This window comes from Barbus barbus (genome assembly GCF_936440315.1).
Source record: "Barbus barbus genome assembly, chromosome: 15".
Lineage (NCBI taxonomy): Eukaryota > Metazoa > Chordata > Actinopteri > Cypriniformes > Cyprinidae > Barbus > Barbus barbus.
The window spans coordinates 25842909-26112153 of record NC_136743.1 but is presented as its reverse complement, the minus strand read 5'-3'; the positions used below and the strand labels follow the sequence as shown (position 1 = coordinate 26112153).

Below are 269245 nucleotides of genomic sequence, written 5' to 3'. Positions count from 1 at the left end.
TGCCGGGGGTGCTGGAGGAACTCCGCCAGGGTTCGCCGTTCGGGGAACTAACTGGAGGAGAGAATAGGCGCTCGTATCCCCGGGTAAGGGGGAATGGCGCAGCAAGCGTGACACCGGCCAACTCTTCCCGCCACTTACCTGTTACCCAACACACGGGAAGAGACTGGCTCAACGCGGAGACTGTAAAATCTCGCGAAGGTGTTCGGTGTCGCCCAGCCCGCAGCTCTACAGATGTCTGCCAAAGAGGCGCCGTGCGCCAGCGCATAGGAGGAGGCAACACTCCGTGTGGAGTGAGCCCTCACCCCGAGGGGGCACGGCTCGCCTTGGGATTGGTACGCCAAGGCGATGGCATCCACTATCCAGTGGGCCAACCTCTGCTTGGAGACAGCCTTCCCTTTCTGCTGACCTCCGTGGCAGACAAAGAGCTGCTCAGAGCTTCTGAAGCTCCGGGTGCGGTCCACGTATATGCGCAGCGCTCTTACGGGACACAGCAACGCCAAGGCTGGGTCTGCCTCCTCCGAGGGCAGTGCTTGCAGGTTCACCACCTGATCGCGGAAAGGCGTGGTGGGAACCTTAGGCACGTATCCAGGCCGGGGTCTCAGGACAACGTGAGAGTAGGCCGGCCCAAACACAAGGCACTCTTCGCTTACCGAAAATGCTTGAAGGTCCCCGACCCTCTTGATGGAAGTGAGCGCGGTCAGGAGCGCTGTCTTGGCCGACAGGAATTTCAGCTCGACTGAGTCCAGCGGCTCAAAGGGACCTCTCTGAAGTCCAGCCAGGACAATAGAGAGATCCCGGGAGGGCATCAGGGGTGGCCTAGGAGGATTTAACCTTCTGGCACCCCTCAGGAACCTCACGATGAGATCGTGCTTCCCCAGGGACCGGCCGTCCACTGCATCGTGATGGGCCGCAATAGCAGCCACGTACACTTTCAAGGTGGAGGGCGACAGCCCGCGCTCCAACCTCTCTTGCAGGAAAGAAAGCACCACTCCAATCGTGCATCTTCGGGGGTCCTCCCGCCGAGAAGAACACCAGTCCGCGAACAGACTCCACTTCAGCCTGTGGCAGGCCACTCAAGTCTGCCGCGTCCCATCCAGGAGCCGCACATGGCGGTTCCACAGAGCCGGACGCGGGTGCCGTATGGTGCCGAGCCCCTGAGAAAGAAGGTCCTTCCTCAGAGGGATGCGCCAGGGAGGGGCTGTCGCGAGGAGGGTGAGTTCCGGAAATCAGGTCCGGGTGGGCCAATATGGCGCAACCAACAAGACCTGCTCCTCGTCCTCCCTGACCTTGCACAGTGTCTGTGCGATCAGGCTCACTGGGGGAAACGCATACTTGCGCAGAGCCCGAGGCCAGCTGTGTGCCAGTGCGTCCGTGCCGGGGGGGGGCCTCGGCCAGGGGGAATACAGCTGGCAGTGGGAGGACTTGCGGGAAGCAAACAGGTCTACCTGAGCTTCCCCGAATCGACTCCAAATCAGCCGGATCGTCTCGGGATGGAGTCGCCATTCTCCGGGGAAGTGAGCTGTCGTGAGAGCGCGTCGGCTGCACGATTGAGCTCCCCCGGAATGTGGACGGCGCGCAGCGATTTGAGCTGTGACTGACTCCAGAGGAGGAGATGGCGGGCGAGCTGTGACATGCGGCGTGATCGTAGACCTCCCTGCCGGTTGATGTACGAAACAGCCGCAGTGTTGTCCGTGCGGACCAACACGTGCTGGTCTAGGAGCAGTGGCCGGAACTGCTTTAAGGCCAGATGCACTGCCAACAGCTCTAGGCAGTTGAAGTGCCAAAGCAGTCGAGGCCCCATCCAGAGCCCCGAGGCTGCCTGCCCGTTGCATGTAGCGCCCCAGCCCATACTGGAGGCATCTGTTGTGACAACAACATGCCGGGACACTTGTCCTAAGGGCACCCCGGCCCGTAGGAAGGCAAGGTCCGACCAGGGGCTGAAAGAGCGGCGACACGATAGCGTGATGGTGACACGACGTGTCCCGCGGCGCCATGCCCATCTCGGGACCCGTGAGTGTAACCAGTGCTGAAGTGGTCTCATATGAAGCAACCCGAGCGGCGTGACTGCGGCTACGGATGCCATATGCCCCAGGAGCTGCTGAAACTGTTTCAGCGGAACCACTGTCCTGCCTCTGAAGGAACTCAGGCAGTTCAGCACTGATTGGGCACGCTCGTCCGAGAGACGTGCCATCATACTCACAGAGTCTAACTCCACACCGAGAAAAGAGATTCTCTGCACGGGGGAGAGCTTGCTCTTTTCCCAGTTGACCCGAAGCCCCAACTGGCTGAGGTGCCGGAGCACCAGGTCCCTGTGACCACCCAACTGTTCTCGCGATCGGGCCAGGATGAGCCAATCATCGAGATAGTTGAGGATCCTGACGCCCACTTCCCGTAACGGGGCAAGGGCGCCCTCCGCCACCTTCGTGAAGGCACGGGGAGACAGGGAGAGCCCGAAGGGGAGGACCCTGTACTGCCATGCCCACCCCTCGAACGCAAACCGTAGGAACGGCCTGTGTCGAGGGCGAATCGAGACATGAGAGTAAGCGTCCTTCAGGTCGATCGCTGCAAACCAATCCACGGAGTGAACTCATCTGCGTCAACATCTTGAACGGGAGCTTGTGTAGGGCCCGATTCAAGACTCGCAGGTCCAGGATTGGCCGAAGGCCACCGCCTTTCTTGGGCACGATGAAGTAGGGGCTGTAAAACCCCTGCCTCATCTCGGCTGGAGGGACCGGCTCGATTGCACCCTTTGCCAGAAGGACAGCAATCTCCTCGCGCAGGACAGGTGCATCTCGGACTGCCACCGAAGTCTCGAGGATGCCGCTGAACCTGGGCGGCCGCCTGGCGAACTGAATCGCATAGCCGAGTCGAACTGTGCGAATGAGCCAGCGAGACGGGCTGGGTAGCGCAAGCCACGCCCCCAGATACCGTGCAAGCGGCACCAAAGGCCCAATCGACGTGCCCGCAGTGGTGCAGCGAGGGGGAGTAAGGTTGGATGGAACAGAAGGCAGTGCGTTCTGACTCATCCCCACAAAACTCCCTAAGTCCCCGGGGGGACTGGCTAGAGGTGCGCGGGGAGGCATCGCGTCCCCAGACCGCACTCTCTTGGCCACTGGCAATATGGGTCTCGGGTGAGAGTGAGGAGGCATTGCGTCGCACACTGTCAGCCCGCAGACCTGGGAACCCGGAGGGAAGGGAAATTGCTCTTTCTTTGACAATGTGGGTACCACTGGCCCTTGAGCCAGTGGCGGAACAGAAAGAAAAGAAAACACAGGATTCTCCACCCGGCCCTCCTCCGGGGGAAGGAGCGACGCTAGCCTCGTCGTCTCCTGGGAAAGAGCAAATTCCTCCATCTCCGGGTTGTGCGCGTCAGGGCCGCTTTGTCGTCTTCCTGGAGGACTTGGCGGCCGGCTGAGGCGCAGGGGGCGCCGCACTCCTGCGAGAGGCTCGACGCACCGGCCTAGGTGACGACTCAGCACGGGGCGGAGCAGCTCTGGAGGACGCAGGAGGGCGCCCACGGTGACCAGCAGACTGGGGCCTGGCCCTTGGGCCAGCGGTGGCAGCTGGAGCATCCCGCCGTTTAGGGAGGATGTGCTGAATTGCCTCCGTCTGCTTTTGTACTGCCGAGAATTGCTGGGCAAAACCCTCGACAGTGTCGCCAAATAGCCCCGTCTGGGAGATGGAGGCGTCGAGAAAGCGTACTTTGTCGACGTCCTTCATCTCGGCCAGATTGAGCCAGAGATGGCGCTCTTGGACCACTAACGTGGACATCGCCTTCCCGAGGGACCGCGCCGTGACTTTCGTCGCCCGGAGAGCGAAGTCAGTCGCTGTGCGCAGCTCCTGCATCAACCCCGGGTCGGGACTACCCTCGTGCATTTGTTTTAGTGCCTTGGCCTGGTGAACTTGCAGGATGGCCATGGCATGCAGGGCAGAGGCGGCCTGGCCCGCAGCGCTGTAGGCCTTGGCGGCGAGTGCGGCCGTCAGCTTACAGGCTTTGGACGGGAGACGCGGACGATTCCTCCAGGTGGCGGCGTTTTGCGGGCACAGGTGCACCGCAACCGCTCTCTCCACCTGGGGAATATCCACGTACCCCCTGGCCGCCCCGCCATCGAGGGTAGTGAGGACGGAGGAGGGAGACGAGCGGCTTCTGGCCGAGAAAGGGGCCGTCCACGACTTCGTCAGCTCCTCATGCACCTCCGGGAAGAAAGGCACCGGGGCAAAGTGCGGCCGCTGGTCGCGTTTTGCGCCGATGAACCAATCATCCAGCCGCGAGGGCTCGGGACTGGGCGGTCTGTTGACCTCCAGCCCGATACTCACGGCTGCCCGGGCAAGCATGGCCGTCAGCTCTGGGTCCGGATCGGCAGTGGCGACAACACCCGAGGGGGGCAGCCCCGCCGATCGTTCATCCTCAGAGGACGAAAGCCTATCCCCCGATGCCGCGATCGACATCTGATCCTCGGGCGGCGCACCGAATGAAATGCTGGCGGCCCCGTGAGGCGAACCAGCGAAATCACTCGGGAACCGGACGGAACAAGCGCTGCGGGAGGAGTAAGAGGTCCGCGGGGACGTGCCCGGCGGAGAAGCTCTTACCGTCACCCTCAGATCTCCCAGAGCGCCAGCCGGCGGTCCTCTGCTCGAGCCAGAGAGACCGGGACGGGTGGCGGCAGAGGGTGCCAATCCTTTCAGAAAGGAAAGGCGAGAACGCAGCGTTGCCATGTTCATACGCCCACAACAGGCGCATGACTCATCCACAAACGCATCTTCAGCGTGCTGGATGCCCAGACACTGAAGACAACGCTCGTGACCGTCATCCGAGGACAGGAAGCGACCGCAACCAAGAGAACACGGACGGAACGGCATCTTTAAAAAGACGCGAACCGCCCAGTGTTTTAGAAATTTGCTCTTTCAGGTGAAGTGCCCAGGGGAATCGCTGCTGCAGGGACACCGCTGTCTGCACCGTAACGCCACCCAGGAACAAACTTCGAGGCAGACGGCTTTGTGGAGATCTGATCTGTTTTGAAGATTTCTCATCCACTCGGCTCCGAAGCAAAAATCTGATGAGTGGATGCACCTGTCGCCCTTTTATACCCGTATGCACGGGGAGTGGCTCAGGTATGCAAAATCCACTAGCCAAATTTCATTGGCGTTTTCTCTTATCAGAGGCAGTCGGGGCTCTCAAGTAAATCCCCTAATGTCGTCACGACATAACTCGTAGTGACCGACAGATAGGGAATCACAGTTACTCACAAACATCATCGCTACATTTAAAATCATATTGGCTGCATCCGAATAGGCAATAGCATGTCCGAATTCACAATATTCATAAAAAACATTTCCAGGTGAGTTTCTGAAGTGTGCATCTAATGGGCACTTTACACAGGAGAGAATGAATGGCTGTGAAATGACTGAAACTGGTAGGTCACAGTGTAGAATGTAATTCTTTACAGTTGCGAAGTAATAAATTATTCAAAAGGAGTACCTACTCAGAGAGTATTATATTTCAGTCAGCATACTGTAGTGTATTCCTATAAATTGTTATGCAATCATAGTTACAATAGAATCAATTGAGTTATTGAATCATTCACCCAAACAATTTGTTCGAAAACGTCTTGGGTGACTAGACTGTAACCCTGTCCCCTGAAAAAGCAGGAAAGAGATGCTGCGTTTCAATAACGCATATGAGAACAATCTCTGTTCGGCCGGTTGTGAAGCATCTGAGTCAAACACACCAAGAATTGGTTTAATTAACATTGGTCTGTGACGTTATTGGATTACGTGCACCTAAGGGGTTACAAATAGACATGAAACAGACACACCTTCAGGTAATACCTTTGTCTGAAGAGATGTCCAGGCACACCTACAGTGCGGCATTGAGGTACAGCGTCTTGTTCCCGCTTTTTCAGGGAACAGGGTTACAGTCAAGTAACCGGAGACATTCTTTATCAAAAGCTATTCTCAATGCTGTGTTTCAATAACACATATGGGAATGAGAAAACACACTCTGCCGCACTGCTACATCCTTAGAGAATGCAACCCCCCTGGTTGAATGGGCCCTAACTCCTAGAGGAGAAACTTGACTGTACGCCTTGTATAGGCTAGGGCAATAGCATCCCTCATCCAATGTGACAATATTTGTCTAGTGGCAGCCGCCCCCCGGTTGCAGCCCCCATTGCATATGAATAGCTGCTCCGACTTAAATCTGGACATAAATCGGAAGAGCACGTACTGGACACAGTAAGTGAAGTCTTTCTTGCTCCGGTGTCGTGAACGGTGGATGGCAGAAGGCTTCAAGAATGGCCGGATGTATGGTCGAGAATGGAACTTTCGGGAAGATGATTAGGGTGAGGATGCAAAATAGCTTGGACCAGCCCAGGGGCAAAGTCTAAGCAGGATGGTGAGACTGACAGAGCCTGCAAATCCTCAATTCACTTCCGAGTAATAATAGCCATGAGAAAGACCATCTTTAGACTCAGAAACCTGACAGGCACTAACTCTCGTGGTTCAAAAGTGGTCCCAACCAGACCTGGTGCACAACAGCTATACAGCTAAGTCCCACAAAGGGACTGTTTCTATGGTGGGCAGCCTCTGCTTAGCTCTACAAATGGAGCGGGCGACTAGAGGGTGCTTTTCCACAGAGACCCTGTCAATCAGAGTGTGGCAAACTGAAATGGCGGCCACATAGACCCTGAGAGTACCAGGATGTGTACCTGGGGACAGTTTTTCTTGCAACTCTAGAACTGAAAGAACGTGACAGTGAACTTGGTCTGCATGGTGTGTCATACACCAACTTTCGGAAATGTGCCAGCTTTTCGAATATAACAGCTTACATTTTATACATTTAATTTAACTAAAGAATCCTGAAAGCACTTTATTTTTCCCACTTTACTTGTACTGCACAAAAAGAGGTGCAATAACGTTGAATGTTACTGGGACTGATTAATGCAAATGCTGATTCCACTGTGTTCTGTTTTTTGTTTTTTTTTGCTAAGGTTTTCATATGGTTGTATGTTCTTAATGGCAGCTTTCCTCAAATTATATCCTATTCCTAAAATATGAAATATCCCAATATACAGTGGGTAAAATCAGGTGCTGTTGACTTGAAATTTTCACCAGATATCGGTAACAACCCAAGTAATCCATACATACAAAGAAAACAAAACAAACATGTTCAGAAATTAAGTTGTGTGTAATAAAATGAAATGACACAGGGAAAAATTATTGAACACGCGAAGATAGGGAGGTTCAAAACAGCATGGAAAGCCAAGACACCAGCTGAAATCTATCAGTAATTAGAAAGCAATCAGTGGAAATAAATATTAGCTGGTTCAGTCCCAACACCTACAGAACCAGGATGATGAAGTTGATCAAGGTAGGACAATTATCAATAGACAATGAGCCCAAACACAGCCAAGGAAACTCTCAATTTGTTTCATGAAAAGAAAATAAAGCTGCTGGAATAGCCCAGCCAATCACCTGACTTGAATCCAATAGAAAATAAGAACTAAAGATCAGAGTTCATAGAAGAGGCCCACAGAACCTTCAAGATTTGAAGACTCTGTGGAAGAATCACATCTGAGCAATGCATGCAACTAGTTTCTCCATAAAGGAGGCATATTGAAGCTCTCATTACCAACAAAGGCTTTTGTACAGCATTAAATACATTTCAGTAGTTCAATACTTTTCCTCTGTGTCATTCCAATTTATTACAAATAACTTTAATTTCTGAAATTATTAGTTTTGTTTTATTTGTATGCATGGATTACTTGGGTTATTACCAACATCTGGTGACAATTTCATGTCAACAGCACCTTTAGAAATATACAGTATTTACTTAGAAAAATGGTGACATGTTCAATACTTATTTTACCTGCTGTATTGTCTTGCTTACAGTATCGCAACATATCGTATCGCAACCCCTGTATCGTGATACGTATCGTATCACCAGATTCTTGCCAATACCAGTGTTAATTTTGTCAGCTATTTTCAATTTTAGTCTTAGTCCTGTGTTAAATGTCCTTGTTAGTTTTTATCATATTTAGTCAACCTTTTCCTATTTAGTTTTAGTCAAGTTTTAGTCGACTAACCCCCGGTTTCACAGACAAGGCATAAGCTAGTCCCAGACTAAAATGCATGTTTGAGCTGTCTCAACTGAAAATATCTTGCTCTGACATATCTTAAACTGATCAAAATGATTTTTGCTCAAAATTATAATCAGCGTAACTTTTCTCACTGTACAACAATAATTACCAATAATTACTATTTTTTCATTATTGTAAGGGGTAGGTTTAGGGTTGGGGTAATAATAATAATAATACATTTAATTTTATATAGCGCCTTTAAAAGTTAATTCTCAAAGCGCTTTACACTTAAGAGGGTACAAAGTTTAAAAGAAAGGTAACACTTTATTTTAGGGTCTCTTAACTAGTTGAATATTAGCCATTTATTAGTAGTAATTAAGCACATATTAATGCCTTATTCTACATCCCTAATCCTACCCAATACCTAAACTTAACAACTACCTTACTAACTATTAAGCAAATTAGGAATTTATTGAGGGAAAAGTCGTAGTTAATAGTGAATACGTGTTCCCTATTCTAAAGTGTTACCGAAAAAAAAAAAAAAGAAAGTAGAGAGGTAACAATAAAATCACATCAAAAACAATGAAGGGAAAAACAATACCCTTCCCCCCAGCACCTTACAAATCACAGATTTAAACACATTAAAATATTCTGCATTTCTAATATTATAGGGGAGAGATTTCCAGAGTTTTGGAGCAAGGGAGGAAAATGCACGGTCACCCATAGAGCGTAAACAAGTTGAGGGAACAGTCAAAAGGCCAGAATAAGAGGAACAGAGATTTCGCCTAGGTGAGTAAACCGTTAGAAGTTCTGATAGATAATTCGGTGACAAACCATGCAAGGCCTTATACGTAAGAATGAGAATTTTGAAGTCAACATGAAACCTAACAGGGAGTCAGTGTAGGGTTTCCAATATTGGAGTGAATATTGGAAAAGACAAAAGTATTGATCAGTTTTTCGGCCACCGTAGGACAGCATGGGGCAAATTTGTGCAATATTTCTGAGATGAAAAAATGACCATCTATAGATTAAATATTAAATGAGCATCAAATATCACCCCCAGGTTCTTTAGTTATGTTTGAAATTCCAAGACTGAACCATCTACACCTAGTGTTAAAGGTTCAGCTTTACGAAGTTGGTGGGTTGAGCCAATAAGCATAACCTCCATCTTATCACTGTTAAGGCAAAGAAAATTGAGACATCCATATTTTTATCTCAGAGATACAATGTTCCAGGAAAGCAACAGCTGGATAGTCACCCGGTATTGAGTGAACGTACACCTGTGTGTCATCTGCATAGAAGTGATAATTAAGACCAAGAGATCTCAGGAGATGGCCAAGAGGAAAAATATAGATACAGAAGAGTAATGGACTCAGAAGTGATCCCTGGGGTACCCCGAATTTGACTGAGCAAATTTTAGACTTGTATCCACTCATGGAGAAAAACTGCCTGCGGTCTAAGAGGTAAGATTTAGACCAATTTAATGCTGTCTCTGTAATACCAAACACAGATTCCAACCGAGAGAGTAAAAGAGAATGATCAACCGTGTCAAAGGCCGCGCTGAGATCAAGAAGAAACAAAATTGACGGTCCGCAGCAAGTAACAGATCATTAGTAACCTTCACTAATGCTGTTTCTGTGCTATGAAACTTACGGAATCCAGATTGAAAAGGCTCAAACAAATTATTAAGTGTAAGATGGGTATGTAATTGAGATGCCACAATTCGCTCCAGAATTTTGGCTAAAAAAGGAAGATTTGAAATGAGACGGTACTTATTGAAATTGTCCAGGTCCGGTCCAGGTCCGCGAAGACCTAAAATTGGATGCAACCCCCCATCTTTCTTGAGAACCAGAAAATACCACTGTAGCCTGACTCTCTGTCTGGCAGGGGGACATGTTCTATGGCCCCTTTGTCCAGCAGAGCTTGTGTCAACAAATGTGTCAACAATTCCTGTGTCAACAAATGTGCTTGTTTCATGGAAGTGGAGACCAAGCCATTGCCAATGCGCAAACTGTAATTCTTTCTCTACAGTCCTTTGGATCCATGGAGAGATAATTGGCAGTAACTTCCAGCCTGACCTGCTGTCTGGAACATTTTCCCCACCAGTGTGGATGTTAATCTACAGGGCTTGGTGGGGAGCGTTGGCTTTTCTAGCGATGATGAGCTCTCAGGGGGGAGATAACCCGCAAGTGTCTCTTCCACCTGGGGCATCATCGTGTTCCCCTATGCCTCAGCACCCACGATAGTCAAATAAATCGTTGTCGTGGGTACAAAGACATGAAAGGAATACGGTTTACTTCATAAGCGAGATAACTTGTCATGGAGATCAGGGAAAAAGGAGATAAAGCGATGTTGGGGTGCCTCCCCTCAGCCACCCGACAGAAACCTGCCGTCCAGCTTGGAGTGTCTGGGGTTCTCTTGCTCCTGTGGCCAGTTGAATTTAAGCCTGGTCATCGTATCAGTCACCATCTCGAGTAACTACTCAAACGCTTTGTCATCACGTGAGGAGCGCTCAGTTTCCATATCACCAGAGGCAAGAGAACCCTCGCTTCTCATCCAGTTCGACATGCACGCTCCATGATCTCAATGAGAATGCAGAGGCCCACACTCAGTTTCATCGAGGTCTTCCCCAAGATATTCCAAGCAGTAATCATTTGCATCTCTTGACAGACTCTCTAGACATGATCGCTTTTTTTTTATATCAACACCACACTGTAAACAGTGAACATGCTGAACACACAGCACACACACACACACAATGCGGTCTCTGAAGACAAAGAAACCTGAAGGTTTCACATCTATTTATAACCCCTCAGGTGCACGTAATCCAATGACGTCAACGCCCGAGGTTATTTAGGCCAATTCTTGCTGTGTTTGACACACATGCTTCCCAATCGGTTGAACAAAGAATGTTCTCATATGCATTATTGAAGCACAGCATCGAGAGTAGCTTTTGATAGGGAACACTACTGCTACTCTGTCAAACTATACTGTTAGAGTAAGTAGAGTAGGTGCTATGTTTGATGAATAATGCCGATGTTCACAAGTGGTCAGCCAAGAAGCATTACTGTTTCCCCCTTGTCAAAAACATGCATTTTAAATGCATCTCATGTGACTGCTTGTATTCAGATTTCATCTAGACCCTGCCCACTTATTTTGTCACACTCATGAGAGTGCTCAGTGTAGTATACAAATATGATTGAATGAATGGAGCAATTTCATTACTTATGAATGAACAGGAAATGTAGCGAATGAAAATTAAGATTTTGATCATAATCTGCAAGTATTGGCACAACATAGCAAAGTTTGAATTAATTGTTTTGCCACACTTTCCCAAAACACATCCTATATCGCTCATGTGTTAGTTCAGTGGGTGTCAAGGCTGTCTTTTGTGGCTGTTCAAGTGCATTTGACCACATGAGTGTCTACACTATGAAAGCAGTTCCATTGCATTTTCGACTGTTTCTGGAAGTGGTCTAAAGTGGACAAGCTCAAAACATTTCAGCATCTTATGAACTATAAGGTCAGTAGCATCACTTCCCGACATTTCATGCTTGAATCCCTATTACCTTGTTAGATATTTTAACAGAAAGGCTCTTCAGAATCTTGGCTACTGAATATTGTGAATTCGGACCACTATAAACAGACCACTTTCACAAAGCAGCAGAGTACCTAACAATACCATTGTCAGTCCTGTTAAAGTCGCTATTGGTAGTGACCCCACTTTTGGACCCTACTGTATATAGATATGTAGAGATTATATAGATCAGGGGTTCTCACAGTGGGTCCAATGACCCATACCCAGGGGGTCCGCAAAATAATTTTAGGGCACAAGTGGGAAAATGCAAAAAGTGGATGGAATCGCAAAATTCAGTCATAAAAATGGAATTTAAGGGAAGGGGTGTGTGGCCAAGTATGGTGACCCATACTTGGAATTTGTGCTCTGTATTTAACCTATCCAAGTGTACACACAGTAGTGAACAAACACCCGGAGCAGTGGGCATTATTCACTCCCCCCAGCTACAATCCCTGCCAGACCTGAGACTCGAACCCACGAACTTCAGGATACAAGTCCAACTTTCTATCCATTAGGCCACGACTGCCCACTATATTTACTGTATAATGCAGAACACAGATAAATTAATCTAAAGTAGCATTGTACACTTAACCAAACTATGACATGGACTAGTGAAAATGAATATTTAAGCGAAAAAGACTGCTATTTAAATATGAAGTCTGCACGTTCTGTGTCTGTGTGTAAGTAGGTGTCACAGAATAGCTGTGTATAGTAAACTTCAAAAATACAAGATGAAAAGGAACCCAAATGAGTTTATTAAAGGAAACAGAACAGTGATCTAAACTACAACCAACATTACAACATCAATGCAAGACAAAGAACTGAAGAAACTGAAGGCCTATATATAATTGCATGGAGTAATCAAAGACACAGAGAACAGGTGTGAGCTAATCAGGAGATATGGAAATGAAGGAAACTAGGTCAAAAGAAAAACAGAACAAGGAAATTATCACTTCACCAGCATTTTATATGAGAAAACTATTGTCAAATAACATACACAACAACCCATCAAAATAAAAGTTTGTTTTACCTTTAGTAATGTTCAGTAGAATGTACTTACTTCTCATTATTACTATAACTACTAATAATACAACTTTATTTTTAAGAAATAATCACACAAATTCATTCATGCGTTCTCACCTTTTAGTCACTCTCTTTGCTTTCATTCCCATTCTCAGAATGGTTCCTTTAAACATTACAATTAAGATATGCATTTAGTCAGGCTCTTGCCATCATGAGAACAAACCCTCCAATATGCAGTCACGAAAAGCAAAAGGCAATCAGTAGCTCTATTGTTCAGCGGGTTTCAAAACTGGCACCTCAGCCTAACACTTGAGTATTTTTTCCCTTTCAAACTCATATTGCAATTTGAGGCAAGCTTCTCAGAAGTTTTCCATTGATCTTCACTGCCTAAATATCAGGGCGGCTGTGCTCCGAATGACGCACCACGTGAATTTTGAAATCTTATGAATAGCATGGATTGGTTTCCAGAAATTATTTCAGGTCCTGGACGCAAATAAATGTGTACTGCATTGCGATTTAGTCAAAGCTTGGGCTTAGACTTTGTCATGGAAATTTCACCCATGCAAGGCTCGATAGTATGGAGAAAACCCACTCATTGTCACAACAGAACACAAGTGGCTTTACATGCTCATTTATATGCTAGCTTGTTTTCTCTCTCATCCTCTCGCTCTGTCTCCATACATGTTTTTCTATATATCCTCTGGCCTTCATCTCTGAGAGCCTCTGTTGCTCTGTTTGTGGCAGATTAGTAATGCTTCCCCTCTGTCACGGACAGCATGAGGAGAGAGACATGGTGTGATCGTGTGCCAGTCCTGAGCAGCTAACACCCAGTAGGGTCTCTGAGCATGTTCACCCATTACATAAGCAAAAACAACTCCAGTGGCTATAGATACAACGCTGACTGCATCTTGGAACAAGTTGTTGATAATGACAACTTTATCTGCTTTTGCAAAAAAAAGAAAGAAAAGAAAATAGCCATCTTAAAAAGAAAATCTCCTCAATCAAGAATAGTTTTCTTTCAAGTAACTACATAAATTATTCTGGTCACACTTTAGATTAGGGTCCAATTCTCACTATTAACTAACTGCACTGTAAAAACAAAGTTGAGCCAACTTAAAATGTTAAGGCAACAAACTTCAGCAGATTTTTGTTTATACAACAAAGAAATTGAGAATCTCCTACAAAAATAAGTCGAGAGAACTCAAAAATCTGCAAAAAGCTGGTTGCTTTAAAATTTTAAGTTGGCTCAACTTTTTTTTTTTTTTTTTACAGTGTATTAACTATGACTTTTGCCTCAAAATACTCCTAATTAGTGCTTATTAATACTTGGTAAAGTATTTGTTAAGTTTAAGAATTGGGTAGGATTAAGGATTTAGAATAAGGTCTTGCAGAATAAGACATTAATATGTGCTTTTTAAGTAATAATAAACAGCCAATATCCCAGTAATATTCATGTTAATAATAAGTAAATAGTGACAATTGGACACTAAAATGTTACCAATATTCCTATTAACTCGCCAAAGTATTAAAAGTGAGAAGGATACATAAAAACCATGCATTTTAAGGTCAGACTTTAAACTTTGATGTTAAATCCACTATTGTATTGTGTATAAATGTTCTACAGTCTAAACATAGTATTATGTTCAATTGCATAAGAAGTAACTGTAATTAAATTACAGAAGAATGAGAGTAACTTACTTTACTATTGCAAGGGAAATTACTTAGTAATTTGTTACACCCAACGCTGATCATGTTCATTAGTTAACGTGATTAACTTCAATATTTTTATGTGGTTGCTTGAACAACTAAAAGAACTGACTTCATATATCCACTAAAAATAACCGTAGTTGGTTAAAAAAAATGGCTTAGAAGATTTCGGTATGAGAAATAGGGTTAGGGTTGCTTGTGGATTTTTAGATGTGATTTAAGTATCCAAGACTGCATAAATACATTTGAGGCCACGGTATTTCACACCAGTTTGGACTTCAGTAATATGCCCACTTGTGAAAGAATGTGGATGGATGAATATGTAGATGCTAAAAAATGCTAATGAAATTGAAAAAGTTGCCATGGTGATCTCTTTCTTATCAAGGTTATCCATTACTTTGCCTCCCTGCTGTCTCGGGAGTGTACCGAGTAATTGATCAATACTAGACTAGATCTATTGATCAGAATTGGTGAACTCAAAGATTCGTCGATTGTGCCAAAACACCCTCTGCAGACCATATGTCTCTGTCAACAAACTCAAGGATGTTTGCTTCAGTTTCACTTGTAATTAAAAGGAGAGAATAATCATTAAGCCCTTTCGAATGCTTTACAAAGCAACAGGGCAAATGAAGTTTAGTGCAACTAAGCGTGTAGGACCTTTTTTGTGAAACATAAATTAAAATTATTAGAATTATTAAAATCAGTCCATTTGAGTTCTTCTGCCAGTTACTTGTGTTAAACTGAAAATTCGGTCACACTTTATTTTAACAAACCATTAACTACGACTTTTGTCTCAATAAACTACTAATTTGCTACTTATTAATAATTAGTAAGGTAGTTGTTAAGTTTATGTTTTAGGTAGGATTAAGGATGTAGAATATGGCCATGCAGAATATGTGCTTTATAGTTCTAATAAAAAGCTAATATGTGACCCTGGACCACAAAACCAGTCTTAAGTCGCTGGGGTATATTTGCAGCAATAGCCAAAAATACATTGTATTGGAAAAAAAAATATCGATTTTCCTTTATGCCAAAAAATCATTAGGACATTAAGTAAAGATCATGTTCCATGAAGATATTTTGTAAATTTACAACTGTAAATATACAAAAACCTAATTTTTGATTTGTAATATGCATTGCTAAGAACTTAATTTGGACAACTTTAAAGGCTGATTTTCTCAATATTTTTATTTAATTTTTTTTGCACCCTCAGATTCCAGATTTGCAAATAGTTGTATCTCGGCCAAATATTGTCCTATCCTAACAAACCATACATCAATGGAAAGCTTATTTATTCAGCTTTCAGATTATGTATAAATACGAAACTGGATCACATATGTTAAAGGGGTCATCAGATGCAAAATTCACTTTACAAGTTGTTTGAAGATAAATGTGTGTTGGAAGTGTGTGTACACATCCATCATGTAATGATAAAATGTTTTTTTTTTTTTTAATCCCTATTTTACAATCTTCTTTCTCAAATCAGGCTGTTCTGAGAGTCCTGTCAGAATGACGTAGTTCTGTACAGACCGCTCCCACGAGAGTTGATTGACAAGACCGTCTTACCTTAGACCCGCCCTGAGTGAGCTGAACAGTCCTACTGCGGTGCAGGGGAAGACAAGATGTCTCCGATTAAGTGATTGAGGTGTTTTGTTGTTATAATGAATATAGCAGTCGTCATTTCCTCCTGACATCTGAGCCGCTGAAGACGCAGAGGATTAACGTTACTTTCACTTTGAAGGGAATGCGCCGATCCACGATCTACATAAATGCATCTATGTTCGCATGGGAAGTCGTGGCCTAATGGTTAGAGAGTCGGACTCGTAATGCAAAGGTTGCGGGTTCGCGTCTCAGGCCGGCAGGGATTGTAGGTGGGGGGAGTGAATGTACAGCGCTCTCTCCACCCTCAGTACCACGACTGAGGTGCCCTTGAGCAAGGCACCGAACCCCCAACTGATCCCCGGGCGCTGCAGCATAAATGGCTGCCCACTGCTCCGGGTGTGTGTTCACGGTGTGTGTGTGTTCACTACTGTGTGTGTGCACTTTGGATGGGTTAAAATGCAGAGCACGAATTCTGAGTATGGGTCACCATACTTGGCCGTATGTCACGTCACTTTCACTTTCATGAATCATTCGTGATCCAGGTTTATCAACAGAAGAAGTGAGTATAAGGGTTTTTATGAATCTTTGCAAATCGCCTTTCCTATTAATGTGCTAGTTAGCCAATTTCGCGGCTGAAGTTTAGTTTAGCGCTGCCACGATTTATAAGAGATAAACAGCGCAACTTTCAAATCTGAATGGATCAAGCGACTTGCAAGTCAGATGTGACACAGAATTGTTATACAGTCGTGTGATATGAGAACATTAAAGGTTCTGTAGTGATGCTGGCTGAAAACAGCCACGACAATGAGGTATATTGATAAACGCTAATAGGCTTGTCAATCCAGCACCATGATTAATACTAGTCAATTAAACTCTGGATACTTCTTTCTTTTTAGATGTTTAGTTCTAATGAATTTTAATTGAAGTAAAATGTTAATTCAATAAGGGCCTGATTAAAGATAAATATCAGTGTCTTATATAAATTAGGTGCTTCTTATTTACAAATGATAAAGTTCTTAAAGTGTTCTAAAGTTCTAAAGATTCACCCAAAAATGAAAATTGTCATCATTTACTCAACATCATGTCATTCCAAACCTGTATGAATTTCTTTATTCTGTGGAACATAATTTGTGAAATTCAAGAAATTGTTGTCCATACAGTAGAAATCAAGGGTAATCAAAATGGTTTGGTAACATTCTACAAAATCTTCTTTTGTGTTCAACAGAAGAAAGTTATTTGGAACAACAGAATTTAATGGCAATAACTTTCCAGCAGTCTAGCTCAAAATCAATGCTTTACTGTCAAGTGCTTTTCTATGTGACAAAAATGCATTATTAAGTTTAAGTTGCATTAGTCGTGAATTCAGTAATATCTATAGTTTCTGTCCTGTTTTATTTATTCTTTTATCTTGTGTAAAATGGGCATCCAATGACCCCTTTAATAATAGGCATGCTAATAAGCAACTAGTTGATAGTGAGAACTGCTCCCTATAATAAAGTGTTACTGAAAATTCTACTCACCCTCATGTTGGTGGAAACTCAAAGAACTTTTTCCTCTAGAACAGTGATTCTCAAACTGTGGTACAACATGTGGTCGAGTAATATCTTCAGGTACACAACATGATTCTGGAAACGTACACTAAATTATTATACACATTCAATTTAAAAAAATAGTTTTTATTGAAATTATGTTTGTGATGTTTTATTTTGAACACCTGATTATACACTGATCAACCACGACATTAAAAACACTCAAAGGTGAAGTGAGTAACACTTTAAATGGTGAACATTAGTCAGCAAGTGAAGTCAGTTCAATTTCAAGTTTTTTTTTTTTGAAATTGAAAAAGCAACAAAATCCTTCCACTTCTGCCGGTTGTGGGCCAGAGTGCCTATCGTTCCCCAGGTGTGGTGGTGGCTTTTCAGTTCTTGTTCCACCGTTCGTCGCCAGGTGATCTTTGGCCGTCCTCTCTTCCTCTTTCCATCTGGTGTCCAGTGTAGGGCTGTTTTGATGATGGAGCCTTCTTCTCTCCGCATCACATGCCCAATCCATCACCAGCGTTTTTTTCATGATTGTTGTGGCCATGTCTTCTTGGTTGAAGCAGGACAGTAGGTCTTCGTTAGAGATTTTGTTTGGCCAGAATACCTTGAGTATTCTCCTGAGGTTCTTGGTATGGAATGTGGACAGCTTGGTGAGGTCTTGTTGCATCATTCGCCAGCACTCTGCTCCGTAGAGGAGTACTGGTACAACACAGCTGTTGTAGAGTTTTAGCTTGGTACTCATGCTGTATTGTGAGGACTTCCAGATGTTGTTCATGCTAATGAAGGCATTCCTTGCTTTATTCAGTCTGTTCTGAATGTCCATCTTACTTCCACCATCTGGTGTAATGATGCTGCCTAAGTACACAAAGCTTTCAGTAAAGGCGAGATCATTGTTGTTGACTTTGATGGGAGCTTGTATAGCGGTGTTCATGGTCATCACTTCTGATTTCTTCTGGCTGATCCTAAGGCCAACTTGGGAACTGTGCTGGTTCAATCGGTCTGTCTTGTCCTGCATATGCTGATGGGTGTGAGAGATCAGTGCCAAGTTATCGGCAAAGTACAAATCTTCAAGTGTGGAGAAGAGCGTCCATCTGATGCCGGTATGTCCTGTCTCTGTCGTGCGTCGCATCACCCAGTCAATGACGAGATTGAAGATTGAATTTCACGTGTTGGGAGTGGGAAATATGGTCCTGGCATTCATGTGGATGTTACTTTGACATGTACAATAACCTGCCGATTGTTGCAGACCACGTATTCCCCTTCATGGCAAGGGTGTTTCCTGATAGCAGTGGCCTCTTTCAGCAGAATAATGCACCCTGCCACACTGCAAAAATGGTTCAGGAATGGTTAGAGGAACATGACGAGTTCAAGCTGTTGTCATATTCTCCAAATTATCCCGATTGCAATGTGATTAAGCATTTTGTGCTGGACCAACAGATCCGATTAATGGAGGCCCCAATATCAGAACTTGCAGGACTTAAAGGATCTTCTGCTAATGTCTCAGAACCAGATACCATAAGACACGTTCAGAGGTCTTGTAAACAAAGCAACTAAAAGGCAAGCCTGCAACCTGATAAAGCGTAATGGCTAATGCTAACACTTCTGGTCTGGCAGTACGTGGGGAAAGGAGACCAGAGGCCGTTTTCTTTTGAATGGATGTCAATGGAAGAGAGGCTTCACTATGCTGAATAAACAGCTATTTAGAGCCTATCTGCTAATCCTCAACATGTTTTACACTTAACATTACATTTGGATTGAACTATTGTTAGAGTTTACACCGAAAAAATGTCGTTTTATAAGAGAAGTCACTGACTTTTTGCGACAGGTGGGATTCAGCTTACGGCACTTCTCATTCATTCCTATCGTATCCGTAAACGGCCATTGAGTGACACACAACTCTGACTGAAAGTCAAGGCTGTAATATGATTGGTTATTAAGGCACACGTGATCCAAGTTGACCGTTACGCTTTCTCCAATAGAAAGTATTACAGTCCCTCTCATCTCCCAATAGAAAGACAATCTCTGGTCCAAACCTCGATGCATCAGAGTAGTTTTGGCAGCATAAAGGGGAACCTACAAAACGTTAACTTTTGAAAACAAAATCACAGTATAAACTACAAAAATGCAAATTTGTGAACGGTGCTGTCATATGCATGTTACCTGTTCATTCTTGAGGGCAGGCACGTAGTGTTTCTTTACAACATCACATCGCCAACTACTGGTATGGCATGCATATTACAGCATTTTTGTAATTTTCGCAGATCTGTGTGAATGGGGATCGTTTTGACAATGTTGTTGTCTGTGCGCGAAACTTTTCAAAAATGCAAAGGAAAATTCAGTTTTTAATACATCTTTATCATGTAAACGTCATGTCCAGCGGTTACAAACTATCATTTGAAGAATCCGTAATGAGGCTTGCATAGGGTGTGTGAATGTTCTAAAGTAAGTCAAGAACGGGCTGGTTACATAAGTATAGTTAATCATCTCTCGGCAGGAGTGAGTGGCAGCGCAGTAAGAGGCCATGCTTTGAGGGGGTGATGGTGTGGTCGCACCTACTCTTCCTTTCTGTTCATCTGCTCTCTCCATTCTGGCTCAGGCCTGGTGCCACAGACCTGCCGAGTGACAAACTTAACAAAGACCACAATAGAAACAATTAGTCACAGAGAAAGAAGAGACAGAGATCATGGCTTGTGATGCACATTGTTTGAGGTCATTTGGAAACACGATGGAGAAAAAAAAAAGCATCTGCGTAGTAATACAACACATTTACAGGCATAAACCATAAACCATTTTTTCTTTTTTCATGGCACTCAAAAGGTCTTTCCATGTAATGACTATTGCACTATATTCCAAGTCATTTACTTTATATCAGAACAGATTATTTTTCTTAACTTCATGCCATGATCTGGACTTTACTGGTCTGTTACTTCCTTGAAATCAGGAGCAGTCTAGTATCATTTCATTTTCTTGTGTTTTTAATGCAGATTGTTGTACTTTTTTTGTATTTTCATTTAGAAATTGCTAGCAAATTTCACAAATAATTACAAAGAGATGACAATTAACACATTGAATTAAACATGAAATTTTGATTAGTAGTATTAAACACTCTAGTAATCTTTGCTTTACTTAAAACTTGGATAAATAATGTTTACAGCGTATAGAGACTTTGTGCCATCAGTCAAAGGTCTGGCTTTGTGTGACTATCCAATACCTACCATCTTGTGGATTTTTTTCCTTGCCACAGCCATCTTAGTCTTGCCGATTATTATTATAGCTCAAAAAAAGCTTGATTATGGTTCAAGAAATAGAAGTGCTAAACCGTGCAGATGTCAGAAACAGAGAGCTCCGCACTGTTTATGTTTGCTTTTCAGCGACCAAACAATTGCATAATCTTGTGCAATCTTTTCATTTTCATTTGTTCGTTTTCATGCAAAGATGTTCGAGCATTGTTTACTGAACAGCTGCTTTTCTTTGTCCTATGCATTTAGATATATTTCACAATGGTAATGCGCAACATTTTATGGGGGGGGGAAAGTTTCATGTTTTTTGTCTGTTAGAGCACTGCTGTGCGCATGAAGATGGCATGTGACTCATGATTATCAGAAACGGTCCAATCACACTGAGTAAGCCACTGAGAGCCAGCTGGAGAGGACAAGACAGGACACAAGTGCTCATTGACTCAGAGAGGGTGTGTGCACTGGTGCATCTCTGTCTGTCTGTGTACATACAGTGCAGGAGGTGTGATTGAAGCAGTGAGCTTCTTATGCAAATGCATGATGCTTCTTTATATGAGATATGGCACATGTGAGAACACATTTGGTGAATATCATGGTCCCCACCTATGCTCTTTATAACATAAATGCTCTAGTAAAAGTTAAGATGATATAATGAAGATCACGCTGTTTTAATTCACCCTTTAAAATTTAACAGCGCTTCCTCATGGAGGGGTGTTGTTTTATGCAGTATAACAGGGAAGTCGTGGCCTAATGGTTAGAGAGTCGGACTCGTAATCGAAAGGTTGCGGGTTCGAGTCCCCGGCCGGCAGGGATTGTAGGTGGGGGGGTGAATGTACAGCGCTCTCTCCACCCTCAATACCACGACTGAGGTGCCCTTGAGCAAGGCACCGAACCCCCAATTGCTCCCCGGGCGCCGCAGCATGGCTGCCCACTGCTCCGGGTGTGTGTTCACGGTGTGTGTGTGTGTGTGTGCATTTGTTCACTACTCACTGCTGTGTGTGTGCACTTGGATGGGTTAAACGCAGAGCACCAATTTCGAGTATGGGTCACCATACTTGACAATACGTCACGACTTAAAAACAGTCTTCATTAAGCAGCAGACCACTCTGATTCACAAATACCTGTGGCTGGTTGCATAAACTACTTTACAAGATAATCATTGTTTTTTAATTGGTTTTAACCTTTTAAGACCGATTACCTCAATAGATAGATCAATTACCTTAATAGTAAGACTGATTACCTCTTGACTAACTGCTAGTTGCTCAGACTAGTTCTTTAGACATAGTCTTAATTAAAGGGATAGTTCACCCAAAAATTAAAATTCTGTCATTCAGTTAGTTGCAAACCTGTATGAATGTCTGTTCTGTTCTGTTGAGAAAAAATGAGGATATTCTGAAGAATGTTGGTAATCTTACAGATGAAGATAGCCATTGACTTTAATAGTAAGGGGAAAAAAGTCAATAGCTACCATCAACTGTTTGGTTACCAAAATTCTTCAAAATATCTTCTTTTGCATTCAATAGAAGAAACTCATACAGATTTGGAGTGTAGAGCAACATGTAGAGTAGTGGTCGGCAACAGGCGGCCCGCAGTCCAAAAGTGGCCCGCCAGCAATAATATCTGGCCCGCGCCAGATTATTTTGATAGCGGCTAGTTCTGAAATAGATCTGTCATGACAGCAACATTTAGCCTACTCACAACCAGAGTAGACTATGTGAGCGGAGCGCGAGTGGAGCGGTTTGATTTTGAATGGAGCGAGGAGCGGATTTTTTTAAAAGTTGGAGTGGAGTGGTTTTCACTCGCTCCACCACCGCTCCATCATGAGTACAATTCATGCCAACGACCCGGCCGTAATATAACTGCATATTTAGCAAGAATTCACAAGTTTAAAATATTTAGCTAGCTTGATAGAGAAGGATCACTCAAATCAGAAAGAATGTGAATTTGTTTATTCCTTCTAGATACGGAATATTTTGAGCTGAAAGCATGATTTAAACAACTACTACAACACTTATTCACACGCAATCACTCTCTCAATAATGCATTCAAACAAATGTAATCTTTCATCTGTATCCGATTTTGAATGAGCAGAAATCTGTAAGAAATGCATCGATCTGTAGGTAAAATAACTGACGAAAACGTACTGATATTTTCATCACAATAAATAAAAATTGCACTGCAAAAAGGAGCAATTATGCCTTTTAATGCTGACAACCATGTAATTAGCTTGTCATGTGGTAGGAAAAAAAGTTTGCACACTAGTGTTCCAATAAGCCACATTGAAACAATCTTTTATTTATTTGATTTTTTAATATAGGCCTATGAACAGAACTGTGATACTGAAAAAGCCGCGGAGCAAAGGCAGAGCAGTGTTTCTGATTTCAGTGAGCGCGGAGTGGAGCGGGAGCGGTGTTATTAAATGCCCGCGGGAAGCACGGAGGGGATATTGTTGACACCCCACTCCGCTCACATAGCCTACTCTCTGCCTGTCACTGCCACACAAATGTGACATTTTGTTAATGACTGTCCTACTACAGGATTTAACACCGAGTAACAGCTCACAGTTACAAAAGACACTGTAACAGTATGTCACATGCAATTCTAGTTGCATTTTTCATCAATTAATTTCTTAAATTATCCTTTGACTATGTGCTGTTTTTTGGCCCGATGTCACACTTACTTGCCGACTGATGTAGAGGGTGAGTAAACAATGACAGAATTTTCATTTTTGGGTGAACTATCCCTTTAATTTAGTGACTGAATAAGCATTGGCCTCACTGATGCCCTTCAGTTTGATGAGGTGCTAAGAACTTAATTTTGAGTCATTGATATTAGTGTCTAAGATGACAATGTGTGGAACTTTTTGAGGTGCTTTATCACTCTGAATTGGTGCAATTGATTATATTTCTCTAGCTGATTTATGAGTAAAGAAAGACTTTAGGAGACTCTATTACTGTAGGATGAGCAGAATAACAATTTACATAAATGACAGTTTTGGCTCTTAATGTAGTATGTTGCTTTTCTTGGGCATCAATGTTTACACTTTTTTTAATAGTTGTACTGTATGCTCATCATTGCTGCATTTATCTGATCTAAAACACAGTAAAACACTAATATTGTAATGTAAAATTTAAGTTTTCTGTTTGAAAATATTTTAAAATGTCATCTTCAGTGTCACATGATCCTTCAGACATCATAATAATATACTTGTTTGGTGCTAAAGAAACATTTCTTATTTTCAATGTTGAAAAAAGTTGCTTAGCCTATTATTATGACAAGAAAAATACTTTTTCTTTTGGAAACTATTTAAGAAAAATATCCTTACCATGAGTACACAGTTCACCATTAATCTCTTAGTCATTTTTTGATATTGGGCCATTTTGGATGATTCTGTGTCTTTGCATCTTTCTAAAGATAAAGCTCACGTGCGCGCTCTGTCTCTCTCTCTCTCTCTCTCTCTCTCTCTTTGTCTTCCTCACGACGTACCCACCCACCACCCACCCACCCACAGGTGAGAAAGCAGGGCTGTAATGCATCTCTCACACATTTCTGTTTGTGTTCCCAGTCTTTAACTTCGTTTTCATTATAAATAAACAAAAACTTCGTTCAATTGACGTTTTCATCAGTTCAGGGAATGATATAACGTCTTCATTTCAAAGTTAATTGACTTTCCCTGGAGCTGCAGGGAAGTTCACAAGATTGCGCGTAAATCGCAGCGCGAGGCGCGCCCGGTGCTATCAAGACTGGGCGTCAGAGCGCGGGTGATCGCCACGGGCGTGCTGGGTGTTGTCATGGTGCTGGTGCTGGTGATTCTCATCCCGGTGCTGGTCAGCGCGGCGGGATCCGATCCGCGCTACGAGATGCTCGGCGCGTGCCGCATGGTGTGCGATCCGTACGGAACGAAGTCTCCATCAGCAGCACCGACAGACAACCGCTTGGTTCAGTCCCCACCAACTTTCATTCGCGGTCCGAAAGGAGAGCCAGGGCGCTCGGGACGGATCGGTCCGAGGGGTCAGCCGGGTCCGCCCGGACCTCCAGGTCCCCCCGGGGTCATAGGAGAACCGGGGCCACCAGGATTACCCGGTCCACCCGCAGTCACCGGTGTTATAAGCGCGGCGACGTACAGCACCGTGCCCAAAATCGCCTTCTACGCGGGACTCAAGAAGCAACACGAGGGTTACGAGGTGCTGAAGTTTGACGATGTGGTCACTAACTTGGGCAATCACTATGACCCCTCGAGCGGTAAATTCACCTGCTCCATCCCAGGGATCTACTTTTTCGTGTATCATGTATTAATGAGAGGTGGTGACGGGACCAGCATGTGGGCTGATCTGTGCAAGAATAACCAGGTAGCTCATAAATCCAGCTGTCAGCTGTCTAATTTATTTATTCATCAATCAATGAGTCAATCTATCAACTGATGCATAAGAAATCTTTTTGTTTCCCTTATATTTTTGAATACTTCTAAATTAAGAAATTATTATTTTTTAAATAAAACATTTCTTTAAATATTTTCTAATAATCAATACTTGTATATAATGAAAAAAATATTTTAAAAAGGTTAATGTGTTTTCTTGTGTCTATGTCTATTTTTATTATGCCAGTCTAGTTATATGCACCAACTAGAGACTGGTTGAATATAGAAATATTGCACATTTGAATAAAATTAGTTTTTATAGAATGATCATAACTACATTACGTCTTGTTATTATACAAGTTCTGTATCACATATAATATTCTGATATTGCAAAAAGCCAGCATGTCCTCTTTATGACAATAGGACTTCAGAAATCAGAAATATTAGATTTTTTAAAAATGCCCACGTTAATGGAAATAAAACAAAATGTTGCCTTGTCTTCAGAAAACAATGCTAACTTCCATAGGGACAATTTTACGGTGTTGTAATTAATATAGAGTCATAATGTGCAATTATTTCATGGGATTAATAAAGTATTTAGTTCTAATCTTTTTCTTGCAGGTGCGTGCAAGTGCAATAGCGCAGGATGCAGATCAGAACTATGACTACGCCAGCAACAGTGTGATTTTACACCTGGAGCCTGGAGATGAGATCTACATTAAACTAGATGGAGGCAAAGCGCATGGGGGAAACAACAACAAATACAGCACGTTTTCAGGCTTCATGGTCTACGCTGATTAAAGGCCGTGGCATGGACTGCACTTTCAAATGTACCTCATTTTGACATCACAACGTCATCAGAGTGAGGTCACAAAAAAGCTTAGCCCTCAAGCTTGTGACAACTCATCCGTGTCAGAGCGAAGGACAAAAACAACCGAACGTCCAGAGGAATTACTGAATGATCATACATCTCGAAGCATGTCAACACATCCTCTACACACAAATTAGTTTTTAGAAAAATCACTGTGATTTAGAAAAAAAAACTTACAGCGTAACACTGATGATTGTAATATATTTATTGAGAGATTAACTGGCCGTGAAAGCAGAAAACCATTTGACATCATTCCATTCCATATGTGCCTACTTTACACTGACACATGGCTGTTCAGAAGAGGCTGTTACAGAGCACCCGCCATTAGCCCGGAAATATAGTTCAGTTTACATTTCTTTAATAATTTTTCATTCTTCATACACAAATTGTCACATTCAAGCCACAGTTCTGTACCGTTTAAATAAATGTCGTAATTTAAAAATATTATCACCGTCTGTTATGTGTCAGGGAACTGTCGTGTGTGTGTCATGTGTTCCTGCCCCTTGTGCCCATATTTGGTTTGTTTCCTGTCCTTGTCATATGTAATCATCAGTTAATTCTTGTCCAGCCCTGTTCGTCTCATTAGCGTGTGTATTTAAGTTCCTGCCTGTTGAGTTTCGTGCTGTCTGGTCTACTCGTTATCCCCGGTGTTTGATGTCTGTGTCTTGCTCTGCCTTGTCTTGCCCTGCCTTGATGTCCCCAGTAAAGTATGTTATTTGAGTTTACATCCTCGTCTGCGTGTTCCTGGTTCCTCCCTCGTGTGTGCACCGTGACAGAAGACCAGACCAAAACAGTAAGCGGCGCCCCTTCACCTCGTTTTGTTTTCCGTTTTTTAAAAAGTCTTTTTGTTTGTTCCTGTTTCGTCTGTCCCTCGCGGCATGGAAGTCGCCGCTTGTCATCCTGCCTTAGCCCGCGTCAAGTGGGCGTGGGAGTTTGGTGGGATCACCGCGAGTGCCGCGAGTCCGCTGGCCGCGAGCCCTCAAGTCAAGCCCGCGGGATCGCCGCTGAGTCAAGCCCGCCGTTCGCGGGAGTTCACGCCGCTACCTGCGGTTCACCAAGTCCGCCGTCCGTGGGGAAAGCCAACCCACCGTCGGCGGCTTCACCGAGCCCGCCGTTCGCGGGAGATCAACGCTGCCGTCCGTGGGGAAAGCCAACCCACCGTCGGCGGCTCACGCCGCTACCCGCGGCTCACCGACCCCGCCGTTCGCGGGAGTTCACGCCGCCGTCCGCGGCACACCGAGCCCGCCGTTCGCGGGAGTTCACGCCGCCGTCCGCGGCACACCGAGCCAGCCGTTCGCGGGAGATCACGCCGCTACCTGCGGTTCACCCAAGTCCGCCGTCCGTGGGGAAAGCCAACCCACCGTCGGCGGCTTCACCGTGCCCGCCGTTCGCGGGAGATCAACGCTGCCGTCCGCGGGGAAAGCCAACCCGCCGTCGGCGGCTCCCCCTGTTCACGCCGCCGTCCGCGGCTCCCCTGTGCACGCCGCCGGTCCGCCTCTGACTCAATGCCCGCCGGTCCGCCTCTGACTCAATGCCCGCCGGTCCGCCGCTGACTCAAGCCCACCGGATTGCCGCTGACTCAAGCCCACCGGATTGCCGCTGACTCAAGCCTGCCGGTCGCCGATACCCTCTCCGTGGATCAAGTCCACATGTCACGGCCAGGAGAGCCGTGTTTGTGTTCGTTGTGCCCACAGGAACATTTTAAACTTACCTTGTCGTGTCATGTCTTGTCCATGGAGACTCGTCTGGGGCAGGCGGCTCCTTGAGTTGTGGCCATGGAGGCCAGTCGCAGCCGCTTGCCCCCCCTGTCGCAGAAGTGGAGGAGGTCGCTGAGGGACCCTGTGAGGGCCCCTGACTCCTCGTCATGCCCAGAGGAAGCCTCAGCTTCCTAGCTAGCCCAGGAGGGCTTCTGGTTCCTGTGGGATGTCTTGTCGTGTTTGTCTGACCCTGGAGGGTTTCCTGTCGTGTCATGTACTGTCTTGTTTGTCTAGCCCCGGAGGGCTCCTGATACCCCCTGGATTCCCCATGGAAATTTTGGGGGGGGGTAGTAGAGCTCTGGGTGGAGTGGGTGGGCCGACGAAGGATGCCATGGCCACAGTTACCACCTGCCATGGCCTCCTGAGCTCCCTGCTCCGCCATGGGTCCTGTCTGTCTGTTCCGCTCTGGAGGTCCCCGTCCTGTGGTCCGTGTCTGTCCTGAGAGGCCTCCAGAGCGCCCACCCCCCCTCCCCGATGGAACTGTTAAGGCTCGGGACGAGCCTTTCGGGAGGGGGGAGTTATGTCAGGGAACTGTCGTGTGTGTGTCATGTGTTCCTGCCCCTTGTGCCCATATTTGGTTTGTTTCCTGTCCTTGTCATATGTAATCATCAGTTAATTCTTGTCCAGCCCTGTTCGTCTCATTAGCGTGTGTATTTAAGTTCCTGCCTGTTGAGTTTCGTGCTGTCTGGTCTACTCGTTATCCCCGGTGTTTGATGTCTGTGTCTTGCTCTGCCTTGTCTTGCCCTGCCTTGATGTCCCCAGTAAAGTATGTTATTTGAGTTTACATCCTCGTCTGCGTGTTCCTGGTTCCTCCCTCGTGTGTGCACCGTGACATTATGTGCAGTGTCATCAAAAAATTGTGAATAAAATATACTGCATGATTTGCATGTGTGTGTAAATTTGCTATTAAACTAAAAGCTCTACATATATAGTGCAGTACAGCAATCAACAAATGCAACTATGAAATATCCTTGACTTGATTACTTCAAGAATTGTTGTCATTTATGATATTTTGCTATTTCTGTAAAACCACTAAACAATATGTAAAATGGTAGTCCTATATCTATATCTCTACATTAAAAAAGGAAGTCAGTTTGAAAAAAAAAATCTGAGAAAAAAATAAAAAAATAAATTGAAAGGAAATGGGCAAGATTAATTAACATGCCATCTATTTATAAGTAACTTATGGATGACTCCGCATGTTTTTTTTTATATTACCTTGCTGTTACACGGGAACAGAGCACCTGACAATGTCATTATTTTACTAGAGGAGTCACTGTGAGCAGCCACCTGCTCCAGAGAAACTAATCTCTCTGTGCTACCCAATGACCTGTCAGAACGCATGCCTTCAAATTATCAGATATGCTGTGAAACATCAGGCTTGCCAAAGAACAAACGTGTACAGCAAGCAGTCTAACTTTAGGCATACGGTCACATTCAATCACCCTAGTTCTAATAGTCAGTCATTGTCAAGGGGCAACTGTATGTTCAGCGTTATTAACTGGTTGAGATGTTTGCAGCTACACAATATCAGAAAGAACATTTTGGAAACTATTAGAATGTGTGATTGATTAAAAGATATTTTGCATGGGCTAATTAGTAAGTAATGTAGTCAGGATATATTTCATCAGACCTTTGAATACACTAGTACTGCTCCACATGTTTAATTATCTATGGCTATCTTGTAATTCCCTGAGTTGAATTATTAGTGTAATTAATTATATTATCTTTTTTTTTTAGTACATCCAGTTTAAGTAAAAAGCACCTATTTTCCATGACTTAGAGCCATGTTTTTATTTTATCCACTTTGTTTTTGTGGTGAGAGAACTTTGATCATTGAAAACTGGTGAATATTTGATTTGAATATTCTAGTTAGTATTAAACTTAACATGTGAGCTATGGGTCCCAACTCTGCCATCTTACATAAAAGTGTTTTCTTGGCATCAATGGTTCCATGAAGAAACCATTCCACTGTACAAAAAGTTCCACTGTATTTTAAAAACTGTTCAGTGAAAGGTTCTTTGGGGAACCCAGAATGGCTCTTCTATTGTGTTTCTATAAAACCCCTCTTTTGAAACCTTTATTTTTAACATTGCACATGAATTAACGCTCACCAAATTAAGGATTTTAGCACCAAAATCAACAGTACATCAATGTTCCTAACAATTAAAATTAGAAATCAATTTTTGGTATGTTGAGGAAGAAAATCAAATTTTAAGGCAGTTGGTTTATTTAAATGTCAGCCATTGTTTAGGATTCTCCATCAGTATTTTGTCCACCTGGTTCTGAGTGATACCTCGAGACAGCATTTTGGGAACAATATTCTTCAGGATGTGGGAGAAGCCATGACCGCCGTACTTGGTCAGTCGGTGCTTGGTGTGGATATCATGGGCAACGAGGAGTCTGTCTTCATAACCTTCTCTGATCAGGAAAGCCAAGCTAGTACAACAAGACAAAATTACTCTCAATGATCTGTTGATGACTTTATATAAATTGGAGAGTCTCATTAAATATCTGCATTAATCAAATTGGCGTGTTTATAGCATATAATCATTTACTGATTACCAGAAACAGAGGCAGATATTTATGACCCATTTACTGTAATGTATTGGCTGCTATTCTTGCTGGACGCAGATACTTACGTCTGAACTCTCTGGCTGTCGCTGAGCATGTCAACATCAAGGTTGAACTGGTAATTCAGCACCTCTGTGCCAAAGAGGTCATATTCAAGGTAGCTCCCCATCTTTGCAAACTCCAGCAATTCTCGTGGATCAAATATGGTCCTATAAAGGAGACACGCATTAGAATATTGAGTGCACTTTCAGATAAAATGTTTTATGAATAAAAGACTGAAAGTGTTGTTGGATGACCATAGTATAGTTCGTTTATAGCCTATATTTAGCTTTTTACTTCTGGCAATTGTCTTTAGGCTTCAGAATACATCACATTTTCCCATTTCTCCTTACCTGTCAAGATGAGACATGACTGTTTTGGAGATATCTCCACCTGCTTCTTGCAGAATGCGGATGGCCGCCCCAGGAGCGGCTTTGTTCCGTCCGGGGTGGATGATAACTGGGCAGCCGAGCTGAGTCTGAGCGTGAGCGGTGGCTCGCAGAACCTTCTTCTCACTCTCTGTGATTGGCCAGCTTGTACCGATCTCTCCAATCACACCACAGCGGATATCTGTACCGTCTGCGCCATGGAGCACCTCATTGACAATGATATCAGTTAGCTTGAGGAAAAAAAGATGAGACATTTGAGAAATGGGAACAATTAATTTGCATCTGTTTCATCTACAATTTTACAATGTATACTGCTGGTCAAAAGTCTATAATAATTAAGATTAGATTTTTTATTTATTTTAAAGATCATTCTCTGAAGTTCACAAAGGCTGCATTTATTTAATAAAAACTACAGAAAAAAAACACTAATATTGTTAAAATATTATTAGAATGTAAATTACTGTTAAAATGTTATTAAAATGTAAAATTACTGTTTTACGTATATTTGAATATATATTTAAAATGTAATTTATTCCTGTGATGGCAAAGCTGAATTTTCAGCATCATTACTCCAGTCTTCAGTGTCATTATGATCCTTCAGAAATCATTCTAATATGCTGATTTGGTGCTCAAAAACATTTCTTATTATCAATGTTGACAACAGTTGTGCTGCCCAATATTTTTTGGAAACCGTGATACATTTTATTTGAATAGCAAGTTCAAAGAACAGCATTTATCTGAAATAGAAATCTTGGTAACACTTCATTTTAAGGACCTATTCTCACTATAAACTAGTTGCTTATTGGCATGCATATCAGAATCAGAATGAGCTTTATTGGCCAAGTATGTTTACACATACAAGGAATTTGTTGTAGTGACAGAAGCTCCACAGTGCAACAGAAAGACAGCAACAGGACAGGACACAGATAACAAAAGAATAACAACAATTAGCCAAAAGGCAATGTACAAAGCAGCAAAAAAACTATGTATGTACAGGTCAACTATGTGCAAATTAGAAATGAGAAGAAAAAATATATAAAATTAGTGAGTGTGGTGAATGGATATTGTATTATAGTTGTGAGTTCCACGTTTATTGTTGAGTGTTCATGAGATGGATTGCCTGAGGGAAGAAACTGTTCCTGTGTCTGGTCGTTCTGGTGCTCAGAGCTCTGTAGCGTCGACAAGACGGTAACGGTTCAAAGAGGGAGTGTGCTGGGTGTGAGGGTTCCAGAGTGATTTTACCAGCCCTTTTGCTCACTCTGGATAAGTACAGTTCTTGGAGAGTGGGGAGGGTTGTACCAATGATTCGCTCAGCAGTCCGGACTACCCTCCGTAGTCTTCTGAGGTCAGATTTGGTAGCTGAGCTGAACCAGACAGTTATAGAAGTGCAGAGGATGGATTCAATGATGGCAGAGTAGAACTGTTTCAGCAGCTCCTGTGGCAGGTTGAACTTCCTCAGCTGGCGAAGAAAGTACAGCCTCTGCTGGGCCTTTTTGACAATGGAGTCTATGTGAGTATCCCACTTCAGGTCCTGAGAGATGGTGGTGCCCAGGAATCTGAATGACTCCACTGCAGTCACGGTGCTGTTCATGATGGTGAGTGGGGGGAGAGCAGGGGGGTTTCTCCTGAAGTCCACTATCATCTCCACAGTTTTGAGCATGTTAAGCTCCAGGTTGTTAAGACTGCACCAGACAGCCAGCTCCTTAACCTCCTGTCTGTAAACTCGTCACCGTCCTAGATGAGGCCGATCAGTGTGGTGTCGTCTGCGAACTTCAGGAGCTTGACAGAGGGGTCTTTAGATGTGCAGTCGTTGGTGTAGAGGTAGAAGAGCAGTGGGGAGAGAACGCAGCCCTGAGGAGCTCCAGTGCTGATGGTACGAGTGCTGGATGTGAATTTACCAAGCTTTACTAGCTGCTGTCTGTCTGTCAGGAAGCTGTTGGTCCACTGACAGACGGAGGTGGGGACGAAGAGCTGAGTTAGTTTATTTTGAAGGGTTTCCGTGATGATGGTGATATTACGAGAATATTGGCTGTTTATTAGTATTTATAAACTACATTTTAATGCCTTATTCTGCATGACCGTATTTTAGATTACTTAATCTGACCCCATACCTAAACCTAACAACTACCTTACTAATTAGTAATAAGCAGCAGTTTTAACTGTTTAATATGTCTGTAGAAACCAAAAAAAAACCTACCATTCCAAAAGTTTCTTCACATCCTGATAGCAATCATTAAGTTAAGAGGTCTAAATGTATTTATCTGTATTTATATATTCTGTGGAAGGTGTAGGACCAAGAAATGTTCGTCCAATCAAAATGTTCGGTCCGAGCGTTTTAATTGGCTTTCCTACCTGCCTGTCAACGTATGTATTTGCATACCTCTGCACACCCTGTTCGCGCAGACAGGATACGTCATCAGCGCGTTCACGCACGCTGTGCACAGAGCAAGAATGGCAGGCAAACATCAACAACTCAATCTTCCTTCCTGGTATTGTAGTACTTTTACTAACTGTGCTATAAAGTTCTCTCACCGGTGAATGGCACATGATGTAGCTCAGCGGTTCCCAATTCCAGTCCTCGCACCCCCCCGCTCTGCACATTTTGCATGTCTTGCTTAGTTATCACACCTGAATCAGATAACCAGCTCGTTAGAAGAGAGCTACGTGCATGAACTGTGTTTCGATTGACATGGTCCCTACACAGTGTTCATTGCTCCCTACTCCCTGAGCAGGGAAAATTCATTCACGGATTGCGCTGCGCAGCGTCTTCACACACAGATCAAACTTACTTGAGAAGTGTGAAGTGTGACATAATATACCTCTGTAAATAAATACAACTTAAATTCACGTCTCACACACTTTAATGCCCTTTGAACTGGAATCATGGCGGAATATCTGGTGATGTCCACTTCGCAGGGCACTTATGACTTACGGTCGAATAGAACAAACGTCAGACATGACAAGATATACATATGAAATGTGCAGAGCGGGGAGGGCACGAGGACTGTAATTGGAAACTGTTGATATAGTCTATTGTAGTAATTTATTGTTGTCTCTGGTATTCTGCTCTTTGAGCGTTTGTGCGTTCAGGAGGCGTGGCTTTGGACAGCGATTGCAGGGAGGGTGGGATGTTCGCTTTCAGTGCTATCAGGCTAAAGTTAGCATTTTCCGAGATCTCCTATTGCACCTTTAACCATAATGCATTAAAGGGGTCATATGATGCGATTTCAAGTTTTCCTTTCTCTTTGGAGTATTACAAGCTGTTCGTGCATAGATAAGATCCCTAAAGTTTCAAAGACTAAAGTCTCAAACCCAAAGAGATAGTCTTTATAAAAGTTAAGATTCATCCACACCCTCCTAAAACGGCTCATTTAAACACACCCCCACGTCTACTCACTGTGTGGGAAGATTTGCATAACTACGCCCAAATGAATACGCAAAGAAATTGGGCATTTATACTCACTGTAGTATTGTTGGTGCAGCTGGCGCCATGTCCTGGAGACGCTGTGTTTTGTTGTGAAAGTGTAACTACTTTGTTTTGGCTTCTAAAAGAGGACACAACTAGAAATCAGTGGTTAAGTTGTATTCACAACACTGTTCCAGAACAGTTCAACCCAAATATTAGAGTGTGTGCACTGTGCAGCGCATTTTACGGAGGACTGTTTCCTGAACCTGGGAGAGTAGCCTACAATGCTGGCTTGCACAAAGGCTGTTTCTATAAAGCATCTGACTCACAGCCTGTAAGTACGTTTTTATATTTAAAGAATTTGCCACTGACGATTCAAACGCGAGTTTTGAGCAGTGTAGAGTAGCGCTTGTTGTTTCTCCGATCAGAAATGTAGACATGGTAATGTTTACGCAACGCGTAAAAAGACAGAATAAGTCATTATAATCAGTAATTATGTCCCCACTGGATGCAACAAATGCTTTGTTTATAATGGGTTTTATTGTTTTGGTCTCATCGTGCCAGGACACGGCATCACAATACGGTAAGGGGTGTAACATTTCCGTCACACGCTTGAGGTATTCGGTCAATCACAACGCACTGGATAGCTGCCAATCAGAGCACACCTCGCTTCTCAGAACGATGATCTTTCGTTTCAGAAAAAAGAAAGGCAGAGCAGAGATGAGCAACAATACTGTACAGTATGTGGAAAATAATGTGTTTTTTTTTACCTTAAACTGCATAAACACATTGCATTACACCAATTATACAAAATAATGTTCTTTTTAACAACAGCATATGACCCCTTTAAACTGATCAAAAGTGACAGTAAAAATACTTATGCTTTAAATGATTTCTATTTCAAATAAAAAACAAACAAAAAGAATTCTTTTAAATTGTAATATTACAATATTATATTTCACAATATTACTGTTTTACTCTATTTTTCATCGAATATATGTAACCCTGGTAAGCATAAGAGACTTCTTTGAAAAAATAAAAAAAAATATTCCAAACTTTTGACTAACAGTGTAGCTACAACACCCACACAAACCTTCTCAACGGTCATTTTTCTTGTCTCATCAGAGTGGGTCACGTCCACATAGTACCCCGCTCCAGCTATGATATGCACACCCGTCTCTTTGGCCAGCTGCCGCAGAATGGGCAGATTTCGGGTGATGCCCGTGGTGGTGTTCTCCACTATGGATCCTCCTCCTGCTTTACGGTAACACAACAGCTCTTCCTTCACCGCCTCGATCTCTTGATTCAACAGCAGGTTCTCATTGTGACTGTACGGATTCTGCTGCAACCAGTGAAGATGTTTCATCTCAATGGGAGCTGCAGCAAGGCCCTCGTCTCCAGGTGATGGGGGAACATGGCTGCACTCAAACGTCATCGTAAGGTGTTCATGGGTCATGGTGCGGCCCAGCTGATCGGGCTCCATCAGACCCAGCACCGTTTGGACTTTACCGCTCTGTTCAGGCATGGTTCTGCAATCCTGTCCAACAAATAGTAACGGGGATTAAAATAAATAGGGTTGCTAAGCACTGTTTATGTTGCACTGGCAACACAGATGCAATCTGTGATATTATTCCAATCCATGCACACATAGGTGAAAGAATAAAAATTACTTAAATGTCTTTCAATGTCTTTATCTCTCCATTTCTACTAAGAAAGAAATAATTGCATGCTTGAAGAAGTAGAAGTGTATGCTTGGCTGGTGTAAAAATGTGGGCTGCTGTACAAATGACTCATCTTGGCCGTCTCATAAGAGATGTAATGGGTTAGCCACGCCTTGGTGGTTCGGACTTTGCGCTGATTGAGTGATACAGACTGCCATTGAGTTCCAAATACGAATGCATAAGTAAATTCACTTGCAATGCATGCTAACAAGTTTGCATGCATTAAGATGCATGCTCGTGCCGTCGAGATCATTAACAGTTCAGTATATCCGCGCAGCCGTATCACATCAAACAACAAGCATATATGGCAACTACTGCACAGACTGCGAGACTTCCTCAATAACAATCGTTTAAAAAGTTCCTCACAACAGGCGACAAGCATGCAGTGTTACAAGCTGTTATTTTTAAATCACACAACGTGATGCAGTTAGTGATTTATAATAAACAATAAAGGATAACGTGAGAAACAACACCTGCAGGCAAATTCAACTTCCACTGACAGCCGGAGCAACAAGGTCTCGCGATTTTAAGTGTATATCGCGAGGCTTGATGTTTTCTCTACAGAGTTAAACACAGTGTTCAAGCGAAATCATGAAAAAACTAGCTAAATAACTAAGAAAGAAAGCAGTACCTCTAATTCGAAGATGTGAATAAACTTAGACAGTTCGCCTGCTTTTAAAAACTTCGAGTCACTTTTGCCACGCCCCTTTCTGTTCACTGACGTGTATTTTATTATATAAGGTCTCTTTGTGGAAAATACATCCTCACTCAAGTGAGTGCCCTAAGCAAATAAAGCCTGTTATTGTGAAACAGAACATTTGGAAACTATTTTTCACTATGAACCTGAAAATGTATTTTTGTGATTTTTGTTATAGCCTATGTAATGTTTAAACAATAATTGCTGTGTTTCCATGGGAGTCCATGGTGGGAAAACAGCTTAGAACAGCATATCAGGTTTAACATTTTCCGGCAGATGCATTAGAATATTAATTTAGCATGTTTAACAGTTTATTATTTCATTTATTTATTGAATGAATTTATTGTGCTTGTGTCTGTTAATTTATATGCCCTGCTGCTATTTTTACAGCCTAATGAAAACTGTTTGCCAGATGTACATGAAGGATATTATAAATCTTGGTCAATTTTATTCTTTGTTATTAGAATCACATCAACTGACTAACGCAAATATACTTTGCATATCAAGAAAGCAATTTGTATGCAACAAAGTGCACATAGCTATAAACTCGATCTAACCATTGATCCATGATTTTAAAGTGTCATGTTGAGCCGTGATACATTTTCCCTGCACAAGTCTGATCTAACTAATAGTGACAGGTCCTGGAGAGTTATCTGACCAGGGATTCGTGTACAAAATTAGTCCTGAGAGAGAGCAGGAAAGACTATTAAGTATCAAGCCACTGCAAAATTCTCATGTCAGTTTCAATTCATCCCCTGTGAAATATAAAAAGCCTGCTGCACTCACTGTTAGTAAAGATAGCTATTTAGTAGAATCAGTAATCAGATTTCTCCTAATCTTGATTTGGCTTGTTATTAGTATGCTTCATCTTTTTTCTTATATCTTTTATAAACCATTAGCATGACAGCAATTCGCTGATGAGCTGACCTCCACAGAATTTTTTGTCAATATTGTTTCTGACAGTGCAGCCACAGAAAATCATCAGAGCCATCAGAGACTACAAGATCCACATGTCTATACATGGAATGAAGGAATTATATCTCATTAGAGTTTTCAGGGGTATAATATATCTGAAGATGTGTGTCAGCTAACTAATGGCCCGGATGAGTCAATGGCCCTTATGTGAATAAATTCACAGAATATAAGATATGTTTGATTATGTTTTTATGCAAACTACTTCTCCTCGGTAGAATTGCATGCAGGGATGCTGGAACCAGTCCCAGCACCTGGGAAACACCCTATGACCAGTCAATCACACTCAATACTCCAGGTGTGTGTTCACGGTGTGTGTGTCCACTGCTGTGTGTGTTCACTAAGGATGGGTTAAATGCAGAGCACTAATTCCGAGTATGGGTTACCATACTTGGCCACGTCACGTCACTTTACATGTCAATTATAAAATAATCAGTTACTGTCAATTTATTTCATATTTCTGAGTGGAATTACTGAGGGTTAAAGGTGATCCACTTTAACTGAACCCACTGGCCCACTTTATCTAGCACATTTAGCTATGCCAAAACATCTTACAAGAAAAACTCATTTTTATTCTTTGCATATTAATCCATGTTACTCGCAGTAACAAATACTGTCATAATAATATTTACACAGTCTTTATGAACAACCTTATAAAGTATAAATCAAAATATTATTGTTGAAGGACCTACTGCCAGGAATTTGGTTGCAGGAGCAAGGAGGTGATGTGAGGATCTATTAACAGCAAACAATCATTTACAACTAATACACACAGGAGCATGCAAGCCAATGCTATGTTAGGGATTATATACATGACATGTTTTATGCGTTTTTTTAACGTTAAACTTTTTATGCGTTTTGGCCATTCAATGGTGTTTTGGGTGCCTGAAATAATCTCAACTTTTAAAAACAGGTTTCAGAGTGGACGTTTTTGAAAACCCTATTATTATTGTCTTCATGTAAGTTGTAATTTGGAAAAACGGTGACGTCATGTCCAAGCGTATTATGTGTTCGCATAGTGTTTCTTTACAAAGTGACATTGCCAACTACTGCTTTTTGTGGATCCGAGTGAACCATAGTCTGTTAAAAAAAGTTGGAAAACGCATCTTCACTACCTTCCATTATCGAAAAGTGAAGCCAAAACATTCTCAGTATGGCCACGGTCATCTTGCGAAAATGACGTCATTTTGGAGTCTGCGCAGTAGTGATTCATTTGGAGGCTGAGTCTGCGCAGTAGTGATCCTTAGGTGGAGCCTCAGTATCAAAGTCCCCCCCAAACTCCCACAGGCCAAACGCAAGCACACAATCATGACACCATACCCCATTTTCATAGCATCAAATAACTAGCTAAAAGCAAACTTTAAAAAAAATAAATAACACTTTTAGGTCATTTGCAGCACACTTGATGTTAACAGGGATCGTTTTGTAAACTGTAGTCAGGTTTCCATTACAGATTTGCACAAAACTTTTGTGATATTTTAGAAATGTTTATAAAAACCTATTGCGAATTGATGGCGTTTCCATTAACAGATGTTATGTGACTAAAACGTAATTTTTTCCTCTCGCAATAAGTCAAAGCGACGGATTTTGGTAGGTTTAACTAGCCTATATTTACAACATTAGGAAGATCAGGCCTCCTCAAGCACTTGTTCTGTCCAGACTTGACTACTGCAATGCTCTCTTGACAGATCTTCCGGCCAGTTCCATCAAACTTTTACAAGTAATCCAAAATGCCACTGCAAGATTAATCTTTAAAGAACGCACGTCACACCTCTGTTTATCAATTTGCACTGGCTACCAATAGCTGCTCGCATAAAATACAAGGCATTAATGTTTACCTACAAAACCACCACTGGCTCTGCACCCCTTTACCTAAATTCAGTATTTTAGACCTATGTGCCCTCTAGAAACTAGCAAGTGAACAACGCATTATTGTGCCATCCCAATGAGGCACACAATCACTTTCACAGACTTTTTCATTAACTGTTCCCTCCTGGTGGAATGACCTCCCCAACTCTATCCGAGCAGCTGAGTCCTTAGCATCTTCAAGAAATGGCTAAAAACACATCTCTTCCATCTTTATTTGACCCTCTAATTCTAGCACTCTCTATTCTAATTCTGCTTTATCTATATGTCTTCTTTGTATTTATTAGTCTTCTTAGTATCTAGCTGACCCGGTAACAGTAGCTTTCTTTATTCTATCTACTTGTTTTCTTTTTACAAAATGTGTACTGCGTTAGGCTAACTGAGACTTGTCATAGGGCTTGCATTTTGTTGCTCTTTTGTTGGTTTTGATTGCTTCTATTGTCCTTGTTTGTAAGTCGCTTTGGATAAAAGCATCTGCTAAATAACTAAATGTAAATATTGCAGCCACTGCACTAGCCATTATTTATCTTTAGTGACGCAGTGTGGACAGTCGCTTCTGGGACGCTTCTGAAACATGCCACGGCGCAGCTGGTATAAACACAAGCATTGACTGAGTGGCTGGTGGCTATGTCGGAGCCGTAATGCACCACAGACACGTGCAGTGTAAATAAGGGCTTATCCAAGCATTAATGGCAAGGAAAGCCATGTATACTTGAGAGTGGCCACGTATGAGGTGTTTCATGGAGGTTATTAAAAAATGATCACGTGACTCTTACGTACGCCAGGTAAATGTTTCCAATACAGTTTTGCGATATTTTCCTTTTTCAAATTGCCCAAAAAACACCTCATGAGAGCATTAAAACCTTTTTTTTTTTGCAATATATGGGAGTTTTTGCGAATTGACGTGTTTCATATTAGGCATATTTTTAATTTGCAGTTTCAGTTTGTGCAATTTAAAATGTAATGGAAATTGTCATCTGTACACGAACAATGCAAAGGAAAAACTTCCTTTCCGTTTTTAGTATATTGCCGTCAGGTCATACCCTATAGACAAGAATGAACAACGAGCTAAACCAAACAGTGTTTATAAATACACAGATTTAAATGAGGAACCAAGCAAGACACAGGTGAATATGATCAGTAACTGCTGAAACAAGAGACATATGGTGCGTTCAAGTCATGTTGCAAAGATCTTATTTACAAGTTGTGAACACCATGTCATATTTATGAGTGAGAAACTTTCCAAGTTATGGGCATGCCATTGAGAAAATGTCTTGTAGAATTGCCATCTTGCTTTGACCAAAGTGATTTGAATGTAGCAATTATGACTTCCCAACTCATAAATACACACTTCCCAGGAGGACTTAAATGCAGTCATCAGAAACTAAGGAAACCAAACAGGAACTAAACTCAGGGATATATCCACCAATGTCACATAGTATCAGCAAAGCATCAAATTATTTTATCATTAATTTAATTGGTAACACTTTAATTTGATAGTAGACATTCTTCTAATATAAGTATCTTTTCAACTACATTTCAACAATTAAAGTATCAGACTGTCTGCTTAATATATGCTAACACTATTTTTATGTTCCCCTAACAGACATTCTACTTAAGTAACTTTGCATGTATGTCAACTTATTTGACTAACCCTAACCTAACAGTCTGCTAATACTCTATGGAGAGTTAGTTAACAGGTAGTTCTAAGTTACTTGTAGTTAGTAGAATGTATAAAGTGGGGTATACAAATAAAGTGTAACATTTTAATTTAATTTATATACTCTGACAGTCCATACAAAGTGAACATAGTGCAATCAAGCTTAAATGGCCCTTAAAGGATTAGTTCACTTTTAAAAAAACTTTTGCTGATAATTTACTCACCCCCATGTCATCCAAGATGTCCATGTCTTTCTTTCTTACTGACTCGGTACTTCCGCCTACCTCAACCGTGACCTTTTCCACGTAATTGCGTATTACGTGACGTCACGAACGCGCATCACAGAACAGAGCAAGGCGAGCATTTGTGTTTATAAAACTTAAACTTTTTTATTTATTTTTGAAATGACCGATCGTTTCGCTAGATAAGACCCTTATTCATCGTCTGGTATCGTTTAAAGCCCTTTGAAGCTGCACTGAAACTGTCATTTGGACCTTGAACCGTTTGGGTCCCATTGAAGTCTATTATATGGAGAAATGTTTTCATCAAAAACCTTAATTTCTTTTCGACTGAAGAAAGAAAGACATGGACATCTTGGATGACATGGGGGTGAGTAAATTATCAGCAAAAGTTTTTTTAAAAGTGAACTAATCCTTTAAATGAGACGACCCTGATGAGATGATGTGATTCATTGAGCAAAAGTTTGATATTTAAAACCTTCTTTTGTGCAACGCTCCCCTAAAACTCAAATTTGCATGCAGAAAAGTAATCTCTTTGATGCCTGTTTATATTTTCTGACCAACTTCTGTATCTTACCTGAACAAATAAATCATTTGATTGGTGGATAAAGTTTATCTTGACACATCTGTGGAAGCATCAGGCAGAAGATTATTCAAAGCTGACACGGTTCTGCAGCCTTGGGTGTGAATTAGTTCAGCATAATCTCTCTATTCTGCTTGATAGACTTGTGACCCATCACAGTTTATGCAAATCAGAGATTCTTTGGTGCAAGACTGGGAGATTCATATCAGCGTGTGGTTCTCTCATAACACATCTGAAGCGTTGAGAGAGGACTTCAGTTTGTGCTGTGCCAAAAATGCTGTGTATACAGTCAGGCAGAAGCTTCCTCGTACATTTGTGCGAGAAGCAGGCCAGAAGAAAGCCCTTTTTGGCCTTTCTGCCACTAGCAAATTATTCGATTTAAGCAAATATGTTTGTCCCACAATGTTTTCATACATGAATGAAACCTCAAACGATAGTTAATTGTTACTAACCGAGTGAATGATTTGTGTATGTAGCAGTAATCCTCATTGGGTAAAAACTGTGTATTGTTTTCAAGGACAGTTCAAAATAACTGTGCTTCTGCTATGTGGTGAGAAACAGACACCTGTTTGAATGCTACACCTCAGCTGACTGAAACAAGAATACTTCAGTTGTTTAGTAGTTAATTCAAGCATAAAATTTGCTGAAGATATACTCACCCTTAAGCCATCCAGGATTTCAATGGGAGAATATGAATAAATTTTGTATTACATCACTTGCTCACAAGTCCTCTTGTGAATGGGTGCCATCAGAATGGAAGCCCAAACAGCTGATAAAAACATCACAATAATCTGCAAGTAATCCACAACAATCCAGTCCATTAGTTAAACATGTTTGTAAGAAATTTATCCATAATTAAGGTGTTTTTTTTCCCTTGCAAGTGCTACAGTTGAAAAAAAAAATTGTATCTGACTCTCATTTTTTAAATCATCTAGTCGATTCCAACTAAACACACATATACATGAACGGCATAAATTATAAATGACTCTGGAAATTATGTCATATCATCGTAGAATATTGTTTACTAAGTAAGTATGCAAAGCATATTATTTGCTGATATGGGCCTTGTGAAATGTTGCTGCAACTAACTAAACTACACTACACTAAACTAAACTATAATAAAATTAAAGTATAAAAATAAATAAAATTTAAAAACGTAAAATGATTTAATTTCAGTTAATGTTCATTTTATTGATAATGTCTATAATGTTATTTTTTCATGTTCAAAAAACAAAAATGTTATTGACAAAAAAAAAAAAAAACCTTTTTTTTTTAAATAATTGTAAAATTTATTATTAATAGAAATTGTATTATTGATTTTATTTTACAATTACAGGAAATAACCGTTGCCTCCTTGGTAAATAATGTAAGCCCACTGTATATATAAAAATGCATATTTTCCAGTTTTCTAAACCTTTTGAGTCTCAAATACTAAGAAATGCAGTTTTATTGAAACTACATAAAAACCTGTCTCAGACCAACAGAATCATCCCAAATCTTGTCCCACTCCCAACTAGTCAAACACAGTTGTCTGAACATAAAATGTCATATTGCTGAAATGTTAAGACTCTGTAAGTTCCCAGCATGCATTAATTTCCTATCCCCGTTCTCCATCGCTCCTGTGCTCCACCATCTCCACACTCCGCTGTTCCCTCTGGATCCCCTGGATAAGGAAACAAGGACATTAACACTCAGATAAGCCCCAAGAGACTTTCCCATTCCCTGCCTGCTTACCTGGACTTACTGCTCATCTCATTCCCCTCTGCTGCTTTTCTATAAACCTGTTGTTTGTATTGCACTTACCTCTGTGTCCCGTGTCTATCTGCTGACAGTTATGTTGTAAAGAGCTCATTATTATTTTAGATTTGTTGATTGCCACCATTCTTGATGTTTGTGTGTCAAGTATTGAGGCCTAGAGTATGTTCGAACACTTAATTCTTTATTGAGGATATCTTTGTTTTGTAGGGGGATTATTCCTTTGTAAGCAAAGGTAATGTTGTCCATTAAGGATTCTAGAAAGTTTCACTATATTCTTAATGCAATTGTTACAATTTGCTTATATACCTCCACGTTTGTCATTTTTGTTTCAGTTGCTATGACAAGAATATTTTTATTAGCAAAATAAGACAATCAGTATTGCATGAACAAACTATTTATATTGGCTAAACAAAGTATCTTTACTGAGAAAAACTGAAAACAGACAAACAAAAAAGCCTTACTGCATCAAGTTATTTATTTTCTCAACTATTTATTTTGTGCAGTGTACTGGTGCAAGATCCAGATAATCCAAAACATCTGCAGTAAACTGCACAGAATTCTATGTACATACTGTGGTGTTCATTTGACTTTATCAGCCAACTGGATAATGGTTAACCTTTAGTGGTTTGATAAATCTAGACTACAGATAAACATGGGTGTAAATGAACTTTCCCACTAGAATGAACAGAAGCGAGGTAGACATATAAAAGGAAGGTGGTGCATTAACTAACGTGTTTCACTCACCATTTCAGAAAGCACCTGACTGTTCCGATGGGTTTTCATGCAGCAAAATCTGACTGCAGCTCATCTGCATTATGGCTCTCATTATTGCTGCTGATGTGATAACTCACACCGCTGTGTTGTGGAGGCAAAGCTGAATGACAGCAAAGAAGTATGAAAAAGAACTGAAAGCACCTCATTCGCTATCGTGATCTCCCAGCAAGACCTCTGACTAATTTATGGAGAGCCCTGCTCTCTCAGTGTGGGCTCGTGGTTTTGAAAGAGAGGGATGAGAAATGGTGCTTTGCATCTCAATTTCAAACCTCAGAAGAATAAAACACCCACTGTGTTGATGACAGATGTTAACATCTTGAGTCTTCGGAGAGATAAATGTCAAAGACTTGTTTTTTTTATCTTTTGACCAAATATAAAGTCAAAACAGAAAACATGCAGCCTCAGGCAAAAGCAACATTTCCAGTGCTTTTAACTTCTTCGTAGTACTTCTGTTGATTTTTCATTGTTTGTCCTAGAAGGCATTTCATGGACAAACCATCTACATCAAGTGCATGCTGATATCTACAAGAAAGTACAAGTAAATGTTTTGAAAAGAACTTAAAGGGATAGTTTACTCTCATTAAATTCCAAATTTGTATGATTTTCTTGTGTGGAACATACTTTGGAAAACCTTGGGAACAAAACAACATTTTAGCCTATTGGATGAAAAAAACAAAAAAACAACTAACATTTATCTTTTATTTTCCACAGAACAAAGACCAACATGAGAGTGAGTAAACAATGACAGAATAATCTGTCAGAATGATCTATCCCTTTAACGTGATTTATAATCTGACTGTGTTAGATTACACAAACCCTCAAAAATAAAATGAGTGAACATATGACAGAATTGCATTTTTGTTTAAGTTAGAGGAAGAGGAGTCACGTGATGTGCTCATGAACCTAGTCGCACTTGAGTAGAGCTCCATACGTTTGGCCTCTTTTTGCTGATTTTTTTTCCGTTTTGTTTTAAGTTTTATTCATTGGTGGTGCTACCTGATGGTATGCAGTTGTAAACATCAGGAGTTGTCTCCATCGGCTTCTCTGATTAAGAAGAAATCCAAGTCACCGAACTCAAGCGATATGATTGTCAAGATGGCAAACACTGTTTCACACTTTGAGGATATTCTAAGAACTGAGTTGATGGCGATGCAGAATGAACTAAACCACGGGTTTTCATCTTTAAACTGCTGCTGTACACGGACAGGGAGCTCATTCTGCGGGCCGCCAGACTTCATGCCCTGGGGAAAACTTCCGACGGTGCAACGCTGTCTTTCTTTCCAGATTTTTCTCCGGTCACCGCAAAAAGAAGAAGTGTATTTGCGCCAATTAGGATGGAGATGATATCCAGAATATATATTTTCTCCTTTAACCTGCAATGCTGAAGGATGGCCATTCTCAATCAAAGTGCTACACTCCCCAGAAGAAGCAAGAGTTTTTCTCAGGTCCCTTTCATCCAGCAACTCTCAGTGAACTCCAGCTGGACATTTGCTGTCTAATCGGAGAAGAGATGCTCTAAATGGTTAGGTGACTGTGTCTTTCACTGTTCACTTTAAACTTTAATGTTCACTTCTTAATTCATAGTTCATTGTGCATACAGTATCGCTTACTGATTATGATATTTTATTTGTTTTAGTTGTATTCTGTAGGGCATATCTCTCTTTTCTTTCTTTCTATCTTTTTTTTCTTTTTTTTCTTTTTTTAAATAGAAATACTACCTAGTCAATATGTGACTATGGGGCCAAATGTTGGTGCTTCAGTAATGTGCAGGGTTTTGTAGACGCCACGGACCATATTAAGGGGTGCTTGCAGATCAAGGTTTGTTCTTGGTTTGATCTGCCATAGTTCATGGGAAAGTGTTTGTTTTTTTGAATGGTAACAGGGAGGGTGGGGGGTGGTTTAATGGTAGACTCAACTGGTTTTATTTTCAAACTTGTATTTTGTCTTATTATGCAGTAATTCTGTTTGATACCTATGACTGACCTTAATATTCTGAGTGGATATACCTTAATATGCGGAGAACCACGTTCCTGCAGAGTTTTTAGAGGTTCGAGGTAAACTTTGCAGGAAAATGGATCTCGAGGGCCAGAGAATGCATAGCAAGCTGAATGATACTGTAAATGTTAATTCAATATTTTACTAAAGTTACGCAATAATAATACAAACTGCTTACACAAATTAAGAGTTTATTTGCAAAAACAGATAACTTCACAAAAATCATGTTTTTTATTATGTTATCATGTTTTTATTGTTTTATTGTGTTAGCTGTTTTTCAAAGTTATTTTTAACCTAGTCAAAATAACCCAACTGCAGTTGGATTGAGATTAATTGGGATGCACAATGAAAAAAACATGATTTCTGAGAATTGTTAAAAACGTATCTGTTTTTTGCAAATGAACTCTTCAAATATGAAATCCTATTGCCCCTATTGCAGGTTCTTAGTTTCAAGTTCCATTTTGATCCCATCAAATAGCAGATTTCTGTTTTCCAAATTGTGAAATCTCTCACATGCAAACTCCAGCTATGGGTTTTGACATTTCTGCAACAAAAGCTTTCATCTAGCACCCATTTATGAAAAGTAAGTACAAATCTCAGGCACTGTTTCTCAAATCTCTGTCATGGAGGAATGCAACTCTCAAATTTGCAGAAAGGCTCTGGGCAAATCCAGAGTTGCTCCACATTTTCCTGTTCCAGTGTCATGAACAAAAAGGGCTGGAACAAATACTCAGTGAACTACTTCTGACATGTGTTTTTATATTAAGATATTTTGCTTTTGTAACGTGTGGTGGTGATATGCAAAGAAATTACGTTTTGCTTCATTTGAATCACCACAGCTGAAAACAGGTGGAATATAATCAAATAAGCATGAGAATTAGAGAAGACAGACAACAGAGATCATTTAAATGCATCAAAGGGGCATTAATACTTATTCTAATTTTATTAGAGTATTTATTTTTAATACCAAACGCGATTGAGCATGCAGTAAAAAATGGGACAGAAAATGGTAGAATGGTATCATCTTCTGGTTTTACTCTGTTACTACATATTTTTTGTAGACATCAAAAAGTGTAATTATGGATTTTTGAGATCATTTTACTGAGCTGATGCGAATCTGTGATCATATTAGGCTTTTGTAAAATTGTTTTGCAAATATTTATGTTTTAAGAGAAAATGCTTGAAAAGTTAAATAAACTGCTGTTTATTTTTCATTTTTGTAGTACTCGTTAGCAATTAATCCTGGGAAAGAGAGGATCGACAGCCTGATTTTCTAGGTAATTTGATGATTTTTAAAATTTATTTTGGCTATTTATTTTCAAAATGTATTTTTATTTCTATTCTATGCTATGAAGATACTCTTGTCAAGTTAAAACAACTGTCAAAAGAGCAATGTTTGCAAAACAAAGTCTCATTCACTACAAGCATATTTTTAAAGAAAATTTTGTTAGTTTTATAATTAGATTTATAATTATAATTATAAAAGAATAAATGTACAGTATCTGATTTGTGCAACATATTGTGAATTTGAGGGGAGCTACATCCAATTGATTAAAAGTAATCACAAAAATGGTTTTGTTCTGAGAAAAGGTCCACCATGCAGTAGGTTCATTACAGATAAACTAGAACTGTGCCAAAAAACAAAGAATCGTGTAGAAAAAACACATTGCCAGGTTTCCACACTTCATTATGTAGTACAGCAATTTTGAACTGTGATAATAAGGTTTCTTGATTGTCAGATCATGTGACACTGAAGACTGGAATGATAGCTGCTGAAAATGGAGCTTTGCCATCACAAGAAGGAAGAATATATTCAAATAGAGAACTGACATTTTAAATTGTAATAATTTTTCACAATCTTACCTTTTTAAACCATACTTTGATCAAATAAATATAAATAAAGTTCAAGGTAGTTAAAATTAAAACTGACAGCCTGTTTAAATTACAACCCAAATTCCGTAAATGTTGGGGCGTTTTTTTTTAATTTTATTTAAAAAATTAAAAAATATGTCTGCTTCTGGACCATGTTCACATATGGCTTCCTTTTTGCATGATAGAGCTTTAGTTGGCATCTGCAGATGGCACGGCGGATTGTGTTTACCGACAGTGGTTTCTGGAAGTATTCCTGGGCCCATTTAGTAATGTCAATGACAGAATCATGCTGATGACAGTGTCATCTGAGGGCCCAAAGACCACGGGCATCCAATAAAGGTCTTCGGCCTTGTCCCTTACACACAGATATTTCTCCAGTTTCTCTGAATCTTTTGATGTTATGCACTGTAGATGATGAGATTTGCAAAGCGTTTGCAATTTGATGTTGAGGAATGTTGTTTTTAAAGGATTCCACAATCTTTTTACACACTCTTTCACAGATTGGAGAGCCTACTTCTGAGAGTTAATCATGTTACAGATCTGATGTCAATTAACTTAATTCGTTTCTAGATGTTCTCCCAGCTGAATCTTTTCAAAATGTCTTGCTTTTTCAGCCCTTTGTTGGCCCCGAGCCAACTTCTTTTGAGACCTGTAGCAGGCATCAAATTTGAAATGAGCTCATTTAGTGGAGAAAAGTGTAAAATTTCTCAGTTTAGACATTTATGTTCTGGTTGTTTTATTGTGAATAAAATATTGGCTCATGTGATTTGAAAGTCTTTTAGTTTTCATTTTATTCAAATTTAAAAAATGTAAACAATTCCGGAAATCGGGTTGTATGTCAAAATGACAGCTTTTTGAAAAATACACTATGCAATTTGGCAAATACTGGTGAAATTTGGATTAATGCAATGAGACATTGCTAAAAATAGATTATTATTTAAATATGTCTAATTGCTCAGCATTCTCAAAATTGCAAGCACCTTTTTAGTGCTTAATCTTATTCTGTACATGCAGTTGTGATCTTTACAGGTCTGGTGATGAAAGCAAGAGCAGTCAGTTGAAACTGTAACAATAGCATTCTGGCGAAAGAGATTTGGCAAATGCTCCACTGCATTTTTGTGCACTGGGGAGTGTCAAAGGTTTCTATTTACAATGTATTGTTTGTAGCTATGAGCAATGTAGCCAATCACAGACATATCTGTTGATTTCTTAAACACAGTGGCCAAACCTGGAAAAAGTGCACAGTGAAGGTAGCATCAGTGCAGATGCCCGCCAGGGAGATCTCTCTAAAGGGAGCCAATGAAGATGAAATAGCCATAGTAGAATGAGACGCTAGACCCCTAGGCTGAACACTGTATATAGTTCCAGCAGGTTGATATGTTCTGTGGTCCTCCAAATTGGTGGAGGAACGTAAACCTTCAGTGTAGTTATTAATATGGAATGAGTGAATCCTGTTGAACTGCAATGTTGTGCAGATATTATACTGCTTAAAAAAATAATAATAAAAAAAAGCCCGCAGTGCAACAGGATGAATTTTAAAATCCTACGCAAAACTGTATATTCATATAGACTACTATTCAAACTTTTTGGAAAGAAATCAATACCCACTGTATATTCAGCAAGAATGCATTAAATTAATCCAAAATAACAGTAATGACTGTATTATGTTACAAAAGATTTCTATTTCAAATACCTACTGTTCTATTTAACATTCTATTCTTCAAAGAATCCTGAAAAATGTATCATGGTTTATCTGAAAATGTTACACAGCACAACTGTTAAAAAAAAAAATAAATTATACGAAATGTTTCTTGAGCACCAAATCAGCATATTAATGATTTCTGAAGGAACATCTGACACTGAAGAAAATAGTTATGGCTACTAAAAATTCAGCTTTGCCATCAGAAATAAATTACGTTATAAAATATGTTAGAACAAAAAACAGTTATTTTAAATTGTAATAATAGAGACTTCTTTCAAACACATTAAAAATATCCTACTTTCCCCAGGATCTTACTGGTCCATTAAGTCCCCCCTTACAATATAAAGTTGTGATATTAAACATATTAGACAATATTTTCATGAGCCAGCAAAATTATTTAATATATAACTGTTTTATTATCTCATCCAAACAACCTTTCGTGAATCTCAGGGATAAATTACATTAATGTCTTATGGTTGCCTGGTACATTTTGTTAACTTATTCATTAGAGTTCACAAGAATGATTCACACGCCACATCCGATAATAGATCATATCTTATTATTGATGTACTGCATAATGTGCCTTTCATATCCGTAATAAAGACACTACATGAGATATATATATACAGCATGTTCAGATACACATCCAATACTCAGTGACCTCAAAGGTGGAACGGGGCAATTTCTGTTTATAATGAAAACAACACTTCACGCATGGAATTCATGTGCACTTCTCATGATTCTGTAACTGGAAGTCTGATGATGATGGCATGGCGAGAAACACCATAGTCCATTATGGATCAGTTCATAAAACGAAAGATAAAACAAGGCATATGACAATATACATCACTCCACTTCCAAGAAACACTCAAAAGGAATATCAAACGGCAACATTTGATGTGTTTAGTGGTGGATACACTCTGAGAATGATCATGTTAACAAATATTTTTACATGGAAAGCAGAAATAAGCAGTGAAGCTAGTTCTCTGATTGCAGTATAAAGTCTCTTAGATCCCTTTAGCTGTGCAACAAATGCTATTTTACCCAAACCTGTGCCTGAAATGAGTAAGCCACTGAAAAGAGTAACTGAGCCATTGAAGCTTGGACTTTATCAAGTAAACTTTGGGTGTTTGCAAGGCAGCGCTGTAATAAAATGTATTTTTGTACTTCTTCTCTGACTAGTAAATCACAGCATTAAGCGTCCAATGTTTCCTAAAATTCACCATCTACGGCAACTGCTGTATATCAGACCACTCATCTGGGTAACTGAAAATGGCACTACTTTCATGTCTCTCGTATCACATCGGGGATCCTCTTTCTCATTTCATATAATATATAGTGAAAATTACCTCAGGGGATTTCAGTCTTAATGTTACTTAATGTATTATCACAGTGTTAGTCTTTGTAATTGTAATTTTAATTGTACATTATAATGAACTGTTTCTTAGCTACAGGATAATGTTCAAGTACAATTATAAAATAGTTTAGACTCAAATCTGATTTTTTTGTCAATTTATTTATTCATGTAGAAATGTATTTATTTTATATGGATTGGTCAACTTTCTGAATTAGTACGCATCCTGATTGGCCTGTTCTCAACTATATTTTTTATAATATACATTAATCAGGATAAAAGGCATATTTAATTTGACCCAAATTAAAAACAAACAAAAAAAAAAAACTGCTGTGAAAGATAGACATGCTATAGGATGTACAATTTTAAAGTTTTCTTTTTCAGTGGAAATGTAGCTACATGTACTTACTATGTGGCTAGTGTTAGGATTAGGGTTTGTCTTAGGGTTACTTGCATGTAATTATGCATAATTAATTGTTACTATAATAGTAAGTACATGTAACGTCTTGCGGTCTTGGCCACTTCAGAGCATGTGCACTTCGGAGCAGTATTTGATGTTCAGAAACTCACATGCCTCAAAATTGTGTGATATTAAAGCAAACATTTCAGTGTAGGTTAAATTCATTGGATATTACATATGATTTGGTAGTAAATTGTGAAGTAAAGTAGCAGAGACACTGAACAAATATGAAACTTACTAGTGTGCATGTGTCAAACAACTGTATTCATGCACAATAATGAATGGAATATGGCAATGCAGTTTTCATGTAAATATTGGCTTTACACTTCAAAGGCTATCTTATATTATTGGTTGGTTCTCGAATACGGTCAACAGAAGAGGCATGAGTGGGGCTGATGATGCAGCTTCATTCACCGAACCAAAGCTCAAAAGCTAAATTAAGCTAAACTTTACCACAATTCACTTGCTGCCTTGCAAGCACAAGTATTTTGTTCAAATCTAGCCTGCATATTGCATTGAAAACATCACTAATATAAATGTTTTTATATATAACTTTAACATTTTCATGTTATTTTTTATGGTTGATAATCCGATTCTCAAGGAAGGTTCATTAGGTATTTCTGCTAAACGGCATTCTTCCGTTGAATAAATTCCCTATGAATTGATTGGAAGCACTTAAGCAAAAGTCTAATGTTCTGTGCTGAAGCTTTAGAGTCTTTAAAAATGCAGCAACATTGAACACGGACAACAGCCATACACTTGTTTTCAATTAAACATTTAAACAGTCAGCGGCACTTCAAATCTTACAGCAAGTCTCCGTCAGTCAGTAGTGCATCAAAAGAACAGTGATAAGCAAAGGAATTATTGGAAAAGGGTCACATTCACACAGGCACATGTACACTAACACACAGAAAAATAAACTCAGTATGTGATTAAGGCATTCGACGAAATATTGCATGTAGCCCCGATGTTATATATCAAGGTCCTTCTGATTTCCAAGTAGATAGATCCCATATATTCTGCAGATGAATGCAGCCAAATAGAACTCAAATAATGATTGATAAGACAGTCATCTCAGAATATCCCATGTAAATGAAGCAATCCTCTTTGGACACTAAGGGCATATTTGGTTTGGGTATCAGTTTTTTCAACACAAGCAAGTATTTTGGAGTGACACAGATGAGTTCAACCTTTATGGAGTATCTAGATCAGCAGTCCGATGATAAATAATTCTCAAATCAATTGAAAAATTCATAATTATGGTTTGTAGAGTAACAGTTTACTCCTGCATTGGACTCTAGGAAGCAAAATGGCCACCAAAGCCACACAGAGTTCCAAAACCATACAAAAATGACACATTGCCATCTACGAAGGCTGGCAATGGGAACAGGAAGTTGGCATGCTGTTCGTTTATGTCGTCCTTTGTTTCTGATAACAAATACCAACATAAAGTCAGCGCCTCAAGAGGAGCCAATTGTTGACTTTTGAAGGGATTTTTAAGATGAAGATAGTTTTAGCAGGAGTGGGACCTTTAATTCTCAGACCCATTCCTGCATGGATCGCTTGCAGTACAGTATGTGGCGCTGTGTATCCTTTCTCTTGAATCGGAACACGGTGTAAAGCAGCACCATCATGCACAGGGCCAGGACGCAGGGGATGGCGATGGCCACCGCTTTCTCTGCTCCACCACTGCTCTCCAACTTGAGTACGATATCAACGTCATCATTGTCATATTGTGGTGGTTCGTCTTCCTGTGTAGGGCTCCAGTCCCAGTCGGGGTCGGCAGGTAAGCCGTCGCAGCCCATAAAATCACGCAGGATAGACCTTGGGTAGCCTGACTCCACTCTCAGCCTCTGGTTGTTGAACTTCCAATACTCCTTCCCCTTGTAGAAGTATGTGTATCCTTAGGAGAAAAGTAAGACAGCTCATATTGAACACTGAATTCATATTGAATACTATGCATACTGAAAAACATAACTATGTGTTTGTTCTTTGTTGAAAATAATACATTTTAAGTCTAATGGCATTAAAACTCAAGTAAATTATTTGTTACTAGTAATACATATATAATGTTCATGGTACTCCAAGTTCCAAGAGTACTCCAAGAGTGTCATCATATTATCAGGTCTGAAAATGCATGGTATAAAAACAAAGACACCATTGCCATATAACTGCCTGTACCTGTGCCATTCCAAATAAAATAAAACATAGGTATGAATTGTGTTTGAAGGTCCCATCTGGCACTGTAGGTTCAATTATGAAGAAGTACAGCAGATGTTATAAACCTAAATTCTGCCTAGAACTGGCTGTCCCTCAAATACTCAGCATGAACAAAGAGATTTGTGAGAGAAGCCACAGAGAGGCCAATTATCACAGTGAAGGAGCTCAGAGATCACCAGATCCATAAGACACATGTGTGGACTTGCACAGAGATCATAGTTCAGAGAAACTGCTTCTCTTCTGCCAGTCAACACGGTGTCCTCCAGAATGAACCAATTACTTAAACCCTGAAACTCTAGAGGGATTTTAAGATGGAAAGAGTTGTAAAGCATTTCTACAGTCTAGTGGCTCAACAAAATATTTATATGTGGTGATGATATACAGTGCCGTAACTGTACAGTACAGTAATGTATTGGAACAGTAAAGACAAAATTGCTCTGTTGGCTGTGGAGTCAAGACATTTACAAATATGCTTAAAAGATGAATATGAAACAAATCTACAGAATGTCACATTTTATTATTGGGTGATTCAAGACATATATGTTTCACCAGCTAAGTTCAGCACTTTTAGAGTTTCATCCCTCTATCTGATGTGAGCATAAGTATTGGAACAGTTGCCTCACAGGTCTTTCTAAGTGATCAGCTGTGTCCTGTTGCATTAATTCTTCAGATATTAAAAGCAGGGAATGTGTCGTATCAGTTATATCCATTACTTCTGGATTCTGAATCTTGCATTCGATGATGACACACAGAAACCAGGATGAAGACGAGGGAGCTGACTTTGAGAGAAAAGCAAGCAATTTGGATGCTAAAAGTAAAGAGGAAGTCAATTATAGCTATAGCAAAAACAAAAGGCATGGAGAAATCAAGAGTTTGGAAACCACCAGCGACACCAGCAACCAACAATGACCTGATCGGCTGAGAAAACAACAGTAGTTGATGATAGACAAATCATAAAAGCTGTGAAAATGAATCCTAAAAGACGTGTCTGTAAAATCACCAACAACTTCCAGAAAGCTGGGGTGATGCTCTGACAATTTACTGTCCTCAGCAGACTTTGACACAGAATTACAGATGCTACACAGCAAGAAGCAAACCTCTGACCGGCACCAAAAATAGAAAGGCAAGATTAGAGTTTGCAAAAAAGCAAAAATGTGGAGAAAAAAAGGGAACTGCAAGGATCCCAAGCATACAGCCTCATCTGTAAGACATCGTGGAGGTGGTGTCATGGCATGGGCATGCATGGCTGCCTCTGGAACAGGCCCTCTCAATTTTACTGATGACTTAATGTATGATGACAGTAGCAGAATAAATTTGGAAGGGTAGAAAACCATCTTGCCTACAATATTAAAAAAATGCCAGCAGATTCATTGGGAAGTGCTTCATGTTACATCAGGACAATGGCCCAAAACACCCTGCCAGTTCAGTCAAGGAATTTATAAGGGCAAAGAAATGGAAAAAGTCTTAGATTTCCCAAGTCAATCTCCAGATTTAAATCTGATTGAACATGAATTTCAGCAGCTGAAGAGGAGAGTAAAGGCAGAAACTCCCCAAAACCAGCAACAATTGGAATTGGCTGCATTAAAGACTGGGAAAAGTATTTCAAAGGATGAGACCAAGAGTCTGGTGATGTCTATGGGTCACAGACTCACTGCTGTGATTGTGCACAAGGGATCTGCAACTAAATAATAGCTTTTAATCTTTTATATCTTCCCTATGTTCAACTGTCCCAATACTTATGCTCACATCAATGATTGGGATGAACTCTAAAAGTGCTGTTCTTTTTATTTGGTAAAACATATATGTGTTGAAACGGCTAATAATAAAATGTGAAATTCTTTTGTTTTGTCTCATATTCATCTTTTAATCATATTTGACTCGACAGCCAATAGAGCAATTGTGTCTTCACTGTTCCAATACTTGTGGATGGCACTGTATATACACTTATATGGATAAAAGTAATAGGATACCTGATTAGAGACATCTAATGACATCACATTCTAAACACATAATATTTAATATAAAGTTGGTTCTCTCGTTGCAGCTATAAGAGCTTCCACTCTTCTGGAAACTCTTTCCACAAGATTTTGGAGTGTTTCTGTGAGATTATGTACCTTGCTTTGTGCACTGGGGCACAGTCATGCTGGAATAGAAAAGGCCTTTTTTACAATTTTTAGAAAAAGCCTTTTTACAATTTTTACGTTAATAGACTATATTTTATTGTGTACATAAAATGCAAGCATATTGAATTTATTGTAATAATAATAATAAAACCTATATAAAAAGTCACAACTCAATGTGTCTGAGCATATGTGCAAACCACCAGGCCATGGCACCAATAAAATGCTATTATAGCAATAATTAATTGTGAGTTCCAGTACTGTGAAACTCAATGGCTATATTTCAAAACTATTGTACGATTTGTAATATGACCGAATTGGTTTGGGGGATCATTTCAATGTCTCACCATTTTCTTTGTCCACAAAGGCTCCCTGTGGAGAGTCTGGGATGCCTTTCCACACAGTAATAGGTTTTGGATATCCAGGGTCCATGATTCTCATATCCTCATTGTACCTCCAGTATCTGTAATAGTAGACAGAGACAGAAAAAACGGTCTCAGACACTATGGAACAGTCAAGTGAAGGCGGTGTCTACTGGGTCCCTATAAAGCTCACCTGTCCCCTTTGAAGAAGTAGGTTTTGGCCACGTCTTCCCACCAAACAGCTGTTTCAATGCTCTGTGTGGGCATTCCACTGCCAAAAAGAGAAATATCCTGAGGATATGTGGGCTGTAGAGTTGTATCCTTAAACACCCAGAACCGGTTGCCTTCAGAAATGCAGAGAAAAAGAAAAGATTGCCTTTAGTGTTTAAACTGCATGAATATTCTTCTTCTTCTTCAAGTAATAATAATAGTATTATTATTTATTATTGATTGTAATAATAATGAACCCGAAGATAAATATGGCTGTTTTTCACACCTGTAGATTGTTTGCTTCTTAGTTCTATTTTTTGTTATTGTTTTTTTTTTTTTTTTTTCAGTCACATGTGAGTAAAACTGTCCTCTACACCGGGTTATGTCCCTCATAGCATCATTCATCGAGAAGTTGGCTCCACAGGTTTATTGTCAATGTAGCCATCATTCATGATATCCAGATTCACATCAACACAACAGTTTAAGATGAACCATGTTAACTAATGTGCTCATCCACAGAATCATACACTGCTGCTTTTTACATAACAAATTTCCCATTATGAATGATAATACAGCTTGGTTCATTGGCCCACTGGGTCAGAATGCTTTCTCAACACATCCAAATTGCTCCAGAGTTTGTGTTTAATCTGAAAACATGCCAGTTTCTGAAGCTTACTCCAAACAAACCAAGTGTGAAAATGCCTGAGCTCTTACCTTCACATATTCATTACTATATTTAGCCTGTAAGATTTAAAAGTTGGAGGAAAAAACATCTTACCTTTGAAGAAGACAAACTTCCCCTCGCTGTTTTCATAGACAGCATCGATCTTGGGAGGCAGACCTCTCCAGAAGTAGCTAATTTGCATCGGGTATCCAGGCACCACAGAATTATCTCGCACCCTCCAGAACCACTGATCCTAATGAGAGTGTACTGGTGTTAGGAAACAGACAATTTACGCTTCTCTACTTCTCAGTGAAGCTGTTCATTATTCATACCTTGAAGACGAACAGCTCCTGTCGTAGGATTGCCAAAGTGTTGAAACCTCCATCACAGATGTTGGGTTTGGAGTTGGGGTGGGCTGGTTTTGACTTCTGCGGAGGGCGATGAGGGCGACCCTGTCGGTCATGCTTTCGAGGGTCAGCTGGTAGGTGCAGACGAGGAGGCGTAGCGGTCGTAAGCAATCTTGTAGGCTGAGGATTTTTGTCTGGAGGACCTGCAGAATGAATACAAAATTCAAATCACAAGAGTGTCAAATAATGAAAAAATCTTTTAAAGATGTATTTGAAAGCACATGTGCCAAGTTCAAATAAATGAATGTACACTTTGTATTCCATGTGGTTGTGTAAAACATTTATTCCATGTTCAAGAAATGTACCGGCTTCTGAAAAATGTCATGAGATAAATGTAATAGCATATTTTCCTCACTTCTTCAATGCATGTGAGTGGTTCATTGGTTCATTGTTAGTTCAGTTCAGATTAAATACCAGATATAACTTAACAGATATAACATTTGATTTTAATAATGTATTAGTAAATGTTGAAATTAACATTAAGACTAAAAAAATGCTTTAGAAGTATTTTCACTGTTAGTTCATGTTAAATAATGTTAACAAATGGAACATTATTCTAAAATGTTACTAATATTTATAAAAAAAATAAAAATTTCAAGGTAAAAAGTTTACTTTTTTTACAACTATTATAAATTATTCATTTATAAATATATAAATTATTAGTTATTATTATAATAAATTTATTATTAATGAAATAACCATAAAAATCAGGTAACTTTTCTTGTCATAAAAGGTAAACATGATATTTGATATTATGAAAAGCTTTTTGATCTTGACACAGTCATGAGGGTCTGCAGGGGTATTCATTCATTCAATTTATTTGCCATGTTTATTGCACCAAATGAATATGTTTTGGCAATTATTTCAGTTATTTCCCAAATAAAAATAATAAGAGATTATGCCAAACTGCATACAGTTTTCTTTTCAAGAATTAAGAAAAAAAAAATAATAAATTGAATTTTTATTGTGTTTTTGAATAAAAACAGATCATCATTACCACTTATTAAACAAGAATACATTTGTTTTTCTTACACATGAAATCGTTAAAAGTTTAGTTGCAAATTAAAGGTGCAATAGAATGCATTGATACAAAATTGTTCTCTGATATCTACATAGAAGGTATGTGGCTTAGGTAAGGGCAAACATTCTACAGAAACGGTTTTACATGTGCATTTACAACCCTAGGATTTCTCCTTAGAAAGAATGTCTGTTATTACCTTATTTGGAAGGGTCATGAATAATAATGTTGAGCTCTGCTCTGATTGGCTGTTTCACAGTGCTGCTCAATGTTGAGCTCTGCTCTGATTGGCTGTTTCACAGTACAGCTCATTTCAGTAACTCACAGGAAACAAAAGGGAAAATATCAATACTTTCTCTAGCAGTTATATCGTTTGGTAAATATACTGTAAATAAAATGCAGGTATCAGGGAGCCACTATTAATATGCTGGGCATTGAAACTGCTTTCAAATGCACAATCCCTTTTTTGTTTCACTTTCGCTTTCGAGATTCGCGATTGCACAAACTCTGTTTATACTATGTTTATACTACTACAGTACTTGCCACACATTATACAAGATCAGATGCTTGTCAGTGGTGCTCAGGATCTGTAAATCATTCGCCATCATCCTCAGTCATCTCTCCTTTCTCTGTTTATGTGGTAAGTGAAATCTTATGTCCTGTAATGTAACAGGCTACTGGCAACTAACCATGTCCATTTAGTGGCTTATTTTATTAGAACGCATTATTTGCTTTCCATGCCTTTCTGAATACAGACACCAACCCATCCCTGCACTTCACTTCCCCTGACCAGCCTGGAACATAACATTTATTTCCATGATCTGCCATTTTCGCTTGTTTCTTCACAATACCTGCAGAACTTCTGATGATTCGGTTGTGTAGGTTCAGCTGGCCTAGAACATGTGCGGGTATATGAAAATGTTGGGGGCATAACTATTAGTGATCCTGACTGTTACGTCACAGTCGGTGTTATATTCTGATTCACCTATTTTTCAGTGGTCTTTTGCATTCACAAGGTTTACATAAGAAGGAGGAAACAATGGTGTTTGAGGCTCATGGTATGTCATTTCCATGTACAGAACTGTTATTATTCAACAATGACAAGGTAAATACAGTTTTCCATTCTTTGGCACCTTTAAAACAAGTACATTATAAAGTTTTATTGTGTTGCTATGCAGTTGTTAGAATGTTCTGGGGGTTTGCTGTGGTGTTGCGAGGTCGTTCTGGTTGAAATGCAGTTTGCTTACTGGCAAAATAAGTCAAATAAACCCACCACCATGTTTCTATAATAACCTGGTCAATATGATATGGCTTAGCCGTATTGTTGTCCATTTTATTCAAATCCTTAACCGTAAGTTTGATCAGTGTTACTGTAAACAGATATGGGCAAGCCAATGGATTATGGGACCAGAGGTTTAAACGCACCATATATTTTCTGGATGCCCTGTAGATCATCATGAGGCAGTTTAAAGCTCTCGGTGTCCATATACTGATAGAATGGAGCCATTATAGCTGTAGGGTCATTAGAATGCTCCAGTCCCAAAGCATGACCAAGCTCATGGACCGCCACAAGGAACAGGTCATTACCTAAGGAGTATAGAAACAACAGTGAAGATATAAAATACAAGTGAAAATACACACACAAGATTTGCTTTGTTTTTTGCTGTGCTTGTACTCTTATCTTGAGAAGCATCTGGCATTATGACTCACCACTCATGTGCCTGATCTGAGAGTCATCTTAATGTTGTAATGTTCATGTGTACAGTGTGTGGGCATGACAGAAACAGTAGCTTTGGAAACAGAATGCAAAACAAATCCCACATTGCATTGTATTATACAACAATATAACTGGAAATATCTTCCATGCTGACCTAATGATGAATGAAAATGTCATGCAAGCTGTCCTTCTCAGTAAAGGTATTGTATTAAATGTGCACCTAATTCAAACATTAAGGTACATTTGTCAAAAGGCTATTTAAGTGTACTTATAAAGACACGATTTTAACAAGTGTATGTTGTCTTTTCAAACTAAAAGTTTTAAAGTATATTTTAAATCACTTTTAATTATATTTTTTTGTTCTAATTTGAAGTTACATTAATTTTAACTATAGGGTGTTATTTGATGTAACATTCAAAGATAATGTCACATTTTATTATTAACAGTTTCAACACATATGTTTTACCAAATAAAAAGAACAGCACTTTTAGAGTTCATCCCAATCATTGACGTGAGCATAAGTATTGGGACAGTTGAACATAGGGCAGATATAAAAGATTAAAAGCTATTATTTAGTTGCAGTCTGTGACCCATAGACATCACCAGACTCTTGGTCTCATCCTTTGAAATGCTTTTCCCAGCATTTAATGCAGCCAATTCCAATTGTTGCTTGTTTTGGGGAGTTTCTGCCTTTACTCTCCTCTCCAGCTGGTGAAATTCATGTTCAATCAGATTTAAATCTGAAGATTGACTTGGGCAATCTAAGACTTTCCATTTCTTTGCCCTTATAAATTCCTTGACTGAACTGGCAGGGTGTTTTGGGGTCATTGTCCTGATGCAATATGAAGCACTTCCCAATCAATCTGGTGGCATTTTCTTGAATATTGGTAAGCAAGATGGTTTTGTACCCTTCCAAATTCATTCTGTTACTGTCATCATACATTAAGTCATCAGTACAGTTGAGAGGGCCTGTTCCAGAGGCAGCCATGCATGCCCATGCCATGACAACACCTCCACCATGCTTTACAGATGAGGCTGTATGCTTGGGATCCTTGCAGTTCCCTTTTTTTCTCCACATTTTTGCTTTCCCATCACTTAGATAAAGGTTCATCTTTGTCTCATCGGTCCATAAACACAGTTCCAAAACTCCTCTGGCCCACCTTTGGGCTTTTTTGCAAACTCTAATCTTGTCTTTCTATTTTTGGTGCCGGTCAGAGGTTTGCATCTTGCTGTGTAGCATCTGTAATTCTGTGTCAAAGTCTCCTGAGGACAGTAGATTGTCAGAGCATCACCCCAGCTTTCTGGAGGTTGTTGGTCATATTACAGACACATCTTTTAGGGTTAATTTTCACAGATTTTATGATTTGTCTGTCATCAACTACAGTTGTTTTCTCAGCCGATCAGGTCGTTGTTGGTTGCTGGTGTCGCTGGTGGTTTCCAAACTCTTGATTTCTCCATGCCCTTTGTTTTTGTTAGAGCTCTAACTGACTCCCTCTTTTCTTTTAGCATCCAAATTGCTTGCTTTTCTCTCAAAGTCAGCTCCCTCATCTTCATCCTGGTTTGTGTGTGTCTTCATCAAATGCAAGATTCAGAATGCAGAAGTAATGGATATAACTGATAAGACACATTCCCTGCTTTTAATATATGAAGATTTAATGCAACAGGACACAGCTGATCACTTAGAAAGACCTGTGAGGCAACTGTTCCAATACTTATGCTCACATCAGATAGAGGGATGAAACTCTAAAAGTACTGAACTTCTTAGCTGGTAAAACATCTATGTCTTGAATCACCCAATAATAAAATGTGACATTCTGTAGTTTTGTCTCATATTCATCTTTTAATCATATTTGTAAATGTCTTGACTCCACAGCCAACAGAGAAATTTTGTCTTTACTGTTCCAATACTTTTGGAGGGCACTGTATATCGCTACAAATGTGTAATTACAAACATGCCATAAATTAAGAAGTTACATTAAAGCATATTTTTAGTTTATACATTAAATGCTTGTTGGTACATTCAGAATTGTACTTATTTCAAAGACAAAATAATATTATTTCTGTAAATTGTGCCATAGGTGATTCAAACCACATTTCTGATTCTGAACATGTCCAAATTTGGGTTTTGTTCCTCACATACAGCTATATATGTTTCAAAGCATATAGCATATAGCACAGGAGTAATAGGACTATTGGGTAACACTTTATTTTAAGGTGTCCTTGTTACACGTTACATGTACTTACTATTATAATAACAATAAATTGTGCATAATTACTTGCAAGTATTCGTAAGCCAAATCCTAACCCTAACCATATAGTAAGTACATATAGTCAAATGATATTACTCAGTACCTAAATGTATAATTTATAATGTTTAATTAAATATATAATGTATGATGTATAATACACTGTAAAAAGGACACCTTAAAATAAAGTGCATTGTTATGTTGCTTTTATACTAAATTTTTGGAGCTTTATACAATCTGATCTGGTAACAGTGAGTGAAGTGAATTGGAAGCATTCACTTCTAAATGACCTGTTAAAAATAATCTCCTAATTGCTGTTTATTTTATAACATGTTGATGCCAGTCAGGCTTAACGTAAAGAAAGGAAACCACACAGTGTTTGGTCCATATAGACTGTGGTGACTCTAATGAAGCCTGAAACCACGGGAAGCTATTATGCCATGCACGTGTAACATCAGAGACGGCAGCTAAACAAACAGCTGAGGGTCCTGAGTGCAGGCGACAGTAAAAATGCCAGTAGCAAATGTAGTCACAGCCATTAATTACTGTCTCAGCCGAGACATTTTGTGAAAGGAGATGAGCATCTTAAAAGCTCTCTGCATCCAGTCGGCCCAGGTAATTAAAGCTGAGTGCCTCTAAGTGCGGCTCACAGTGAAGAGACGGATCTGATTACCTTTCATTTAATGGGTGCAACCATAACGCAAATACTATATATCAAACAAAGCTGACACCTGACATGCACACAAACATCAAAATGTGCACACAAAACATATTCAGAGAAGAATCCCCTTTGTGACCAATGACAGCATTGATTATTTGCATTTGTTTAGAACCTGATCAGCGTCATTACTGGCTGTTAAGTATTATTCATGATACCTAATGCATTAACTAATGTTAACAAATAGAACTTCATTGCAGAGTGTTAACAAATGGCACACATTTAGTGGCTGCTGGTTAAAGAATACGGTGTTGAGTATGCACTTAAATAACACACACAGATGGATTTCAGCCGTCGTTCATGGAAGATGCAGAAGATGACATCTGACAGACTTTATTGGGAGTATGCAATTTCACCAACACAATCTAGAATGGGCTCTTAATTGTTAGAAATGTGACATGTCTGTAGTGCAGTGAATGAAAACAGGGCGAAGAAAACATTTTTACAGATATCCTGTTAGAACAGATTTGACCAAATCTAACATTTAAGTATATTTCAATCATGATAATTCTTTGAATAGTTGAATAATTTAGCATGCAAATGAATATGAAAATGTTAATGTATTTGGTCTTGGCGGACTAGATAAAATGCATACATAAATCCCGTAGCAGAACCAGACAGGTGGAGCTGGGGGAGGTGGGGGATTCAGAGGACCCGCTGCAGAACCAGGTTACAGCGAACAACTGAATCAGTGTTTAACCAATGTTGTGCAAGCAAACTTACTGGCTGCAGAATCAGCAAAGGGCCAATCAGCTTGTGCCATGTAGTAAATGATGTTATCACTAGAATATTGCATGTAAAGGATCTATAAGTTCTGAGTTTCAGGACTGAAAGTTATTTATACACTACCATTCAAATGTTTACCTCATGAAATGCATTAATGCATCAACTAATGTTAACACAAAACATCACTGTAAAGTGTTAACACATGACATATACAGTAGCACTAATGTCTCCAGCACATTTAGTGGCTAAAGAATACGTTGTTGAGTTTGTACTTATACCACACACAGGTGGTACAGTGGTTTAGTGAATTCTCCCCTAAGTACTGTATTTACAAAGCTTCAAACAGCACAGTTTGTTAAAACACTTATTTCAGCAAGTAAATTATAGCACTAATTACTTTACAAGTGAGTCTTGTTTTGCAGAATTGCTGTTAGCTTTAGCTATATAACATTGTAATTTATTTTTCAGTGGTGCTTGTGAAAGTCTCTAGAAGTCATTAATGATTTAGCTGCTCTGTCACTTTCACATTCCTGCTGACACAGCAACTTCATTTGTTTGTTAATTGTTGAAATTGAAAATGTGGCCTAACCTGCCGTTCTCTCACCATCATGGTTTGGGTTGCCCAGTGTCCAGGGTTCATCTGAGTCAAAGTGCGTGTCGCCCCCTATGCCCGGTCCTGGGAAATAAGCGTGTGCCAGGAAGCCTCCTTCTCCATCAAAAGGAGAGCTGTCACCATGGAAACCAGAGGCGAAGATGATGGTGATGTCTACGTCACGTTTGCCGCTCTCCAGAGCGCTGTAGGGCACGGCCTCAAAGCGTAGTGGCGTGACACCTTGCCATACGTCAAACGCCCTGCGAATGGCCTCATGCGTTTCTCGTGCTCCCACTTTAGGAGTGACATTTTTAATGCTGAAAACAAAACAAAGAGAAAAAACTTACTAGTAAATATAAACACCAAACCATGGCAAAGTCCAATATATGGTTTGATTCAGGCTTGCTTTTGGTTCGTATTGCCCTTCAGTGCTTTAAAGCTCTGTACTTCAGGGCTTACACGCCCCATACCAGACAATAAAGACAATAACTATGAGACAGATCTTTGTGCTGGTGAACTTATTTTAAGGTGGTTTCCAGTAAAGAAGAAGAAGAATTTATACACTTAATAGCTAACTGTTACACTCTACTCATTATTTTTGGTCAATTGCTTTTGTGGGGATTGTTCATCAAAAAAGTTTAATTCTGTCATCTTTTTTTTTTTTTTTTTTTCAATGTTGGAACATCATGAATCTAAGAGATATTTTAACATGTGATTTACAATTTATACACTGTAAAAAGTCCAACTTAAATTTGGTCAAACAAAATGTTCAAGTTTGAGAAAACTGTCTAAGGTAGAAAAAGTTGAAATTACATAAATTAGTTTGATCACTGATCCATAACTGTATTTGTTTTTGATTGTCAGTTATTGTTTTCTTCTTCAATTTCAGAATATGTCACTTATTTTAGCGCAGAGATAACTCTACAACCTTAGACATTTGCTTGAATAATAGACACATTTAAATTGTGTTGTGTAAAGTCTGCCAAAATAATGTTTTATATCAGTAATGCACAATATTCATATTCAGTTTCAAATACAAGCTTATTTGTATCACTTACTTTTGAGTTTATAAAGCTTATTGTGCTATATTCACTTAAAAACTCAGACCAAAGCTGATTGCCTTATGTATTATTTTATTAACATATGATTTTTTTCCCAGTGTTCTTGTTTAATCATATTATCAAAGACCTCATTTTTTAATATTTGTATTTGCTAAAACAATGTATTTTTATTATGTATTTCACGTTAATTTGTCTTACTAAGTGCTTTCCATTAGCATAATGTTGTGTAAAGTGTAATGTAGCCGTTTCTTCTGGTACCAGGCAGAGTTTGTCTCTGTTAGAGTGTCTGTAGAATCTTCAGCAATTCTTTGTTTCATATATGCTATAAATGGTGTGTTTTGAGTTTGTGTTCTCCACATTTAATCAGATATTAACATCAAAACCTTCACTATGATTGAAATCCAGCACTATCAAATGTCATAGTAAAAACCCTTACTATTACGATGTGTTAATATCACAGAAAAGAGGGAGCATTTTAATTTCAACTGCACCAACTGCCCTTAGACTGGCATCTCTGCTGAATTTCCCACATTGAAGTCTTTATCTTCCTCTAACAGACTGAGAGGCCCTGAAAATCTCAGCTGACTTTTCTCTATAGAGGCCAGTCACTCACTGCCAAGCCTGTCTTCATTTACATTCCATTTGCATAGGTGGCCCGTCAATTAAAAAAAGCAGGATTTGAATAAATCATTTCCGTTATCGCCCGCTGTAACGGGAAAGTCTAAATTGAGGTGAGAGAACACTCCATTTCCTCCTAGCCCTTTAGAAGGTAATCTTCAGGGAATTCAAATATGTTTCTTGACGGTTAAAGAGTGAATGCTGGAGGTTATTATATGCTTGACTGTGTCTTCATTGCAGTGCAGTATATAGGATAGTGGACAATTTTAGCCACGTCCATCTTTTACAACCTACCAGGGTTTAGTTTATCAATATTCAGTGCAATTCATCTAAGATTTAAACATCAGAGGCCAGTTTTTACACAAGATGTCAGATGATATGTAAACAGGAAGTGGCATCAACCAAAGTTAAGAATAAGCCGTGGTCACACTAGACATTTAAGCATGAAAAATGTATTTGTACACTGCAGCTATGACATCACGCTGTGCAGAGTCTTTTTCAAAACATAAATTAAACACATAACTAATGATTCCAAAATGTAAAACAATCCTTTAGAACGCAGTGAAATGTGAACGTTCTTCACATGAGCTTGCATTTACGTTCTCCCACAATCAATCGCATGCATATGAATGGAAGTCAATGGAGTGTGGTGTGACTGCCTCTTTAACCTTAACTTGTCTTAAAGTTACAGTCCACATTAAATATTTCCCTGCCACTGATGTAATGTTTGGTAGGTGGCGTAGTACACATCTTCTGAATCCCTGGATCAAAACAGGGCAAAGCAGAAGCAGAAGCAAGCGATATATCAGATAAAGTGATCATCCAACATTAAATAGCATATAAATTAAAACTGCCTAACACTACCAAATTAAATGTACTCCATCTATGTTTTATCCTTGTTCTGAATCCAATCCAGACATATAGTCATTGAGCAAAATGTGATTGTCTCAGCTTTTTGTTTAAAATGTTGCTTTTTAAATGAAACTTACCCTAGCTAAAATATTTTATTATTATTATTTTGTAAGCAGAGCCACTGTTCTTTTTACATATTCGTGTTCAGACATTCATAAAGCTAAATATTTTGGGGGCCACAAAAAATTTGTACAAAGGTTACATGCTGGCGGTTACTGGCAACTTAAAAAAAAAAAAAAAAAAAAAACGCTGGTGGGGAAAGAGTTAAGTGATTCTTGAGTAAATTATTCTGGAAATTATATATGTTAAAACATACACATTTAAGTAACACTGTCCATGCATATTTAATAATAATTTAAATTACATTTTGATTGTTACATTTATTTTCCAAAATATCATTATGAAAAATAAATAAAAACAATCACGTCAAATTGGTATACTATGCCATTAAGACAACTCTACCTTTAAGACAACTTATTTAAAGCTCCATTATAAATTTCGAGTATTTCATTTCACAGTCTGTCTGTTAATTTCTGTGCTGTATTTATAGATCAGATTGTTAAATCATTAACACTGACAGAGGCATCATGTCTCTCTCTAACCTGTATGTGATGTGCATGCGTTGCCACTTCTGTCCAGTTAGTGCATAGCGCTTCTTCCTGCGGGATCCAGATGTGCTGCCAAGCAGGTCTGGTACCCCACATCTGGGTTTCTTCATCCAGCTAGAGGAGAAAAAAAGAGCAAAGGGAGGAGACGTGAGGTCATTTCTGACCTTCATCACATTAAAAACTAGGTAAGGCATAACTATAAAAGTGTTTGAATGGATTTAAATATAACTGCTTCTGTGTTCATTTATCAGAATACTCATTAGATTTTACAATAAATCAGTGTTCTTGTGTTTACTCTGTTGTGTGTGTGTGTGTGTGTGTGTATTGCTGAAATACTTGAAGTCATTGGATAACAGTTCTGGGGATAACTGAAAAATATAAAAAAAATACGCACAAAAACATATATCACAGACATTCAACGCCGAATTATAGTAATCAAAATCACAGTATCCTTAATTAACGTGAAAAATTTATTTTGAAACCCGCTGTTCTATTTTACAGCAAGTTACATAATTTCATCATTACAGCTTATGTTAATTAGCATTTACTAACCCGCTAACACAAGATGTTTAGATAAAAGATCATGTATTTATTTATATCACTGAATGTGAAAATCAATGCCTCATCTTAACGTCATCAAAAAACCAAAACATGAAGACACAAACAGAATAAAAAACTGTTTAAAGGCAGAATAAAATGAACTGTAAGGTCAAGCAGAGAGTGCTCATGCTTCATAACACAGAGCAGTCCTCTTTGAATAACATACACAGGCAGTGGAAAATGGCTTATGGTGTCCAAGCTAAACATCAGATACCAGGGTTGAAACATTCAGTCCAAAGAAAAGGTGATTCATTTGAATCAAACATGAAATTCTTTAATTGACGTCTCGTTTCTAGGAAACTGTGTCATTTGTGTCCCAATTTTGTGCACATTATTTACCACTGATATAATTACCGTGGAAAATAGATAATGGACTTGTCATATTGTTTGATAGAGCTTATGTTTTATTGAAATTTTGGAAAACTTGCCAATTTGTATGTCCTTGTTCATCACCATTACAGTTTAATGGGTCACATTAAAAAAAATGCTGCAATTAAAATAACATGTTTTCATTCATGTTGCATACTATCACAGGGAGTGACATCTAGGGTTTTTTTTTTAACTAAATGTCATTATGTACATGTCATAATGCATATCGTTATGTGAACTCATGTGGTGTGAAGATAAGACCATTTGTAGCCATTTTTGGATTGACCTTCATCTTAGTAAATCAACCCTGCAACTTTTGGAATGTAACAGGATCAAATAGCTTTTGCACAAAACATGTCACAATAAAAGTACAATTGGCATTTTGCAATGCCATTTTCATACACAAACAGTTTTATGAGAATGGGCCTGATATATTGTATTCAGTATATGCAGTATATATGTGCATTTTATGTGAGACTTTACTGTATGTATGTGTGCTTAGGAGTACTTACTCTATTGTCTCCTTGTCTAGGCTCCCTGTGATGTTTAGTCCATACTTGTGCTGCATGGCAGCAATAGCAGAATGCATGGTTTGGGCTGATCGCAGGACAGCCATGTTAGGTTGTGTCTTGTGGAGGTAGCCATACCTCTGTAACCACACCTGCAAAAGACAGAAAAAACATGTCCTCAGCTAAACCCCAAGGCTCAGCTGTAGCCTGAACAACAACAAAAAAGAATAAGAAGCTAAACATGCCTTCGCAAGGCTTGGAAAGGAGCCTACATGTTTACAGGATACAGGATTTCAATATAACCTGGTTCTCAGATGGTTTTGTTCTCAAGCCGAGATTGTATATTGGACATTGAATGGTAACCCAGCATGATACCAAAATTGTTTGCATACAAAAGGAGCAAAAATGTCTATAGAATCAAATGTTGCAATTGATTAACATGAACCCAGCTCAACAGCATATGCAAATAACTCACATGATCATAGTTTATAAAGAATATTAACAATATTGCATGCATAAACAGCAGCAGAAGTGTGATTCACCATGCAAACACATAGGACAAAAATTGGGCTAAATATTATATTTGTATTAACCATATCCTTGTATCTAAAAGGTCTGCACATGTAGTGTACTTCAAACGTTAAAAAATATGCACTTAAACTATTGTATAAAAAATATATAATATAATATTAATTAAATAAAAGGCCAAGTGTTCTTAAAGAGATGACTATGTTCATGACTATGATTTTTGTTACAATTAAATTTAATATATTATAAACTTGGGGAATGGGGAAGTCGTGGCCTAATGGTTAGAGAGTCGGACTTGTAATCCAAAGGTTGCGGGTTCGAGTCTCGGGCCGGCAGGGATTGTAGGTGTGGGGAGTGAATGCCCAGCGCTCTCTCCACCCTCAATACCACGAATGAGGTGCCCTTGAGCAAGGCACCGAACCCCCAACTGCTCCCCGGGCACCGCAGCATAAATGACTGCCCACTGCTCCGGGTGTGTGTTCACTGCTGTGTGTGTGCATGTTGGATGGGTTAAATGCAGAGCACAAATTCCGAGTATAGGTCGCCATACTTGGCTGAATGTCACTTCACTTCAACTTCATAATTACAAATGTGTAATTACAAATATATTTAAATACATGACATATGGTTTCAGTAGAAATGACAATAAAGTTTATTTTAGTTTACCATAAATACAGTATAGTCATATGAAGATGATAGATGTAATTATGAAATTGCTTATGAAGATGTACTTAAGTCCTTCCATAAGTGGGTCAAAACCCACTTAAATTCAATTAAATTAATTTAAAATAAATTTACCTTTTTGTTTAATCATAAATAATGCAATTAGGTGTAATAGAACATTCACACTCACATCAGTTCTCACAAGTATTCTAAAGTAATATGTACTATTTTTATAAGTATGCTGGAGTATCTTTTTCACGAGGGTGCAAAATGACTGATGAATGTATGGCAAAGTACTGCAAAGTCTGAAAAAAAACACATGGTAACCACAAAGGAAAACCACAGTTTTACTAAACCAACCATAGTTTAACCATGGTATTTGTAGAAAAACTGTGGTTATACATGATATGCTAGACTTTAACTACAACAGCTAGACTTTAACTACAGCAAAACCATGGTTAATTTTCGTAAGGGATGTCGCATGATATTTAACATCAACAAGATTTATAAAGTGTCTTGCCTTTCAACATGAGTCGTGTTTATTAATGGATGGAATTCTTTTTCAGCACAGTTAAAGTTTTATCATCAGTTTTAACATGTATCACACTGACCTTCCAGAGATGCTAGTTTTGCTAGCCTCAGGATTTAAATGGCTGAATTCATTAAGTGTACTACTTTCACCATATTGCAGGAATAGTAGGCTAAGGGTAGCATTTTAGTATACAGTCCTGAATTCAGCAAAAGGCATTCCTAGAGAGCGCTAAATGTGAGCATTTAGAACATTTGATGAACTCTCTTTGTTGTTGCAGTGAACTGTAATGGCCTGTTGTAATGCGTCCTATGAGAGCTGTGATTTGAGAAGAGTGGTATTCTGAAGGTGCATGTTAAGATCATTTCATTCCAAACAACATTATGCTGGAAAGAGCTTTTAAGATAATGTACTTGAGGTCAAACATACTTTGAAACAATCCATAAACAAAAAGCAAACTAAACGTTTTAGTGCTCTGCCGCCACATAAATCATATGTAAATGTATGACATACAGTATAAATATACATGCATATAAAAGAAAAAACATTTATTTCCATATTAGTGTTGTACATGTATCTTGTAAAAAGACATTAGGTTGTATTCTGTAGTATATCTATGCAGGCTTAGTTCTCCTTATGAGAAAGCAAAATCGGATGAGAGCCAAATTGATTCTCTAGCACTAATCAGACCCTGCGTCTCTAAATGATGTTTTATTAACAAAGTTCGGGAGGAGCAGTTTTCCAGCATCCCTCCGCTACCCCTTCTCTGCACTTACAACTATTCCTGTCCTAACCTGTAGGGGGGGCACTCTGGGTTCGGGCCAAAATTCCGAGCTCGGAGCCCTCCCCTCGGACAGCACGCCAAATACGCATAAACTTTATTCTATTTATTATATGTAAGTGTGAAATCGTGAACCAACACAAGGGCTGATTACTAATTTATATGAAGAAAACACAGATGTGCTATAGAGCCGCAGGGGTCTGGCATGGCAGGGTGTAACCATGGTGATAAAGAGTCATAGATAGAAGCAACTTTGTCATCCTCCGGGTGTTGTAATCACTCTCTTGTGAAGCTATAAATACAGAACTCAGCCAAACTGACACGCATTAAAAATGTCAATGAAAAATATCTGCCACATTGATATACTCAATGCGTGTCGATTAAATCTTTGCGGGTAAACACACAGGCACTCTCACACTCATGTGTATGCATAAATAAAGCAATGCGATGAAAAACAGGCTTAACAGGTGAAAAATGGAGCATCTAGCAAACATGATTGCATAATTAACATCTTCTCTGAGGTCCAACAGTGTTCCAGAATCCCCAATCAAAGGAATTTCATCTAAATGAGCCAATTGATCTCTCCAAGATTTTTTTTTTTTTTCAGTCTTTTCTCAAGCATAATTATTTATTGACCCAACCAAGCAAAGAAAGATCAAAAGAAAAAGAAAGCAATACACAAAAATTACAGTCTAGTTCAAATTGTATGAAATACAATGTATTCTACCAAATGTAGTTTATTGTGCTGGTTTTTAAGCAGCCATTGTTCCAGTCTTTAGTGTCACATGTTTGTTCAGAAATCCTTCTAATTTGCTACTTAAGAAACATTTCTTATTATTATCAGTGTTGATCTTACAGACCCCAAACTTTTGAATGACAGTCTATAACTTCTTAAACATAACATACTGTAACATCACTTGATATAACCATATTTTGCTTAATGTTTGATTCTGTATCTTACTAAATGTCTCTGATTGTCCAAATGTATTATGAAAAACACTATTTATTCTGGGTGACTGTATGATTTTGTTTTACAATTTTTGGTAACACTTTAGTAGAAGGACCAGTTGACATTATTAAGTAGTTGCTTATTATTTATTATTTGTGGGGAAGTCGTGGCCTAATGGTTAGAGAGTCAGACTCGTAATCCAAAGGTTGCGAGTTCGAGTCTCGGGCCGGCAGGAATTGTAGGTGGGGGGAGTGAATGTCCAGCGCTCTCTCCACCACGAGCAAGGCACCGAACCCCCAACTGCTCCCCGGACGCCGCAGCATAAATGGCTGCCTACTGCTCCGGGTGTGGGTTCACAGTGTGTGTGTGTTCACTGCTGTGTGTGTGCACATTGGATGGGTTAAATGCAGAGCACGAATTCCGAGTATGGGTCACCATACTTGGCAGTATGTCACTTCACTTCATTAGCATGCCTATTAATTACATGTTGGCTGTTTGTTAGTGCTTATAAAGCACATATTCTGCATGACCATATTCTACATCCCTAATCCTACCCAATACCTAAATTTAACAACCACCTTACTAACTCTTAATATGCAGCAAATTAGGATTTTACAGATGAAAAAGTCATAGTTAATGGTCTGTTAGTAGAGAGAATTGGACCTTGAAATAAAATGTGTGACCCAATTTTTAATACAAAAGATGCTTATATGTATTGATGCTTAATAACACTTCTTACAATTTCATATCGTAAAGTCAATAAAGTCATATCGTACTGGTAAAACCAGATGTCTTTGAATCACGTGTGTAAATCGGGGTGTATATTGCTAGAAGAAATACCATATTATTTACTTTTGTGTATACCCCCCACTTCACTAATTGGCTTAATACACTCAACACTGCAAGTTGAGGGACCATTAATCTTTTACTGGGAGAAAAAAATTAAAATAAAATAAACTGTTGACAGAGATACAAATTTCATTTTAACTAGCCAAATGATCTCTCCAAAATTTGTCTATAGTATTTACAGTAATACATGCTTTATTAATTACATGATTACATTTTAAAAAGACCTGAATTATTTCTGTTTGCAGAATCTGACAAGAGTGCATATTACCCACAGAAAGATGAGATGAAAAACAAAAGGATGATTTGATTTTTTTGTGAAGGGCTAAAGCTGACTATACATATCTCCATAATACACATGCAAGAAGTATTTTAAAATGTGGGGTTTGATTTCAAAAGCGAGCCAGGCTAAGACAGGTTTTGTTGATGTTCAAAGTGCTTAGTCATTAGGTGGTGGTTTGCATCCTGTCACAATCTCACCCTACCATGACAACATGAAAATGATCACTACCCAGAAGCTGCTGTCACATTTATACCAGATGGCAGAGACAGACAGAAAAAGGGCATGACGAGATGATGATGAAAAACATCCTTCTGGAGGACATTGGCACAACCGTGTTCTTTATGGAGACCCTTGAGTGTATCCACTAAGATGAAAAATCCATCATAAATACATAATGTCTTGAGTCTGACGAGAGGCTGCAGTTTCATAGACAGAGATGTGTGCTTTACTGCTTTTAAATATTCTATAAGCAGTAACGTTGTGTTTTAATTGCAGTGTTTTTAATCGTGTCTTTGTTTTAACTGCAGTTAATATTTAGTTATTTATATCAGTTATTATATAACTAAAACTAAAACTGAAACTAAAATTGAAACCATTAAACAAAAGATTTTTTCATCATTGCTTTAAATTAAATAAGCGTTAAATGAACTTGATGTACCAAAATAACTAAACCTATATATATTAATAAAAATTAATAAAACTATATAGACTTACAGAAAGGTTGTTTTTTGTTTTTTTTACTGTAGCCTTTTTTAAAACAATAATTTCCCTTTAAATTACTAGCATTGTACTCTATATGCTTTGCATGAACATAAACTGGTCAGGATACCACTTCATCTGTTTTAAGGGAGCATGACTTTCTTCACTTCTCACTTCTCTCATTTGCATCTTGCAGCAAAAGCCAATCAATGAAGTCAATTACAGGAGTCAGTATGTTGAAATGCGGTTGCATCCTAAAATGTGCTACTGTTTCCAGGCAAACAATTCTTCGTGCAAATAAGCTGCCATATTTTCCCCTGAGTGCAACTCCATGAGTTTCCTAGGGGTCAGTGGCAGAACTGAGCTCAAGTACTGCTACTGCTACTCAAGTACTGCCCACTAACCAGCAGCCAGGAATATACTAATCTCCTCTACTTCTCTCTTGCTCGTCTCTACCTCTCCTTCCTTCCCTTTTTCTTTCTGCAACTTCCATGGCCAAACAACCTCTTTTATCCACTGTCTATGCCTTTAATCAGCTGGTTTCAACAGGTTTCAAGTCAACGTGAGTCAACGATACTGTGAAAACTAGTTTATTTGATCTTCTCATAACATTCAAACAGATTTTTGGTGCTTGCCTATGCAGAGCTTACAGTTACAATGATGGTTGTTGTGGATGATTGACAAAATGTTGCTATGTAGTTGCTAAGTGTTTCTTTTAGCTTGATGTGGTTGATTGCAAACTGATGCAAGGTGTTTCTAGGTCATTGCTAAGGTAGTCTCGCGTAGCCAGACCTTCAGACTGATGGCTGAAGGTCTGGAATGTATGGTAGCTTTCATTGGCCAAGGCCCGCACATGAGGCCGTTTGCCTGATATGTAAAACAACCGATCACAGTTTGTTTCATTCCGCGTCACGTTTCGGGGCATGGAAAGGTCGCAACAATAACAGACCGGTGTGTGAAACTCTGATGTATTTTAAGGATTCTATGCCGCAAACTTTAAATATTTCACATACTTTTGAAAATCCAGCGTTTATTTGATCCGAATAAGCGTTTGTCGTCACAGTTGTAAATACAACGGCTTTCTTCTTTCGTGAGGGGGCATCTTTGTTTCCAGGTGGAACGTTAAAGAGCGCGACACACACGTCTCCTGGAAATCCTGTATAATTCAACCAATCCAACGACGACTTTGACATGATGTCTGAGGCTGAGACTATTGCTAAGGTGTTCCGGATCTAAGGCTCTTCTTCAATCTAATTTCAATTTAATTTCATGTTCAATACAAGTTGAACTCAATCATAAACATTTTGCCAAAACTTTACACAGTGAAGGTTAGTTAGAACATGTTTTTTTGTTTGTTTTTTTTACATTAAAACACTGTTTATGTGGCTATACAGTACTACTGAAATATTTTAACGTCCATTTAGTGCTTCCAAACTGATCTATAATATAGATAAAATAATAATGTTTTCACAAATTGGTGCTGAATGCATATGAATTTCTATTATTTCATATGAACGTGTATGATTTGAACACATATCGTGTAAATGGCTATACTGAATTAATTCGTATTTTAACCTGTACCAATCGTGCCCCATTTACTCCCATTGTCAATGCTTCCGATCCCAGTCTCAAGAGAAAACTATTTAACATCTTGGCGAGTCTGGGCATCTCTGCTTAGACTGCTGCCCCCGCGACCCGGCCCCGGATAAGCGGAAGAAGATGGATGGATGGATGGATGGATGGATGGATGGATGGATCTTGGCGAGTTGGTGATGAATTTGTATGATTTTGTAAAATTAAATTTTTATGAAAACATGATTTTTAGAAAAAAAAAGTAAGCATAAAGGTCCGCCTGAAACCTAACTCTCAGTGGCGAGTAAGCCGATCATATGCAAATGTACAAAAAAAGATTTAAAATTCATAAGCATTCACCACCAATTCAACCAAAAAAAAAACTAAGAACTGCCATGAGTGTGAGTTGGTGATTCACTGCAACCTTTTTTTAAAGAAAAAGAGGGATAAGTCAATATTCATATCCATAGAACAAATGCCATAGCAAGCGGCAGTATAATTTTCATAAACTTCTTTACTCCTTTTATGACATCATGATGACTCAAATGCATTTAAAACCTCTTTTAAATTGATTAAGGTCTGTACTTTATACCCACTTCTATCATCCAAAAAAACCCACACTCTCTTATCTGAACCATTAATAAGATGTATGCCTGTTTACGTAGCTCAGTGGTCAATAGCACATAGCAACAACCACTGACTCCCTATTAATCACATATAGAACCAGAGCTACATGAAATGTCACTACCGACTTAGCACTAAGCTAAGCACATTTGCACCTGTATGTGAAAGACGTGCGTAATTAAAGCCCTGGGGGCCCAATCTTGATTTCACCGCTGAATCCTTGAACCTTGCGCTCTCTAGTCTATTCCTAATTCAGGATCAGAGGTCCCCCATCCGAGCAGTCATTACTCATCTCACACATACACATTCTCTTTCTTCCCCAAAGACCACTGACCTGTGCACTCAACTCACAACTGCTGCCAACCACTGCAGCCCTGCCAGCAAAAAAAAACCCACACAGGAGCTGCATGGGTGGCAGAGAGCTGAAAAGAAGAAAGAGATTCTAGTTTCCAAGAAATTGAAGATCACTAATTTAGCATTCAGATGCTTCTGTCCCACTGGTCTTATTGTAATTTTGTGAAGGACAGTTTCATCAATACAGCCTGCTATAAAAGAGCATTAATATTATCATGACAATACCATGTCCACCATGAGCTGATCCACTGACACAGCACACTCTACAACTCTCGCCTCCCAGTCAAACAGAACTGGGCGGGTGACAAATTCTCTCAATGTCAACCAACGCTTCCAGCAGCACTAAACATCACATCTGCGCCCATTCCAGCCCAACGGAGTTTGGGGGAGAGTTGCTAAGCAACTTACATAATCTTTATGTGCTTCACATTATCGCAAGAGTCTGCGGTTGAGTAGCACTGAGTGAATTGAGGTCTCGCTTCCCCTATCACCCCATCGATCGTCGCATGGTCAGTCAGAGGCGTGTGATTGTCATCTCTGAGTGAATGGATTTGAACTGGAGGAAGGAGCGATATCTCTGGTTGTTGCTGAACTCTCTCTCACTCATGCCTCAGGTCTGCACTGTTATGAGCTTGTGAATTAAATTGCATAACAGTGCACAATTAAGTATGAAGCATGTTTAAAGGTAGCTATACTTCATTTAGCATTTTGTCCATCAGTATACGAAAGGAGAATAGAATAGAATAGAATAGAATAGAATAGAATAGAATAGAATAGAATAGAATAGAATTCATGTTTAGGCTACTCTGTGCACATTTAGAGAATAGGCTGAAATAGGCTGAAAAACTAGAATTGAATAGAATTTATGTCTAATTATTACTAAGAATGGCAGAATAGAATGACATTTCTGTTTACTTTCTATAGAACAGCAGCTTTCCATTCTATTCTGGTTAAGAATATAGCCTTCTAATCTAATCTAATCTAATAATAACAGGATTGCTCTTCTATTTTGTTCAGTACACTGAATAACAGAATTGGCTATATGGAATAGAATAACATTTCAATTTGCTTTGCATTACAGAATAGGAAGGAATTTTGTTCAATACGCCAAATCACAGACTAGAGTAGAATTTCAGTATACTTTGTATTACAGAATAGAATAGTTCCTCTTTACTTTGTATTACAGAAGCATTCTTTTCCATGAGCAAGTGTAGCCTAGTCTACTTTATTCTATTTTGTAACAGTGTAATAAGTAGGCAGGAATAAAAGTCTATACTTTTCTATTCTGTAATTCAGAATACAAGATAGACAAGAATGATATTCAACTTCATTCTTTTTTGTAATAGAAGGTAAACATGAATTACATAGCCTACTATTCTGTTCTGTTCTGTTATACAAAGTAAACAGAAAATAGATCTATTCCATTCCAGTCTAGTCTATTTTTATGTTCTTCTATTCATTTTACTCTGTATACAGAATTATAGAGTATAACAGCATAGAACTGCTTTCTTCTCTACTCAGTGCACAGAATTACTGAATAGGCCAAACCAGACTGGACTATAACATTCTGTTTACTAATGACTTTTGGGACTTCACCTTGTCCGTCCAACAAAGATCTTTACTGTTAGCTGCTCTCACAGCAGCAAAAAAATAGCTTGTCAACCATTATAATCCTGCTCACACAATGGACAGACGGACCTGGACTGTGTATTTGTTGGACATTATCTCGATGGAACTCTCTACTTCTCGTATACATGGATCTAACGTGAAAACTGTAAATTCATGGCATTCAGCTTTTAATGTTGTGTCTTCTTTTCTAAAATCTTTGTAAAAAATATTTTATTGTTATTTTTTTTATCTATTAATATGATTTTTTTTTTTGTCTACCAAGGGGTGGGATGGGTTTTAAATTTGTACAGCTGATTTTTGTTTTGTACTACTGTTCCACAAAATAAAACTCAATAAACAGTTGTTAACAAAAACATTTCTGTTTACTATACCGAAATAACAACAGGGTTGCATTCCTAAATACAGACTAAAACTAGACTAGACTGGAACAGAATAGCTGCCTATATCATAGCACACATTCAGATCTAGCAGGTGATTCAATGTGATTCTGTGCAAGTGCTGTTCTGTTTTATTTATGACCTGCGATATATCCCCTTCTCGTAGGTCTCAGTAAAAGCAGGACGCGTTTTCTCAACGTACGCTTTTGTGTTTATGACTCAAGCTGAAGATGCTGCTGCTGATGTTGGGCCAGTCTTACCTCAACGCTGAAATGATGGTCTTCGGCCGCTGAGCAGCACATCCACACAGCGTGATGGAGCCACAACAGCACCGCATACACACAGTCCAGCCTTCGCTTTGTAAGCATCGTACCGTTCATATTTGTAGATTCGCTTGATTTTCCTTTATCAATGACTATGTATGTCTCTATCTTCGTATGTCAGTTAAGCAAGTGGCATTTTGGACCGAAGATGAAACCATTGGAGCGCGGAGAAGCATCGGCGTCCGCACATTTTGTCATTTGGCTGGCAATACGCATTCCATCTTGCACATCGGATGCACTATTTCGAGGCATTTCTTCTTCTTTGAAACGTTACCTTGGCGAACAGGCAGGTTGCTTTTCTATATTGAGCAGCATCCAGAGCGTACTGCGCATGCGCTCTGACTCACTGGCCAGTGATGCTTGTTGACTAGTAGGCACCATTCATTCTGACTTCATTCTTCCTTCTCTCCTGTCAATCACAGATCAATGAAGGTGTAAAAATGGGCCTTAGGTAGGCGGGACGTTGAAACAGCTGACACTGACGGTAGCTTCTGGCAATCGGCCGTTAATTGGGTCTGCGCCAGTGTGTCCAGGGTCAAGCATCCTCTTGTTTAATAATATAATAATAATAACATTAGACCACTGATTGCAGAGTACTAGCCAGGACAAGCAATAAATATGTTTATGGTCCAAGGAATTATTGATCAATCTGTTCCATATTTATTTTCTATGTCTGGGTGCAACCTTTCATTTAGCACATTTTTCCCTTTTATTCAGTATGGTTTACAATCCTTAAATACAAAAATAAATTAATCAGATTAATTCACGAACATGGAAATGTTTCTACCCAGCTAGCCATTTTTAGTCCCCAGAATAAACTGGTAAAATTAGTCTTTGGATATAAAATAAAACCTAAAGATAACCATTAGAGAACATTCTGTATAGGCTATATGCTGTATTTATGTTCTCTCTCTCTCTCTCTCTCTCACACACACACACACACACACACACACACACACACATTTGTTTTTGTGAATTGTGGGGACATTCCATAGGCGTAATGGTTTTTATACTGTACAAACTTTATTTTCTATCGCCCTACACCTAACCCTACCCCTTACAGGAAACTTTCTGCATTTTTACTTTCTCAAAAAAACTAATTCTGTATGATTAATAAGCCTTTTGAAATATGGGGACATGGGGAAATGTCCTCATAAGTCACCTTCTCCTTGTAATACCTATGTCATACCCATGTCATTAAACAAATTTGTGTCCTCATGTGTCACACACACACACACACACACACACACACACACACAAATGTATTTATTTAATAGTAAATTGTTTCTTATTAATAAAATAAAATACAATGACCAAACAGTAACTTTCTTGTTGGGTATAAAAAAAATAAAACAATTGGAGACATTAAATAATTAATTGATTTATTTGTGTAACACAGAATTGTAATTGCTCCATATCTTCCTATATTCCTCTTTGTATCACAATTATTGTGCAAAAAAAAAAAAAAAAAAAAAAAGAGCATAAAGGGAAAAAATGAAAAATGTAAGATTTGAAAGGTACATCTGGGATTTGGACAGTGGACATTTCATGCCCACCACAAGATGGGGGTGGTTCACTATATTAGGAAATTTACAACTTTCTATTCAGTTTGTTATAAATACATCAGAAAGAAAGTGTGTGTGTGTGTGTGTGTGTGTGTGTGTGTGTGTGTGTGTGTGTGTGCATGTTTATGTGGTTTATGAGGACACAAATTTGTATAATAACATGGGTATGACAGAGGTATTACAATATGAAGGTGGTTTATGAGGACACTGCCTATGTCCCTGTAATTCAAAAGGCTTAAAAACATACTAAATTGTGTTTTTTTGAACATCTAAAAATGCACAAAGTCTCCTGTGAGGGCTAAGTTTAGGTGTAGCGTTGGTGTAGGGCAATAGCACACACAGTTTGTTCAGTATAAAAACCATTACGCCTATATGGAGAGTCCCCATAAACCACAAAAACCAACGTGTGTGTGTGTGTGTGTGTGTGTGTGGTGAGAGAGCAAGAAAAAGACAAAATAGAGACAAATCACATTATGTCGTCATCATTATTTGGAAAAGAATAAAAAAGTTATTACAAATATTAAGTTACAACATAACTTTGATAAAAGCCTTAACAGATTGTTCAACAATAGAAAGTGTTAAAACGTTTGGAAATGTTGTGTATTTAATACAGTGTAACCGCAAGACAAATTACTGCATTAGAGCAGAGACCAATAATGGCAGAGAGGTCTTTGAAAGCTCAGTCATGGGAAATGAATTCATCTGCTTCACACGTTAAAGAGTGAAGATAAAGAGGCATCTGCGGTGGCCTCTGGTTTTGTGGGTATTAATAGCGCTCAATTAAAAATAAGCTCAAGGTTTTAATTTTCACAGGTTGTGCTGGTGAGGAGCCGGTGATGAACACTGCAATTTAGTCTGATCAGCTGATCCGAAAAACAAACCAATTACATTGATACTGCTCTCTGCTGCACTCAGCCACTTGAAATGTGCTGTGAATTAAATGACAATAATTCAAGAAGAAGTCTTGACTCAAAAGACATACACTGTGTGTGTATCATTATTCAAATTGCCTCTGTGTCATTATTGCTTTGCTTTTCAACTGAAAAGAAAAAGATACTAACTGACATCTGAATTGTAGGCATCTAAATAACATGCACAAGATCCTTCCACCACACATTTATGAATAATGTTTGTATACTAAACGTAACTGCTATTGTTTATGACTGTTATTAACTATTAATGATTAACACAATAAGCATTAGTAGCTGTTCAAGTCATGTCTACAAGCCAAAACCTTTTTGTTGTATAATGGTTGTTTGTTTGTTTAAACCATCTGATATAAAGGTATTCTGGATCATTTATAACAAAGTCAAGTCTAATCATTTGCACAGTGCTGTATTTTAGATTCACAGTTAGGTGAAATCAGTTTGCACAAATTATATTTAGTGTTAAAAACGGTACTGATAAACTGATAAATTACTGTTTAAAAACATTAGGTATTTTATCTCCACTGAGAAGCCATCTAAAAACATAGTAATGAGTGCTAGAATCTAAATAAGCCTGTATATAAAGTCAATATAAAAAGGAGTATAAAAAATGTAAGGGAAAATGGAAATAAATGTCTATATTTGGAAACGTTTAAAGCAGAAATGTTAATCTTATAAAACATCTACATTAATTATTCAGTTAAAACCTATGTATTATTTTACCTATAAAATTGTTCCTTTAATTTTGTGTTTGTTAAAGGTCTGTAGCATTACATTGTAAAGGCAACCAAGTATAGCAGTCAGATATACAGTAACTTTACACAGAATAATCGGTTTTATCACACTAAAATCACGTTAACATATATTGTTCACATATTGTGTCTAAAGGCTACCACTGAAAGAGTAAGTATTTAAACTTTTACAGATTGGCCCTATTTAATTCCATTGTAAATGCCTGCAACCCAGATTTATTTATTCATTTACTGTTTAATGAAAAATAGTGACAAGTCAGAAATGAAGTTTAATGGTTTTTAACATTATGCCGCAAATTCTGTTAACTGAGCTTAACTTGGATTGAACCTGCAATATTTCTTTAAACTCAACGTCACTTTAAAGTGAACTTGTGAAGCTGATAGTATTTGAAAATCTTCACTCAGTTACATGAGTTGCAGATATTTATTGTTTAACTAGGAGAGGAGCCATGGTGACATGCATGCTATGACAAGTGTGCCTTGGCAATGGTCTGATGTGGCCTTGCACAACACACCATTTGCAACAAAGAGCAAACTGAAGAAAGAATGCTTGTGTTGAGTAAGAAAATGAGCGTTAAATTCATTTACAATTTCCCAGTGGTTACCTTGATATATGTAGCTCTATGTACATCTGTCTTCATTTTAAATTATCCACTGACATTCTTGTGGATACATGAGAAAATATACCTGACCTTTCTACCATTATTTCATCTTCAAAATTTTTGTTGTTTACAAAACATTTGACTTATAATATTTATAAAATGGTAATGTGATACAGGTACAATGTTTGATCCATCTGGAATTTGTTAGATTCTGAAAGTGTGTCAAATGCAAGTTTGCTAGAACAGCTGTTTTGATATTTTTACATTATCAGCAAAAACGGCATCCCTTGTGAAATCAACGTTTGCTTAATTTTTGAATGTACACTAGTAGTGTACTTCAAATCTTAAACGTTTTTTTTAAATGTAGAATATATAATACCAATGAAATAAAAGGGCACTTAATTGTACTTAGAGTGCATAACAAGTTCATGTTTCTTAACACACTTAAGTTTTACTTTTAAGTACATTTTAAATCAATTAGAATGTTTTAATAATCTTTTGTCTTGCTTTAAAGAAGCACACTTTTTAATGTGTTGACTAACACACTAAAGCACAAGTATTTAAACTGAAGTGTTATTTGATATCACATATACCCCTGGTTTCACAGACAAAGCTTAAGGATAGTCCTAGACTAAAATGCATGTTTGAGCTGTCTCAACTAAAAATATCTTGCTTAAAATATGTCAGTGACATTATTCTGTCTCAAGATGCACACCTGTAAAAGCTGTTTAAATGTCTTAATTTAACTAAGGCCTAGTCCTGGCTCAAGTTAAGTCCATTCTGTGCAACCGGGCCTTAAAGTTAATATATTTTAAATATATTTTATTTATAAATGTGTAATTACAAATATATTTAAATACATGACATAGACGTTCCAGTAAAATTACATTTACATATGATGTTTGCTTGTCAGTACATTTGACAGTACACTTTTCAAAGACAATAGTGCAAATTATAAAATTACATATAAAATATACTTACAGTAGGTGGGTCAAAAACAGCATTAAATTCAACTGATTGCATTTATTACATTTTAATTTATTTGTAAATAACTTGCGGTTCAGTGTCTGAAAATATTAGTTGCAGTTTTGATAAAGTCAAACGGAGACTACGAAATATTCTCTCCGGTCTCCGTGTACGCTGAGTGTGATTGTTGATGGCAAGCCCCAACTGTACACTTGTCATAAAATTGCTGAAGCTGCTTTCATGTTCTCTATGGATTCTTCATTATGCAAGCAGTTTAAATGTAGAAGATCATTTTCTCAATAGAAGAGTGAGAGGGGAAGAAATGTGAATCAATTAGCACAAGAAAATGAAGGATTGATACAGACCGACCTGTGTATTTAATGTTGATGTTTTTGGGGTTTTTCTCTTTGTTTATACTGACTCAATTTGACCCATTCATGATGCCTTGGCTTAGGATGGCTAGGGCTGCTGGGCCAGATTTATTGTTTTGAATGTTTTTGGTATGTGTTGTCTGTTTTCTTTGTGTATTTGGGAATTTGTCTTGTTGTCATGTCACTACAATTTAACACATCTTTAATGTATTGTATGGTTTGTTTAACCTCTAATCTATTACCTAGCTTTAAATTTATATCTATAATTAATTTGCATATAAAGCGGATAATGTTGAAGGATTAAAAATTGTTCATTTGAACATAAGAAGTCTTTTGCTTAAAATGGATTTACTACGTTCTTGGGTAGCTCACAATAATCCAATTATTATTACACTGTCAGAGACATGGTTGAGTAGTAAGATTGCCGATAGGGAAATTAAACTTGTAAATTATGTACTCTATAGAGCTGACAGAGATTCCAGGGGTGGGGTGTGGACTCATGTATGTCTCGTCTAATTTGATATCGGAGTTAATTATACCTTCAATCGAACCTAGACATTTTGAATGTTTGTTTGTTAAAATAACTTTTTATCAGAATAAATATTTAACTACTGGAAGTATATATAGACCTCCCTCTGCACCTGCTGAATCATTCAATCGTCTGTTTTCTACTATAGACTCTATTGATTATCCTAGGGGACTTCAATAAAAATAGATTAGATAAGGCCATAAAGATAAAAATAATTTAAATCTCTTATTGACTGGATACACCCTGATAGATTTGTTGAAGCAGGTATCTTGTCCGATTGCTTTAGTGATCATTCATTTGCCTTTTGTGTACGGAAAATTAAAACTCTAAAATAAAGTAAAAATTAGACCACATAAGAAGATGAATCTAGAGTTATTTATTAATGATTTAGTTTTCATAAATTGGTATAGATATCAGTTAATACCCAATGTACAAGATGTTTGGGATTTTTTTATATTTAGAGTTTACTCATGTACTTGATATTAATGTTCCTTGGAAAATTATAAATGTCAAGGGAAAACATCTACCTTGGATAAATGCAGAACTTAAAGGTCTTTTCAGACAGAGAGACAAGGCCTGGGCTAAGTTTCGTGAGACTAGAACAAATAAAGATTGGGAATCTAGGAGTTTAAGAAATTTATCAAAGACTCATAATGCTAAGTCTAATTATTATAAAGATTGCTTATCTAATAACTTTAAAAATCCTAAACAATTTTGGAATTATATAAAAGTTGTATTAATGCATTATTAAGCAGATAAAATATGAAAATACAATTGTTTATGATTCCCTTTTTATTGCCCAAGTATTTGGGAAAAAAATTATACTGTTTGTTCTAGTCTAACATCTAATTACTCTTGCATGAATAGGTTTGATAAATTGACTTTGTTGGATAGTACTTTTACCAAAATAAAACCTATAGAAGTTTTAAAGGTCATTGAACAAATTAGCTCTAGTAGTGCTGGACCTGATGAAATTGAGCCTAGATACATCAAACTTGCCTCTCATATTCTTATTTACTGGCTGATCTCTTTAATATGTCATTACAGTCTAGTGAGTTACCAGCTATTTGGAAGTACTCCCATATTACTCCAATTTATAAAGGAGGTGATATTATTGATCCACAAAATTATAGACCAGTATAAATAATCTATGTTATTGCCAAAGTATTTGAAAAATTAATCTATAATTAGGTATCAAAGTACCTTGAAAATAATAATATTTTATCACTGTTTCAATCTGGATTTAGGCCGAATTATTCAACAACTAGTGCTCTTCTAAAGTTGACTAATGATGTATATTCAGCATTAGATAGTGGTGACCTTATAGGGGCTATATTTATCGACTTTAAGAAGGCCTTTGATCTAGTTGATCATTACTTATTATAAGATAAATTGTATGCTAAAACTTTTTCTAAAAATTCTTTATTGTGGTTTAATTCTTATTTAAGAAAGAGGGGTACCACAGGGCTCAATATTGGGGCCTCTTCTTTTTTCTATTTTTATTAATGATCTTCCCCTAGTTCTTTCACACTGTTCATTTGTATGCAGATGACACTGTCATTTATACTTCAAATCCTCATTTAACTCATATTCAAAATATGCTTCAATCAGATTTTAGTGCTTTACAAGAGTGGCTCTGTTCTAATAATTTACTACTGAACAAAGGTTAATCTCATACCATGATCTTTGGTACTAAGCGTGTATTTCAATTAAAATCTAATAATATAAAAATAATGTGTAATGATGGCACATACTTGCATAGAGTAGATCAAATTAAATATCTGGGTTTATGGCTGGATCATGAACTTTCATTTAAACCTCACATTGATTACATACTTTGTAAGGTTAATTTTGGAATCAGTGTACTGTATCGATCAAAAAAAAAAATTTCTTTTAATGTTCGAAAGCAGACTTTATTTGCATCTTATATTACCTTTCTTTGACTATGCTGATGTAGTTTACCAGAATACAACTAAAACTAATATTTTGCCTCTTACTACAGCCTATAATAAGTTGTGCAGATTTGTTATTGGATGTTCATATGATACACATCTTTGTATTATATATGATTTACTTAAAGGACAGGCAACATAGGCATATTATTTCCATAATAAACGCTTTAAAAAAGTGTGCTAGTGTACTTGTTTTTCACACTGAACGTTTCAAAGGAAGAATAACTTATTGCATTTTAATTAAAGATCATTTCTTTCTTTGGAATAACATACACTGATGAATTGTTTACAATGAGAGCTGGAATGCACATTAAATTGGGTCAGTTTTGCTTCAATGTTGACTCTAAATGTAATAATGCTTTGTATGATTGGCAGGTAGGGTGCAAACAGCCTTAAGGAGAACAGCTGCGATGGAATTATAGACTTACTCCCGTCCTTAATTAAGTCTAATTGTTTCTCTTCTCTGTTTGTACTGCCTGCAGCAGATTCCAGCTTTCTCAACAGAGTGTTGTGGGCGCAGCTCTTCAAATCACAATGGTTACTTAATAAGCTACTTAGAACGGGTGACTTAGAGCAGAACCGCTAAACAGAGTTTGATTTGTTAGAGGACTGTGACTGTGAAGTGAACGGTTGAATGAACTGTGTTTGAGATTAATGTGTTAAACATTTGTCATGGCAAGTGCCGGAGTGAGTCATTTTCAAACCTTTATAGGGCAAAAATCAGTCAAACAAAGTGCACAAACTTTAGATATGATGCAGCAAACAGATGTGCTAAAAGCTACTGTTGTTATTGCGAAAATAAGTTTATATAACAGACATTTAAAAATGTTTTACAAACCTGGGGAATGTCATCACACTATATGTTGTAAAATAAGTTATCACAATTGTGCAACTGCATATAATTCATTAAATATAAATTACATAGCTATAAACAGCATATTATCTGCTATTGAACAATTGAAAAAAATTAAAATAATAAATAAATAAATGCATTTAAGAGGGTTGTGTCTGAAATCAACACTCTACCTAACTCAAATCTCTGTTGGGGCCAAAAAACTAAACAAAAAAGAACATTTGTGACAACTTAACCAACTTAACTCACTGTAAAACCCAACAATTTAACTAGCCTAACTAATTTAATCTGAGGAAACTCAGTGTGTTAAACCTAAAAAGTTTTAAAAACAATATTTATGCACTGTGAACTTTTAATTTGGGCTTGTGAAAGAAAAATAAAACGATATTTCCTAATATAAAACTATATTTCCTTAAATAATTATAAACTCAAATTCAATGCATACATAAAACCATGAGTTACAGGGATTCACCCCAAATTGAAACTTCTGTCATCATTTACTCACCCAGTTGCTCTAAACCTGTATCAGTTTCTTTATTATGTTGAGTAACATAAAATATGATGTTTTAAAAAATCATGGTACACAGTTGGTTTAGCAGCAGAAATAAATTCATACAGGTTTAGAACAACATGAGGTTGAGTAAATGATCACTGAATTATCATTTTTGGGTGAACTATCCCTTTAAGTAAAACCATTAAAATGAGAAATATCAACTCAACGATCTTGTTGAACTTAGTCGATTTCATTGTTAGGATTTTGCAGTAGCCTGTATGTGTTCCCTAAAATAATGCTTTGATGAGCAAGATTCTTAAAAAAAGAAAAGAACCATATCCTTAAATAACCTTCTAATTGACCTCATTACAGTGTTGTCTGTTGTTCATCTGTCTGTCCAAGCCATTTTCCTTTGTGATTTGGACGGCTCCTTCACTGTCCAGCTGGATGTCCTCATGCAAGATCAAAGCGGGCAAAAAAAATGCTTGCGAGACCCTCCTGCACGGTGGAATCACACATTCGCTCTTCTGCATCAATAAACAACTTAATTGCTTCCTTGTCTCATTGTCTGATGAGAGACTCGGCAAGCAGGATTTAAAGAAGAGCACAAACCAGCTCAAAAATACTTTGCACCTTAAGATGTATTGTTTAGTCCTGCTTTGCCTTTCTGAAAACGATTAAAGAATAAAATAACATCAACAGAATGGGGCTGTAAATAATTTGTGTGCACCCAGATGGCATCCTTGAACTCAGTCTTGACCCCTGCTGACTGTGTTTGAGTGTGTTTGTGTGTGTTTGTGTGTGTGTGTGTCTGTGTGTGTCTGTGTCTGTGTATGGGTGTAAATAAGTGCATTGTGCTGTGCAAATGTATGTAAATCACCTTATGTCCACAACTTTGTATATGTCCCAGTGCATCTACCTATTAATTCAATAGTCATTTGCTGTTAATAAGGCCCATAATATGCCATTTAAATATTAAATTAAAATTAAAGTTTCACAAATTAAGATTTATACATTTGACTTGCATATTAAAATTCCATAAATTTGGATTACACAGTTTTAACGTAAATAAATGAGTAAACTCAATGTGATGCATATTTGTCACATGAATCAAACAGGTCAGATTTCTGCATTTAGATAATCATAGTTTATTATTAACTACTTGCATCTATTTTATTTTATTTAAATCATCATATTTTCAAATATATTTAATACTATTGCTTGAAAACAATGAACCGTTAAAAATATGAACAGGGTTAAAATATGCCTCTATACAGTAGCTGTGCAAGCTTTAATCAGTTGAAGTAAATTAAATTTAATGTTAACTATATATTTTTTGTTTGTTTGTTTGTTTTTGTGTATTTACAATACATTTAGTTTATTATCACTATTACTGTCACGAATCCTGGCCATGAACTTCCGTTAACTCACCACCAGAGGTCACTCGCTCACCACATGGACTCTTGCACCACACTACTGTTTCACGCCACCTCAGACTACAATTCCCATCATCCATTGCACTGACGACACACAGCTGATTGCACTGATCACACAGCTTATTGCACTGATCACACACCCTACATAAACCATGGACTTCCTCTTCCTCTCTGCCGAGTATTGTATTGCGTTTATCCCTCCCCTAGTGTTAGCTGCCTTACCGAGCTATTCTGTGTTTTTCTGTTTAGTTCCAGTATTGTTCTGCATTTATAGCTCTCCTAGTTTTAGCTGCGATACAGAACCCACTTTGTTATCATAGTCTTGCCTTGTGTGTTTTTCTAGTGTTTTGACTCTTGCCCGTGTTTCCTGGATTAACCCTTTGCCTTGCCGTTTGGACTCTGTTTGCACTTTCTTGGACCTGGATTACCCCTTCTGTCCAGCCCTTTGGATATTGTACGCCGATCGCCGACCACGCCTGTTTACTTGAGTACTCTTCTGTCTTGCCCTCTCTATACCTGTTTGCTGTTTATTCAACCCTGCCTGTTATTGACCATGCCTGTAAATAAAGGCTTGCACTTGGATCCGCACGTCTCACGTCTCGTTCGCCCCGTTACAATTACAGAATTCTTACCTGTTTTATTTATGTGTGACTGAAGAATATGCATCACATTTGGTTTACTGTAAAACTGTGTAATCTAGATGAATGGAAATATGCAGTTCAAATACATAAATCTAAAATTTAACCTAAATGTGTTTTTGGGACTTTTACAAGGGTCATGTGGTGTATCATGTGGGAGGGTCTTTTCTGGAGTCAATCATTCTGTACATGAGGGATTAAAATAAGCTTTTACTATTTTAATCTTTTCAAATCAAGAACGCACATATGTCTCTGATTAAATTTGCTTTTCCAAAATCTCTTTAACTCTCACTATAATGAAAAACAGTCCCCTGATTATGTGATTACAGAGAACTATAAATATTTGACTTTTTGAGCATTAATTATTAGACAAAAACAAAGATTGTCTAACAGTCTGTTGTTCTTCCAGTTATTGGCAATAGCCTAGCAGGCATCGTATTACATGGCTTTTTGTGAAGATTGTTTTTAATTTAAACACGTGCTATTTTGGATGAGTAATATCATAAGTGCCATGCATATCTTACTCATTTGTTTCATAATTAAAATTGCACAATTGGAGGTAAAATGTATTTGTTTAGTAATGTCTGCTAGATATTTGTCTATAAAATGCCGTTGCAGAAATCAGCATAAATGTAGTCAATCCATCACTCATGTACATACTGTAAATATTATTTTCACTTAGAAATAGTAATAATACATATATATTTTTTCACTAGTACTAATAGTCAATCATCCCACAGCTGCTACACTTTATAATACACTCTCAGAAAAAAAGGTACAAAACCTGTGACTGGGGCATTATCCTTTCAAAAGGCATTAATACGTGCATTTAAGGTACCAAAATGCACCTATTAGAGGTAAATATGGTACAGTGGAGTGGATTTTGAAATGATGCTACCCCAGTGACAGCTTTTGTACAGCTTTTTTTTCTCTCTCTCTCTCTCTCTCTCTCTCTCTCTGAGAGTGTACCTATACCTAATTGTCAATTTCTTAGTTATCTAATGCCTGTTAATTCTGTTTACTCTTATTGTCGATATATACCTACTGTTGTCTTAGTCCTTGTTTTTATCCATTGCCATGATGTGCTAAAAGTTACAATACATTTGATATTGACTTTCTGATAAAACTTATTTGACTTTTTCCCCAAATAAGACAAAATGTCTTTTTATTACCATGTTAACGCTGCTCTTTTTCATACAAAATAAATAAACACTTAGTTCATCAAAAAAAGATATGGGGAAACCTGTGGTTTGCTTAAAAACCTGTAACAGATTTTTTTTATTTTCATTTGTGTTGTTTATCTCTCAATTTGTCCCTAAGCTTTTTTAAGTTAATGTCAAGTACAAAGAGTGCTTTTATTACTAGGGTGAGTTAACAGTACGTTGAGGCTTGTAAGACTATTATAAGACATCAGCTTAAATTTTGTAAATGTATTTATTTTGTTAATCAAATCAACTTTTTTATTCTAATCTCCAAAAACCCTTTCTCTCAACTCACCCATATTAATTAATGAAACAGATATGTGAAAAAAAAAAAAAACATTTGGAAAACGTTTTGAACAAATACATTTTTTTTAAAAAGTAATAGTGTGTCTGTTGATAATAGTCACGTTCACAGTCGTGTCAAATCTGGGCTTTCGCACATTTTGTTCTATTTTTTGGGAACATTAAGTAAATGAGGAAATTAGTGTTACAGCTCTCCCTGCCTAACTCATACGTAAAAGAATTGAGCAAATGCTGTATCTCAAAATAATTTCTGACTCACATGATACCAGGGATGTACGGTACTCGGAGTTGATATCATTTGAATCAGGCAACAGCACTTTATCATAAAAATGAATTTCCACTTATCTCTCCTTTGCGTTAAAAAAGTAAAACTTGTTGAAAATGTTAAAATGCTTAATTGCATAGCCACAAGATCATTAACATTTTTGGACAAGTAACGTTCCTGCTTGAGTAGAGTACTGATATTTCATATCACTGGAAACTTTTATTGTTTGTATTGGAATGGTTTTGATTATCCTTCTGTAGTCAAGCATATACATCACTGCTAAAAATAACACTCTTTTTAAACACCACGTAATATATATTAGATTAAGCCTTTTTAAACTCTAGATACCAGTACTCCTGCAAATTTCCATACAGGACAGAGTGTTCTTAGCCTATCTCGACTATCTCGACTTTAAGTCTTACTTCTCCTGACGTTTACATTTTTTTCATTGGCTGGGTTGGCTGACGAAAACACTGGAACTTTCCAGCAACAGGTTAGTGGCTCTAGTGAATCTTGAACCGCCCCCAGCCCACCTGATGCTAATACTGGGTCTCTTTTTTTTTTTGATGACCTGTCCTTGTCATCCGTAATCAATCAAAACTCAACCACACCCATTACATCCTGTGTGAAAACCACTTAACGAGGCATTAGCTTACTATAATGCAATATTAGCTCATAAAAATGACCGGAGACATATGAAGTCACATCTGTCTCCACGCAGTCTAGCTAGGGATATTATTAAGATTTGTGACCACTTTGAAACTCTTATTAATGTCATCCATAATTGGTCCCCAGGTAATGGTGTTGTGACATGACCTGAACAAACTAAATTTAGTATTAAAACAACTTAGATCCGTTCCAACAGACATTCAGGTTATAGATGTAAAATGTAAGATTCACTCCAAGTTATAAATGTCAATACATGTTAAAAAAATCTGAATACTGAATCATGTACATTCTGAGCTTACTTTCTGCTGTTTTCATTATATTCATTGGAGCATTAAACATAGAAACAAAATAGACAACTGAGGGATAGTTCACCCAAGTAAATGAGGAAACTAGTGTTACGACCCTCCCTGCAGCCTCAGACTTAACAGATTTGAGCATATGCTGCATCTTAAAATAAATGCTGATTTAGATAATGCCAACTCTGTTATCTGAAGGGATTGTTCATTTACTGATCATTAGGTTGGTCCAAACCTTATGCTGAACACACACAAAAAAAGAAAGTTGATAACCAAACAGCATTTTTCCGTATTGAAGTCAGTTACCCACATTATTCAAACATCTTCTTTTACCTGTTTGTTCAACAAAAGAAGGAAACACATACAGGTTTGGAACACCTTAAGGGTGAGTAAATGATGATTTTTCATTTTGGGTGAACTATCCCCGTAACATCAAAAGTGCAAAACTATATGTGGATAACACTTCAGATCATTTGGTCTTTGGAAACATTTGACAAATCAAAGACTTTTGATTATTGACTTACATCTTGGCAAATCTGAGGGGTGGTTTGTGAAACTGTTGAGATCTCTTCTGAAACGGAGACACTTGAGTATACTGGGTTCTTTTTCTCCGGAGAAAAATCTGAGAAACAATTGCATTTCGTTTTATCATTGAAAAACAGTTGAGACTGGGAGTGTTGCAACTCAGGAGAGTTGTAACACTTTCACTTTAACCAACTGAAATCACACATGACCATTACCATCGATGACAGTAAAGTTGCAAAAGAAAAACAAAACAAAATACTTTTGTTGATGTTGTTAATGGATGTTAAATAACAGATCTGATATGAATTAGCAGTTATTATTGTTATAATTCTACATTTTTACAAGCTTTTTGGCATTAAATAAAGAAATTAATGAATGGATAAATAAATAAACAATCATTCAGAAGGTGAAGTTTGTAGACTTGTGTAATTCTACTGGGCAGATGAAGATTGACTTAAGTTGTTTGACACATAAAAACCGAGCAGAATAATTGTTTCCAAGGTTGATGATAAGAAATGTTTCTAAAGCACTGAAGGATCACATGACACTGAAGACTGGAGCTTTGCCATAAAATAAATAAATTACATTTTAAGATGTTAAAATAATAATAATAATAAAATTTGTCATTTTAAATTGTAATGGTATTTCACAATATTTTCTTCTGTATTTTTTTTAATAAAAAATACAGGTCTAACCCCAAACTTTAGTGTGCATATATATTTAGTTAGTTTAGTTTACTAATATATCTTATTTTTCATTAAAATGGAGGGATCATTTTGAACATGTCACTCTGATTACCACAATATAGGCCTATTTCTATTATTTTACAATTCATCACAGTGTAACAACAGCACTCTGTTTAATTTTGAGTGCTAGACGTTCTAGTTTGTTGCAGTCAAGTTTGTGACACAAACAATGTGTTCCCGTGTTCATTTGTTATTTCTCTTCCCTGCGGGTCCTCGTTGTTGATTGACAGCAGGTTAAAGATTTAATTTGGCATCGGAATGATGTCATAAACAGCTACCTGAAGTTGAAGAGCACTCCCTGCCCCTGCTGCAGACGTCATAAGCGCGGCTCAGTCCAGCAGAACGCGCCTCTATCACTGCTGAGGTTCGCGAGCGCGGAGGAGGAGCTGTCAAAGTTTACAGCCAAACCGAGCGACTTTTCTCAAGAAGACGAGAAGGCAAGATCCCTGAACGTTTAGAAACCCTTGAAAGAAGAGCCCCTCTAACTATGGAGTGAAGTCTGAGAGGTTTTACACGTAAGAAATGGCAGGACCAACTGAGATCGGATTGTTTTTTACCTTACTGCTCTCATGGAGCTTCTGCGCGACGCCGGAAAAGAAAGGTAGGAGTATTGTGAAACGGCTTGGTGTATAAAGTTAAACCTTAATCTTTGAGACAGTTCGTTGGAGAATGAGCTCCTGCAGAGTTTGGTGGGAACGGCTCACATACCTTCAGTGCGCTTTGAGGAACCTCGGTCAGCGTGGGACAGTGGAAGTTTGTGCTCACAGTCCCACAGAGAACTTCACTTGGATACTAGTGTTTTTTAACTGAGGCTTTTATTGAAGTTTACTTGACACAGATAATGCTCCTTCTGGAACAACCTGGAGGTTGAGTGTCTGTAGTTCACGAATCAATCCTTGTGTTTGAACGTTCAACCTTTCACTTCCCAGACCATATTTTAGTATATGACTCCACCCCATACTTTTAATAAGGTTGTGATTTTTTAGCTTTACAGTGCAATACTGCGTGGCAGAAGCTGAGAGAAGAGGAAGATTCTTGCATTATAACAATGTTTTATCAGGCAACTAGTTTCATGTGGTAACATGGCAGTTGGGTGGTTTCATTCAAAGTCAAAATATTAATTTATTTTAAAACAACCTAACTACATAAGGTTACAGTTATTACATTGTTATATGTGTCAGATCAGGTAGAAATAGCTTCTGCACGTTGTTTTTAAATTAATTTCACTGTTTGACATTAACATTAGATTTTTTTTTTGGTCAAATTTAACTGCTATGGTGTCAGCTTACCTAAAAATGATTTTGTTTGTTTATGTCATTTAACTTTTCACAATTATTTTTTTTGTCATTATTAATCCATATTTATGTTTCAACTTGATAACTTTTGACGTCAACATTTTTAATTAATAATTAAATCAAGAGTGTTAGGAAAAGTGCAGTAAACTTATGGTTATGAAATTTGAATCACTTTAATTAGATTTTAGCATGTAAACATTTTTTTTAAAAAGTGAAAATAATTTTTGCCCTGACCCTGACTTTGTTGGTTTAACCAAATGTAGTCAGGTTGATTCAGTCATTTGAACTTTTTTTTTTTAGATTTTAACTTACATTTTATCACACAAAGAACTTTTTTTCTCTCTATTATCTAAATTATGTTTAATATGTAGATCCAGTGCTCATTGTAATGAGCATTTTCTTTGAAATGAAATCAGTGAACGAAAGCCATTTATTTAATCTATGATGTTAGAGTTTGTCACATTTATTAAAATAGTTAAAGTGTGTTTATATGCCACTCTGCATATTATTAAGATAATCTCAGGGGTGTTCTGTGTGTAAAGACATGACTGTGCCAATACTGACAGATGGGGCACAAACAAATCACTTTATTACAGTCTGCTTCCTCATTTGGACTCATTCAGGTTTACAGTCACGTTGCCAAGAGAGGAATCACTTTCCTTTAATATAAGTTCTGTTTTGACAATCATCAATGATGTTGGATACAGTTGGATACCTTTTGCTTTCTATTACATATGGAAATTATATAGAGAAAGGGTCTGAAGTATGATGAATATTCAACAAATTGGTTTTAAGTGGTGTTTTAGTCACTCATTGTCATTGTTAATTGCACTGATTGCTGGTTTTCCAGCCCCTAGTGTTTTAGAGGACGGGTATTACAGTATCAGTGTGGAAAGTCATAACGTCCTATAATGTCTTCGGGCTCCCTGTTGTGCCTCGCTCAAGGTCAGAGAAATGCTGCAGCTATCTTTTATATTTTAGACCGAAACAGCTGTTTAGTCTTCATAGACTGCCCAGGTTAAATACTAGATAAATGCGTTTGCTGGCCCATATTCCACGTAGCACCGTGTTGAGCTATATTTGAATTTGCAGTAAAACGTCCCACATTTGGTCATCAGTCCAGCCACATGACAGACTTTCAAGTGAGTCTTTTCTTTCATTAGTGTGGCACTGACCTCTGGATAGCGTCCAGTCTCATTGTGACCTAGAACAATGTCTCTCAGGCGGTCACCTAAATCACCAGTGCAGTGAGAGCCATATGTGGGTATGGATGCTGGAAACGGTTAAACACACTTTGGGGTAGAGTACATACACTACAGGTCAAAAGAATAAATACCATTTTAATGTTGCTGAAAGACATCTCTATTGCTCACTAAGGCTGCATTTATTTAATCAAAAATATAGTAAAACTGTAATATTGTTAAACATTATTACACTTTAAATGAACTATTTTAGTGTATTTTTGATCAAATAAATGGAGCCTTGGTGAGCATTAAATAATTATTTCAAAAACTTTTAAAAAACTACATTTTTGTTTTGTATATTTGTATACCTAAATAAAAGTAGCTTCAAAGCAGACATTACCACAGCAGAACAGAAAAAAAAACTCCTCCTTTCTTCCGATAAAGGGATGGGCTGTAAATCAAAGCTTGTTCTAAAGCGGATAAGATCATATTCTTAAAACTCAAGTTTCTTGTGTGTTATTCCTATCTTATTGGACTTCACAAGAAGTCCCCAAAAACTTGTTTTCATTGTATGTTTAAATGAGTTTAGTCTAAAGGGAGGGGGATTTAATCTAGAGTTGTGCTCGCAGGTCTTCTACAGACACTTATAACTCTCATCCGGATGGTTTAGAGGTGACTCAGAGTTAAAGCATACAAATACGTGTGAGATGAGCTTTAGTTGGGTTTGCTGGGTCTGGGGCTTTGACTGTTTGAAGTACTAAAGGTGTTGGAATGGGGTTTGCCAGCATATTTGTGTACAGCATGTCTAGAAAAGTCAAAACCCAATGCTTTTTAGAGAGTAAATTGCTGCTTTTTTCAAAAAGTGAAGCCACAGTCTTTTGTGAGGTTAACCTTTTATTTCCTCTCTAAAATTTTTAGTTGGTTCAACTCTTTAACAGTCCAGAGGAACAAGTTACATTAGTATTTCACCCTTATTCTTCACCTCAATATATTTTTTATTGCAGCCAAAGGATTTTAATCTGAAATTCAAAAAAAATAAATAAATCATCACAGCTTTCTTGTACTATATGGTGCGTCTCATACACGAGTCTGTTTGTTGAGTCAGGCTACTTCTAATCATTTACAACTTGCTTGTGTTTGTGAAAAAGACAGATCTCACAAATATTTCAAAACAGCTAAATAAAACATCACGTGTTGTACCAATCCTTAACGAATAGCTGGCATGCTTAGGAACTTTCGAGACAGTGAGTAAGAGCATGATCTTAAAGAGTTTCCTTTAAAGGGATAATTCACACAAATATGAATCTTCTGTCATAATCTACTCATCCGCAGAATGTTCCAAACCCATATGACTTTATCTCAAAAGGAGGAATTTAAAACAATTGCAATGGGCATTCTTTACATCCACTTACTGTACAATGAATAGGGAACTGGTGCTTTCAAAATTCAAAAGGATGCAAAAGCACAATAAAAATATAGAAAATTACTACTTTTTTAACTGTTGTGTGTTTCGGAGGACTTGAAAAGGAAAATACATAAAAAGGATTTTGTGTAATATTGACAGACCCAGTATTCATATTATATACATGCATGTTACATCGTAGAGTTATAGCCAATATTATTATCATATACAAGTCAAAGGCTAGAGTAGGATGGCTTAACAGTTTACCCAAAAATAAAAATTCTACCATAATTGACTTAGCCTCATATTGTACTATTTCTATATGATAGAACACTATTTCTATTAATAGAACACAAAAGAAGATATTATGAAGAATTATTTAGGCCATACAAGAGTCAGCTACTTGGGGTCTAATGTTGGACCATGTTGATTTTCATTGTATTGACAATTTTTCACAATATCTTCTTTTGTGTTCCAGTGGTTTGGAACAATATGAGGGAGAGTATATTATGTCAGAATTTTTATTTTTTGCATTTCATTAATTCCTTTATGTTTATCCAGGATTAACTCTTCAATTGGGAATCCTGCTTATCTCAAGTATCTCTCATTTATTTACAAGAATACTTATTTGTTTCTTGTTAACAATGAAGGTCATAGATGGATTTGTTTTGCACTCTTGTGAGTGTTTTGCCTGTTCGGCCTCAGGCATCATACCATTTAGATTTTGTCTTGAAAACACCCTGATATCCTTGCCAGCACTGATACCTTAATTATACACCGATACCTTATACAAAGACAGACCATTTTCATAATTACAGGCTCACCTAATTTCCAAACACACAGCTTGCACATCACTCCATGTTCCCCAGGTTTGCCAATTCAAATAATTTTTATGATAAATAGTCTTTTCGATTTGTCATACGGCAGATAAAAAGTGCACCATAATCCGATTGTCCTCTATTGCAGTCACATATCCTCCTTCAAAAAGCTATCGTTATCAGTTCTTCCTGTAATGGCTGGAGACCATCAACGTTCTCCATTGGGATTATGAATTGTTTAGCCAGTGATCTTGGGAAATACATCAACCCTGTTTTCCCCGAATTGTGAGTTAAATTTGAGATGTGATACTGCTCTTCTTTCCCATTACCTTCCTCCCCCGCCTCGGGACGGGACCGTAACATTAAACTTTCAGGCATCATTTCATCGCGTCTTCTGCCAAATAAGAATAAATGTTAATAACATATGCAGTTGGATTGACTGGAACATCTTGGTCAGTTAATTGACATAGGAACAGTTTTTGGCACTGGTTTGCTAATGTCATGCAGCTTTAATAGTGATGACAGCTCGCTTTCTCTCTTGCTCTCTTTCAGTTTTGTACTCTGAGGGCTAAATACCATCTCCTCACCAAATAAAAATCATTGCAAAGAATGCTTTGAGCCTACAGCTTTTCTGTAGTTCAACAGGTAGAGCATGGTGCTTGCGACACCAGGGATTGAGTTAACAGGAAACTTTCCACCATTTGCCTGAGCTTTGACTCATTTAAAACAATTTCCATCATTTTGACAGAAAAGAACAAGAAAAAACATCATTTTAACTCAATTGAGCACTCACTCTCAGCCAAGTGACTGTTAGAAAACAGGACTTTTTAACACACAAGTAGCTAATGTTCTACTTTCCATATGAAGTAAAGATGTAGCGTAGTTATTTTAGTTATACTGACAAAATGATGTAATCCATACATTCCCCAATTTAGAGAAATAATGAAAAGAAGACGTTTCCGCATGCTTGTCAGTGATTTTTTTTTTTTTTTAAGTCTTTATTTCGCATGGTCCTGTTCATTGTAGTGCTAAACTATGTAGACTATGACTCAAAATTGATATAGGCATAAATTACTGCTGTTAAAACAAGAAATGGCATGATGGAGAAGCTAATTAACAAAAATGAAAATCCTGTCATCATTTAAACATCTTTAAATATTGTGTTTTGTGACTATACAATGAAAGTCAACCAGTCCTGTTAATTCTGCTGTAATTAAAATAAAACTCGTAAATATGATGTCAGTGTACATCATTATTTTTACTTTTTCACTTGTTCCCAACCCCCCCCCCCCCCCCCCCCCCCCCCAACATTTCAGGATTGTGTAAGATTGTATGTAAGATTATTATTTTTAATTACTGATCATACTGGGTATATTAAGGTAGTGTGACAAACGTCCATATAAAAATCAGGAAAATTTTTCAACCAATTGACATGACAGATAAAAAATAGGCAATGATGGATATTTTACAATTACAGTCTTTCAGAGTGTACAATTCTCGATTCCAATTTCAATACCACAGCAAAACCACTAGCCTAACAAATATGAAGTGAACAAATTACAAGCAATAACACAAAGAAATAGAACAAAGATTTAAATTAAACAATTCTTTTGGTTGTTAGGTTTGTAGGTGTTCAGGTACAGAAATTTAATAATCAAATATAAAATAACATTGTATTTTCTTCACTGTATAAATAACATATAGGTTAATCATTGTTAAAGCTATAAAAATCAGTCAAGAGCAGTGATTTTTTTCTTTCTCTTGATTAACAATAAGGACAGCGAAAGCAGCTGGTAAATTAGACGTGGTCACTTTAAAAAACAATGCAAGGGCCCAATAAAGTCTGATTTCTTTCTCAACTATTTATATGCCAAGACAGGTTTTTTACATACTTTTGTCTGTATTTGTCTGTAAAGAAGCTCAATCTAGGGCTTGCGCATTGCCTGATGCGTGGCTCTATGTATGTTGTTGTTGTTATTTGCGTCTTCTTGCACTTGTATGCTTTAAAATCTCTTAAATGTTCAATTAGGCCAGGTGTATCCATTTAAGTGCATGAAGACATGAAAGAGAACTTGATGTTGTTGTGTTGTCTGAGACGCATCTCTCTGTAAGCTTGCTGTACACACAGAACATAAAGCACGAGTACTGAAGGGATCTTTTTTATCTTCATGCATTTGAATGCTTTAAAGGGGTCATCGAATGCAAAATTCACTTTTACATGTTGTTTGAAGTAAAATGTGTACAAAACCACCCTATAATGATAAAAAAGTAGTTTTTTTTTCCAAATCCAAACCCCTTTCTCATATCAAATCATTCACAGATTCTTGGCAGAATGACATACAGTAGTTCTGCACAGGCCCCTCCCACGATTGTTGATTGACAGTGGCATCAGTCTTTGGTTTTAGCATAGACCCACCCTGAGTGAACTGTAATCAGGGTGTAGACAAGAATGTCTCCTAAGCGACTGAGGTGTTTTGTTGTTGGATGTAATTATGAGCATGGCAATCGTCATTTCACTCCCGACATCTGAGCCGCTGAAGACGCAGAGGTTTACGTTTGTTTTTAAAGAGAATGCGCCCCCCGATCTACCTAAATGTGTCTGTTCACGCAAATCATTTGTGGTCCAGCTTCACCTACAGAAGAAGTGAGTATGAGGTTTTTTTTATGAATCTTTGCAAATCGCCATTCCTAATAATGTGCTAGTTAGCAAGTTTCACAATGAATGCGGCTAAAGTTAAGAGTTGCTCAGAGAATGGCTCATCATCTCATGGAAGAGAGGGGTGGGATAGGCAGAGCTCATTAGCATTTAAAGGGACATGCAACGAAAGAGCTGTTTTTGACAGGGTTAAAAGGGTGTTGTTTTACACTACCATTGAGAAATTTTAACCAAAGTATGTTATAGACTTTTTATCAAGACCCTAAAGAATCATATCAACTTGTGGAAAATGGGCATCTGATGACCCCTTTAAAATCACTTGAATGTTTAGATTGGCAAGGCTTAAAAACATGTGCAAATGAAAAACTTCCATGATGCCGCAGCAGTGGCCTGATCAAGCCAGTGACAAATCCGTCAACTGTCCCGAGCGTCTTTCACTCTGGCCCTGGGCCATCGGGCAGTCCTTATTGTCGAGCCCTGCAATCTCAATCTCTTCTGTGTGGCAATTTGCAAGTGCTTTGCTCTCTGCCTACAAATTATTATTTTTGCAAATCACTTTGACACAAGTCTCTACCCACTAAATAAACATGCTTGACACCATGAGTTTTTGTTTTCAATATTGTTTGCATTTCTTCGATTTCAACATAATTGTTTACACTATAAAGTGAGGAAATGATATGCAAAACACCTTGAAACCTCAAGATTTCTTCACCAACCTGATTTGCTGTCTCATTGTCCTCATCTGTCATTGAGCTCCCACATTGTTTGCATGACCTCGTGATTGGTTTTGCAGACGGCCGGCTGTGATTTCTCTCAGCAAAACCTAATGCTCGGCATCAATTTCCTGCCTTTAATACCTGCATACTTCCTCCTCCACCTCTACTAAGTTTTCATCATCCGTTCTGAACGCTCTTTCAAGATGAGTTACCAGAGCCCACTCATGGCTCCATATTGAGTGCCCAGGGGGGCGATTGTAAAAAATTGTCCGTTACTAAGGGGCCTGCAGCATGTGAAGGCTGGTTGTTTCTTGATGCCTCTCCCCGGTGATTGGCTTTCCCAGAATCACATCTGCTGAAGCGGTTGGAGTTTCAAGAGCTGCGGAGAAAGTCAAATGAGTTCGCCGGAAAAGACGGACCTCCTGCTTTGATAAACTGTTGAGCAGTTACCTAAAACTGGTGAAGAAGTCAGTGCCTCATTTGCTGGAGTGGCTCTCTCTCTCTTTGGCAGAGAACAATGAGGGTTTTCTTCAGGCAGACTGCAGTTTTTGAATGTTTTTACATTTGACTGCTATAAAGGAAAGAGCTATGTGACAGAAGTGTCATGTTCTTCGAGTTCCTTTGTCGTTCACAGTTGTGTGGCAGCTCTGACAGTTTGATTGTATGCTGATTGCAGTGACCTGTGACAAAAGGTCTTTCTTTCTTTCTTTCTTTCTTTCTTTCTTTCTTTCTTTCTTTCTTTCTTTCTTTCTTTCTTTCTTTCTTTCTTTCTAATAAGAACTCTTAACTCTTAGTAAGAATCCACATCTGCATGTTAACATGCATGCTAATTCTCAAGCTAGTTCTGTGATGTTTGCCAGATCATGGGAAGACTATGTTTGGAAACTCATGAATGTGCCCGGAAATGGTGCATTGCACCTGGACGTCATGGAGTTTATAGCATTTCCATTATCAAGATCCATTATCTATGGTGGAAAGAGACCTTGGAATTCAGGATGTAAAAATAAACTTTCCTTTTCATTCTTGACATCTCATTAGGGTGTGGCTTCATTTGAGAAGATGCAGTTTGTCCAAATCCCACAGGATTTCTCATCACAGTTAATTGTCCACTAGAAAAGACCACCACACACACATACACACACACACACACACACACACACACACACATATATATATATATACCTTGGAGTTGTGATTGATTATAAGCTGAATTTCTCAGACCACATTGCTAAAACTGCCCGGTCCAGCAGATTTGCATTATACAATATCAAGAAGATCAGGCCCTTTCTCTCGGAACATGCAACACAACTCCTTGTTCAGGCTCTTGTTCTGTCCAGACTTGACTAATGCAATGCTCTCTTGGCAGGTCTTCCAGCCAATTCCTTCAAACCTCTACAAGTAATCCAATATGCCGCTGCAAGATTAATCTTTAATGAGCTGAAAAGAACGCACGTCACACCTCTGTTCATCAATTTGCACTGGCTACCAATAGCTGCTCGCATTAAATTCAAGGCATTAATGTTTGCCTACCGAACCACCACTGGCTCTGCACCCCTTTACCTAAATTCATTACTTCAGACTTATGTGCCCTCTAGAAGCTTGCGTTCTGCAAGTGAACGACACATTATTGTGCCATCCCAAAGAGGCACAAAATCACTTTCACAGACTTTTTCATTAACTGTTCCCATCTGGTGGAATGACCTGCCCAACTCAATCCGAGCAGCTGAGTCCTTAGCCATCTTCATGAAACGGCTAAAAACACATCTATTCTATCTTTATTTGACCCTCTGACTCTAGCACTCGCTATTCTAATTTTATTTCTTAAAAAAAAAAAACACACACATTTGACCCTCTATCGATTGCATATTTAATTGCATATTAACTGCTAGCTTTTCTTGTAAAACTAACACTAGCTTTCTTTTTCTATTCTATCTACTTGTTTCTTATAAAAAACAACAACAACAACAAAAAACACTAGGTTTCTTTTTTCTATATTCTATACTCGTTTTTCTTAAAAAAAAAGAAAATGTTCTATGTGTACTGCGTTTGGCTAACCATGACTTGTAATAACATTTGCATGTTGTTGCTCTTTTGTTGGTTTTGATTGCTTCTAACGTCCTCATTTGTAAGTCGCTTTGGATAAAAGCGTCTGCTAAATGATTAAATGTAAATGTGTGTATATATATATGTATATCTTTCTTATTTGTGGGTCAATAAAAAATAAGAGTGTCCAAGGTAAGGAAAAGTAAAGTCTTTTGAAAATAAGGTTTAAAACAAATTGCCAAGTTTTTAGAATTGTATTTGTATTAATGTTGAAGACATATGAAAAACATGACAATTTTAAACATTTTAAGATTGAAGGACTGTCATTTAAGAATGTCATATTGTTTAACCATCAAGTAAAAAAGATTACATATATTTAACTTGCACATTAAATACATGAGTGCACACATCAAATTATTTTTGCTTTATAAATATTTTGAAGTATATTTATTCAAATATATATAATTAACCAATATCAGTAATTATTCATTAATTACACATTTTACAACCTGAACTAACATACAAAGAACAACTTTTCGGATCTTTTTGAAGACATATTTACCTTGACACACAGAATTGAGGGTCTACAGAGGTCCTCTCTATGATATGATTTATTTATTTTCCTTTTTTTATTTGAATATAAGTACAATTGTATCACCCTGACATTGACTTTACTCTATGCCACCAAAAATATCCAAATTAAATATGTTAAAATTTGATATCAAAATTAAAAACATGCTCATCATAGAAGAGGTGTAAGTCTTTGTATGCATAAAGGTAGTTTTGAATAAAGTAATAGAGCCAGACAAAGAAACAGCATGACAACATTGATTGTGTGGTGCGTCACACTGACATTCATTGGTGGCTATATTTTCAATTGGTATTGGAAATCACTGAGGTGTAAAATTGCAGGGAACACATTGTACAGGATTTTGACAGATGCAAAAACACTGCAAACAGAGTCTGTCCTGTCTAAAGCGTCAAACAGTTACTTAAATATTTGAGTTTACTATTTGATCAAACAGTGCCAGTTGTCCGATTGCAATATAACGCCACTGAGGATGGACCCCTCATATCTGGTATCTAGTGACTACTGTATGTATATTAGACAGATGATCTGTGAGGATGTGGAATAGTTTTTTTTAGAATTGTGCTTAGATGTTCAGGTGCTTGTTCTCAGACCCTTTGAATTGGAAAGTGCTGTTTCCATTTATTATTCCATGGAGTGTATATTTAGCAAACTTTAAAGGGGGGGGGCGTTGAGAAACAGGATGACAGTTCTAGGCCAGCAGCTCCTGACGCACATATGCTAAAATGCAAATGCAAACCATTATGACGCCTCTCTTCCAAACCCCACCACATCTAACTGACGTTTCAAACCATAATTTATAACTTGTGTTCATAAAACATTCCATTTAAGGCAAAGCTTGTTGGGAAATCTTCCTCAGCCAAAGTGAAACATTCAGCTCTCAATAACCTTCTGCATCTTCTTGGATGATCACGTTTCAAAATAGCACTTGATCCGAACAGGCCACAGATGCCCTGGGATAGGTGATACAGCTATCAGTGACACTCCCTCTACACACGTCTATTGTGAGAACACAGTATAGGACATGATGTGAAAATATAGACGTGTGTGAAGTGAATTGTAATGGATATCTTTGTTTACATGCTTTGTTTAGTGTATTGTTGCTCTCAGGTGAATGGCTACCGAGGCATTTGGAGACAAAAACATTGTTTTGTTTTATTTATTGTCAGTTTGTCTTTATTACATACTGTAGGTCAGTGGAGAACTGACAGGAAAGAGGAGGGAGTACGAAAGGCAATAAGTTCAGACCATGATCCAGGCTAAATTTAAACTCAAGGACCCCACTTGTGATAAGTCTTTTTAAGACAAAGTCTTACGTCTTTGTATGTCTTTTAAAAGACTACTCCTGGTGATTTTATTTTGATAGCTCCTTTTGCAGCATCAAATTTGTTTATTTTCCCGCTTTCTTCTTCATAGCTCTTCCAGTGCTTTTTTTGACACGATCCACCCGGTTCGAATCCGCCTTTTGCCAAACTTTTTTTTCTCCCTTTTCAAATCTCCGTACATATCACATCGTAAAGGCATTTATTTAAACAAAAATTAAGGAAATAACCAAAAAGTTGATAATAAAGTATCGGGTAGGGTTAGGGTAGGTGTAGGGAGGGCTTTATTGTACCAATAAGGTGGCATCCATTTAATAATTTTAATTAAAATGATTATTTTCCCTCAATAGGCTACGTTTTTATTGCATACTGTTTTATAATGTAGTACAATACTGAAGTGCAGATAATTTATAGAATAATAATCTATTGTTATTTGCACTTACCCACTGCCTTATATAAATTTTTCCTCATTGCAGTGTCATTTCACAAATAAGTATTGAGCAATATTAATTGACAACATAGATTTAGGGTTTGGGTTTGATTTAGTGTTACTAATAATGCATAATTTGCTAACATTTTAAAATAAAGTGTTAGCAAACATTTTAACAATTTTTCCCCATTGATGTTCTTTGAAAGTACAGTTCTGTAAACTTTTTTCATGTTTGTGCATGTGTGTGAAAATTGTTCATCAAAATGATTTTCTGTTGTAATCGCATTTGACAGACAATTTCAATTTCTTGAAAGCAATGCATTCCCAGCACACAATGGCAAAACTTCTGTGCTAATTCATATATATATCTATATATATATATATATATATATATATATATATATATATATATATATATATATATATATATATATATATACATATATTGCATCCCAATCATAATTGATTGTCATGTATCTCGAACATTAATAAATTGTTTGACACAAATGTGTCCTATTTCAGTTAACTTGCTGAAACTGCACGTCTCATAGGAACTGCAGTGATATGCATCTAGGATGTAGGCCCTGGATGTGGTTTTCCCAGCCCTTGGCTTTCTGCAGCTGAGGCTTGTGAGAACAGCTGAACTTTTTCCTCTCTTTCATTCTTTCCTATTTACTCTCTTGTAATTCACTGAAGTCTCCTACTTTTCAGTACAACGTAACTAATTCATCACTGTGCAGCACATCTCCGTCTTGACATATCCATATATGCAATCGCTGTGTTGTTTACTCACTTTGCCGAAGGCTTTTTGGCTAAACCTCCTCAAATGTGTGGATGTTAGAAGCTCCGACAAAACCTGACATGGAAACCTCCACAGGCATGTTTTCACACGAATGCTCTTGAAAAGAACAAAATTCAGGTATTATTGCAACAAAAACAAGCATATGGCTCATTTAGTGTTTACCAGGATCTGTCATGTTGCTCCATATCCACCCTACTCTTGGACATTCTCGCCTTATATATGATACCTTGATGATTTGGTATGTGCAGACCTTATCTCCCGAATTCTTTTATATCACGAGGACAAGTGTTTTTTTTAGTCAGACTGTGTTTGTTTGGTCTAGAGGTGCTTTATGGTAGTGCCAAAGCGAGACTGCATGTCTCGCCTACAAGGCCTCACAGCATGTGTTGATTTGCAAAGTGAATCTAATTCTAGATGCCCCACTTTTTCTCTTTTAGGTAATTCATCGGTTAATTTGGGTGATATCCTCCAAGCAGAACAGCAACCCTTTGTAATGACTTCTTAGGCAATACATGCCAGTGTGCGGGGAAACATTAGTGCCTGCAAATGTAATTATATAACCATTACATGAGATGAGATTCTTATGAAGTACCACTTCAGGGCTGAAAAAGTTATAAACTTGTGTATTAAAATTATTTTTAGTGGCAAATTAATACATTTTCTTCTTGAGATGTGTGTAAAGAGGCTTGCCCTGAATACTGAAGACATGATTGCGAAAATGTACTTCTTCAGAATATGAGACGAATGGGACGTGATAAATAGAGAAAGTGCAGAAAGAGAAACATTTGCCCTCACCAGTGAAGCCAGGAACAAGTTTGAGTACATTGTCATTTCCATGGGGACAAGTGCGGGTAACACAAAAGAACCTTTATTCGATGATTTAGCATCGACTTTGAAACAGGCTTTACCGCCATTGTTGGCAGCATAATGCTTTGTATACACATGACTTCACTTACAATATTACTCTCTTTTACGGTACATGCTGCGGTAAAGGAAGACTATTATCCTGTCTCACTATCCCTTTTGAAACACAATAATTCACTAAATTAACAAACCTTAGAGTTAAGCAATAAGAGTCATGCACAGAGTCAGAGTAAGTCACCTAATGCTGTGATGACAAGAGCAGGAAGTTGAATCATTCTGTGGATTTTGTGGATTTTACAGAAGCACATACAGTTATTATGACAGCAAACGTCCTGTTTGGAAGCTCTAGTAATGAAAAGATGCGAGTTTGTGCAATTCTTCATCATTAGTTTAATTAACTGAGATAATTTCATTTCACACTGGCAGTGTACCACTGATAATGGTCACATCTGTGGTCATACAGTGATCTTCTTATGATAGTTTGTTTTGATATTTTTTGGTTCTTCAATAGAGCACTGCAGTGATGCCTAAAATATTTCTATTTGCCTTTGAATTTTTTGTAGAAAATAAGCTCTTTGACCATACAAAGTGTATTATTCTTAAACCTTTTTTCATAATATTCACAAAAGAACACAACTATTATGAATTTTGAAACCTAAATATAATAAGCAAAAGTCTCTAACGTAGGTTATCAATGAAATTACAAAATACCTGAAGTTTGAGTTAGAATTGTTTTCAGTGGTGAAATTATAAAAACAATGAAGCTGTTAAAGCGGACTAGCAAGTAGACATTTAAAGGGAATTTCTGTCATTACTCACCCTAATGTTTTTCCAAACCCATAAGACCTTTTTTCATCTTCAGAACACAAATTAAGATATTGTAGATGAAATCCGAGAACTTTCTGACCTTGCAATGGAACTATCACGTTCAAGACCCAGAAAGGTAGTACATTGACAAAAGAGTCCATGTGACATCAATGGTTCGTCCTTCATTTTATGAAGCTACGAGAACACTTTTTGTGCGCAAAAACACAAAAATAATTTTTTAACTGTGTCCTTACTACCTTTCTGGGCCTTGAATGTGTCAGTTGCATTGCTGTCTATGGAGGGTCAAAAAGCTCTCGGATTTAATCCAAAATATCTTAATTTGTGTTCCGAAGATAAGCAAAGGTCCTACGGGTCTCATTTTTGGGTGAACTAACCCGTCCCGACCACCTCTGTATGGTCCCACTTGTTAGCAACCTTTTTCAAGACGAGTGAAAGCTTTAAAAAAACACAAAGGGGTAATACTAATGTATTTTTTGTCATAGAATAAAACATGAAAATATCTTGATCTTGTGTTAAACACAGTCCTAATTTCAGGCATTTAACCAAAAACCCATTCAAAGGACCCGTTGATTTTGGGAAGACGGAGCTGGAAGTGCTAAAATGCTAACTTGTTTCAATGTTTTGGCATAAAAAGATATGTCATCCTTGCAGCGCTCTATGCATTTGGAAGAAAACAATTACATAAAAAAACCCAGAATTTGTGGTACTTGTCCACTTCGATAATAGATTGTCCTGTCATGCGTTCGCTAAAGGGCTTTTAGTGGTTTTAGCACATTGCTATGTCTAAAGTCTAATGTCTAAAGACTTGATATAGCATGGTATTACTATTGATTCACCCTAGTTTTGAAAGTTATTTTGCTGTGGGAATGTTTTTGGCTGCTATTCCTTGGTATTTTATAATTTGCCTTTAGAAAAGTCAGGTGGCTCACAATGAAGCAAAGACTGAGTGTTCAGAATAATGCAGGTTAACAATTGAATAGTGGCAAGCTGCCAAGAAAGAGATCCTGTTCACATTTCAGAAGTAAAAGGGGCCCAGTATTTTCAATTATGAATGACCAGGTTATCTTGTGTAGTTCATTTCTAACAATAAACTAGGTCTTTATAGTAGTTCAATTTAAAAAAAATAAAAAAATCCAACATGAACAAGACAGAACCTGTTAACAGACCTGAAAAGATATTAAGCCTTTTTCTTGACGGTTGACATCCTAACTAAAGCAACACTTCAGTGACAGTAATAGTAGTACATTTTGTGAAATTCTCAAAAAAGCAAGAGGTCTTTCTGTGTCTCAAAACCGTCAGGCCCTGCAGTGCTGTTGGTGAGGAATTTTACTACATTTCCTCATAAGTCATGCTTACTCTGTAAGCTGTGAAAGAATGCAGGAAGCCAATGAATAATAAAAAAAGAACAATGTCACTCACAGTTGAGCTCTGTTCCAAACTGTCTTGCTGTCTGTTCCCTATATAGGCACCTGCCTTCTAAGGGTGCAGCCTGAGTGAAATTAAGCCCCTTATGAGACTGTTTTGGATCAATCTTTAGAGGTAGCAAAAGCACATAAACTCTCCTTATGTAAATTGTTCAGAAGATATGACCCAAAGTCCATTCTTGCAATGTTTAATGTTAGCTTTTTAGTAAGCTAACAATTTGAAAATTGCCTTTTATTGTAGATCCTTATGTAGTGCACAGTACAGCTACTATACATTTAAACTATATCACATTTTCATTTAATAAATAAATAACATGTAATTAAGCGTCCAAAAACATTACATAAAATTTGCAATGCTTTAATGAAATGAATTTATTTATAATCAAATTCCACAAATTTATATGCCATCTTGGATTACATGTTGAATTATTGTGTTTTCCACAAAATATACTGTACTTGTCGTGCTTATATGCAGTGATATCATTTATTGTCAGTGACAGCTGGAGATTTGAGGTGATGTTAGACAGGTGACCGCTAATACTAATGTACAGTGACGAAATATGGTAACTTCAAGTATTGTTTACCTTTTGTAACTGTCTGTATTTAAGGTGCCTTTAAAATGGTGTCTAGATAGGCTGCTCACTAGGTTTTTTGGAGTGGAGTAGATTAGTCACAAACCAGTGATGCTGCATACTGTCATACTGCTTTCAGAAGAGTTTCTAATTAAATGAATGAATCCAGTCCTGCTGCTCAGGGGTATTTCCAGTGCTAAGAAAGTTGTAGACATCAGAACAGCTCAGAAGGATGTTACACGCCTCAGAGCAAAGCAATCCAGCTATCATTTTTAGTGATAGGTGTAGAGGCTCTTCGGCACACTGATAAAATCTCTTTAGAGATAAGCTTGAAATGGGTCCAAGCGCAGATTAACTCCCTGACTGGTCCATCAGACCGATTCTAAAGGAATCCGTGAATATTTCATTTAAAGATCTTGTTTTAGTTTTACTACAATTTTTATCCATTGGCAAATCTAATCATATGCTCATAACTCCGGGATTAGAGGATTCACAATTGGTTAACGGGTCAAGTGGTCGTTTATGCGAGAGAGGCTGTTTTCGTTGTGGCTAGCCAAAGCTATGAGAGGAATTTGAGGCAGACGATGACCGTATTCCAAGGCCCCTTACAACGCCGGCAGAAAACTGAGCTGTATTAGGATTTTAAAGCCAGCTGACCAAAATACAGTAGGGTCCAAAAAGTCTGAGACCACTAGTGAAAATGATTTTGTTTATCATTGTTTTTTAATTGAGCTTTTTTTTTCTATTCTATTCTATTCTATTCTATTCTATTCTATTCTATTCTATTCTATTCTATTCTATTCTATTCTCAAACTGCATGAACTCCAAAAAGGTTTGTGTTATCCAGCATGATTTGAGAATGACACACAAGCTCAATGTCACAAGTTTACTTTTTTATCCATATTTCTGCATTTAATATTTAAATATCTTAATTTCTTTAAATGTTAGACAATTTTAAAATGTGGATTTGGAATCTCACATTAACAATGTGGTTATTGCATTGAGTTTTAGATTCAACCTTACTCTAAGCCGTACTGTACAATAAATATTATTTGGTTATTTACAAAATTCAGGCAAGATTATGTCTCATAAAATTTCTTTCCCCTAACTTGTTTTTCTACACCATACATTTTGCATATAACCTTCACACAACAGTCAGAACCTTCATAAAATGACCCTTTGTTCAGTCTTGAAGAATTTTCTAGCTTGTTATACAAGCTGTAAATTAGGTTTAGTCATGAATCCAATTTATTGTTACATGTGGATTTGCCATGTGTCCACCAGCTGTGTCTGAACGTAAAATAAATGATCATGTTCTTTGATGTAAACCCGCAAGGTGCTTTAATCATCTGGTTTGACACCTCATGCACATCTGAAAGCAAGTCATCCAGTGTAGTCTTTTGGTCCATGTTGGTGCGTATCAGCGTCAGTGTTCTGGATAGAAAGAAGGGTGATGGTGCACTGCTGGAATTTGGTGTCTGAGATCTTATAACTTCGGTGGAGACATGGAGCATTCTTCACAGGAAATATCACTGCATCTGCAGCCGGTTGAACATCTGTTCTGAAGTCTTCACTGATGTAATCCGGTTACAACACGTGAGCATTCTTTGCTTGTGCCGCTGAAAACTATCAATGTAAATAAACAAGAAAATGATTCAATTGATTTTATGTTGCGAGTGACTTAGACATTCAATTAGAGATTATTTATATTTAGAGAAATAATATACATTTTGTAACTAATAATAAACTGTTTGTTTTCTCTTTCAAGTGTGAATGATATTTTGGAGACTTTTTAAAGTAACCAGAAGAGGAATGCTTTGAATTTGATTAACATCATCTGTGGCATGCTATTGATTACAGCAGACAATTATTTTAACTTATCAATCGGTTTGTAAAAACAAACAAGAAAATCCTGTGTGCATTTATGTGTTTATAATGAAAGTTTATGGGACAAAGTCATTTTGAGTGGATTATAGACCGATAATCGGTTCAGCAAATATATGTAAGCAATGTTTAAATGAGATGTGCTATACAGAAAAGTTTGACCCACTTTTTTTTAAATTCATAAAATATTATAAATATTTACAAACAACATTTTGTCCCACTTTATATTAGGTGGTGTTAACTACTGTGTACTTACATTGAAATGAAGGATTTCATACAACAATGCACTTGTGTACATACTGTATTTCTAAAAATACCTGCATGTAATTACATCTGTAATTAATTTATGTTATTCCATGTATAATTACACTGTTGACCCATCCCTTACATCTTAAAGGGATAGTTCACCCAAAAATGAAAATTTGATGTTTATCTCTTTACCCCAAGGGCATCCAAGATGTAGGTGACTTTGTTTCTTCAGTAGAACACAAACGAAGATTTTTAACTCAAACCGTTGCTGTCTGTCGGTCATATAATGTCAGTCAATGGTACGCACGGCTTTAAGAGAAAAAAAATAAAAAATACATACACAAATAAAACCAAATTAAACCCTGCGGCTCGTGACGATACATTAAGGTCTAAAGACACAAAACGATCGGTCTGTGCAAGAAACTGAACAGTATTTATATTGGGTTTTTTTTTTACCTCTGATCCACCGCACTGTCCTACTGTCAGCGCGTGACGCGTCTTCCGTTATGGTGGATCGCAGACTTATAAGTGCATTACCGCCACCTATCTCTCAAATGGACCATTGATACTCTATCTACAATCTCAATTAGGAGTGTCACCTACATCTTGGATGCCCTTGGGGTAAGCAGATAAACATCAAATTTTCATTTTTGGGTGAACTATCCTTTTAACCCACCCTTAAACCTACCCATCCCACCAAACCTGTCCCTAACCATACCTCAATACCACCACCTTAATAGCAGCAAAAGTGTTTTGCAATACAATATGAACACAATAAGTACATATTTTTGATGTAAGTACATAGTAATTAAGGCCACCTTATATAAAGTGGGACCCAACATTTCTATGTATTTCTATGTATTGTTATTCATTTTATTGTTTATTTTTCTATCTAATAATTATTTAGTTATTACTATGTTAAAAAACATAAAAATAACGAACATTTGTCCAATTTAACATTAATTTAGTTTTAATGCATTGATGTGACATTTCTGAAATTCTTTATTCATTTCTTATGTACCAAAATTTTATTATTATAATTTTTTTATTGTATTATAATTTTTTATTTATTTAAATACTACCGATGCTGAATATCTTGTATTGAACCCAGAGCATTCCTTTAACAACCACCTTACATTTATTAATTTAGCAGATGCTCTTATCCAAAGCGGAGGAATGCAACAAGTAATTCATCTTAAAGTTTCAGACATTGTTTAGCGTAGTACAAGCTAGGACAGGGAAGGATTAAGTAATAGTCAAATCATAGAGAAAGATTTTTTTTTCTCAGCAGGATGCAGTTAAGTGCTGATGGAAGAGATTTTTTTGCTGTTTCTGGAATATAGTCTGGGATTTGGTGTTCCGGATTTGGTAGGGTCAGGGAAGATCATTTCACCAGCAAGGAACAGTGAAGGAAAATTTTCTGGAAAGTGATTTTGTGCCTTTGTCTGAAGGAGAAAGATGAAGCATCGCTATACTTTACATATCAAAATATTAAACCTTACTGAGTAATCTCACATCATATTCATCATCAGACATCGTGCCTGGTCTTAGATTAGATTACACAGTGGAACGTTCTTCAAACCACAAAGATTTTGGCAATATGATTGCTTTTCAGTCTCAGACTCATAAGTATTTTCTTCATCTCCGTACATATCATCTCATGTTTCTTTGCTTCATTGGAAGCCCGGCCATTTCAAAGCAACTTGTCTAGAATTTATCTCAGAACAAGTTTATTCCGAGCCAACTTCAATGCCCAGTTGAGTGATATGGGGGAGGCCGCTCGACCCTTTTGAGTTTAGAGTGAGGGGGTGGGCTTAAAACAACTCGCTTGAGGATGTGATTGTAGTTTTAAACAAATAGTGCCATTGTTTTGAGAGCTCTGCCTTGGCCCATGCCTTGTTTTCAATGGAAAAGATGACTGTTGCGAAGCCATTGGTGAACTCCAGATGAGTTTCAGTACTACAAGAAGATAACATCTACAATATGTGAAATGATAAAGTACTAGTCATTAGTATTTTGACTGGGTCTTGCTCATTTCCGTTGATTTCCTGAGATTTATCATGTTTTTGGCACATAATCTGCATTTTAAACGTGACTCCTTAATGTGTCATCTAAACCCCTTTGGATTTTAGAGTAAAAATCTGATTGGTCACAGTTCTAGCATAGGCTTGCCAAAAATACACCAAGACCCTTTTTGCTATTGCGAAAGATAGTCTTAGCGCAAGTAGACCATCTTGTGCGTAAGCCTCTGGAAGGGAGTCATTCTTAATCTGCATGAATAAAACCATGTGTGCCATAATGTGAAATGCAGAATGTTACAATGAGTAAATGATGAGTAACGGTTGGGAGTAGCACACAGGAAGCTCATCCCTGTGCTCCAGTGCACTCGCACTCTTTAAATCAGAGCTCCGTCCTCTCGGTCACTCGCATACCCATAATCAAAAACATCACCGCCTGTTCTGTATGCCTGAACATCTGTTAAAATGACACAAAATCTAGGTTGTTAGGGCGGTAGATTAAACATATTCGTACAAATACATATTGATTTTCACAAATACGCTTGATAAGTGTGTTGTTTCATGTTTGAGTCCCAAAGAAACATCTGAAGTTGGTGGTTAGCTGTCACCTCTGAGATTCATTGTGTGCTGCTCTGTAATTTGTGGAAAAAGAAGAATTTGGGAATGTTCAGGGCAACAGGGGATTCCCGAAATGCAGCTGCCTCTTTCGGGCCGGAATGATGTGTGAAATGTGTGGGTTATTCAGCAAATGTGTAGTAGACTCTTTTATTGCATAGTAGTGGAAAAGTGGAAAGTAACCACAGTTTTGCCCATGTTGCCCGCTCACATTCTCTCAGCTCTTGTGACCTCCTGTATTTCCTGTAGTAAGTATAAATGAAATGTGTATGTTTGTGTGTGTGTGTGTGTGTGTGTGTGTGTGTGTGTGTGTGAGTGTGTATGTGTGTGTAAGTTGCAGAATGCCTAAAGCTGATGCAATTTTTTATATCAAGATTTAGTTCATATTAGCCTAAATTATATATTTTTTTTAAGGTTTGCAGGAATAAGAATGCAGGTCAGTGACATAACAGTGACATAACCTTTATTGTATGTTAATCAAAAATATGTAATATGTTTTTAATTTCTGTATTAAAATTTATTTTAATACAGACATTAATGGTGTAAAGTCAAGGTAAATGTAAAAAATATCAATGGTACAACTGTGCTGATATAGACCCTTTTTCTTTTAGTAAACATTGTGATGTTTTTCTGTGGGCGGAGCTTGGGTGGAGGCAGAAAGATTTCCCTGACCGCCTCACTAACGCTAGAAGTTTGTTAGGTTGTTTTTAACAATAACTGAAGAAATTCTGATTCAACCTGCATATCTAAGGTCACTCACTGTCCGGGACCGCGATTGTTATTTGGAAAGGGTCGGAACCAGATTGGCCGACCCGCACATGCTTTTACTCAAAGGATGGACGATCTTACAGGATTCCCTCCGGTTAAGTGACTCACATCTAACCTGTATAGTTAAGACAAACTCACCGTGTCTATCTAGTCATGTAGATGTATATATATGTGTAAAGAAATACTCTTTGAGAGAAGCAGTCTTCATCAGCAGAAGTTAAAAGTAGCTCGTAAGTGTATGTACTTGTCTTATTAGTGTTTAGCGCAGTTGTGACAGCAAAATCGCTTGTTTTGTTTACTGTGTGGAGACGTGCTGATATCGCGTTTGGTCTCGTCCTGTCTCGCGTATCTTGTCAGTGTCTGCGCTTGCTCGGCCATTTGTTGTTGAAAAATAAGGAAAGTGTTTTCAGCTAAATTCAATTAGTATTTTGTTAGATGGGTATAAAAAAGCTTAGTTTTCCCGCGGCAGCGGTCGTGGCAGTTGTCGTGTGAAGACCGAAGAGTGTAAAGACCATCGACTCTACCGTTTATTTAATTTGAGCTATTTTAATACTTCAACAAACTAAATAGAAATTAAATTATATATATATATATATATATATTTATGTATGTATGTATGTGTGTGTGGTTGTACATATACATATATATATATAGTTGTTGTTTTTTGGTGTTTGGCTTAGTGTTATGTTAGAATCATTATTATACTCTTATACCTTATGTTCTTTAATATTTTGAATTGTTTTTAGAATAATTTTTTTGTTTTGTTTTTCATTTAAATGTTAAGTTTTGACAAGTATGCATTTGTCATTTTTATTTAATTTCTTTATTTTTAAAATGTGTATAGGTAGTATTTATAAAGTTTTAGCTTTTAGTTTTGGATCTGTTTTTAGTTGTTTTAATACTACAATCGATTGCTTCTGTTGTCCTCATTTGTAAGTCGCTTTGGATAAAAGCGTCTGCTAAATGACTAAATAATAGTAAATAATAATAATAATAATAAATAATATATATTTCAATTTCAGCAGGCAACTATTTTTACAGATACATTATTATTCCAGCCACAGTTAATCACAACAATGTATACAATTACAAATGGGTAAGCATATAAATCGTCAGTTTGTTGTTTTACGTACATGCACCCAGACATTATTTCATAAGAAATCTTTAGACATGCCCATAACAACAAAAGACAATACTTTATTTAACCTTTTCTGATCAGAAGTGTGCGCTGCAAATGTGAGCATTTTTGACGATTGTTTCTGTCCAGTCCGCTCGTTTTATCTCGTTTAACCACAGCTGTGTTCGGTTTTTTGTCTGGCAGTGGCAGCAGGTATGCATTCAAATTTCAAATTGGAGCCTGTACTACAACGATTCTGGCACCCAACGTCACAAGAAGATGATATTTTAAGCTCCTTGTGTAGCCAAATCTGTGCTGGTTTGAATTGGCCGCCTCTAGTTTTTGATTTGTTTTTCCTCCAGCTAGCGCTGTGACGTCGGCTCTAAAAGGGTCTATAAGCAAAAAATATCTATTACAGTTTACATTAAAATATTACAGTTTTGGACTAGTAAAATTTTCATTTTATTACAATTAATGCTTGTATTCAGCAAGGATGCATTAAATTGATAAAAAGTTAGGCAACAGTAAGACGTTTACATATGTAAAAAAAATAGAAATTCATTAAATAATCTTGAAAAAATGTATCACAGGTTCCACAAAAATCTTTGTGCTGTTGTCAACATTGATAATAATAAGAAATGTTTCTTGAGCATCAAATCAGCATATCAGAAAGATTTCTGAAGTATCACGTCATACTGAAGACTGGAGTAACGATGCTGAAAATTCAGCTTTGAAATCACAAGAATAAATTACATTTATAAATATATAAAAAATAGAAAACAATTAAGTAAAATTGTAATGATATTTCACAATATTACCGTTTTAGCTGCACTTTTAAACAAATAAATGCAGCTTCTTTCAAAAACATTTGAAATCTTACCGACCCCAAGCATTCTAAACAATTAAACACACAAAAATACAATTTCACATTGCATTCGGAAAATGTTCAGTATGTGTTGTATTTTCAGTGTTTTTGCAAGGCTATGGTACACTATGGTCAGGTTTTTTTTTTTCTTTTTTCTCAGATCAAATTCTATCAGACCAGAGGAACTGTTTGATAAGACTTGTTTATAGTTAGCTACTTGAGTAATAGCACATTTGGTTTAATGGCACAGATATCTGAAGCTAACTCAACCCCTTGAGTACTGAAGACAACCACAATAATGCAAGAACTGCACATGAAGTTCTCAACTTATTTTTGTGTACTTGCATAGAGTACATGTTTCTGGTTTGGAGTTGGAACAATAAGTGAACATGTGAGCTTTAGATTTAGCACATTCATTACTGAGCATTACCTCACTCTCCAAGAAATAAGGACAAAAACTAGCCAGGGATTTGACCCAACCTCATAAAACAGTTTTCTTCACTTGCTTGACGTGACACATTTTCTGGGAGTTCAGTTTGAAGTCAAAAACATGCTGACCTCCCTGGCTAGCTGCTGGCTGTATTAAAATAATCCTTCTCAACTTTGCCTAGTCATCTGATGTTATAGGTTTATGACAGGCTTGATGGCATAATTACGCCCCTGCGAACACTAATATTGGGTTTCATATACTATTTGGAATGAACTACTGGCTGGATTAGGATAGAACTGTCTTTCAACTCATAACCGGCCATATATACAGCAACAAAAGAGGTCGTAAGTCAGTCAATGATCTTAGCTTGACGCTAATGAGAACAGTGCGTCTTTGTTACAATAAAAACACAGACACAGTGTTTACTTTCTGAGAAGAATATATCACAGAAAAAGACACAAATCAAATCTGTGGACAGAAAGAAGACAACTATTGAAATTAATCAGCTCTTGGCTCCCTCTGGTTCTTCCAAAATGATGAATAAAGCCCAAGACTGTGTGGGCACCAGTGATCACATTAGCAACTCAATGGGTAACGGATCTGAGTGTCATGAATTGGGCACGTTTTGTTCACACGGTCAGCAGAAGATGAATGTTCACCAGCCCTTTAGGCTCCTAATGCAAGTAACAATGTTCAATAATGTTTCTAATGGGGTGTTTATACTTGTCCATAGCGTGCAAACATTTTGGTTTAAAATCTTATTGGAAATAATAGAACAAAAGCCACCAAGTTAGGAATGATCTAGTTGCGTGAAATCCTGCAGATCTCACCACAACTTGATCACAAGTCCACAAAGGAAAATGTGAAATGCTAGCGTGCTAATGTTTTGCTAATGTTACGATTAGGTGCTCAAAAGGTCCTTTTCTCCGGCATTCCAGCCCTGGGCCTCAGGATAAACAAAGTCAAAGATTTGCAAAGTGTAACTGGAGATGTACACCGAGTTGTTAGGGAGTGCTTTCCAAGAGAGATAAACATTTGCCTCAGTTTAGGTCCTTATTTGTCTCTCTCAGGAGTTTTCGATGAAAAAAAGTGTGATGCTTTGCGAGATGAATGATGTTCTCTCATCTGATTAAACTGATTACCCAAACACAACAATGTCTAAGAACACAGTGTCCATCAGGTTCATAACTTTTATCTCCTGTGTAAGATTTGTTTCAATGTAGAAACGTGGCATTTTTCTACTTAAAACATGGTGAAACTTCAATGCTGGGAAAGTTACATTGAAACTTTAGCTTTCCGAGCTAAAAGCTACATAGAAACACTAGCTCCATTTAAGCTTATCTTTAAAAAAATGTAGTGTTTAGCTTCAATACAAACTACTAATTCAAAATAACAAACTATATTGGAGCTATTTAATGAGATAATATTTCAATGAATAATTGAAATGAAAATTGTTTGTGGCACAAAACAGTTTGGGCTTTTGAATTAAAGAACAATTAGGGTGATTTATACAGATACATTTACATTAAACACACTAACAAAACATAAACTGTACGACTGAGTTGAAAACAGTAATGAATAGTATTTAACTAAATATTTCTGCATATCTCTTTTGTGATATCTATTCATATAGGCCTACATGAACAGTCTGAAAGAAGAGTGAATTGACAACACAAACAACACAGTCTCATGACAATTCGTAACTGCTTTACGTTTTGTAAATTCTTTTGAATTCATACTCTTTTGTACATTTTCGTACAATTTACTTTTTACAATTTAAATTTACAATTTACAGAAAGTTAGGTTTAGGGGTTCAGGCTTATTCATTTTTGTTTTTCAAATAGTACGTTTTCAAATCATACAAAATTGCAATTTCGTGAAATGAAGTAAATATGAAAAAGAGAATGAGAAACAAGTTTAGCATAACATGTTACGTTTTTGTACTGATGAACCGAAATGCCATTTTTTTTATGAAACACTAAAAATTAAAGCTTTTATTTAGCTGAAAACCAAAAAACGAAAATAAAGTTTAATTTAATAATCAATGGATCGATTTTATGTAATAATCCACACTCTAAACCAGCTTGTATACAAATATTTAAATTGGACATTAGGCAATTTTAATACCAACGTCCTAATGATAATGATGCTTCTACTCCAGGTCTTTGGTTAAGTATAAACAGTGAAAACGTGCCATCAGAGAGACACTTATGATACATCACTATTTCGGTCACTGAAAATTTATTGCCATGACAGCATTTTCTCACACTGTGCGATTGTTGGAAAAAGCAGTTTGTTGAATAAAAAATCTATGGTGCTTTTAAACAACTGAGCAAGTGTTATGTGTATTGTTAAGTTTGCTACTCCTCAGTACTGAAGCCTACATACTCATGCGCAACAGAGGAGGAAGCTTTACAGCTGGTTTAATAAAGTCAACACAGTATCACTTTCTGCAAGTAAAGCTAATAATGCATTTAAAGTACATTCTTTGAAATAAAATACATGGCTCTTTCTGTGGATATTTTGCATCTGGCTTGGTTCAAACATGTGTCTTTCTTCCCAGTTCTATTAAATCCGCCCTTTCTAGCTCCCTCGGCCCTCCCCGGAGGCCACTATAGCATCTGGGTTTGGAGTAACGCAATGACTGACCCCATACAAGGAACTTCCTGAAATGTCAGAAGGGCATTTTTTTTATTTTTCTCTGTTTTATTGCCATCCACTTTTTCAAATGGTAGTGGTGGTGTTTTTGTGTGGATGTGTGTCTCTGTTTGTTCCATCTTCTTCCTGTGCGTTACTCAAGTCCCTGATCTGGAACACCCCCACATCTCCACAGTTTTGAGTCTGTATCCCACTCATTGCATTCATTGGAGCCAATCTCAGTTGGAATCCAAATTGAGCTTCAAAGACCCAGAATACATTATTGTCATCCACACCCTGTGAATCCTTCATTGTGTTGCGATGGTATCTTTGTTTACATTGTACCATATGTAGCGGAAATACACCTCCTCTGCTGAGCCTCAAACAATTCTGTCCTCGCAGGAGAGGGAAGTGTGGGCTAATGCACAGGAAGAGCTGAGGAAAAGCTTTATTTTCCTCATTAAAACAGATAGTGGTCCTGAGCGGTTTAAACTGCTCTTTAAACTTAAAGCATTGAGCTCTAGATTCAAGATGGATGTTTCAGAGACATCAAAATTACTTTACAAAAACATCTGCCTTTATCCTTGTGAGAAAAAAAACATATGTTCTCTTTCGCACTATCAATCTTCCAGAAAAAGCTTTCAGCCAAAGTGGGGATAAACTTGATGCTATACAGTAACTCATTAGGAACTCTAGGGAGAAATGGGACAAATAATCACCTAATTTAATGTTATCTAAATTAATGGGGTTTGCAATATTGCATTTCAATTTAATATGATTATTTAACTTTAAAAAAAAATCTAAATGTATTTTATTATATTAATATGTTTTATATTTTAAAAATGAATGCATTTTATGATTAAATATTATATTGCCATGAAGTTTTACACCTTCGTGTGATTAATTGCAATTGGTTTTATTAATTAATTGGAATATCAAGGAAATTAATAAAAACCTATTTATAAGTCTAATTATAATACCTAGTAAGTAAATAAGTATATTGCAAAAGTATAGATGCTGCAAAAAAGAAAAGGTTCTTTGAAAAAAGATGTTTTGATTTAATATAATAGGTGCGTAGTTCCAAGGAATAAATAATGACTAATTTAATTGCATAGAAAATCGTTTAGCATTGCTGTTTCCTTATAACTGTGGTTTTATTTTCTTGTAACTCAATTACATGACTTAAATAGATAATTTCATTCCAGGTAATGATACTGTATTTTATGAGGGAAAATGATCTCTTCCCCTTTGTCTATTTTATGTTGTCTTGGAAATGGTTTTAGTAGAAATTATTTCTATCTATTTAGTCTATAGGTGCATTCAGTAGTTTAAAAGGTTTTATATTAAGAAATTAATTGTGTGTTTGTAAAGAGTCATAGAAAGGGCGTACACTCACATAAGATGAAGAACGTACTCATAATCATTTTCTATAAAAATTGTTTTAATTATGCATAGTGCAGATTACCGCTCAGTGTATTTTGCATTGCAGAAATGCTGTGACCTGCAATATTTCACTGAACGTCAGAAATAATTATCAGGTTACTGTAGGCCATAGGTTACTGTTTCATATGCTAGTAGCGTAGTGTTGTTTGTTGATGCTAAGAGCAAAAATTAAAATAGACACAATTATTATTGATTTTTCCAACAAAGCGTTTTTTTTTTCTTTCTTGTATAATTGTCGTTTTTTTTTCTTATCTCTTTTAATTTGCTAAGAAATCTAATACACTGCTGCTCAGTAACCAATCATTTGTATTTGTTTTGCTATATTTACCTAATCACAATTTTAGGATTTATACCACAAACACTTTTTTAAAAAATGTTATCACAGAATAAGGCATAAAATATATTTTATTGTTCCTATACTGTAATAAATGCTATGTCAATTAACACTGCATTATTTGTATGTTTTATTTATTTATTACCTGGAGATGATTGGAAAAACACACATAAAACAGACATTGTCTATTGTTGACATTGTTTATTGTCTTCACGTTTCATCAGTTAAAATGTTTGTGCTTTTTATTTAGCTCAGCTACAGCAATAGCTGGATGGCTTTGTCCATATTAGGGATTTCCTGGTACATTATAAGTTATTATTTCTATGAGACCGTTTTGGACTTTCTGCATGAGAGCACCCTTTGGGTATGAATGAAACATACACTGCTTGAGAGCGTTGAGCGCTCCATAATGTTCACATCGCTTCATTTTGGATACACAAAAAATGTCAGGTCATGCATAGACTATTTTGTGTCTTTGAATTTAAATCTAGATTTATTCACACTGGCCCTTGAAAACCTCTACATGAGCATGCTTGCCCAGAAAAAAGTGTGGGGGATGAATTTCCGTTTTATTAAAAGTGGGGGTGGAGGGCATATTCTACGCCCATGTTAAGAGTGAAGGAGGATAGAATCTCAAAGCAGGAACTAACTGGTCATGGTAACCACCCAAACCTTTTTTCAAGCCTTTTCCGAATAATTTTGTAGTAACATGCTAAAGAATTCAAATACGTTCACACCCTCTTGAAGAAAGAGCATGTAAAATGCTTGACCAGACAGTAAATAATTTTTTCTTTTGTATTTTGCAGCAAGTTTTACATGACTCAGGTTCTTGGTGTTAAACCTGTAGTGTGAGTGCATGGGAACACACATAATGAGTTCAGCACACCTACAGCCAGCAGCAATAAGAAACACTCACACAGTTACGTCATATCTGGAGAAGAACAGTGTACTTACTGAATTTGAGCCAGACTAGGTACTGCCACACCTTACCTTTACTGTCATGGCACTGGGCCAGAAGGATTGCCAGAAGGAATCGAGCCAGCTCAAGCTTTAACGATGAAACAAGTGACATTAGGTACCTCTGGCCATGATTTCTTCATCACATTCTACAATATCATCTGTATGAACGGAAACATTGTACTATCTCAGGACGTCATATGTTTTGTGCAACAGCCAGTGAAATCAACCTGTCATCTGCTTCAGAAAACCTTCATTCAGCCTGTGACCGATGCAGGAAATGAGTTACTCCATATCGGCCGTCCTAGATAACACCGTTAAGGCTCTGTTTATGAATTTATCTTGTCCAGTGTGTAGGCGGTAGGCTGATGGCTTTACTCTGGGCTATGAAACACACTTTTATTGCAGTAAGAGTAAAGGAGAGCACAGGGAACCTGTTTCTCATCCTCAGTTTTTCCTACTAAGCTGTTCCTCATAACAGAAGCACTGTTCTTCAGAACTACTTAGTACTTTTGGCCAGTTGCTTTAACTGTTGGGCACAAATGAGTATTTACATCAAAACTCCCTCTGGAAAACATTTCCACAGTATATAAGGCATACAATTAAGTTTACATGTGATGTTTTATTTGAGTGCTGTGACAGGAGTTTTCAAATATAAGCCCTTCTGAGGAAACCCTTCCTAAAATAAAATGGCTATAGGCTATATATTTGCACGTATAAAGACCCACATGTAATGATGGTGGAATTTAGTACATTTAAAATATAATGTAATATCAAATAACTCACTACAGTACCGATCAAATGTATTCGTTTACCACTTTTTGCAATAAATATCATTCTTGTACAGTTAACTTTGACAGCCCTAAAAGTAAATAATAATAAAAATATACCAATTTCCACAGATTACCTAGAATCCTCTTGAGGCCCACTGGAAGGACCTCAACCGCAGTTTGTAAACTACTGCTCTGAGATATACCACGAGTTCAACATTCACTTTGCAAATACTGTATACTGTAGATCCTTCTAAACAAGTTTGTATTTGCAACATGTCTTCACTTCCAACTCGTCACACATGGACGCTTGGTCAGGACCCCTTGGAGTCACTTTTTACCAATTTTATTTTTAAGGGTACACCATTACTTCTTGTACGATCCAGATGCATTTAATTCTTTGCATGCAATTGTAAAAGTAATAATTATATATACAGTGGGGGAAAAAATTATTTGATCCCCTGCTGATTTTGTACGTTTTCCCACTGGCAAATAAATGATCAGTCTATAATTTTAATGGTAGGTTTATTTGAACAGTGAGAAACAGAATAACAACGAAAAAATTCAGAAAAGTTATAAACATATTTATTGTCTATACAATTCAAATTTGGACCCCACTGATTTTCACTGTATGTACAATCACAGTTAAAACATTCAAAATATCCACTTTTGTGTTCTGCAAAAGAAAGAATGACATGAGGTTGAGTAAATGACAGTTTTCATATTTGGGTAAACTCTCACTTTAATGCCTTTTTAAGCACCTTTTTGAGACTTCTGTCGCTCTCTTGTTTACAAGCTTAAGCTTTTCCTTCAAGACCAGACACGTTAAAGAATGTGACCCAACAACCTCACGGCAGCGAGTATTGCCCCTACTCCATGTCAACACCTCAACAAAGCTACAATACTATGAGTTTTGCTGAGGAGACTTGGAGGAGTGAATTCTGCAATTGTGTTGTACAGTTCATGCATTCAGTGTTTATAGAGAGAGACGCTTGTGTGACTATAAAGCTCCATTCTTCAAGACCTGGTCTCCTTGTCTCAAGCTGGCTCCTCTAAACTGTCAACATACATTTTGAAATGGGAGTTTAGTTTATCTTAAAACTAGAAACAACTTTGACCTGAGACTGGTTGAGTTGGTTGGCCTCACTGTTATCTAAGCCTATTAAAGATCTGAATTGCCACCCACACAACAATGCGTTCTTCCACTGACTAGTGCAGTGGTTCTCAACGTGTTCAGGACCCAGAGTAGACCTTGAGGTGATCAACACAGCACCAAAAACCTCACAGGCCCAACAGCATGCTAAATTATTATATTGGTGTCTAAACGTCTCTTAAGTTCCGATGGCACCCAAATAATTCACCATACAAAAAACATTGTGGTCAGCACAAACCATATTTATACTAGTTGCAAGTGACCCCATATTTAATGTGGTTTGACTTGCATTAAATCTTGATATGGCTCAGTGAGACTGTCAAATCGCAAAGATTGAGAATGACTCAAATAAATAGATGCACTGTGTGTTTCAGAGTGAGGCGCAGCACTGTGCTCTTTTACACATGAGCAGCTCATAAGATAGACATGAAATAACATAAAAAATAAAAACAGCTAGCTGCCAAAGCTACACTGATGTACTAAATCAACTACAACTAGAACTGAGAGAACAAGAAACTATAACAAGAAGCCCACAATGACCCATGAATACATAATTGTTGATTCATTGTTTTGTCTTTGCGTTGAAGTTATTTTGTCTGTCATATGTGTCTTCAAATCAGTGCTCACCCTTTGCATCTGATCAATTGAAGTCACTTTTGAAATGACTGGATCTGACTTCTATTACACAGTAACTTAATTATTACATAGACAATAATGTAATTATTCACAATTTTACAGTTTGATGCATCTATTAGTGGAAACTGCTAAGATGTTTGTCTCATTGGGGATATCTTGTGGTGCAAAATAGGAGTTGTTGATGACTAAACCTTACCGTTTTAGTGGCTTTAATTCTATTTTTGCCTTTTAGTCAGAATCTTAATGGCCTCTGCAGCAATATAGAACAGACTGAGTAAATGAAGTAGTAGTTTTTTGAGTGTGTGAGAAAGCCATTCAGAGGAGTTCTCTGCCATGAGCACTATTTATCTTGGTTCACCACAGAGTCTTTCCGTTGCCGCTCAGAGCACTTAAAACAAACGCCCACCTACACTACATTCTGACTGGTTCATTAGCTGCCAAAGACACCTACATGCCTCAGATTGGCTCTGACTCCAGCAGCCTCATTTGATTTATTACAATCATTTTAGCCTTCTATTTGTGCGTAATAAAGATTTTGAAATTGCTTGGCCAGAGCCTAGACCTTTGGGTTGATCTGACAATTGCAGTCTGCAGACGCTCTCCATGTAATTTGTATAATTGGAACAAATTTGCATTGCAAAATGGGCTAAAATTCCACAAATGTGACTCGAGACTGTAATTGTTGCTAAACTGTGTACAAAGCTTTGATTCATTGATTTGAATACAAATGTACAATACAATTTTATTATTTTTAAATAAAGTCTCTTAGTGCATTTATTTGATCCAAATACAATAAAAATATTATGAAATATTAATACAATTTCAAATAACAGATTTCTATTGAAATATATTTTAAAATGTGATTTATTCCTGCCATTACTTTCATTTTAATAAAATTTCATTTTAATTAATGCCATTAGTCCAGTGTCACATGATCCTTCAGAAATCATTTTAATATGCTGATTTTGTGCTCAAAAAACACTGAGACATTGAAACAAGATTTTTTCTGAGAATGTTTTCTGTTTTTTTTTTTATAAAGATATTTTCTATATTTTAAGAATTTAAGGATTCTCTGGTGAATAGAGAGTAGAAAAGAACAGTATTCATTTTCAACAGAAATCCTTAATGAAAGTCTTTAATGTCAATGCATCCTTGCTGAAGAAAAGAAGGAAAGAATGGTTTACTTTCCCATGTCTTACTTTAATATTGAATGAATAAACATTATTTCAATGTGTTCAAAAGTATATTCCAAGGTATTTTGGTTGGAGGTTTAGCAGCTAAATAATTGCAAAAATAATGAAAACTTAATCACCACCAGATAACAATTTTTCTTCTGTTGGTTTTGCTGGTATTGTACTTTTTCCCATAAAGTCCTCAGATGGATTTAACTGGGTTTCTTTCTCTCTGTCTGTTTAAGTGTGTCAGGGAGCGAACAACAAACTGGCTCTTCTGGGAACAGTGGATGACCATTATCAGATTCTGGTAAAAATGTACAGCAACTGCACCGTCGTTCTGGAAAACCTGGAAATCACATATATGACAGAAAAACACGACTTGTCCTTTCTCAGGGTACAATATATCCTTTTTCAAACACTATGTTCAGTGCTATTTTGTTGTTACCTTAGTGTTTGGTTGTATTGTAAGTCATTGGTACACCATATTTTTAGCATGTTGCTACTTCCAGTTTATATTTCCTGACAGATTTTTTAATCTGAATTGAACCTACATATTATTCCAGACAACTGTTTATATAGTTACAGTGTTGTAGGCTTAGTGAGTTTTGTGTTTAATGTTATTTTGTGTTGTTGTTCCTGATTTTTAGAGCATCCAAGAAGTTGGTGGCTATGTTCTTATTGGGATCAACACAGCTCCCAGAATCCCCCTTGAGAATCTGCGCATCATCCGTGGCCACTCTCTTTATGACGACAAATATGCTTTAGCTGTCCTCCTGAACTACAACAACAGCATCGGACAAGGCGTGAACCAGTTGCCACTGACTAGCTTAACTGGTATGTAGTTATATAAAACTGTTCTTTGTTTGTATGTTTCCTGCTAAATGGGAATAACAAAAGCTCCTAAATTACCTATTTATGTCTTTCGCACATTTGTTTTGTAGAGGGAATAATGTTCATTAATTCTCATGCCCAGCTCTGGAAATTATATCTGGAAAATATTAGTAAACCTGTATTTCAAATGTGAAGTTTGTCATACGTGAAAGCATTGTTCAAACACTGTTTTACTTTCCTAGAAATACTGAAGGGTGGAATCAAATTTTCCAGTAACAATCATTTATGTAACGTGGAGACCATTCAGTGGACTGACATTCTGAACATGAAGAGCCAGCCTAAAATCAGAGAGCCGGAACCAAGCTCTGCAGAACACTGTATGCCCCTCAGGAGTTTGTTTTTATACATGTATATTAAATGGTACTAATTAATTTTGCATTTTGAATAGGAATGCTTTACTTTACCTCCCACAGGTCAGAAGTGCGACCAGAGCTGTTACAATGGTTCCTGTTGGGGCCCTGGTCCCCAAAACTGCCAAAAAAGTAAGTGGTCTTGAACTACTCAAGTGACTGAATCCAATTTTTTTCCCTACCTTTTTAAATCTTACTGAATTGGTGAAAACATAATATTTAGAGGTGTTTCATAAAGATATAATGAAAACAAAACATTGAAAACCTTTCAAAAGTTAGTGGCTGGAAACACAGTACACTACTGTTCAAAATATTAGGGCTCAAATGCTGAATTTTACACCAAAGCTGAATTTATTTAATTAAACATATAATAAAAACAGTAATAATGTGATGTATTATTGCTACTTAAAATAACTGTTTTCTGTTTTCAGATATTTAAAAATTGTATTTATTCCCGTGATGGCAAAGGTGAATTTTTAGCAGCCTTTACTCCAGGCTTTAGTGTCACTTTCAGAAATCATTCTAATGTAATGTTTTTGTGCTAAAGAAACATTTTCTTATTATTATCAAAGTTGAAAACTGTTGTTCTGCTTAATGTTTTTATGAATAACATGATACTTTTTTCAGGATTCTTTGATGAATTGCAAGTTCAAAAGAACAGCATTTATTTCATATAGAAATCAGTTTTGATCAGTTTCAAGCTTTTGATCAATTTAGATTTTTTTATTTTTATTAAACCTATAATTTTGAATGGTAGTGTACTATAAACAAACATTTAAAAAAAAATTGTGGCATTCACACATGAAATGCTGCATCAAGTTTGATATGTAACCCTAGGTTAACGTAAACCTGGGTTAACTTTTTTTTCATATTTCATACTGTTTATATTTAACCCTGGGTTATTAATCCATAGTTCCACTGCAAAATGCACTGGAGTACCAATTTGGGATTTCTGCTTTATGAGTAGTTTTTAATGCGCCTCTTTAGTTTATTTAGTTGATCCCTGGCTTATATTTCACAACTGCTGAAAAAGCACTACTTGACCCCCAGAGGAATGTTTTGAAAACTCTTCAGAAGAATATTGAATTGTTGTTGCTGTGCTCAACTCAAACACAGACAGTACTGTCAGGATCTGTGAGTTTCTTCTCTCTCTGTATCTAGTGACTAAGGTGATCTGTGCGGAGCAGTGTTCAGGGAGGTGTAAGGGGCCCAAACCCATTGACTGCTGTAATGAACATTGTGCTGCTGGCTGCACTGGACCCAAACCCACCGACTGCCTGGTGAGAACCGCACATATACAGATAAAGATTTGTTTCTTAATAATTCACTTGTTTGCTCATTCATCTATCAATACATACTGAATGCTATATGTAAGCGTAAATACAGTTAGTGATGTCATCCATAGCTGTAGACATAATGTTTGGATATAATTATGAACTGAACTAGTTCAGAGTGAATAATGACAGTAATATGACTGAAAATGTGAGAAATTCACAGCAGCTTGAATGTGTTAAAAACTATAACACTTATATTTATTTTGATTAAATAACAGTACAAGGCATGTCTGCAGTTTTAAAGTGAAACATTCATTACCAATGAAGTGTACAGCTGCAGTCAAAGTAACCTCAAGGGCAATGAAAATAATTTCAGACTAGTGCGCTCATGGGAAATGTTGTTTGTGTGTTCTGTAGGCCTGTAAGGACTTCCAGGATGAGGGGACATGTAAGGACGCATGTCCACGGCTCATGCTCTACGACCCCAACACCCACCAGCTCGCTCCCAACCCTGATGGGAAATACAGTTTTGGGGCAACGTGCATCAATAAATGCCCACGTAAGACCCCTCAAGATGCAATTCTTCATTCTGTCTTCCTGGTTGAACACATAACCACAACCATGTGAATTCAAGCTGTTAGAAGGAAACATCATGACAAATTAAAAGTTTGTCATCATTCACTCACCCTCATGTTATTGCAAACCTTTCGTCATTCTTCTGGTGAACACAAAATAAAGATATTTTAAAGAATTTTGATAACCAAACAGTTGCTGGTAGCGAGTTACTTCCATGGTATTTTTCCATGGCTACTGGTAACTGTTCAGTTACCAACATTTTCAAAATATCTTCTTTTGTGCTCAGCAGAAGAAAGAAATTCATACAGATTTGGAACAACACGAGGGTGAGTGAATAATGACAAAATTTTCATTTTGGGGTGAGCTATCGCTTTAAATCTTGAATTCTTGCATTCTGGAGATTAATGTTTTAGGGGACCAGGGTTAAAATATAAATGACACATTCCAGGCAGAGAGAAATACTCTTCAACTGTTGCTCAACTTTGGTTTCTGAATAACATTTCAGAAAGCAACATAACCATGACAGAATGATTTAATGCGAACATCAGTTTCTGTTGTGTTGTGTTGCTTTGGTTGGTTGTGGTTAAGGACTCTGGTGTGATTGCTGTTTTGGTGATTTTTTTTTCTCAGACAACTATGTCGTGACAGACCATGGGGCATGTGTAAGAACATGCAGCCCTGGCACCTATGAGGTGGAGGAGGTTGGAGTTCGGAAATGTAAGAAGTGTGATGGCCTGTGTCCAAAAGGTACAGTTGAGACTGCTGGTCGGGTATATACTGTTTTGTAAAAACCTTTTCCTTTAAAAAGAATAAAAAAATGTTTGTTTATCTTTTTTTTTTTTTTCCTAGTTGAGAAAACACATTAGTCTTGTTTTAGGTGCATTACAACTTTTATTTTAATAGAATAAAAAAAACATTTAACGTTATAAAAACTGTAATTTATTACAGTGAGTGTCTCTTAGTAGTCTGTCCTACCATAGTATTGCAAATATATATATATATAATGTGTGTACTTTTATGTTTGCATTTGTTTTCAGGATAGTGAAAAGACACAAATTTAGTTTTGCAGAAACATTCATAAATATGATTAATTTAAATTAGTTTTCAAACTAAAGTCATTTAAGGTTTGGACTAAAGGTTTTTTTTATCATTCAGAGCATAAATTCAGTCAAGTGTGTCTAAACCTTTCACTGTTAGCATAAGTGTTGAATTTATTATTGCCTTCATGGCTAATTCTTTACTTAAGAAAGAAGTTGCAGTTAATATTTAATGTTTCCTACCATCACTCTAGTTTGCAATGGGCTGGGAATGGGGTCTCTGGCCACTGTCCTGTCAATCAATGCCAGCAACATTGATTCCTTTGAGAACTGCACAAAAATCAGCGGAGGTGTTGCAATTCTCACCACGACATTTAATGGGTGAGAAAAAAATGTCACACTCTTTGATAAATACGATTTGATTCCACATTGCTTAGTACCCTTCCATCTTGCTTTAAGTCAATTATACTTTGATTATTTTCCATTTTTGAATTATTTAGACTTGTGTGATTGAGCCAAATCTTTTACAATCTCTGATATCCTTTTTATTACTATTATTTATAGTGACCAGCATACTAAAACTCCAGGACTGGACCCGGCTAAGCTCAACGTATTCAAAACTGTAAAAGAAATCACTGGTGAGAATGCTGTGGTTTAATATTGGACATTTGTAATGGTTAAAATGCTGTTTCATGTAGGGGACCTTTAGCCCCTCAGTGTTCGTAAACATTCCTGAAGATCTTCTTCCTCTCGTAACTTGAATTGTAACTCAAAGGCTACCTGGTGATTCAGCAGTGGCCAAAAGACATGCCATCCCTTGGTGCCTTTGAAAACCTTGAGGTCATCCGTGGACGTACAAAAAAGCAGTAAGTCAATAAAAAATATGTCAGCAACCTCAGAGAATTTTGACACATGACGATGAATTGCTATTTCATATATAAAGACACCCCTTGTCTCCCTCCTGCTCCCACAGAGGTGCCTTCAGCTTTGCTGTCACCCAAACTGAAATCACACATTTCGGCCTGCGTTCTCTGAGGGAGATCAGTGACGGTGATGTGGTAATCGCTCAGAATAAGCATCTCTGCTACACCAGCCCTGAACACTGGAAACGCCTCTTCAAATCTGAACACCAGACTGCCAAAATGTTAGGAAATGCTGATGCTGCCAAGTGCGGTAATGAATTATCACAATAACACCTGTCAAATCATTTCAGTTTGGTTAACCCAAAAATGACAATTCTGTTGTAAGTTACTCCCCCTTATGTCATTTCAAACCTGCACAGTATGTGTCTGTTTAGTTTTTTTTCTGTAAAGCACAAAAGGAGAATTTTTAAAAAATCTTCACACAGTCCTTTTCCAAGTCCAGTTCATAGTGACCACACCTGTCAAACTTAAAAAAGCACAGAAAACATCATGGAAGATCCATAAATGTTGTTCACATAACTTATAAACAGCAGCAGAAGTGCAATATTCACTATTAACTAAGAGTTCCCCTTCAGGAACTCGAGCTTCGTCTGAAAACGCTTTGGGAACGCCTTCAGCGTGACCGCGCTCTGAATCACATGTGTAATCAGTCCAATGGAAGGGCGAGTCGTCACGGGTGGGGTGACGTCACGACCAGGAAGCTTAAAAGCACGTGTGGCGGAGCCGGCGTCAGCTCTCTGTCATTCAGCAAGCGCTCCGTGTGTCTGTCAGTCTGATACTTGTTTTGTGAGTCTTATTTAGTTTTGTTTGTCATTCATTCCTCTCAGTACAATCACTATGTCAAAGGCTACACACAAGTCAAAACATAAGGGCGATCACGGATCACGTTTCAAGCTGTGTGTTCCTCCCTGCCCTCGCTACATCACGAGCGGGGATACACACAGTTTGTGCGTGGTCTGCATGGGTGCGAAGCATGTGGAATCGACTCTTGAGGGAGCTGACTGCCCACATTGTGAGTGGTTTCCGCTACACACGCTTCGCTCCCAGAGGGCTCTCTTTGAGAAGGGACCCTTTGCGAGTGCTTCTCACGGTGCTGGCCCTGCTGCTGCCGAGGCAGAGCAGCAGCTGCACTTGTGGGGCTCGCAGGCTGATCTGGCAGAGGGAATGGAGACGGGCGGGGCCCTATCTTCTTCCTCGCCCGCCTCTTCATCCCCGCGTCTGATTACTACGGTAATGTGGGGGGATTGAATGAGCGCAGGTACAGAGCGATGCCACGGGTCGAACAGACGCTCGCGAGCTATCTGTCGCCTGGGGTAGCATCGTCTCTGAAGGCTCCGGCTTTGCCCACCAAACCGCTATGTACTACATCTGCGTTGGTGAGCAAAGGGTATGCGGCAGCAGGTCAGACTGGTGCGTGTCTGCACACAATGTCTGTATTACAGGCGTACCAAGCCAAACTGCTGAAGGAGTTGGACAAGGGCAAGGAGTTCAAGGCAGAAGATATTTCTGAACTCGCGGTCGCTGATTTAGCCCTCCACGCCACCAAGGAGATCGCCCGTGCCATTGGGCGCTCCATGGCAGCTATGGTGGCAGCGGAGAGGCATCTTTGGCTGACCCTCTCAGACATGAGAGATAAAGATCGGGTCTGCCTTCTGGCCTGTTCGGCGATGCCGTCAATGCAGTCGTCGACAGGTACCAGGAGGCCCGTAAACAAGCGGCGGCGTTCCAGCGGTTCCTCCCTCGCCGTTCTTGAACTCTGGAGACCGCTGGGCGGGGGTGGCCTCCTCCACATACTAGCTCCTCATATAGGGACACACAAAAGTAGAGCGTCGTCTCTCATGCGCAGGGGACTGCTAAGCCCAAAACGGACCTGTGAGCCGTCACCCAGGCTAGAGGGTCCTCGGCGAAGAGGTCCTGATGCATGTGGCCCAGGACTTCTGAGGGTGACCCCTACTGGGGTGGAGCGGTGTACACTGCATTACATGGTGCCCGTCTCGCTTCAGTGCTCTCAGGGGATTGGTCTGCCAACCCTGTCGGTGTTCCAGGGCACAGCCATTCTCAGCGAGCATCATTCTCAGTTCTTTCCGCCCGGAGACGTAGCGGAGCTGAGAAACTCGCCACCTCTTCGGAGGTCTCTCCAGCAGTTAGATCGGTCTTCACTTGCCGGTGCGCCGCTTCGAGGCACCGATCTAGCCTCTCCTATTACACCAGAGGTCAGTCTCGAGAGACTGATTCCCTTAGTAGATTACTTGGCAGCGTGGAAACTACTGCCAAATGTATCTCGTTGGGTCCTGCACACGGTAGAGAGAGGCTATCGTATTTAATTCGGCGCTCCGCCGCCGCGATTCAGCAGGGTCATTTCGACTCTGGTCATGGAACAAGAAGTCAATACGCTGTTGAGGAAGGAGGCCATCGAGGTGGTCCCTCCTCACGAAAGAGAGTCCGAATTTCACAGCCGGTACTTCATAGTTCCAAAGAAGGATGGAGGGCTGCGTCCCATCTTAGATCTGCGTCAGCTGAACCACTCAGTCATGCGACTGAAGTTCAAGATGCTCACAATCAAACATGTCGTGTCTCAAATCAGGTCCGAGGACTGGTTTGTCACGATAGATCTAAAAGATGCGTACTTCCATGTTTCCATCCTTCCCACTCACAGGAAGTTCCTGAGGTTTGCTTTCGGGGGCGAAGCTTACCAATATTTGGTTCTTCCTTTTGGCCTAGCACTCTCACCCCGTACCTTCACGAAGTGTGTGGATGTGGCACTGGTCCCACTGCAGCTTCAGGGCATCCGCATACTGAACTATATCGACAATTGGTTGAACCTAGCTCAATCAGAGCAGACGGCAGCTCGACATTGAGATGTCATTCTCGACCACATGAAGGTACTGGGGTTAAGGCTAAACGCCAAGAAAAGTGTGTTTTCTCCATTACAGAAGACCACTTATCTGGGCGTGGTGTGAGATTCGACCACGATGCAGGCACGCCTGTCCCCTGCTCGTATCGAGTCGATCCTCACAGCAGTCAAGAGAGTGAAAGAAGGCCAGTCACTCACTGCCAAGCTGTTTCAGAGACTTCTGGGTCTGATGGCAGCTGCGTCCAATGTAATACCTTTTGGCCTGCTGTACATGAGATCCCTACAGTGGTGGCTCAAGACCAAGGGGTTCTCCCCGAGGGGAAACCCACTCCGCACTTTCAATTTCACGAGACGATGCATACGTGCCTTAGACATGTGGAGGGAACCTTGGTTCTTGTCCCAGGGCCCGGTGCTGGGAGCTCCTTGTCACGTATAACATTAGCGACGGATGCGTCCCACACTGGTTGGGGAGCGGTCATGAGTGGCCACCCTGCCCGTGGTCTGTGGAGTGGCCGCCATTTGACTTGGCATATCAATTGGCTGGAGATGTTGGCCGTGTTTCGAGCACTCAAACACTTCCCCCCAGACCTAAGAGACCACGTCGGTGGTCTCATACATAAACCACCAGGGAGGACTGCGGTCGCGACCCTTGTACAAGCTGGCGCACCAGAACCTTGTGTGGTCCCAGAGCAAACTCCTCTCACTGAGAGCAGTGCACATTCCTGGGCATCTCAATGTGGGAGCAGACGTTCTGTCGAGACAGGGGCCGAGGCCTGGAGAATGGATGCTTCCCCCCCGAGGTGGTGAAGCAGATATGGAGAGTGTTTGGCCAGGCACAGGTGGACCTGTTTGTGACTCAGGAGACAGCGCAATGTCCCGTCTGGTTCTCTCTGACTCCTCCAGCTCCTCTGGGACTGGATGCTATGGTGCAGATTTGGCCGAGGCTTCGTCTGTACGCTTTTCCCACTATCGCTCTGCTCCCAGGAGTTCTGGCGAGAGTGCGCCGGGACGAGGTCAGTCTACTACTGGTAGCGCCGTTCTGGCCGGGCCGAGTATGGTTCTCGGACCTGATTTCTCTACTCGACAGCAATCCATGGGAGATTCCCGTCAGGAGAGATCCACCCTCGACCGGAGCTCTGGAAGTTGTGGGTGTGGCCACTGAGGGGGCACAGCTCATAGCTTCCGGTCTCTCAACCAAGGTTGTCGAGACCATCCTCCAATCCAGAGCTCCCTCTACGAGGAAACTGTACGCTCTGAAGTAGAGACTCTTCACTTCATGGTGCGGAGACCGCCAGTTCGACCCAGTTAACTGCCCGATTAGTACAGTTCTGGAGTTTCTTCAGGCCCGTTTCTCCGCAGGGTTAACCCACTCCACCATTAAAATTTACGTGGCGGCCATTGCGGCCTACCACGCTTCTGTCGGTGGTCAGTCAGTGGGTAGACACCCCCTCGTTTCCTCCGCGGTGCGCTGAGGCTGAGGCTGCCGGTACGTTCACGTGTCCCCACGTGGGACTTGACTGTGGTGCTAGAGGCTCTTTGCAAGGCTCCCTTCGAGCCCATCGAGGAGATTTCTGACAGACTCCTCACTATCAAGACCACCTTCCTTTTGGCTATTTCCTCTCTCAAGAGAGTTGGTGATCTTCAGGCCCTATCAGTGGCCCCTACCTATCTTGACTTTGCGTTTCTCTACCCTCGAGCGGGGTTTGTACCTAAAGTTCCATGCGTTACACCACAGCCCATCGTACTTCAGGCCTTCTGTCCTCCTCCCTTCAGGGAGCCAGACCAGCAGAAACTTAATTGCGAGCACTGGGCACGTACATCCACAGAGCTGCCCTGTGGATAAATGCGGACCAACTGCTTGTGTGCTATGGTCTCCCTAAGAGGGGTCTTCCTGCTATGAAGCAGACCCTCAGTAGGTGGATAGTGGATGCGATTAACTCTTCCTATGAGTCCTTTTAGCTCCCCTCGCCGATGGGAGTCAGAGCACACTCAACCCGAGGTGTGGCGGCCTCCAAGGCCTTCTTAGCATGTGTGTCGATGCAGGACATCTGCAACGCTGCTGGGTGGTCCACGCCCCTCACTTTCATGAGGATCTATGGCCTCGACATGCGAGCCACTCCGGGCTCTTCTGTTCTCTCGTCCTAGTACACACTGGGCAGGGACTTGTCAGTCTGACGGCGTGGGTATCTCATTCCCAAAGCGTTTTCGGACGCAGCTCGAGTTCCTGAAAGGGAAAATCTCAGGTTACGTATGTAACCATGGTTCCCCGAAGGGAACGAGACGCTGCGGCTCGAGGCCACACTTCCGGCATCGCTGCCAGTGCTTGCATCATTCCTAGAAGCTGCTTTTAAGCTTCCTGGTCGTGACGTCACCCCACCCGTGACGCCTCGCCCTTCCATTGGACTGATTGCACATGTGATTCAGAGCGCTGTCACGCTGAAGACGTTCCCAAAGCGTTTTCGGATGCAGCGTCTCGTTCCCTTCGGGGAACCATGGTTACATACGTAACCTGAGTCGTTTTCCCTAATAAACCTCTAATTTATTGCTTACTTATACTTGTTGTAGTAGTTCTGTTTGGGTATTGGGTAGGGTTAATGGATGTAGAATATGATCATGCAGAATAAGACATTAATATGCACTTTGTAAGTAATAAGTAGTGTTGGCCTAGTAACTCAGAAAATGTAATATATTACTCATTACTAGTTACTTTAAAATTACTCATTACTAGTTACTAGTTACCTTTCAAAAGTAATATTTTTACATTACTTATTACTCCCAGCCAACAGTAATTAGTTGCATTACTAGTTACTTTACTTTTCCATCACATCCCAAAAACTTGATAATTGAAAACTTGATAAACTTGATGAATGAATAGTACAACTGGCTCAAACTGATGACAAGCCACATTTTTTTTTAAACAACTGTTATTTAATAAAGCAGATACATAGTAAAATCTGCAACAAGGCTCAAGCAGGTAAAGCCAACCAAACATGTTGGGATTCGCTGTAGATAAAGTCTTAGTACCGCTACACAATTTGCATGTGACATTGATGTTTTTCATTTCATCATTTCACCTTTGTAATATTATTACTCAAATTTTATTAGTAATTAGTTTCACTACTAGTTACCAGGTAGCAAATAATATTTTTACTCTAATGCGTTACTAGTAAGTAGTTACTACCCAACACTGGTAATAAACAGCCAATAAGCAACTAGTTAATATTGTTCCCAAATCTAAAATGTTAACGAAGATTTCAAAATGTATTTTTCTACACTGCGCAGAAAAAAAAACTTACAGGTTTGGTGCACGAGTAAATAGTACCAGAATTATCTCTTTTGGGTGAGCTATTCCTTCAAATACAAGCATCCATTTGTAATGGAATGTTTTAAGCCTGGTTCAGACTACACAATTTGTTTTGTTGGTTACGACAGTCACTGTGTCAGATTACGCCATTTTGACTCCTAAAATCTTGTCGTGTCGTGAACAAGAAACATGTCAGACTACATGTTTCTATCTGAACATTCTTCACTTGCCGTCTTTAACGACGTGCGTGCTGTCATCGATAGCGCGGTACTAGACGGGTGGTGACATGAGCGTAAACAAACAATGACTAGCAAACAGCATGTTCTGCCCTGTCTTGTCATCAGAAGAGCCCAAAAAGAAAGAAAACCTGACAGTGGACACAAATCTGGATTGCATGAAGAGGACTGCACAGAGAACTGAGGTAAAATAGTTTTGAACCGACCGTTTTCACTCTGTCGCGGTAATCCCTCAAGAAAGCATCATAAATGCAGAAGTATTATTGCCATAGCTCCACGAAAATTTCCTCCATTGTAAAATTACACCTAGCAGGACCGATAACGTTGTCTCTTTCGTTTCGGCATGTTTGAAAGCATGTATGAAGGCGCTTCTGTGCTCTTATTGGCCCGTGTCATAGCTGTGATGGAACTCATTAAACATGCTTGACTTTCTGTGTTGTCGTGAAGCGTTGCAGACATGGCATTGGTTGTCATGCACTATGACACACTATACGAGATGAAACGATTGAATCTTGCGTCCTGACGCCCATTGCCGTATATGAATCCCCACAACACCCTACATCAAGCAAATCGTACCAAAATCGGGTTAAAATCATGTAGTCTGAACGAGGCTTTACATGTTTCCTTTTACAGACATTTGACTCTAAAACACATATCTTTCACTTTATTTTGATGGTCCCTTTAAAATATTCTGTTGACTATAACATTGTAACATTGTAACATTACACCTACATATCTATTAACTCTCACTAGAGTGTTAGTAGAGTATTAGTAGACCGGTAGGGTTAGGGTTTAAGTTGTTGACACATTTGCAAGGTTAGAATGTCTGTTGGGACACCATCACAATGAAGAGTTAGCAGATATTAAGTAGGCAGTCTACTACTACTCCAGTGAGAGTTAGTTGACGTGTAGGTGCAAAGTTACTTATAGTCAACAGAGTGCTCAAAATGGACCATCGAAATAAAGTGTTACCCATATATTTTGTGTTGATATCTTATCTGAATACATTTTACAGCAAATCAGAACAGCATGTGTGATGAGTTGTGCACAAATGATGGCTGCTGGGGTCCTGGTGCCACTATGTGCTTCACTTGTAAGCATTACACCCGTAAAAAACACTGTGTGGCTTCCTGCAACCTGCTGGCTGGGTGAGTGAGAGCTCTATTATGCCTTCTCAGTTTATCCATGTTTAAACGCTAAACAACAGCTCTACAACAGGCCATGTCTCTGAATGCAAACATTTAAATCCTTATCTTAAATGTGTTTATTTTTATTAAACCACCTAGTTTATTTTGTGATCATGGCCAGCTGACTACACATTATCCCTGACTTTTTTGGCCTACTTTGAAAGAAACATAGAATTAGGGCATGGAAACTTCTGAAAAAGTGCCCTAACTATTTTTTTATTTTTTTATTGGGCCACACTTGTCCACTTGGACCAATTGTCACTAACTAACTATTAACATTCTACATTAAGGAATTTATAATATAATAAGGCTTTAAGATGTGCTTTATAAGTAATAAGAAACAGCCAATATGCTAGTAATATGTATGCTAATAAGTAACTAGTTAATAGTGAGAATTGGTCCCTAAACTAAAGTGTTACCATTTCTTTGTTCAATTATGATTCCGACTATATTGAACAGAATGGATTTTTTGTCAATACAGTGAGCCACGTGAATATGAGGTCAATAAAACGTGTGTTGAGTGCGACCCTGAATGTCTGCTCATGAATGAAACCCTGACCTGCACCGGCCCTGTAAGTATCAAACCCATTCAACAATACCACATGTTCTGCAGTCAGTAAACAGTGGTTATTCTTATATTTAACAAAGCTGGTGGCAGCACACCGGCCTCTCAAACCAATGTTTTCTGTCCCAGTTGTGTCCTGGAGACACATCATTAAATTCACATCACTTGAAGACTGTAGAAAAGTTGCTTGTTGCCATCTAATTGCCAACTTTTGTCCAGGGACCCGACAAATGTACAGTTTGTGCAAACTACAAAGATGGGCCGCACTGTGTAACACGCTGCCCACAAGGCATACCGGGAGAGAAGGATGTACTCATTTGGAAATATGCTGATGCGATGCGAGTGTGCCAGTCCTGTCATGAGAACTGTACCCAGGGGTGAGAGAGGCATCGTATATGATGCTTTAATTTGAATGTAATGACATAAAACGGTCATTTGTGTAATTTAACCAGGTTCATCAGGGATTTCAGAGTGCACTAATTGTGATTGATGGAATTTATGTTTTGCATTGCAGATGTACTGGGCCTGATCTGAAAGACTGCAAAGATTTCAAAGGGTAAGATGAGAATCTGTCCCATAATTCTATGCTGCATACATTCCTTTTCCAGAATATTCTGATAATCATAATGTTTATCCTCATATAGCACCATAGTTTTTGTCGAAAAAGTAATAATGAGGCTGTGAATTATTGCAACTTCTTAGAAAATGGTACCAAATACTGAAGGCTTCGTCACAGTTTGGAATAATGATGCATATGGTAAGAAATAAAGGAAGATATCCTTCTTGAGATTAGTGTGCCTTTCTGCTGAAGTGTAAGAAATCTAGAAACAATCTAGACGATGATGCATCATCCCGTATTATTATTATTATTATTATTATTAATATATAAGTCTTTGAATCATATACAGGCCTATGTTTTATTTAAAGTGGAACTAAAATAGCAAAACACTGTAAATTCACACATGATTCCTTTCAATTGGCCTTATAAGTTATAATAAATAATGAGAACATTTGAATTGTATTCATGGAATAATTGAATATTAACTTCCATAAATGATAATAAATGAATACATTTTTAATAATAAATAAATAATTAATTAAATAAAAAAATAAAAACAACAACATGCCACTGAAAACCTTCTTACTAATTCTAAGAATTCTAAAAATATATAAATAAATAAATACCATTTTTATCCTAGAAATCTAAATTCTGACTAGAAATCCAAAGACATCTAAAACATAAATATTTCTATACATTAATTCATATAATATCCAATGACAAAAAATTCTTTATTTTAAACTGAAAACTCTTCACATGGTATAAATCTAAGTAATATCTAAGAGCATAGCCACTCAGTCAGCTCTGAGATGTAGTGACATCTCAAGAGAGCACCATCTTCCATTGCAGAAAGTTCAACTCAGTAATGCTCCTTTCGTCTGTAGTTCGGGTTTGCCCATGATTGCCGCTGGTGTGGTTGGAGGTCTGCTGGCGTTTGTTATCCTGGGTCTAGGAGTTGCTATTTTTCTGCGCAGACGGCACATCAAGAGGAAGAGAACCTTACGCCGACTCCTGCAAGAAAGAGAGGTCAGATCACAAGACAACCATAATCTGAATATTCTGAGTATCTACTGTTAAACAACCAAACACTTAAAGGAAGCTGAGCTGCCAGAGCTTGGTGAAACCATGTAAGATCAAAGCAGTGAAGCCAGTTTACTGTTGTAGAGTCAACAGTGAATGCTGATGGAAATCAGTCATTGAGACAATAGCTTCCGTGAATACAGACAGATCCGTGTCATCCCATACTCATTCAAAGACAGGATGTTTTTGTGTGTTTCCTGACTCTATTTGTCTCTACAGCTAGTGGAGCCTCTGACCCCCAGTGGCGAAGCCCCCAACCAGGCCTTGCTGCGCATCCTCAAAGAGACGGAGTTCAAGAAGATCAAAGTGCTTGGGTCCGGAGCTTTCGGCACTGTGTATAAGGTGACTGACCTCCATTTAAAGGGACAGTTCACCCAAAAATGAAAATTCTGTCATCATTTAAACACCCTTAAGCCGTTCCAAACCTGTTTGAGTTTCTTTCTACTGTTGAACATAAAAGAAGATTTTGATGAATGTGGGTAACCAAATTTAGCAGTTTTAGTACAGTAAAACTAAGTTTTGTGATGTCCACATGTTTTTGTTGAAGAAATTAGAGAGGCTGTGTCATCTATCACAAAAAAGTGGCCAAAAATGAAAGATTAAGTGGATATTTGAATTAAATGTTTGGTCAATATTAAACAAGGACTTGATCGTCTTGTAAGCTTAACAGCAGCAACTTCCACTTCCTTTGGCTCCCTTTGCAGGCATTTGTAATAATATGTAGGCCTATTGTACATTAATTGATTATTTTGTATTACATTATGTATTTAACAGTGTTATAATGAAACCGATTATTAATTAACCAATCATTATTGCCTCACTGCTACGTGCTTTTCATCTTTCCTCTTTCAATGCCTTCTTAATTTTCTCTACAGCACAATCTCAATTAGTTGTTGATCTGTAGACATAAAGGTTATCTCTTTATCTCAAGATGATTTCAGCTGTGAAAATTCATCGGTTACAAAACACTGAGTGTAACTTTGTTTGCGGCATGAGATATTAAAACAGATATGTGTCCGTTCCTGCAGGGCTTGTGGGTTCCAGAGGGAGAGAGTGTGAAGATCCCTGTCGCTATTAAGGTCTTACGAGAAGCCACGTCTCCCAAAGCGAACAAGGAGATCTTGGATGTGAGTATCAGAGTCTGAATTGTGGTGTTTGTCATGTAACATCAGACCTTATTCACAATTTAAACTGCATGTGACTCAAGGTCTTATTGTCAGTTTGCTGCTTAAAAAATTCATAGACAATTAAAGAGGCTTCAACAAGTTACAAACTAAAGGATATTTGAACATTAAAAGATGTTTGAAAGTGTTTGCAGATGCCACTTGGTTAGATATGTTGTATCTAATGCAATGAAGTTACATTTTAAGTGCGTCTTAAATTTTCAAATAACTTTTAGGGGCGCTGTAGTCTGGACTGGTGCTTATTACTCAAGCCTGAATCATTTTACATTTTGACAACATTTGAAAGTTGGCTGTGTATTTCTCTAAAATCAAACACGTTGTCCTGCATTCTTTGCCTATAATTCTATTATGCATGCATTTGCACTGTATCTTTGTGATCCAATTAACATGTAAATTATTTCAGTAAACACAGACAGTAAAACCGACATTTCGTCATTCTAGTTAAGATAATGATTGCACAGAAAAGGCCTTATTCTCCAGTGACAGGCGCAGCTGAAATCTATCCTACATAACCTTGAGTTAAAGGGTAATCTGACCAAGTCCCGCTGGATGTTGTGTGGAGTTGATATAGAACAGAAAACTTCAACCTGGAGGAGGAATTCCTGCTTTTTGCATGCGCCCCATCACTGCAACAGCAAACAAGACCTTTCTAACACAAAGAATGTAATTTCCTCCAATATTCTCTTTGATTGTGAGTATGTGGCTTTGCAGGCTGCTTCTCAAGGTCACTTTGAAGATCATCTATGTAAACAGCCAGTATAACCTTTTGAGAATCTGCAGAAACTGAAATTTAACATATCTGCACAGTCCTTTGAATATTAAAAAGAAAAAAATAAACGAAATAGAGATTGAAATAGAGACCAGTCACTCCCTCATTTTTTGAAAGGAAAAAGTTGTTGGTATTGGCAGCTCTAAGTCGTCTAGGAAAAATACAGTTTATTGCCCAGGGGTTTGATTATTAGTGTTCCTGCTAAGTTTAGATTTTCCTGAAGCGTTTTTCTTCAGAACCCCAGGCCTCCATCCCTGCAAATATTTTCTAATGTGCTCAAGGCACCTCATTTGTTAATTTTAAGTCTGTAGGGACTATAAACAGCGACAGTATTTGTCATTGTTGCTCTATACTATATATATACTGACCTCATTTGTTTGTATCTGAAGGAGGCCTATGTGATGGCGAGCGTTGACCATCCTCACGTGTGTCGGCTGCTCGGCATCTGCTTGACCTCCACCGTCCAACTTATCACCCAGTTGATGCCCTACGGCTGTTTGCTGGACTACGTCAGAGAAAACAAGGACAACATCGGCTCTCAACACCTACTCAACTGGTGTGTGCAGATTGCTAAGGTAAATGGATTGTTCTTTTATGCTGGGTACACACCACAAGATAATCGGCTGATTTTGGGCCGATTTCTCCCCTTCCGACAATCCTAGGTAATGTCCCGATTATCTTGGTGGATCTAAAGATCATCTTATCAGATTTTCCTGTGGTGTGAGGTGTGATAAGAGTGACTAAATTTGCTCGGAAGAAGGTCGGAAGCGCCCCGATCGCGAATCGAAATTTACGATCTGAAATCCTCATGTGTGGGGGGAACCCCGAGGACACTGCATAGAAATTAGAAACGTAAAAATTATTTTTTGCAGTTAGGAGAAAAAATATGGATTTAAATTACAGTTACTTATGAAAATGTTAACGATTACAAAGGGGATTACATCTGAATACTTCTATTAATATTTACTATTTCTTGTTATGATTTTAAATCTGTATTTAACCCTCAGAGCAATCTCAAAGTAAAGTCTCATTTGGTGGCTGTACTTTAAAATTCTTATAATCTTGTTATAATCTTAATTCAAGTGATGAACGATTTTAAAAATCTGACAGTAATCAGTGTTTAGCACTACTGCAAGGTTAACCCTGTCTGGTTTAAAATGTTTAACAATTGAAAACATTCGTTACAAATTAAGAAAAGTAATCAAATCTAATCAGTTACATAATAAAGTAACTGATATAGTTACTCTACTTATTAAATTTTAAATAGGGTAATTTGTAATCTGTAACCTATTACATTTCCAAAGTAACCTTCCCAACAATGTTTATTATTTAAAATACAATTATTAATTGTAACGGGGCGAACGAGACTAGAGACGTACGGATCCATTTGCAGAGCTTTATTCAAAGACATGGTCAGAAACAGGCAGAGTCAAAACACCAGCAAACAGGTATGACTCAGGCGAGGCAAAAGAGTAATCCAAGGACGTGATCAGTCTCTGGCAAACAATATCCAACAGGGCAAGGCAAACGGGTAATCCAAAAATCAGATGATAATCCAGGCGAGGTACAAACAGAGTCCAAACAACAAGACGAGAGAGAAATCCAAGACAGGCAGAAGATCAGGAAACAGACAATAAGGCAAAACGATGTGACTAGAACTAGAAACTAGGACCGGGAACTGGCTCCGTAAAGTAGCTATCACTAGGAGAGCGATAAATGCTAAACAATACTCGCCGTTGAATAGTTGTTTGAGATTGATCTAGTGTGTGTGTAACTGGCTGCAGGTGTAAACGTGATCAGTGAAATGGAACATGGGAAATGTAGTCCGGAGTGACACGTAACAGTCTGTGTAATGTGAGAGTCAATATAATGGGAAGATGACCTCTGGTGGCAAGCGGACGGAAGACCACGGACAGGATTTGTGATAATTAATTATGCTTATCAGCAATTCATTTGATTAATTATTAATTAATTGGTGTCCTGGGTCCTGTTCTTTTTGTTGTTGTTTTTTTTACTTTTATAGTTTTTTCCACTGTCTTATTTGATAAAAGGAAAAGGGCAAAATGTAATTGGTTTAATATGCTGTGGTTAGAGCTGAACTAGAAGATAAAATGAGTCATTTTTAGATTTGGAATGAATTGATGCGCCTATCCTGGTTTCTTGCTGGTGATATAAAACTAAAAGTAATATCACTCACAGATCTGTACCGCCCACAAATATTCAAAACATTTATTTTAGTCATATCTAATTTCTGAAGTGCAAATCAGTAGCTGTGAAGATTCTTTTAGCAGACAGGCATTTTTAGTCCTCACTGCTTAGGGAATAACATTTCTTTTTGGAGAGAAACTTTGATCAGAATATGACTAGAAAATGTACGATATGGTTGATTTAACATTCTGAGAAAAGCTTGATCAAATATACTTCCTGAATACCGACTGTCTTTTTGTTTGAACATCATCAATTTGCACAGTAATTCTAATAATCCATGTAATATTTTCCTTTATCCATGCACTTCTTAGTGCCTGTTTACACTTATTTTACATTTCACATGTTGTGATCTATCACTGAATGGCATTGGCTTTTAATGATGAACAGATGATTTTAGAGACATCAATTTAATGTATTCAGTACAATTAATGATTAAAAATATTTTAATACAGTATTTTTTAAACAGTTATTTATTGTTTAAAATAATTATTTTAAATAAATTATTACGGTAATTATGATTATTAAAAATCTTTTTGATTATGAATTGATGGGGCATAGTTTAATTTACGTTTTCCCTTAGAGCATATTTACATTTATTGTAGTCATGTCACACGTCTTGATTAGTCAGTTTGCTGTCAGATTCGTTATGTACGGTCCATTTACGCACAAAATGCATGAAAATCTACTATTCATGTGTGCAAATAATAGGAATTCATTCACTTCTGATAATAAATGCTGCATATTGACGCATTGCAGTCTGTGAGTTCTGCTATTTTTCCATTCATGTGTCTCCATATTATGACATTGTTCCGTTTGGATCTGTTTAAGTTTCCGTATGTGGCTTATAAACACTTTCCACTCTTTTCATGATTCCATTTTTGAATTTGCAGATACTAATAAATACTCCTGTATCATAACATTTAAATAAGATTTTGGGATGATATGCAGTCACGAAGCCCATATTAATTAATTTTATTCCGTTGTCACTGGATTTTTATTCCAGCCTGAAGGAGTACATCATTATATTTACTTACTGTATGTCAACTAAATTCTCTTTGACTTTTATTAGGGCATGAATTACCTGGAAGAGCGCCATCTTGTGCACAGAGACTTGGCTGCTCGTAATGTGCTGGTAAAAACCCCTCAGCATGTGAAGATCACTGATTTTGGCTTGGCCAAGCTGTTGAACGCCGATGAGAAGGAGTATCACGCAGATGGTGGAAAGGTCTGTTATTTAGTTTTTGAGAAAGTGGATCTTGTTGACAGAAGTTTAGCAGTTTTTCATTTTACTAGACGAAAACTGTCACTTAACTGTCAAGTCAAATTTATTTGTATAGCGCTTTTCACTGTACACATCATTTCAGAGCAGCTTTACAGAAATTCATACTGTTATGTTTATAATGCAATAGTGCTTTATCATAAACTATCATAAAAACTAATGAAGTGATGAATATGGCCTTTTTAGTGTCTCAACGGTATAAGGTTAGGCCTACGAACAATCAGTGTTCACTTCCAATTCTAACATTTGAAATAAAGATTTTTATCATCTATCAATATCCTTCAACAGGTGCCAATAAAATGGATGGCGCTGGAATCCATCCAGCACAGGACATACACCCACCAGAGTGACGTCTGGAGTTATGGTTAGCAACAGTTTTCTAATGTCAGAAATATTTGCCATTGCTTTTTTCAGTAAAAAAAAAAATATATATAGATTACATATATAGACTTCAGTGTAAAAAAGAAAACTTACTAAGAAAAAAAATAATTGAATGATACACAACTTTAGGTGTGACAGTCTGGGAACTGATGACATTTGGAACAAAGCCCTATGATGGGATTCCTGCAAGTGAAATTGCTGAAGTTCTAGAGAAAGGAGAAAGACTTCCTCAGCCTCCTATCTGCACCATTGATGTGTACATGATAATGGTCAAATGTAAGTTTGAATCATTGCTGTAGTATGTAGTACTTTCTTCCTATTTAATAAATGTTTTTTACACATGAAACCTATTAATATTTTCAATGCATAATTTTGAGCATGCACGATTTAAAAAATATTTAATTCATCATCTCCTTTATCATCACGTCACTGTTTTCATCCAGGTTGGATGATTGATGCAGAGAGCAGACCTCGCTTCAGGGAGCTCATCGCTGAGTTTACTAAAATGGCACGTGACCCGTCCCGCTATCTCGTCATTCAGGTGAGAGAAGCACAAATCTGATTTATTCACTGGAGAATTCCTCACGTATAATTACTGATGAGTGTTTTCCTGTTTGCAGGGTGATGATCGGATGCATTTACCCAGTCCTTCTGACTCCAAGTTCTACCGCAGTCTGATGAGTGGAGAGCTGGATGAAGCTGTGGATGCAGACAAGTATTTAGTGCCCAATCACAGCTTCTTCAGCAGCCCCAGCACCTCCCGCACACAGCTGCTCCATTCTATGGTAATACACACTCTACTGGTCCATTTCAGTTCATGACATTCTATAAGTCATTTCAAACTCCATCTCATTACTAATATAGAGTTTCAACCTCAATATAAAAATGCTAAAGACACCGAACAAGATTATATGACAGCCAATATGATTAGTTTTCTCAGTTCGACAGAACAGAGGTTAAAAACATGGCATAGTCTAATGTAATTTTTTTATTTTATTCAGCAGAGAAAATACTGTAATGAAATTCAGCGTTAAATAAGCGACAGTAAAGACATTGTTACAAAAAAATATATATTTCAAATAAATGTTGTACTTTTGAACTTTCTATTAATAAAAAAAAACCTGAACAAAAAAATCATGAAAATACACCACAAAAAAATATTAAGCAGCACAATGTTTTCAACACTGATGATAAGACATGTTTCTTGAGCAGCAAATCAGCATCATAGAATGATTTCTGAAGGATCGTGTGACACTGAAGATTAAATTATCCTTTAAAATATCTTCAAATAGAAACAAGTTATTTTAAATTTTACAATTACTGTTTCTACTGTTTTTTTGATCATGTAAATGCAGCCTTGATATAAATGACCAATATTAAAATGTATACTATTTTGTTTAAATAAATTCAAAATAAATAAAGAAATATAAAATCAATATGTAAAAAATTAAGTTAATTGAGGCATCACAGCATCATAATTACTGTATGAATAATGAATATTCATTTTCAGTTTTGTTAAAAACAGTTTTACATTTTACATTTAAGAGCATGCATGAATAAAAAGTGAAGAAATCCTAAATATTGGACCATAACTGATATATTGTGTGTGTGTGCGTGCGTGCGTGTGTGCGTGCGTGTGTGTGTGTGTGTATTAGTGCTGTCAAACAATTAATTGCGATTAATCGCATCCAAAATAAAAGTTTATGTTTACATTATATATGTATGTGTGCTCTGTATATTTATTTATATATAAATACACACACATGCATGTATATGTTTCAGATTATTTTGGATATGATTAATTGCGATTAATCATATATATATATATATATATATATAGTGGCGGGAGGAGCAAACGACAGACACAGTGGGTGTGGTGTCAGGCCTCGGAGAGGTTTTTATTAAACAATAATAATCAAAATAGTGTCCAAAAAGGGGGAAAAAAGTGTCCAAAATAAACAGGGGATCTGGTGTCCTCGTCGTGCTGCGGGGTACGTGAAGGAGGGCAGTGTTCAGAAAGGAAGGGTCCAGGGAAGGGGCGGAGTCCGCACGCGCTCCCCTCTTGGGTCCGGGAGTGAGTGGCGGCGGCTTCTCTCGAGCGGCTTCGTCCTACTCCTTGGTCCCCGGAGCTTCTGGGGGATTAAACGGCCCGGCATCCTGGCCCGTCAGCCGTAACGGGTGCGGCAGTCATCCTACTCGACTCGCCCTTCCTGGACCCACGAGGACACCAGCGTGCATGCACGGGGAAGAGACCGGTCTCCCGAGGAGAAGCGCGGTCGGCATTTAAACGACGCGGTGATGAGGCTCTATTCACATCAGGTGCGCCTCATCACACGCCGCCAGCCCTGGCTGTTTCAGCGCCCCTCCTCTCTTACACACCCACTCCCGTCGGGAGCCTGGTGAAGGGCGGCGAATACGGGACGGGGTGGTGATGATAATAAGGGGGGAGGCAGCCGACTCGTCACAATATATAATAATAATAATAATTTCTGTTCTGAATTATTCTAACTTGCATACTACATGCCAAATGAATGCAATAGCTGTATGGACAGCCCATCTTAAAACATCTGTCACAGCTGAACAGCTATATCAAATAGCTGATAATAGGCGATATCAAATCAGATGACAGTGTTGTGTGCTTTCACTCAAAAGAACAGAAAGTTCACATTGCAGAGGCGTATGTACCTGGCCTGATTTTCGTCTTCTTCTGGCCTAGTCTCCTTCACCCACTTCCTGTTCCGCTGTCCTTCTGTCTCTTCACCTTCTCCCCCGCTTCCTCCCAGCTGCCTCCTGATTAATGACCGTTCCGCAGCAGAAAACCAAAGCATGCCTGTCCAAGAGGACTCGCCAGGCCTCAGCTTTCTGAGTGTTTCCTGGCCTCGCGCCTGCCGCTAAATGCGTGCAAATCTCCTTCAGCCTTTCAAGTCTGATTGCTTTCGCAGGCAACACTTGTTAATTTTTTTTTTGCAGAACGAAGGCCTTGAGCTCAGACGGAGTCTTATATAACACAGTCATTGAGGCATAGCCATTTAAGGCTGTAGTTTCTCTGACAGATGGTAGCTTATTTAGCGTATGTTTTTTTTTCCTAGTTCCTTGTATTTTATGAACGTGTTTTGCAAAAGAAAACCTACGACATGCTTACGTGAACTGCTGACTAGGTTTGTTATGGTCCAGGAGCCTCAAAAAGGCTGGCTTCTGTTCTCCTCGTAACAGGTACAGGCCTGTTTTGTGCACGTGGTGTTGAATACAAAGATTTATCCAGTCCTCAGTAATCATCTTTTATGTCAGTTGAATGGATTAACCATAGTACAAACAGCGACTAGAAATAATACAAAAAAAGTGCAAAAAAGACATTACCTTAAATGTTAGTACATCCCTATCACAGGGGTCTTCAAAAGGAGATCGGTAGTTGTATAGTCCTGCAGGTTCAGCTAAATGTTTCATTACCCCTCCCATATTAAAATGTGTTCATTACAATTAATTATTTCAATGGGTTCGCAATGTATATGCAAGTTATTATAAGTGTATATAATAATGCTGCACTCAGTTGGGGTTGCATTATTAGAATCATCAATAAAGTTAAATCAAGCTTCCAATACCCATGTGCACTGTTTAATGAAAAACTAGCGAAAAATAGTTTATTTCACAACAGTATTTGGTTTATGTTACAAATATATACTTGTTTTTAAAGAGTTAATAATAAACACATGGTTACTTTTGGGGTTTTTTCAGAGTCTCAACAGCAGCACTGGGAACTGTCATAGCAGAAACGGGGTAAGTCACTCATTTTAAATCAAATAAAATCACATTTTATTTATAAAGCACAATAAAAACAACAATAGTTGACCACTGTGCTGTACAAACCATACTGAAATAAATGTTAAAAACATAAAAAAGTGTGTGTATACCGTGTAGTAGGGAAGAGACATCAAAACACTAATAAGTGATTCACCTTAGACGAGCAGTTATACGTTTGTGTAAAATGATATATAGATTTAGGATGGAAACTGATGGAAAAAACACAGTCATGTTTCAACTTCAGTCTGAATCTCAGGACCATCAACAGTCTTAGCTCAGATCAACTCAGAGATTCAACAGATGAATTTGGTTCCAGAAGGTCAGAAAGAATTTTAAAATCTATTCTGTAATGGAACAGCAGCCAGTTCAGAGAACATAATATAGGGTAGATATGATCCAATTTTCGGGTGCCATTCTGGAATCTGACAGATGCATTTTGAACTATTTGAAGGCAATTGATATTAGATTGACTTATTCCAATAGAAAGAGAATTGCAGTAGTCAAGTCGAGTTGTATTACTCTCTCAAACTCTGCAAAAGCTATAAGAAACTTTTAGCCTTAACAATTTTAAGTGAAAAAACATAGTTTAACTACAGCATTTATCTTTTTTTTTTATATATATATATATGAGTGCAGAATCAAAAATAACACCCACAATTTGTTTTTACATATAGGAAACCATTTACATGTAGGTGACCACATCTCTCAAGTCACAATCAGAGATACCCTAAAGGCCTGAAAGAGCAAACACAATAACCTCTGTTTTGCTATCATTAAGATATATATATATATATATATATATATATATATATATATATATATATATATATACAAATGTACTGGAACCAGGACATATTTAGTGTAAATGGTGTGGAGGAAATTACATTTTATGTTTTTAAGTATTTTAAGTTTTTCTCTCTTTTTTTTGTATCCTAAATACATAGTTAATTTTTAATTTGTTTTCATAATTTGACTAAATGAAAATTGAAAATTGCACACAATAAAATACTGTTAATGATATTTACCTTTATTGGTCATGGTGTAAATCATCTCACAACTGAGAGACAGAATTTGTGTGAAAATTTCCATAAATATTTGTTTTTCAGACTATAAATATTGACACAGTCTGTTCAAATGATCATGTTTTTTTATGATGTATTTTCATAATTTGTTTCAAAATACATGATATTTTTATTAAGAATGGATCAACCTGAACATAAAAGTTTGCACAGCTGAAGAAACACCTACAATATAAAAATGAAATATAAGACAAAGGTCTACTTGTTGCGCAACTGTACCCAGCTGTGCTTTTGTAATCTTCTAGCCAGTCACCTATTGACAATTACAGGAAATGAAACCGGTTTAACCATGATGACACTTCCTAAGTAATATACTTTTATTTTCTCTCAGAATGGTTTCCCAGGAAGGGAGAACAGCATGGTTCTGCGTTACATCCCAGATCCGACAGAACGCTTCCACGAGGGAGACTTCCAGCCCGCTCCAGGATGGAATGGTACGAGCACAGGCTGGAGGGTTTTTTAAATACTTTAGAGAGTTAAAGTGTTTAACTTGTTCAAATTGTCTCAGATATTGGGAGACATATTATCATCTTATCTCCTTAAATTAAAATATACTGAATGAGGACAAAAGTGGCATAAAGAGGCACATTTTATTTTATGGTGAAATGAGCAGCTCAATGTTGCTTAATGTTGATCTTGCATTCTTGTGGTTTGCTCTGATTTGTATTCTTAAAGGGAGAGTAATCATTTACTCACCCTTGTGCATTTTCAAAGCTGTTCTGAAGCAAAATTTTAAGAATTTTCACACTGCTTTTTACATAAAACCAAATCATGAGAGGCTGTCCGGCTAGTATGTACAGCAGGGATGGGTTTGATTAGGGTTGGAGCTAAACTCTGCAGGACAACAGCCCTCCGGGACCGAAGTTGCCCATCCTTGATATACACTACTTGTGGGCTCTAGGTGTTTGCATTAGTAACAGCCCAAACTTTAAGAAAAAACAACACTTTTTCAAATCTCAGAATGTTCAAATTTTGCGCATCGTGAACAATGACCTTTTTTAAAATATATAATGAAGTCATACAAGGTTGTGTGAAGCCTCTGAAGGGATATGGTGATGAAAAAAAAATGGGTTGATAGACAAAAAAGATCTGCACTCATCCAAACAGTCCAAAAAGGCTTATATCATTTATTACTCAGAAATATATCATTAAAATCTCCCGTGGCTCGGCATTTTTTGAGATGTCTCATTCTAAATTTTTGTGGTTATTGAAAAGTTGACAGACTTGTAGAGGAGGAAATTTAGAACGTAGACTCTTGCAGAAGGAATGTAGGTGGATTTGTGATCTTAAAAGTCCTACATCCTCTTGGTATGAATGAAGACTTGTCTTTGAATTGTTTTTTTTATAATAATTTAAGGATATATGTTGGGACTCCAATGTGTATGTTTACCTATTGTATATAAAAACTAATGCTATGAATTTTTTTTGTATATACTTTTTTGATATATTTATACATGGATCATTTTGAATGTATTGGGATATGTGTGTTGGGAGATATATGTATTTTTTTGTATTCTCGTGATATTAAGTGTATTACGGTAATAGGCTATATGGTTTAATGAGTGCAGGTGTGTGCCTGGTCGCACATGGGTTAATATCCGAAAATGTTTTGCACTTTTGCACCTTTGCACTTTTTTGCACTATTTAATAACCTCTGAGTAATAAATGATATAAGCCTTTTTGGACTGTTTGGATGAATGCTATCAACCCTTTTTTGCAGGCAAACTGAAAAAAGTTTCAAATGTTATGTGAGTACAAACAATATTTGTACTCACAATATTGTACTCACAGTATATACAAACAATATTTATTGGGGGGTGCAAAGGTTTTGCAAGTGAATGCAAAGTTTCTCGGCCCCTCACAAATCTTTCTTTTTTCAGGCATTCACAAAACTTTTGCGTGCAAACACAAAGTTTCTTGGGGGATCATAAAATCCATTGCATGAGAAAATGCAAAAGCATTGGGCTATCATTTGTCCTTCTTTCTCATTCTTTTTCATCACCACTTTCCTTAAGAGCCTGCATAGGTTTGGAATGTCATAAGGGTAATTAAATGATTTTAGGTGCCAATAACTTTAATAGATGCTAATAACCCTCAGGGTATTATTGTATGTAGATCTTAATGAACTGCTAATTAAAATAATTAATAGAATAAATTGTGTATTTAACCCCATATTGTCCTCTTTCCCAGAATATATCAACCAGAATGAATCATCGATGTCCAGCATGACCAACCCAATATACCAACACCCCGGACCCCCACGCACACTTCCGCACTCTTCATCAGCGCTGGACGAAACTGAGGAAGAGTATCTGAACTGTTTTAAGAGCCCGGCTTCTGCTGCTGCCGCTCCACCTGAGTATCTGAACACATCCCACACGCAGCTCCTCTCCAGACAGCCGTTCTCCATTGTACAGGGCTTCAACCCCCAGAACAGCATGGACAACCCAGACTACCAGCAGGACTTCTGCCCCCTGAAGCTCAAAACACACACCAACGGCCACTTGCCGGCTGCGGAAAATGCAGAATACATGGGGCTGGAAGTGCACTAGCACATTATGGAGACAAGTAACTGTTAAAATCAGCCACTTTACAGTAGATAAAGATGGAAGGACATCTATTTATAGCGGATATGCAGGCAAACTTCATAACCTGGGCTACCTTAACCTGGGATTTTCATAACCTGGGCTACCTTTCAAATATGCTTGTTTTGTTCTGAGCTAGACTTGGTCGGATCGAACAATTGTGGCTCTCTCCAAATGTCAAGTGGCTATGAATGACAACAGGATATGAATCCCACGTCGATGCCAGTGGAAACATGCTGGTGTGCTGAAATTGCATATCATGAAACAAGCTTGTCGACCCACATGTAAAGACTGCTTTTAAGTGGTTTCAGTCATGTTAATAATGTTTGAAATGAGCAAACAAGTTACACCATTGTACTGCTCTATAGTGCCTGTAATCATGAAACTTTTAAAGATATAGTTGCACCTGAGTATTTGGACACTTTAGTCACTTTTAAAAATTCATTGCATTAGATACGAAATATTAAACTATATGACATCTTTAAAAACACTGGATTCAGTAAGAAATATGTTTTTAATCTTTATTCAGCAAAGTTGAAATTGCTCCAAAGTGACAGTTATGACTTTAACATTGTTACCAAAAATTTTGAAAAAAAAGAAAAGAAAAATCCCACAAAAATAAGCAACAAAAACTGTTTTCAGCATTAATTAAAATAATAATACAGTAATAATAATAATACTATTAATAAGATATGTTTCTTAATCACCAAATGACTGTTTTACTGTATTTTTAATCAAAAAAGTGCAGCCTTAAAAGACTTATTTCAAAAACATTGAAAAAATATTACAGATCCCAAACATTTGAAAGGTTGTGTATCTACTACTTCATACTTCAAAAACCTAGTAAACATGTGTTTGCGATATATTTATGTACATTAAATGCCCTTTGTTTTATAGGCTAATGCAAAGCCATGTATACATCTTTAATAGTGGCTCATGTGTCCAAATACTTTTCGGAAACACTATGTCAGCTGAACTCAGAGGTTGTTTAATTCCTCTCTGCTGTGAATGAAAGTCAAATTTGAGTTAAATTTAATATTTAACTGCTATGTTTTTGCTGGAAATGTTGGCTATGTGGACAGGGCTGTTACGGTGATCTGTGTATGGATAGATTCAGCTTCGTCCGAAGGCCAACATGTGGCTGGTACTTGTACAGAACTGTAATATATGGCTGACATTTGCATTATTGTATCTAACAGAGTATTTTATCCGTTGTCATAAACACCACATATGGGGTCGCTCATATATTCCATTTCTGTTCGTCCTTGTGTTTTCACCCTCCTGTACCTACTTGACTTTTGTAATAGTAACTCAATGAATCTGACACATATCTCACAGACAGAACATATCTTGATCGCTATGATGGCTATGTTGCACAAAACAAATGTGGTTGGATATCTTAAATTCACTATCCTTCTTGCTTTGATCATTCCTTTGAAAATATGAATTTGCTCTCAAAATATGGTGACAATGTTCTTTCTTGTCCTTTGTTATATAAGAAGTAAAATCAATAAAGACTTGTTTTATAAGAGTTGGTCTGTACTTATGATACCATCAGTTGCAATGTAAACAGTGCTAATTTCATCAAAGCTGTTGTAATCATTACTTCTAATCAATAGTCATGATTGGACTCAACAGTTATGCATATCACCCACTTTCATGATCACAAACATGTGAATAAGAGACAAGGTTAAATAACCAATGTTTTGATGACTTAGACCCAGCTAACAAAATTATGCTTTAAGAATGTTTGCTAACGTTCTGATTTTTTTTTTTTCTGAACTTTCACAATTTTTATTATTATTATGTATGTATGTATTTATTTGTTTTTTCTTGGTTATACAAACTTTAAGGGAATATTCAATATATAATTTTGCAAACATTATGGGACTGTTTCTTTTGAATGTTCTAAAACAAATAGTGACATTTAAAAATATTATGCGAACATCCAACTCAAACGTTTCAGGAAAAAAAGTTCCATGAATTATGTATAAAAAATATTTCTGTGCTAATGTTTTGAGAACATTATTAAAAACCAGCTAGCGCTGAATAAAAAATCAGTTTAAACTGTTACATAATGAACTCGTTTCCTGTCAGTGTAGCTCCTTGAGTCCTTGTACAAAATGAAATAGTAACCTCAGAAAACATAATTCATCATGATAGCTAAAATAACCCAAATGTAATATAAAATCAGCCAATAGTTTATTTAAATTATGAAAATTGTAATTTTATGGGTGGACTAGGCTATACTGCCCTTTTTTTTAATTAAACACTTGCTTAGGAAATACAAATGTAAAAATAAATAAGGCTAGGAAAAAATGCCAGGCTTTCAAGAATGGCCAAACAATACATAGCAATTAAAATTCAAGAGAGAGAGAGAACACATTAAAAATAAGTAAATAAATTAAAAACAAACAAAAAACAGATCATATAACTATAATCATAACAGTCTTTCCTACAAAAACATACCTTAATTATTAAATAAAAATTATACAAAAAACAAAAACACCAAAAGTGAGCCTATATTCAAAGTTTGAGTTGGCTTTTTTTTTTTTTACTGGAGGTAGACATATATTTTAATATCTTCTTGAAAGTAAAATACAGTTGTGAGATCAATTATTGGCACCTTTTTATTCAATACTTTTTGAAACCTCCATTTGTCAGTTTAACAGCTCTAAATCTTCTCCTATAATGCCTGATGAGGTTAGAGAACACCTGACAAGAGATCAGAGACCATTCCTTCATCCAGAATCACTCCAGATCCTTTAGATTCACAGCTCCATGACGGTGCTTCTTCTCTTCAGTTCACCTCACTCATTTTCTACAGGGTTCCGGTCAGAGGGCTGGAATGGCCAGCAGAAGCTTGGTTTTGTGCTCAGTGACCCATTTTTGTGTTGTTTTTGAGGTTTGTGTTTGGATTATTGTACGGTTGGAAGATCCAAACATGGCCCATTATAAGATTTCTAATAGAATCAGTCACTTATTGATTTTTTATCTGTTGGTATTTGATAGAATCCATGATGCCATGTGTCTGAACAAGATGTCCAGGACCTCCAGCAGAAATATAGGCCCACAACATCACAAATACAGCAGTATATTTCATTGTACACATGAGGTGCTTTTTATCCCTGTGTTCACCAAACCCATCTTGAGTGTTTGCTGCTAAAAAGCTCATTTTTTAGTTTCATCTGACCATAGAAGTCAGTCCCATTTGAAGTGCCAGTCCTGTCTGATAACTGAATATGCTGGAGTTTGTTTTTGGATGAGCTAGGAGAATTTTTCTTGAAATCCTCCCAAACAACATGTGGTGATGTAGGGGCTGTCTGACAATTTTTTTTTTAAGGTTTTCTGACCCCGAGACTCAACTATTTTCTGCAATTCTCCAGCTGTGATCCTTGAAGAGTCTTTAGCCACTCAAACTCTCCTTCTCACCGTGCATTAGGACGATATAGACACACATCCTCTTCCAGGCAGTTTCATTACATTTTCTGTTGATTGGAAATTCTTAATTATTGCCCTGATGGTGGAAATGGGGATTTTCACTGCTCTAGCTCTTTTCTTAAAGCCACTTCACTAATTTGTGAAGCTCAATTATCTTTTGCTGCACATCAGAAATATATTCTTTGTTTTTTCTCATTGTGATGGATGATTAAGGGAATTTGGGCTTTGTTTTCCCTCCTATTTATATTTCTGTGAAACAGGAAGCCATGGCTGGATAATTTCATGTTCATAATCACCCTAGAGTGCTCAAAATTGTGAATATGAATGGGAGTATACTTCAGAGATATTTTACTCTTAAGAATTTCTAGGGGTGCCAATAATTGTGTCCAACGTGTGTTTGAGAAACACATTTATTTCATAATGATATTTCCCCCCATTTTAAATTCTTATTATCCAATGAAAGGTTAGCTTTTTGTGAATTTTTTAAATAAAAGATCAAAAGGATTAACAAAGCAGGTTAATTTTCACAGTCTTCTTTGATCATATTTACCAAGGGTTCCAATAATTCTGACCACAACTGTACATGGCCTAATACTTAAAAAAACATGGCGTATTCTACGGAACAGACTTGGCTCATGAATATTAATATGGTCAATCACGCGTCCAGTCGTAACATTAGCCTTTCAGCAAATCAACTAGGCCTGCTTGAACAACGTCACGTTACTAATTAATATTCATGAGGCACTTTCGTCAAATGAGGTGGAGTTCTCAGATTCCTCCTCTAGATGTCACTGCTACAGTCTCTCAGTGGCTCTGCATCACACACTCTAGACCGGTAGGTGGCAGTCAGAGGAAGGCTGGACTGAGTTTGATGACAGGAAATAAGAGAGCTTCAACACAACAGATGAGAGTTACTCGAGAGAAGAGCTCTGGAGTCAGAGGAGCGATGCTTCTACCGGGGAGAAAACAGCTTTTCTGTCTTTTATGGACCATCGTTTTATTATCACAGTGGGTAAGTGTAGCGATTATTTGTTGTTGTGACTGTAACTAGTGTAACGTACTTATCTATTTGTAGCCTAGCACAAACTTCAACCCGCCTGACAGCTTTCAAGAGTTGTCAGATGCCAAACTGCTATCTGTGTAAAAAGGCTTGGCTTTAAAAGCGTGTCGTGTATCTTTGTCGTTAAAAGTGCGAAACGGGCTCTTTTCTTCTTGTTAAACCTCAGTTGTTGACAGAGGAACTGTGATTTGCTATATCATGTGAATCATCTGTCAGTCTTTGCAGATTTACATGGCAGCTCATGATCTAACATGCAAGATCAGCTTTAGTAGACTAGAACTGCTGTTGTGGTGTTTTTAAAGGATGGTTCGTGTTAGGATGAGACAAATATGCCTTTGCATTAACGACACACTGGATGACTCCCAAAACCTATTGAGACACCTGTCTAGGCTGCTTTGTTTTGTTCCGAATTTAATTTTAGGTTTGTGAAGAGGCCAAAACTGCTCTCTAGGCTGGTAGTTAAGTTAGCTCACTAGGTTTTGAGATTCAACAACGCTTCCGTGTTGACTGAAAATAGATGCAGAAGTTCAAGTTCATGTGCTTTTGCTTTCATTTAACTTTTCTCCATCAATAAAACAGGATGCATTTGATTTTTATTGGACCGTTTCTTTGCGAATGATGTCCAAGTCTAATCTCATGTGTTTAAAATCTCACATTCTCTGTTTGACCCAATTCCTCAAATCTGAAAACTTTAATCCAAATAAATCAATGTAGTGCTCTTTTAACATCTTTTTGGCTCATGTGAATGACTGAGTCAGAATCTGGTTGCTCACTTCTATGTTAGTAATCTAAGACCAACATCATAGTGTTTGGTAACCAAGTGATCCTAGCTGAGCTCATTTGTTTGGCCTTCCTGTTTCTGACTGCATAAATATCAAAGAATAGCATCAGATTTCTAATAGATTCTCAATTTTTAAAGCTTTACAGTTTGTGAAACTGCTTTCGCTTCTTATAAAAATACCCTTGTTCGGTCAAAATAAGTACTGAAAGACCTGCACTAAAAATAAGCAGTGACTCTGAAACTACTCTCAAAGTTTAGATGGAAGATTTGTTTGGACTGGACATTGATTCCTGGACATTGAGACAAAACAGGTTACAACACTGCAAAAAAAAAAAATCAATTAGGTTAGGGTATCGAGTAAATTTATATGAATCTGTTCAATATATTCACTGATATTGGGTGCATGTCCTCCTGCTTTGCTTTTCTTACAAACCGTCAACACAAGGGCAAGACTTGTTCATGTCTCAGACTCAAGTGTGCTAGTCTCGACAACAACATTGCATATTTTTCATCTGTTGAAATGTCAAAACAGTCAGATAGAAAATAATGTTGTCAAATAACCATATTTTGCATAAATCATTTGAACAATTTGCGGGTGGGGTTGGCATATTCAGATATTTCTGTATTTTCAAATAATTCCAAAATATTTTTAATAATCAGTAATTAATCAATTATAGTCAAAATAATGCACTTTAATAGGCAGTTATTTAATAGGCAGGTGTTTATTTCATTATTCAGTTGTTTCAGTGTGTCAATATTTTTTTTGAGTTATAAATGTAATTATTTATTGTAGTTATACAAAATACGTTTAGTTTTAGTTTGTTTGTTTTTTTTGTTTTAAATAAAATAATGAAAAAAATTATAAAGTGTGATAATACTGTTGTATTTTAAAATAAAAAGGGAGTATTAATTACAAATGTATTTATTTTATATTAAACTTTTTAAAATAAAATGCTTATTTACTTCTTTATATATGAATTTTCAAACTTAAATTTTAAATGTTTTAATTAGAGATCAATTTAATCAGACGGTTAGTATAATAAGACATTTGGGCTTTTACCAAACAAATGAAATCAGTATCAACAAAATTCATCTTTGTAATGTAGAGGAAACACAGAAACTGCATCTGAAGTGGAATAGATATATTTACCCACTGTTACAAATGAATAAATAATGTTTTGATACATAAAACATTGAACACTGATATTTGAAATTATTTTTAGAAAATGTAAAAAATACTGTAAATGTGAAATTAAAACCACCAGTAGGTGGCAACAAGTCACTGTTAATAAGTGATTCATTGCGACTGAACCGAATCATTTAAACGGTTGATTCATTCAGGAACAAAACACTGTCATGTTGTTCAGAGACACAAAACAGTGCTGTGGCTGTGTTTGGAATTATTTTTGTTGGTGAAACAGATCAAAAACAGGAGTCTCTTAATGTTAACTTGTTTATTGAACTGTTATAAAATCACATTTGTAATCATGATGGTTTTTGGAGCAAAATAAAACAGCTTCGTGTGAAACTATATTAAATTATATAAATATACATTTTCTTCTCCCATATCTTGAATTTTCTGATCATTCTTCATGCATTGTAATACTGAATCATGCAGTGAAAGAGCACACTCGCACGTGAGCTAGTCTAACCTAGACGACTTTACGTAATGTATGGTGCACTCTGTAGGTGTGTTTTGATTCTTGCAGTACACTCGATAAAACAACAATTACGAAATTATCAGAATCAGATTTACTGCCAGGTATGTTTGCACATACCAGGAATTTGTTTTAGTGACAGTAGCTCCACAGTGCAACAGAAGGACGGCAACAGGACAGGACACAGATAATAAAAAATAAAATAAAGTCAAGTCACCTTTATTTATATAGCGCTTTTAACAATACAGATTGTGTCAAAGCACTTAACAGTATCAAATTGGAGGATAGAGTGTCAGTAATTTATAATAATACGATTAAACATTCAATTTTCAGTTAAAGGCATTTCTTTATTGAATTCAGAGATGTCATTGTCTAGCTCAGTTTAATTTAAATAGTATCTGAAATCAAATTGACGATAATCGCTAGAAATTAAGTGTCCCCAACTGAGCAAGCCAGAGGCGACAGCGGCAAGGAACAAAAACTCCCTCTGTGACAGAATGGAGAAAAAAACCTTGGGAGAAACCAGGCTCAGTTGGGTTCTCCTCTGGCCAGGATATTGTTTATTTATTGTTTTAATTAAAATGTTAAATGTATAAATGTATTATATTTCTATTTTTATATTGTTGCAATTTCTAACAATAATAGTATTATGTAGTTCGGTATTTTATTATATTTTTAGTTATTTGTTTTATTTTAAGTTTTATTGTATTTTAAGTTGAGGTCTTCACTGGGGATATGTCCCCGGGGCTCATCCAGGTGTCCCGGCCTCTGCCGACGATCAGGGCCACATACATCATCTCCCGGCGCCAATCCACCATCTGATCCGCACACGGACTAAGAAACAGAATAGAAACAGACAAATATTAGCGTAGATGCCATTCTTCTTATGATGTAACGAGTACATCGTGTGTTATGGGGAGTGTCCCCGGTTCCGGTTGATCTAGTTAAAGCAGCCTAACAATCCTTTAACGGATTTGAATAATAGAAGCGTATTAGTGTGTTATGTGTAAGCCAGGTTAAAGAAATGTGTCTTTAATCTAGATTTAAACTGACAGAGTGTGTCTGCCTCCCGAACAGTATTAGGTAGATCGTTCCAGAGTTTGGGTGCTAAATAGGAAAAGGATCTGCCGCCCGCAGTCGATTTTGATATTCTAGGTATTATCAAATGGCCAGAGTTTTGAGAACGCAGCAGACGTGGAGGACTATAATGTGATAAGAGCTCGCTCAAGTACTGAGGAGCTAAGCCATTCAGGGCTTTATAAGTAATTAAGAAGATTTTAAAATCTATACGATTTTTGATAGGGAGCCAATGCAGTGTTGACAGAACCGGGCTAATATGGTCATACTTCCTGGTTCTAGTAAGGACTCTAGCTGCTGCATTTTGGACCAACCGTAATTTGTTGATCAAGCGTGCAGAACAACCACTAGGGGTGGGCGATATGGGAAAAATATCATATCACGATTTTTTATAGAAATATCACGATTCACGATTTTTATCCCGATTCTTTGTTAGTTTTACTATTTTGGTTTTACAAGTTGTCTGAGCATTACAGCCAAACTAGAAAGACAAAGATGCATGGCAGATATTTAGGCCAAAGTGGGTGAAGATAAAAAATCTTTGTCATTATTTTATTTTTCTTATTAAAAAATAAGAACAAAGATACACATTACAAATACACATAATATACAAATAAAACAAACAGTGCTTTATTTCCAGGTACAATAGGTGTATTTAGCAGAGCATTCAATGAAATTGAATGAACAAATATAAAAATAAAACACTAGATAGACTGATTCCTAAAGCAACTGTATTAAAGATTTTCAGTCAAGAATAGTGAGTGATTTTTCTCTTTGCGCTTTGTTGTTTTGTTAACGTTAAATGAATAGTTCCCCCACAAATTAATATTCTGTCATCTGTCTGTCAATTCTGTCATAATGTTGTATTTTTATATCATCATTTACTCAAAAGTTGTTTTAAACCGGAATGAGTTTCTTTCTTCTGCTGAACATAAATGCCATTTTGAAGAAGGTGGAAAACCAAACAGTTGCTGGTCCTCAGTGACTTCCATAGGATTTTTCTTTCCTACTATCAAAGTCAATGTAGACCAGCAACTGTTTGGTTTTCCACTGAGTAAATAATGACAGAAATTCAATTTTAGGGTGAACTATCCCTTTAATGACAGTCGACAGCATGTTTAGTGTCCTGTCCCTTTAAGAGCTGCACGCATCTAATATACAGGCACGCATCCGTTTCTCTCTTAACTATTTACTTTCATTTTAGAGATAACCAACTCAGTCTGTATGTAAACCTTGTGTGTTTTGACAGTATTAGCGCAAAATATAACTTAGTTGAGTAATCAGGCGCTGTTAGACAGGCTTTTTAGTGCGCGTGCTTCAGGTGTATGCGCTCAGAACAAGCGCACGTCAGAACAAGCGCACGTCAGACCAGCGCGCGAATGAAACATTTAACCAGCAAGGCTTGTATGCAAATAATGTACTTTTGCGATCGCGAAAAAGTGCAGTGTCCTGTCAGAGTAACTCTACTGCTGTATGTCGTGTTGTACAGTATATAGAGACGGCGGCGCCAGAACTGTATTTGACAATGTGTGCTGCAGCACGATACTACGATATTTCTTCAAAAGCAGATCGTGGAGACATTTTTATCGTCCACGATCAAAAATCGTCATATCGCACACCCCTAACAACCACCCAATAAAGCATTACAATAGTCTAACCTTGAGGTCATAAACGCATTAATTAGTATTTCTGCATTTGACGTTGAGAGCATAGGTCGCAATTTAGATATGTTTTTGAGACGGAAAAATGCAGTTTTACAGATGCTAGAAACATGGCTTTTAGATGACAAATTGCTATCAAACAACACACCTAGGTTCCTAACTGATGAAGAAGAATTGACCAGGGCTCCAGACAAAAAAATCGAGTAAGGAGCCATTGGCTCCTATAAAAGAAAAACTTAGGCGCCAAATTATTTTTTTAGGTGCCACAGAATAAAAGTGGTTTATTTTATTATTATCATTTTATTTTTCTCCCCTATTTTAACATTTACATTTATTCATTTAGCTGACGCTTTTATCCAAAGCGACTTACAATTGCTATATATGTCAGAGGTCGCACGCCTCTGGAGCAACTAGGGGGTTAAGTGTCTTGCTCAGGGACACATTGGTGTCTCACAGTGGATTTGAACCCGGGTCTCTCACACCAAAGGCATGTGTCTTATCCACTGCGCCATCACCACCCCCGGTGACAAAATGATTTAACATTTCAATCATTTTGTCATGTGTTTATGTCTTATCTTTTCTAGGCTTTATCAGCATTTTAATCCATCTTGTAGATGATCAGGTCGACCGGGGGACTAAGGTTCACTTAAAGTGTGAATTAAATGTCTTTTACAACTTGAAATATACAGTCACAAAGAATTGTTCGTACACAGAATCTGTACCAATATCATGGACCATAAGCATCACTTGGCAACTGAGTGCAGTGCATCCTATAAATGTTACGTCTTTCACACATTCAGTCTGTTTTTCTTCATTAGTAAAATGCAATTTTATAGGAGGAGTTGAATCATGTACAACAGAATAAGTAAAAATATTAATATGCAACAGCGCATAAATATAGCAAAACGCTCCTCTTTATAGTTATTTTTCTAGCTGACTGATGAGTTTATGGACACTGAGTGGTTATTCTGAGGTAAATGTATTACAATGCAATGTTTACAAGCTTTATACATTTCCTCAGTTTGAAACACTGAATGAGCTTTTACATAAAACAGTTGTAGCCTACTATAGGCTTTCTTATTGCCTACCTTTTGATCATGTTCATTTCATACTATAGTAGTAAATCGAAATATATAATGGGTTCACTTGCTGCTTTAACTGAGGTGCTAAAGAGATCGCGCCTGAGCATTAAGTGCGATACTCTCCGCTCGCGCGATCCGGACGCATACACGGACCGTGTGGACGCGGGGTGCTGGTGTTTATATTACCGAAAGTGTGCGCTTGTGGTCCGCATTAAAGAGCACCCAAACCGCATCATTTGAATTTCGTAGCATTTTAAAGCTGATATTTTGTTTATTAAAAAGTAAGACAGCACAAAGCTTTTTGCGATTACTGGATGGCAAGTGCGCTTCAAATAACAGGAAGTCCATGCATTAACAGAACACAGCATATAGACTAAGATCTCGATAAGAAGATCGACCGGACAAGTGTAAATGCATCTGGTTGTTGAAACCACATATGGTAATTTTACTCCTCCCATAATATTAAAATAATAGACGTGTGAGAGCGTTTTATAGGCTATATGGCATGTTATAGTCAGATATGACAGCGCAATGCAACAAGCATCACCGCGGATGAGTAGCGGAATATTTCTTCAGCAAGCGACGCGCAAACTGAATGAACCTGAAAGTAAGCCGCAGACGCTCAACACACAATCTTCTTCATTAAAAGTAGCGAGACTAGCCTATCTTTCCAGTGCTGATGCCGCGCGCTCTCTTGATATTGAAATTAGCTGATAATTAATAAAATTATCCATTGCTTTCATTGACGTGAACTCCGTTATATTTGCATATGAAGCGGGAATTGAAGAACGGATTTATATCCGTTTTGCGAAGACACATTTATGTGGCCAAGTGTAAATGGGGAAACGTTTTAACAAATCATATAGATATCCGATCAGAGAAAATGCATGAAGTGACCAGGTGTAGCCTAAACAGGCCCTTTCAGGTCTCTCTCACTGCGTTCAGCAGACTGTGTGCGGCAGAGACGAGGACTGTTTGAAACTCTTTTCAGTAAAACTTTGATGCGCATCGTCTTATGTAAGTTTAATACTTGAACATCATAAAAGATGTGAGCGCAAAACAATCGGGAAAAAAGTCCTTTCATGCAAATTATATATAGTCGCCAGTGGCGACCTCAGCAAAAACTTCACTCGCAAATTAATATTTTTGGTCGCAAATGCGACCATTTTAGTCGCAGTTTGGAGCCCTGATTGACAGAGCAGCCGTCAAGTGTTAGATAGTGTTCTAGGTTATTACATGTGGGGTTTTTAGGTCTGATAATTAACACCTCTGTTTTTTCAGAATTTAGCAGTAAGAAGTTACTCGTCATCCAGTTTTTTTATATCGACTATGCATTCCGTTAGTTTCTCAATTTGGTGTGTTTCACTGGGCCGCGAAGAAATATAGAGCTGAGTATCATCAGCATAACAGTGAAAGCTAACACTATGTCTCCTGATAATATCTCCCAAGGGTAACATGTAAAGCGTGAAAAGTAACGGCCCTAGTACTGAGCCTTGAGGTACTCCATACTGCACTTGTGATCGATATGATACCTCTTCATTCACTGCTACGAACTGATGGCGTTCAGATAAGTATGATTTGAACCATGCTAATGCATTTCCACTAATGCCAACAAAGTGTTCTAGTCTATTTAAAAGAATGTTGTGGTCGATAGTGTCGAACACAGCGCTAAGATCCAGTAGCACTAATAAAGGGGTACAACCACGATCAGATGATAGTACTGAGACTGCTCTCATTAGAGTTACAAATGACCTGCTTCTATGATACGGTCTAAATCCTGACTGGAATTCCTCACAAATACTATTTTTCTCTAAGAAGGAATATAATTGCGAGGATACTACCTTTTCTAGTATCTTTGACAGAAAAGGGAGATTTGAGATCGGTCTGTAATTAACTAGATCTTTGGGGTCAAGTTGTGTTTTTTTAATGAGAGGCTTAATAACAGCCAATTTGAAGGTTTTGGGGACATATCCTAATGACAGTGATGAATTAATAATAGCCAAAAGAGAATCTATGACTTCTGGAAGCAGCTCTTTTAGTAGTTTAGATGGATATCTAGCATACATGTTGTTGGTTTAGATTATTTAACAAGTTTATACAATTCTTCCACTCCTATAGTAGGGAATGAGTGGAATTGTTCCTCAGGAGATCTAGAGTATCTGATGCGATACTGTAGCTGACGGCTGCATGGTTACAATTTTATCTCTGATAGAATCGATCTTGGAAGTAAAGTAGTTCATAAAGTCATTACTGCTGTGCTCTTGGGAAATGCCAACACCTGTTGATGCTTTATTTTTCATCAATTTAGTGTGTATTGAATTGTAAATAATAATAATAATAATAATACAAAATTTAATAGTATTGAATAAATACCGGGGGTTATGTTTGTTTTCTTCTAGAAGAGACGAAAAGTAATCAGATCTAGCAGTTTTTAATGCTTTTCTGTAGGATAGGGTATTTTCCTGCCAGGCTATACAAAATACCTCTAGTTTTGTTTTCCTCCACAAGGCTCGCAAAATCGCTAGCCCGACGTCCCTGGGCTATTGTGTTTTCCAGTTGGGCTACCAAAATGTATCACTGCCCTGCCCGACGGGCTACCTTAAATACAGGGCTCCCACGCAATGTTCCCTCCAAGCTGAGCGCGGGCAACCGCGCTCTTCTTCCACCGCGGCAGCGCAGAAGAAATAATGTGCCTCGCGCACACAAAAATTAGATTAAAAATCGCCAACAATTAAGACTTTATCTGCAGCCAGTACTAACTCCGATAGAAAATGAGCAAATTCTTTAATAAAGTCTGTGTGGTGGCCTGTATACAGTAGCCAGTACAAACATCACAGGGGATTTATCACTAACACGTGTTTCTCTTGATAATGTTATACGCAGCACCATAACTTAAAACGCGTTATACTTAAAGCCTGCCCTCCGAGAAATACTGAGAATATTGCTATAAATTGTAGCAACACCTCCCCTTTTACCTTTTGGACGTGGCTCATTTTTATAGCAGTAATCTTGGGGGGTGGACTCATTTAAAGTAATGTATTCATCTGGTTTTAGCCATGCTTCTGTCAAACAGAGCAACTCTAGATTATTATCATTGATCAAATCATTTACAAAAAGTGCTTTTGTAGAAAGGGACCTGATATTCAGTAAGCCAAGCTTTACCAATTGTTTCTTTGTATTGTAAACATGTTTTATTTGTTGAACATCAATTAAATTGTTACTCTTAATTTGGTTTGGACGTTTTCTGTATTTTCTAGTCCGGGGAACAGACACAGTCTCTATAGTGTGATATCTAGGAGAAAGAGTCTCTATGTGCTGAGAATGAACTGACTTCTGTGATGTGAGGTGGCTAGCAGATGGTCGGTTTAGCCATTCTGTCTGCTTCCTGACCTGGGCCCCAGTTAGTCAAGTACGAACTCTAAGACTATGTGCCATATTTCTAGAGAGAAGAGCGGCACCACCCCAGGAGGGATGAACACCATCTCTTTTCAACAGGTCAGGTCTGCCCCAAAAACTCGTCCAATTGTCTATAAAGTCTGTTATTCTGCGGGCACCACTTAGACATCCAGCCATTGAGTGATGACAGTCTGCTATGAACCGCCACGGTAAGCAGGGAGCGGACCAGAGCATATTACAGTGTCTGACATCGTACTTGCAAGTTCACACACCTCTTTAACATAATTTTTAGTGATCTAACAATCTTACTGAATTTACGTTTAGCATTAGCCAGCACTTTTAAATTTGCCAAGATGTCAGTCGCTCTGGCTCCCGGTAAACATTGGACTATGGTGGCTGGTGTCTCTATTTTCACGTTCCGTACAATAGAATCACCAATTACTAAAGCACTTTCATCAGGTTTCTCAGTGGGTGCTTCACTGAGTGGGGAGAACCTGTTTGATGTTCTGATCGAAACGGAAGAGCGGTGTTTTAACCCGCGACTAGGCCGCCTCACAGTCACCCAGCTGCCCTGCTGCGTGGGCTCAACCAGGACCAAACAATGTACAGGACTCCCTGAGCTAGTCGCATCCAAACCAGTATCTACAGCCCTCACATTCTTACTGTCCTCAACTAAAGTTTGGATGCGTGTCTCTAATTCTGAAACCTTCTGAGATAAAAACTATACATGTGGCAAACAGTGCAAACAACAATAGCAGGACAAGAAGCCATTACTCACCGTGACTGATGAATGATACCAACTTAACTTACCACTTACCACTGTTGTTTGATGAACTCGTGAAAAACGGCATGCGAGAGAGATGAAAAAGGAGCGAGAAAAAAGGAAACCATAATATGCGCGAATGGAATGCACTGCACTTGCGGTTTTAAAAAGCGAACGATCAAATTAGTTAGATTAGTTTGATAGAAAATACCAGAAATATGGTGGGAATTAAGTTATATATTATCACTTTAAACAACAGAGAGTGAAAGTAAGGTAAAGATTCAATAAAAAAGCGGAGCTACAAATGCAAACCTCTCAGCAGCACAACAGACAGAGACAGACTGAAGCAATCGATTATTTACATTATTTGTAAATAATGTACAAATATACAAAAATGGACAATGTGCCAAATAAACACAATATACAAAATAGACAATTCCGTATGTACAGGTATGTTAGGTGCAAATTTGAAATGTAATAAGTATGTGTGTAAAATAAAAAGTATGATAGTGTTGTGTGTTTCATGTTTATTGTTAAGAGTTCAAGTGTTCATGAGATGGATTGCCTGAGGGAAGAAACCGTTCCTGTGTCTGGTCGTTCTGGTGCTCAGAGCTCTGTAGCGTCGACCAGACGGCAACAGTTCAAAGAGGGAGTGTGTTGGATGTGAGGGGTCCAGAGTGATTTTACCAGCCGGCACGGTTCTTCTGAATGCAGCACGTGTCTGTGAATTGTGGTCACATGGCTGCAAAAGTGATGAAATAGCTAAGGAATGTACACTTCTCTCTGGTTTCACTGAGATGCCATTCTGGATTAGTGACATGGTAACTTGATGAGTTTTGAGGGATTTTTAAATTTTTTTTCTCCAGGAAATTAAGTGTAAGTCTTGGAGGTCTGTTGTCTTGAAAGTAATCCCCATAAATGAAACTGAAAAAGGGAAGAAAGCTGATTTTGAGGAACCTTTAATTTTAAACATCAGTGGTTACATATCATGCTAAACATGTTCAGAGCAGAGAGATGATGATCTGAAAGATTAGTTGTTGTTTTTTTGTTTTATTTTTGTTACAGTAGTGAAGACACATTTTTAAATAACCTGGGTCACTTTTTCGAAACTATTTGCACTTTATAAAACAATGACTACACCACAACCACTAACAAAAGGTAGCATGAAGGGAGAAAAAAAATAAAAATAATGTAATTTGAAAGTTGTAATCATTCATGTATCCATAGATTCACCCACATAGACTGCTGGTGTGCTCATTCTGTGTGAAGAGTTATTAAAAGCTGACATAAGTATTGAGAAATAGGTTCAGTGACTGAAATAAATAAATAAAATTGTATTGTATTATTGAATTGTTTTCTCATGTGTGTCTGCTCAGGTGCATGGCCAGCACTGTATCTGGTATGGTGAATGTGGTAATTCTCCTAAAGTCCCAGAGAAGAAGTTAAACTGTAATTACACAGGCCCACCTATACCTTTACCTGATCAGGAAGGACAGGACCTGCTACAGGTAAGAGAGCATGCCCCTTTAGAACCACTAGTCTGCTGTTCAAGACAGCGTGTTTAGATGAGTTCACCTAAAAATGAAAATTCAGTGTCATTATTTATTCACCCTGTCTTTCCAAACCTCCCAAAAACTGACTTTTTAAAAAAATTTATACCTTTTAACAGCTTCATTTTGACCTTTTGGAAAAGGGGTTTCTTTCTGTTATCTCACGTGTCAAACCTCACAATGACAAATACTATAGTCTACGCAGTAAGAGATCTGAATCAATGAAAAGAGGCCCTCATTCTGAATATTTCAGAGTGTCTGTTATGTCAAACCTGTGATAAACTCTTACGTTAATGACATGTGGCAATGGGATGAATGTCATAGAAATAAGCTGTATGAAACAAATCCTATTGTAAGAGAAATATTTTACTAATTTTAAATCTAGGTATAGCCAAGTTGTTTTTACAAGGTGTCTTTTAGGTCACACAAGACTTACACGTAGGTATTTATAAAAAGGTGAAGATCCACCATCATGCCTTACTTGGCAAACTAAAATGACTGTGAAGCATTTTGGGTTGTACTGTTTTTAATGTAAATAGACAACGGTTTTATTCAGAGGTGTGTTTAACTGATTTATTTAAAAATTCATCACCTGAATGTATTTTAGAATTTTTGTCTATTGTAGATCTGAAATGTCTTTCATAACTTTTTGTTAATTGTATACATTATATAATTTATTCAGAGATCGCCATGCAAATAGGCTTGATGCTGGCATGGTGTTAAAAAGTGAAAAAAATGTATCTGAATTCAATATGAGCAGACACTGTTCAGTCATGGCTCATGGGTGATATTGTCACACTTTGCATTTCCTGTCATTTAAATCTTCGGAACTGATAAAGCCCTATAGACTACAGTAGGTAACGCTACTTCTCTTTACATGCACATACAATGAAAATTGAATGTTGGAGATTGAGTGAAGTGTGTCATTTCTACGTCTTTAGTGCCACCAAACAGAAAATGAGGGTCTGGTTTTAGACTGTTTGTCTCAAAAACGGGAGAACGCTTAAAAATAGTTCGAAGAATCAAGTAGGATTTTATTTAAATTGCCATCAAAAGTGATCACAAACATTTGTCCAGGTCCTGTTTTACCCCAAAATCTAAATTAAAAGAGACCGTTTTATGAGTGTTTTATATATATATATATATATTACAATAAAATGTTTGTGAGTGTAGACCAATCCTATAGTTTTCATATTCATGGTGATTTTCAATGCTGTAAAACAGTATTTTTACATTTTTATTTTTTTCAATTTTATTTGGATTTTCTCAAATTTGATTAAAAAAAGACGGGTCTTTTAAGTATACAGCATTTTGTTTCTATTTTCCTGACTCAAATTGACCAGAATCTATTTGCAGTAGATTCTATTTGGCTTTTTAACAACCTTTTAAGAGAATGATTTCTTTGAAAGCAAAATCATTTGTGTGACCTCTCGCACTGTTTGCAGGAGCTGTGCCCAGGACTGGTCTATGGGGACAACAAAGTTTGCTGTGACACCCAACAGCTCAAGACACTGAAAAACAATATTCAGATCCCCCTTCAGTACCTGTCCAGGTATGACTGATATATATATCTATAAATATATACTGTAAGATTGAGTCACAAACAGTTTATTTATTAATCCAAGTCACGTTTTCAGTTAAAATCAAATAACGTGTTTGTCTGACACAGCTTACTGTGGGAAAATCACCCGGTTTATGGCAGTAATATAACATGCACTTCATAGAAGCTGTAAGTTGTTTCTGTTTTTGCGTGACAGGTGTCCGGCATGTTTCTTCAACTTCATGACCCTGTTCTGCGAGCTTACCTGCAGTCCCAGACAGAGTGATTTCGTCAATTCCACACAGTTCTCTGCATTTAACAAAAGCAAAACTAATGTGGGCGAGGTGTCCTACTTTATCAGCCAGACCTTTGCCAATGGTGAGGAACAGTGATTAGAGGAGAAGATCACAAATTTACTGATGCTTCAGAAGTGACTTATATGAATGTGAACCCCTAAATTCAGAAATGGTAAAGTTTTTTTTAACTTTTTAAAGCATTTCTTATTGATTTAAGAAATGTTAATTTGAAGTATATCTTGGTAATAGGGATTTATTAGCCTATAATGTCCATTTTCCACAAGTTGATATTATTCTTTAGAGTCTTAATGAAAAGTCTGTAACATAGTTTGGTTAATTTTTCATTGGTAGTGTAAAAAACAGCTCTTGTCAGAGCATGCCATATTGTCATTCTCCTTTAAATGTGAATGAGCTCTGCTGACTCCACCCCTCTCTTCCGCAGTCATCATGAAACTTGCTAAATAGCACATTATTAGGAAAGGCGATTTGCAAAGATTCATTTAAAAAAACCTTGTACTCACTTCTTCTGGAGGTGAAGCTGGATCACGAATGATTCGCGTGAACATAGACGCATTTATGTAGATCGAGGGCGCATTCCCTTCAAAAACAAACGTAATACTCTTCAGCCGCTCAGATGACGCGAGTAAATGACGACTGCTATGTTCATATTACATCCAACAACAAAACACCTCAATCGCTTGGGTGTCATTCTTGTATACATCTGCTCCGGCCTGTCTGTGACGTCACACAGACAGACATCTGAGATCGGCTCGATTTGAGAAAGGGGTAAAGATTTTAGTAGATTTTTAAAAAACCACTGGGTGGATTTTTATCATTATAGGGTGGTTGTGTACACACACTGCCAACACACATTTCAGTTCAAACAACTTGTAGAAGTGCATGTAGCATTATATGACCCCTTTAATATTAGTAATAATATCCCCTCATTTTTACTGCTTCTACTACTAACAATATTAATAATTTATTATTATTTGTTAATACTGTATTACTTGCTTATTGTTGACAATTATTTGTATAGTAGTAATAATAATAATTATTATTATTATTATTCATTTGTTAATAATAATAATAATAATTATTATTATTATTATTGTTATTAAATTGTTAATAATAATAATTATTATGTGTTTTTTTAATCAGTAGACTTGTTTTTCAGGATATGTAATATATAGGTTATTATTATTATTATTATTATTTGTCCAGTATTAAAAGCAGGTCATATCAGGACTTGTTTTAATTTCAAAGCATTCGTTAGTCACTCTGCAGTCTGTTCCTGCTTATACTCTTATATAAAACTACTTTTACTCTTATATAATGACTACAATGTGACCCTGGATCACAAAACCAGTCATAAGGGTCAATTCAGATTTATTTCGAAACTGAGATTTAATAATCGATACGCTTTCCATTGATGTATGATGTGTTAGGATCGGACAATATTTGGCCGAGATGCAACTATTAGAAAATCAGCAATATGAGGGTGCAAAACATCAAAATATTGAGAAAATCACCTTTTAAAGTTGTCCAAATTAAGTTCTTAGCAATGCATATTACATAATAATCAACAATTAAGTTTTGATATATTTACAGTAGGAAATTTACTAAATATCTTCATGGAACATTATTTTTACTTAATGTCCTAATGATTTTTGGCATAAAAGAAAAATGAGTAATTTTGACCCATACAATGTATTTTTGGCTATTGCTACAAATATACCCCAGCGACTTAAGACTGCTTTTGTGGTCCAGGGTCATATATATATATATGACTTATATCTTATATTAAAGCCAATCAAATTATAGTATTGTAACTAACTATTGTTTTAAATTACTGTATCATTTAGAATCATTTATTTTATGTCCCTCTGCAGCCATGTATAACGCCTGCAGTGACGTTCAGGCCCCCTCCACCAATGTCAAAGCCCTCAGTCTGCTGTGCGGGAGAGACGCTAGCCAGTGCACTCCCAGAAACTGGATCCAGTACATGTTCGATATCAACAATGGCCAAGTCCCCTTCGCTATTGAGGCGAATTTCTCAGGTACACACAAACACTTTCAGAAAGACACTTTGCTGAGATTGAACTCATAAAAACTGCAGAATTGTTGCTTGTAATCCACTCATTGTATTGCATTATTGTATTACTATAATGTGACCTAAAAATCTGCTTGGTGCACTTGAAAAGATTCTTGACATTGGTTTCAGTGCTGAAAATGTATAATATGGGTCTTAAAAATATTTGGTCTCCCCAGATGTACCCATCGCAGGCATGACTCCCATGAGCAATGTGACGTTTAACTGTACACAGTCTCTGGATGACGGCTCGGGGCCCTGCTCATGTCAGGACTGCAGTGAAGCATGTGGGCCCATACCTGTGGCCCCCTCATTCCTTCCTCCCTGGACCATCCTTGGCCTGGACGCCATGACTGTCATAATGTGGTGTTCTTATATAGCCTTCCTCATGATCTTCTTTGGAGTTGTGCTGGGGGCGTGGTGTTACAGGTAACTGATCTAAGTTTTGCACTAATCAATGAAAGTTCCTCAATAATCTGTGACATTGCAGAAGGAATTTATTCGATTAGTAAATTGCATAGTGTATTTTGCCATAAATGGTTGTTTATGGTAACATGCATAAGCTGTTGTACATTTTGTATACTTAAAGTGGCAATGGTTCAGACAAAATTGTTTGGAAAAATCTGCATATTTATTGGAGCATTTGAAACCGAGAAAGAAAGACCAAAACTCAAAATGCGCTAAGAATGTAATTGCTTAAAACACCAAAGTTCAGTGCAGATGAAAATGAAACCAGTGAGTAAAAAGTCACAATATATTACATTTTTGAATAACACACTGAACATAAAAAATATAGAATTTAAATGGTGTTAAACAGTAGTATGCTCTTGTGTTGCCCGGCCCCTGCTGATTTCCGTTAATTATTAAGCATAAACAAGCAGGTTTAATCAAATATAGGCCTACACTTTGGTGGATGCATTTATGTATGCATAATTGTTGTTTGAAATCTGCATATAGATAGAGTTGTTTTATGGTGGGTCCACACATCAATCCAGGATCAAACAGGCTATTTCAGTCAGGTTACTTAAAATTAAGCCTAAGTTCAATATTTTTTGCTTTACTACAGGAGAAGGATGGTCACATCTGAATATGGCCCAATTCTTGATAGCAACCAACCCCACTCCATACACTCTGATGGCACAGATTTTGTTGGTAAGTGCATATTTGTTTAATGTAATTTTTGTGCATAAAATGGTGTTAATTATCATTTTAAAAGGTTTGGATTTGGAGATGGTGCCATCTCTTACACTTTCAGAGCAATCAAAACTGCATGCTTTACTGTTGATGAATTATGATTTTTATTTTATAATGTTTACTTTTTATTTTTTTTTACTTCAATACAAGAAAAAAAAAAAACACATGAATACCAAAACTACACATCAAACAGAAGAAATAAGATAGGAGAAGACCAGATGGTTGTTATGGACAATAGTCTGAATGATTGTTCGGAGAAAAGAGCAAACAACTGAAGCAGAAACAACAGAATTATCAGTGGGGAGAATTACTTTTCACCAGGGATGTACAGGCAATTCTGTCAGCATTATCACATTTCTGTACAAAATAAAAACATTCGAATCTCTTCAAACAGTTATCAAACACCCCTAGTTCCACTATCAGTCTCAGCAAAAGAGACCACCTCGTTATATTTATCATTGCATCCATGAACACCATCCTTCCACAAATTCACACGAGTAATAAAGTGGGGTTAAAAAAAAAAAAAGAGCATGTATACTCTCTATAACAAGGAAACCAACATAAATAATTGCATCATGTACATTGAAAACTGTACATTAGTCATACCAAGTTTCTTAGTTTACATGAAGAACTGCCAGTAGCTGATTATCACATGAAGATCTAGAATAGTATATCAGAAGTCGAATCACTCGGTGTTATCAAACCCTTATGCCACGTCCATCCCAGGAGAATGAGGAGCGGGAATGGAGCTCAGGAATTGACGTGCTTCGTCCGGAGAGTGCATTAGTTTGGTCTCGCCATGCAGGACACCGGCCCTCCAGGACCGAGTTTGGGCTTCCCTTTCTTAAAGTCTTGCATTTGATTTTTTTTTTAAAAGATGCCCTGGAAACTGTTTGCTAAAATTAATATTTATTTAATAATTTCTGCAGTTGCATTTGTTTTATAATAGTAGTGCTGAAATTCACACATCTGTTAACCTGCAACAAAATAACCAGTTTTACACCTGAATAACAGTTCTCTTTCAGTCAGTCACTAGGAGACCCCTAATGTCAGTGTCGACATAACATCTCTGTTCCCTCCTTCAGGGAATGAGGGTTACATGGGCAACGGAGAAGTTCTCAGTTCAGGTCCTTACTGAATGTCTTGTTTATTTCTTAGGTGATGCTACGGGCTGCGAGACACTGGGCGAGCGTTTTGAGAACTGTCTCCGTGTTCTCTTCAGCAGCTGGGGCTCCATGTGTGTGCGTCACCCCTTAACCGTAATCCTGACCAGCGTGGTGCTGGTGTCGATCTGCTCGGCCGGACTGACCTACATGCGCATCACAACCAACCCGGTGGAGCTCTGGTCGTCTCCCAGCAGCAGGGCCAGGCAGGAGAAGGACTATTTCGACCAGCACTTCGGACCATTTTTCCGCACTGAGCAGGTCATCATCACCACCCCGGTGAATGCATCGTTCGTTTTTTCACCCATGTCGGGACCAGACATCAACTTCTCCTCCATTCTGAACATAACACTTCTCCATCAGGCAAGTCACTTTTTAATTGTGACCTAAGTGTCCAAATTATTTTGATTACAGTATAATAGATTTTTACTGTCATTTGTTTTGAGAGCATTCAAGTTGCATGTATGAAATGGAGTCACAATGATTCACAGTGGTAATATTTCACTGTTTTAGTCATTCAGTCAATCCTCCATGCACTATACTCAACTTTTGCTCTATGGGATGTAGGTGTTGGATCTCCAGACAGAAATTACAAACCTAACAGCTGAATATAAGGGAGAGACGGTTACTCTTAAAGACATCTGTCTTTCTCCACTGGCTCCTTACAATGACAATTGTACCATCTTAAGTGTGTTAAACTACTACCAGAACAGTCATGAAGTCCTGGATCATAAGTTTGGTGATGAGTTCTACGTCTACTTTGACTACCACACACATTTTCTATATTGTGCCAGGTGAGCTTTTTTTTTTTTTTTTTTTTTTTATAAATCTCTTTGATGAATAGAGTGGACACCCTGGACATTAGTACCACCCTGATTCCCCGCAGAAAATAAGCTCAGTGACCAATACCCTTTTTCTTTATCATGCTAATACTATCAAATGAATACAACTTTTATGAATTTTAAAGCCTAAATGCAATTCAGACTTTAAAAAAAAAGTATATATTGATTGCTGATGTAGTTTATGTTGTAGAATAATGTGAGTCACAGACCTTAATTCAGGCATTTGAAAAAAAAACCATTGACTTCAGGTCTATGGAACTGGAGGTGATAAAATGCTACCTTGTTTCCAGTTTTTGGACTACAAAAATATATCTTCCCTCCAGAACGCTGTTGTCATTCATAATGTATTGGTTAAACTTAAACATAAATTAGACTGAATAAACTCTGAATATGCCTATTTCATTGTTTGCTTTTGTCTTAGTTCTCCTACGGCCCTGGATGACACGAGCCCCTTACATGACCCCTGCATGGGTACATTTGGAGGCCCAGTTTTCCCCTGGCTTGCTCTTGGTGGATATGAGGGTGAGTTTGACTGAAATAAACACCGAATGCAATAGAACATGTGATCTCATTTTGGTAACATACCCTACCATATGCAATTTGGGGTCAGTAAAATTTTAATAATGTTTTTAGTTGGCGCCAATAGCTTCGTGGGCAGTGCATCGACATATAGCGCCATTGCGCTTCGGGCATCCCGAGTTCAAGTCCAGACTCGTGGACCTTTCCCTATCCTGTCCCCCCTCTCTCTCCCATTTCACTTCCTGTCTACAACCCGAATTCCTTAAAGGTTGGGACGTTTTTAAATTTGAAAAAAATGAAAACTAAAAGAATTTCAAATCACATGAGACAATATTTTATTCACAAAAGAACATAGATAAACATAACAAATGTTTTACGATTTTATGCACAAAATGAGCTCATTTCAAATTTGATGCCTGCTACAGGTCTCAAAATAGTTGGGACGGGGCATATTTACCATGGTGTAGCATCTCTTCTTTTCAAAGCAGTTTGAAGACATCTGGGCATCGAGGTTATGAGTTTCTGGAGTCTTGGTGTTGGAATTTGGTCCTATTCTTGCCTGATATAGGTTTCCAGCTGCTGAAGAGTTCGTGGTTGTCTTTGACGTATTTTTCGTTTAATGAACGATCTGGACTGCAGGCAGGGCATTTCAGCACCCGGACTCTTCTACGAAGCCATGCTGTTGTAATAGCTGCAGTATGTGGTTTTGCATTGTCCTGCTGAAATGCACTAGGCCTTCTCTGAAATAGACACCGTCTGGAGGGGAGCATATGTTGCTCTAAAACCTTTTATATACCTTTCAGCATTCATAGTGCCTTCCAAAACATGCAAGCTGCCCATACCGTATGCACTTATGCACCCCCATACCATCAGAGATGCTGGCTTTTGAACTGAACGCTAATAACACGCTGGCCTCTGTGATTTCCAACAAGAATGTCAAATTTGGAGTCGTCTGACCATAAAACACTTATCCATTTTGAAACGGTCTATTTTAAATGAGCCTTGGCTCACAGGACACGATGGCGCTTCTGGGCCATGGTCACATATGGCTTCCTGTTTGCATGATAGAGCTTTAGTTGGCATCTGCAGATGGCACGGCAGATTGTGTTTACCGACAGTGGTTTCTGGAAGTATTCCTGGGCCCATTTAGTAATGTCAATGACAGAATCATGACGATGAGTGATGCAGTGTCGTCTGAGGGCCCGAAGACCACAGGCATCCAACAAAGGTCTTCGGACTTGTCCCTTACGCATAGAGATCTCTCCAGTTTCTCTGAATCTTTTGATGATGTTATGCACTGTAGATGATGAGATTTGCAAAGCCTTTGCAATTTGACGTTGAGGAACGTTGTTTTTAAAGTATTCCACAATGTTTTTACGCACTCTTTCACAGATTGGAGAGCCTCTGCCCATCTTTAATTCTGAGAGACTCTTCCTCTAATGCATCCCTTTTATAGCTAATCATGTTACGGACATGGGCCCATATTCACAAAACATCTTAAGGCTGAAAGTAGCTCCTAACTCACTGATTTTGGAGATAATCTTAAAAATAGTGGGCGTGTCATTCTTAATTTTAGGACTCCTAAATTTTTGCACTAAGAGTAGTTCACAAAGCGTTTTAGCGCTAAAACTAGGTCCTAAATCTGTGAAACATTAGGAGTAGTGAAGATGACTCCTAAGTCGCGAAGACCAATTCACAGCTATCCTAAAATGGCTGTTGCCGGCAATCTGCCTCAGAATATAAACATTTTAGAAACATTTGACGATAATGAGCCTTTAAAATGGTATCACCTTTAAGGTTTGGAGGTTATCCCAACTCTAAATTTTCCTTTGATTATATCCTTTTCATTAACCAGTTGGGCAAGAAGTAACAGATGTTCTTGAGTCTAGTTTGGTTTTCTTTTACGTTTGCATGTCTTCCTATCAGCCATGATTATTCTACTCTGTTAATTAAAAGGCGGTTTATATGCATCCGCTACAAGAAGCATACATGTAAGAGACTGACAATTAGCTGAACATATATTTGTTTAGTGACACTTAGCCTGCATGTTCAAATCTTTATTTGAATGTGGCAAATTAACATTATTTTTTAAACCTTTATTTGGATATGGCAACATAATATCATGCTCTACAATATTTATATGAATGAGACCCCGCCCCTCTCCTATCACTGTGTGCATGGTTAGTAAGCATGCTGACATGATCCATAGCAACGAGGTCGACCCCGCCCTTACTCTTAGCTTAAGACTTCTCTCTATTCCTTAGTAAAAGTTTGTCTCAGCAGCTTTGTGAATAGGTTTTAAGAGAAAACTCTTAGCTAAAAACGTTTACTGCCATTTAGGAGAAATCTTAGTGATGAGATGAAAATGTTTTGTGAATACGGGCCCTGATGTCAATTAATTTAATTAGCTGCTAGATGTTCTCCCAGCTGAATCTTTTCAGAATTTCTTGCTTTTTCAGCCCTTTGTTGCCCCCATGCCAACCTGCAATAACCTGCAGCAGGCATCAAATTTGAAATGAGCTCATTTAGTGCATAAAAGTGTAAAATTTCTCCATTTAAACATTTGTTATGTTCTGTTGTGAATAAAATATTGGCTCATGTGATTTGAAATTCTTGTAGTTTTCATTTTGTACAAATTAAAAAAAAAAAAAACATTCCAACATTTCCGGAATTCGGGTTGTAATAACTGTCCTATCATAATAAAGCAAATATGCCAAAAATAAATATATAACCAAGACTGGCTTTTTTAAAATAAAAAATACTGAGGCAAATAAAACATAATGTTATGAAATATTACAGTTTAAAGGAACTGTGTATATATTCAATGCATCCTAACTTATATTGTAAATATAAATTAAACCCTTTAAAACATAAGTCAAATATGCTATATTAGCAATTTTAACACAAACCACTACTTGAGGTGATACTTTTGGAGGCGCATTCTGATTGGCTATATTATCAATGAATGCTGGGGGTTTTTCCCGTCTTAATGCATTTTTGTAATTTTCGTATTTTGCTTTTCTTGGTACAAATCATATCTAGTATGTAATAGTGATAATCTAGTAATGGTCTTTCTTTTAGCTTCTGTAATTGTTTTTTACTATTTTACATTTAAAAATAACTTTTTAATTGTTCTGGTTTGTCCTCTTTCATATATAGGTACTCACTACAACAACGCCACAGCTCTAGTGATCACCTTTCCTGTCAACAACTACCTGAATGACACAGACAAACTAGGCAAAGCTTTAGCATGGGAGAAAGTGTAGGTTTGATTAAATGGTCTGTTTAGTATATCTTATGGCTGAATATTTTATGAAAAGGTTATAAAAAATGAATAGTTTGATCTAGAATTGCAACTCTTTTGTGGTCACATACAGTATATTCAGGAGTAACCGCCATCTCCCATACCTCTACAGGTTTATCGACTTTGTGAAGAACTATGACAACCCCAACCTGACCATCTCATTCAATGCGGAGCGCAGCATTGAAGATGAGATCAACCGCGAGAGCAACAGTGATGTCACCACCATCGTGATCAGCTACGTCATCATGTTTGTCTACATCTCACTGGCTCTGGGACACATTAACAGCTTCTGGACCTTGCTGGTAAGACCCTCATATATCTTTATTCTAAATGTGGCCTTAATTCTGACAGCATTTCGGAATGTTTTTTTTGGTAATGATTCAAAATGAAGTATATATATTAGTGCTGTCAAATGATTAATCGCGATTAATCCCATCCAAAATAAACATTTTTGTTTACATAAATATACACAGTACACACATATATTATGTACACATGCATGTATATATTTAAGGAAAATATGCTGTATTTATATATAATTTGAATTATATTAATATAAATATATACATGCGAATATATGTAAATATTTTAAATGTATAAATTGTGTATGTGTGTGTGTATATATACAGTATGTACATAATGTGTGTACTGTGTATATTTATGTAAACAAAAACTTTGACTGCACTAATATAGATATTGCTTAGTTCAAAATAATATGCTATAAACCTTATACACTTATATACACTTACAATTTCAGTGCTTGGCTATGCTGTTCTTCAGTGCTTAAGCCCTTTTCCGCATCTGCACTACATTAAGGTTCTACTGTAAATGTCACAATCGACACATTTCATTTGTGACGCATCATTTTTATTTTTATTGTTTGTGAACTCTTCTTCTTTTACTTGACTGTGTGACCTGTGCATGCAACATTAGGCTGACCTTGCGTGTCCTAATTAGGTTTACATGTTTCACAGGTGGACTCTAAGATCTCTCTGGGTATCGCCGGTATCCTGATCGTGTTGAGTTCAGTCGCGTGTTCACTGGGTATCTTCAGCTACATCGGCATCCCTCTAACGCTTATTGTCATTGAGGTCATTCCCTTCCTCGTGCTGGCTGTGGGTGTGGACAACATCTTCATCATTGTTCAAACCTACCAGGTGGGTACCATAAACTGAGAGCAGATTCAGCTGCGACATGACACCATTTTTGTTGATTGTTAATGTCAACTGACTCATTCCACTAAAACAGTTCAGACGAGCACCTTTTAGTTCCTGTTTTTAAATGGTAATTTTCACTTCAGTGTTTTTTAAGATTGATGGATGAGATTGTTTGCCTTCACAAAACTGCCAAGTAATACATTTTTATTTTCTTCAGAGGGATGAGCGAATGCCTGAGGAAGAGCTTCATCAGCAGATTGGACGTATCCTCGGAGAGGTGGCTCCAAGCATGTTCCTCTCTTCCTTCTCTGAGACCGTTGCGTTCTTTTTAGGTATGCCATCCTCAGACTTGTAATTAACTCCTAAATTTCCAACGAATGAAAAGGGATGAATGCCACTGCAACAATTACATGAAATAAATGTGACCCATTCTGGTGAAATGAGTCGGAAGTCACACGGGCTAATTTTGAGCTACAGGCAAAAGAAGTGAAAAATGTCAGTTTGAGGTTTTCACAAAAATGAGTTCATTAAGCCCTCTTGTAGCGATCCCAATGCTCCAAATAGTAATTAAACATCTAAAATGATACTTATTTGTACGTTTTCTGAGAGGAGTACCTTTTTCTCTGCACACTTCTGGATGACGGCTACTGCTTCTCACCACAAGTTGTAAGTCTTTTGTTGCAAAGCGCAGCATTCCAGCTTTGTTAATATTCATATCAAATTCTCAATGACGTGAGTCCAAACCAGTGAAATATGATTTTCAAACCCATGCTGATGACAATCGTGCTTACTGATATTTGCAAAGCATAAGTGCATAAGACGCGCCTTTCTGCAAGCGCCCGATCTCCCTTATAAAGTTGCGAGATTCACATCATAATCTGTTATGACTGACATGAACATTTAGTTAATAGTTGGGGGAAAATCTGATGTGTAACATTATATTTGATCCATGCATTACAGTAGGTCTTAATATAGATCTGTCTCAATGTTACATTAAAAGAAAAGACGGAATCACTCGCTGCTCGTGATTTAAATACTGTTTATTTGCATCTTTGTTCTTGTTTTTAATAACAAAGATAAAATAAAATTTTTGTTAAAATAAAATTAAGAGAAAATATATTGTGATTAATAATATAGTAATTATTATTAAGAAAAGAACTGGAGGAAAATATGCAACGTTGCTTGGTGATTCTGTTTTGGAATCTTTAACTCGATTTTTCTCAAAATCAGATCTACTGCTTCTATTGCCTTCAAACGGCTGTAGCTCAGTCATTTTTTTTTTTATCCGATTCCAACAAGTCCTATATCATTTTGAAGATATTTTAATGGAGAATGTGAAAATAAAAAACTCATTTTTGAAAATTTGCACATTCCGATTCATCTTGCCAGCACCGTTCGCAAATGCTAGTATAAGAGAGTGGGTTTTGTTTTGATTTGTTTTTAAATATTGATTTCAAATTTAGGTATGGTCAAGTTGTTTTTACCGGGGGCAGTTTATATCATTCAAGATTTACACATTTCATGAAAGATGAAGAACCACCATTTATGTTTTCCTTGTCAAACTCTTATGACTGCTAAACATTTCACTGGTTTTTATTCCGAGATATGTGGTGCATTGCATTTAAACTTTTTTTTTTTTTTTTAATCATTCATTTTCTCTCCATTAAGCTTTTGTTGCTGATGTAGTGTTAAAAAGTAATAAAATTATTATGCATAACTAATTTATATTTTTCTTTTTTTTTTTGCCTTAGCAGAAAAGTGGCGCCTTTTTAAGTGCTTTCCTGCAGAAGTATTAGTATAAAATGTGTAAAACGTGTTTGTGCAATAGCAAAAAAAAAGAAATGTCAGTATGCATTACATTTGACAAAGGAGCTTTCATAAAGTGACACTCTCATTTCCCTTTCCAGATGACTATAGTTTTCCTATTTACATATGTCTCCAGGTGCTCTGTCTAGCATGCCTGCAGTCAGGACGTTCTCTCTATTCGCTGGTCTGGCCGTCTTCATTGACTTCCTTCTGCAGATCAGCTGCTTTGTGTCTCTGCTGGGCCTGGACATCAAGAGACAAGAGGTGAGAGGTCAAAGTTCATACCAGTACTATATCTGTGGGAGAAAACAGAATTGGAGGAACCGGGAAAAAAGTGAAATATAAAGTAGGTTTAATATTAGATTATAATTCACAACAACACAATTCATAAGTAATTTAATTTTTTTGTTGTTTTTTTATCATGTTTAGCTTTTAATATACTTAAAACCGTGATTGATTACCCACTGTAGTAGTAGTAGTAGTAGTAAACACTTTTTTTGTTTCAATATGTAATAATTTGAGATGCTTCAGATATGTCTTTCTTTCTTTCTTTTCTTTTCTTTCTTTCTTTCTTTCTTTCTTTCTTTCTTTCTTTCTTTCTTTCTTTCTTTCTTTCCTTCCCAGGCAAATCGTCCAGATATATTGTGCTGTGTGAAGCTGTCTGAGGGACAGCAGGAAAAATCAGAAGGTTGTCTGTTCCGCTTTTTTAAGAAGATATACGCTCCTTTCATCTTGAAGGATTGGGTGCGCCCCCTGGTGGTAAGTGTAAAGAAACAAGACAAAATAGACATAGTATTTAATCTTTTTTTTTATTTTATTTTTTTTATTACACTTTAATGCATTATGAATGATATAATATAAAGTAATTATATATAAAAAATAATTAAATAATTGATGCAACTGCTACTGTAACCGTTAAGATACATAAACCTATAATAGATTTGATCAAGTTTTGATTCTCTTTTGCAGGTTGCTGTGTTTGTGGGAATGCTGTCATTTAGTATAGCTGTTGTTAATAAAGTGGAGATTGGACTTGATCAGAGATTGTCCATGCCTGATGTACGTATATACCTATTCAATCCTTTCGCGCACATTTGCATTCTGAAGAACCTGAAAGGGGTCATTGTGAACATAAATCTTTACTGTCTCACAGGACTCCTATGTGCTGGATTATTTTGGGAATCTGAGTGAGTACCTGCACACTGGGGCGCCAGTTTACTTTGTGGTAGAGGACGGACATGACTACAAAACATCAGAGGGTCAGAACGCGGTGTGTGGCGGAGTGGGCTGCAACAGCAACTCTCTAGTCCAGCAAATTTATACCGCATCTCTCTTGAATAACTAGTGAGTGACAATTTTTGACACCTTTCCAGTGAGAAAAAGTTTGCTTTCTTTAAACCACTCTTATTTTGGTATCAGTAGCCGCATTTCCATTACCCTTCAAAATGCACAAATTGTGAATTGAAAATACGCCTAATTGAAACACGTCTGTTTCGCAAAAGCTCCCATATATCACAAAGTATTTACGATCGCATGAGGTGGTTTTACAGGCAATCCAAAAAAGGAAAATTTACATTTAGTCATTCAGCAGACACTTTTATCCAAAGCTACTTACAAATGAGAACAATGGAAGCAATCAAAATCAATAAAATCTCAAAACTGCATTTAAAAAAAAAAAAAATTTTCATTTACATGTCACCTGACGCAAAACGCACATGATCCTCGTTTAAAGTACTATAAACTCCAAGAAACACCTCATACGTGGCCGCTCTGAAGTATAAAGGGCTTTCGTTGCCATTAATGCTTGGATAACCCCTTATTTACACTGCACTCGACTGCAGTGCATTACAGCTGTTTATACCAGCTTCGCCGCGGCACATTTCAGAAGCAGTTCTCCACACTACTTCACTAAAGATACTCGTTTAAGTCTCCTTCAAATATGAAAAAACAATTGTTAGTGCAGTGGCTACAATATACGTAAACCTACCAACATCCAATGCCATGACTTTGCGAATCGTGGGAGGAAAGTTATAGTTTTAGTTTTATTTTTTAATCTAATTTTTGTTTGTTATTTTAGTAAACCATTTTATTTTGAGTAACAAAATAGTTTTTGGTTTTAGTTAACTATAATAACCCTGCAATAAACAGTGTTTGGCTTTGTCAGTCATGTAAGTGTCAGAAATTCCCAGAAAAGTTGCTGGCTTTACCACCTGCTTTCAGTTTTTGAATAACTTTTGTCAGATCAATAAAGCCTAATTTTGTGTTGTAATTTTAGTACTAAGATCAGCAATGTTCCATCTTCCTGGCTGGATGACTACTTTGACTGGGTGAAGCCGCAGTCCTCCTGCTGCAGATATTATAACACCACCAGAGAGTTCTGCAATGCTTCAGGTAAACCATTATCTACTGAATCAACAGAGCCCTGACCTCCAATGCCCCAGAAGACCTTTATCCAGGGTGGTGTTTGTTAGTTATTGAATTTTCACTTCAGATGCCACTGTACAGATCACACTATTCTTGGGTCTTTGAATGGAATTTGGTTCATGATATATGTGAATATGGCATCACAATCAAAGCATTTTTTAGTATCAAATTATGTGGATAGTTCTTCAAAAAATGAAAATACTGTATTTTACTCGCCCACAATTCCAAACCTATTTGAGGTTTCTCACAAAAGGTGATGACAGCATTTTTATTTTTGGATGAACTATTGTCCGGAACCTTTTTTTTTTTTTTTTTTTTTTTTTTTTTTTTTTAATGCTTATTATGTTTTGTTTTTTTCCATCAGTGGTGGATAAGACCTGTGTTCACTGCAGACCTATGACAACTGGTGGGAAACAGAGGCCTAATGGTACTGAATTTATGCACTTCCTCCCCATGTTTCTCTCAGACAACCCAAATATCAAGTGTGGAAAAGGGTAAGTTTAAATCATTCCATTGATCAGATTTCCCATAAATCTCATGCATCCAGTACCTGTCTACCATCCATTTAATGATCCATTTTGTCTCATTTGTATTTTACACAAGATTTCCAAGCATTTGCCAAAATTGCAATCTCTAATTGGCCAATTTAATGCAATTTTCAGGATTCAGGGTATATTGGGTTTTACCAGTATGCCATAAACACCTATGTTGGCTACAATGACTAAATATTATAGATATATACTCTTCAAGTGGATTCAGCTCACAAAAAAAGTTTAGGAATCTCTGTTTTGACTAATAGCTCCTTTTCTTTCCCATGCAGTGGTCATGCTGCATACAGCACTGCTGTGGATCTCATAGAGAACAACACTGACGTAGGTGCCACCTACTTCATGAGCTATCACACCATCTTGAAAACATCATCTGACTTCATTGATGCCTTGAAGATGGCACGAGAGCTTACCGACAACATCACACAGGCCATCGGGCCACAAAACAAGACTTACAGTGTCTTCCCTTACAGGTAAACACACCTTGAACATGGGATGATGTCATATCCGTATTGTGAAGCCCTTCACTAAAATAAAAATAAATTGCTGCTGTTTTTTAAATATTTGATTTAATGGTTAGTCACATGGAATGTTCAGGAAAAATCATCCATAGTGACCTACTTCCATTAAGAGTGGTGATATTGTGCAAATGTATCATAAACATGAAACTCTCTGAATGCAAACAAGTGTGTCCTCATGAGGGTCAGTTATGTAGGGCAGCCCTCTTTCTATTCCTCTGGGTGAGTGTTAACTGTGCCAAAAGTCTTGCAGGTCCTAGCAGCCTTCACATACCACTTCTGTAAGGAATTTCAATGTTTTATTCATGTTTTATTACATGATTTAAATAAATACTGGGATTATCAACTTAACACAATTTCATAGTTAAAGCTGAATTCCGTAAGTTTTGCCTCTTTGTCGCCATCTCTGTTTGAAAACCTGGAATTGCAGCTCAGTGCGGAATTATCTTCCGTGTGTGGGGTTGTGATCCGGTGTTCCGGCACGGCTCGAGCGTGGATGAATCTAATGTTTTGATGTGAATGTGTGGCAGTCAGTCACCGCACTGGCGTGGATGCTGTACTCAGGAATCACAGATTCTAGCCTACGTCTTGGAATATATGGCCCAAATAAGATTTTTCACCGTATATTGTCATCTGAACAATTCTGCCACATTTGTTCTGCCCAATTGAGGAAAAAAGAATTACAATAAATCGTGCTACCAATGGTGATTTAAATCTAATGATTGGTTAGCTCATATCACATCAAACCGTGCAAATTATTATTATTGTTATACTTTATTCTCAAATTAGCATGTAGATTTCAATTTCTGTACGGTCTAATCTAATTGTCATGCCATTCAAATTTCATATTAAGAAATTCTTTTAACCCAAAAAGCAAACTATGCTCTCTTAGAACTGGTTTTCTTTAAAATACAAATCTTGTGTAATCCCAGGCTATCTGTAATCAGAAGCACATTTAAAACTGGAATATAATTTAATTTCATTCACACGTGTTTCATATAATCCTTTCTGGATTACAATCCAGAATCAGAATGAGCTTTATTGGCCAGGTATGTTTACACATACGAGGAATTTGTTATAGTGACAGAAGCTCCACAGTGCAACAGAAAGACAGCAATAGGACAGGACACAGAAAATAAAAGAATAATATACATATAGGCAATGTACAAATCAGCAAAAGCACAATATACAATATAGACAGTTATGTGTGTAAAGGTCTGATATGTGCAAATTTGAAATGAAAAAATAAGTATGTGTGGTGAATAAATAATGTATAATGGAGTTGTGTGTTCCACGTTTAGTGTCAAGTGTTCATGAGATGGATTGCCTGAGGGAAGAAACTGTTCCTATGTCTGGTCTTTCTGGTTCTCAGAGCTCTGTAGCGTCGACCAGACGGTAACAGTTCAAAGAGGGAGTGTGCTGGATGTGAGGGGTCCAGAGTGATTTTGCTCACTCTGGATAAGTACAGTTCTTGGAGAGTGGGGAGGGTTGTATCAATGAGTCGCTGAGCAGTCCAGACTACCCTCCGTAGTCTTCTGAGGTCAGATTTGGTAGCTGAGCTGAACCAGACAGTTATTGAAGTGCAGAGGATGGATTCAATGATAGCAGAGTAGAACTGTTTCAGCAAGTCCTGTGGCAGGTTGAACTTTCTCAGCTGACGAAGGAAGTACAACTTCTGCTGGGCCTTTTTCACAATGGACTCAATGTGATTGTCCCACTTCAGGTCCTGAGAAATTGTGGTGCCCAGGAATCTGAATGACTCCACTGCGGTCACAGTGCTGTTCATGATGGTGAGTGGGGGGAGAGCAGGGGGGTTTCTCCTGAAGTCCACTAGCATCTCCACTGTTTTGAGCGTGTTGAACTCCAGGTTGTTAAGACTGCACCAAACAGCCAGCTCCTTAACCTCCTATCTGTAAGCAGACTCGTCACCGTCCTGGATGAGGCCGATCAGTGTGGTGTCATCTGCAAACTTAAGGAGCTTGACAGAGGAGTCTTTAGATGTGCAGTCGTTGGTGTAAAGGGAGAAGAGCAGCGGGGAGAGAACACAGCCCAGAGGAGCTCCAGTGCTGATGGTGCGGGTGCTGGATGAGAATGTTCCCAGCCTCACTAACTGCTGCCTGTCTGACAGGTGGGGACGTAGAGCTGTGTCAGTTTATTCTGAAGGGTGTCTGGGATGATGGTGTTAAAAGCGGAGATGAAGTCTACAAACCGGATCCTCACATAAGTCCCTGGTCTGTGCAGATGTTGCAGGATGAAGTCCCATGTTGACAGCATCATCCACAAACCTGTTTGCTCTGTAGGCAAACAGCAGGGGGTCCAGTGGAGGCCTTCAGATAAGCCAAAACCAGTCTTTCAAATGATTTCATGGCTACAGACGTTAGAGCCACAGGTCTGTAGTCATTAAGTCCAGTAATTTTGGGTTTCTTTGGGACGGGGATGATGGTGGAGCGTTTGAAGCATGAGGGGACTTTGCACAGCTCCAGTGGTCTGTTGAAGATCTGTGTGAAGATGGGGGCCAGCTGGTCAGCACAGATTTTTAAGGCAGGCTGGTGACACACCGTCTGGGCCTGGTGCTTTCCTCCTTTTGTTCTTTCTGAAGACCTGGCATCTTCGCTGATCTGAATTGTAGGTGTGAGGGGGGGGAACTCATTCAGGTCATCTGCCAGTTGTTGATTCTCCACAGTGCTGGGGGATGGTGTCTTGTAACTGGTGATATCTTTCATACCTTTCCACACTGAAGCAGAATCACTGGAAGAGAATTTGTTCCTTAGCTTGCCAGAATAATTCTTCTTTGCCACTCTGATCTCCTTTTCCAGTGTGTATTTGGCCTGTTTATACAAGACTTTATCCCCCTTTCTGTAAGCATCTTCTTTGGCCTGACGGAGCTGTCTGAGTTTTGCAGTGAACCATGGTTTGTCGTTATTGTAAGTTAGATGAGTCTTGGTAGGAATGCACATATCCTCACAGAAACTGATATAAGATGTTACAGTTTCTGTGAGCTCGTCCAGATTGTTTGCAGCAGCTTCGAAAATAGTCCAGTCAGTGAGAGTGAAACAGGCTTGTAAATCCCGCTCTGTTTCATTAGTCCATCTTTTAACAGTTCTTAATACAGGTTTTGCAGATTTAAGTTTCTGCCTGTAGGTCGGTATGAGATTAACCAAACAGAGAGTCCTAAAGCTGCCCGTGGGACAGAGTGATATGCATCCTTTACTGTTGTGTAACAGTGATCCAATATATTACTGTCTCTGGTGGGACATGTGATGTGCTGTCTGTATTTTGGCAGTTTGCGGGAGAGATTTGCTTTATTAAAGTCCCAGAGAATGATTAAAACAATACAATGGACTACAATGTCCAGCAAAACGTCCGAATAATCAAAATCCGGTAAAAGATTTTGTGGTGTGTTCTGCCGAATGTTCAGCAGGTCATCCCTGGTAAAACTGATCGTGTTTGAGAAACAAAAAACAGGAACAACAAACAAAAACAGTACAAACATTGAAGAGCAAAGCACTGTTGCTGCCATCTGTGGTGCCATCTTAGATCGTTTATCATAGATCCGCCATCAAAATGATACAGCTTATTATTCTAGCTGCTGTGAGAAAAGGCTAAACGATCTGCCACTTGCAGGATCTTCACATGCGATAGCTTACTAACCAGGATAACTTCTTTGTTTACAGACGTGATGTAATGACGCAGTGCCATGCTCTAATTTCCCGCAGAAACCTACCCGTAGCACTCGGATTAGAAAATATTTTTATAAGCTAACCGTTGTGAATCAGGCTAAAGTAAGGTGATAGTTTTGAACACTGGCTGGCTATGTACTTGCTCAAATACCAAAAAGTTACGGACTGCAGCTTTAAATATTTGAAAAGGTCATACAGTAAAATAATGCCTCCTGAGGAATTTTCATGTTGTAAAAATGAGCATAAAGTTTGGTTATTTTATAGCATCACATTAATGGTACATGTACCAAAAATTATTGTTGTTGTTTATTAGTAATAGTCACAGTAGTAGAACCGGTAGAGTTGTTTTTAAATACTTTTTTTGTCAGCTTAATCTCACAGATATTTTTAAAAGTAGCCCATTAAATTAAACTACCTTTAGAGTGTTATTTAGGATCACATTTGTAGTAATTGTAGTAATACCAAATATGTTGTTATTGTTTATATGAAAATAATTAACGGTTATCTTATTGTCACATTTAGGAGAATTGTGGTAATGCTAAATCTATGAAATACATGCTTGCATACTAGGATTGTCAGTTGTAATCAGTAATTAAAAATCACCATGGCCCCTGGCCTGTTTTTAACTTTCTTTTTCCCCCATGGACAGTGTATTCTACGTCTTCTATGAACAGTATCTCACGATCATCTATGACACTGCCTTTAACCTTGGTGTGTCGTTGGCGGCCATCTTTGTGGTGTCTACGGTGCTTTTGGGCTTTGAGCTGTGGTCGGCAGTACTGGTGTCCTTCACCATTGCCATGATCCTGGTCAACATGTTCGGAGTCATGTGGCTGTGGGATATCAGCCTCAACGCGGTCTCATTGGTCAACCTTGTCATGGTAAGTTAAAGGAATAGTGTTTCATGGAATTGGTAATACAGGATTGTTGAAGCTTGTGACCTACAAATAACATTTGAACATTTGAAATAACATTACTGAAGCACTTTATTAGCATTGCTTGCTAACATCATTTACCATAAGTGTTTCCTTTGCAGTGTTGTGGCATATCGGTGGAGTTCTGCAGTCATATTGTGAGGGCTTTCTCTGTCAGTACCAGGAGCTCGAGGGTAGATCGGGCAGAGGAGGCGCTGGCACACATGGGCAGCTCTGTGAGTGATGTTTACTGCTGCTGTATGAATGTGACGTGCACAAACATATTCTTCTCGAACATGAAGCTACATAATGTGAGTGCAATGAAGCGCCTTCTTACGTGCTGCTCTGACTCCGCAGGTGTTCAGTGGCATCACCCTCACTAAATTCGGTGGGATCCTGATTCTCGCCCTGTCCAAATCCCAGATCTTCCAGATTTTCTACTTCCGCATGTATCTCTCAATAGTCCTGCTAGGAGCCACTCACGGCCTCATCTTTCTGCCTGTATTACTCAGTTATGCAGGTAAGAAGTCGTTCACCTACAATTGAGAATTTGAGGACGAAGCAAAAAAAAATTCCTAAAAAAGCTCCTTGATTTCCACAGTGCAGAAAACGCAGACAGAATCTCACAATCCAGTTATAAAAATGTATATAAAATATATATAACACACACACACCTACATAATAAATATACACAGTATGCACACATATTATGTAAAGAGAAACTTTTAGTTTAATCACGATTAATCATTTGACAGCACCATTTTAAAGTAATAATAACAATAATATTTAAATTATTACAACTCTATTTTTAAGGAAGACATAATTTTTCTTCCAAGTTTTAATTTTAACAGTAAACCTCTGTCGCGCAGCACTTTGTGTGAATTATTTAATTACATTTTTAAAAACTGAATTGTTCATCTTTCATGCCTTCATTTAATTACCACGGTTCTTGATAATAAATTTATATTAATCATAAATCTCTCCCCAAAAATTAAACGGACAACACAATTTCTGAAAAAAAAAAAAATTGTATGTATGTACTATTGTAAAAACAATTATAAAGTATTTAATTGTTAAAGTTGTCTTCATTCAATTGATTAGACATGCTAAAATTATTAAAATTTAATTAAACTATTAAAATTGAATTTAGACACATTAAAATGTGAAAACAACAGGATTTCGGTGAAAAAATAAAACTTAATTTTATGGGGCCCTAGACTTCTGAAGCCAGGCACATAATGTCTTCTAAATGAAATATTTGGATTGTGCCAAAAAAAAAAAAAAAAATGAAAATTTGAAAAGTTCTTCAAGCCTCTCCCTTACTTTCTTTTCACAGGCCCATCTGTAAATAAAGCAAAAGTCATGGCTGCTCGCAACAGGTTTGTGAGTACAGACAGAGAGCAGCTTATCTACTAACAGCTCTGTGATGCTGAACGGCAGTGGAAAGCGCCCGCCAGCTTTTCCTTTCCATGTTACATGCTTAGTAACACACTTCAACAGACTTAACTCAGGACAGAAGGCCTTTTTCACAGCTTTCCCTTTCAACATCCACCAAAAAACCTCAACAATGAAGAATAGGTTTGGAAGATCCTTTCAGCATTGAATTGATACAGTAAGGGGAGTCTGTATGTGGAAAAGATGAGTCATTTCCTCAAATGTGTATAAACATCAAAAACATGTTGTAACCGCATGTAACGCAGCAGTCACTGTGGTAAACAAACCAACCAAGAAAACAAATGCTAATTCTTTCGTATGACTGAGTGTAAGAAATGTGTAACTAATCTTTTTTTATTTATTTGTGTTTCTTTTCAATTTTTTGTTAGTGTGTTTCATTTATTTACTTCACAAATAATGAAAGAACTGTCGACAATGAGTGGGCACGATGGACAATCTCTTGATGTATTGTGATGCTATGACAAGAACGACATGTTACACAGACGGCTATCAGTTTACTGTTATCGCTACCTGAACTCTGTGGTTTTCAGGCATTAAAACCACTTTAGTCTTAGCTAATTAACTAAGTTGGGAAAATGGGATGCAGTGGCACATGATAAAAATGTTTACTTACGAAGTTGTGTAGTGCTGCATTAATTAGCATTGACATGCTAAGAAAGGGAGTGCTAGCATACATTTAGAGACTTGAACCACTAGGCTAACCTGAGGTTTAATTAACCAAAACACAAGTGCACTCACGTTCCTCAGGATTTGCCTGCTTATTTCCATTACAAACACACTGTAGCTTTAGCTGGTTTTGTACCTCATAATTGTGGTGGGCGTAGCACTATTGAATCAACATGTGTATAAGGCAAAAACGTGTTTGCATACAAATAAATGGTTATTTTTTACAAGGATAAGTTTGGGTTGAAATGGACTGTCAGGGGTTGGCATTGGGACCGTGCTTTTTGTGTCCCCAAATAAATAGGACTTTTTATATGCAGTTTCATAATTTTCTTGTCTTTGAAATGTGGTTAAAGTGAACTGCAGATTTATAATAAAACAAAGTATACACACAGTTGCTGGTCTCCACTGATTTCCATAGTATTCATCAATATTTAAGAAAAAGAAATACAGGTTATATATATATATATATATATATATATATATATATATATATATATATATATATATATATATATATATATATATATAATATAGGCTACTTTTAAGATTTGAAGTACATTACAAGTATAAATTTAATACAACTAAGCACACATTAAGGACAGACACTAAGAAACATTGCTCATCTGTGAGTTTTAAGGGGGGAAATGTATTGCTATGGGATGTGTGTCATGGCAACTCATATTTGCGTTTGTATGCTTAAAATTGCAGTAGGTGCAATATAATGCTACACATTTATGCACTTTTAATATAGTCAATTATATGTGTAAATTTCATAGGCCTAAGTAGCAAGGGCGAATGCAACATTTCATTGTGTTCTGATGGATGGATGGATGGATGGATAGATTTAATCAACCCGTTTGATCAATTCTCGAATCTGGCATCGTTAGTTTTGATTCTAGACATCGGATAGAAAGCACAAGACGTGACTTCCGAAGTGTTATCTGGAAAAATAAATAAAATATTCTCAGTTATGGTAATCATTGTCAGGCAAGGATTTATCAGCATTATTTATTTTGCAGTGAATTCCAATCCGGTCCTTGGCAAATTGCTGTTTTCATTTTAACCGTGAGGTGGCGCCACATACATAGACTTTCACCTGAACTGCCAAAAGAATTAATCAGTGCCTACACACATCCATAATGACCTACATCTCTCTGCTCGGTGAATACATTACAAATGCACCATTCTGCATATTATTAACATTTTGTTTAGCTTTTATGATATGCCAACATCACCCCTGGTAAATCTGTTTTAACACTTAAGATGATCATGTGTTGTGCACACAGTCAAGAGAAATAAAGGCCTATGGAAAACAGACTTGTTAAAACACAAACATTATAATAATACTGATAAATGAGTCATACTAGACATCGTACAGTACAAAAGCAGTGGCAGTGCTTGACCTGAGCTGTCGATTGCCTCCTAAGAGTTGTTGTCATACTAGCTGCCAAATCATCATTTATTAATGTGTTTCTATCTTGCCCCGTGTGGTGGAGAGACAATGAAATATTGATTTCCTCTGGTTTAGGCTGGCAGTAAAGACAGGGTTCTCGTTTTTTATGTAAACATTTGGATTGTCCCTTCTGAGACCCTCACTAGCCAACAGTAGTAGACAGGAAGTAAGGTGTTTTGCTCATGTTAACCTCTGTACAGATAAGTTACATTTCTACAAGGGAACAAAATCAGTTCACATTACAAAAGTGCTGAGTTTTGTTCAAAAGGATGTACTTCTGCTTACCACTATCTGACCATAGCAATTGTTTGACCTTGCAGTTTCAAGCTAGCTCATTTATTATTTTCCCCTTTATTCATTCTTGCATGCTTTCCAAAAATGCCTGGAATCATGCTATGATTAAGACTGTAACAAAAACCAAACAATTTCTCCTTCATTTCTATAATTATACATTGAAATGCCACTAAAGGGACTGTCTGGTGTCACTCTGAACATTGTTATTGGTGTCGGTGGTTAGCTAGAGGTTAAAGGAGAACACACAGTCATAAACTTCACTTCTGCATAAGATGATTTTATAAATGTTACACTTGCACAGGCAATGTTCACCAATCACTTTCATCGTCTTAAGAAATGCTATGACTAAATTTGCAATACGGCACCACAATTTTTAACCAGATTACAAGCATATTCTTGTACCTTTTTCCTTCTTCGAAATTAAATTGAAATCATTTGGCCCCCACATTACAGGTGTCAAATTCTGGTCACAGAACCATTAATAAATAAGCATCTGGAATTCAGTGTCTTCTTTTTGTGTCATTGGCTCACAGTTACTGGGGTCATTTGACAGGAGAACAGGCCACGAGTGGAGAGAAAGGAACTGGATAGCCAATAAGAAAGCCATCTCAAGTGCAGGAGGCAGGGATCAGATTCATGGGCCCATCTGCAGCGCTTTCTCGGGAAGCCAGTTTGTGTCGTTTCATTCAGAGCCACCTCTGGCCAAACTACACAAGACCACATTCAATTAGGCCTATTGAAAATGCTTTCAAGCACTTCCTTGTTTACAAACTGCCTTATAAAGGCACATTGAGCGGAACCAAGAGGGTAAAACTGAGTCACCGCAGCCAGAGGAAGGAGTTAAATTGCCACCTCAGCCAAAATTCCGACCATTAGAAAAGCAAGCGAATGCACGCATGCATACCTTGACCATTTACACATATTTCTCCACAATGAGGGTGACCAATGCGTGCCCAGGAAAGATTCAGGAATTTCAAATCAGGAAAGGGCTTTTATTGCGGGCTGAAGGGGGAATTAGTTGGTGAATGGATAGGGCTAAGCTACATACACCGTGTCCGCAGTCAGGCCCGCGTGTTTGTTTTTATCGCTGCATGAGACTGGTGTGACCGGGCCTTGTTTACCTTTGAACTGTGTCAGAATTCATTCTCTGCTTGAAACCTTTTCTCTCGATTGCATCAGAGCTATGGGAACAACATTTCCAGAGCCCATCTGATGTTTTGGTTGCTGCTCTGAAGTTCTTATTACAAACGATTAGTGACTTGTTATTTACACGCATTTAACTAAGAACTGCATTTTACTTCAAATTTTATGGACACGCACATATTAAAAAAAAAACAGCTTTTTAGCATTTTCTCTAACTAGTATGGAAGTATGTATTTGGATGAAATATCTTCATGAAAATGAAATAGTTTTGCTCTTATTTAGATTCAAATCCTACACCTTTGGCTAATGTGCATAGTGTGGTTTTATTGTATTTATTAGTTTATGGGTTAAAGGAAAGCTGTCACCAGTCATTTAGTGCTGATGAAATCAGCCCATAACACTGAACAATGGAGTGTTTGCTCACCTGTCAAATAGCAGACTTAATCTCTGTAATATGTGTCAACATCAGCTGGCCATTCATGATAAACAGACGTTATGTTCAAAAATTATTATCTATTACTTTCTGGTAAAGAGAAATTTGGTGATAACACATTTATTCTTATGAAAACAAGAGTGGAATTGTGTATTTGTGTTTTGCACGTTTGCCAAAGTCATTTACAAGAATGTGTTCCTCAGATCAGTGCCAGTTACCAATACATGTAGTTAAGAATATGTCAAGTGTGAAGGGTGTGCGTCAAGAACCAGACAGAGAACATGCACTGTTGCTTGAAAGTGCAGATAATTGAGGGAAGAGCAATGTTAGTCAGGAGAGCTGGAAATGTGAGGTTGATAAGACTGTTGTACTGTATGTTTGTTGAATCTACATCTTTTAAAAAAAAATTGTTCCATTTAGTTCCACATTTTAGTTCCCGGGAGAGACTTTCAACAACAACAACAAAAAAATGATGCAGTGTCTCAAACGTTATTTTTTTGTTTGTTTGTTTTTAGTTTTTTGTTGAAAGTCTCTCCCAATAGCAATCACTGTTAAGTATTCTAAATGTATTTATATGTATTGTCTGCGGAAGGCGTAGGACCATAAAATGTTTGTCCAATCCCTTAGTCCAAGGGCTACAATAGGCTGTCCTACCTGCCTGTCAACGCATGTATTTGCGTACTGCCGTGCACCCTGTTTGCGTAGACATGATATAACCCGAATTCTAAAACTCTAAAACCTTTATATACCTTTCAGCATTCATAGTGCCTTCCAAAACATGCAAGCTGCCCATACCGTATGCACTTATGCACCCCCATACCCTCAGAGATGCAGGCTTTTGAATTGAATGCTGATGACATGCTGGAAGGTCTCCCTCCTCTTTAGCCCGGAGGACACGGAGTCCGTGATTTCCAACAAGAATGTCAAATTTGGACTTATCTGACCATAGAACACTTTGAAACAGTCCATTTTAAATGAGCCTTGGCCCGCAGGACACGATGGCGCTTCTGGACCATGTTCACATATGGCTTCCTTTTTGCACGATAGAGCTTTAGTTGGCATCTTTTTTTTACCGCATCATGGCATCATCTGTTTACCGACAGTGGTTTCTGGAAGTATTCCTGGGCCCATTTAGTAATGTCAATGACAGAATCATGCTGATGAGTGATGTAGTGTCATCTGACGGCCAGAAGACCACGGGTATCCAACAAAGATCTTCGGCCTTGTCCCTTATGCACAGAGATTTCTCCAGTTTCTCTGAATCTTTTGATGATGGTATGCACTGTAGATAATGAGATTTGCAATGCCTTTGCAATTTGATGTTGAGAAACGTTGTTTTTAAAGTATTCCACAATATTTTTACGCACTCATTCACAGATTGGATTTCTTTTGTCTTCACTGAGGAGAGGATTGGGTTTGGCCACACCGCCATAAAGCCCAGATTGGTGGAGTGTTGCAGTGATGTTTGTCCTTCAGTAGATTTCTCCTATCTCCACAAAATGGAGATCAACTAGAGTGACCATCAGGTTCTTCGTCACCACTCTAACCAAAGCCCTTCTCCATCAATTGCTCAGTTTGGCCAGGAGGCTAGCTCTAAGAAGAATCCTGGTTGTTTCAAATTTCTTCCATTAAGGGTAACACTACATGCTTCTGTGACCCTTCAGTGAAGCAGAATTTTTTTTCTGAACACTTCCCCAGATGTGTGGCTTGACGCAAACCTGTTTCTGAGCTCTACAGACTGTTCTAAGGCAGCAACATAAAACGTGAAAAAATGAAGTGGTATGAATACTTTCGCAAGGCACTGTAAGGTGATGAGTTGTTTTATCAGTTTTTAATATGTACTTGTTCATAGACTAGAGTAGTGTTGTCAAAAGTATCAACTGCAATACCATTTGGTACTGAAATTTTAAAAACGTCCATTTCCCACTAAGATTTGAGAGCTGTTGAGCGATGATCCTTGTAGCCAATCACAGTGAGTCATATCTGTTGAGCGCATGAACACAATGACCAATCAGCACTGTTTAAGAATCTGCTCAACAACGCTCAAATCTTAGGTCGGTACTTTTGACAGCACTAGACCAAAGCTTGTTAGATGGATGCTGAAACTTTTTAGGTTGGGTAGAATTTGCAATCTCTGACCCAGTTCATTTGCTTGCTTCAGTGGCTGCAATACGCTGTATTTTCTGCCAACCTGGGATGTTGAACTCCTATTGGGTAAACTGGCAGTGGGCGAAATCAAGCAGACCAAGCCAAAAACATTCTGACACAAAATGTTAATTTCAAAGCCGAATAACTGTCTGTAGCGTTGTTTTTCAGAGAAATAAATATGTGAACTTAGCATGTTTCCTAAATATCTGTAAACATATTGCAGTCATTTTATGCTTTACAGTCAAGTACAGTACAGTCCGACAGTACAGGCTTTGACTGTTGGGTTGAACGTGCATAACAGCCACATAGGGGGAAACCCTGCTTCTGAAACTTAAAATGAGCAATGAGACATCCATGCTCCTGGCGAGCTACCATACTGCAGAGTTCAGCTCCAAGCCCAATCAAACACACATTAACAAGCTAATCACGGTTTTCAGAGTTAGTTGAAAATTACAGGCAGGTGTGTTGGAACAGGGCTTGAACTGGCATCTGCAGCAAGCCAGCTCTCTACGAGATGGGTTGGAGACCCCTGCCCTGCAGTCCTGTGGACTTCATGGACATGTGCACACAACAGCCATTGTAAGTCAGCAAGACACCAAGTGCGAAGTTTGCCATCTGGCACAGGGCCTAAGCTCAGTTTCATTCAGCATGTATACAAGTTGAATCGTACTACAAGCAATGTGACACACAATGGGTAATTCATTCTTCAAATATTAGATTTCTTAGACAAGGGTTGTCAAATCCTGCTCTTGAAGGGCCACTGTTCTGCAGAGTTTAGCTCCAGTCTCTCTGCACTGGCTACCAGTCGCAGCTCGCATCAAGTTGGTGCTTGCCTACAGAAAAGCCATGGGCTCTGCAACCGCCTAACTCCGCTCTCTCCTAAGCATCTACATCCCCTCCAGATGCCTGCGGTCGGTAAACGAGCGGCAGCTCGTCTCATTGCAGAGAGGCACAAAATCCCTCTCCAGGACATTCTCTTTCACCATACCCTGTTGGTGGAATTACCTACCTAACTCCAAATTCTATGCCTTCACTTTTTCTGTTCTCTTATTATCCTTATCCCTAGCTTTAACTATTTTGAACGATGACTGAAACCTTGTATAACGGGCACTTGTGTTTATTGCAATCTTAAAGTAAATCGCTTGTAAATCCTCAATTGTAAGTCGCTTTGGATAAAAGCATCTGCCAAATGAATAAATGTAAATGTAATGTTAATGTACTAGAAACTTCCAGGCAAGTGTTTTGTGGCAGATTAGAGCTAAACTCTGCAGGACTTAAACTCTATCCCTCAAGGAGCAAGATTGGACACCCCTGACCTAGACAGGTGACTGTAGCTCAACTTCGTCAAACATGCTGTTGCTCATTTAGAACTCTGCATGTTAATATAAGTATAAGCCCAAAGTAAACTTTGCACAATCTCACGGACAATGTGTCTGACATAATTTTTGGCATCAGCATAGTCTGTTGATGTTCATGCAGACCAATTAATCTAGCCGAGTAAACTTGGAGTCCACTGTAGTGTTCATGCATCTTCTACTAGAGAATTTTGCTGAGCAAGTTAAATTTTCAACAGGTATTTAGTTACTTGACACTACAGCTCAGACCTTTAAAGAAACTTTATCTTTCCATCGAATACTGGAGTTTGTTACTGCAGCTCTAACACAACAGCATATGTAACGAAACCACACACTTGCAATGCACTGGCCAAGCCTTAAAGGGGTCATTGGATGCAAAATTCACTTGTTCAAGTCATCAGAATAGTTGAACATAAATGTGTGTTGGACGTGTGTGTACACATCCATCCTTTAATGATAAAAAATCCACCCAGTGTTTTTTTCTCAAATCAGGCTGTTCTGAGAGCCCAGTCAGAATGACATAGCTGATTGACAAGACCGTCTTACCTTAGACCAGCCCTGAGTGAGCTGAGAGAGCTGTCCGCCTCTGGTGCAGGGGAAGACAAGATGTCACCAATTAACAGAGGTGGGTAGAGTACCCAAAAACTGTACTCAAGTAAAAGTAATAGTCTGAATAGTTACTGGAGTAAGAGTAAAAAAGTATCGGATAAAAAAAAACTACTCAAGTAGTTAGGTACTAGTTACTTTGGATCATATACTGTATATAGTCAATTTTTTTTTAGATATATAGATTAAATTTATGTAATGTGTGTATGGAATTTATTTCAGTGATGCAAATCAGAATTTTCATCTGCCCTTACGCCGGTCTTTATGTCACATAATCATTCCAATATGTTGATCAATGCTGTTCTTTTTAGCTTTCTATTAATCAAAGAATCCTGAACAAAATGTCACAGGTTCCAAAAAATATTAAGCAGCAAAACTGTTTCCAACACTGTAATAAATCAATATATTAGAATGATTTCTGAAGGATCATATGACTCTGAAAACTGGAGTAACAGCTGATGAAAATTCTCATTTGCATCACTGAATTAAATTATATTTTAAAGTAAATAAATTATGTATTATAAATGTATATTTCTATAACCTCTGACACTGAAACCTCTGAAAACTCCTCACATGACTGCTACCGACATCTGAACATAACAAAACAAATGCACATTGACGAATCTTCTGTTCAGCAAAATGTAAACAAATGTAGCCTATATTTCTGCAAGCGTAAATATTGTAAAAATATGAATATTGTGTCTAGTGTAGGTGGCGTGCCGCTGCGCAGCGCTAACACAGGTTTGGCGAGTGTTCATTTCATATTCTGTGACAGCTTATTCAATGTATAAATTATACAATGTTTAATGTATAAGGTACATGTACAACAAACTGGTCATGTCATAGTGGTATCATGATCTGTAATCGAATGAGGCCTGTCTATACCTGTGGAACCGTAGACAGCGGTGTTCATCTTATAAAGATCTTCATAGAGCTCTAGCGAGCAAGCCTTTGCAGATTTGCTTTCAATTGAATGTAGATCCAAAGCCACGTCTTTAATGCTCTTGATGTTACAACTCTGAGAACCGATTCAAACGACTTCAAAGCGCGTGCGGCAGGGAACTGAACAAATCATTCAAACTGATTCGCGAACCAATTCACTGGTTTGCCTACTGGTTTGATCAAGCCTTTGAACAGAATTGACTCAAAAGAATGAATCATTCGCGCATGGCATCTCTCATTGTCCAAAGAAAAGTAGACGGCACGTTTGGAATAAATTGAAGAATTTGTAACGAGAGGAGCGTCACCCACAGTAACAAAGTAAAAGTACCATTTTTTCTATAAAAATGTACTTGAGTAAGAGTAAAAGTACCCATCTTTGAATATACTCTAAAAGTATTAGTTAGCCAAAAAAATTACTCAAGTAAATGTAATGAAGTAAATGTAACTCGTTACTACCCACCTCTGCCGATTGAGGCGTTTTGTTGTTGGACGTAATAATGAATAAAGCAGTCATCATTTACTCCCGATATCTGAGCCACTGAAGACGCAGAGGATTAACGTTACTTTCGCTTTGAAGTGAATGCGCAGATCCCGATCTGCCTAAATGCATCTATGTTTGCGCGAATCATTCGTGATCCAGCTTCATCTACAGAAGAAGTGACTATAACGATTTTTTATGAATCTTTGCAGATTGCCTTTCCTAATATGTGCCAGTTAGCCAGTTTCGTGGCTAAAGTAAACAGTACTGCTCATCACCCCACGGAAGAGAGGGGCGGGGTCAGCAGAGTTATGAGCATTTAAAGGGATATGGACTAAAAAATGGCTTGATGAAAACAGAGCTGAGTTTGACAGGGTAAAAAAGGTGTTTTTTACACTACCATTGAGAAATTTTAACCAAAGTTTGTTATAGACTTTTCATTAAGACCCTAAAGAATCATATCAATTTGTGGAAAATGAGCATCCGATGACCCCTTTAATGACTGCTGTCGCATACTTGTGTAGAGTGTTTTTGATTTTAGTTTGAGTGTGAAATATATTACTGGTGAGTCATCTATGTTCTGTTAGCGTCTGGAAGTTCATAGATTAACTGGATGTCATGTGGACAGATGGGAGAGAGTGGCGAGTTGATTCAGAATAACCAAATATATTTATCGGCTTGGGTGTACTGTTTGATGAAGGATTGAAAGTACCAGTTAATGCCATTGGGATTGTCTTGAAGTTTATTCTGGCAGTCAGTGCAGTTGTGGTATAACATAAGTGAGTTTGCAGTGGTCAAACATTAGCTGTTTTGAGATACTGAGGGAATGTGGCAGATACACATGAAGAAGGAATGGAGCTTGTACAGGAGGTCAGTTTACTGAATCTCCTTACATAGTAGAGCATGAATTAGCAGAACCCTGAAATAAATCTTCTACTGAGCATTTAGTCATATTGAGAAAGTGGAGTTCAGGGTGGATGTTCTCTGCAGATACTGGAGTAAAAAAGCTGAGGCAAAACAGTAGACCATTCTTATGACGTCAGAAGCAGGGACAAAAATTAGAGGGAGTCATGTGATGTGCTGATGAACTTAGTTGCACTTGAGTAGAGCTCCATACGTTTGGCCTCTTTTTACTGATTTTTTTCGTTTTGTTTTAAGTTTTATTCATCGGTTGTGCTTTACCTGATGGCATGCAGTTGTAAACATCAGGAGTTGTCTCCGTCGGCTTCTCCGATTAAGAAGAAATCCAAGTCACCGAACTCAAATGATATGATGGACAAGATGGCGAACACTGTTACACACTTTGAGGACATTCTAAGAACCGAGTTGAAGGCGATGCGGAACGAATTCGCTTCTCACATGTCAGTTGTTCAGTCGCTATGCTCTAAACTGGATCTTCTTACAGGGAAGATGAGAGAACAAAAGAAAGTTGTCGCAGATCACGATAGGCGCGTTGCCACGCTCGAGCAACAGGTTGTGGACTTACAGGATCGCAATAAGGATTATTGCGATCCTGGTTGGATTGCCTGAAGTTGGATTGCCTGATTGCCTGAAGGTTCCGAAAAGGATGATTGAAGTGGAGGCGCATCGCGTGTACACAAGGCTCTCCTCAGATCGCGCTAAACCACGGGTTTTCATCTTTAAACTGCTGCGGTACACGGACAGGGAGCTCATTCTGCAGGCCGCCAGACTTCATGCCCCGGGGAAAACTTCAGATGGAGCAACGCTGTCTTTCTTTCCAGATTTTTCTCTAGTCACCGCAAAAAGAAGTGTATTTGCGCCAATTAGGAAGGAGATGAGAGACGCTGGCATCCAGAATTTTATCCTGCAACGCTGAAGTTCATTCTCAATCAAGGTTAACCTAAAATGCTACACTCCCCAGAAGAAGCAATAGTTTTTCTCAGATCCCCTTTCATCCACCAACTCTCAGTGAACTCCAGCTGGTCATTTGCTGTCTAATCGGAGAAGAGATGCTCTAAATGGTTAGGTGACTGTGTCTTTCACTGTTCACTTTAATGTTCACTTCTTAATTCATAGTTCATTCATTGTGCATACAGTATCGCTTACTGATTATGATATTTTATTTGTTTTAGTTGTGTTCTTTATCTCTATTTTCTTTCTTGCTATCTTTTTTTTAAAATAGAAATACTACCTAGTCAATATGTGACTATAGGGCCAAATGTTGGTGCTACAGTAATGTGCAGGGTTTTGTTTGACGCCACGGACCATATTAAGGGGTGCTGGCAGATCAAGGTTTGTTCTTGGTTTGATCTGCCATAGTGGGAATGTGTTTGTTTTTTTGAATGGTAACGGGGAGGGTGGGGGGTGGTTGGTGGTTTAATGGTAGACTCAACTGGTTTTATTTTCAAACTTGTATTTTGTCTTATTATGCAGTAATTCTGTTTGATACCTATGACTGACCTTAATATTCTGAGTTGCAATATTAATGGGCTAAATGGCCCTCACAAACGTACAGGTTTTCTGGATTTTTTGCGAAGAAGAAAGATTGATATAGTGTTAGTTCAAGTATCCCATTTGAAAGAGAAGGATATACACAGGTGTAATAAGTTTTATGAAGTGGTATCTCACTCATCTTCGCATACTAAAACCAAGGGTGTCGTAATATTGGTCCGGAGGACTTTAAATATTACTATTTTAGATAAAGGTTGTGATACAGATGGTAGAATAGCACATATAAAAACAATAGAGGAGAATAGGAATATTGTATTTGTTTAAGTTTATGCCCCTTGTATTCCTGACCTTACTTTTTTCTCTGTTTTGTCAACCTATCTCTTGAAGTTTTCAGATTTTGAAATTGTATTGGGTGCAGATACGAATTCTGTAATGTTGCATATCCTAGATAGATCTGGACCAATGGAATCACACTCTCAAGCTTTGTGTTCTGATAAACTTCGGCAATGTGTAACCTCATCCTCGTTGATGGATAGTTGGCATTTATTAAACCCTTCTGCTAAGTCTTTCACTTTCTTTTCTGCTACTCATAAATCCTATTTGTGAATTGACTATATTTTCATTTCTACTTCTTTATATTCAGCTGTTCATGATGCCGATACCTGTTCCTTATCTTTGTCGGATCATGATGGAAATTTGTGCAGATTATCTTTGATCTCTCAGCAATCTCGTGCCACTAGATGGCGATTTAACCCTAAATTGTTACAGGATGAAAATATTTGCAGTCAATTCAGAAATAAATTTGCTGAGTTTATTGAAATTAACCAAGGTTCAGTTGATTATCCTCGAACACTTTGGAATGCAGTTAAAGGGTTTATAAGGAATAACTCATTTTCATATGCCTCTTTCCTTCAGAAAAACCAACACAAAAAGAGTTGAACTGGAATCACAGCTCCAGAATCTGACTACAGATAATCAGTGTTGTTTCTCAAACAATACACTCAGTAAAATCATGGCGGTTAGGTCCGAACTCAATTCATTACTGAGATCCAGGGCAGAATTCCTGATCCAAAGATCCAGGCAGAATTATTATTTTCAAGGGAGTAGACCAAGCCACCTTTTAGCCCTAAGATTACACAATATTTCAGCAGTGAAATCCCAATCTGGGCTCATTATGACAGACCCAAAAGACATTGATATTGCCTTTCACTCTTTTTACTCTAACCTCTATACTACTTCTGCTGATGGTGACCCTGACTCTTTTGCATCTTTTCTGTCCAACCTTGATTTACCTAGGCTGTCAGATTCGGAATACCTGGCTGAACCGATCACTCTGCAGGAGCTGGAGTCAGCAATTCGATCTATGAACAAGGGGAAATCCCCAGGCATAGATGGCATTCCAATCTAATTGTATACTACTTTTTGGTCGGATTTAGGCCCCCTCATGTTAGATATGATACATTTTTCAGTTACTCAAGGCTCATTTCACCCATCTATTAATATAGCTGTTATTTCTCTCTTGTTATAAAAAGATAAAGATCTTCCTGTTCTAGTTACCGGCCACTTTCTTTGATAGGGACTGATGTTAAATTATATGCTAAAGTGCGATGAAAGCTTTCGATCAGCTAGAATGGAACTATTTATGGGTGGTTCTACAGCATCTGGGTCTGGGATCGAGTTTCATAAATATGATAAAAGTTCTGTATGCCAATCCAGCAGCCACTGTTCTCACAAGTGCTGTTCGCTCTAACCCATTCTTTATACATCGAGGTACTCGTCAGGGTTGCCCACATTCTCCTCTGTTATTTGCCCTATCCTTGGAACCCTTAGCTCAAGCGGCCCGACAATCTGAAACTATTTCTCCCATAAATATACAGAATACTCATCATCATATTGCTTGGTTTGCTGATGATATCTTATTGTTTTTGGAGAAGCCGTCACATTCTATTCCTCATGTGTTGAATTTATTTGACCATTTTGGATCTCTTTCTGGGTTTAAAATTAATTGGAGTCAGTCATGTTTACTTCCCCTCAATTCTAAAATTGATTCCATGTCCCTTTCTATATCTATTCTATTGGTTCAAAACTTTAAGTACTTGGGGATAGATGTTTCTCCTTCCCTGCTGGAAATCGTCTCAAAAAACTATAAAGGTATTCTAGCCAAAGTATCCTCAGATTTGGAAAATTGGTCTCGTCGTCTTACTTCTTTTCAGGTCCGTATATCGGTGATTAAAATGAATATTCTCCCACGTATTAATTTATTTTCTTCCATGATTCCATGTAACCGGTTGGCTACTGGAATAAACTAGATGCATGTGTTTCATGGTATATATGGGATGGGAAACGTCCTCGTATTAAACTGACTACCTTACAACGATGTAGATTACATGGAGGTCTTTCTTTCCCTAATTTCAGACTGTATGCTCAAGCCTTTTCCCTCTGCCCTTTAGCAGTTTGGTTTAATCCTGACGCTTGTGCGTCTTGGAGAGCAATTGAGGAATCTATTGTTTATCCGTATAAATTGAAGCATCTTGTTTTTTCGGGAGTTCCGCTTAGGCAGTTTAAATCTCGGTTTGGTCCCATTGTAACCCATCTCCTCTCCACATGGAGGGATGTTGAAAGACGTTCACAACTAGTTACAAAATGGCATAGGCATTCGCCTGTTTTCCACAATAATAACCTTTTGTCAGGCAGTACTCCATTTCATTGTCCGCAATGGACTCATAATAAAGTAAACACTCTGGGAGATATCTATGATGAGGGTTTAAAATCCTTCCAGAATCTTAAAACTCAACATAATCTGCCAGGAACCTCCTTTTTTATGTATTTGAGCAATAGATCGGCCCTACGGGCGTATGGGGTGCCTTGGAACTCTCAACTGCCTGTTCACCCTTTGCACAAACTAATCCTTCCTTCTGAGGAATCTCCCTCCTCTGCTTCAGTCTTCTATCTCTTTCTTCTTGAGCATTCATACAAACCTTTATCTATTACAACTGTTTGGGCTAAGGATCTTAATGAGGATGTGCATGTTTTATTTTCTGATCAGGTATGGGGTATGTTTAAATTGTCTTCTAAAAACCCTAATCACCAAATGATTCATTGGAAATTGCTGCATAGGGTTTACTTGACTCCAATGAAACGTTTTATATGAATCTGTCGTCTTCTCCTAAGTGTAATCTCTATTCCCAAGGCGTTTTAGGCACGTTTTTGCATTTTTTGGGGGAGTGCCCCTCTCTCTCACCGTTTTGGACTCCGCTCTCACAGGACCTATCATATTTGTTGGGTACTGAGATATGTTTGACTCAGTGCCATTTTTTCATGAATGACTTTTGGGACTTCAACTTGTCCGTCCAACAAAGATCTTTACTGTTAGCTGCTCTCACAGCAGCTAAAAAATAGCTTGTCAACCGTTGGAATCCTCCTCACACAATGGACAGACGGACCTGGACTGTGTATTTGTTGGACATTATCTCGATGGAACTCTCTACTTCTCGTATACATGGATCTAACGTGAAAACTGGAAATTCATGGCATTCAGCTTTTAATGTTGTCTTCTTTTCTAAAATCTTTGTAAAAATTATTTTATTGTTACTTATCTATTAAAATTAATATGTCTTTATTATTATTATTATGTTATTTTTTGTTTATTTATTTAAGTCTACCAAGGGGTGGGTTTTAAATTTGTACAGCTGATTTTTGTTTTGTACTACTGTTCCACAAAATAAAACTCAATAAACAGTTAACAAAAAATAAAAAAAATAAAATCAGGGACAAAAATTAAGGTTTGACAAATCAAAATTAGCTTCAGTAAGTAAAGTTGGCAAAACCTCTGTTGTGAGGCATTTGGATAAAAGCAACTGGCAAATAAATGACTTAAATGTCATTAAAATACAACCCGAATACAACCCGTTTTTTAATATTGAATAAAATGAAAACTAAAAGACTTTCAAATCACATGAGCCAATATTTTATTCACAATAGAACATAGAGAACATAAATGTTTAAACTGAGAAATTTTACACTTTTATCCACTAAATTTTACACTTTTATCCACTGGTTTGAAATGTGATGCCTGCTACAGGTCTCAAAAAAGTTGGCACGGGAGCAACAAAGGGCTGAAAAAGCAATTTTAAAAGATTCAGCTGGGAGAACATCTAGCAACTAATTAAGTTAATTGACATCAGGTCTGTAACATGATTAGCTGAGAGAAGCAGAAGGGATGTCTGAGAGAAGCAGAATCTCTCAGAAGTAAAGATGGGCAGAGGCTCTCCAATCTGTGAAAGAGTGCGTAAAAAGATTGTGGAATCCTTTAAAAACAACGTTCCTCAACATCAAATTGCAAAGGCATTGCAAATCTCATCATCTACAGTGCATACCATCATCAAAAGATTCAGAGAAACTGGAGAAATCTCTGTGCGTAAGGGACAAGGCCGAAGACCTTTTTTGGATGCCCGTGGTCTTTGGGCCCTCAGACGACACTGCATCACTCATCAGCATGATTAATTAGAATGTGAAGAGTTATAAAAGGGCCCAGGAATACTTCCAAAAACCACTTTCGGTAAACGCAATCCGCCGTGCCATCTGCAGATGCCAACTAAAGCACTATCATGCAAAAAGGAAGCCATATGTGAACATGGTCCAGAAGTGCCATCGTGTCCTGTGGGCCAAGGCCAAATTTGACATTCTTGTTGGAAATCACGGATGGCGCGTCTTCCGGGCTAAAGAGGAGGGAGACCTTCCAGCATGTTATCAGCATTCAGTTCTAAAGTCAGCATGGTTGTATATTTACCAGGTAAACTGCAGACTAAGAAAGCAAATAATTATTTGTGGTCCCTAGTAAGAAGGAGCAAGAGGAGCTGGTGTTTAAGAGATTGTGGTAGTGATGGTTTGACTTACTGTATCAAGATAAAGGGTAAGATAATGGTCTACAGTCCACTGTAAATAGAAGTGTTCTCTTTCAGTTGTAGGGGAGAGAGAGCATCTGAAGGAGATGATGTAAGCTGAGAGTGTCTATATGAATGTTAAAATCACCAAGATGGGTGTTGGGGGAAACTTCTCTAAAGTTTGTTTGAACATTTGGGCAAAAATGAAGAATGGAGTTAGGCAGCATTTCCTGTTTAACGGAAATGAAACCATCATGGTTTTTCATTAAGGCCTATTATCTATATTTTACAATATGACACATTATTTATTTTTTTTAATTTAGAAAGCTTCTAATAATAAATGAAATAATTTCTTTAAATTACCTTGTTGTGATTACAACCAAAGAATTAAATGAGGCATATAGATCATATAAACATAAAGTGCAGAAGTCAAAAAGCATTCACAATGTTACAAACCAAAAAGTAAAAAAGGAGAAAAAAAAGCTCCTCGCATATTCATTTGTTGATGTCAAAAACCTTTTAAATGAAATGTTAGAATTACAAAAAAAAAAAAAAACTGTTGTAGTGACTGTTAAAGGATCAAAGGCTATAGACGTGTGCTCTGAAATTTCTCTAAAATAGGCAAAATATTTAAAATGACAAAGGTCTAACTAAGCAAGTAAGTAATTTAGTAATTTATTAATTATATTGCAGCATCATTCAGAACTGACATAAAATAAAATTTCCAAAGACAAACATATTTAAAATTTAGCTTTTTATTGAACAAGCAAAGCAGCATATTTACACAAATGTATCTGCATTGTACAAATGTTTCGTCTGTTTTGGGCATCCCAGTCACTTGCTAACAAATCCTAAAGTGCATTTCACAAGGCCAAATCTGGTTCTTTTATAACTCTTCACATTCTAGACATTATTCATTTTAGAGTTAAATGGTTAAATGCAAGTTTGCCATTACTCTTCTAAAAGTGTTTAACTCCTCCTGCTATTAGATACTTTTCAACTGATTTTATTTTGCATCCATCTGTAACTGTTGTTTATAACTGAGTAGTGCATAGTGAACATTATACACTTTACACGTTAAAACAGGATTATGAATGTAGTAACACAGTCTGTGCGCTGTGAGATAAAATTCAGCTTACACACAATTCTGTACCACCAGTGGTGACAGAAAATATCTGGTTCAGAGGAATCGGATTTAAACCAATCATCAAATCAAAACATATTGTCAAAAAGAAGCGTTTACAAGTCAAACGCAGGTTTAATACTGCTTTGGTATACATGCATTAGTCAACACCGTAGCATATTAGTCAAACAGAGTTTATTCCCGCCACTGTTAAGCCTAGTTTGGCAAAATAGCGTTGATTATCAGCGGTATGACCTGATGTTGCTTCATACAGTGTAGCACTACAAATGTGCTCAGAATCCACTCTAACATAGAGCACGGCCACAGTAACCATGAGTGCAGCAAGCCACACCACTAAACTGTCAAAGTCAACACAAAAGGGTAAAAAAAAAAAAAAAAATACGACAAGGGTACATAAATGTACCCCTTAAGAACTGCATAAACGTCCCACCACAGATGCCGCTCTTACTGTCCACAACAGTTGCTTGGTGGTTACACTAACAGAGGGACTGCTGGCTGAAATGAATTTAAATGAGAAATGAGATGAAAAACCCTCCACCTACAGCTTCTGCAAATGCCATAAAGGTCTGCCATTCACAAGACTTGAAAAGTGCACTTGTCGTACTTAGGAACAGTCACATACTTGCCAGAGTTCAGGATCATTCAACTATTTTTTAAGGCTTTCAACCGAGGGTGATTGAGTGCAGCGAAATTAGTCAGATTTGGCAGAGTGACAAACATTGGGATTAAGGAAATATGAAGAAGAATGGAAAAATACAGGAATACTGTAACCTCTAGAAAGAATGTGAAATCAAACAGTCCAAACTTGATAGAAATAGCCAGTTTTTGTGAAAAGTCAAACAATAAAAGTTCTGTCATGATTTGCTCACCCACGTTTTACTCGATGTTCCAACCGACCGGTATGCTGTTCTTTTTTCATGGAACACAATGTAAATTTCAGTGTTTTGGTGAAGGGGGAGATTTTCAGTAAATGTTTAAAGAGATATTTTACACAAATTAAAATTCTGTCATTATCTACTCGTTCCAAACCTGGATGACTTTCTTTCCTCTTTGGAACAAGTTGATATTTTCGAAAAATGTCTTAGCCTTTCTTTTTTTTAATCCATATTTTCTTGGACCCAGTGGACTTTCATTGCATAGACAAAAACTTAGAAAGTTATACACATTTGGAATGATTTTAATTTTTGGGTTAACCATTCCTCAAATTATAGTATCCTCAAAAATGATTTTATGGCTTCATAAGAATTTTTGGAGCTTGACTGCCATTGTCACTAAAAACTGTCAATGTATGGATAAGAACAACATGAAGATTTTTCAAAAATGTTCCTTTTATGTTTCACGGGACAAAATAACAGCATACAAATTGAGAATAATGGGAGTGAGCAAATAATGACAGAATTTTTGCAATTCCTTTTAACACTTGAGCTTTAACACTTACAACCCTGCAAGTAGGAAAACAAATGAACACTTTAAACTGTCCTCAGTAAACTAAGAAATCAACAGTCCAGGAAAAGGTACTCCCTTTAGAAAGTAGCTTCTTCGAGCGGAAAACAAATGTTCAGTATAGAGTTATCACTTTGGCTGAAAGGAGAACAGTGGAATAGTGTCTTTATTCCAACATCTGGAGATGATAGTGGACGTTGGCGATGTGCATAGGGGGTTTCTGGAATGAGAAGATCAGGAGAGAAGGAGGACTCTCCCCTGATGGGGCTGTCGCTAGGAGTTTTGCAGAAGGCGTCTATAATGGGGCATGACTTCATGCTCTGGAAGATGCAGGTTGAATTCTAGAGCCACGAGAACAGGGAACTCAAAGGCTATCAGCTCTCGGCGGTTCACCCTAAACCTCTCCTCCAGTTTCTAAAGAGAAAGAGATCAAGAGTTCTCGTTATATAACAGCAATCAAAGACCATTGTTACACAACACAGAAACATCCAAAAATACAGAATAATGAGTTTTAAAGAATGCTCATTTAGTCTATTTTCAATCCCAGATGTGCCATTATGGCTAAGTTTGTTATTCAGAGACAAAAACCTCAATCTTAAGGACTGCTGAGTAAATAACATCTGTTCAGTAGCTGTGGTTGCAAGCCCTCAATTTGGGACCTTCAGGTGAGGAGCTAAAAGAGTCAGTGTGCAAAGATAAACTCACATCAATCAGAAGCTTGACTTCGTGTTTCTTTAAGTCTCCTCCGATCTTGGCTGCGAGGAGGACGCAGGCCCCCGCGCAGAGTTTGCGGTTTTGTTTGTTGAGTTTACCCTGGATCACCAGCTTCTCAAAGTAAACGAAGGCCATGGCCACCGTGGACTCCTCATAGCCGCACTCCTCCTGAGCCAGTTTATGGATCTCTCTCTTCAGGCTAGAACATAATACAAAAAGCCACGTACATCAGTACTCGGGTTACTCTGATGTTATGGAATATTGTAAATATTTATAAAAGGCTTGTCACAAGTTCTTGTACAAAAGTACAGTGAATACATCAAAAACAATTAGCTAAAACCCTTGAAATCATCCAGTTCATTATACTCTTTCTTCTTAGCAGCTCATAAGAAATCAAGAGCTGGTTTATAAAACCCAAATCTGCTTTGTTTAGCTGGCAAAAACGTTTGGTATTCAGACTCGCAGCATGTGAATAATTTGGCCATTGGTTTGGTTTGATTCCAAATTACAACCTGTCTTAACTCTTCAAAGTATTAAGACCTGTGTTAAGGATTAAATCCTGATTGAATAACTGAATTATTTAATTTCTTCACAGCTTTCCAAGGATTGGCAATCAATGTGATGTCAGAAAACAATTTGGTTGATTCAGACATTGTAGATTATGTAGAAATTATGTAATATTTATGTGATCTGCAAGAACATTTTGAATTATTTTGAACCAGAAATACATTTTGAGTGTTGTTTTTTTCTACTCCAAAACACTGCTGAGATACGATTGATTGATTGATTTATTGAAAAAATTTATTAAATTTATTTGACAGGTTTATTCAAACATTAAAGAATTATAAATATACAATATAAAACTTATAATATTGTACCACAAAAAACAACAACCCCCAAAAAAATACAAATAAAACAGAATCCAAAATTGCTTTGCTTACAAAACATGCTTCTCAATAAATGGCTCTTTATGACATCCATCTCAAAACGATATTGCATGTCACACAGAATTAACTAGAAAAATATAAATGTTATTTGTCACCCTGGAGCACAAAAACAGTCTCAAGTCGCTGAGGTATATTTGTAGCAATAGCCAAAAATACATTGTATGGGTCAAAATGATTGATTTTTCTTTTATGCCAAAAATCATTAGGATATTAAATAAAGATCATGTTCCATGAAGATATTTTGTAAATTTCCTACTGTAAATATATCAAAACTTCATTTTTGATTAGTAATATGCATTGCTAAGAACTTCATTTGAACAATTTTAATGGAAACTTTAAAGGCGGTTTTCTCAATATTTTTATTATTTTTGCACTCTCAGATTCCAGATTTCCCAATAGTTGTATCTCAGCCAAATATTGTCCTATCCTAACAAAGCTTATTGATTCAGCTTTCAGATGATGTATAAATAAAAATAAAAAATGGCCTTTGTGACTGGTTTTGTGGTCCAGGGTCACATTTGGTTGTGAAAAAACTTGCTGTTGTGACACACAGGTTTTGTGCACATCACTGCCAAATTGTAATACTTGCCGTTAAATGTTCAGCATGTAGACTACTTTACCAACATAAAGCAATCATAAGAAGAACTGGATACCAACATTCTTACCTTCTGATCTTGCTCAGTGTTAGACGAATGTGAGGAAACTTCTCCTTGAAAGTCTCATTCATGTCCTTCTTCAGATCAGAAGCTTTGACATACTCGATGACTGTGGTCTGGAAAAAAGTGTGGATATTCATTAAGATTGGCTGTCAAACACACATATGAGTACAGACATATCACAAGGGGTTTCCACAGTTTCAAAGCATAGGGACTGGTTTTACTCTGGAAACAGTTTGCAGATTCAAAACGGGTGTTTTTCTTGGCCATGCTCAATCGTGCTCCTAGAGTTACACTTTAATGCTTACAATAATCATGACTTGACTTATCCAATTTTTCAAATACAGTCATGGAATGGAAATAATGAATGTTTGTTGTTGCATATGAGATAATAATATAACTGCCTTGTTCTTTTATCCCTAAATAATGTGTATGGAAACCGCAAGTCAATTCTTTTATAAATTCTTGCTGGTTCCTTCATAGAACACAATAGCGATTGTTATAAGCATTAAATAACCAGTAGAAGGAAGGGGAAGGCTGTCTCCTGAACCGTCTGAGTTTTTGAGTTCAAGTACGTGTCTACTACACAGTGCAAAAACAAAAACAGAGCCGAATAGGAAATGAACAAAGTTTTCTGTTATGCAAGCATGATAAAATCACTTTCAGACACTAGCTGCTATTTTAAAAAAGTACTTACAGTTGCCAACAACAGAAACAAAGAGGATACAAAAAAAACAAATAATGAAGACAAACAAAGGCATAGTGTTTCTTCCAGTGTTTGGAGCACTTTTCAAGGTCACCAGTCTGGTATTTCTGCTACACAATGTTCATTACTAATTAACTGACAACTAGGGACTCAAGTTCACACGGTAAATGTGTCTGTAACAGCAAACAATAAAAGTCACATCACAGAGTGACACATGTAAATACGTGATACATCTTTGTATCTCAATTGTTTCTAAAAAATCTCCTGCTTCTCAAATGTTTCTCTTGAGAAAAAAGACATCTCATGTGTGTTTCTAGTTTCAGATCAAATCTGAACTTACGGTAAATATTTCATATTTTCTCAGGTATGTTATCCATATTCATTTAATATTTCTATACTCTTAAATGTATATGAACATTTGTTTCTATTTTCATGTATTCCAATTAGTTAAACATCTTAAATAATAAAATAAAATAAAAAAGTGTATTTTTAGGGCTTTCAAATGTTTATGTAAAATATCCAGTAAATATGTGTTTTAACACACTTCCTAGAACATTGCTAATTTTAATAATAATTTAAATCTCAATTAAAAAGTTTCTGTTCATGTTTATACATTATTTTCAGACATAAAAAGATACCTAAATGTCAAATAAATATTTTAATAATTCACTTTGACTTTGTACAAATAATATAACTTTTTTTTTTCTTTACTAAACAGCATAAATAAATCTATATACATAAAATTTAGCTCTATTTATATTTTTAGGAAAGAGGTCTGATGGTCCTTGGCATCAAAACTTTTGAAAACCCTTGTCCTAAGCTACGAAAGAGCAATTTGCCACTAAATATCTACAGCTGATAGAAATCACTTGAGAATAGGTCAAGTCTTGCATTGTGCTGCTACATGATAACTCACCATGTACGAAGGAAAAATAAGCACTCTTTTGTGCTTTCCACATGGCCATTGAGGGTCATCCAGAAGATTGGGGTCGTACTCCCTGAAATCTCCAAGTTCATTCCCTAAGAGAAAAGAGAAGGCAAATAAACAGATTTTACATGTGCTGAGACCACATAATACTCAAAACAAATATATTACTTAATAAATATGTAGTTCTACATTTAGAGAAGCATTTCTATGGTAAGCATTTTGTATCAAGAAATTTATGACCTTGCTCAAGGCTGCTTAATAAATAACACATTACTAAACAGAGGTCTTACCAAAATGCTCATTAAAACCAAACAAGCGGCCCCTTGTCGGGACGTATTAGGGAGATTGAGGCAAAATGAAAGAGCCATGACAAGTTGTTGGCACACGCACCGGTATCAAGGCTACTCTGGTTACTGTTGGCACGTGCCAGGCTGAGGCTGCGGTGGCTGGCATTGCGAGACTGAGAGAAAGACGACGTGGAGTCGATGGTGTTTCGACGACCCAGGACATTGGTTGGATACAGGAACTGTGTGTATGACACTGTCTGTGAAGAGATTTCCAGAAACTGTAGTCATCAAGATTTTTTATTAGCCACAAAAGTGGCCAGAAAATGTATTTACAAACAGAAAGGAAGGTGAAAACAGAGATTGTACAGATTTTGTAATACAAAAAAGTAAAATATCTGTAATAAAAACAATATTTTGTACACTCACCTTGCCATCTGCACCCAATTCAACACCCTCCAGGCCGATCACCATCTCCTTGGCACTCATGCCACCCGAGGGGTGTCGCTGGCGTCCGCTTTCTGCCTTCACATCCCTGCTGGGGCAAGAGAACATCTCAGAGTCCCTCCATAGACAGCAGTCTGTACTGGCAAACATGCTTAACCTGCTGCTACACCATTTGCCACCATAACCTGCTGTGTTCACTGCTTGGCTATTTTATTTTGAATTCAGTTTAAGAAGTATTTGAAATTACGTGTAACATTTTAAATGTTTGGCTTTAAGAGGAAAAAAAAAAAAAAACATTATTAAACCAAATACTGTACAAACCAAATTCTTATGCCAAACATTGTTTCTATTATCATTTTTATACACTTACACAATAAACTCTAATGTGATAAATGTTATTTAAATGTATGTATAAATAATACATCATAAAATTAAAGTGTGTACAACATCAAACAAATGAAGTAAAAAATTAATTGCAATATTACTGTCTCATGCCCCAAGAATCAAGGTGAATGGATGGATGGCTAATATAGCACAAATAGGTTATTTTCAGGGTCCAGGAATAATAAAAATAAATCAATCAGCCTCTGACATGACAAGAATAATTTAGGGAATTCTTTTTAATTCCCTGCAAAAATGACAGGAATGCAAGACGTTTTTTAAGATTGCATCAAAAGCTGTATTAAATTTCAAACCATCATGTTACGAGGGTTATTATTATCTGCTAAAAGTTAAACTAAGACTAAAACCATTAAAAAAAATCATTATTTAAAACAAAATAATTAACTGAAATAAAATAAAATATAAAAAAAAAATCTAAATGAGAAATGTTGCCTTGCCAGCTTGCTGAAATAATATAAGCCAAAATTGAAGTACTTTGGCTTATATAAGTATGCAACTTATCTAAATTAATTCTGCTAACATCATGATTTGTTTGCAGTATACTTGAGGATTTAAGGATTATTTGGCATGTGATGATATGAAGCAGAAATACAAACAATGTTATCTAGATCATCTGTAAATAATGTTGACATTTTGTCAATGGATAAAGGATTACTAGAGTGGAGAAATAAAACACAAAAATTAACACTTAAATAAATAGCCAGGTATAGTGGCCACTTTAATTTGGCTGCTTGTATACCAAATAAATGTGTTAAGACCACAAATGCTGCAGCATAACTAACTTATTCATGTGCAGACTTAGCAGTCTTATTAGTAGACGACAGACAGAACTTAGCATTAGCACAGAGTTTTTGAGAGATGTTTAGTGATGCATCAATAATCTCAGATCCCATGAGGATAGACAGCAGTTATAGGTAATGTGCACAGGAGCCCTTCAAACAGCTTGGTGAATGGGAAACATTAGGCAAGAACTAATAGGAACAGCACCACTTGAGAGTTTTCATATAAATATTAAAAAAAAACAAAGTCAGATTTTCAGGAGTCCATGGCAACTCCTATATCCACTGTGTATAAGTCCCATAGCTAATTATCAGTTCACTCGTTCCTTCAGTTTGCTGACATAAACCTTGCGAGTGTTTTAGTTTGTTAGCACTCAATCAGGAATACAGGAGCATCTAATACTCTTCGGCCAATGGTGGCGCTGATGCAAGCAAAACTTGTCCATAAACTTGTCACTCTATCCAGGACAACCCCACTTAGATTGCTCTGTCAATACTGTGCACTTTACTGCCAATCAGCCGAGCCAAAACATCAATGGAATAAATCATGCTGAATTTTGCCATGAGCCATTCATTATACTGAATGCATAACTAAGCAGACGCAGTTATATAATACTATATGTACAAGGGGCTCCAAATGTTGGAGATCACATTGAAAACAAAGAAGCATTCAGTATTTCAACATCAAATTTAATCAACCACTTAAGCAAATTAGCTAACGTTCTAATCAAAATGTCCAAATCAGTTTTTCACCATGTTAACCCTTTGTACAAAAAGGCAGATTTCCTTTCTTCCATTGGAATTGGAATATTAACAAATCAAGACAACATGGATCACTAAGTGTTGGAAGTTCATGTCAGCTCTGCTGTCACTGAAACAAAACATGGACTAACCAAAAAAGTCATTTTGACATTTATGTTCATTCTTAAATGTACTTGAAAAGCCAATAATAAACCTAGTGAGGAAGACATTCATATTAAATAATGCAAATTGCAAACTAATGCATGTTCACTTGTGGTCTGAGACTTTTGGTCTGTATTTATCCATATACCATACATTATAATACAGAGAGGCTTTTAACTCTACAAGGCTTTTATCATCTTTCCATAGTACCTCAATAAATACAAGTGTAGCCATAAAAAGGACGTTTAAATGGATTTAACGCTGCCCTTTGTCCAGGTTAATATACAGTTTCACAATCTGGATCACAAATTATTCACATGTTGTTTCTGGTAAACCATTAATATTAACACTTTTTTAAGTAGTGAATAGAATCATGAAAAGAAACAGTGCAACATCTAGCTGTAGTATCTTACTCAGTAGTAAGTCATTATTAATAAAGTATGTGAATACAGATACAGCAGGACTCAAGGTCTACACCATCCCCCACAGCGCCTAATCTCAGACAGTAATAAATCCAAAGACTGAGATTGCTATCATTAAAAACAAACCAACAACCCAAGCCTCCACTCTTGTGCACAAAGCAAGTTGAACGGTTTAAATAGGATTTTTACTCTGTAAAGAGAAATTTAAGTAGGTCTCAACTCTAAAAAGCACAACCTATGTTAAAGCTTAAGTGTGTCATTTCTATTAGCATCACTAAATGGAAGGTCAAAAATAACTGTTTTCTAACAAGTTTACGCCTCAGATTTACACCATTGGTCCAGCTGTAGATTTTCAAGATACTCAAACAGTGTTTGAAAGCACCATCACAGAGCTCTCACTTTTCAGATAAATAAACCTACAAATGGCTTACTTACAGTTGTCTCTGCATATTAAAAGGTGATAGGAGAAACCATTTTAATGTATTACAAAAATAAATGACAAGCTTCAGCTTTAAACAATGGGAAAGCAGGCATTGCCAAGGTGTAGGTAAGAAAAACGTCCCATTAGAAGTCAGAAAAAAAGTTGTTAAATATCAAAGAAAATAGCTCTATGGCTGCAGATCCAGTAATTAAAAAAAAGCCTGTTCTAGATAAAAAAAAAATAAAAAAAAACGGTAAAGTCAAGGGTGAGGTCTATGTAAAGCATGCCCAAGCTCGTTGGTCAGACTCTCTAAACTGAAATTACACACGCACTACCAAAAATCGGGAGAGCTATGCATGATACAAAACTTATAACAAATGATCTGTGCATACAGTCTAAAAATAACTGAATAAATTAGAACACTATATGAAAAAATCAGTGTAGGCCTATATATTTTATGTAAAATATGATTTTTTTTTTTAAAAGATTACTTAGGAGGATACATAATGTTTTTTTGGACCCATTGATAATGGCCAGGAAAAAAATGGTAGGACTCGAAAGTGAAGGGATAAAAAGGATGATAATGAAAAGAAGATTTACATGCTGAAGAATACATACCCTGTTTGGCTACAATCTCGATAGGGCAGGACAGAAAAAACACTATAGAAGGATCTTCTGCCACTGATAAGGACTATCCTATAAAGACAAAATGATACATAAACTACTTGACGTGAACTCTGTCAATATAGAGGTCAGGACCACAGGCAAAGATGAAGAGATACACAGTACATAACTGATATGAAATAGTACGTCATATATTATGTAGGAATGTATCAGAAGATCAACAAAGATCAGAAGAAAACAAAGAGAAAGGTAAACTGCTTGTAAAAACGATCTTTGAAGTAAATTCAAACCTGGCTGAGATCACTGAGAACTGATCATGTTTACAAACAAACAAAGGATTTAAGAATGTAATATTCTGCCAAGGCTTTTCAAGTTCTTATATTTCCTTCAGAAGTTCATCAACTGCTAATAACTGATCTAAAGCACAAAATAAAAATATGTTGGATCAAAGTACAGCAAAAAAAAAAGCTCTTTGACACATCAAACACTAGTTAGCTTTACAAAACAAAAGTCAGTCACTTCAATGGAAGGCTGCAAATGTGTTTATTTGATGGATTTTATCAAAAGCCTAAAGAAAAAACAAAGCTGGTCACGACCTTTTGTTTTCCAACACATTCAAAATCCCATTCAGATAAAAGAGAGTATCTGGCTAACACTCTATAATCAATTATATATAAAAACAACAACAACAACAAAAAACACTAATAACATGCCCCAAAAGTTTGGGTTTTAGAGAGTGTCTGCTTCAACTATAAATTTAAAGTACCAGAGGGCCAGTTAGAGATAAAAATATCATGCACACACACACACACACACACACACACACACACGAACATCTGCATGAGAGTAACGAAAAAATCCATTCCTTTTCCAGGTTCTACAACTTCAAGTGGTCTTGTTTTAGTTTTTTTTAAGAAAATGTATTACATCCAAATGGCATGACCTTATAAAATTGGAAGAAATATGATGGTTGCAATATACATGATTAGCCAGGGAAAATTTCATCAAAAAGGGAAATAATTTAGCAAATTTCAAATTTAATTTCAAAAGTAAAAAAAACGAGAAGCAGGAAAAATCTTTTGATAAACTCAGGGGAATTCTTTTGCTGATACACTTGATGTGTGGGTGCTGTTCTCTGTGAGATGTCTGTGTGTGGGCCGTTGGGTGGCTGTGAGCATACCTTCCATTGCGCATATCATGCGGTCTTATGTTTTTGATGAAATGGACCTTCTTGAAAGTCTTTGGTCGGGGTGAGCCAGATAAAGTTCGGCATCTAGATGAAACAAAGCAGCATCAACACTGTTCATTAGAGAAATAAATACTGATATCCTTATGGCAATATAGAGCAAATCTCAGCTAACCTGCTGAATATAAGATACTATTCTTAACATTAACATTATGATTTTCTGTAAAGCTGCTCTGAAACAATGTGTATTGTACCATATTGTACCAAAAAAAAAATCAGTTTTTTACTTCACTTCTGACCTTATGTGTTTTCTTACACTTACTGCTATTGTTTTTTACTCTTATTTATTTGCAAGCTTTATCCTAGTGTAACTAACTCAAGCACTGTTAGTAAATCAGAATATGTCTGAAGACACCAGTCTTGTTAAAGAGTAAATAAAACAATTGCGTTAAACATAAACTATGCACAAAATCATTCTGAAAAGCCCTAAAATTACTTTTAATATATCACTTTTAAAGTAAAAAGGTTTACATAATGTTAACTGAAAGAACAATTAGATGGGTTACCCAAGCAATATTATATCACAAACTGTCAGAATCACACATGTACTAAGTAACGCCTCTGGCTCTTGACAAGTTTCAGCACAAAACAACTATGGTCCTGCTGGTAATACCTGCGTAGAGGGGCATTCTCCTCAATATCCTCCAGAGTCTCCAGAGAGGAACGCTGGGATATTAGTCTCCGTCTGCAAATTAACAACAAATCAAAAAAGATTTTGTAATGCTCCAGTTAATAAAATCACAGTAATAAACTTGTAGTAGTAAGTTCACATTTTCATATATTAAACAAAATAAAGGTGAGTAAATTTAGCTTATTTTATTGGAATGGTAAAAGGGAATGTTGCAAGCAAGACTCAAACCTGAATGTCAATCTTACATGTGCCATGACCAACACACTTACTCAACAATTAATCATTTCACTAGAGGTTTTACCACACAATAGGCTTATGTACAAAAATAGCAACTGCAGAATTTCGTGCACCTCCCATTTAGTCAAATATATAACGAACATATGATTTAGCATGTCGCCAAACAAAGCTTGAATGAGCACACAGGACTGTTGGGCTTTAGAGCATTACTTCAAATTCAGGTTAAAGTTTCCCATCAATATCAAACCTGTTGCACCACAAGTGTTCGACTTTGTTATTTTCTTGATGCAATATGAGATCACACACAGAATGTTCCAGAAACAAGCCCCTGTAAGAGGATAAGTCATGGCTCCAGCAGAGATTTCAGTTACACTTTCACAAAACACATTCCTTCTCACAAGCTGAGGTAATAACAAACATCTATTAGTCTGCTGATAAGGGACAAAACACCAGGGAGATTGAGAAAAAAACCTTATACGCAACACTTGTTTCTATTTCAAGACATTATCATAAGCAGTTTTTCCTCTAAACTCACACACTCAAGCTCTTCGTATTTGCTTTTCAAAAGCAGAGAGCAGCACTGAAAAGCAGGTCAAGCATGGCCTTGTTGCAAAGGCCTGTATCTGTGGAAACGTAGGCTGAAGAATGCTTGTGTTCCTGCCAAATAAGCTCTGAAACCAGACCAATAACAGACACCTGATAAGAGTGTGACCACTGCAAAAGTACACTGTATGTACTGTTCATTCAAGCTCATTCTTCTTTCCATTCAAGTCAAGTCACCTTATTTGTATAGCGTTTTTCAAAGCAGTTTTACAGTGATTAAAAATAAAATAATTATTCAGTGATGCAAACGGAATTCAATTCTGCTGTAAGTAAACAGTCCTTATTCAGTTGAAATCAGTTCATTGTTGATTCAGTCTGGTTCAATAACTAAAGTTCCTGAATTATGGAATGAGTTAATTCATCTTTAAAGAATCTCTGGACAAAACAGCTAAGTCATCATCCAGCTAAATTCAGTTTTAATCCAATAGAGTCTGTGCAGTCAAGTAGCTTTAAATTGATCTGATCGCGAACAGATTAGCAGAAACATAACAATGTCTCCTGACTGAAACATGACAAAATGAAATGTCTCAAAACGACATTAAATGTCAATTCGGCTTTAAAATGGCATATAGGTTATGTAGATAAATTGAAGGTGAAGTGAAGTGACATACTGCCAAGTATGGTGACCCATACTCGGAATTCGTGCTCTGCATTTAACCCATCCATCGTGCACACACACAGCAGTGAACACACACCCGGAGCAGTGGGCAGCCATTTATGCTGCAGCGCCCGGGGAGCAGTTGGGGGTTCGGTGCCTTGCTCAAGGGCACCTCAGTCGTGGTATTGAGTGTGGAGAGAGTGCTGGACATTCACTCCCCCCACCTACAATCCCTGCCGGCCCGAGACTCGAACCCGCAACCTTTGGATTACGAGTCCGACTCTCTAACCATTAGGCCACGACTTCCCACAATAAGTGGCATGAAAAAAGAAATTGCTCTAACAGTGTGGGTAAAGGGGTAGCCTTGATTAATTAACTAACTAACCAACCAACCAACCACTCCGTGGGCCTCCCCTGACATGCTCTGGCGCCCCGCACTTTGAAAACCCCTGCACTAGTTGGTAAGAGTCTTCAGTGCATTTGTTAGCCTCACTTTGGGCAATGATGATCACATGACCACCATAGCAAGAGGAGAATTAATCATAGGCACCTGTCTGTAATTAATGCTCATCAGAGGATAAGGCACAATATGTATATCAATATGTGCATCAATATGTCAGTAAGGTGAGCCTCAACTCCCACAGGACATTTATGTCTTTCTAAACAAGGCCACTTCATAAGCCCAAGCCCACACACTTGCCTTATAAACTAACACCAGAGAGCCCCAAATCCAGCACAGGCTGCCTACAACAACAACCTAAATTTATTCTACATGACGATCTAAAATAAACTTCCCTCCAGTGTAATTGAACCACTGTTGGTTTTGTGTCATTCTTCACAAACAACTTGGCCCAAAACATACTTAATGGTAATAATATAATGCAATGTTTCATGTGCTGTTGTGTTCCAAAAAGTGTCAGAACCAAATTCTAAACAAAACAGAACTACACACTGCTTTCTCGGATTGCTGAAAGAGGGTGCTGTATTAGTGTCTACAGCAGGTGCGACACGATATACTTATGAACTATTCAACACCATTTTGTAGTATATGTAGTGCCAAAACATACTTTATGCATTCAAGTCAAAGCTTCTGAATCTGATCTTAGAGGAGTGAATGAAAAACAGAGCTGTGTGTTCTGGGTGATTATGCTTTACACCACTGGAATGGTAAGAAAACAATGGTCATGACCAGAGCAAACTAAATGACCTCAGTCAAAACATCAATCCACAAGGTGTCTAATGTTTATGAAAGGCTTTTCAATCTACAAGGCTATAGCAAAGACTTATTGTCACAGTTTATCTATAGCAGGAATTACAAGCGTCATCCACTGATAGTCAAAGCACTGAAGTTGTTGTATTGGGCCTTTCCCGTGCAAATAGCAGCTTTCTAAACATGAGAGGTTACTGATTTGTGAACTTGACTCATAACAGCAGTAAAATCTCACTTTATGCCATTTTCCACCCTACTGATGAATCTACATACATGCCATCCTTTATTCCTGCCACATCTGCTTGCCATTACACAACAGCATTTCCTTTACTTCAATCCTTAAAATACCACCATTTATTGTTTCAAGTAACCGGTGGGATATAATCCTGTAAAAGTCCAGTGTTCTTAAAAACCCTCAGGATAAAACCAGAGCAACAAGCCACAGCAGCCCATGTTTTTTTTTGTTTTTTAAAATCATGTCTTGGCCTGAATTTGCCTGGTTGAAATTCCTACCACATCCGATACTGGTTTTAAGTTCTGGTTTGAAACCTTTTCCTGACTTCATTTATTTCACTGGAAAAAAAAAATGCCAGCATAATCTCTCATCAATCTCTCACAACACAAAGGAAAAGGACATGGTCCATCCAAAACATGACTCGTTTTAATGGTTATGGAACATATCCAATAATGAGTCTGGAGGACATGTCAATGTTTTGTTAAGAATAAATTAGGTGCAAAGCTTAAAAATATATCAAAATATGTGGAAAAAGTAAAACGATGGTATTTAGGACAAAGTACATTATATAAATAATGTTCACGTTTGTTGTTTTTTTCTCTCTTTCTCATTCATGCACTCTAAAATTAATTTACAGTGTATTCCTGGCTATTAGGTTCTGTATTTTAACAGTAACGTTTTATAGTAGTAGTTCTACAATTTACTTCATAATGGACATGAGCAGGAAATGATGTGAACAAGTGATTACTATGCCCTATTTTTACATAGCATAGTGTGATATAGATACTTTTTTCCCCCACAGTAAAATGGAATACGGTATTATACTGTAAATTACAGCTAAAGCCTTGAAAATTTTAGAGCCCTCTTAGTTGTCTTGGAGGTCTTTGCAATTGTGAGGCAAGATTAAAGTCGGCACCAGAAAGAAACAGGCTATTTGCACAGATGTATAGCCACCCATTAGACCCTCAGGAATTACATAACACCACACTCTTCACACAGTTAGACCTGACAGGGTTGCAATAATGCTTTTGTCTGGGCCGCCCAATCAAGGCAGACTGTAGCTTAACAGAAGGACCTGAAGAACCGGATCATATAGGGTGTGTGTGTGTACATTTTGTTCTTGAAGCACATGAGAGACAGAACTACATTGCAGACTCTCTCCTCACAGGCTGCTCTTGGCAGTGCTTCTAAAGGTTTTGGTCTTCCTGGTGGAAAGTGGCAGCCTATGCAGGAGGGGAGAGGAAGTGGAGGTCAGAGGCAGGGAGTGGAGGAAGGGGTTGGGGTATGAGACTGGGTATCCTGCCTGGAACCTGTGTTTGTTTCTAGCAGCTGCCCATTTACAACAAGTCCTACGCTGTTTAAAGCTCAAGTATGTAATGTTAAAATACTTTTGCCTATCTGAGCTTAATATGCAGAGATGACTACACAAAAAAAAAATCAGTGAAATTTACTGTAAAAAAATGGCTAGAAATTCACCTTAAAAAATAAGGTAGCAACATTTCAGCTTTTACAGACTGAATTTACAGTTTAAAAACAAAATAAAAAATATATATTTAATTAGCTGCCATAATGTTAATATACCAAGCTGCTGAAGTACTTAAAAAGCTTTGTATCTTTGTATCACCAAAAACACAAGTGCCCAAGTGTAATAATCCCAAGTGCTGTAGCTTTTCCACAAACTCAGGTAAATAATATATAAAAGATGCACAGTCATGCACATAAAACCACCATCATAATTAATAAAACTTAAGTTGTAACATAAAGCCCTAATGTACATAACTGATAAGAAAAAACAGTTATTTCAGCAAAAAAACATCAAACGAAGTGTCAAAAGGAACTATAAATTTAACAGTGATTTACTGTAACTTTTACTGAACTTACCATTAACTTTTTTTTTTTTTTTTTGCAGTGGATGTTAGCTATTTGTAGGTTGAATCCTGTGGAGACACTCAAATAGTGAAGTGAGTTTTGGGGTGGGAATACCAATTTAGTTCAACCAATTGTAAACTAGGGGTATTTTGGGAGGGAGACCTGTTTAAAAACCATCATTATTGGTTACCATCATAACTCTTTTTTGGGTAGCTCAAAATGATACACTTCACTGTTAAGAAAAGTGTGCAATTGATCGAAATCAACAGATTAGAGTGGTAATACAACTGTCCTCAAAACAAATATGGCGAATCATCTTGAAGTTAAATGAAAAATGTGCAGAATATACCTATAGGCATAACAATTAAAGTGTCCCGGCATTCTCTGTAAGAGATAAAGTTACTGTTTCTATTTGACCTTAAACTTTATTTATTTTATTTTATTGTTTTAAAGTGCCCTAATATAGTAAGAATAATTCAGATTTGTCTGGAGTCAAACCAGTTCATTTAGATGTTGGGACAATTTTTGACACATGCATCTCTGAGTACCTTGCACAACTAAACCAACAGGAGACACATAATTACTATGAAATGAAGCAAGAATTAGGTTTCAGGTCAGTCCAGTGACCGTCCGTACCACAGTGAAGCACTAAAACATAATTTTTCTGTAATTTGTTGTAAATCCATTTTGGTTCACTCTTTCCTTACAAACACCAAAGAAAACAGTGCAATATTGCATACTATCTATATTCATAAATACATTCCCTGCTGTCTCTCTGGCTCCAAAACAAAGCAACTGAACAAAGGACATCCAACTTGCATGCATGGCCTCTACTAGTGTCTCAAATTACAGCATGTTCATATGTTCACGTTAAAGCAGGTGCAGAAGGTGTGTGTGTGTGTATGCTAGAAAGAGAAAGGAAAAGATACTGTAACCCAAACGTTAATGACTGTAGCTTTGGTTGAGCTTTGCATACCTCTAAAGCAACAGTTAGAGCAACAGACACCAGTGCTATGGCTGTTTGGCTGAGATTGAAATGTTGTGGTTATGTTGGCTGGAACTGAAACTAATGTGCCTGGCTGATACTTCAGTGTTGCCACCTGCTCATCTCTGATTAGACACAGTTGTCACTATGAACATGCTAAATATATGATCCTGGTACTTTAGAGATACTGTGTGTTTTTCTTCATAGGGCACATTTAGAAGATGAATATGCTTTGAAGAGTTTTAAGGGCCGTATTAATAAGTTTTTTACATTTAAACAGTTCTGACAATGAGGAAATATTTTTGTAAATGCTGTCAAGGAGAAAAGTGATTAATAAAAATCATTAGTGATTAAATAAAACCATTAGTGATTCAATAAAAAAATTGTCTGATATTAAATGTAAAGATATCTGTTAAAATATTTTGGTAAGCACAGGTGAACTGAGAAATTCACCCATGCAAACTGTGTCATCGGCAGTATCCTCAGAATGCAGGTCACTTAGGATATGAATGAACGATGTACTTATGTACTTTAGAAAAGTCTGAATGGAGTTTATTGATATGTTTTTTCAGGGATTATGTCTAATGTGTCTAATGGGGCCATTAGTTCAATGGCAGCTAATTTCAATAAAGTCTAGGTAATCCCTCACTTCACAGCTTCTATAATGTGTATTCCTCTAAAAAAATACCTGTATCCCACCTCAATAGCAATATTGTGAAACACTTTTGCAATACAACTAAAAAAAGTACACTGTATCAAGCAATTAAAGACACCTAATGGGACACATTACTGTACAAAAACATTGTGATGTACAGTATTTATGTGTACAGTCTGAATTTAGTTCGAAAATTACCATACCACTGATTTTAAAAAAGTGTCTTTATATCAGAGTATTCATATTACAACGTAATTGCAAATGATTGCAAATAATTTTACCTTATTAAAGAACTATATTTAACACAGACAGCCGCCCCTCAAAACTATGCATGAATGCAATTCTATTAAATATTCTAAAGATCAACCCAAATTGCATTTATTTTAGAGAACGATGGTACTAGTTTACTTCTCACACGAGTGAAATGTAAATAAAGTTTGTTAATACAATTGATATACTGAATGAAATGTATTTGGACAGACACTTTGTGGTAGTAAACATTAGTGGAACATATTCACAGTTTATGTGAGGAACTACACCTGTGGTTACTCAAGTAACACGTAACACTTGAGGAGTGCTTTCATAAATCTTCTAAAAATCACCTTGACATTAGTCGGTTAAAAGTGCTTACAAAATTGACTCAGAAAGGTTCATTTATTTCTATAATCATATGTTTTTCATATGACACTTGGTTTGCCTTTTTGTTAGTTTATTTATATGCGTCGATATGATATCAATGCAATATTACAAGTGGGCTAAATTTAAAGGATTAGATTTGTTGGTGCATATTTGCAGGGGCGGACTTAACCAATAAGCGAGGTAAGCGGCCGCTTAGGGCCCCGGGGAATCAGGGGGCCCCATCTGATATGTGACCTTGAACCACAAAACCAGTCTTAAGTCGCTGGGGTATATTTATAGCAATACCCAAAAATACACTGTATGGGTCAAAATGATCCATTTTTCTTTTTATGCCAAAAATCACCAGGATATTAAATAAAGATCATGTTCCATGAAGATATTTAGTAAATTTCCTACCCTAAATATATTAAAACTTAATTTTTGATTAGTAATATGCATTGCTAAGAATTTCATTTGGACAACTTTAAAGGCGATTTTCTCAATATATATATATATATATATATATATATATATATATATATATATATATATATATATATATATATATGCACCTGCAGATTCCAGATTTTCAAATAGTTGCATCTCGGCCAAATATTGTCAGATCCTAACAAACCATACATCAATGGAAAGCTTATCTATTCAGCTTTCATGTGATTTATAAATCTAATTTTCGAGAAATTGACCCTTATGACTGGTTTTGTGGTCCAGGGTCACATATTGGCGAAACATACTTGGCAAACGCTCCAGTGTGTATTTGTGTTCTGGAGAGCATCAAATGTTCACTCACCGCTCAAAACGCCAAGTTTTTGTCAAGTGCTGAGTTCTGCAAGCTTGTGCATCCTCTCATTATAACAATGTGAGATACGACATAAGAGATTCATTGAGCGGTGCAGACAGCTTCACTGATTAACAGAGCATTGTGAGATTGCAATGAACTGAAGTGAATGACAGCTTTCAATGATTATAGAGGAAGCGCTCTTTGCACACTTTCTAGGCTGTAATCCTATCTGTCTCAGAACGGATATATTAACCTCTGAAAACAAATTATTGTGTTTCATGTCATGATTTTATTTGTCGATGTTTCAAAATGACTCGCTTGTGTGATTTTCCTATACACAAATGCGATGGCTGGAGATTTTCACTTAATAATAGATTACACTTTCAATTTGTTTCTCTGCAAACCCTACCGCATGCCTTAAGAACACTTGGAATATGGAACGTGTTGCATGAGACAATATTATGACATTTGAATCAGAAATTCATTAAATGGACAAGTGCAAGCATTTTTTGTTTATAATGTCTTTTGTGATCCGAAAAAATAAGGTAGCCTAATATGGCTTTAGAACAGCAACAGGTTGACTAGTTATTTACTTAATTTGTGATGGGGTAAATAAACTATAAACTATGAGAGAGCGAGCGAGCAAAATAAGGGTTAGGTGTAAAAGAGCACATAAGTTATTGTGTTGGGGCCCCAGACCTGAAATTTGCTTAGGGCCCCCAAATCAATAATTCCACCCCTGCATATTTGCATATGTAAGCAGTGATTAACACAAATGAACTTGCATGTTAATAATTCGTGGAGCACCTTACTATATTATTGTTGTAATTAATGACCTGTCCTCTTCCCAGTGCACAAGGTTACCTGGATCTCTGCAGTTCCATGGCTGAGTTGGCTATCTGCCCTCCCTCCAGACAGCAGTAGTTCTGGCTGGACTGTCTGGAGAAGGACACAGGCAGGATTCCCTGAGTGTACGTCTGAAGTCTCCCTCTCGTAGCCGGCGGAACTGCTGAAAAGGGGGAGCTGAAGACGGACTGGAGCACCTGAGAGCCGCACACATCCCCCTCCGCATCCGCTCCGCACGCTGGAGGAGGAGGAGCAGCAGCAGCGGCGGCCGCGCTGGGACCCGTGATCCCAGTCATGAAACCAGCAGCTCGGGCACTGCTGAGAGCCTGGTTCGCTGCTGCGGCCAATGCCTGCTGGCCCACTGCAGAAACCAGGCTCTGTCTAGTCCTGGAGCTGTCCTCGTCCTCGGTCTGATTCTCCCCGTCATCCTGCACGGGTCGTCCGTCCAGAGAGATGTTGCTGAGGAATGAGAGTGCAGCTTGCCTCCGTCGTGGATCTATTACGCGCTTCCGTGTGTGCTCCAGACTGGAGTGCTTCATCTGCAGCGCCCTCGCCATTAGCCGTGGGAGAGTGCGTGTTTGTCAACGGAGAGGGTTCATAGTGATTGTTTGGATATGGGGTGAAATTGGTGGTCAAAGCGCCATGGCGTTGGCTTTTAAGTGCCTGCTGTGTTTTACTGTGTGTGTACAGAAAAGCTGGGTCACGTGTGTGCAGTATTGTGGCAGCAGGAGCTTTAGTCTGACCAATGGGGATTCATGAGAACAAGGCGGTGTTCCAAAACACAGTGAGTCTCCTAACTAGATAGCATTCGGTAGCGCTTTGGGAATTGAGTTCAGAATTGTAGACAAGCACGTTCGAGAGCGGTTTAGTTCATTTAGCTGAACGGATTCTGAACACGCCCTCGGTGCTAAAAATGCTGTCTACTTTAGGCGGCTCAGTACGTTTTGAAACACAGCCTGCGTGTTTTTCCCCCTTGCCTTCATTTTTGTTCCGCCCTTCTGGGCTACTTGGACAGGACATTAAAAATTTCTGTTGAAATGTGTATGTCATTGTCATGTGTATATATGTGTAATTACAAATGAAGAGTTCAGATGCAAAAGCATTTGAAATTTGCTTCTTAAATGAGCATTTTAATGAGGCTCATGTGTGTAGGTTTAGTAACTTCACTTTAATGGCAAATAATAGGTTGTTTTAATATGCCATTAAAAGTGAAAAGTGAAATAACTGAACATGAACATATGAGCCTTAGAAAAGTTCTAATTTTAGAAGAAAATTTCAGGTGGCTCTTAGAGGCTTTTATGAACTCTTCAAATTTGCAATGATGAAGCTGCAGTTTAGTAATACCAGTTAAATGATAATCAGGCTTCTTTAGATGTGCTTTCATGGGTAGACATCAAAATAAGCATGATAAAAACAAAATTAAAGTGTTTAATTTGAAACTATCACAAAGTGCACTTAAGTGTGTTAGGAAATGAAGTACACAACAAGCATACAATTTAGCATACTTAAATGGGAACCTTGCAGGCCACCTTGGTTTGGCAACCATGTCCAAAACATATTTCATATTTAAAGTTGCATTGTCCAGCTGGGTAGGCAGCCTATGGTGATTTAGTAACCGACCGTCACACACATGAATATAAAAACAATGTGTGAGTGTTATGGATTCCTCTTCTGCCCAACTAAGCTGAAATGAAGAAACTCCTCATGATGGCACAATTTATCAAACGTTCACTGACTGTAACTTCCTCAGTTGCCCTAAAAGATTGGCTGTTTTTTTAAAGACAGCAGTTATTTTCAACATCACTCCGCCATCTAGTGGATAATTAAGTTATATGCAAATTCCTAGAAGTTATGTGGCGATTAAAGAATTATTTCTTTAAGGTGTTCACCAGATGGCGCCAGAGTGTTGCCTAAATGTTCAAATTATTATTATTTTTTTTGCAGCCAGATAATGGTGCGAGTCAGCGAGTGAGATAGATTCCAGTGATGAAATCAATGAGGGAGGTGATATAAACCAGTGATGAAATATTTGAGATTCAAGTTCATTTGTCGTTTGTAACAGATACTCAGGAATTCTTTCTCAATCAGTTGGCTAGCTTACAAGAGGCGTTTGTTAAGGAAATTAAAAGACTGGTGCAATTTGGGAATATTGTAGTTTACACAGTTTAAATGTCGCTCGTATAAACTGGGCGACTTCATGGAATATTTGTACTTAAAAAAAATAATAATAATGATCCAAATTTTCCACTGATTTGGCCGACTAAATGAAGGAGATTCTTGTAAATGTGGACTACAACATCCATGCTCCAGTAACAGTGGGTGGTCCCTTTGCTCTGTCATCTGGTCAGAATTCTTCCCCACTGATAACCTTCCTCAGTCAGAAGCACTCAGGTCAATGACATTATTCTAACATGCTGAGTTAACCATGTTACGGTAATGACAGATACTCAAGTGAAGAAACACGTAAGCAACTCCTTCACCACAGAAGCTGTTTAGTGATGTTTTTCCTTTTATTTTTCTTTATGCCCAGAATCTGCATATCATCCATGGTTTTCAGGGACAAAAAAGTTGCAAAGACTATTGTGTTGGACGGACAAAGTCAAATATCAGCATTAAACATCAATAAAACAAGACCTACTTTCACTTTCCACTCCTAATTTGACAGATCCTCAATTGGTTGCACATTCTGTGCTGTTTTATTACTTCCTCAGTCTCATAACGCAAATAACAGAACTTTTTAAAAAACAGTGTTTTTTTTTGGCTGCGCTGTCACAAGCAACAATAATGTAACAAATGTAACTAAATCAGTGGAGCAGAGCACAGACCTCAGACTCTCTGTCCCTGTGTGAAATGCAGCACTTCCTGTGTTTGTGTGGGGTTTCCTCCCCCTCAAGTGATTTTGGCACCTTATTGTGAGTCATGATGCACACTGTGTGGCAACAGCTTCACGTTGATTTGAGGAAAAGAACAAAAATATTGCTGATGGTTTTCTGACAGCAGATGGTTGGGAATAAGAAGTTAGAATAACTGGGATCTTGTGGAACTGAAAGTGAAAGTGATTCATCAGAACTATCAGTCTGTTCTTATCAGTTGGGTTCAGGGAGTAAAACGTGATTCATGTGATGCGACTAAAGTTTATTTTTAAATACATTTGAGTGACTAAGAAATTTGGGAGTCACATGATATCAGTCAGTTTTGTTAGAAATGTATGTAAGTTGTTTTTAATAAGATACCAATTTAGGTGATTTATATGTTTTCAGGAGCCTAATCGGAGTGACGGATAGCTGCTTCTGCCCTAACGTCACCCAGTCTGACGCTGAGCGTTCTTGTTGTTGCTTCTCTGTGGTCAAGAGGGCAGAGGTGGCCGGGCAGAGGGAGATCTGCGGTCAGACCGTAGGATTGATGAGTGAGTTTCTAGGGGGAACTGTGAGGAAGTCCATCTCCAGCCCACCCGTGGGACACAGCAGCCCCACATCAAACGGACCAGCTCCACTGTGATGTATGGCGGCTGCGCTGCACTTTCAACCAGAGTCGAGAAGGTCCATCAAGGGATTTATCTCAAGGGAGGATGAAAGGAGAAGCAGAGGCGTCTGCCAAACAAAGGCTCATGGGGGCCAACAGTACAGGTCAGGCCTGGCCCTCAAACTGGAGAGATTTATATTAGGCCACTTTAGCTGAAGACACATTCTGGGCAGAGATGGGTTGAGTGGATATTAAATGTTGGAGAAATATTGATAACATTAAAATTTATGAACAAAATACTTTTTCCCAAACTGTTCAATAATAAATGGGTTATTGATGTGACCAATGAAAATGCAATTCATTTATACGATGACTTTTACTCTATAAAGCCTACTGTATCATTCACAATTTCCAAGTCCTCTTAGAAAAAAAATTAATTATCTTGTACACAATATATTACATGCTTTCTGATTGGTGCTTCATACTTTTTTAGCAAGTAAAAATCATTTTAATATAATTCTAAAACATCCCTCTTCAGGTTGTGGTACGCATGCTTTTTTTGCTGTGAAATCTTTGCTGATTTTCTTTTATATAAATAAATGTAAGAATACTTGTTTATATTGTTAATACTTTTATTTGATATTTTTTACCATTTACTTGATTATCCATATACAATTTTAAAAGAAGAATCATGTTTAAAAATATGATACTTGAGGATTTTGTGGAAAGTTCATTTGTACTCAAATATCTCTCAGTCATCACTGTATTTCATTGCAGTTACACAATAAACACTACAATAAATAGAGCTTTGATCATAAAAAGCATTTAAATATCATCTTACTTATTATGACTGACCACTGATATTTATATACTTTGGCCATATAAATATTATGCAACTGTTTATTTTCTCCTTGAGTATTAACTTCATATTCTCTTATATCGTACTAAATGAGCCATAATGGTATCAATTATGATACTCAACAAAGAACACATGATTTTATTTTATTCACATGAAAATTATTTTATCAGATCATTTTAAAAACTCCAACTGACCAGTTTCTTCTTAAAGGTTCATATTTTACTACAACAATGTAGTATAATTCAGTTTTAGCATGATTATTATTTGATTTTAAGATCAGGTAAAAATCATTATTATCTTATAACAAAATAATTAAGAAATGTTTGCGTAACAACAAACAGCTTGGGAAATTTGTGTGTGGGGGGGGGCTTCTGGAATTAAACTGCATAATAATATATTTATTACATAAAATATTCATCATTTATGGGAATAAAATTAAACAATACTAAATTTCTCCATGATGTAAGTTATTAGTCTAATGATCATGTGTTACATATGAGGTCATGACCTCTTGAAATGGTGGTAACTGAGGCACTTCATAAAGCTGTCAGATGAGAGCTGGCCATATTAATCACACCATCATTCTTGCACACAACTTCAACATTAAAACAATTTAGTCATAATGGGATAGCATTTTTGAAAACAGTTTGAATCTGTATTTGTTTTCTCTTCTCGTGCGTGGAGGAAAGCAGGCCTGTGATAACATACTTTACTGTTCGGCTCAAAATGAAAACATTCATTTGTATTCATTTGAAGAGGATAAGCAAGCATTTAGGGGGAGACACTGAAGTTGGCAAACAAGCTCTGTTCCAAAACCTAGTGAGGTGCCTTGTTGTCTACTGCCTACATAGACAACTTTCTTCTTAGGCAGCATCATTCAGGGTTTTTAAATGGTGGCTGCAAGCAAATGCTAGGGGTTTTGTGGAAAAGTTTTAAAGGGCACCTATTAAGCCCCTTTTTACAAGATGTAATATTGGCCTTGGGTGTCCCCAGAATCTGTATGTGAAGTTTCAGCCCAAAATACCCCACATATCATTTATTATAACAGCTGGAAAATGTCATTTTTGGGGTGTGTCTAAAAAAAGCAGTTTTAGAGTGTATCGCTTTAAATGCAAATGAGCTGCATTGGTCTCTCTGCATTGCATATCTACAGCAATAAACAGCCGGTAGAAGCAATAGACTGCGAGTGTGAGAACCGGTGTTCAGCCACACATATGGGAAGTAAAATGCATTGAAAGTGGGATGAAACATCACGAAGTTACAGAGCTCGCGCCGAGCTGACCTGTCATCGGAGCGGATCAATGGTCTGAGCAGCGCGACTGCGCTACCGAACGAATCTCATGCTACAAATGGCGCGAACTAATCTCACAAGCACGGAGCTGATCAGTTAAAAATACTTAATGTACGCACACAAATACGGTTAAAATGCTAAGCACTATAACGACATGACATTCACAAAGAAGTCTGGAGTGATACACGTATTTAGGTAGATTTTGAGGTGCATTACCTTGAAAAATTAAAGTAATCCACAGCGTCCTTAACAGCTTCAGTCTTACATCCAAACACAGAGCAGGGGATTGCTTGCGAGACATTGTTGACGTTACAGCTGCTCGAGTGCGGAGAACATGGAGGACAGTGTACAACCGTTGAGGGTGGAAACTATGGCAATGCAGGGCTGTCAATCATCCCCCGTGGCACAGCCCTCCAAAATGTGACGTCACACTGCAGTGAGAATAAAAACGGCAGGCCTCGTGAGACTGACTTGTTTTAAAGGGGATTAAAAAACGAGGAGTGGGTGGATTTTTATTATTGGTGGGTGGTTGTGTTCACACACTGCCAAGACACATTTATGTCAAAACACCATGTAAAAGTGGATTTTGCATAATAGGCTCCCTTTATGAAAAACAATGTTTAAAAGTTTAAACTAAATGAATACAAAACAAAAATAATATTAATAATCACATTCTAAATATCCAACAGTACAGTACTACAGTGAGTAGGAGAGAAAAGGTACTTTATTTTAAGATGTCCTTTTTATTCGTTAAATGTACTTCCTATTATAATAACAATAAATTATGCATAATTACATGCATAAGCCTAATCCTAACACCTAACCATATAGTAAGTACATGTAGTTAATTAATATTACTCAGTACTTAAATGTATAATTACAATGTAACAAGGACACTTTAAAATAAAAAAAGTTAAAATAATAGTGACTAAATATTTCCAAATAACATTTTACACATTATTATTATTATTGTTGTTGTTGTTGTTGTTATTATTATTATACATTTTACAGTAGAAGTTGGGTCTTCATGAAAACATGATATAGCTGCCTTTTAAGTCTTAGAATAGGGGTCTCTCTGACAAGAACAATTGGTAACACTTTATTTTAAGGACCAATTCTCTCTAGCATGCATATTACTAGCATATTGGCTGTTTATTAGTACAGGTACATCTCAAAAATTTTGAATATCGTGAAAAAGTTGAAACTTTCATATATTTTAGATTAATTACATGTAGGACCGGTTTCACAGACAGGGTTTAGACTAAGCCAGGATTAGGCCATTGTTCAATTAGTAAGTTTAAGTAATATCTATTAACATGCCTTAGAAAAAACATTACTGGTGTGCATCTTGAGACAAAAAACATATGCACTGATATATTTTAAGATCAGTCAGTGCAAGCTTCTTTCAGTTAAAACAGCTCAGACTTACACTTTAGTCTGGGACTAGACTTAAGCCTTGTCTGGGAAACCGGGGGGTAAAGTAAAACATTTCAAAAGTTTTTTTTTGTTTTAATTTTGATGATTAGAGTTTACAGCTCATGAAAGTCAAAAATCAGTATCTCAAAATATTAGATTATTTACATTTGAGTTTCAATTAATGACCATTCCTACAGTATACATTCCGGGTAATTTGTTCTTTGAAACCACAATAATGGGGAAGACTGCTGACTTGGCAATGATCCAGAAGACGAACATTGACGCCCTCCACAAAGAGGGTAAGTCACAGAGGGTCATTACTGAAAGGTGTGGCTGTTTACAGAGTGCTGTATCAAAGCATATTAAATGCAAAGTTGACTGGAAGAAAGAATTTGGGTAGGAAAAGGTGCACAAGCAACAGGGATGACCGCAAGCTTGAGAATACTGTCAAGCAAAGCTGATTCAAACACTTGGGAGAGCTTCACAAGGAGTGGACTGAAGCTGGAGTCAGTGCATCAAGAGTCACCACGCTCAGACGTCTTCAGGAAAAGGGCTAACAAGCCACTTCTGAAACAGAGACAACGTCAGAAGCGTCTTACCTGGGCTGTGGAGAAAAAGAACTGGACTGTTGCTCAGTGGTCCAAAGTCCTCTTTTCAGATGAAAGTAAATTTTGCATTTCATTTGGAGATCAAGGTCCCAGAGTCTGGAGAGGCACAGAATCCATGCTGCTTGAAGACCAGTTTCCACAGTCAGTGATGATTTGGGCTGCCATGTCATCTGCTGGTGTTGGTCCACTGTGTTTTCTGAAGTCCACAATCAACGCAGCCATCAACCAGGAAATTTTAGAGCACTTCATGCTTCCTTCTGCTGACAAGCTTTATGGAGATGCTGATTTCATTTTCCAGCAGGACTTGGCACCTGCCCACACTGCCAAAGGTACCAAAAGCTGGTTCAATGACCATGGTTTTACTGTGCTTGATTGGCCAACAACTTGCCTGACCTGACCTGTATTGTCAAGAGGAAGATGAGAGACACCAGACCCAACAATGCAGATGACCTGAAGGCTGCTATCAAAGCAACCTGGGCTTCCATTACACCTGAGCAGTGCCACAGGCTGATTGCCTCCATGCCACGCCGCATTGATGCAGTAATTCATGCAAAATGAGGCCCAACCAAGTATTGAGTGCATAGAAATGAACATACTTTTCAGAAGCCTGACATTTCTGTTTAAAATATCCTTTTTTTATTGATCTTATGTAATATTCAAATTTTTGGAGACACTGAATTTTGGGTTTTCATTATCTGTAAGCCATAATCATTAAAAATTCAAGAAATAAAGGCTTGAAATATTTCACTCTATGTGTAATGAATCTATATAATATATGGGTTTCACTTTCTGAAATGAGTGACAAAAAATATTGACCTTTTTCAGGATATTCTAATTTTTTGAGATACTTATTAGGCACATATTAATGCCTTTTTCTGCATGATCATATTCTAAATTCCTTAAGCTGACCCAATACCTAAACTTAACTACTATCTTACTATTAGTAAGGATCAAATTAGAAGTTTATTGAGGGAAAACTCTTTAATTAAACTCAGTTAATAATGAATATGTGTTTCCTAATCTAAAATGTTACTCATAATAATTTGTATGGGTTTGTAGCATAAAAAAATTGACCGATTTGACATTGTAGGCCTACAAGAGTAGTTCCACATGCTCCTCAAGGCAAGTGCAGCACCTATTTAATTGCATGGTAAAAAATAAATATATACATGAATAAATAAAAAGCTCACTAACATTTCAATAACACTAAAAAACAGGTTGGTCCAGCCAATTTGTCAGTGTGGAGTTTGGCATTATCATGTTGCTAAGCTAACAGCTGTAAACAACTAAAATAGATTTTAATTACAAATAACTATTTTTATACATCGCTTTATATGTATAGCCATATGTTTACAATGTCATCTTGGATTTATTTTTTAATTTTAACATAGCATTCTAGAATTGCCTTTACACTCGAATAATGATACTTAAAAATTCTCTGTATGCAGCTGACTAGGATTTGGACAGAGCTATTGTAAAAGGTACACCACAGACCTCACCAAGAAATGATCTGCCCAGAATGTTTCCCATGCTCCATTAATTTAATATCACTTGCTCCACTTCAGTTTTCTAAACTTGTTTACCCAAGTCATTGCTTTTAAAAGAGATGTTCTGGCATCCACTTTCACTTTGCGTTCAAGAAAACAACACACATTAGCCACTGACTGGACACATGTGAACACATAGTGACACTTGTAGAACAAAAAACACCTTGTTTCATAGAAACCCCTTCTTAGGGAAAAGAGCACAACCCTTACTGTTTGGTGAATATTTTGATTGCAGGTAAAATGAAGCATGGCAGGATGGGGACACTGGATGAAACAATAAAGAGCCACGCATGGGGCCACATTTGGGTGGCTGAGAGGAAACATGATGGAGGATTTATGGGGGAAGTCTGAGATGAAAACAGTAGCAGCTGATTCATAGGGAAGGTCAGTGTATAGACTCTAATTTACTGTAACAGCAGCCTATACTGTAACTGTGAGGAAAAGCCCACACAAGTGAGTGGGCAAACACAGCAGTCTTTCAGAATAAGAGGAAGGAGTATATTATGAGTCAGCATGTAGAGAGGAAGAAGACCTGTGCATTCCACAGCCATGGGAATGTGTGTGTTCAAAGAACTGTGTCAAATGTATTGGTTTAGTGCTTTAAAATATGTGCTCCATAGAAATCCATGTAATACATTTCATTGACTTTTATGCCGTCATGACCTTTTCCCCTGAAATACAAGCTGTCAGTGATCAATGATTCATTCATTCCAATCTCTGTTGAAAGCTGTTTGATCTTAAACAACGTGTCCGTTACCGGTCCTTTGACACTGATTTGAGATCATAATTTTAAAGATCATTATTATAATTGTTCAAACCTTTAATTATAAATTGGGCTTATGCAAATTATATTTTGCTATTACCTTTCTAAGTAAGTTACTATAATAGTAAGTTTCCACTTCATGAAAACAACACACGTGTGAGTTAACGTAAGCAGAAGTACCATGAGCATGTGTTGTTTACATGACGTGGAAGTAAGCGAATGCGTCATGATACTTTCTCCACAATGGCGGCGCGCCACAGCATAAGGGATGAAGAGGAGAAGAATAATTTCTTTGTGCACAAAAAGTACTCTCGTAGCTTCGTAAAATTACAGTTGAACCCCTGATATCACATGGAATATTTTACCGATGTCCTTGCTACGCTTCTGGACCTTGATCGTGGTAGTAACCTTGCTGTCTATGGGAGGGTCAGAGAGCTCTCTGATTTTTTCAAAAGTATCTTGATTTGTGTTCCGAAAGATGAACGAAGGTCTTACGAGTTTGGAACGACATGAGAGTTAGAAATGAATGACAGAATTTTCATTTTTGGGGGAACTATCCCTTGCTGTGTTTGTGCACATGTACGCATGTACCGCAAATACTGATAAACAGGAATGTGAGGCTCCAGCCCATTACAGCTCATGCCTCTGGCCCATGTAGCTGCATGGAGGAGGAGAGAATCCATCACGGCTGGCTGAGGGCGTCTTGGGTCAGCGCCGCAGGACTGAAGCCTCTCACCGTGCCTGGCACCTGCTTGAACGGACGGCGTGGAAACCACACAGCACACGCCTCAGCCAGCCTTGAGAGAGGCAGCCAGGACAGAATGTACGCTGAGCCTGAGCACCCCCTATTTCATCCGAGCCTCTCCCCCAGCTTACAAGCAGAGAAGTGAACAATGTTTAGGGAATGCATGCTGGCAACACCCCTGTGCTTTGTTTTTGAGGTCTTTTTGTAATGTTAGCAAGCCTATAAGGAGTCTCAGCCTACAGGTTCAAGGTATGAGTTATAGATCACCACAATGACTCATAAATTGTGAAGTGGTTTGACGTTTTTATTATAGCTTCCCCATATTAGATCAAGCCGTGTTTAACGGCCACGATAATTCATGCAACACATTGATGTGGAGAGCGAACAATATGAAATCTGTTAAACTGACATTTTGTTGATGTTACTGTAAAAGTACTTTTCATTATGGCTGTTTCTGGAACGATCATAAAGTTTAGCAGATCCAATACATGGAGGAAAAGTATTCAAATATTTTCAGCATCACATGCAGTGCACCGTCCTTATCACCTGATGTCTGATCATATGGTGCATCATAAAGGTTGTTAGCAGTCTAGAGCGCACAGACTAACTGGTTAAAGTTTAGACGTACTTAGGCATTCTAGTGAGACCTACTGAAGTGAAAACAAAGCAGAGCAGATGTTTTGTATGGTGTTCAGTATTAAGAAGGGTTAACGGGGTACAGTGGATGAGCAGTGAGTGATGTGCTACAGGTTTTATGGCTCGGTCTACAGTGTCTACTACTTGTCAGAAAGGGTTTAGGAAATGTAGTGCAGTCTGTGGTTAGTGGTCTTATTTGACACAGCTTGATCCTCTGCCTTATCCAACTTGTATTTCACATCATGAAACATGAAACAAATGACCTTTTCTACCCTGTTTGTGGCATTCCTGAGCACCACAGACTGAAATCCAGGCTAATCAACCTCCAAAGGTTTGCTCAGTGTCATTGATCATAACAGAGATATCATAAAATGTGAAAACAGAAGTGTAATAGACAATCATGTTAGAATGTTAAAGAAAAAAAGAGCAAACTTAACGAGGAATAGAAGTAAAAAAATAAATGCAACAACAATTCCAAAGGATTAATGCACAGTAATACATTTTTAACCACAGAAAACAATAGCAATAAGGACAAGTAACCTTAAAGTTTTTAATGTGATAACATCTAAATTAAATGAATCTCTGAAACAACTTGAATACACTAGGTTACACCGGAGTCATTCTAGAATTGCGGGTACATTTCAAATAGAAAAAGAAGACAAAAAATAGGATTTTCTTTTTATGTTAAACTTTTTTATTTTCATAGAACACACTTTTTTTCAAATTCAATATTTGCTGATCTTAAACTTGTCAGATTTTTAAAAAATATTCTGAAAATCAAAGTACGAACAGAAAAATCTGTCAACTCTGTTATAGACAAACTGGGTCAAATATATACAGTTAACAAATGTGACAAAATTTTAAACACTCTACACTAAGAGAACTTCTGTCTTTTCATCAATTAATTCAACTTTATTTTAGAGTAAAAAATATCAACACCTTTAACTGAAACGTTGCCAAGATATTGTGCATTTTCTCTAAACATAGCTTTAAAAATGACTGAAATTCTACAACATTTCATGTAGTAAGAAAACTATTTAGGCTAATCAGCTTCTAATAATTTTTTTTTAACAATAGAACATATATAATGATATTTTTAAAGCAAAATCTTAAACAAACAGAGCTGACACTGATGGTAACAGAGTTGATATCAATAACAGAGTTGACCACCCATAGCTATAAGTCCAAAAACAACAACGTTTTCTGTCACACTCTGACACGTTTGAAACCATTTTAAATGTAAAAACAACTATTTAATCTTAAATACAAATTACAGATCTTTCATGAACTTGAAAATTAACTGCATGTGTGTGGAAAATAAAATTCAACAGCTGCTCTCAATCTGGGCATGCACATCAATTATTGGCAATTTCTGCCCATATGTCTTTGTTTATTTCTGCATTATGAAACAAGAGGGATTTTTGAATCTCTGCAGGGACTTTATGTCTTCCTAACTGCTTCTGTGTTTTTGATCGAGGGGATTCAGACACACACGTCAGTCTCTGGAGTCTATTTTCGGACAGTAGTTTTCTTTTTCAGCAAAATCTTCAATTTTTCAATTTCTCTGTATGATTTGGAGTTTTCCCCTTTTATTTTTCTTCGTCCTGACTGCCTTTGTCTGAAAAAAATTTAAATTCATAAATTAATTAAAATTTTAAGTAGCCTATTTCAATTCATATTTTGGTATTTAGTATTTAAATATGCACTGTTGAACCTAAGAAACAGCAGTTTGCTAGAATTTTAGATTTACTTGTAAGCCATATGTTTATATTTGTATTTAGAAACATTAGAACAATACAGGCTTGTCTTTAAAAGGGATACCCCACCCCAAAATGCTAATTTTGGCATTAATCACTTACCCCCATGTCGTTCCAAACCCGTAAAAGCTTTGTTTGTCTTCTGAACACAATTTAAGATATTTTAGATGAAATCCAGGATAGAGTATTCTGACATTTCTGGATCTTAACAGTGTTATTTAACAGGTAGTCAATGATTTCATCTAAAATATCTTAAATTGTTTTCCTAGGACGAACGAAGCTCCAGCGGGTCTGGGACGACATGGGGTAAGTGAATAATGACAACATTTTCATTTTGGGGTGGGGTAACCCTTTAAGTAATGGTGGGGTGAGAATTCCTATGCAGTTCCAAAGTTGCACAATTAATTAAAATGTGTAAACAGACCATGCAAAATTATGGAGTATACCTTTAAGACACAACATCTTGGAGGAAACAGTTCAGTTATTATGTTGACAGTCCTATCACAGAACTTAACTTTCCTCAATCTGCATGTGTCTACATAACCTAAATAAAATTCTACTCTTGGACCTAATGTTATCTGGATATCTGTGGTTCAGGATCTTTGTGGTGGTGTCATCTCTACAAGTCTCTGCCTTTTTGCTCTGCTGTGCCTCTCTCCAATACCTGCGCTTGTACCTTTTCTCCCTTTCACACAGATCAGCCACTTCATTTGTCTGCCCTGCATCTTTTTCTGTCCTTTCTCAAATTGTCTGCCTGCCTTAGGGTCGGCATCTCGCCTGATGGTAACAGAGACGCTGCCTTTCTGCTGCTGACAGCTTCATTTACCTATCATTAATTTTCCTTAACCTGGAATTATATACAACAACAAATGTATAATTTACAGTAAAATGAATCCATATTTGTAAAATAATACAAAACGCTTAAATGTGATAGGGAATATTTGACTCTGTTAATCATTGTCAACTCTGTTACCATTCAACTTTTTAGACCACTAACAGAGTTGACAATAACAAGAGTTGACATTTTCCTCCATTTTGTGCTTTAGCTCAAGATGCTAACCTCAAACCAGATACCACATGGCATGTCTAAAACAGAAATGTATGCATTTTCATCATATTATTGTTTTTAAAAAAGTGAATGAGAGATTCACTGAAAACAGATTTGACAAATAATTAATCTACTATTGGTGTATCCTAAACATTTTGTACAAATTAATGAGAGAGGAATAATGACATACCTCAGTGCCTTTCAGATTTTCCCACCAGAGGAAGTGACATCACTTGGAGCAAGTCACATGCTTTTTCTATCAGTGCTTTAAAGATTGTTATGCCTTTTTATAACAGAGTTGACCAGAACGTAGGGACAGACACAAAATTCATTTTTTAATTACTAAAATGACAAATAATACAGAAAATAGATGTATTATGCAACTGTTTAAATTAGTAGAGTAATCACACAAAAAAGATTGAAATTAGACATAATTATTTCATGATAATTGAAGCTGAATGTATGATTCTTCAGGAGGCATAGACAGTCAAAAATAGGTATAGAGGGAGTCTTTAATTTAATATTTTCAAGACAAAAATGTTCCTAAATACACATAAATATTATTTTTAGTGATAGCTTGATATAATTTGTGTTTCAATAAATTTTTTGTTTTTGAAAAAAAATAAAAGGTTTATCTAGGAGACGCAAAATGTACCCCCAATTCTAGAATGACTCACCTATTAATTTAATTTGTAAGGGTTAGGTTATATAGAAATAGTTTCTTGAGGGAAGACTTGCATGTTACTACTTTTTTCAGTGTACAGATTAGGGGTGTCCCCGACTAAGGATTTTCATAGTCGAATCGGAATTTTCGAATCTTGCCGATATTCGACTGATAGTCGAATCGTATGTTTGGGGGCGGGGCAAGATACATTACCAAGAGTCAAGTCAGACAGTCATAATTACCAACGTTAACACACAGGGAAAATGTGTAATGGACACCTCCCAGATACAAAAATAATGTATTATGTTTTGATTAAAAGGTAGTTAACATTAAACACCAGCAAAACCCTAATAATTCAAAACATTTTTACAACAGTGCTCTCATTATAACATTATGTCGACTAGCTATATGTGACCCTGGACCACAAAACCTTAAGTGTCAATTTTTCGAAATTGAGATTTATACATCATCTGAAAGCTGAATGAATAAGCTTTCCATTGATGTATGGTTTGTTATTTGTCCGAGATATTTGGAAAACCTGGAATCTGAGGGTGCAAAAAAAATCTAAATATTGAGAAAATCGCCTTTAAAATTGTCCAAATGAAGTTCTTAGCTATGCATATTACTAATCAAAAATCAAAAGTTTTGATATATTTACGGTAAGAAATGTACAAAATATCTTCATGGGACGGTCCCAGTTATTAATATTATAGATTGTTGTTTGTCCTGCTGGCGCTGCACGTTGATAATCACTGTACAAGCGCTTTACTTCAGCGAGATAAATAATACACAATATATAATCCGGCTGCCATGTTTGGAAATCACTTATACCTCACCTGATGATGGAAAAAATCCAGTCTTTAACTCTGCCTGTGTCAGTTTGAGTCTTGTTAAAGTTTTAAATCCCTGCCGCCAAAATGCTTCTCTGTCCGTCACGGATTCTGAAAGTGAAAATTTAAATCTATAGGGGTGGTTGGATTTATTCACACACGTTAAAGTATTTATTTAAAGCTTCTTTCTTTACAGATTCTTATTTACAGCATTATCATAATAGGCTGTATATTAACTTATTGGGAGAAACCAGTAGTTCTATGTGAAATCAGACATATGAGCACCCCCATATAGCCAAAATGGCATGATCCTAACACCCCGCGAATATTCAACGGTGAGATTGAGAGTCCAATCAGGCTCCTCCTATCGAAGCATCGAATCTTCGACTATTCGGGGTCACCCCTAGTACAGATTCTAGTATTTTAAGGGGAAAAGAATCCAATATAATTCTAAATATAATTCTTATTCATTTTAAATTCTGATAACACACCCCTAGTTGCACAGACTGAAAACAAAAGCACTTCTGAAGAAGAGGTTTACCATGTTACCTTTTAATGATGGGTCTCCCATTAAAAATTTATTACAGTGTTTCCTGGTTGTACCAGCATAATTCTTTCTTGAAAAAAAATAAATAATAAAAACCAAGTTCTAATAATACAAATCATTACTTATCTCTGACATTAACAAGGGCTTCTCCCAATTCGGTGAGCGCATATAAAATATCAGGGTGAGGGTTTGAGAAACACTCACCACTCAGGTATCATTAGCAATTAATAATTAGCAAATAAAATCTCCAAATGAATACATTATAACTGGTCTCAACTTTATATTTTCATATATCACAACTTAGGTCAAGTCAAGTTTCTTTCTATTTTCTCTCTCAGTTACTTGTGACTTTCAGTTACTCTCATCATTAGAGTTTGATGTGCATGCATGCATAAATAAATAAAATGAAGAAGAAGACTCATAAAAAACATACAGCTTTTTTTACAGTGTCTTTTCAGTTTTTCACTCATTCTTGTTTTATGTAGTATACATGTATACATGTATACATGTTTACAATAACAAAAGAACAATCTTTTAAAAATGTCATTCATAACACATGAAATATTTTAGAAAAGTAATCATTCATCAAAGTGTTTTTTTTAAATCAGGTTGTGTCACCAACAAATAAAAGGAATACAATATTTTCTTCTTACTTTTCTTTTTTAAATAAATATTATAAATTACTTTTAGAGACCTTGACCCACTGTCATGAGGGTCTGCAGGGGTACTCTGTGTGATATCTTTACCTTTTTTATTTTTATCCTATCCTTTATTCATTTGTTTTTGCATTTGTATGCACATTGCACCACTTTGATTTGGTGGGCTAAAGTTTTTCAAATTTTAATAAAGTAAAGCAGTGGAAAAAACAAACAAAAAAATAATTAATAAAAATGTATTCTTTTAGTAATTAAAAACATGCTTTTCATGGACAAAAACAAAGAGCATCATGTCATGTGTCAAAGGCTCACTGCAAAACCAGCACTTTGAACCAAAACTGCTTCCCAAAAAAGAAGAGAACCAAATCATGCTTTTCATAGCGCTCCTCCCATCAGATAGCACGCTCTCAGCCATACATCATCTCCTAATTCTCTCGTCTGGGTTAAGGTTAGGCAGACAAGGTTTTGGCAGTTAGAACTCCTCTGAGTTAGCCTCACTGCACTCCATCAACACCGCTAACAGTCATTTGTTTTCCCACTCTCTGCTCTATCCAAGCCCTTCTAATGAAGTTGTCATTTTCTCCTGGGCAGACGCAGCCAGCATTCCCTTGCTCTGCTGAGGAAAGGGTGGGAGTAGAATGGAAAAAAGAAGAGATAAAAAAAAACCATTAACTTCAGTTCCAAGGCATTCTACAATGCATTAGGTCATGAGAATTTAATCATACGCCGCTCAAATGATGAAATAAGTAATCGAAAGGGCCAGGGTTGAGCTTCACTATTGGTCACTCAAAGGTCATCTCCATCTGTGGAGAGAAGAATGATAAATAACTGGGGCAAAACAGTATTATTGAGTTTCTTCATCGCTTGTAACATTAGAGCAAATTAGCAGTCCTCAAAGACAGTCCAGGTTCCAGTATGAGTTTGCTCAGCTTCTGGGAATTCTGGCTGACAGATAGAAAAAGTGCACAGCTCTTGAGGAATGGACGTATCCAGTCACTGGAGTTATTTTTGTTTGCCGAAATTCAGAAGTGGGCCTGTTACCCTGGAGCAGCTCGTGTTTTCCATGTAGCTCAGCGTCTTGGCAGGGTCTAGATCCTTGGTTTCCCACTCTGTCCCCCCTTCCCGCTGGCCCTCTCCCTCTCTCTGTCGCTCTCCCCAACCACAGCATCCCCCAGCCAGGAAAGAGAGCGCAGCCTGCCGCGGAGACAGACTGACTGCGCAGGCGGCCCGGCAGATGTACGGAAGATAAGTTTGTGTTCGTAAGCTGGGCCGTGACCCTCAGCAACAGGACACTGACCAGATCCTGTCAGCGAGAGGGCAGAAGGGAGCCCGGCACAGCCACTTACCCTCCCCCACAGCTGCAGCCTCATCCTCCAATCGGCCCTCCTGCCACCCAGCCTATCGAGGCCCCGCGGGGAGGAGGGAAGCCCTGTGGAGCCGACGCTTTCCTCTACGGCAGCACCGCGAGGCTCCCTAACACCTCCTCCGACCCCACAATCTCTCTCAGGCTCTGCCGACACACAATGATGGCCTGCATCATTTCCCCTCTCCCTGCCGGACTAATGGATGGAGACGTGTGACAGCGACGCCGGAGTACTTTCGAAAACACTCCATCAGCAGTTTCTCATGCTGTAGCTCCTAGAGTAACTGAAGAAAGCTTTTGCTTGCAGTTGAGAATCGAGACTTGGCTGGAAAGAGAAGCAAAATCTTAACGTTTAAAATGTTTCTTCAAAGTTGCAAAAACAGTACACAGAGAAAGTTGTTTTTTGACATCCAAAACCATAACCTTAAGGTGCTATCACAATAATGATATTCCAGCAAAATTAAACCGGCAAAAAAGATCCTATTTTCAATAGCGTGGCGTTGTATGAAGCACAGCTCACTTTTAAAACAAGCAGCTTTCTGTTTGCCAACGCAGATGTGCACAACCAACTTGAACCTGTTGCAAAATATGCATGGGGAAATCTTTCTTCCTTACAAGAAACTCCCAATCAGATGAATTCCAATTGAAATAACTATTTCGCTGCCTGCCAAAAATCTCAGTAACGGTAAATGTGTCTGCACCTTTAGAGGTGGACCTTCGTGCATGCTTTTTAACAAAACACAAACCAAATCAGTAACACTTTATTTTGTTAGTCCACTTTAGACATTCTACTAACAGTAAGTAACTTTGCAACTACATGTCAACTAGCAGTCATTAGAGTATTAGTAGACTGTCTGCTTATTATCTTCTAACACTTTATTTTGATGGGTCCACAACATACAATATATGGACTATGAGAAACTTTGTGATAAAGTCAAAGTTTAACAAAATAAAGTTTAACCAAAAAATCACATATTTTTGTAAAGACACAAACATACAGCATCACTGTATCATGACTTATAAGGTCTTATCTGAGATTTTAGAGTCTTTGGATCCTCTTCCCAGCCTACTAACATACTAGTCACACAGTCACGCCATCCGTGGAACATTAATGTGGCAGGCGTTCCCGATGACTTCCTGACTCTGTCTATGAGCTGAGACCAGTTGGAACACAGGACAAGATGAAAGCACTGGCACAACTTGAAATGCCAACGGGAAGTACTGAAAACGCTGCTTTGATGTGAACCTAATTGGGCTTTCAGCAGTTACTGTACATCTGCTTCATAGAGTTTATTTAAAGCACTGTGGCCTGATTAGTCACAATGCAGTGGAGCTCTACTGACAGGACTGTATCTTGCCTTGCCATTCAAAAGGGATTTAATGCAAAAAGGAGTTCTCCTTGAATCCAAAAAAAGTGCATTCCAAGAAAACAGTGGGACTAAAATAGTAGCTTTATCAGAGGTGGCTGTATTTCATGTGCTCTTTTGACCACCTGGAATAAAATCCTGTTCAACAAGTGATTACAAAGAACGAGTCTAGTAATAATTTATTCCTTAATGTTATGTGAGCTGATCTGTGTTTTGGGGGAGATTATTGATTTGTCCCTAATGTTTGCAGAATATTTTGAATAATGTGGGAAATTAACAAGCTGAAATTAAATAAGGAAAATATGGAAATAGTTCCAAACAGAACAAATCACCATTTGGCAATGTGACAGCTTTGACAGTTTTTTTTAAAAATGTTGTACTTCGCACTCACAGAACCGGGGTGTGGGTATTATTTTTTAAAGAGGTCCCACAAGACCTGTGCACAAGTCCAACAGCACTGAAAAACAAAGCAACACTGAAATAAAATATCTAATCTTTTCAGGGACAAAGAATATTACAGAAATCTAGGTGACTATAAGCTTCATTGTGGCCTAATAGAGAGACGGACTTGTAACCCAAAGGTAACAGGTTTGAGTCTTGGTATTGGCAGGGATTGCAGGCGGGGAAAGTGAATGTACTGCACTCTCTTCCACTTTCAATACCACGACTGATGTGAGACCCTTGAGCAAGGCACCGAACCCCCAACTGCTCCCCGGGTGCTGCGACAAAAATGGTTGTCCACTGGTCCGGGTGTGGTGTGTGTTTGTTCACTACTTACTGCTGCCCATTGGAAACAGTACTCCCCCTTAGTATTTTTAGACAAAGTGCATACAACTAATCCCCCAATAGTTAGCTGCATCTTTGATTATTACCTTGCACAATTATCATCACCATTAACCCACCCTCACTCAAAACCTATAGGACAAAATGTCTTAGATGCTCTTTTGGGTAGAAAATGCATGGTGATCACCCCGACTGTCAAGACTGACTGCTAGATTTACTATATATAACTATAGATATATAGACAGATAAGTTGGGTTTTGCACTCAGGTCCTCTTGCACATTAAACAATACTACATGAACTCATCTTACACCTACAGTGCCTTGCGAAAGTATTAATTTCATTTTTCCCCCATTTTTTTCATGTTTTGTTATGTTTCTGCCTTTTTTCCCCACATGAATCTACACTCCATGCACAATAATGACAAAACAAAACAAAAAACAGGTTTGGAACAACTTTGCAAATTTATTAAAAATAAAAACCTGAAAGGTTTACATTGCATAAGTATTCAGACCCTTTTCTAGGACACTTGAAACTTAGCTCTTGAGAATTCATATTGCTTGTATTTTAGATGTTACTACACTTGGAGTTGAGTTAACCTGTTGCAAATTCAATTGAAGGGTCATGATTTGGAAAGGCACACACCTCTCAATAAAAGGTCTAACAGCTGAAAATGCATATCAGAGCAAAAAACAAACCCTGAGGTCAAAAGAACTGCACAAAGAGCTCAGAGACAGGATTGTGTCAAGACACTGTTCTGGGAAAGAGTTCAGAAAAAAATTCTGCTGCAGTGAAGATTCACAAAAGCAAGTAACCTCTATTATCCTTAATGGAAGATGTTTGGAACAACAAGGATTCTCCCTAGAGCAGGCCTCTTGGCCAAACTGAGCAATCAATGGAGAAGAGCCTTGGTTAGAGTGGTGACCAAGAAACTGATGTTCATGCTAGTTTAGCTCCATGATCATATATGGAGATGGGAGAAACTTACAGAATGACAAACATCACTGCAACACTCCACCGATCTCGCCTTTATAGCAGAGTGTCCAGATTCAATCCTCTCCTCAGTGAAGACACATGAAAACTCACTTGGAATTTGCAAAAAACACCTAAAGGACTCTCAGACTGTGAGAAACAAGATTTCCTGGTTTCATGATCTTTAGTTCCAAGCATCATGTATAGAGGAAAGCAGGCACTGATCATCACCTCAACAATACCATCCCCAACAGTAAAGTGTGGTGCTTGCAGCCTTATGCTGTGGGGGCTAGTCAAAATAGAAGGAAAGCTCAACACAACGACATATAGAGAAAGCCTTAATGAAAACCTAGTCCAAAGCATTCAGAACCTCAGACTGGGCAGAAAGTGCACTTAAGCACACAGCTAAGACAATGCAAGAGTGGCTTATGGACAATTCTATGGATGTCATTGAGTGACCCAACCAGAGCATGGGCTTGAAGTCAAGTCAAGTCACCATTATTTCTATAGCGCTTTTTACAATGCAGATTGTGTCAAAGCAGCTCTACAGTATTAAGCAGGGAAACAGTGTGTCGAAATATTGTTCCGATCTCCTCTGGCCAGATGAAACCAGCAGTTTAATTCTAGACTGCAACAAAGTCAGATTGTGCAGAGGACTCATCTGGTTCCCGTGGTCTTGTCCCAATGGCCATCTAGGTGACGAGGTCTTCGGAGGGGATCTGTCTGCAAAGCTTGTCGCATCATACCCCAAAGGTTTGAGGCTATAAAGGTGCTTCAACAAAGTACTGCGTTAAGAGTATGAATATTTATGCAATTTACTTAGATGTGGTTTTCCTTTTTAATAAATTTGCTGAGTTGTCATCATTTTTTTTTTTTTTTTGCTGTGTCATTATTGTGTACGGAGTGAAGATTGATGTGGGGAAAAAGGGAATTAAAACCAGTTTAACAAAAGGAAGCAACATAAAATTTTTTGAAAAAATGAATACTTGTACTTGAAAGGCGCTTGTATATAATTATCTTTCCTTGGCTATAAAGTGTACCAAGACAGAGCCAGCTCTAAAAGAAGGTGCATAATGCACTTGTCTAAAAGTAATGTATAGTATAAACAGTAAGATTTTAGATTTAAATTCCACGTACAACTAACAGTTTGATGAATCTCAGTAAAAAAAAAAAAAAAAAAAAAAAAAAAAAGATTCTTGTTGGATTCATATGATTTTTTTTTTTTTTTTTTACTTTTATACTAAATGCACTTCAAATAAGTGGTTGTGTCAAAAATATGATGAATTATTAATTTAGAAGTGTTATTATGTTTTTTTTGGTAGTCATTCCCAACATTTTACAACCTGAACTAACCTTGCCAAGTATCTGGCATTTTAAAAATAGAGTCTGCAGGGGTGCTCTATGTGATATAATTTCCTGTATTATGTTTTTGTTTCTGCATGAATGCCTTTTTAATAATTTCATTGTGAATCTTCATTATGATTTCAGCACATTTTTACTTTATGCAATTACATGAGCAAGCCTCCCACTCTTAAGTGTTGTTCAGTTCAGACTTATCTGGAATCTCACATTGGATAGAAAATAAAGAAATACTAATGGATGATTTACCCTTATATGCACATTAGTCATGCACAATATAAACCCATTACCTCACTATTTGCTTGTCCATTCCTTCAATTCTTCACGCTGGTGTCATTTACTAAAAACATTTGTTAAAATTTGATAAAAATTTGGCTTGGTTAGCTTTTAACTCAACTTATCAAAGCATGTTCCTGGGACATGACGAACCCAAAAACATAGGATTTTGTAAAGCTTATGTGATACTAAGAATTGTGGAGCCATTGAAGGAGCATGTTCAGATAATTCTAGCCAATAGCAACACAATAGATGCATGACAGCAGCATACCTCACTACTAACAATTCTTCCATCCAAAATCCACACTTACTGTTGCCCTGGGAGGCGGGAGGGTCTCAAAGCCAAGCTGGGTCTGGACTCTCTCCTCCATCACAGGCTGTACACCACATTTTTTACTTTCTCCTTTCCTCTGTGCTAATTACCATGAAAACTAGTGAATGTGATATGTTATATGAATAATAGATCTGGATAATATTTTACACTCCTTTACTGACCCCTCCACATGGCTCTGGTAAAGCAGTGTTGCTTCAGCAAATTCCTTGAGCATCTGACAAATGACACACAACCCGAAAGTGTTTAGAGTCCCCAAGAGTAAACCTACCATTGTTTAACACCATCAACACATTCATTTATCCTGTGTCACCTTAATGAAACAGCCAGTGAAGAAGTATTCACAATGACTCTGCATCTTGTAATCTGGCCCCAGTGCAGAGATCAAATCTGAAAAAGGTCATTTAAAAAAGCATTATTAGAAATTAAGAGATATCATTATAAATTTCATTGAGATTCTAATGTAAGATTGACAAACTTTGCCTTTATTGGAGGTATTGTTTCAGTTAATATTGATTAATTGTTATTAAATGATTAATTGTTATTAATATATATTTTTAGAACATGACCTTATGGCTATTTGCCATAAATTGCATAATTCAAATTCTTTAAAAATTCTAAAGCAGCTCAGTCAATGCATTCCAACATTCCAACAGTTCCATTGCCTTAATACACCTTTTATTTCTGTCTTTCTGTCACTTTTTATTTTATACAGATAGTGAAAATATCTCAGAAAATCAAGAAGAAAGGGGATCCGTGGAAACAAGAGACCATACCCAAACCTGTGTCTCTCACAAATGCTACTAACCACTAGGCCATCACTCCTAGGTCTTTTTTTTCAACCCAGATGCAATGAGGACCAGAATAAACTATTAAAGGGCTCCTCTAGTGGACAATGCTTTAGAAGAAACTGACAGTTGAAGGCTCTGTGAGGATACATATATTTTGAATTTGTTCTGTCTACTTCAATGTGACACAGCTGCTTTATTTTTATAAATATCACTGTGACAAATGGGTGCTTTTAAAAGAGAATTTTCAGCATCTGAACCAACTCATGTTTCATCTCCAATTTTGATAATGAATTACAAAGCTCCTGTGAGGGTGTTCTGTTGAAGTTTACACTACATTAGCAGCACACAAGAAACTTGATTCCCAAATGTTATGGGAATTGTTCAACTTCTCTCTCTTGAATCTATCAACATGAACATTTTGAAACAAAATCTTTTGGAATAAAACTTGACTTTACAATACTAGAGGCTATTATGAAGAGAACAATTAAAATCAGTATATGTGCCTGTTTTCCCAAGCCTGTTCAGAGAAGAAAAATAAAACTCCCATAAGCACACATTATGCATATATTCAACATGCCAAAATTTTAATGCACATACAGTGACGCAAAGATTTAAAACCCCAAAATGAGAAATCAAGCACTTTGGGTTGATGCGGTTATTCTAATGAGATCAGATAAAGTGGGATCATATTTTAGGACAGGACACTGTAATTTCTCACATTATACTAAACAGTTTTAATATTACATAATAGTGCTGTCAAACGATTAATCGCGATTAATCACATCCAAAATAACAGTTTATGTTTGTATAATGTGTATATCTTATATAAATACAAGCACATGCATGTATATATTTAAGAAAAATATGTTATGTTTATATGTTCAATATATTTATATATAATATAAAATATAAGAAATATATACATGTAAACATTTTCAAAATATTTACTGCATGTGAGTGTATTTATATATACATGAATATAAATATACACATTACACAGACATATATTATGTAAACAAAAACTTTTATTATTGGATGCCATTAATCATTTGACAGCACTATTACATAATGATCATTTTAAAAAGATAAGTAGTTTCCGTTAGAAGCAGTGTTAGTATAAGCATCGATACAGAACATAAATACATGTGCACAAGATAAATAACAACAGATTATCCATCGAACTGTGCCTAGAGAAAATCCTACTAGCAAGTTGTCCCTTTGGAAAGTATCTTCATAGTTTCACAGTAATATTACCCCATCCATAGCAAACTTTATGATGACACCATTACAAAGCAACTCACTTAAAGTTACCAATATTCTCTTTTGTCTTTTACACCTACTATGGTGCCCTGCTCCTGATACTGAGTCTGTCTAGCCTCCCACTGCATTCATTTATTGGAAAAAGGCAAACATTCGATGGCAGGCTGAAAAAGGCCAGTATTGACACTAATATCTGCACCTTAGAAGTATTCAAATACAGCCTTGATGTATTTACCTCACACTTGCTGCGCTTTAATGTTTAATCCCTGATTAAGCATCGGACAACACAGGTAAGGTGTGAGGGTGTGTGTGTCTGTGAATGTGACCTCTACTTTACACACAGAGTCTTGTTAGATGAAAGAGAGTGAGAGGGCAACTACAGGTAAAAGGTCAGCAACAGGTGAAACGTGAGATGTCCATTTAGCTGCTGCCATAGGAAGGAAGGAAATGGAAATGAAAATAACCCTCAATCAGATGGTATTATTTCAGCATGGTATGCTCCAAAGATGAAAATACCCAAACATTTTCACATTTAAATCAAAGAGACCTTCTTCGGCTCTTGAAATACTGCTAAATAAACAAGAAAGCTGATTACATGGCAACACAAACTAAGTGATACACTAAGGAGTTGCCCGGGCATGATTCGTTTCCTGGATTTGTAGACGCAGCTTCAAACTGGTGCCATTAGGTATGAAATTCATCATCATTTAGCATCAGCTTTTGACATATATTGATACAGGCATAGTAAAACTACCCATCAGATGCAGATAAAATGTGTCATGTTCTTTTATGAGAATGTAGAGAAATAATTGGGCCTGTTCTGTGTATTGTTTGTGTGAATGGCTAAAAGTACTAAAGGTATTATGTTAACTACATTTCTCAGTAGCGAGATCATCAGTCATTTGCTTTTTCTTGGCAAATCTAATTAAGCAGAGTTGTTATACTAAAACGCTACAGCTTGTTGGACATTATTTTGTATAAAGACATATGCACTGGCTGTTTAAAATCAGAACAAACAATGCTCAATGACAATATTTGTGATCCTGGAGCACAAAACCAGTCTTAAGTAGCACGGGTATATTTATAGCAATAGCCAACGATACATTGAAACTGACAGTGTGAACTAAGTGAAAACAATCAGTAACTTAAATGCATCAAGTTGTGTTATGTTGTATTTTCCATGGAAGTTTTCATTTTAGCTTAACTAGTTACATTTTTGGAATAGCTTGTCCAACACTGGTTTTACGTCTCCACTGCCTTCACTATGCAATATGATACAATTACAAAGTGAGTTGAGCTATGTAAATATCATATGATGTATTTAATAGCATTTACCATCTCAGGTGACATCCTCCAAACATCATCCTGTTAAACGTCCCAAATACTCAATGATTAATTGTCTAGAGATGAGCTCATTTACAAAGCTGACGGGTTGTGTGTAATGTTCCCATGGATATTGTCCTTGCTGGTAAACAATCAGAGGAGGGTGCAAAGATGTACTTTACCCCATCAGCTATGTAAACTTCAGGGACCACACAAAGTGTATTTATACCTCACACATCTTGATATAAACACCTGTGTTTATTAATCGAGCATCCAGTGAGCATAAACGTTCCTGACTGCCAGGCTTGGGCACCATGTTTCCTCTCAGGTCCTCTTCTGCTGCATACTCAAACTGAGTGACTGAATGCAGGGCCCAGTTAAGCAGCCCCAAAAGACCATCTCTGCTTGGTTATTATCGCTATCGCCCTGTCAGCTACGACTCCGGGCGGCTTGCAAGGAATGCGACCAAACTCGCAACAGCTCAAGACCCTCTCACTTAGATTCTGCTCAGCCACCTTCAACCCATCCATCAACCGACCCTCCTGCACTTTTTGAAAAACAAGTACTCTCTAAGTAGCAAAGAGGTGCCAGGGCTAATTATAAACAAATCATTGATGTTTTAGGGACCTGGGCAGCCTGCAGTAAAAGCCTGGAACTGAGCCATGAAGGATGGGAGGGCAGGGGGATCTGCTGAAGTGTTCTGCTTGAGAGAGCGTTCAATAGACTGTGGAGGGGGACCTCACACGGGGACCGCAGTGCTACAGCAGAGTGACAGGTGTTTAGGAGCAGAGCCAAACAAAGACAAGAGGATGCCTAGTGGAAGGCATGAAAGGTGAGTGTATTAACAAGCCACAGACATTCAGAAGGCCGGTGGGGCTTAATTTCCAAAAGAGAACAAATTCACTTTTGAGTGTTCATTTCTCCAAGAAAAGAATCAAAAACTGAACCGGTTGAAAATTGTACAGTTCATTTGTGCTTCTTGCGAGATCATTTAGGAATGTGGCAAAGAACAATTCTAACGTCACTGAATTTGTCTTCACAGTTGAACACCTCATGAAATTTTTGACGAGGGGTTGTTTTCTGTCCATTATTTTATGGAAACTGGAAGTTTGGAATTTTAGCATTTGATTGAATAAAGATTTGTGCAGTGCAAGACGAGTCATCAATATTGGTGGTCCATCTGTTTTCTAAATGCATATTGTTGAACGATTGGTTTGACATTTTATTTTAACATGTTTTGACCAAAAAGCGATTTAAATATTTTGAATAAAAATGTGATAACTTTATGTGAAATGACAGACTTCTCTTTGGTAACAGTCATTTCAGGCTATTCACACAGAACGCATTTTGAGACGTGAGACGTGGGCAATGGAATTGGGGGGGTTAAAGGCCTCAAGATGCTTTTTTTAAAAGTTGGACTTACTTTAACTTGAATGCTGCATTTTTAGAACGGCAAGTCTAAAGACATTTGACTCAAGCACAATGGTCATACACATCTGTATAAAGTGTATGTTTACCTAGAAAAACAATGTAAAAGTAGTACAGTAGAATGGAAGAAAACCTGTTCTGTAGCCCTTAGTCCACTTAAACCCTGCCTCTTTCTTAAAATCGACTACAAGCTGGCATTTATAGCTCCCTTGCGTTTACATGAGGTAAAGTTTAATTGCAATATTGTCAAAATGATTTCATGGATTTTTAAGTTACCTTCTAGATAAAAGTTTGGACTACTATTATAAATTAAGACTACTAAGATTAACCTAATTTGATTGAAGACATTCATCTTCATATCTAATATACGATCGTAGACCATTATAGAGCTATCCAGTCAATTTACACAGGGCTATTTTTGCATTTGCCATGGGCTTCCTCTGGAATTTGTATGGGGTATTAAAATGGTGAATTTTGAAACTTTTGCACAATAACAAATGCTATTCTAAAATCCCAACTGAAATTCCTTAAGGAGCGCTTTAATAGTTCTCTTCCGAGCTTTAGGACAACAAACTAAACAGTTCTAAAGCATGCAAGAGAAACTCCCCAGACTTAAATGACGGTCCTAATTTTCTTCCAGCATTATATTTAAAAGCTCTAAAATTCTGTCTACTCAAAATACCCACTATTACTTTATTTTGGTATCAGTCTTAGTTTTTTGGCTAGTGAGTGATGAATCTGAGAAAAAACATCCCAGCAAGCACACAGGGATATGTGGGAGTGGGGAGTTTTGCCGTTAATTCCAAAACATAAATGCACATGAGAATCCTTCACTGTGGCGAAATCATCCTCCTGTTTCATGTACTGTATGGCTCCCAGTGGAAAGCAAGGAATGTGTTCATGTATTCAAACTGATTTAGAATAATGTTTGTGTTGTGTTAAGTTTTTGTGTACACAAACATGAACCTGTTAGAGTAAGCATCAAAGGTTTATTGTATGGGACATTTTAGCCTACAGTAGCGTAATGGTATATAATAATGTCTCTATAAAGAGAAGCCAGCCCCTACTGCACCCTCCTCTTTAGCTCTCCACAGGAGAAAAAGGTTAAATAAATGTTAGTGATGTGATAACCCGCCTGTTTTCTGTAGGGGGCAGGCAGGCTTTACATAGTTGTGAGGCTGTGTAACAATGTCACAGATTTTCACCATCAGACTGGGTGCACACCGCCATCGCAATTTACATTCTGGTACTTATTTTTATTTTGTACTTCTCAGAATAGAATTTAGATTTATGCCTCTAATTATGCATTCTAGAGTTAGATCCCTAATGATGCAGTGTTTGGGATTACCATAGTTTCCAACTACTTAAAACCAAACATATTGAATTCAAAATGTTGGCAGTTTAAGATTTAAGTTTGTTAGGTGGTTACCTTAATGTACGTCTCTGTTTAATATGTTGTAATATTATAAGCATATGTAACCTTGTGTGTGTATTGAGGTGAATTAATGTAGTGATGAAGTATTTTTCCACCAACAAAGCTGTACATGAATCAATATGACATTATGTGCAACATCATTTTAGTGCCATATTAAAAATATAAAACTCTAAGAGAATAAGGTTCTCCTCATGGTACTCCTCTTGAAGCAGTATTCAGTAGTCTTATTTAATCATTTGCACTTAATTCTCTGATCCTTCAGTCTAACTCCCAATCCCATTAATCCATTTTCCAAACCACTTGTCCTAGGATAACGGGAATGCTGGAACACCCTTGATTGGAATATCCCAATTCCATTGGAGCATATCCAGAATATGGAACTAATGACAGCTGTAACCAAAACAAAATGATATTGGTAACTGTTACTAGAATGTTATTGTATTGTTATTGTGAGTTATGAACATTATGTTTCATGCTTTTAAATATTTCACTCGATCAAAAGGATGGATTGATGACGAAAATTCAATTGCTGGCAATATTGTAATTATTAGTGAATATTATATTAGTCAGCCTTGTTTTCTTCAGCTTTGAAATCTCCAGTGTGGTAAAAATGTCTTCTTACTGTCTTTCATTACTTCCTTTTGAGTAACAGAAGGGTGAGGCTGGAGGTGAGTTTCAGTTCACAGCTGAAAAGGTTTGTGGCTGTGGAGACCAAAGTCATGATTTTTTTTTTTTTTTTTTGTGATTATGAGAATGTTGTCAGAATGGAAGGGCAAAAGACTGAGGGTCAAGGCCAGTTAAGCAGGTGTTTTTAGAGGGAACTAGTTGGAGAAATATTCTTGCTTCACGTTGACTTAAGGAAGACCCTGTTTTTCACAAGAAAGTCCCTCTTAAATCATCACCCACTGAATTTTCATTGGAAGTGTGAGACATTGTGAATAAGGGAGGAAAAGTAACAGGGAGCACGAGTCAACAAGTGAGTATGTGCAAGTAATGATAATAAACATAATGGTCAGAGATTGATGGTGGATGGCCCTGACCTTGAGCACGTACAGCTTGGGCACTGGCCATGCCCACGGCAGGCGCTGTTCCTTCTGAAAAATTCCCACATTACCCTTCATGGCAAAGGAAGAAATGACAGACATCATTTCCCCAGGATCAAGCACTGTTGATCTCTGCGTTGACAAGATTTGATGCAATCTGCTACTCTGCACAAAATAATTGAATGTGCTGAAAATTGGGAACTATTTCTAGGTATTTCCTCTCTTTAAAGTTCAGGGCAGATTAGCTTAATTAAGGAGGGGAAAACAGGAAATTTTTAAGTCCTGTGGGTAATTAATAGGCAGCCTTGGCCAAGAGGTCTGCATGGTCATTCTCTGTAAGGATCCAGGAAAAGGTTGTATATTCGTCTAACTTGGTACAAAAAAAAAAAATATTGTTGATAAAACCAACATCTGCACATCTTCAAAACAGAACTTTACTTAAATACAAAACACTTTAGCAGCATTAATAATGCATGCTTACATCATAAAATCATAAGATTTGGATAAAAAACAAAGATTTGCTGTAAACAAGGGGGTTGTAAAAGTGTCCTACAGCAAACAGGTTGCCTGTATCTTACTATAGTTCCTGAAGTGTGTCTCTCTGAGCTGTATCCTGTCTTACGTCATCCCTGATTTACTCTGGTTTCTTGTCTTGCTATCAGTTTATTATTGGCTCCCGGGGGACTGCTGATAGTTTAGAAGGGCAGTCCTGGAACAACTTAGAATCTCACACACAGAGACCACTCTATCGCAAGAGCCACAAATAACCAAAGCTGCTTTTTGTGTAATTGGCAGTGCGATAAACATGATACAGAGCACAGAGGAGCACTTGTTATTCATTTATGTAGATTAGTGTATCATCTCATAAACCATTTAGGAACAAGCAGTGGTTTAGCAGTTGGCTTAGGGTTACTTGCATGTAATTATGCATTTATTGTTATTAAAATAGTAAGTACAAGTAACGTGTAACAAGGACACCCTAAAATAAAGTGTTACTAAATATTATTTTTTTTCTATTCAATGAGTTCTGAGCACAAATACACTGAGTTCATTGTTTCAGCAAAGAAAAAAAAAAACTGTTTCTATACAGACAAAATTGAATAATGAATGATGACGTTCATTATTAACTTTTGGATGAACTACTCAAAATTACAAAATTAAGATAGTCATGGCACTCTAGATGGCACAGGCTGATAGATCCTTTACATGCAATCACATCATTTACTAAAATGGCACAAGCTGGTTAGAGTTCCTCTGAAACCCTCCACCTCCCCCAGCTCCACCTGTCTAGATCTGCTACAGGATTTTTATGTATGTCTATTTCTGTAGCAGCAGCAGCATGTGTTATATGCTCACAGCAGCATGTCTGTATATCTACTGGCAGTGTGTTTAGCAGATCTAGTTCGCCAAGACCAAATGCATCAACATTGTCATATCCATTAACTATTCAGAGAGCTGTCGTGATCTAACTAAAAATTAATCTTAAAAGTTATACAGGTTCTTAACCTATACACCATCAATCACTAAAAAAACCTTCAGGTGCTGCTCTGTTTATTGACATTAGTTTGAAACTCTTTAATTTACAAAAACAGGCAAGATTATACCTCGTTCACATTGTATGGTCATGACTCTATTATTAGAACAGTAGCCTTTAATGATCACACAAAAAAAGATAACTGTAAATTTCAAATTATCACACAAAAAAAGGTAATTGTACATTTCAAATGATCACACAAAAAAAGATAAATGTAAATTTCAATTGATTAATCTATCTCATTTTCTGTTGCTTAGGCATGGCTTGCATACGACAACAATCCCCTTCCCCTGTTAAGAATGATTAGAATTTGGTTTGTTGACACATACGTAATTGATTCAAATGGGGCTCCAATGAATTCAGTGATTGTGTTGTTTTTAAAAGGCTTGAGCTTTGACAGAAATATGCCGGGAAGTATTGCAATTGGCTGCGAGCACAGTTTCCCATAGACCAATGTGTTGAACTCAGCTCCAAGCCTCTTGGATGTGAGATGACTGTTGAGCTAGTGGGAGAGGAGAGATAGCAGTGACCTCGCTGTGAACCCCTGCAAAAACTTGGATTATGTCTGGAGTATTCGGAGAAAATACTTAAATGAGCTTCATGATTTAGTGGGGCGGCTCACAGACACAGTTCTGAAATAGGGGAAAGAAGGTGAAAAGGAAACTGGGAAAATAACATTAGAGGATCACTCTTGCTAACACAGCCGCTAGTGCATCTGACTGTCAAACTGCTGTACTTAGTAAAAGTAAAGTAAAGTAAAAGTGTTCAGAGACTTCAAAACAAGTAAAAAAATGACTGTAATCTCTGTTTCATGCTTTTTATGTGTTTACTCTTGGAAACAGCATGTCTAGTTTGGCACAATGCCGAGAAAAAACCTAGCCCTGTTTTCTTTGCAATGGGCAAACTTTAAAGAAAAGCAAGTCAAATTGCACGGCGAACTTCAACACAATATGAAGTTATACACAATTTTAAAGCAAAATATATTTTACTGAAAAAAATATATTGCTAATATATGTTTTCTGAATATATATTTGATATACATAGTTACTAATTTATGTATTTTCAATCAAATATATTCATATTGTACAAAATGCATTTTTAAATGGTTTACATTCATTCAAAATGTATTTTTTTAGATTGTAAATGTATATTTTGGAATTTGAAGGTTTAAACAAAATATACTAGCAATTTGAATATATATTTCCTTAATAATTGCGTATATTGCTGGATTTTATTTTAATAAACTGTCAAATACTTAGTGTCTATCCATTAAGAATATGAATGAAGCATAACCCAGAGACTGACCTAACCATGTTACCCTCTAATGTTCTCAATATTTAAGATGTGAGATGAGCTGTAGTGTTAGCAAATTATTGTTAGTATAAAAACAACAGTTTGGATTTGTCAATAGCAGTTTTTCGAGTGAGAAGAATAAAAAATACTAATATAAAAGCAATGCTTTTATATGAGATGTGCCTTTCTAAAATTATGAGCTTCTCAGGAAGGTTGGACTGCCTCATGGGACAAATTCTATACGCAATTACCCTTGCAAACAGAGCTTGTGGAAGTGTAAGTGTCATATCCTCCATATCATTATTGGAGGCCATGCAGAAGTCAGTTGTCAGTTATGACTAATGTTTGTCTTTCCGCTCTTCAAGACTAAAGACCTGTACTTTTGCCCTTCCCTCATGTTCCACAGTATACCTAGCTTTTTCTGCGTTCGTTCTAATTTCCCTTCCCCTTGACTTCCTCATATTTGACATTTGGAGAGGAGCACCAGAAACAAAAACAGAACTAATGCCTTGGCTTCCTGCACTTTCTTCAATCACTCACTCATCTCCTTCCACAGTCGCGCTTCAATCAAACTTCTTTGTTAGCCAGGTATTTAGTTGTTTTTGTTGTTGTTGTTGTTGTTTTTTAAGGGACCATGCACAATTTTAACATACATGTTTACATTTCATGCATTGTGCCGAATTTAGCCTGTGGCTAGTTTTCATTCGCCATTTTCATTCGTATATGTACCAAGTATGTCTAAGATACCCAGAGTAAGACGTCCATTAGCAATCCTATTCATCTAGTTGCTCGGCTGGCTCAGTGACCCCTCAAAAGTATGTGACCTGAAGGCCTTCATCTTTACTTCATGGGCATACAGTTCTTGAAACATGCCATGCAACTGATTGTGTGTCAAAAACATTATTACAATAAATAAAAAAAGAACTTTT

General features: G+C 37.7%; 6 protein-coding genes across 9 annotated transcripts; 3 read left to right on the top strand and 3 right to left on the bottom strand.

The window, feature by feature from the left end:
- Window positions 1-24531: 24531 nt before the first annotated feature.
- Window positions 24532-25919, top strand: LOC306881643 (complement C1q-like protein 3; the record flags this gene model as incomplete). The annotated part of the gene is made up of 2 exons (XM_079435823.1): window positions 24532-25110; window positions 25740-25919. The coding sequence occupies exons 1-2, from the start codon at window positions 24553-24555 to the stop codon at window positions 25917-25919; spliced, it is 738 nt and encodes a 245-aa protein (XP_079291949.1). The 5' UTR covers window positions 24532-24552.
- A 254-nt stretch (window positions 25920-26173) lies between these two features.
- On the bottom strand, window positions 26174-36587 carry LOC306881641 (N-acetyltaurine hydrolase). Of its 3 annotated transcripts, none has more exons than XM_079435819.1 (6): window positions 36349-36587; window positions 35248-35691; window positions 30713-30978; window positions 30389-30529; window positions 28574-30185; window positions 26174-26443 (listed from the first exon to the last, which is right to left on the bottom strand). In XM_079435819.1, exons 2-5 carry the CDS (start codon window positions 35677-35679, stop codon window positions 29975-29977), a joined length of 1050 nt encoding a protein of 349 aa, XP_079291945.1. In that variant the 5' UTR covers window positions 35680-35691; window positions 36349-36587; the 3' UTR covers window positions 26174-26443; window positions 28574-29974. The 3 variants fall into 3 exon arrangements, with proteins under 3 accessions (XP_079291945.1, XP_079291947.1, XP_079291946.1); XM_079435821.1 differs by having other exon boundaries at window positions 26178-26443; window positions 36507-36587; XM_079435820.1 differs by having other exon boundaries at window positions 26184-30185.
- A 16758-nt stretch (window positions 36588-53345) lies between these two features.
- On the bottom strand, window positions 53346-89231 carry LOC306881640 (matrix metalloproteinase-16-like; the record flags this gene model as incomplete). The annotated part of the gene is made up of 10 exons (XM_079435818.1): window positions 89013-89231; window positions 69488-69636; window positions 68001-68120; window positions 64820-65124; window positions 60234-60395; window positions 57716-57933; window positions 57498-57636; window positions 56703-56853; window positions 56495-56610; window positions 53346-53710 (listed from the first exon to the last, which is right to left on the bottom strand). The coding sequence occupies exons 1-10, from the start codon at window positions 89181-89183 to the stop codon at window positions 53346-53348; spliced, it is 1896 nt and encodes a 631-aa protein (XP_079291944.1). The 5' UTR covers window positions 89184-89231.
- A 5814-nt stretch (window positions 89232-95045) lies between these two features.
- LOC306880788 (epidermal growth factor receptor-like) lies at window positions 95046-158366 on the top strand. Its single transcript, XM_079434553.1, has 28 exons — window positions 95046-95331; window positions 128969-129120; window positions 129374-129560; window positions 129800-129934; window positions 130031-130099; window positions 131129-131247; window positions 131659-131800; window positions 132448-132564; window positions 133109-133235; window positions 133419-133492; window positions 133630-133720; window positions 133828-134027; window positions 141187-141319; window positions 141840-141930; window positions 142143-142300; window positions 142438-142479; window positions 143367-143508; window positions 143782-143904; window positions 144591-144689; window positions 145905-146090; window positions 148793-148948; window positions 149291-149366; window positions 149513-149659; window positions 149827-149924; window positions 150004-150168; window positions 153116-153157; window positions 154592-154694; window positions 156451-158366. The coding sequence occupies exons 1-28, from the start codon at window positions 95253-95255 to the stop codon at window positions 156810-156812; spliced, it is 3615 nt and encodes a 1204-aa protein (XP_079290679.1). The 5' UTR covers window positions 95046-95252; the 3' UTR covers window positions 156813-158366.
- Window positions 158367-161162: 2796 nt separating this feature from the next.
- LOC306881494 (NPC intracellular cholesterol transporter 1-like) lies at window positions 161163-197865 on the top strand. Its single transcript, XM_079435634.1, has 25 exons — window positions 161163-161298; window positions 173141-173272; window positions 174760-174866; window positions 175072-175232; window positions 177043-177210; window positions 177422-177671; window positions 178309-178394; window positions 179595-179962; window positions 180167-180393; window positions 180863-180963; window positions 184120-184222; window positions 184377-184566; window positions 185239-185421; window positions 185639-185753; window positions 187364-187491; window positions 187852-187986; window positions 188197-188286; window positions 188381-188571; window positions 189503-189618; window positions 190016-190145; window positions 190472-190672; window positions 195047-195278; window positions 195434-195547; window positions 195669-195831; window positions 196648-197865. Exons 1-25 carry the CDS (start codon window positions 161191-161193, stop codon window positions 196725-196727), a joined length of 3879 nt encoding a protein of 1292 aa, XP_079291760.1. The 5' UTR covers window positions 161163-161190; the 3' UTR covers window positions 196728-197865.
- A 16452-nt stretch (window positions 197866-214317) lies between these two features.
- On the bottom strand, window positions 214318-237139 carry LOC306881067 (CDK5 and ABL1 enzyme substrate 1-like). Of its 2 annotated transcripts, XM_079434966.1 has the most exons (10): window positions 234950-237139; window positions 226259-226330; window positions 225580-225672; window positions 224394-224471; window positions 220831-220936; window positions 220508-220661; window positions 220106-220209; window positions 218493-218599; window positions 216872-217079; window positions 214322-216580 (listed from the first exon to the last, which is right to left on the bottom strand). In XM_079434966.1, the coding sequence occupies exons 1-10, from the start codon at window positions 235486-235488 to the stop codon at window positions 216440-216442; spliced, it is 1602 nt and encodes a 533-aa protein (XP_079291092.1). In that variant the 5' UTR covers window positions 235489-237139; the 3' UTR covers window positions 214322-216439. The 2 variants fall into 2 exon arrangements, with proteins under 2 accessions (XP_079291093.1, XP_079291092.1); XM_079434967.1 differs by lacking the exon at window positions 224394-224471 and having other exon boundaries at window positions 214318-216580.
- Between the last annotated feature and the right edge of the window lie 32106 nt (window positions 237140-269245).

Excerpts from the sequence above, each read along its gene's own strand:
- LOC306881641 (XM_079435819.1), bottom strand. The coding sequence starts at position 35,679 with ATGCCTGAACAGAGCGGTAAAGTCCAAACGGTGCTGGGTCTGATGGAG. Across the intron at positions 30,530-30,712 it reads GTCATGTCTCATCTTGACAG|GACCATATTTGATCCACGAG; the intron begins GTAAGGAGAAAT and ends TCTCCTTTATAG. Across the intron at positions 30,186-30,388 it reads GACAGCCAGAGAGTTCAGAC|CTTGGCTTTCCTGATCAGAG; the intron begins GTAAGTATCTGC and ends TTGTTGTACTAG.
- LOC306881494 (XM_079435634.1), top strand. The coding sequence starts at position 161,191 with ATGAGAGTTACTCGAGAGAAGAGCTCTGGAGTCAGAGGAGCGATGCTT. Across the intron at positions 174,867-175,071 it reads CCCCTTCAGTACCTGTCCAG|GTGTCCGGCATGTTTCTTCA; the intron begins GTATGACTGATA and ends TTTGCGTGACAG. Across the intron at positions 177,672-178,308 it reads CTGGGGGCGTGGTGTTACAG|GAGAAGGATGGTCACATCTG; the intron begins GTAACTGATCTA and ends GCTTTACTACAG.
- LOC306880788 (XM_079434553.1), top strand. The coding sequence starts at position 95,253 with ATGGCAGGACCAACTGAGATCGGATTGTTTTTTACCTTACTGCTCTCA. Across the intron at positions 133,236-133,418 it reads CTCACCACGACATTTAATGG|TGACCAGCATACTAAAACTC; the intron begins GTGAGAAAAAAA and ends TATTATTTATAG. Across the intron at positions 149,925-150,003 it reads CCCGCTATCTCGTCATTCAG|GGTGATGATCGGATGCATTT; the intron begins GTGAGAGAAGCA and ends TCCTGTTTGCAG.
- LOC306881067 (XM_079434966.1), bottom strand. The coding sequence starts at position 235,488 with ATGGCGAGGGCGCTGCAGATGAAGCACTCCAGTCTGGAGCACACACGG. Across the intron at positions 220,937-224,393 it reads CGAGATTGTAGCCAAACAGG|GGATGTGAAGGCAGAAAGCG; the intron begins GTATGTATTCTT and ends TTGCCCCAGCAG. Across the intron at positions 217,080-218,492 it reads ACACTGAGCAAGATCAGAAG|CCTGAAGAGAGAGATCCATA; the intron begins GTAAGAATGTTG and ends ATTATGTTCTAG.